The sequence below is a fragment of the Mirounga leonina genome, unplaced genomic scaffold (genome assembly GCF_011800145.1).
Source record: "Mirounga leonina isolate KUSES-001 unplaced genomic scaffold, KU_Mleo_1.0 Mir_180, whole genome shotgun sequence".
NCBI lineage: Eukaryota > Metazoa > Chordata > Mammalia > Carnivora > Phocidae > Mirounga > Mirounga leonina.
Window position 1 is genome coordinate 18,460,600 of NW_023270469.1, and position 261,171 is coordinate 18,721,770.

General features: G+C 49.9%; 17 protein-coding genes and 1 long non-coding RNA gene across 45 annotated transcripts in view; 7 read left to right on the forward strand and 11 right to left on the reverse strand.

The window, feature by feature from the left end:
* Positions 1 to 28,220, forward strand: part of KCTD19 (potassium channel tetramerization domain containing 19) — a 29,889-nt gene extending 1,669 nt beyond the window's left edge. The window contains exons 2-16 of the mRNA XM_035024992.1: positions 2,941 to 3,237; positions 14,669 to 14,819; positions 15,599 to 15,790; positions 17,028 to 17,159; positions 19,243 to 19,453; positions 20,637 to 20,797; positions 22,115 to 22,218; positions 22,702 to 22,844; positions 23,264 to 23,347; positions 23,616 to 23,730; positions 24,126 to 24,753; positions 26,212 to 26,403; positions 26,582 to 26,736; positions 27,067 to 27,168; positions 28,107 to 28,220. Of these exons, the coding sequence (XP_034880883.1) occupies positions 2,941 to 3,237; positions 14,669 to 14,819; positions 15,599 to 15,790; positions 17,028 to 17,159; positions 19,243 to 19,453; positions 20,637 to 20,797; positions 22,115 to 22,218; positions 22,702 to 22,844; positions 23,264 to 23,347; positions 23,616 to 23,730; positions 24,126 to 24,753; positions 26,212 to 26,403; positions 26,582 to 26,736; positions 27,067 to 27,168; positions 28,107 to 28,220 (2,781 nt within the window). The remainder of the gene's footprint in view (positions 1 to 2,940; positions 3,238 to 14,668; positions 14,820 to 15,598; positions 15,791 to 17,027; positions 17,160 to 19,242; positions 19,454 to 20,636; positions 20,798 to 22,114; positions 22,219 to 22,701; positions 22,845 to 23,263; positions 23,348 to 23,615; positions 23,731 to 24,125; positions 24,754 to 26,211; positions 26,404 to 26,581; positions 26,737 to 27,066; positions 27,169 to 28,106) is intronic.
* Positions 27,386 to 37,727, reverse strand: PLEKHG4 (pleckstrin homology and RhoGEF domain containing G4). Its single transcript, XM_035024986.1, has 22 exons — positions 37,646 to 37,727; positions 36,712 to 37,405; positions 36,462 to 36,557; positions 36,263 to 36,386; positions 36,077 to 36,170; positions 35,921 to 35,995; positions 35,725 to 35,841; positions 35,469 to 35,567; positions 35,229 to 35,377; positions 34,931 to 35,069; positions 34,720 to 34,836; positions 32,965 to 33,147; positions 32,187 to 32,707; positions 31,865 to 32,111; positions 31,108 to 31,197; positions 30,803 to 31,024; positions 30,540 to 30,710; positions 30,282 to 30,459; positions 29,737 to 29,853; positions 29,354 to 29,590; positions 29,153 to 29,268; positions 27,386 to 28,989 (listed from the first exon to the last, which is right to left on the reverse strand). Exons 2-22 carry the CDS (start codon positions 37,220 to 37,222, stop codon positions 28,984 to 28,986), a joined length of 3,609 nt encoding a protein of 1,202 aa, XP_034880877.1. The 5' UTR covers positions 37,223 to 37,405; positions 37,646 to 37,727; the 3' UTR covers positions 27,386 to 28,983.
* A 5,266-nt stretch (positions 37,728 to 42,993) lies between these two features.
* On the reverse strand, positions 42,994 to 62,749 carry SLC9A5 (solute carrier family 9 member A5). Its single transcript, XM_035024996.1, has 16 exons — positions 62,478 to 62,749; positions 58,892 to 59,194; positions 56,725 to 56,888; positions 56,458 to 56,536; positions 56,001 to 56,178; positions 55,210 to 55,430; positions 54,785 to 54,987; positions 54,475 to 54,564; positions 54,311 to 54,381; positions 53,465 to 53,594; positions 52,897 to 52,985; positions 52,608 to 52,734; positions 48,382 to 48,552; positions 47,783 to 47,852; positions 47,019 to 47,153; positions 42,994 to 44,424 (listed from the first exon to the last, which is right to left on the reverse strand). Exons 1-16 carry the CDS (start codon positions 62,668 to 62,670, stop codon positions 43,952 to 43,954), a joined length of 2,697 nt encoding a protein of 898 aa, XP_034880887.1. The 5' UTR covers positions 62,671 to 62,749; the 3' UTR covers positions 42,994 to 43,951.
* Positions 62,750 to 64,272: 1,523 nt separating this feature from the next.
* Positions 64,273 to 79,613, forward strand: FHOD1 (formin homology 2 domain containing 1). 3 transcript variants are annotated; one of them, XM_035024993.1, is made up of 24 exons: positions 64,273 to 64,548; positions 71,488 to 71,594; positions 71,967 to 72,031; positions 72,354 to 72,421; positions 72,495 to 72,600; positions 72,677 to 72,771; positions 73,031 to 73,142; positions 73,229 to 73,323; positions 73,429 to 73,572; positions 73,686 to 73,831; positions 73,910 to 74,188; positions 74,322 to 74,345; positions 74,735 to 74,788; positions 75,683 to 75,798; positions 75,885 to 76,489; positions 76,815 to 76,970; positions 77,174 to 77,356; positions 77,446 to 77,565; positions 77,643 to 77,804; positions 78,198 to 78,388; positions 78,481 to 78,673; positions 78,755 to 78,917; positions 78,993 to 79,193; positions 79,268 to 79,613. In XM_035024993.1, the coding sequence occupies exons 1-24, from the start codon at positions 64,348 to 64,350 to the stop codon at positions 79,348 to 79,350; spliced, it is 3,669 nt and encodes a 1,222-aa protein (XP_034880884.1). In that variant the 5' UTR covers positions 64,273 to 64,347; the 3' UTR covers positions 79,351 to 79,613. The 3 variants fall into 3 exon arrangements, with proteins under 3 accessions (XP_034880884.1, XP_034880886.1, XP_034880885.1); XM_035024995.1 differs by lacking the exon at positions 77,643 to 77,804 and having other exon boundaries at positions 79,268 to 79,479; XM_035024994.1 differs by lacking the exons at positions 74,322 to 74,345; positions 74,735 to 74,788 and having other exon boundaries at positions 79,268 to 79,549.
* A 130-nt stretch (positions 79,614 to 79,743) lies between these two features.
* TMEM208 (transmembrane protein 208) lies at positions 79,744 to 92,472 on the reverse strand. 4 transcript variants are annotated; one of them, XM_035024997.1, is made up of 7 exons: positions 92,397 to 92,472; positions 84,113 to 84,227; positions 81,283 to 81,378; positions 80,575 to 80,634; positions 80,360 to 80,496; positions 80,103 to 80,187; positions 79,744 to 80,003 (listed from the first exon to the last, which is right to left on the reverse strand). In XM_035024997.1, the coding sequence occupies exons 1-7, from the start codon at positions 92,423 to 92,425 to the stop codon at positions 79,866 to 79,868; spliced, it is 660 nt and encodes a 219-aa protein (XP_034880888.1). In that variant the 5' UTR covers positions 92,426 to 92,472; the 3' UTR covers positions 79,744 to 79,865. The 4 variants fall into 4 exon arrangements, 3 of the variants coding, with proteins under 3 accessions (XP_034880888.1, XP_034880890.1, XP_034880889.1); XR_004682874.1 differs by having other exon boundaries at positions 79,899 to 80,003; positions 80,334 to 80,496; XM_035024999.1 differs by lacking the exon at positions 84,113 to 84,227 and having other exon boundaries at positions 92,397 to 92,471.
* A 1,298-nt stretch (positions 92,473 to 93,770) lies between these two features.
* Positions 93,771 to 97,598, forward strand: LRRC29 (leucine rich repeat containing 29). Its single transcript, XM_035025000.1, is given in 7 exon segments — positions 93,771 to 94,787; positions 95,943 to 96,158; positions 96,289 to 96,403; positions 96,406 to 96,428; positions 96,636 to 96,781; positions 96,783 to 96,833; positions 96,915 to 97,598. Coding segments are annotated over 7 exon segments (888 nt in total). The 5' UTR covers positions 93,771 to 94,619; the 3' UTR covers positions 97,084 to 97,598.
* Positions 97,599 to 99,727: 2,129 nt separating this feature from the next.
* Positions 99,728 to 104,435, reverse strand: ELMO3 (engulfment and cell motility 3). Of its 3 annotated transcripts, XM_035025002.1 has the most exons (20): positions 104,133 to 104,435; positions 103,962 to 104,002; positions 103,784 to 103,856; positions 103,488 to 103,538; positions 103,118 to 103,287; positions 102,933 to 103,032; positions 102,677 to 102,828; positions 102,508 to 102,586; positions 102,302 to 102,352; positions 102,091 to 102,213; positions 101,842 to 101,973; positions 101,637 to 101,738; positions 101,442 to 101,550; positions 101,198 to 101,334; positions 100,938 to 101,101; positions 100,705 to 100,817; positions 100,510 to 100,614; positions 100,319 to 100,401; positions 100,141 to 100,227; positions 99,729 to 100,052 (listed from the first exon to the last, which is right to left on the reverse strand). In XM_035025002.1, the coding sequence occupies exons 1-20, from the start codon at positions 104,208 to 104,210 to the stop codon at positions 99,840 to 99,842; spliced, it is 2,163 nt and encodes a 720-aa protein (XP_034880893.1). In that variant the 5' UTR covers positions 104,211 to 104,435; the 3' UTR covers positions 99,729 to 99,839. The 3 variants fall into 3 exon arrangements, with proteins under 3 accessions (XP_034880892.1, XP_034880893.1, XP_034880894.1); XM_035025001.1 differs by having other exon boundaries at positions 99,728 to 100,052; positions 100,319 to 100,614; XM_035025003.1 differs by having other exon boundaries at positions 99,946 to 100,036; positions 100,319 to 100,614.
* Positions 104,436 to 104,609: 174 nt separating this feature from the next.
* On the reverse strand, positions 104,610 to 112,484 carry E2F4 (E2F transcription factor 4). 2 transcript variants are annotated; one of them, XM_035025008.1, is made up of 10 exons: positions 110,950 to 112,481; positions 110,407 to 110,516; positions 110,104 to 110,265; positions 109,729 to 109,772; positions 108,953 to 109,014; positions 108,435 to 108,732; positions 107,789 to 107,968; positions 105,896 to 105,943; positions 105,646 to 105,690; positions 104,610 to 105,550 (listed from the first exon to the last, which is right to left on the reverse strand). In XM_035025008.1, the coding sequence occupies exons 1-10, from the start codon at positions 111,424 to 111,426 to the stop codon at positions 105,435 to 105,437; spliced, it is 1,542 nt and encodes a 513-aa protein (XP_034880899.1). In that variant the 5' UTR covers positions 111,427 to 112,481; the 3' UTR covers positions 104,610 to 105,434. The 2 variants fall into 2 exon arrangements, with proteins under 2 accessions (XP_034880899.1, XP_034880900.1); XM_035025009.1 differs by lacking the exon at positions 107,789 to 107,968 and having other exon boundaries at positions 110,950 to 112,484.
* Positions 112,485 to 112,568: 84 nt separating this feature from the next.
* Positions 112,569 to 117,859, forward strand: EXOC3L1 (exocyst complex component 3 like 1). Of its 3 annotated transcripts, none has more exons than XM_035025006.1 (14): positions 112,569 to 112,810; positions 112,979 to 113,100; positions 113,311 to 113,486; positions 113,568 to 113,787; positions 114,324 to 114,936; positions 115,016 to 115,133; positions 115,269 to 115,394; positions 115,475 to 115,575; positions 115,783 to 115,893; positions 116,626 to 116,755; positions 116,880 to 117,002; positions 117,079 to 117,234; positions 117,326 to 117,450; positions 117,554 to 117,859. In XM_035025006.1, the coding sequence occupies exons 2-14, from the start codon at positions 113,055 to 113,057 to the stop codon at positions 117,741 to 117,743; spliced, it is 2,235 nt and encodes a 744-aa protein (XP_034880897.1). In that variant the 5' UTR covers positions 112,569 to 112,810; positions 112,979 to 113,054; the 3' UTR covers positions 117,744 to 117,859. The 3 variants fall into 3 exon arrangements, with proteins under 3 accessions (XP_034880897.1, XP_034880896.1, XP_034880898.1); XM_035025005.1 differs by having other exon boundaries at positions 113,038 to 113,100; XM_035025007.1 differs by having other exon boundaries at positions 113,038 to 113,100; positions 113,326 to 113,486.
* Positions 117,860 to 118,232: 373 nt separating this feature from the next.
* KIAA0895L (KIAA0895 like) lies at positions 118,233 to 124,868 on the forward strand. Of its 2 annotated transcripts, none has more exons than XM_035025017.1 (7): positions 118,233 to 118,337; positions 120,932 to 121,557; positions 121,640 to 121,783; positions 122,025 to 122,157; positions 123,110 to 123,415; positions 123,553 to 123,650; positions 124,623 to 124,868. In XM_035025017.1, exons 2-7 carry the CDS (start codon positions 120,988 to 120,990, stop codon positions 124,785 to 124,787), a joined length of 1,416 nt encoding a protein of 471 aa, XP_034880908.1. In that variant the 5' UTR covers positions 118,233 to 118,337; positions 120,932 to 120,987; the 3' UTR covers positions 124,788 to 124,868. The 2 variants fall into 2 exon arrangements, with proteins under 2 accessions (XP_034880908.1, XP_034880909.1); XM_035025018.1 differs by having other exon boundaries at positions 118,250 to 118,348.
* A 1,492-nt stretch (positions 124,869 to 126,360) lies between these two features.
* On the reverse strand, positions 126,361 to 129,957 carry NOL3 (nucleolar protein 3). Of its 3 annotated transcripts, none has more exons than XM_035025023.1 (4): positions 129,863 to 129,957; positions 127,112 to 127,414; positions 126,623 to 126,952; positions 126,361 to 126,539 (listed from the first exon to the last, which is right to left on the reverse strand). In XM_035025023.1, the coding sequence occupies exons 2-4, from the start codon at positions 127,404 to 127,406 to the stop codon at positions 126,532 to 126,534; spliced, it is 633 nt and encodes a 210-aa protein (XP_034880914.1). In that variant the 5' UTR covers positions 127,407 to 127,414; positions 129,863 to 129,957; the 3' UTR covers positions 126,361 to 126,531. The 3 variants fall into 3 exon arrangements, with proteins under 3 accessions (XP_034880914.1, XP_034880916.1, XP_034880915.1); XM_035025025.1 differs by having other exon boundaries at positions 129,807 to 129,905; XM_035025024.1 differs by lacking the exon at positions 129,863 to 129,957 and adding an exon at positions 129,333 to 129,786.
* On the reverse strand, positions 129,935 to 135,487 carry HSF4 (heat shock transcription factor 4). 7 transcript variants are annotated; one of them, XM_035025012.1, is made up of 14 exons: positions 135,334 to 135,487; positions 134,621 to 134,729; positions 134,402 to 134,529; positions 134,178 to 134,302; positions 133,834 to 133,909; positions 133,627 to 133,691; positions 132,992 to 133,094; positions 132,607 to 132,737; positions 132,258 to 132,485; positions 131,546 to 131,651; positions 131,375 to 131,440; positions 131,185 to 131,254; positions 130,340 to 130,452; positions 129,953 to 130,027 (listed from the first exon to the last, which is right to left on the reverse strand). In XM_035025012.1, exons 1-13 carry the CDS (start codon positions 135,454 to 135,456, stop codon positions 130,346 to 130,348), a joined length of 1,437 nt encoding a protein of 478 aa, XP_034880903.1. In that variant the 5' UTR covers positions 135,457 to 135,487; the 3' UTR covers positions 129,953 to 130,027; positions 130,340 to 130,345. The 7 variants fall into 7 exon arrangements, with proteins under 7 accessions (XP_034880906.1, XP_034880903.1, XP_034880902.1 ...); XM_035025015.1 differs by lacking the exon at positions 134,621 to 134,729 and having other exon boundaries at positions 129,935 to 130,027; positions 130,340 to 130,427; positions 135,334 to 135,475; XM_035025011.1 differs by lacking the exon at positions 129,953 to 130,027 and having other exon boundaries at positions 130,166 to 130,452.
* Positions 135,488 to 136,268: 781 nt separating this feature from the next.
* Positions 136,269 to 139,863, reverse strand: FBXL8 (F-box and leucine rich repeat protein 8). 3 transcript variants are annotated; one of them, XM_035025022.1, is made up of 3 exons: positions 138,892 to 139,863; positions 137,947 to 138,143; positions 136,269 to 137,366 (listed from the first exon to the last, which is right to left on the reverse strand). In XM_035025022.1, exons 2-3 carry the CDS (start codon positions 138,096 to 138,098, stop codon positions 136,391 to 136,393), a joined length of 1,128 nt encoding a protein of 375 aa, XP_034880913.1. In that variant the 5' UTR covers positions 138,099 to 138,143; positions 138,892 to 139,863; the 3' UTR covers positions 136,269 to 136,390. The 3 variants fall into 3 exon arrangements, with proteins under 3 accessions (XP_034880913.1, XP_034880912.1, XP_034880911.1); XM_035025021.1 differs by having other exon boundaries at positions 138,888 to 139,863; XM_035025020.1 differs by having other exon boundaries at positions 139,777 to 139,857.
* A 65-nt stretch (positions 139,864 to 139,928) lies between these two features.
* On the forward strand, positions 139,929 to 145,517 carry TRADD (TNFRSF1A associated via death domain). 2 transcript variants are annotated; one of them, XM_035025026.1, is made up of 5 exons: positions 139,929 to 139,995; positions 142,970 to 143,128; positions 143,977 to 144,254; positions 144,337 to 144,535; positions 144,693 to 145,517. In XM_035025026.1, the coding sequence occupies exons 2-5, from the start codon at positions 142,978 to 142,980 to the stop codon at positions 145,001 to 145,003; spliced, it is 939 nt and encodes a 312-aa protein (XP_034880917.1). In that variant the 5' UTR covers positions 139,929 to 139,995; positions 142,970 to 142,977; the 3' UTR covers positions 145,004 to 145,517. The 2 variants fall into 2 exon arrangements, with proteins under 2 accessions (XP_034880917.1, XP_034880918.1); XM_035025027.1 differs by having other exon boundaries at positions 139,956 to 139,995; positions 143,481 to 144,254.
* Positions 145,518 to 145,930: 413 nt separating this feature from the next.
* B3GNT9 (UDP-GlcNAc:betaGal beta-1,3-N-acetylglucosaminyltransferase 9) lies at positions 145,931 to 150,012 on the forward strand. Of its 2 annotated transcripts, none has more exons than XM_035025034.1 (2): positions 145,931 to 147,216; positions 147,558 to 150,012. In XM_035025034.1, the coding sequence occupies exon 2, from the start codon at positions 147,584 to 147,586 to the stop codon at positions 148,802 to 148,804; it is 1,221 nt and encodes a 406-aa protein (XP_034880925.1). In that variant the 5' UTR covers positions 145,931 to 147,216; positions 147,558 to 147,583; the 3' UTR covers positions 148,805 to 150,012. The 2 variants fall into 2 exon arrangements, with proteins under 2 accessions (XP_034880925.1, XP_034880926.1); XM_035025035.1 differs by having other exon boundaries at positions 145,931 to 147,186.
* On the reverse strand, positions 149,596 to 179,336 carry CUNH16orf70 (chromosome unknown C16orf70 homolog). 4 transcript variants are annotated; one of them, XM_035025030.1, is made up of 17 exons: positions 179,246 to 179,336; positions 179,031 to 179,151; positions 172,910 to 172,992; positions 168,046 to 168,129; positions 164,211 to 164,254; positions 160,593 to 160,672; positions 160,221 to 160,315; positions 159,544 to 159,641; positions 159,345 to 159,457; positions 155,550 to 155,683; positions 154,995 to 155,078; positions 153,598 to 153,680; positions 153,177 to 153,220; positions 152,682 to 152,725; positions 152,481 to 152,539; positions 151,814 to 151,886; positions 149,596 to 150,792 (listed from the first exon to the last, which is right to left on the reverse strand). In XM_035025030.1, the coding sequence occupies exons 2-17, from the start codon at positions 179,092 to 179,094 to the stop codon at positions 150,574 to 150,576; spliced, it is 1,401 nt and encodes a 466-aa protein (XP_034880921.1). In that variant the 5' UTR covers positions 179,095 to 179,151; positions 179,246 to 179,336; the 3' UTR covers positions 149,596 to 150,573. The 4 variants fall into 4 exon arrangements, with proteins under 4 accessions (XP_034880921.1, XP_034880922.1, XP_034880923.1 ...); XM_035025031.1 differs by having other exon boundaries at positions 179,031 to 179,125; positions 179,246 to 179,323; XM_035025032.1 differs by having other exon boundaries at positions 149,596 to 151,077; positions 179,031 to 179,329.
* Positions 179,337 to 187,765: 8,429 nt separating this feature from the next.
* Positions 187,766 to 243,457, reverse strand: CBFB (core-binding factor subunit beta). 2 transcript variants are annotated; one of them, XM_035025036.1, is made up of 6 exons: positions 243,133 to 243,457; positions 242,827 to 242,913; positions 237,696 to 237,812; positions 213,120 to 213,236; positions 203,661 to 203,756; positions 187,766 to 190,034 (listed from the first exon to the last, which is right to left on the reverse strand). In XM_035025036.1, the coding sequence occupies exons 1-6, from the start codon at positions 243,208 to 243,210 to the stop codon at positions 189,966 to 189,968; spliced, it is 564 nt and encodes a 187-aa protein (XP_034880927.1). In that variant the 5' UTR covers positions 243,211 to 243,457; the 3' UTR covers positions 187,766 to 189,965. The 2 variants fall into 2 exon arrangements, with proteins under 2 accessions (XP_034880927.1, XP_034880928.1); XM_035025037.1 differs by having other exon boundaries at positions 203,630 to 203,756.
* A 1,549-nt stretch (positions 243,458 to 245,006) lies between these two features.
* LOC118023697 lies at positions 245,007 to 257,106 on the reverse strand. Its single transcript, XR_004682875.1, has 4 exons — positions 256,630 to 257,106; positions 253,317 to 254,104; positions 249,367 to 249,552; positions 245,007 to 248,204 (listed from the first exon to the last, which is right to left on the reverse strand). It is a non-coding gene; the product is annotated as an uncharacterized LOC118023697 (long non-coding RNA).
* Between the last annotated feature and the right edge of the window lie 4,065 nt (positions 257,107 to 261,171).

The following is a 261,171-nucleotide window of genomic DNA, read 5'->3' on the forward strand; positions in this document are numbered from 1 at the left end:
TAATTTTTATTTAGAATTCTTTTATGTTCTTTTTAAGGTAGAATTTTATATACTATTTACCACCTTTTAAATTTTGTTTACAAGAGTAGTCCTCCTTGTTTATTTTAAAATCTGATACAGATGGTTTGTATGTTCATATGTTCTACTTTTCTATAGTGTTGATAAGCTAGGTTATCTTGAAGCAAAATAGTTCATTTATATGAATAGATAACCTTGAACTTTTCACAATGAGCTGAGGAAGGTTAATGATCTTTGCTGCCTTTGTATATACAAAAAGGAAACCACAACATTCAGCTATTCTGCTATGGTCTCAATAATGTAGTGTCTCTGCAGGTACGATCCCAAGAGAGCTCTGCATGCACTCAGAGGGGTAGGGAGCGCCTCCTCACAACTCTCTCTCTCCTTTTTTTTTTAAATTAAAGATTTTATTTATTTATTTGTTTGTTTGTTTATTTATTTATTTATTTATTTAAGAGAGAGAAAGAGCAGGGGAAGGGGCAGAGGGGGAGGGAGAGGAAAAAGGAAAGAATCCCAAGCGGACTCCATGCTGAGTGCAGAGCCCAACGCAGGACCTCCTAACTCTCTGTCTTAAATGTTTTTTTTTTTATTTTTTAAAATGGCTTTATTAAAAATTCCCATACTACAATTTACATTTAAAGTTTACAGTTCAGTGGTTTTTAGTATATTCACAGAGTGTGCAACTAGTACCACAATTTTACAACATTTTCATTATTTGAAAAAGAAAAGAAATTCCATACCTGTTACTAGTCACTGTGCATTTCCCCCACAACCTCTCTAGCCCTAAGCCACCACTAATCAACTCTATAAATTTGCCTATTCTGCACATTACACATAGATGGAATCGTGTAATATGTGGCTTTTGTGTCTGGCTTCTTTCATTTAGCATAGAGAAATGTGTTTTTAGATTTTTTACTCCCTTTTAAATTTGTTCATCTTTTTTTTTTTAAGATTTTATTTATTTATTTGATAGAGACACAGCGAGAGAGGGAATACAAGCAGGGGAGAGTGGGAGAGGGAGAAGCAGGCTTCCCGCCGAGCAGGGAGCCCGATGTGGGACTCAATCCCAGAACCCTGGGATCATGACCTGAGCCGAAGGCAGACGCTTAACGACTGAGCCACCCAGGCGCCCCTGATTGTTCATCTTTTTATTATTATTTTTATTATTGAGTTGTAAGAGTTATTTATGTAGTCTAAATACAAGTTCTTTATCAGATATGTGATCTGCAAATCTTGATGGTGTCCTTTGGAGCACAAAAATTTGCAATTTTGATGAAGTTTTATTTGCTTATTTGTTTCACTTGTGCTTTTTGTATCTTATCTAAGAAGGCATTACCTAATCCAAGATCATGAGGATTTTGTGTTTTCTTCTAAGGGTTTTATAGTTTTAGCTCTTATTTTTAGGTTTGTCCCATTTGGTGTTAATTTCTATGTATGGTGTGAGGTAGGGGTCTAACTTTTTTTTTTTTTTTTGCATTTGGATGTCCAGCTGTCCCAGCACCAGTTTTTGAAAAGGCTATTCTTTATCCATTGGATTGCCTTGGCTCCCTTGTCAAATTCAATTAACCATAAATGTCAAGGTTTATTTCTGGACTCTCAATGGTATTCCACTTATCCATATGTTTTCCTTATACAATAGCACACTATCTTGACTACTATAGCTTTTTAGTAAGTTTTGAAAGTGGGAAGTGTGAATCATCAAATTTTGTTCTTGGGGCGCCTGGGTGGCTCAGTCACTTAAGTGTCTGACTTTTCATTTCAGCTCAGGTTATGATCTCATGGGTCATGGAATCAAGTCCCACCTTGGGCTCTGAGCTCAGCAGGGAGTCTGCTTGAGATTCTCTCCCTCTGCCCCTCCCCTCACTCTCCCAAATTAATTAATTAATCTTTTAAAAAAATTTTTTGTTCTCCTTTTTCAAGAGTTGGAGGGTTTTTTTGTTTGTTTGATTGTTTTTACTATTCCCTTTTATTTCCATATGAACTTTAACATCAGTTTGTCAATTTTTTTAAAAGATTTTATTTATTTATTTGTGAGTGAGAGAGAACACAGACCATGAGTGGGGGGAGGGGCAGAGGGAGAGGGTGAAGCAGACCCTCCACTGAGCAGGTAGCCCGATGAGGGGCTCGATTCCAGGACCCTGGGATCATGACCCAAGCTGAAGGCAGACGCTAACTGACTGAGCCACCCAGGCACCCCCAGCTTGTCAATTTTTGCCAAAAAAAAAAAAAAGGCAGCTGGAATTTTCATAGGGACTGTGTTCAATCTGTAGATCTGGAGAGTATTACAGTCTTAACAGTATTAAGTCTTCTGATTGGTAAACATGAGATGTTTTTCCATTTACTTAAGTCTTTAAAATTTCTTTCAACTATGTTTTGAACTTTTCAGAGTACAAGTATTACCTTTCTTTTGTTAAATTTATTCCTAAATATTTTGTTCTTTTTGATACTATTGGAATAGAATTGTTTTCTGAATCTCATTTTTGGATTGTTCATTGCTTGTGTATTAACATCCCAATTGAGGGGCGCCTGGGTGGCTCAGTCAGTTAAGCATCTGACTCTTGATTTTAGCTCAGTTCATGATCTCAGGGTTGAGAGATCAAGCCCCTCAATAGGCTTTGTGCCGCGTGTGGAGCTTGCTTGACATTCTCTCTCTCCCTCTGTCCACCCCACCCCCACTCTTGTGTTCTCTCTCTCTCCCTCTCAAATAAATACATAAATAAAATTTAAAAATAAAAATACAATTGATACATATCTTTCACCCTTACTAAACTCATTTCTAATAATTTCCTAGTGAATTCCTTGGGATTTTCTATATGCAAGATCACATCATCTGCAAATAGAGATAATCTTACTTCTTCCTTTCCAAGATGGATGCTTTTTATTTCTTTTTCTCGCATAGCTCTGTTTTTATTCCCCTTTTAGGAGGAGCCTGGCATGCCTCATGAATCAGCAGAGGATTTGTTTCATTTCAACGTTGGGGGCTGGCATTTCTCAGTTCCCAGAAGCAAACTCGCTCAGTTTCCAGACTCCCTGCTGTGGAAAGAGGCTTCAGCCTTGACCTCCTTGGAAAGCCAGAGGCTATTCATCGACAGAGACGGTTCCACATTTAGGCATGTGCACTATTACCTCTACACTTCCAAACTCTCCTTCTCCAGTTGTGCAGAATTGAACTTACTCTATGAGCAAGCGCTGGGTTTGCAGCTGATGCCTTTGTTGCAGGTAAGATACTCTTGTCTTCCAGGAGTGATCAGTAACATAGGCCTCATATCAATCACTACGTGTTGTGTCCTTTCATATATTGGTTGCTGAGATGACCCTCTTAATGGGGAAGTGTGATGAATGAGTTAGAGTAATCAATAAACTGAATAAAGGATTTCATCCTGACTCTGCCTTACCTATACCAGTAGCCACCACAGCCCCGGGATAGGACTTAACCAACTGCTGAGTTGGTTCCTTGACTCTTGGAAATCCTATTTTAACATTCTTCTTGAATCTTAACTTTTCTTCAAACGACAGAAACCATTTCTATGGCTTATCTTAAGTAGCTTATTCTTAGTTTTTGGACAATGATTTTTTTTAACCTAGAAAAGCTAAATGTTATGACTAGAAAGGACCATTGGGCCATGCTCCATATTAATCCCACTGTCTGGACAAAATGTTGTTTACTGGATCCATCTCCATAAGCACTGACCCAACAAGTCACAGTTCAGCTCAGTGTACTACCAGCTGTGCTTCCTGAACACCTCTTAGAAGAAAATTGAGGTAGATCATGCATATTTGGGTCATATAGGAATGAGAACATTTTACACTAAGTGTTTTGTTTTGTTTTGTTTTTTAGACAGATGAACTCTTTTTTTTTTTAAGATTTTATTTATTTATTTGACAGAGAGGGACACAGCGAGAGAGGGAACCCAAGCAGGGGGAGAGGGAGAGGGAGAAGCAGGCTTCCCGCGGAGCAGGGAGCCTGACACGGGGCTCGATCCCGGGTCACTGGGATCATGACCCGAGCCAAAGGCAGATGCCCAACAACTGAGCCACCCAGGCACCCCTACACTGAGTGTTTTTGTAGATAATCCTTACTAAATAATTTAATGCTTTTTCTTAAAAGTTATTATATATTTGGAAATCAAAACCCTAAAAAAAACCCTTAACATATTCCAACACAAGTTGTTGTAGTATTCTTTTTATTTTTTTTAAGGCTATCCACCTGAAATAAATTTTTTTTTTTAAGATTTTATTTATTAATTTGACAGAGAGGGACACAGCGAGAGAGGGAACACAAGCAAGGGGAGTGGGAGAGGGAGAAGCAGGCCTCCCGCTGAGCAGGGAGCCTGATGCGGGGCTCAATCCCAGGACCCTGGGATCATGACCTGAGCCGAAGGCAGACGCTTAGCCGACTGAGCCACCCAGGCGCCCAAAATAAAATCGGTTTTAACTACGTCTGGAATGGAGCGCTAGAATTGATTACAAGTGGCTTCAAAATTACTTACACGGCCTGGCGTGTCAAGATTGCTGATGACTCTGTGCCAAAGCTCCATTATTGTGGGGAAGGAGGGAGTCACTTGTTCATTGCAGAAAATCAAGGAGATCGAGGCAATTTTTTGAAGAACCATTTTAAAGAACACAAGCCAGCTATACAAACAGTTTATAAAGCCCTTTAATTCCTTTCCTATCCTCACTTTCCAAATTGAAACAAAATCTATCTGGGAAGCAACTTCAGTATAGGAGGTAGCAACTCAGAGGCCAATGAGTGGGTCCAATTCCAAAGTCCCAAGTTGTGTGAGCAGTAGAAGTATTTGAAGAATCATGTGGATCTGCCTCCCTAAAGATACAGTAGAACAAGTGCTTATGTTTTGGAAATAGTGTTTTCAAAGAAATAAACACTTAGGCTGGTCTAATTGAAGTGATGTTTATTCTGTGAAGCAGAGTGTAAATACAGCTGGAGAATCAGTAGCCATCTCAAACAAATCAACAGCCTCACACATTTCCATCACTTTCCCCACTGCTAAGTCCTGTCCAAAAATCATTATTAGCCATCAGGGAAATGCAAATGGAAACCATAATGAGATATCACTTCACACACACTAGGATGTCTATCATCAAAAGGACAGGCAATGACAGGTGTTGGCAAGGATGTGGAGAAATTGGAACCCTCACCCACTGCTGATGGGAATGTAAATTTGTAAGCTTCTTTGGAAAACAGTCTGGCAGTTCCTCAAAAAGTTAGAGTTACCATGTGACCCAGTTAATTCCACTTCTAAGTATATACCCAAGAAAAATTAAAACTTATGTCCACACAAAAACTTGTAAACAAATGTTCAAAGCAGCATTATTCATAGTAGCCAAAAAGTAGAAACAATCCTTATGTTCATCAGCTGATGAATAAACAAACAAAATGGATATCCATACAATGGAATATTATTTGTCAATAAAAAGGAATGAAGTACTGATACATGTAACAACACGGATGAACTTCAAAACATTTTGCTAAGTGAAAGAAGCCAGACACAGAGGACCATATATTGTATGATTCAATTTATATAAAATGTGCATAATAGGTGAAGTTCTAGAGACAGAAGGTAGATTAGTTGTTGCCTAGAGCTGAGGTACAGGGTGGGAAGGATAGGGTGGGCAGGATTGGCAATGACTGTTAATGGGTACAGAGTAACTTTTTAGGATGTTGAAAGAGATTGTGATGATGGTTGCACAACTCTGTGAACATACTAAAAACCATTGAACTGTACAATTTAAATAGGAGATTTTATCATTCATATTATATATAATACGAATGCATTTCACATTAAATATATTTCAATAAAACTATAAAAAAATCATTGACTTCTGTCTTAATATTAGAACAGGAGTCATCAAACTATAGCCTATGGATGAAATCCAGCTTACTACCTTTTTTGTACAACCTGTTAGCTAGGAATGGTTTTTACAGGGATGCCTCAGTGGCTCAGTCCATTAAGCATCTGCCTTTGGCTCAGGTCATGATCCTAGGGTCCTGGGATTGAGTGCCGCATGGGCTCCTTGCTCAGCAGGGAGCCTGCTTCTCCCTCTGCCTACCACTCCCCCTGCTTCTGCCCCCCCTCCGACAAATAAATAAATAAAATCTTTAAAAAAAAAGAAAAGAAAATTATCTGAAATTCAAATTTCAGTGCCCATTAAGTTTTATTGGAACACAGTCATGCTCATTTGTTTATATATTGTTTATAGCTGCTCTTGAGCTATAATACAGAGTTGAATAGTTGCAACAGGGACCATATTCTCAAAGCCTAAAATATTTACTATCCACACTTTTACAGAAAAAAATTTGCCAGGGTACCTGGGTGGCAGCTCAATGCGTGAGGCACCTGACTCTTGATCTCAGCTCAGGTTTTGATCTCAAGGTCATGAGTTCAAGCCCCGCAATGCGTCAACCCCTGGCCTACACTCTAGTGGGGCACAGGAAAAGCAGGAAGACCAGTTAGGAGGCTCCTATACCATCCAGGTAAAATATAGTGGTAGTTTGGCCTAATGTGGTAATAGTGGAGTTAGAATGTTCAAATTCTGTATATGTCTCGATGATAGAACTGACAGGGTTTGCTAATGAATTATTGGTATGAATTGTTGGTAGGGTAAGAGAGAATAGATAACTCCTTTGTATCCTGAGCAGTAAGGGGAATGGTGGATTCCAAGGGATGTGCAGGTTTAGGCGGAGAAATCAGGAGTTGGGATTTGAATGTGTTAAGTTTGAGAGGCAAGAAAAGGGTATTTATTAAACATTCAAGTGGCAATGGTGAAAAGGCAGCAGGATGTATAAGGTCTGGAATTCATGGGAGCAATCTGATCTAGAGGTATAAATTTGGGAGTCATCAAAGCTGATATGTAAATCTATGAGCCTGGATGTTCACAGAGAAAAAACAGAGTAGTCATTCCAGGTCTGTACATTAACGTTTTAGGGTATATTAGAACTTTCTGTGTAATTTGGGAAATCCTCTTTGCCTAAATGTAAACTGCTTCAAGCCTCTTACAAGCTATCAGCCTGGTTGAGAGTGAGTTGCTACTGCAGTGTGAAATTTCTCTTCAGGGTCACTCACAAGGGTTCAAGGTTTTTGGCAGACTGTCGATTCCCTTTTACTTGTCCCTTGAAGACCACTGAGGACTTAGTATGACAATGCATGCTACTTGTGTTTCCTTTTCCATTGCCTTCTGGGACTTCTAAATTTAGAAACTTAAATTATTCTGCCTATGAGCATTCTGCTACCAGCAAGCAACCCAAATACACCTGCATTCCTTGTGCTCAAGGGAGCCAGGGAGTTTTTATGTTGAAGACACAAATGATGCTTTTAAGAAAACAGACCAGTAATGGGTCTCACATTTCCTATTACTCATGATGTGAAGACAGATTACCAGTGTGATCTTGGAAAGGAAGATTAGATAAACAGTAGATACTCATCCCAACAGCATAGCTTGTCTGTGATATACGGGTAAGTGGACAACCCCTGACATAGCGTCTGCTTGCTCTGGCTCCTCTCCCAAGACACACACACCTACGTGCGCGCGTGGGCACTCACACACACATACACTTTGAAGTTCAGCCATGTCCCTAAGCACCCCAAATGCCTTCTCTTCACACCTTTTAACTTGCTATTTCTTCTTTCTAAAATGATCCCCCTTTAAGATTTACCCTAAGTATGATCCAAGGGAAGCCTAGCCTGACATTTCCAGGCAGCGTTTTTGTTTCTCTGCTCTCAGAGTTAATTCCTGTCACCTATCAATGCTATTCTGTTTGGATCAGGTATTCATATATCTTTCTCCTTCACTAGCCTGTATTCTTTTCATGTTTGCATTCCTAGCCTCTCACAGTACCAGCCTGTTTAATAAACATCCACTGAGAGAACATTGAATGATGAACCCAGGATGACCTATGAAGGTTGAATCTACTTCTGCAGGGCCAAGAAACTGGAGGTGGCAGTGGGAGGGGCAGGTTTGAGATCCTGATAGCTGTATCTTATTTGGCTTCTTTGGTTGATTGCAGCTGTTCTACACATCCTTTTGATCTACTAGCCTCACTTCCTTGAGCTTCAGATTGATGTTAGCCTTCCTTGTTTTTACAAGGCAGTTGGAGATTTGCAAGCTCCTTCCAAGCTCCTTTCAACAGCCCACATCAGAGCATAAGGCATCTCTGAGCACTGGTTCTGCTTTGGAAAACCTCCGTTAAGTCCCAGAGCTCTTCTACTAGTACATTTGTCAGCCGTCTTTTGGTGACCATACCTACACACATACACAATTGCCCCCATGTCATTAGTCTTACACTGCTTCTGACTGACATATTTTTTCGCTACTATCTAGGCCAAAAGTAACATTAATTATCCTTGTGTTAGTAACTAGCCATCTGAATTCGGGTCTATATTTCCCTAAAGAAATCTTCCCTCTAATAATTTTCTGGGAAGGGGCGCCTGGGTGGCTCAGTTGGTTAAGCGACTGCCTTCGGCTCGGGTCATGATCCTGGAGTCCCTGGATCGAGTCCCACATCGGGCTCCCTGCTCGGCGGGGAGTCTGCTTCTCCCTCTGACCCTCCCCCCTCTCATGTGCTCTCTCTCTCATTCTCTCTCTCAAATAAATAAATAAAATCTTTAAAAAATAAATAAATAATTTTTTGGGTCATAGCATGTGAATAGTAAAAGTCATAACAGCATCATAAAAGTCTGTTCAGGCACATAGAAGTGGAATTGAAGTCCATAGAGACCAGCCATATACTCTGTGGCAACTTCAGTCAACAAAGCCAAAGGACAGCTGGAAACTAGGCTCTCTGAAATTCTCTTCACTAATTCATTACCTCATTCATTCTATGAAAATGTGTTGAGGGGCGCCTGGGTGGCTCAGTCAGCTGCGCATCTGACTTCGGCTCAGGTCATGATCTCTGGGTCCTGGGATCGAGCCCCACATTGGGCTCCCAGCTCAACAGGGAATCTGCTTCTCCCTCTCCCTCTGCCCCTCCCCCCGCTCGTGCTCTCTCTCTCTCAAATAAATAAATAAAATCCTTAAAAAAATGTATTGAGATCCCACAGGAACTGTTGTGGATGCTGCAAATATAGCAGAAAACAAAACAGGCAAGATCCTCATGGTTTTGGAGGTTATATCTACTAGGGGAGACTAGCAGATGGTAAATAAATAAGTAGGTGTTATTGAGAACAATAAAGCAAAGTGAGGGGGTTAGGGAATGTGTTCTTTGGATTCATATAGTACCTAAATGGCTTCCCATGAGTAGAAGGTCTTGTGTTTCTAGAAGTCAGAGCAAGGATTGACTGAGAGAGTTTAGAAAACAACCTAATTAAGGCTTCTGGGCCTAGTGCATGACTTGACTGGCAGGAACTGTGATCTTTTGGGATTTATTTGTATGTTTTTCTTTTTTAAGATTTGTCAAACATACCTTTCTTGGGGGTGCCTGGGTGGCTCAGCCGTTAAGCATCTGCCTTCGGCTCAGGTCATGATCCTGGGGTCCCGGGATCGAGTCCCACGTCGGGCTCCCTGCTCAGCAGGGAGTCTGCTTCTCCCTCTGCCTCTCACTCCGCCTGCTTGTGTGTACTCTCTCTCTCTCTGACAAATAAATAAATAAAATCTTTAAAAAACAAAAACATACCTTTCTTGGAGAGAATGGTACAGCTCACACTTCACATTTGTAGAAGTAGCAAGAAATGGAGATTTCATTTCTACAAAATAGATCATTCTCCCATCAGCTAGTATATCTCTAAACTAGTTGGACTGTCACACCCACCCACCCCACAGGGTATACCCGGGTATCAAACAGCACCTCCAAAAAGGGAGTAGGCCCTTCCTCAAACAGGTTGTTTTCCCAGGCAGGGATTTCCCTCCCTCAATACATCCCTTCCACAATGCCCAATTTAGAGTTGTTCAAGGGCACTGTTGTTTCCTCCACTGGGACAGAATTTCAGGATTTGAATCTGCAAGTGAAATAAATGGCAATTTCAAGTTCTTCTGATGCAGTCAGCTTAGCATGGGTTTCACATGGTCTGCTGTCTCTTGTAGGCTCTCCCTAGTGTTACTCTCATTTCTTTCTACTTCACCCAACATGTTATGATCCATCATCTATCAGACCCAAGTTGAGACCTTTTGTCCTGTCATTCTGTCTCCCTCTCCTCCTTCACATCCTTGTCCCTCTCTCTAGTAGATCTTCCCTCTGGACTTTAGGTCCCAAGTTGGAATCACTGCCTTCACTGCCCTCTGAACTCTCTGGGCTCTGCCCATTGTAATCCTGTGCTGGCTTTTCCTATGGCTTTGGATCCTCAGCATCTTTCTTGGTTTTTGTGAATACAGGCTACTTCTCTGCCAGCTCATTTTGGGCTTCCTCATGTCTCATTTTGCTTTTCTTTCCAGAGGACTCAGTTTTCTATCTCTTCTTTTACATGCATTCTTTCATTTAACACAGCAATTCTGATAATTTATTACACATTAGGTTCTAGACTAGAAGCTGGGGATGCATCCAGCCAGTCCTTCCTCCCAAAGCCTGAAAGGACAGGCCTGAAACCAAGCCAGGGACCCAGAGAGAGAAGTTTGGAGGGGTCTGTGGGAACAAAAGAGAATCACCCATTCTAGCTAGGGGAGGCTTCAGGCTTTTTAGACAGAGAAGGGAGGAGAAAGTGTTCTGGGAAGAGGAAATTGCATATACAAAGTTAAGGAGGCATTACAATGTCTTTGGAGCTTTATGGAGTTTAGTGTTACTGATGATGGGATGCAGACAGAAAGAATGGTAGGAGATGAAGCTGAAAAGATAGTTTGGAACTGGGCGCCTGGGTGGCTCAGTTGGTTAAGCGACTGCCTTCGGCTCAGGTTATGATCCTGGAGTCCCTGGATCGAGTCCCGCATCGGGCTCCCTGCTCAGCAGGGAGCCTGCTTCTGCCTCTGACCCTCCCCCCTCTCATGTGCTCTCTCTCTCTCTCATTCTCTCTCTCTCAAATAAATAAATAAAATCTTTAAAAAAAAAAAAAGATAGTTTGGAACTGACCACTAAGAGGAAGGAAATTAACATTTATATTATTTTCTTTAATCCTTACAACAACATCTTCCAGATTTTCCTATCTCCAGTTTGCATGTGAGGAGCCTGAGGCTTCTAGAGGTTAAGTGACAGATGGGAGTCAACTGGTAAGAGCAATGGTTAAGAGCATGGACCCTAGACTTCTGGGTTCCATTCCTAGCGTCTCCACTTATTTGGGCACTGAGTACTTTTTCCCTTCTTGGGCCTTGTTTCCCATTTGCTAAAAGGGAGTGATAATAGTAAAGCCTACTTGGGCGCCTGGGTGGCTCAGTCGGTGAGCGTCTGCCTTCGGCTCAGGTCACGATCCCGGGGTCCTGGAATCGAGTCCCGCGTCGGGCTCCTTGCTCGGCGGGAGGCCTGCTTCTCCCTCTCCCACTCCCCCTGCTTGTGTTCCTGCTCTCGCTGTATCTCTCTATGTCAAATAAATAAATAAAATCTTAAAAAAAAAAAAAATAGTAAAGCCTACTTGGTATGTGGGGGATGGGGGACATTAGGAGGATTCAGTTTAAAAATGCTTGGGTTGCAGGGCGCCTGGGTGGCTCAGTTGGTTGAGCGACTGCCTTCGGCTCAGGTCATGATCCCAGAGTCCTGGGATCGAGTCCCACATCGGGCTCCCGGCTCGGCAGGAAGCCTGCTTCTCCCTCTCCCACTCCCCCTGCTTGTGTTTCTGCTCTCGCTGTCTCTGTCTCTGTCAAATAAATAAATAAAATCTTTAAAAAAAAAAAAAAATGCTTGGGTTGCAGTGTCTGGCTGGCTCAGTCAGTAGAATGTGCAACTTTTGTTCTTGGGGTTGTGAGTTTGAGCCCCATGTTGGGTGTAGAGATTACTTAAAAGTAAAATCTTAAAAAAAAAAAAGTGCCTGGGCAATAAATGTCAGCTCTTAAGTGACCAAGATTCAAAGCCCAGTCTGTCTGAGTTCAAGTCCGTTGTGCTTTTTGTGTATATCCTGCTGCCTCCACTGATTGTGGAGGACCTTGCATGCAATGCCAAGGAGAATTTGGATGTCCTATAAGTAGTGGGGAGCACTGAAGTTTTTTAAGATGGAGAGTGGTTTGGACTCATTTGCATGTTTGAAAGATCACTGTAGGGAGAGGGCCTGGGGATGAGAGGACCAGGACTGGGGGAGGGGAAAGAAGGAAGAGGGTAGAGCAGAGAGCAGGGCATGGAGTCTTAGGGCTTGCTGGCTGACTGGGTGGAGATGGTGTGACTATCAGTCAAGTCACAGTCCCTGCTTTAAATCCTTCAATGTCGGGTGCCTGGGTGGCTCAGCTGGTTAAGCGACTGCCTTCAGCTCAGGTCATGATCCCAGGGTCCTGGGATTGAGTCCCGCATCAGGCTCCCTGCTCTGCGGGGAGCCTGCTTCTCCCTCTCCCACTCCCCCTGCTTGTGTTCCCTCTCTCGCTGTGTCTCTCTCTGTCAAATAAATAAATTAAATCTTTAAAAAAAAATAATAAATCCTTCAATGTCTTCTCTTAACCAGGGGATATATCAATCTCCTCAGCCCAGCTTACAGAGCGCTTCACTCTCTGGCTCTTGTTTACTGCTCTAGATTCATCTCCCTCACTCCCCCAACCTCCATACACCTTTTTTTTTTTTTTTTAAGATTTTATTTATTTATTTGAGAGAGAGAGAGATTGGGAGAACTGAGAGGGAGAGGGAGAGGAAGAAGCGGACTCCTTGCTGAGCAGAGAGCCCAACATGGGGCTCAATCCCAGGACCTCGAGATCATGACCCAAGCTGAAGGCAGACGCTTAACCAACTGAGCCACCCAGGCGCCCCAACCTCCACACACCTTAACACTACAATCAAGGCACAGAGGCAGGTGGCTCAGTATATATTTCTGCCTACCATCCTCCCACCTGTCCTGTCCTTCCTGTGCAGTCACTGTTTTTTTTATTCCACTTAGTACAAATACTGTCACATTATAATATAATTTATTATTATTATCATTATTATTATTACCACCTTCATCATCATTATCATCTCATTTGAATTCAGTAATCCTGCTCACCCACTGATGCAGAACCTGTTCCAGTTTCTCTGTTACCTTCCTGGCACCTCATTTTTATTTCTCTTTGCCTGAGGCCAACTACTCCCTCATACAGAAACCCATCTTTCACCAGTTTCCCTCCTCAGGATAGCTGACAGCTTGACACAGAATCTAAAGTTGTGTGCAATCCTGAGCAAAGAGGGACAAGAAAGCTTACATTTCCTTCCAACGCTGTGGAAAGAAATTCTAGGGTTCCTGGAGCTCCTGAAACTTCAGTAATGTTGCTGGCTTTTAATCTCAATATATGTAAATTGTTGTTTTTCTTGTCTTTTCTCAGCTTTCCAAGCTGAGAGCTCCTTGAGCCCAGGCACAGTATCTGTGGCCCTGATGATACACAAGCATTTCTCAAATGAATGAATGACAGACTCTCTTCTGGTGTTTCACACACACACTGTTCCTCCCTCCCATTACTCAGTGCTCCCGGAAAGCACTCCCCATGACCCTGACATTTTCCAGTCCTTCCACAAGTCCACCAGTCACCCAAAGTGAGGAAGGTTCTCCCATTTCTAGTCCCCTCCTTTTACAGACCTTATGCAGTTATGTGGGTGCAGTTTACAGCCATAGCCACCAGAAGGCACTTTCCAAGCTCAGGCTTCCTATGAGCCGCTTCGCAAGAGCTTCACCTGTGTAGTTCAGCTTAGAAGCAGGTTCTTTTATTAGTTTCATATTGAACCTAAGGTATTTTGTTGATTTTGAGGCTCCTAGAGAAAAAAAAGTTGTCATATGGTGCCTTTCAAAGACTACTTCTCTAGCTATCTCCAGAAATTTCTTGGGAAAATACTATTTTCTTCTAGAGTAGGGACAGGAAAAATGGGCTTGCTGTTATGATAATCTGCCCCCTATACAGGACTTTAAAGGGAGAATGGGTCCTTGAGTGATGGGCAACACCAGGCCACCTTCTGCTTTGAGCTTCAGCCCTGCCTACCTGGCGTGCTCCAGCTTATGTACCCACGCCTGGTCACCTGCTCCTTCAAGTGGAGGAGCTCTGGATGTGGAAGACTGCCTGAGCAAGTCCCAAATCCTTTAACCTCAATTGCTTCATCAGTAAAATGGGAATGCAGACATTTACGACATCTATCTCACAGAGTTGTGTTAGGGTAAATGAGCAAATGTATATGAAAGTGCTTTGAAAAATGTGGTACCCTGTGCCACGTCCAATTCCCTGCTTAGATCACATTCCAGGGTTAGGATGAACACAAACAATAAGCAGATCACAGCAGTTATACAAATTGTTGAGGGGAAATGGTAGAAAATCTCTAGTTTTTAATGATGAAATATAAATTACTCTTTAGCTTATGTAAGATAAATTTCTATTAATCAGCATAAAATTATAACCCAAAGATTGTTTCAAAAATCAGAAGATAGTTATTGAAATTTTGAATATCAGCATATCATCTTGTAGACCTAAATTTTTATATTTTCGTGTGATTGACTAAATTTATTTCAAAAACCTTTACCAAAGTAAGTCACATGCTATTTTTCCTGGTATTTTGCCCAAGAACTAATCGATAATTATGCGATTTAGAATTTTCCAGGCAGTAATTTTCTGTATGTAACAGACTCTAGATAATCTGAAGGAAGGGAAACACCACCTACGTGTACGGCCTGCAGACATACCTGTTGCTGAGAGAGCATCTTTGAACTACTGGCGAACATGGAAGTGTATCAGCAAACCCTCAGAATTTCCTATAAAAAGCCCCGCCTTCACAGGTATACCCACTGGCTGACCCTTCCTATAGCCCACACCAGCTTCCCTTCTCCTCACCCTAACAGAAGTGGCTTCCTCCAGAGAGTACTCTGATTGCTGAACTAGTTTTGGATGATCTCTGTACCTCTCCATCATCTTCTTTGATCTTGTACCCTGCCACATGCCCTCTCCAAGGCTGCTTATCCACTGGAACTAAACACCCTTTTCCACGTTCATTCCTCTGCATATTTGGGCAAGGCTGGGCTGGGCTGTATTCTGCCCCCTCCTCGTAGTCAGAGAATTCTACCAACCTTTCAAGTCACCTCTAACTACCACACAAGAAGTGTCTCCAAATGATCACCGTCTGATGGGTGACTTACAGTATAGATTGGCCTATCTGAGATACCAAAACAGCCATTCATGATTATTGATGGGTTTTGAGCTTCCAAGAGAGTCAAAAGCATCCATTTTATCTGTGGGTCACAATGGTTGGTTTGATCAGTTAGAAAAAACCAGATAGGTAACAAGTATGAATTTAATGACTTTGAGTACATAAGCAAAACTCTTACAACACGTCCTACTGCCCTTCATTGTAGGAAAAATAGATTTCCGTGTCCTTCTCCCCACCATACTCCTGCGTTTGCGGTTAGGGTTACATCTAGAGAGGGGGGGATGGGGAAAGGAGGGACCTGGCAGGGACCATCTCTGGGGTGATCTCCCCAGCTTCCCCTAGGACCCTGGGATCAGTGAGAACCCCTGGCCTCTGAGAGGTGGTAATGCCACTCTGCACATTCTCTTCCAGGCCTACATGATAAGGCACCTTTGGGACTCATGGACACACCACTGTTAGACACGGAAGAGGAAGTGCATTACTGTTTTCTGCCCCTAGACCTAGTGGCCAAGTATCCAAGCCTGGTGACTGAAGACAATCTGCTGTGGCTGGCTGAGACTGTGGCCCTAATCGAGTGCGAGTGCAGCGAGTTCCGTTTCATTGGTGATTGCTCTATCCTGGGGGTGGGGGGGTGGCTGATAGGGCCCATCCACCCCTACCCATCCCACATCCCATGGAGGCTCAGCTTGGTGCTTAGGGCCTCAGGAGCTTCCTTGGGCTGAAGTGGTGGAAGCATGACAGAGCCTTCTGGAAGGCAAGCAGATTCCCAGCTTTAGACTCCCACAGACCTCAGAGCTATTTTATTCCCTGTTCATTTGGGGATGGCCTGGGTGTAAAGGGGCACTGGAAGCTGCCTGCAGTGATCAGGGGCCACAGGAGTTGGTGTGAAGGGCAAGGCCCTGAGCTGGGCTCAAAAGCCAGCTACTCTCTAGCTTGCCTTTATATATCCACCTGGGTGGTCTCCCAGCCTCAGTTCCTGTCAGCATAAAATGAGGAAAGAGCGTTTCCTATTCCTATTCCTTTGTTTCAAAGAATGGTCCCTACCTGCTCTCATATCCACTAAATCCAGAACAAAAGAGAAGGAGGGTGTATGGTGAAAGGTTCCCCCAAATCATTGTAAAATTGTCTGCTTGAGCTAGTGGCCTAAGGAGGGAGATCTTCAACCCTGGACAGAGACAACCTCTTTCCCCCCACCACCCTAGGACATGCTCTGGTCAGGGTGTGAACTGAGTGAGCTCTTTGATTCCAAGATGCTGTTGCCACCTAGATGAATAGGGCAGGAAACACCCAAACTGTACTGGGGCCCAAATGCCTGGAACCCCAGCCATTCCTTATAGTCACCTGGAAAGTTGTCTTGATGTGCTTCTGAATCTCCAAGTTGATTCACACAGGACGTTAGCGTTGGCTCCATCTCTGCCTCCCACACTGCAATCCAGGCAGGGACAAACTGCAAGTGCCACCTGCCGGCCCAGCTCAGCTGGGCCCTTCCTCTGTAAGCGGCAAGACAACTCCCTCTTTTGGAATGACCTACTCTTGGGTCAAGACTCACAGGGTAAGTCTCAAGGCCAGTATATTCACCAGGAGGGCCTGGCCTGGAAGCCCCAGGCCAGGCCAAGGGAGGCCACACCCATGGACTCAAACACAGGAAAACAAAGTCATTTGGGGCCTTTCACCTTGAAACCACAGACTCAAAGCTAATCGAACCAGGTATGTTTAGAAATTGTTTCAGAACAAGGAGAGCCTAGGATACGTTGCAGAACCACAAACCTGCCAAAACCTGGACCTACAGTTGAATCAGAAATAACCTCCTTAACCATTTTGTTTCCTTTTGCTTTTCAAGTGAATTTTCTACGCTCACAGAAGATTTTACTACCAGATAATTTCTCCAACATAGATGTGTTAGAAGCAGAAGTGGAAATTCTGGAAATCCCCGAGCTCACTGAAGCTGTAAGGTTGTACCGAATGAACATGGGTATGTCACCAGGGGAACCTTGCCCTCCCCTTGACATTCTGGGGCAGTCCAGGATTGAGCTGGAAAAGACAAGAACAAACATCTCCCCTCCCTCCCACAACCACTTTGGGCTTTGGGCAGTGGTGAGAGGTGGGTGTTTTGGCTGACTTAGAATACGAGAAGAGCAATTTCAGCCTGAACCCTTGTGTACCCTCTGTCTGCTCAGCCTTCCTACTGAGCTGTAGGTAGCTCAGCCCAGCCTGGGTGGGGAAACCAGGCCTGAATGTCCTAGGGAGGGAGGTTGGGCGCAAGGGCAAGCTTCCCAGGGGTACAGTGGGTCTGCCCTGCTTGTGGAAATGGTGAGCACCTTGCAGCAGCTGATGGCCACTGCCATCCTGCCCCTTCCAGGCATGGCTGGAGGGCATGGGAGACTCTCAGGCAGCTTCTCCGCTAGTGCTTCAGTTCTCTCACCCACCCCCAAATTCCCTTGTTTCCCTACTTCACAGCCTCTGGCTGCTGTGCCTGTCTGCCTGCTTCTGACGCTTCCTGACCCCGGTCCAATCCAGGCCTTCATGCTCCCAGGCCTACCTCATTCTAGTTTCTTCCTTACATGTTTTATTTGCCTTTCATCATCCCATCTCCCAAATCCTGTACATCTGTGGAAGCTACTGGGCATGTTGCAGGAAACTAGCTACCCCAGTGTGGCCTCAGCTGGCGTGCTGAGGACGTAGAGAACGGTCTTGCACACGTGGAGTTTGGCCTGTGCATCACCAGACATTTACCCATGGGAATAAGGTCTTTTGCTGTGTTTAGGCCCAGCCCCCGCAGCCTCGTCCCCAGGCAAAATGGGAGTTCTATCCTATCTGCAAGTAGTGGCATCCTGCAGCAGGTCTCGGGAGCCTGTTCCAGGGCCTTACAATCCTCTTGAGAGGGGGTGAGTTGAAACTCCTCCTTCAGGGGCTTCTATTTCTCAGAGAACATGAGTCATTGAGAGAGGAGTACAGCGGTGCCTGCTCCACCAGAGCCACGTGAAGTTGGAGGGAAAGCGTGTTTGCAGTCAGGCTCTGTAAACCGTGCAGCAGCCCTCAAACACAAAGCATGGGTTTTGCCTTTTATAAAGCGCATGACTAAGGGAAACAGCTCCGGTATCCTTGGAGATGGGCAAAACTGCCCTCAAATCCCAGCTCTGCCCCACCTAGCTTTGTGGTCTGGGGCAAGGTACTTAATTAGCCTCTCAGGAGAGTTTCCTCATCTGTGATAGAAGGATGGCATGACGCCTCCTGTAGGCTTACTCAGAGGATTGGAGAAGATCCATGAAAACCAGGGACACCTGGGTGACTCAGTCAGTTGAACGTCTGCCTTCGGCTCAGGTCATGATCCCAGGGTCCTGGAATCGAGCCCCGCATCGGGCTCCCTGCTGGGTGGGGAGCCTGCTTCTCCCTCTGCTCGGGCTCTCTCTCTCTCAAATAAATAGAATCTTTTTTAAAAAATTTCATTTATAAAGATCCATGAAAATCACCCAGCAGCTTGCCTCCTGGCCCATTGTTGCCACTGGGCTAGGATCCTATAGACTGTGCATTGTGCCCACTGCAGTAGAACAAGGGCCTGCCCATGAGCCAGCAACCCAAATACCCAATCTGAAAGTAACACCATGTAGTTTGTCTCTGGGGAAAAATCTGCCCAGGAGTGATAGGGGCTGTGACTCTGAGAAGCCTGTGATGCACATCAGGTTCTGTGCTTAGGGTTGCCGGTCCTTCCCCACGGATGATTAGAGCAGAGCTTGGAACTAAGGGAGATTCCTGAAGAGGCTGGGGCCAAAGGGCAGCTCTACTGAAATTTCTGAAAATCAAATGTTAATGATACAGCAAATTAATCCCCCCCCAACCCTACCTCCCAACCAATAACTTTGACCTGTAAACCTAACTAAGTATTCGAAAAATTATACTGATTTTGAGAGGATCCAGATTAGACTGTGCAAGGAAATAATCTCCCTCTAAGCTTCTTTGGTACTAATTCAAGGCAGCAGTAGGAAGCAAGACCCAAAGCTTCTAATAGAGTTATGACCATGAGGGGTATAGGAGTCACCCCATTCTCACCGGCACAGGTGGCTGTTCCCGGACCTCTTGTCCTCCCCCAAGCCCTGGGAAGGGGGGCCGTGCAGCAGGCCTGGAGTCTGTGAAGCCGTTGTACATGATGGCCCTGGGTCTGCTTGTCAAGTACCCAGACTCCGCACTGGGACAGCTCCGCATCGAGAGCACGCTGGATGGCAGTAGACTGTACATCACAGGGAACGGGGTCCTCTTTCAGCATGTCAAGTAAGGCCCTCCTCAGAGAGCAGCTTGGTTCCACTCAGGCTGGTCTTTGCCTTTCCTCAGGAACCAACCTGGGGCCCTGTCCATGAGCCAGAGGGAAGTCGTGTCCTTGGGAACAAACCCATCATGTTAGCTACACCCACCACCACCACTAAACCCAGGCCTTAGAGGAGAGGACTGGTGCCAAGTATAAGGGTTCCCAAAGTTCAAAGTCTTCAGACAGTTTCATACTTCTTTTTTCTGCAATCCATTGCTGCTTTTGGCCCTGTTCTAGGTCTGAGATGAGCAGGCCACAGTCACAACCCTTAGGGTGCTAGATAATTCCCCTTCCATGCAGACCTTTATACAAAGGTCCTCCCCCACCCCACAACCCTTGGGAGGCTTGCTGGAGACACAGAAAGGCAAGAACTGGGGGTGAGCTCCAGAAGCAAAGCAAGGCGGGCTTTCCAAAGGAGGTGATACCTGGCCTTTGCCTTGGGGGATGAGCTCTTGAATGTCCCCATTAGTGCAGGGGCATGGATTCTAATCCTGTTTTATAGAAAGGTAAACTGATGTTCAGAGTAGAGCAATTCTCTTAGGGTCACAAAATATATTGATACCAAAACTAAACATAGAAGTGGGTTTTCTTGAGCCCCTAGGAAGAAGGTCAGCCAACCCTGGGCATTTTGGGCCATTGAGGCCCACACCACCCATCTCTCCCAGAGATGTCCCATCCCTGATGTCACAGAGGGCAAAGACAAGTGCCTTTGGAGGCAGGGGGTTGATGTTCAGACCCCCAGCCTCTTTCCTAGGCACACAGGGTATTAGTAACCTCCCAAGACCAAGGAAGGCTGCCATATAGTGACTGAGATGGCATGGGCAGATACTTATGGGGGTAGGATGGGAGTGTCTGGGCCCTGGTCTGGCTTCTGGAACCTTAGGCAGAGCCTAGAAACTTACAGTTAGTTGATTTAGAGGGCTTTGCTGAAGTAGGTCAGACTCAGCTTCAACATGGTGAGCCTGTGTGTCCAAGTTCAGTCTCCCACAAGACATCACCAGATTTCTGGTTAAAGCAGGAAATGATGTAGTGGCCACAGGTTAGAGCCAGTGGTAGAGGCAAGGCATTCTGGACATGAAAAGTTGGCAGGCCCGACTCCCTTGGGGTGCGGTGCTGAGGTTCTCTCTAACAGGCCTTTCCTCTGGGCAGGAACTGGCTGGGGACTTGTCGGCTACCCCTGACTGAGACTATTTCTGAGGTGTACGAGCTCTGTGCCTTCCTGGACAAGAGGGACATCACCTACGAGCCAATGAAAGTAGCCCTGAAGACTCATCTGGAGCCGAGGACTCTGGCACCCGTGGATGTGCTCAGTAAATGAGAAAGCTGCTTTATTTGAATTTAGTATCAGAGGAGGGCTTGGGTATCATAAAGGAAAGTCAAGGCTGGCCAGGGCCAGGAACCGTAGATGGAAGAGGAGAGGAAAGTCAACATCTGTAGGTTTTCCTAGAGGGACACTTTCATGTTAAGGTACCCCTCCTCACCTCAAGCCGATGAGTAGCCTTGAGTAGTACAGACTGGGCAGTACCAACTGACCTTGGTATGGGGCCGCATGGTCTCCAAGGGTATGACTGCTCTGGCTCTGAGAGCTGACATGCTGTGCTCATTTGATCCTCAGAGCCACCCAGGGGGGAGCACTCTCTGGTCCTTTTAACAGATGAAGCAGAGGCTCAGGGAGGTAACTTGCTCAGATTACACAGTGAGATAGTGATCGAGCTAGAGTTTGAGTCTGAGTCCAAAACTAATGTTGTTTTCACCAGCTTCCCTATAACCTCTTACTAACAAAAAGTTTTTAGATCAAGTTTCCACTGTATTCTATCATTCAGCAATAGTCAACATTTATTGTGCACCTACCACATACCAGGAAGGAAGCAGACACTATGAGTATAGAAGTGAGCAAAACGGACCCAGTCCTTATCTTCATGGAGCTCACAGTCTAATGATATACCTCTTACCTCTTGATTATGTAACCTAGTTATATACCCTTTGCTCATTACAAAGCTCATTAGAAACTGGTTCCCAAACATCAGAACAAAGCCTAAGCCTTGTCTCCCCTAGGAAAAGAGTCATGGGTTCATCTTCTCAGAATAAATAAATCAATTCTCCAGACAGGCCTAGAGGCTTGGTCTCTATAGCAGTGACAGTGATTTGATGAGAGCTGGCAATGTGACATTTGCCAAACCACAAGCACAAACATACAGAGGGACTCCTCACCACATGAAGAGTTAGACACCCAGGACACACCCAGCCAGAAACCAGAGGCAGTTGGCAATGTAGGTGGACAGGAACATCAGTCCAGCTTTCTTGAGAGAGGTGGGTCAGGGGAAGAGCATCAGGCTCCCTGGTATTGATGAGAGTTTAGACGGCTCACCCTCCCCACCCTGAGTCACCAGCTGACCCTCCAAGCTGCCATTCCAAACCCACCTCACCACCCAGGAAAGTGAGCTAGCTGGTGAGCTGCAGGGAAGGCCTGAGAGAAGGTTGGTTTAAGGGGTTCCTGCTGCTTTTCAGAGGAGGCAACACAACATGACTGATGAAGATATTGCGTCTTAACATGTGTTACTAACCAAAATGCCCCACCTATTTCCCTTCTGGTCATGTGATCTGTTCCTTCTCATTGGTTTCCTTAGATGAGGAGTGGACGGCAGAAATCACTGTGTATTCCCCCCAACAGATCATCAAAGTTTATGTTGGAAGCCACTGGTATGCAACCACCCTGCAGACCTTGCTGAAGGTATGCTGGCCCCAGGCATCCTCCTTTCCTCGTGCCTTCTGTGGCTGAGCAGCTTTAGAACCTAGTCACCTGGCCCTCACACAGCCCTAGCCCCTGCTGAGGGTAGCATCTCCCGCTGCTCCTGGCCCCAAGTGCTCTTGTTGTATGAGCAGCACACTGGGAAGGCCCACAGGAGTTTGGGTCAGGAGGAGACCAGTCTGAGGGGTCTGGACCAAGCAAGACACAGGGCGGGGTTACAAAGGCCTTGAGAGGGTGATCTAGTCTAGAAGGCAGCAAAACTCGAAGCAGGGATGTTCTTGTCCCTGGATGCTCTGCTCCCCACTATGGCTCCCTGTGGCTAACAAGACAGGGAGATGGAAATCCCAAAGCCTCTGTTCTAGAATGGTTGAGAAGATGAATTAAGAGAAGACTGACCTGCCCCTTACTGACGACCCAGCTCTTTAACTAACAGACTAACAGAGTCTGGCGTGCAACCCCTTGCAGTATCCAGAACTTCTATCCAACCCTCAAAGAGTGTCCTGGATCACTTACGGGCAGACCCTGCTGATCCACGGGGATGGCCAAATGTTCCGACACATTCTCAACTTCCTGAGACTTGGAAAACTGTTTTTACCATCTGAATTTAAGTAAGTGACAAATGGAAGGAAACCATATGATGAAACCCCTTCCTTCTGCAATAAAAAAATCTTGAGTTTGGGGCACCTGGGTGGCTCAGTTGGTCAAGCTACTGCCTTCAGCTCAGGTCATGATCCTGGAGTCCCAGGATCGAGTCCCGCATCAGGCTCCCTGCTCGGCGGGGAGTCTGCTTCTCCCTCTGATCCTCTTCCCTCTCATGCTCTCTGTCTCTCACTCTCTCTCTCTCAAATAAATAAAATCTTTAAAAAAAAGAAAAAGAAAAAATCTTGAGTTTGTAGCTTTCAGGGAGGAGGTTATATTATTTCCAATATGTGAACTGCTGTTCAAGGCAGCAGCTCCGAAGGCTATGCCTCCACCCACACTCCCATCGCAGCTGCCCAGCCTGACGGCGATGTCTTGTCATCTGCAGGGAATGGCCATTATTCTGCCAGGAGGTAGAGGATTACCACATCCCATCCCTCTCAGAAGCTCTTGCCCAATGTGAGGCATACAAGTAAGGAAACTTTGCTCTAGACACCATGTTCTGGAGTTTGGACCTTTATAGTCCTCTTGAGAATCCTGTCCTCAGTCCCACCTGCCCGTTCTCCTTGGGGCTAAGGGGGTGGAGCAGGCCCAGGATTGGCTAATAACCTAAGTGAAACCTTTTAAGAGCCCTTCTCCGCCCCTGTTTAGAGTTAACTAGCCACAGGGCAGACCTGACCAACTGGTTGATGAACTAGTAGAAGCTTCTCTGCTCACTGACTCCCTCTTGGAGTCTGCAGGTCATGGACCCAGGAGAAAGAATCTGAAAATGAAGAAGCTTTTCCCATCAGGAGGCTGCATGTGGTGACAGAAGGGCCAAGGTCACTGGTGGAGTTCAGTAGAGACACCAAAGAAGTAAGCCCCAGCCTTGTTTGGTTCGTTTTTGTCCTGAGAGCGCTACCACAGGGTTCAGGAGTAGGCTCTGCTACTGAGGGGCATGGCAAAATTAAAGAGCAGGGCCTACGTGGACTCCTAGCATGTTAACTATGTCCAAACATTGAAGGAAGCACAGGGAAATGTTGGCCACTTGTGGCCTCGGATGCTGATAGTATGTCCCTTTGGAATATGAGAGGCCCCTGGGCTAGCACCACCCCCACTCAGGCTGAGCAAAGCTCCAACGGCTGACCTATGTGGAGGATAGGATTGATGGGTGAGCAAGTGAGGGCTTGGAGGCCCAGATTATTATTCTCAGGTGAAGCTTCAATGTGGAAGCACAGCATTCCCAGAGCTGCCATGTCCTCCTTCCCCAGACCACTGCCTGCATGCCCATGGACTTCCAAGAATGCAGTGACAGAACTCCATGGAACAAGGCCAAGGGGACCCTGGCCAGATCCGGCCAGACGGAGGAGTCTGAGCAGTACTCCCGGACCATCCAGGTGTCCGTGTGCCGAGGTGCCAAGAGGGCGGGCAATCCCAGCACTTACTCCCACTGTCCTGGCTTATGTGCCAACCCCAGATACTGGGGGGCCCACCCTGAGAGTCCTCCCAAGAAGAAATGCACCACAGTCAACCTCACACAGAAACCTGACACCAAAGACCCTCCCATCACCCCCATGCAAAAACTCATCTCCCTGGTGAGGGAATGGGACATGGTCAATTGTAAACAGTGGGAATTCCAGCCACTGCCAGTCCCCCGGAGCAGCTCCATGGAGGAGGCTACCCTGCAGCTCCCTTCGGGAAGTGAGGCTCCTTCCCAGCCCAGCACCTCAGCTTCCTGGAAAAGCCATTCCACAGGCTCAGAGAAGGACCTGGGCCCACAGGCAGGGGCTGGAGCTGGAGCCAAAGACAAGGGGCCAGAGCCAACCTTTAAGCCATACTTCCCCATGAGAAGAGCTGTCACGCTGAAGGACTGGGGCAAGCAGAAGCCAAGAGAGAATGGTGAGTCCTGTCCCATCCTTGACCTAAGTCTCACTTAACAACAGAGAGGGCAAACCTTGGCCAAGACCACAGAGTGAATTAGTGACAAAGGGGGACTAGAACCCTCTATTTACTGATGCCAGCTCTGCCAAGCAGCAGACAGAGATGACCAGCACACTGGCATAACTTGTGGGGCTAAGAGTCTGCATGAAGCATGTGGGAAGAGGGTGTCTATGAAATAATAGAAGCACAAAGAAGGCTAGGGGCTGGGGAGTGAGCAGGGGAAGGAAGGAGAAATCTCGGGTGCTTGTGGAAACACAGGTCTTTGGTCTAGCTCTGGAGGCCAGGTTTCATGTGGGGAAGTGATGGGAAATAGGGCTAAAGACATAATTAATCAGGACAGGTCTTGTGGGCCAAGTTTAGGACCTGGTACTTTGTTCTCATCCTATGGGGTGTGGGCAGCCACTGAAGAATTTTAAACAAGGGAGCAAGCAGTCAGGTGTGCATTCAGAGAGCTTGCTCCAGGAGTAGAGGAAACGTAGCAGCAGAAGCAGGAGTGTTAGAAGCGTAAGGTCATTCTAGATCAAACAGGCTAGGCAGTTGGGGGAAGAGGTAGGGAAGGATCCAGCAAGAGAGAGGCCAGGTTTCTGGCTTGTGTGACTGCAGGAGTGTGGATGATTCCTGAGGTGGAATGGACAGAAGAAGGAGCTGAAGAGAGGCGTGTTATGTGTGGAGGGGCAGTGTGGAGACAACCCCGGGGAGTATGCTGAGAACTGCCATGTTGGGCTGTTTCCTCTGCTCCCTCAAAGTCTTTCTACAGTATTCTGTTGCTTTCCCTTTTAAAGGCTTAGGCCCTCCTTGGAGGGTCCTTCTCAGGCCCTGCCTGTGAGCCGTGAGTTGGTCTGTCAAACGTACTCCTCAGAGTGGACATATATCAAAAGCTCACCCAAAAAGCTCCTCTCGTTTTACAGTTTTCCAACAATTTCCAGTCTCCCAGCTGGGGTATTATCAACTCTAGTTAATACCAGCCTTAGTTCGGGCGCCTGGGTGGCTCAGATGGTTAAGCGTCTGCCTTCGGCTCAGGTCATGATCCCGGAGTCCTGGGATCGAGTCCCGCATCGGGCTCCCCGCTCTGCAGAAAGTCTGCTTCTCCCTCTGCCTCTCTCTTTCTCTCTCATGAATAAGTAAATAAAATCTTAAAAAAAAAAAAAAAAATACCAGCCTTAGTTCAAGAGGAATTTGGGGAGTTCCTTGGAGTTCTGAAATGTAGGATTGGGCTTGTAAGACTTCTAGGACAATGGAGAGAGGAGAGCCAGGACAGGGCCCTGTCAGCAGAGGGTGCCACATCTGAGAAGCTGGAAGCAGAAGCTGCTAGAAGGCTGGGGTGACTGACTGTGCTGCTCTGTCACCAGAGACCCCCTCCCTGCTTGGGCTCCAAAGTGGCTTAAGGAGGAACCCCACCCCGTGTTGTTTTCACAGAAAGCCCTGGCCCTGAGCAGCCTCTGCCTGAGGCCAGTGAGGTGGATAATGCAGGGGTCATCCTCAAAGTGGCCCATCCCCCCGTGGTGGGCAGCGATGGTTCCTGCATGTTCTTTGAGGACAGCATCATCTATACCACACAGATGGACAACCTCAGGCAGGCACCGACTACAGCGAGCCCCCAGCCCAGAGGTGAGACTCTGAAGCCATACCTGGCCCTGCGCTTCCTTGTGGAGATGCCCGAGCCCCTACCCAGGGTACTTCAGGAAAACAGTCTCCCTCAGGAGCCCTACACTTCTCCCTTCCTCCAGGCGGGCTCTAAGGCCTTAGCCGCAGGCAGATGTGGCCACATCTACTCTCTCCTCCACAGAGGTGACTTTCCTGAGTTTCTCTCTATCCTGGGAAGAGATGTTTTATGCACAAAAATGTCATCGCTTCCTGACTGACATCATCCTGGATTCCATCAGGCAAAAGGACCCCAAAGCCATGACAGCCAGTGTGGTCTCCCTAACCAACCGGCTGTGGGTATGTTTGCCAGGCCCCAGACCTTGCTGCTTCTCCACCTGTCTGTCCCCCTAGCTCCACAATAAGTGGTGCCAGGCAAAGGGAATCAAGTCAAGGGGAACAGGCCAGGGGCACAAGGGTGGCAAGGAGCGCACGGACAGGAAGACAGGGCAGTGTCATCTGAACCAAGCCTTGACCAAGAGGTAGTTTGGCTTGACGGTGGCCCCTGATCCCTGTAGCTCCTGCAGACCAAGGGAAGCCCCTGTTCCGCATCCCACTCTGCAAGGCAGGGAGCAAATGTGTGTCGGGCAGCTGCTTCCAGCCCTGCCTGACCGGGGGCTCTCCTGGCAGACCCTGCACATCAGCCCCAAGCAGTTTGTGGTGGACTTGCTGGCCATCACCGGCTTCAAGGATGACCGGCACACCCAGGAACGCCTGTACAGCTGGGTGGAGGTGAGGGCCACCTGTACCCCACTGGGAATGCTGACACTGTGGACACCTCAAATGGACACTGTCTTGCTGCATGGGGGCCAGGCCAACACTGCCCAGAAGGCAAGGCAGGCAGCTAACCTATGGTCCCTGGTCCCAAGGAGGGAGAAACAATGGCTGAAATTAGCCAGTCCAGAGTGATCAAAAAGCGGCATTCGGGCCACTGGTTTTTGCAGTTTTCCTCCAATGGTACCAATTTTGCCTTCATCACTAACACCCCCAGCCACGCTGGGGAAGCACATCACGTGAACCCAAGTTTTTGGGTGCTGAAATCAGAGAGACTATTAGGAGTCAGACCTTTTTGATGGGTGATACCAATTTCACCTACTTTGCTACATCATCACTTTCACACATTCCTTTTATATATAAGCTGCTTTAAAGCATTCTTTACGAAAAAAATGTTCAATAAGGTCAAAGGAATGACCCAGGTCTTTTTGTATTTGTTTTTTGATTCCTTAAAATAATTTTAGGGTTTTAAGTTTTTATTTTAACATTGTAGGTGAAAAAGATTTAGCTAATTTCTCCTTAATGTGGTATTTCTGTAATCAGGTATATTATTGTAATACTTTTCACCCTAAACACACTGGTTCCCAGTTACTATTAGGCCCCTGGCTGGTCTATTGATTGGAAAGGTGAAGTCAGCATCTACAGCTAGAAAATGGAAAACCAGTGGCCCGAAACATACATTTTTGACCCTCTGGTCATTCTGGTAGCCACTCCTAGCCACAGCCTTGTGAGAGGCCTTTGGGCAGAATTGAGCCCAAGAGCATCAAAGGTCCCCCAACAACAGGCCTTGCCCTACCCCTGCCCCCACCCCCAGATGGGAGGACCCCCCCACACCCACAGAACTAGGGTAGGCAACCAGCCAGGAAGTAAGGGATAAGACGAGCCTTTCCTTCTAGCTCACACTGCCTTTCGCCAGGAAATACAGTCGCTGCGTGGACCTGCTCATCCAGAGGGGCCTGTCTAGGTCTGTCTCTTACTCTATCCTGGGCAAGTACTTACAAGAGGGCTAGGGTGACCAGAAATGCTGCCCTCACATACCCCCACCTGCCAAGGCTCATTTTAAGAATGTGTGTCCCCGTCAGAGGGTGTGTCAGTCTATTTTTATTATAAATAAAGAGTAATTTATGAGTCAAGGGCCTGGACTCTCTCTTTGAGACACCAAAGACTTAACAATCAGTGAAATAATTTTAGATAACAGCTCTAATTGAAAGCTATTCAAAAGGTGTTGAGTGAAAATAACCAAACTGACCCAGGAAGAGCTAGGCTTGGGCAGCCAGGGCAACCAAGAGTTAAGGGTACAACAGGTGTGGGCTTGCCCTTAAGTTTGAGAAGGTTGGCTTTGAGACCAGGGGTCGGGAAGCAACTGCTGGGAACCCACCTATGTTCCTCCTGAGGGTGGGGGCAGCCCAGTCGCTGCCCAGAGCCACTTGGTGCCCCATCAGCCTAGAGCATGGCAACACCCACACTCCGCTCTAGCCTAATCTTAACCCATAACTGGGGTGGGAACAGCAGAGAGAACAGAAGAAGGGGACAGGGGGCCAGAAGCTCAGGATCAGGGTAGTCATTCAGGCTTTGCAGCTAGGCTCCCCGGGAGAGGTCCCTGCCAGTCTGCCAGTGGGCACAGACATCAGAAAGAGTAGTCAATAGGGCAGTGCACGTGGGCTGGAAGGTAGCCCAGGTGGCAGCCACACTCCGGTCACAGCAGATCCTGAGAGAGGTGATGTTTCCTGGAGCAAAAGCTGCTGGGTCCACTGCCTGCCTTCCAGCCTGGGCTCAGACCTGTGGTTAACAAGGTAGGCCTGACTGCCTGTTTCCTCAACTCAGGGTCCAGGTAGCATCTCTGGGGTAGGGCCCTGGCCCACCCACCCCCATTTCCACCTAAAGGAAAGGCAGCCATAGGCCTGGGCTGGGGCTGGTGGATACAGGACAAAATGGTACTCACAAAGGACAAGTCCTCAAGACCCCTGCCCAGGGCCTGCCCTGACACATAGCTGCTGTCAGACCCACTGGATCCACTGGCTGATGGGCACTGGGATGAGACCTCGGAGTCCTCAGGAGCTAGGGAGGAGGGAGGTAAGCTGTCAGCACCCGAGGGCCAGACCCTAAGCGATACCATCCTGCCTCTGGCTTAGCCCAGACCTACTCAAAGACAGCTGACTGCCCAGCTCCACTTCAGCCTCCAGTGCTGCTTCCTCTGGGAAGCTGGGAGAACACAGGGGCCCGCGGAGTCCCAGAAGAGCCGGGTCTCTGTACAGGTGCAGGTTGAGGGACCCCAGCACAGAGCAAGAGGCAGGGTCTCCAGGAAGAGAACTCAAGGCTCCCAGGTAGGGGCTGTCACAGTCAAACGGGGCCACGGCAATAGAGGCCCGAGAGCGAACTTCTGCATGAGAGAGAGGGTCAGGTTGGGACAGGCCAGACCCTACCTGGGCCAGGGTCCTGAAGGGAGCACAGGCAAGGGCTGACAAAGGGCCACGTTGCCTCGCATGCAGCCTTCCTCCCCCACACCCCCGGCAGCCTGCCTGCTACCTCGGCACTTCAGGACGTAGTTGACGGTGCGGTCGTTGATAGCTTCCTCGCTGGGGGCGATGTCCCGGAAGGCCTTGTTCCCCACGCCCATGGACACCATCTCAGCCATGCGCACCTCTGGGTGGACAGTGGGCATACGTGGGGTCTCTCTGGACGTGAGCCTTGCCCTTGGGCCTCTGTCTCCCCTCTCCCTTGAGTAAGTCCTTCCTATACATCCATACCCAGCAGATTAGCCATCCTGTGCACAGAGCCTTTCTTGGTGCCATGCTCTCCTCCCCACAATCCTGGGGGCAGGTGTCATAACTGCCCTTTTACAGTTAAGGCCTCTGATACTCAGAGAGGTTAGCACTGTGTCCGTAGTCAGGGACAGTGAGAGCAGGCCTGCCTGACTTTGAAGTTCTTTCCCCTACAGTGGCTGCTACTGCGGGACCTCCCTGCTCCCAAGCATTTCCAGGTCCCTAGGCCCTGCCTGGGCCCATGTGGGACATTGTAAGCTGCCTAGAGGGGGGACCTTTTATTGAAGTAGGGGGGGGGCAGGGACACACCCTTGTTGTGGATGGCCTGCCTCCAGAGCAGACGAGAAATGTCAGCCGTCCAAGCCTGCTTGGTGGCCACGCTGGCAGCCTGCAGCACAAAGGTGTCCCTGGCCTTGCGACGGCGGAACCAGATCTCAAACCGCAGGTTGCTCTCCCCACAGCACTCAGTGAGGCCCAGGTCTGCCATCTGCGTGGCCAGGAGAGGGGCTTGGTGAGGCGCCGGGGGAGAAGGGGGCAGGGAGCGTGGGAGGGGTCGGGTGAGCCTACCTTGAATGAACGCTTGTAGGCAAATGTGTCGGTGCCTGTGGGTCCTCGGCGAGGCTTGCTGAAGAGCAGCAGCTCCTCAAAGAGAAAAACGCGGCGCAAGGACTTACGGCGCCCGGTGCGCACCATGAACTCGTCCTGCCGCACCAGCTGCCCCTGTTCCTTGAGGTTAACCTGCCAAGTTGGGGCCCAGTGAGTACCCAGCCTCTGCCGCCCCCTCCCTTCACACCCACCGCACCTGCCCACCAGGGCCTGGCATGACTCACATCACAGCCCTGGATGGCGTCCATGGCCAGCAGGTCATTGCCGTGTCGCAGCTGGAAGCGCACGAGGCTCTGGGCGGCCCGCAGGGCACTCAGCTCCTGCACGGCGCCCCCACAGGCCCGCGCCAGTTCCTGCAGCAGCAGTGCGTACTTGCTCATGCGCTGGATGGGCTTCAGCAGGTAGGAGGCCAAGTCCAGGTGGTCCCCCAGCATTTGCTGCTTGTCCTGCCAGGTGCACGGAAGACCATCAGGCGGCTTCGGGGTACCTCCTCCGCCCCCTCCTCCCCTACAGTCTCAGGCTCATCTACCTTGAAGAAGGCATGACCGAAGCTGGTCATCAGGGCATCGGAGCGAGGTTTATTCTTGCTGTAGAGTGCATACATCCCGAACTGCACCCTCTGTGAGGACACACAGCTCAGCCTGGTTGCAAGGGGGCCAGCTTCCAAAGTCTGGGCCCCATGGGCCAGATACCCTCAGCTTGAAAGGACCAAAATGCCAATAAACAGCTCCCAGGGAAGCCTTCCCCCTGATCCAATCTGCCTGGCTTTGAATGAGGGGTAACCTGGCAAGAACAGGCACTGTGCAGAGCGGGGCTTGCCCACAGGGCTTTTGCTCCTCCCACTGTTCTGGGACCACCACTCTGGGACCCCTCACCTCGGACTACCCCTTCTCTTGCTCCCTGCACTCAGCCACTTTGACCTGTCTCTTCCTTTAAACTTGATCTTTCCTCTGGATGGAACACTCTGACTCCAGTCCCTCTCTCTGGCCCCAGCTTAAACACCAGCTCCTCAAAGAGACCTCTAACTGCCCCACTCCTGCCCACCACTCCTTCACAATCATCGATCTATCCTGATTATTTTCTTCCTGGCCTCAACTATAATCTGCAATTCCCTTTTATACTTTTATGTCTCTTCTACTAAAACACGAGCATCTAGAGGGGCAGGGACCTTGGTGGTCTCGCTCATAGCTGTACTCGGCACAGAGCCTGGCACCAAGCCTGCACCCAGGGGCTCTTTGTTGAGTGGCAGAATCAGCTAGGAGCCATGTGGCCTGTGGGAGGCTTACGTGGCGCAGGAAGGCATAGGCTACCCGAGAGGGGTGCTGGGTACAGGCCTCCAGCTCACGCAGGAAGAAATGACAGTGGAAGTCCCGCAGCTTCTCCAGGTTGCCAAAGAGGTGGGTGCGCTGGCCACGGAGGCCCTGGGGCACATCGGGGCGATCCAGCTCGGGGAAGTAGTTCTCCATGGTGTAGTCAAGAGCACGGACATACTCCCGCTCCGTGGCCACCATCTCCGCCAGCACCAGCTGGAGCCTACCAGATAGGTGGAATCAGGATTCGAGACCTCTCTCCTGCCACTGCCCTCCCTGCCCTGCCCACTGCCTGCACCTGCTGGGGCTCCTGGGATCGGAGCTGCTTGGCGGAGGCGTGGCAGGGGATGACCCTGGCTGGGCACCCCCTCCGGCCTCGGGTCTGTGGCAGGCAGCCGCAGCGGCCGCATGGTGGCAGTGGTGGGCAGGCTCTCGGAGACTCTGTCCCAAATTCTGATCAAGGCTGTAGGCCTTCCTCAGGGGAAGGGTGGCAGATGCAGCAGGGACACGGCTGACACACAGGCCAGCTGTGCTGCCCGTCGTGGTCGTGGCTGCAGTCAGTGGTGGCTTCAGCGCAGCCTCTAGCTTCTGGTCCAGGGCCAGCCAGGTGTCCTGGCATTGTGCCCAGGCCCAGCGGCACTCCTGGCGGATGACCTCAGACCCCAACCCTGTGGCCAGAGCCCACATTTTTCGGAAGTGGGCAGGAGGCAAGTCAGGGTGCCTGGTCCAATGCAGCTGCAGCCGTTGCAGCGCGATCCCTGGGTGCTCGTGCTCCAGCTCTGCCAACAGCCGCTTCCCCTCCTCAGCCCAGGTTGAGGCCTGTAACACCAAGGCCAGAGAGGCAGTGAAGATGGGGCCCACCAAGACCGCCGAGCCTTCCCTTCAACCCACTCCCCATCCCTGCAGGATGACGACTCAGGCCATGCCCCCCAGTGGTTGGATTTTGGGGTCACCCTGAAGACAAGGAGAGAGAACAGGCAGAATGTCCTGAAAGAGCTCAGGCTGTGCTGGGGTTAGGCAGCCACCCCTCTACCCCCGCCAACCACCCGCAGCCAAGGTCAGGACAGCCCACCTACCTGCTTGAAAAAATGGGAGAGCTTCTCAGCATCTGCCAGACGCTGCCGCCGCCGGGCCAAAGCCCTGGAGAAGTCAGTCAGCTGGGCTTGCAGGGCCAGAAAGCGGGCCCCAGCGGGCCCCAGCTCAGCAGCCTCCCAGCCAGCCAGTGGCTGTAGAAACTTCTCAGCTCGCCTGACCTGCTCCTGGAGACAGAGCCTGGGCTCAGCAGGTCTGGGCCTGGTGGTCTAGCCCAGAGCAGTCTTTTCCACAGACATCTCTACATGTCATTGTCAAGTCTCTCCTGTGACTGAAGACCTTCCCTTGCCCCCGACTCCCCTCTGTCTCTGTGCCCCTCTCCACAGCCAAAGTTCCGGGAGAAGTTGTTATCCTTGGTATCACTGCTTCTTCCCCCTGTCAGCCTAATGCAACCTCAGTGCCACCGCCATCCCCAGCCCTTCTCAGGCCTCATCTGACCATCACTCAGCAGCCTCCAGTCCTCTCTCTGCCAGCTCCCTGACCCCTCTCCACTCACCTGATTCCCCTCATCCTTCTCTGGTGGTTCCTCCTCCTGTTCCCCATCCCTCACCTGGGCCATTAAACACTGGTGCTCCTGAACACAGTCCACATGCTCTCTCCTCAGGCAGTCTCGTGTGACCAACTTCAAATGTCATCCACAACTCACATCCACCAAGTGACCCTCTACACCCTGGTCTCTCCTCTGAGTTCCACTGATGAAGCCCCTTCCCCCAGAAGATCCTTGTCTCCCGGCCCCTCTCTCAGGGAACGGCACTCATTCAACCCTGAAACCTCCCTCTCCTTCTATGTATCCACCATCAAATCCCAGCAATTTCTAAAATCAATCTCCTCTGCCACCATCTGGCCAGGGAAAGCATCATTCCTGGTGGGCCACTGCAATTGCCTCTGTGGACTGTACACATCCATCCTTCAAATCCCTGTCTACCCAGAACCTAAGATGATCTTCCTCGGGGCGCCTGGGTGGCTCAGTCGTTAAGCGTCTGCCTTCGGCTCAGGTCAGGGTTCCAGGGTCCTGGGATCGAGCCCCACATCAGGCTCCCTGCTGGGTGGGGCAGGAAGCCTGCTTCTCCCTCCCCCACTCCCCCTGCTTGTGTTCCCTCTCTTGCTCTGTGTCTCTGTCAAATAAATAAATACAATCTTAAAAAAAAAAAAAAGGATGATCTTCCTAGGATGTGGATCTGATTATGTGACTTTCCCACTTAGATATTACACTGCAACAGGGGCCCAGCTCTTTGGCCGCTACTTTTCCAGCCTCATTTTATCTCATCTCACTCCATTCTCCCTCCCTTTTCTGCACTGCATTTCAACCTCACTGTCCTGCTTATAGTTTCTCAGGCAACTCATGCTCCCTCCTGCCACAGAACCCTTGCACATGCTGTTTGCTCCCTCAGCCTGGAATGTCTCTTAACCCCAACCCCTCTTCCTCCTAATTAACCCCAATCTATTCTTTAGCTTTCAGTTCAAAAGTCACTATCTCAAGAAAGCTAGCCCAACACCCCTTCTGGGTGAGGTCTTTATTACTATACTCGGGTAGAACAACCTGCGTTACTTCTCTTCGGAGCTTCTGCCTTGGTTTGCAAACACATATATGACTTTGAACCTTTGATTACAACTGATCTTCTCTGCTGAACTGTACATTCCAAGAGAGAAAAGGATAGATTTGCTTTCACCCATCCTGCATTCCCAGTCCTCAGCCAAGTGACCCAATACCTATGGAATAAACAAGTGACCAAACTCACCTGGGCAACCTGGTCCAAGTCCTGAAAAGGACCTTGGGCCTGGAGCAGCATGTCCAGTGAGGGATCCCTTAGCTCCTCAAGTGCTGGCCAGCCCACCTGCTGTAGCCACACTTCAATCTGGAGGGACACAAGCAGGGAAAGGAATGCTGCTGTGGGGTGGAGGTCATGCTTGAGATCAGAGGGAGGGCCCATGTGGGTAGATGGTTCCCACCTGGTGCAGTCCACCCTCCTGGGCCTCCAGAGTCTGGACCAACTCCAGTGCCTGTACCCGCCGGTTACTCTGGAGGGTCAGTTGATGCAGAAGTCCATCTACACGGCCATAGAGTTCATCAACCTCATCCACTGCTGGCCTGATATAGGGTACGCGGTCTTAGGGCTCTTAGTTGCCTTGCTCCACTCCACCCTGTCCTGGGACCACCGATCCTGGCTGGTTCTGAGCCAGCCAGCTGAGTCCCTGGCACAGGATATGGTGAGCTGGGGCAAGATCTGGGGTCTGAGTTTGCATCTACCTGTAGTCTGGGCTCAGGGTCACCTCTGGGACCTCTTGCTTCAGCCACGCCAGCTCCAAACCCCCCTGGCATTGTAGCCATGCTAGCCGTGGTGAGTCTAGCACATGCTGCATCAGGACCTGTGCCTGCCGTAACAGCCGACCAACTTCCTGTGATTAAGTGCAACAGGTAGTGGAGGTGAGCGTGGGAGAAAAGGAGGGAGACAGGGAGCACTCGGAGAGCTGTCGAGGGAACACTCACCCCAGACTCCATGGGCTGGGGCACAGCCTTCATGCTCTCGATGGCCCCCTGGAGCAGGGCACAAACCACCTGGCAGCTCTGCAGTAGGGCTTCCAGACGCTGTGAGCAGGGGCAGGCATGACCAGAGTAGTGCAGTGCTCGTCCCAGGCATCCTGGATCCCAGGCCGGCTTTGCACTGCTCAAGCCAACCCAGAAAAGGCCCCTCTGCTGGCCACGTTGCCTGCCACCCACCCTGTGCCCCACCCACTGCACTGACCATCCGGAAGTCCAGCCAGGCCTGGTGGCAGTACGGCAGGCCTCCTCCCATTGAAGCCGGCAACCCGGAGGTGGAGACGTGGTTCAGCAGGCTCTGATAAGAAGGCAGCTGCTGCAGCTGCCAGAAAAGCAGGTGGTGACCGAGGCCTAGTGGGGAAAACAGCCCATCTCCACCCCTGGCCGAAACGGCTCTGTACCTGCAGCCTGGAAGGCACCTCCTCCGGCATCTTTCCCAGTAGCAGCACCTGGTACACTGACCCTGGGGCGGCTTCCTGCAAGGACTTTGAGTTCAACCATGTCCCCAACCCTACACAAAAGGCTGAAGGCAGGGGAAGCTACTACCATGTACTCACCTGCAGTTGGCTGAGCCCCCACAAGAGAGAAGAGCGGGGGGAACAAACCCGGGCGTCCACCAGCACAGTCAGTCCCATGGCCTGTACTTCGGGCCTAAAGAAGAGGCTTCAGTTCAGTATCTAATTCCCCAATGTTGCCATCTCCCAGCTCAGGCTCCAACCCCCTCCCCCATTTCCTCCCCAAACCTGGGAATGCCACGCAGGTAGAGCAGGAGGCGGATGAGTTCACGGTCACTGCACTTGGGGTGAAGCCAGGCCGGGCTATGGGCACACAGAAGCAGCACTGCCCGGCCTTCTACATCCCGAGTCCCTGTGGGGAGAAGGCAGTGAACACCTGCCCAATCAAGTCACCCCACTCCCACCGCCTCCAGTCGTTCCCAACTACCTGGCAGGGTAGCCATGCCACTGGCCAGCAGCTCCCAGGCAAGGTCTTGGGCCAGGAGATCATCAGCAGGCTTAGGGAGGCTGGATCCACTGGGGCCTTCAGAAGGAAAACGGCTTGGGTCTGCATTGGGCCACCCCCCCCCAGAGACCCCTCCTCGGCCCTGGGCGTCAGGTGGAGTAGGGTCAGAGCCCTCCCCCCCTTCAGGAACCCCCACTCCCTTCCAAGACTTCCTTGGCCCCGCCTCCCTCACCTGCCTCCAGTAGCTCTGACGTCGTCTCAGTTAATGGGCCTCCAGGGTCCACAGGATCACTGTCCAAGCCCTCAGGACCCAGGTGGGCTGGCATTAATCTCTTTGGAACTTGGTCCCTTGCCAAGCCTCCGCCCTGACTATCACTCTCACCCTGTGTGAGGCTGAGGCGGGAGGACACTGGGCACAGGAGGCTCTCCACTCCAGAAGGGGTTGGTTCCTCTAACTGGAGTGAAGAACCTCCTAATGTGCAACCCTGGGCATCCCCTGACCCATCTACAGCCATCTGTCCTAGTGGAGACTGAGGCTCCGCAGGCAAGGGGCTGCCTTGTAGCCCTTCTCCCTGGGCTGTCCCTGCTGTAGGTCTCGGAGGATTGGGGTCCTTAACCTGCATGCGGGGAACAGGTTCCTCTTCATCCCAGGCATCCCTGAAGCTGCACACAGCAAACCTCCAGTCAGTGGCGTGTCCCTGGGAGTCTGGGGACTCATCCCCAACCTCCGGTGGCCCTTCCATCACCCCCTCCCTAAGGGTGGGCCTGCTCAGGGCAAGTGGGAGAGGGGCTGGGCCCTCAGTGTGAGGCTTCTGCTCATCCAGGAAATGGGTTGATTATGGTCGTGGGTACGGCTCCGTGAGTGAAACAGGCAGAAGGCCAGTCTTGGTGGCCTGACGGAGCACAGACGCGGCGGCAGTTCAGACCTGAAGAGAGGGGAGACCAGCAGGGGTCGGCCCCCGCCCGACCACGCTCACGTGGGCCTCCGCCAAGAGGGCCCCCACGCTTGGACGCGCAATCCCTGCCACGCTTTGCTGGTCTATGCGGATGGGACGCCGCCATTGCATGGACGCCGTGCTGCCTCGTGCTGACACCCGCCCAACTGGGCCTTGTCTGGCCACGAGACTCCGCGCCCCATCCCTCGCCCGCCCGCCCGCCACACTCACGTGTCCGGGACGCGAGACGGCGAAGCGGAGCCCTCAAACCTACCGCACCGCCGTCGACGGCGGGTACAGCGCGCCGCCCGGCGTCCACGGGCGCCGCCTCCTGGCCGCGGGGAGGGAACGCAGGGCGGCGGAGGACGCAGGGCGGCGGAGGACGCGGCGCCGCACCGCCCCCTGGGGGCCGGAGGACGGAGCTGCATCCCACCCCCAGGCCCGACGGCAGCGGCCCGGACCCCCAGGAAAGCGCTGAGGAGCGCGCCCTCGCAGCGCCCCCTGCCCGCCGCCGCCCCCTCCCACCCTCGGGGCCAAGCGGCTCCACTCCCACCCTCAGGGCCCCCTTACTTTGACTTGGCTTCTCTGTCGGCGCGGAGGGGCAGCGACTGCCAGCCATCCCACTGTGCCCACTCCCCCCGCCTGCCTGAGAGCGCCGGAAGCGGCCCCCTGTTGGGGAAGGCGGTGTAAGTGCCCGAGGTGAGGGATCCGGTGGGTCGGCCTGGGGATAGAGGGAAGGGGCTTGCGGCGGGGGGAGGGGGGCGCGGTGGAGCGGGGCAGGCTTCTGCTCTTGAATGCACGCAGTATGGGGGGGCTGCCCCACCCTCTCTCCTCAAAACTGGGAGCACTCACTCCTCGCGGGAGAAGATAAGTGTGGGCCCCGGGTCCCAGGAGGCCCCTAGAAAGAGAAACTCTCTAAGCCCAAACCAGCTGCCTGGGGCTGCTAGGAACCAGTACGGGTATCTTCATGGAGGGTAGGAGGAAGGGGCCCCTCCCTTGCAGCCCTCAATCTTCCTTCCAGGCCCAGGCACCAAGACAGGTTGTATGATTCCAAGACCCGGTGGGGCACTGCTATCTGGGCTGGAGCTGACTCAGGCTTGCCAGAGTCCACCAGGCCCAGACCCTCCACTCTGGTACATTCCTGGGCACTTTCACCTACCCCCTTCCCCACAAAGTCCAGCCAAGGAGGTTGGGGCTGAGGTCAGGGTCCTGAAGCCAGAGACACTAACCCAGGCCTGCTCCTCCACTTACCTGCTGGGTGAGCTCCAGCAACTCAGTTCTCTTTAAGCCTCACCTTACTCACCTGTTTAAAAAAAAAAAAAAAAAAAAAGTCATCCTTTTTTTTCTCCTGGGGTTTGCCATAAGGACTAGGGAAGACCCCATGTGTCAGATGTCCAGTTGCTGGCAGCGTTTAGGCTGTGTTCATGCCCTCCCCATCATTTCAGCTTCATTCAGGGGATCCTGAACTGGTGAAAGCTACCTGGAGAGTTGACCTGTGAGATCCCTCCTAGCTCTGAGGTGTGAGGTGCCTTTAGGGCATGTGTGCCTGGCCTGACACTCCCCACAATTTGTGGGAAGAGTGTAAGAAGGTAGGCTGTGTGGCCAGAAGAAGGCACTATGCCCCACAACATGCTCAGGCCCTTGGTTTCTGGGAGGGGAGGGGCAGTGGGTATGATGGCTTCCTTGGCTCTAAAGCAGGCACCCCCTCAGGAGCCTGGAGGCTGCCAGAGCAGCAAACCTGGGCATCAAAAGCAGGCACAGTGGGGCGCCTGGGTGGCTCAGTCGTTAAGCATCTGCCTTAGGCTCAGGTCATGATCCCAGGGTCCTGGGATGGAGCCCCGCATCGGGCTCCCTGCTCAGCGAGAAGCCTGCTTCTCCCTCTCCCACTCCCCCTGCTTGTGTTCCCTCTCTCTCTGTGTCTCTCTCTGTCAAATAAATAAAATCTTTAAAAAAAAAAAGCAGGCACAGTCGTAACAACAGCAACCCACCCCCGCCCCCATCCCAGCTGCCACATCAGCTCCCAAAGTCCAGACTCTCAGACCAGCTACCTAGGAGCCTTCTTCTTGAGCTGATCTGGCTGCCAGAGGAGCCTTGGAATGGTCCTGCTCCGTCCCCACCCCCCAGTCAGGACCTCTGGCCCCACCCTCCTCTAGCTTTAGCGAGCATCAGGACCAACCTTGGATCCCTCCCCAGCTGTCCCAGGGCCGCCCCATTGAGTCATTGCCTCCTGCTCCCTCCCTGTCCTTCTGCTGCCCATTGTCTGCCCACCCCCAGCCCCCAGCCAGGCCTCCTAGGAGCGCTGAGATCTGGGGGGACCTGCTGGCAGGCACACATACCCCCTCCAATACCAGAGGCAAGTAAGAGGTCCCAAGCCACAGGCCATAGCTGACCTCAGCAGTGCCGGGCACGGGCAGCAGACAGATTCAGCGTCAGGGGCAGCCTTGGTTTGTTCACTCCACATAGAATGTGCATTGTAGCTTCATGAAAACAGAGTGTACTGGCCACTTCTATACTTCCAGCACTTAACATAGGGCCTGGCATAGAATAAATGCCTAGGGGTGCCTGAGAGTGGTCACATTACCACCTGCCGTCCTGAGGCTCCCCATCCTTGAGCCAGATGTAAACTAGAGTCACAAATAGAGACAGACTCAGAAGCTCAGTCTGAAAGGAGAACAGAAAAGGCAGAGAGCTGCACGATGCACAGCCCTAGGATGGCAAAGATATGGATAGAAATGGGGACACACAGAGGCCTAGTGGGGGAACACTGGGGGCTGGGCCTGGAACCAACCCAGGCCGCTGACCACAGCAGGCTCTGCAGGGCTGAGCTTGCAGGACTGAGGAGTGACTCATGGGGCCCATCTCTGTGGCTCTGCTGGCAGCAAAATTCACTCACAGCAGCCTTTTCCACTGAGATCATAAAATGGGGTTGGGCCTCCCTCCCCTGCCCCTTGCCCAGCCTTCCCTCAGCCTCCCATTCCTTGCCAACATAAATCAATCAAAAATAAGATGGGGGCTGTGGGCCTAGTGATGAGAGACCCAAAGTCACTGCACTTACTCCACCCCAAACCTTGCACACTCTCTTCAGTACTGCCTCAGACAGTGAGGGTGATAATACCCCAGACTTTCCAGACTTTTCTCACTTTTGGCCTAAATAAACTCCAAACTCCATACTGGCCTAGAAAACTCATCTGATCACAAATCTTGTCTCAAATGTGTCCATCTCCCCTGGTCAAAATCCTTCCTCCTTCAAAACCTGGTTGCAGCTTAGGTCACCCCGAGGGCCATGTCCATCATCTTATCCAGTCAGGTGGTGAGCCATGGATGAGCTCCTGACTTGCTCACTCTCCTGAATCCCACATGCCTGCCTCTCCCCCAGCTGTGCTCACCTGCTTTCTCCCCCTCCATCTCTGACTAACCCTGTCTTCCCAGATGTCCAACTATCCTTAGTTACCCAGCGCCAAACCCAGGAGCCCCTCTGCACCCCTTCCTCCTGCACCTTGAGTTGCCTGATTGTGTGGATTTAATTTCTACCACCTTTCTAATCTAAAAATTCTCGAAGAATGTCGTGTTTGTGATGTCCCTCACAAGGAGCTGCTTAAGATTACAGATTTCTGGGTCCCCATTGCTTTGCTAAGTCAGAACCTTGGGGCAGGCCCGAGGAATTTACATGGCTTTTTTAAAAGATTTATTTTTAGAGAGAGAGGGAGCGAGGAGGGGGAGGGGCAGAGGGAGAGGGAGAGAGAGAATCTCAAACAGACTTCCCTCTGAGTGCAGAGCCCCGACATGGGGCTCAATCTTAGGACCGCGAGATCACAACCTGAGCCGAAACCAAGAGTCGGATGCTTAGCTGACTGAGCCACCCAGGTGCCCCAGGAATCTGTATGTTTGACAGCTCTCAGTGATTGTGACCCTAAAGTCTGAGAATGGCTGCCTGCCCTCTCCAGTCTCTTCACGTCCCTAGGCTGCTTGAGCAGAGCAAGCCTCCTGTCTCCAGCCTTCCCCTCTACCAGTCTATCCTCCACCAGGGGTTTCTTTCATTCCATCTGGCACCAACTGCGTTTGAGCTCCCCAAAGCATATCACTGCCCACACCACTCCCCAGATCACAGTTCTCCCAGGCCAGCTCTCTGCCACCTCCACAACTCAGCAGCATCCCGCCACCCCCACCCCAGCCTGTGTGTCTCTGGCTGGTTTCTCCAGGGCACATCACCCACTGCTCCTACCTTTTTGCCATGTGTGCTCTGGGCATGCTGCTCTTTCTACCTGGAATGCATCCACCCAACTTTGCCTGTATTGTCTGAACCCCTACACACACACACACACACACACACACACACACACTTTCACACCCACCAGCTCCTCACAAAGCATTCCCAGATCTCCTCGGAGTCCCACAGCACTTTCCTTGCTCCTTGCCTTGAAGTACAAGACCTGTAATGGCAAACATTAACGATCCCTTACTGTGCGCCATGCTGTATACTAGGTTCTTGTCATTTTTTCATTTCATCCTGACAGCAAACTTATAAAATAAGTATACTTGCTATTCCGTCTTAGAGATGAAGACACTGAGGCTCACAGACAGTATGTAATGTGCCTAAGCTGCCATGGCTGGTAAGTGACAGCTGGACGGTTAGCTATTAGGTCCTGTCACTGCCAGCTCTAAACAATATGAGGGCAAGGCCCAAGTCACTCCTCTTTCCTTCCCATTTTCCCATTCGTAGCCCAGAGAAGGTAAGTGCTTATTGACTACCTGTGTAACCTTCGCAGTGTCGAGAGTCCTTCAGATCTATAGAGACAGAAAGTAGGTTAGTGATTACCTAGGGCTGGGCAGGCAGGGGATGACGAGTGACTGCCAATGGGCACAAGGTTTCCTGGGGATAATGAAAATGTTCTAAACTTAGATTGTGATGAGGTTGTACAACTCTGTGAATATATTAAAAACCACTGAACTATACATTTTAAGTGGTTGAGTTTTGTAGTATGTGTTATATCTCAATAAAGATGGATGTCTTCTTAAAAGTCCTTCAGACACAGTGGGAATTGAATCTGGGGCTGCTATTGTCTAAGGGTTTTGGTCCCTAGATGTTTCTGGACCCCACACTACCCACTTTATAGTGTAAACTCGAGTGGTAAGCAGCTCCCTTGAGATTGCCCTCCCACCTGCCATGGGCAGGGGACTTCTGTTTATTTGTCCTACACCTGCCTCCAGGTTTTCAAGGAAGGCTTATCTGATCCCAGTATGGGCTGGCTGCATCTTTGGGTACCTTGGGACCTATGTTCTGGGGTCTCTTTTCCTGCTGGCCTCCCTATTTTAGAGTGGACTCCCAGTTTTGTGACCCTGTGCCCATACAGCGATCCCTGGACAGCCACTGCAGGCCCCCCACTCAGGGGACCATGTTGGGAAGGTATGAGGGAGGAGGGAAAGAGGGCCAGAGGGCCTAACAGTCCTTCCCAGGATCCCCCTCCATTCTCTCTCCTAGAAGCCCCAGGGCAGGCAGTTCTATTTGCCTCATTAGATACCCCAGTTGCCCCCGCACCCCTAGGACCCCCAGACAGATGGACACAGGACACCCATTCATCCGAGAGATGTTTAATGTGTCTTAGGTTCAAGATACAAGACACAGGGCAGGTGCTAACCCCAGAAAATTTACCTGCCACCCAGTCAGCCCCCTTCCCACTGCAGCCAGGCATCCCAGCCCCCAGAGCAGTGGGACGGTGGCCCTTTAATACCTGGCTCCTTTCCTATTTGGGGAATGTCAAGGTGGTTGTGGCCCAGAGGCCACTATCTCCCCTCCTCAGAAAATCCAGACCCAGGAATCTGAAAGATCCAGACTTGGATACAGAGCAGCTGATCTTCAGAGTGACCCCTGCCAAGAAACAGCCCTGATCTGAAGCCTGGCCCAGCCCTGTGGCCTCGATCCTGGAAAAGAAAGAACTATGGCCCCAATAACTGGCAGCAAAGGGAAGGAGATAAAGCAAGAATTGGACACAGGTTCCCACTGCCCCCCCTGCCCCCCACAAAATTGGCTGTAGGTAGCTGACCCAACAGGGCAGCAAAGCCTAAGTAAGGTTGAGGCCTGCTCCACCTCCCACCCCCATCCCTCTGAGGACCAGCCCCTCGAGGAGCCTCAGTGCCAGGGCACTGTCTTTGAGCTGATGCTGGGGAGTGGGTGGAGGGCAGGAAAGACCAGCATCAGCTATGGAATGATGCCCTTGCTTTGGGGGCAGGAAAAGCTGCCAAGAGTGACCGTAGGGGACCCACTGAGGAAAGGGCATCAGCTTCCCAGTGGCTGGGCCTAGCCCCTAGAAGTTCTGGACTGGGTCTTGAGCCAGGGTAAGGGCCTTACTGAAATGGAAGGTGGTGAAAGGGTCCCTGTGAGGACCAGTCCAGGATACCCTTCTGACCTGCCCCAAGGAAGCCCAGTTGCTAGTTCAGGCTCCTCTGGCTCCTTGTCAGGCTAAGTGGGCTCCTCTGCCCATTGCCCAGGGAAGACTTCCCATGGGCATCCAGCCCCCTGCTCCTCCTTGAGTCCGTGGGCTACAGCCGGCCACCTTTGTTGAACTGGATGCACCAGTGGGAGTTGGCTGCGCGTGGGCTAAGGTGGGTGCGGTCCTCGTGTCCCATGAGGGGCTGCAGCTCCTGCTGCTGGGGGATATCAGCGCTGCTCTCACTGCGAGAGCGGCCCGCTTTGGCCAGGCTTGGGGGAAAGGCGAAGCTAGGGCGTGGATCGTAAGGCAGGTCGAAAGGGGGCTGGGGCTCTTCAGCGGCCAGCGGGCAAGGAGGCAGGCGGGTCATAGTCGGGGCCTGGGTACAGGGCGGGGACGCCAGGCTCTCCAGGGACGAGATGCTCTGGTTCCAGCCCGCCTGCATGTCCACGGGCACAATCTTGGTGGTTTCCGAGGACACGTAGACTGCCAGATCTCCCTGCCCACTCTTCCAGGGTAGCTCCTTCTCTGCACAGGTTGGGGAGGGGGGGATGATGCGTGGGCTTGGGCACACCTCAAGGCTCCCTGGGGACAGAGAGTACATATGCACTCATTAGTAACACAGTGGAATCCTTTTCAAGTATCACCACGTTGTCGTAAATAAATTCATTCCACATTTGTCCTAATACATCCATATGTGTGATTAGTTGATGAGGGAAAGCTCTGCATTGTATATCCCCAGCACCTGGCACAGGGCTGGGCACAGAGTAGTTGCTCAGCAAATACTGACTAAATGAATGAAGATAACTCAAGAGAAAAGAGGCGCCAGGCAGGAAGAAAGCCCATCTGTGATCAGCCTCATCAACTTGCAGCGCTGGCCTCAGAAACCACATCCTGCCAGGCCCTGTCCCAGAGGAGACAGCACTGAGCGTGAGGGAGACCTCGAGGTTCCACGCCAAAGGCTTTGGTGCTGCACGCCCTGCCTGAGCACCCACCACAGCCCTTTGGTGCGACAGAGCCCACAAGAGTGAGCTCATGCAAACCCCATAGCAGGCGAGACGCTGTGCCGCAAAGGGGACCTGAGCCAAGGAGTCCCAGCACTGCTGGCAGCCGGCATGGGAGGCCAGGCCACTGTGTGACAGGAAGTCCGAGGTTCTGAAAGAGGAGAAGCCCCCTGGCCACCTCCCGCGCCCTGCTCTCCAAAGTCAATACAATGCCTTGCATATAACAGGTGCTCAGTCTGTACCTGCTCATTGATAAAGTCCTTCGCAGTCGAGTACATTATGAAATGTTTGGAAGTAAAACTCCCTCTCTTGAAAGACCCGGAATGTTAAATTTTAACCACCACCACCACCACCAGACTAAAACAACAACAACAAAATTCAGTCTTCACCTTTGGAGGAGGCTTCATTGGTCTGAAAACTGTTACGTGAAAGGAAAAAAAAAAATCAAGCATTCATCTATTCTTTTCTGTATGAACTGCCCCTCAAAGTAATGAAGTCACTGCTGTGAAGTTTTTTTTATAGAAGAAGTGCTGGTAATGCAGATGACAAAGGAGATGGAGAGTATGACCACTGTGCAGCCCCGGATGCAGTGCGGGGGGGTCTGGCGATGACCGTCAGCGGCTAACGCTGCTGAACAGCTGCTGGCGAGCTTCCCAGCGGGTGGGCCAGGTTAGCACCTGAGCCCAGTGATCGACAGTAACCTCACAGAAGACAGACCCCAGAGGGGATGGGTTTCCCGCTGTGACGCGGTACAAAGTGCACCATCACCGCCACTCAAGGGTTCTTAGCAAAACATCTAAACTGACATCTGATCGAGATTTAATGACTGGTTTAAAGGAAATATAAGGCACAGTGAAACATATTAAAATGATGCTTTGGGGATTCCGTCAGCAAAATCCAGACAAGGACAGACTGTGGGACAAATAACCAGACTATTTCCATAAATACATGGGAAGGAAAAAAAGGGAGGGGGGATCTGTAAATCAGGGTTTCTCAAACTTGACATCACTGACAAGATGGAACAGATACTTTGTTGTAGGCTGTCCCATGCGTTAGCGGACACGTAGTAGCGTCCCTGGCCTCTAGCCGCGACATGCAAGCGCGCCTCTCCAGTTGGGGCGACCAAAAATGGCTCCGGGTATTGCCAAACGTCCCCTGCAGGCAAAGTCACTCCACTACCACCCCCTTGAGAACCACTGCTGTAGGATAAAAGAGACTTAGCAACCAAATGTCATGTGTGGGCCTTGTATGGATTTTTATTTGAAATCTACTGAAAAAAAAAATTTAAGACAATCAGGGAAATTTGAACATGTGACAAAGACTTTAGATATGATAATGGTATTGTGAGAAATATTTTTTAAGAAGAATCCTTATCTTTTAAAGATACATACTTAAGTATTTATTGATAAGGTGATATGATATCTGAGATTTGCTTCAAAAGAACCCAGTGAAGAGAGGGGCATAGGTGAGGGGATAGATGAAATAAGATTAGGAGTAGGTAATTATTGAAGCTGGGTAATGGGTAGATGGAAGTTTACTTTATTATTCTGTCTATTGTATATTTTTCAATTTTCTAGAATAAACATTTTAGAAATGACACCTGAGGATGCTGGAGCCAACTAGCAGTGATATTATGAGTAAGTTAGGTCTCCACATACGGAAACACATATATATATTGTTTTTGATCCACAATAATGCCATTTTGATGAATTCAGACTCCTTCCCCAGGCCAGGCTGCCACCCTCCCCAGGGGCTCTACCTGAGGGCAGGTGTGCTGAGCATGGGTCACAACAGAGCCTGGTGTTTGGTTTGCTTGTCACCTCGTATGCCTCGCCAGACTGTAAAGGGAGGCTGGGAGGCAGTGACAAAGCTGCAGGCTTTGGAGTCAGATGGGTCAGGTTCAAATTCTGGTACTGCTGTGGGATCCTGGACAAATCCCAAGACCCTTGTGCTCTATGAGCTCGGTTCCCCGATCGTGGTTGTTGTGAGGATTGAATCAGATCAGGCATGTCAGATGTCTGACTATAAAGGAGATGCTCAGTAAATGCTGCTTGGTGAATAAGTGAGTAGGAAAAGGGAGTTGTCTGGAGGGAAGGCCATGAGTGAAGAGGGAAGATGGCAGCTGCACAGCTCCAGCCTGCCCGAGGGGGAGGGAGGCTGGGAGGAAAGCATTACCTGAGACCTTGCCCTCTTGAAGAACCTCACTGGTGGCCCGAGCCACAAAGATGATCCCCTCGTCGTCCTCCTTCTCCGTCTCTGAACTGTCACTCTCCTCCTCCGACTCCGACTCCACAGTTAAGATCACAGCAGCTGGACGGGGACAAGACTGAGTGGGGATGGCCAGCCCGGCAGCTGCCTCTTGGTGCCGCGTAAGCCCAAGCCAGCTGTCTACCCAGGCAAGAGCCCACGGCTGGCACAACCTCCCACCTTCTCCTCTGGCTATTTCAGCACTGGCCTAGGGGTTGGGGCTGGAGAGGAAGGGAGGTGGGGCTGCAGAGCCCCTCCTCAGAGGAAGCCAGTTCCACTTTCCAGCCCCTCCATCCTGTTCTCTCAGCCCCGGAGCCCATCCTCAACTGAAAACATGAGCATCTGGAGAGGTGGAAGGCCCATCAATGCTCAGCTCATCCAAACTCCTGGTTTTGCAGACAGGACACTGGGCTAGGGGACACCCATCCTTCAAGCTCCCCCCTTCTCCATGAGACTTTCTCCAATTCCCCGGGGCCTAGAACCTGTAGTTAGGTACCAGACACCTCCTGCCACAAACTGAGAACTGCCTAGAACATGGCCAGCTTTGAAATCAAGTAAGCCCATCAGGTCCCTGAAGGGAGGAGCCTCAGCCTATGGCACTGAATGCAGCACAGAGGGGATCCTCCAGGTTTTGGTTGATGGGCCTCTGCCCTCCCACCCCATCCTCAGCCCCACCCCCACTCCCTGCTTGCCTGTGTCCTGAAAGCCCAGGTCTCGAGGAGGTTTCCCATTTGTGGCCTCAGTGTTAGCCAAGCCATCCTTCTGAGGACCAAGAAAAAAACCCCTAAGCCTCTGATCATGGCTCAAAACCCCAACCCTGTTGTCTGGTAGGGTCTCCCTGACACAACGGGCCTGGGAATCTGTGTCAGTCTCAGTGGTTTCATCTGCCCGGGGCGCCCCAGGCAAGTGTATGGAGTGTAAGTAACCTATGCCCCAGCAAGGGCTCTGGATGCCTCAGCCTGGGCTGAATTAGGGACTCATGGAGCTCTCCCTGCTCCTGCCCCCAGGAACCTGCCTTTGTCTTTCTGGGTTCATTTCTGGTAGGAAGTTCTGCTGCCTCCCAGCAGGTGACCGCCCACATGGCAAGAGGCAGATCTCCCCCAGAAGGCCTCACCTTACCCTTCTGGGCCTCCAGGAAGTTGCAAAAGGGAACACAAACTATTGCACCCACCAAGGTCTTGAGGATTATCCAACCCGGGGTCCCCCTGGGCTGGACTCCAATACTTGGGAGCTTGAAACTATGCACCATCAGCCTCCAGCCCCAGACAGAAGTCCCAGAGAAAGCACATGCCTTCTTGCGACTGGTCTTGCGAGGTCGTGGCTTGCTCTTGTTGAGGCAGATGTTGTGCTTGGTGGACTTAAAAGACTCCAGCCGCCGCTTCATGTTCTGCTGGAAGATCTCCTTGTCCTGCCGTTCCTGAGCATCCTCTGAGATGAAGTGGCGGCTGCAGCTGGCTTTGTACTGGCAATGACAGCCCCGCCCTGCCATGATGCTGGGAGCCTTGGCCTCCCACAGGAACCCAGGCCACAGCACCAAGTGCACCATAGGCCCTGCCAGCCCAGTTTTTCCAGAACCAACCATGGATTAAAAAAACAAAAAATACGATAGGAACCCAGCCAGCCACTCTGTATTCTCAATTCACCGGAGGTAAACCTTCTTTTTATCACGAACCCATTCCCCCCAAATCTGGCTGTCCCTATCCTCTACTGCCCTTCCCAATCCCCTCTGACTTGAAGTAACAAGAGGCAGGAGACCCTGTATCTTGTCCCTCAGGGCTACTATGAGACTGTGGGGGACATTTCTTTCTTAGCACTTCCATCTAGGAGCCTGGTCCCTGTGCCTGTCCCCCCCACCCCCGGTACACAGGATTCTCCCTCCACAGCGAACTCTCCAGCCAGCCATTTCTGCAAAAACTTTGGACTTCCGGAACTATCTCTCCCGACACCCTGGACCCTCCTGGTCCCAACAGCCACCTGCACCCAATTCAGGACCACCCTCATCATCTGTTCCTTCCCACTCTCTCTCACAAAGACCAAGCCCACTACATAGCTACCTAGACTGCCAGATAGAAGTACTGCCATTTGGTCTGAATCATTTCATCTGGGCTCACCTCCCCAGTACGATCGATCTTTTCCTATGCCTCCTATTTTCTGATGCCCTGAGCCAGTTCTAAGAGCTCCCTTCAAGTCTCCCATCTACCCTCCTCTACCTAATCACCCAGAGGGACCCCTCTCTACTGGGGGTGCCAGAATCAGCTCCCTCCCAGGCCTCCCCCTGAACTCTGGCCCCTGTTTTGCTCAGCCCACTCCTCCCTGCCTCCATCAGCTCCTAGCTCCCTCCCATTCCCCCTGCCCCAGCACCTTCCCTCCTCCCCTCCCCTCACCACGCCCACCCCCTGCCTTTAAGCAGGCAGCTGCCCACACTCCCCTGAAGAAAGCCTTTCCACTGAAGCCACTGCTTCCCTTTTGCTGCCAAACTTTTATACTGTGATTCTGACACTTTCCCTCATACCCATCACTTTCTTAAAAACAGAAATATAACTCCAGGGTTCACGAGTCCATGGTGCTGCCTTCTCCCTGGTCACCAGTGCCATGGCATGGCCTCTGGTTAGGCACTGAGCTGACCTCTGTGGAGCATCCAGCTGTCCTGCCCCAGGCCTCCGAGACACCACCTGCTACAGCTCCTCTCCCCTCCTTTGCTGGCTCCCCTTCCTTTTCTCCCCTGTGGATTCCTCACAGTGTTGTCCGTGGCCCTCCTCTCTCCCCTCCAAATGTTCTCTGTAGTGAACTGGCCCTTCCCCCAGCTTCAGCTAGCCTCATGATAGAGACCACGACGCCATCAGACCAGGTGCATTTGAATCACCTGGACATTTACTAAGCCCACAGATTGTTAGTCCCTTTCCATACTACGAAATCAGAATCTCCAGGAGGTGAAGCCAGGAATATGTATTCTAGCAAGCTCCCCCAGGGGATTCTGATGTTGCCAGGTGAGGAAACCTCTGATGATAAAGATTGCTTATAAATCGTTAGTTCTAGGGGCGCCTGGGTGGCTCAGTCGTTAAGCGTCTGCCTTCGACTCAGGTCGTAATCCCAGGATCCTGGGATCGAGCCCCACATCGGGCTCCCTGCTCAGTGGGAAGCCTGCTTCTCCCTCTCCCACTCCCCCTGCTTGTGTTCCCTCTCTCTCTCTCTCTTTCTCTCTGTTAAATAAATAAAATCTTTTTAAAAAATCATTAGTTCTAGCCCTTATCTCTCTCTTAACCTATCATCTCCTATTTGTAACTGCATACTAAACACTTCTGTCTGTTTCTGATGACATTTCTCTCTCTCTAATGACATTTCTGTGAAGAACACGAAGAATTACAGATTATGTTATGGTATAACTAAGTGGACTCAGAACTAGTTGAGTAACCATACCCAAAAATGCTTGATCCATGTCAGTCTGGAGGAAAGTCTTTGGTAGCATGTCACAGGGCTCTGTCCTCAGCTCTATCCTGTTCAACATTTTATGTTGATTTGGATGAATACAAAGTTAACAGGCTTAGTAAATTTTCACATGATGTGAATCTGAACAGATATTTGGTGCCAGACATGGGATCCAAACGATGGAATGATAGGCTAAATCAAATAAGATGACATTTAACAGAAATAAGCACAATCTTACTCCAGTTTTTTTTAATTGACTACACAAGAATTGCACCCATTGACCAATCTTACATACACACATCCATAGACAACCAATCATTACATACATCCTGATGTGATACAATAAGAAATACATAGCACACCTACTGAATGTTCCTGAATCTGACCAGGCCTCTAGATTTAACTACCAGGAAATACAGAGGATGGAGGAACATGTTAAACACCACCACTGGAATACAATCAGCAAAATCCATAAAATGGGAAATTCTCTGAGACATAGTATCCAGTTTCTTCATAAATAAATAAGCAAGTGGGTGAAAAGGAAAAGGAACTATTAGAGATTTCTTCTTTAATAAAGAGACATATTTACCAAAGGCAAAGTGTGGACTTTATTTGGATCCTGGTTTAAACAAACCATCTGGAAAAAAGATGTTTATGAACACTGGTTGGATATTTCATGTGAGAAGGCATTATTGTTATTTGCTATGAGTGATAATAGTACTACTATTATATATATGTGTGTATATATATATATAAAATATACATGTACATGAATACATATAGAGAGTTCCTGCCACATAGAGACACATATTGAAATATTTAGAGGTGATATGATATGATATGTCTGGAGTTTGCTTTAAGATAATAAAGTGTGGATGGAGTGAGGTGGGGGTACAGCATGTTACAAGATTAACCATGCACTGATAAAGGAGCTGAGCAATGGATACATGAGAGTTATTTTATTCTGTCTAGTTTTGTGAATGAGTAAAATTTGCCTTGAGAAAAAAGTAAACAAAATGAAACACAAACCCCACAGGTTGGATAAGACAGAGTTTAACAGTCATTAACTGAGGAAGACCATGGAGGTGTGTCTAATTGTAAGGATAATGTGGAGCCTCAGAGTGGTAAAACAAAGCTGGGGGGATTCTGAGCAGCGGGAAGAGAATGGCAAATTCTAGAGCTAGAAAGGTAAGAGAACCCCTATGCCATGCCCTGACCAACCACAGCTAGAGAAGCCTTCTGGGCCTTGTTTCTTATGACCAGAGAAGACACACCAGGGAGAGGCGATGCTGACTTGAGGGCAAGAAGGCCTGTGTGAAAGGGAACGGTCTTGGAACCTTTAAAGTCTTATTCTGCAGAGCTGCAGAGAGTCAAATTAGGACCAGTGCCACCGAGTTAAGGGAAGCCAATTCCGTCTCAATGATAGAAATAACCTGGACTGTTTCAACTGCCAGGAATGGTAACAGCTGCCTTCCCGGTTCAGACAAGTTCAACGTAATGGCTTGCTGCCCCCTTGTGGGGTTGCAGCAGATTCCCTCCCGGATGGGCTGGGCCGTCTAGCCTAGCCCCAAAGCTTCCTGACCTGCGTTAGACTAACATTCTCTAAAAGAGATGCCGGCTTTCCCCATGCTAAGCTGGTCCCACAGGCTTCCTCAGCACTTCTGCTTCTGTCTGGGACCCCATCAAGCCCTCTGTAGTCTGTCCCCTCCTCTCCCCTTCAGGACAACCACCCAATCCTATGTGCTCCTCTCCCTTACCACCACCCAGCTCCGATCTGGTGTTTCAGTCCAGCCTCCCAACTGGCTCTCCCCGTCTCTCACCTCACCCCTCCAATTTGGTCTGAGCTCTGCTACCAGAAGAAGACATCTTTAAACAGTGCTTGTATCAGGCCAACCCTTTCTCAAAAAAAAAAAAAAAAGCTAAAAGTTATTACAACAAGATGAAGCCCACGCTCTTCAAGTGGGTGTTTTTAACTCTCCACTAGCTGGCGCCAACTGCCTCTTGAGCCTGTAGTCATGGCCTCCCCGACCACCCTTCCCCAACCCCCCGCCCCAGCTGCCCTTGGAACTCTCACACCGTGCCTGCTCTCACCCGGCGGCGTGGCTTGTAGAGGCCTCCACAGAGCAGATGGTGCATCACAGCATCCTCACGGTCCCGGCCGCTGCGCACTGTGTCAATCACCTGCAGATCCAGACACGCTCCACTGCCACTCTCCCTCCTGCAGGAGGCAGGGAACATGTGTGCCGGGGAGGGGCCGGGAGGCACAGGCCAGGGGGAGGGCAAAAAGCAAAGGTGTTCACATATCTTCCCCAAAAGGGATGCACAGAGAGGGCCCAGCAGAGAGGAGCTTGAGGAATTGGAAGGGGGCTCAAGGACTTACAGCAGGTTGGTGACAGAGGTCTCTGCCACAGAATTGCGGCTGGGCATGGAGGGCAGAGTGAGCCCCGTGGAGGACAAGATATGGCCTCCCTGCAGGGGCCAAGACAGAGGTCAGACGGCAATCAGATGGAGGGTGGCCCAGTCAAAGGGTAATAAAAAGAACAATAGGTAACACTTATTCTGCTCTTTGATCTTCCAGGTACTGTGCTATGCACTTTAAATATTGAATCCACAAAACCCCACGACATAGGTATTCTTATTCCTGCTTTCTTACAATTGAGGAAACTGAGGCTCAAAGAGGATAAGGGACTTACCCAAGATCACAAGCTTGTAAGTGGTAAGAATTGAACTGCATCTGCTGACTGTAGAGTCCAGCTCTTTCTCAGCTTTCTCTACTGCCTGCCAGACTCTGAATTTAGCATCAGGTCAGGCTGGTGCCTGCAGCTGCCACTTTACCAGACCATGGAGTCTGCTGGGAATTCCCAACTCCCTGCTCAGGTCCTGCCTGTCACCCCTTCCTGCCTTGCTCTGCTGGCTACCTGCCCACCCACCACTGGCTGCTGGCCCACCTGGTCCACGAAGCTGATGGCATCCCGGATGTTGAGTCTATAGTACACATCCCAGATCTGGTCCCGGATGCGGTAGGCTGACCGCCGCATCAGCAGCTGACTCAGGTACTTCTTGTCAAACTGCTCCCACCTACAGAGGACGTCAGGCCCAGCCCTGAGTGCCATCCCCAAAGCCCAGCTGGCTGGCCCTTCCTCAGATGGGGCAGGGGCACGGCCAGCACTGGCCTGGCTCTCTTGGTGTGGGCCGCAGCTGGGAGAATCTCAAAGCTAATCCCGGCCCTTATGGAACTTACAGCATTAGGGGAAAGCCTGACATTAAATTGAAGTTATTGCAAACAACTAAAATTGCAACCATAACAAGAACTACAAAGGATAGAGTATGATAGGGATTTGTCCTAGTCAGGGAGGCCAAGGAAGTCCTCCTTAGAGAATTGATGCCTATGGTGCGATCTGAAGGATGAACAGGTTAAGTAGGTGAGAAGGAGGCAAGGGAATGTTCTAATACACAGAATATGGGCGAAGGTCCCAGTGGCAGGGTGGGAGAAGCAGAGCGGGTCCTGAGGTTCTAAACCAGGATCCATGTAATTAGCAGGCAGAGAGTCAAAGGCAGAGCAGAGCACGATGAGGCTGGGGTCTGGCACCTGCAGTACCACACAGGGCCAGGCAGGCCTCCCTGGGAAGACTTGTCTTATCCTGAGAGTACTGGGATGCCACTGAAGAGCTCCTGGCAGAGGTCACCCAGCCCAAGTCTGGCTGTGTCCCTTCTCAGAAGTGTGGCACATCCCCAATGCTGCCCTGGCTGGTGGGGCTGCTGCTGCTGAAGGAGCCTTGGGGGAGCTCCCTCACCTGTCCCTCCAGTAGTGATAGCCATGGTGCCCCACAACGTCCTCCACTGCAGCCAGAATGTGGTCAAAAGTCTAGAAGGGGGTGGGTAGGGGGACTGGATCAGGACTCTGCTCAAAATAGAAGGAAGAGAGGTATAGGTGTAGGGATGGGGTTCTGGTACCCACGTGCTCATGCAGCTCCTGGTTCAGGGTGGGTTTGTGATGCTCACTCCTCTTCACCTTCAGCCACTTGACCAGTGGCTTGATGGTTAAGCCCTATGGACAGGCAGCAGGTGAGCCCTGCCCTATCCAGTTCCCTGCTGCCCTTCTCGCCCCATAATTAGACCTCAGCTTCTGTACCTCCACCTTACTGCACTCAAGGTCTGGGAAGTCAGGTCCCTATCCCCCAAAGAGAAGAGCCCCAGTCCCAAAGGCTCCATGCCTCCCCCAGGGCCTGCCGGACCCTCTCCCTACCCAGCCTCCTGGGCTCTCCCACCTGCACAATGACTGTGAAGAAGACCACCACAATAGTGGTGGCCACAAAGTAGTCCTTGGCAGGGACCTTGGTCCTGTCCAGTAGGATGACGAGAGCGAAGGCCACAGCCCCCCGCAGGCCCCCATAGGACATCACCACCTGGTCAATCTTGTCCAGAGGGACCAGCCGGAACTGATTCAGCACCCACGTCTGCAGGACTACGCCTACAGCAGGAGGGAGGCCAGTGGGAGCAGGGCGTTGGGAGTGGAGGACCCAGGAGTGGATGGCACCAAGTATCTGGGCTAAGGTCTGACAGGGGTTGGGAGGGGTGAGCAACGGGGCGGGGGGGTGGGGCTTAGGAATAGACAAGGATGTGGACTCAAAGTGGGGGATGAGCTGGGGCAGGGCAGGAAGGAGAGTGGGAAAGCAGAGGGTGCTGGCAATACCGAGGGCTCGGAAGAACAGGATGAAGAAGAGGGTGCCCAGCACCAGCCCAGAATCCCAGGCCCACTTAGAAGAGTCCACAGCCGAGATGCCAAGCAGCATGAAGATGACGGTCTCAGCACAGCTGGCTAGAGTCTTCATTGTGTATTTGACAGCCGTGCGTGACTTATGGGAGATGTTGGCCTCCACATACTTCTTACAGCCCAGGCCACACATAGTCACACTGGGAGAGGAATGAACAGACAGGACAAGTAAGGAGGGGTTGCAGCCTCTGGGGTGTGAGCGTGCCGCAGGAGGGGTGCTGCCCATCACAGGATGTCAGACCGTCAGAGCTGAAGCCCAGGGAGGCAAAGAGACTGTCCCAGGATAGCTAGTGGTGGGTGGTCTTGGGATAAGGGTCCAAATCTCCAGGTTCCCACTCAGTGCCTCCTGGAAGGGAAGCTGCGAGAAACATGCTCTGACTTGCATCCTCTCTGAGGCACTCTTTAAAGTGCTGTGGCCATTAGAGCTGGTGGCACCAGGACCTGAGGTCCACTTCTAGCTCAGCCTATACCCCAGAGAGTGCTTCAGGCAGAGGAAGATTGGGTTCTGAGGTGCCTAGAGCAGTTCTGGAGGCAGATCCTGAAACATCACCTGAGGTTTGCCGTCTCCCCAGGGGAGTTTGAGGCTCCCGCTACCACAAGGGCTCAGGGAAGCCTATTGCCTCTTCAGGGTCCTGCTTCTGTCCATGGAAGGGGCAACCATCTCCAATGCCCCCTCCCAGCTGCCTACATGCAAGGCCCCCAAGACTCACGCAAGAATAGCAGAAAGCGAGGCCATTTCAGCAGTGAGGTAGGCTGCATAGGCGAGGAGGAAGACCAGCAGCGGCTCGATGATGCGGACCCGCTTGGTGAAGCGTGTGGTCAGGGCCAGGAGGAAGGCAAAGACTAAGCCCACGGCTGCCCCGCCCAGACTGACCAGAAACAGGGAGGCTGGGGGAGGAGTGGGTTGTCAGCATGACCCCAGGCCTGGACCCCACCCGGGCAGACAAGAGTGCTGCCTGACAGGGAGTGGAGGACAATGCCCACTGGACTCCCCGGGGGTCAGGATCCCAGAACCAGGATCCCGGGAAAGCCCTTCCTTCTCAGGTTCTCGGGATCCCATTTCTCCATAGTGGAGGGAAGGGAATGAGGCAACCCAACAGCCTCCTCTGTCCTGACGCAGTTGGGGGCAGGGACTCAGCAACCCAGCCAAGAGGGGGAAATACTGACCGACTCCTTTCAGGTAGTCAGCAGCCTGCACGTTGGCAGAGCCCATCTCCACAAAGGAGTTGCAGACCTTGTACAGCACCTGAGTGAGAAGAGGAGAGTCAGAAGCAAAGAGGGAATGCCCAACTGGGACTGCCAGGAGCAGGTGAAAACTGAGGCTGTGTTTCTTCCCCAGGGGACCCAGGGAAGGGTATGAGCATGCTCAGACACCCAACTAGTCAGAGCATGGTAGCGGGGGTCAGGGAATGGCAGCCAACTGAGCACTCTCACCACAGTGACGGCATCATTGAGCAGGGACTCGCCAAAGACGATGATAAAGAGAGTGTCGTTGACGTGCACCTCCTCAAAGACAGCCAGGACGGCCACGGGGTCCACTGCTGAGATGAGGCTCCCGAACAGCAGGAAGTCCAGCAAGCTGGCCTGCACTCGAGAGGCTTTTGAGGGACAGATGGGGGACAGCAGTTGGTGAGGTATCTGGTCTCCCACAGCATTCCTTGTGACAAGCCCTGGCTCCCACCACCACCCCCCGCCCCCGCATTGTGGAAACAAGGATGCCCAGAGAGGACTTGGGCTGGTGAAGACAGTGTCAGCCCGCAGGTCAGGAGACTTGAGCCTAAGGCCTGGCTTTGCCACTTACCGGCTCTGTGATGTCGGCGCTGTCACTGTCACATGACTTCTCTTAAGCCATGCCTCCTCATCTGCCTACCTCACGAGATTGCTGCAAAATCAACCCAGGAGATGGCTAAGAAAGTCTAAGTAACCTGAAAAGTTAAGGTGACGCTGAGAATTGCAACTGCAGTAATAAGAACCACTAGCAGGTGGAAACTGGCTGCTGACTGGCCTTATCAGGGACAACAACAAGAGAGTGCTTTCTCCCACACTTGTGGTTCTCAGCCTAAGGGATGTGACACAATTGTCAGCAGGAGGGGGAAGGGCTGTCCATCCACGAGGGCTAAGTGTGATAGGAAAAGCACCCACCATGGGGAGAACTTGAATATGACATAGAATCTCTGTGAGCCCCAGTTTTCTCATGTATATATTGGGAATAATAACAGTATCTCCCTCAAAAGGTTCTTTATTTAGCCAGAGTCTCATACATAGTAAGCACCTAATAGATGTTACTTATTATTATTGTTGTTGTTACCGTTATTATTATTATTATTATCTGATGTTCTCCCTTCCCTTCCTGCCCCAAAGAGTTCACTCATCCATTCGGAAAACCAGGCTGGAATCCTCAAGTAGAAACTGCAAACCTCCCCTTGTACCTTGGAAGAAGTCTGAATTATCAATGTTCAGAGTTGGATGGATTTGGGTACAGGAAATGAGGAAGAAGGGAGTAGGAAGGCAGCCTAAGGGCAAGGAGCCCCAGTAAAGCAGACCTCACCTACTAACCTTGAACCTGTTATCAAATGAGTTCAAGGCCTTCTATTTCCTCATCTATTAAGTGGGACAAATTATACCCCAACAGGGTTGCTATAAAGAGTCCATGGGATAAGTAAGGAGAGAACACTCAGTGTAATGTATTGCATTCTGTCGATGTATAATATAGATTTATCTATAATAATAATAATAACAACAGGGGTGCCTGGCTGACTCAGTCATAAGAGCATGTGACTCTTGACCTTGAGGTCATGAGTTCAAGCCCCATGCTGGGTGTAGAGATTACTTAAAAAAAAATTCAGGGGTCCCTAGGTGGTGGTTGGGCATCTAACTTGGTTTTGGCTCAGGTCCTGATAGCGTCTGGAGATCCAGCCGCGCCTCGGGCTCGGCGCTCAGCAAGTGTGCTTGATTCTCTTCTCCCTCTGCCCCTCCCCACTATGTACATGCCCTCTCAAATAAATGAATGAATCTTTAAAAAAAAAAATGTAAGGGGGTGCCTGGCTGAACAGTGGCTGGCTCAGTGAATGAAGCATGTGACTCTTGATCTTGGGGTTGTAGGTTCAAGCCCCATGTTGGGTGTAGAGATTGCTTAAAAATAAAATTGTTAAAAAAAAATCTTAATTAAAAAAAAATAATAATAATAATAACAGAAAACCACCCTGATGTGACCTGGGCAGAGCCAGGATGGTTGGCCCTCAGGGAACAGTGAATTGTGCCTCAGGGGAGCAAGACTGGCAAGTGGCAGTGTGGTAACAGAGGGCAGGAGGCAGCAGAGTAGTAATGCAGGCTTCCCAGCCTCGGCAGCCCACACACAGCTGGGAGCCAGGCCTCTGCTCAGCTGTCATGCTGCAGAAGCCCAGACTCAACTGGCAGAGACCTAAATGAAGGCTGAAGGCCCATCTGGAGTGTTGCCTTGCACTCCAGGTGGGAGGGACCTAAGACAGAGCTCTTAGGGCATGGCTCTTGCCAATATGGGATCTCCAGAGCTGGAGAAGGGAGCTGGGTGACGAATCTGGCAAAGCCTCCCTCTGCCAGTCCAGGGCCTAGTGTCACTCACCCACAAGTCCAGCCTGCTGCAGGCCCCAGAGGGCAGCACCTGTTGTGAAGGCATTCCAGAGTGTGCCCACCACAGCATATGTGAGGATGGCACCCAAATTGTCAAAGAACAGCCGGCTAGGCATGAAATAGCCCGAGTCCAGCACAATAGGAGGCAGCAGGAAGAGGAAGAATGTGCCTGGCTCCAGCTGGTACTCAGCTTTCTTGGCCACAGCCAAGACAATGCCTCCAAGCACCAGTCCCAGCAAAATCAGCAGGCAGCTCTCAGGGACCAGCGATGTCACCTTCCGCGACAAGTGAAACACTACAATGCAAGAAGAGGGCAGGATGTATCAGCTTATGGGACACACACACACACACACACACACACACACACACACACTGGCCTTTAACCTCCCAGTCTTAAAATGTTATCTAAGGTCAGGAACCCTGACCCTGGGACCAAGGAGGAGAAAAGAACGGCAAGACTGCTAGAATCTCCAAGTTGCATGGCAACAAGCCCTCCACTGCAGCTAAGGTTGTCTGTCTCTTGGTGCTTCTGTCATGGTAACCTAGGCCTTTCTGGCTCTTTCCATTCTGGAGATGACCCCTCCTCTCTACTCTTATCCTCAGGGGGCCTCACCTTTCTCTGATCTCCCTTATTCATAGCTATTATTTGAGCCTCAGCAAATGTTAGCTGGTATATTTTTATGCATAACATAGCTATTAAAATCAGGACCTCTAGAGTCAGGCTGCCTGGGCTCGAAGACTAGCTCCTCTATTTACTAGTTCTGTGGCCTCGGAGTACATAACTTCACCTCTCTTTCAGTTTTCTTGTCAGCAAAATGGAAATAAAAACAGTCATGATCTCATAGAATTGTTGTGAGGTTTAAGTAAAACAATCTACTCGATAGCACTTAACCCAGTGCTCTATCACAAGCACTCAATAAACGTTACCTAATATACAGTGTCTTGCTCCCTATCCAGACCACAACACATATTATATCTCCTAGCAGCACTGCAGACCTCCTAGCCCAATGTGCTTCTCATTACATAGGCTCAACTAATGGCACAATCGCTTAAAAAACATTGGGTGTAGCAGTAAGAAGGTCTCCAGTTCTTCTGGCTCCATCACTTTCTGTGTGATCTCAAGCTATTTAATTTACCTGAACTCTGGGGAAGGATGCCTGGCTGGCTCAGTCGGTGGAGCATGCCACTCTTGATCTCGGGGTTGTGAGTTTGAGTTGTGTATAGAGATTACTTAAAAATAAAAAACCTTTAGGGCGCCTGGGTGGCTCAGTTGGTTAGGCGACTGCCTTTGGCTCAGGTCATAGTCCTGGAGTCCCAGGATTGAGTCCCGCATCAGGCTCCCTGCTCGGTGGGGAGCCTGCTTCTCCCTCTGACCTTCCCCCCCTCTCATGTGCTCTCTGTCTCTCTCATTCTCTCTGTCTCAAATAAATAAATAAAATCTTAAAAAAAAAAAAAAAGAACTAAAAAAAAAAAATAAATAAATAAAAAATAAAAAATAAAAAACCTTTAAAAAAATGATCCTGGGGGGAAATAATGACAGACCTGCCCCCAGGAAAAGAAGTGGAAGTATGAATTGGGTTTCTAGCATTATCGCCACTCCTATCTTTGCCCACTAAAATAAACTCTTTTGGCTTTCCCCTAGGCCCTGAGATCCTGAGTAAACACTTCTCCCCATACCTGGAGTGGCAGGTAGTGGAAGTGGCCTCCATGATAATCGCCTATGTGAGACCCAATGCCAAGACAGTGCCCTTTGGAAGCTATATGCAAAGGGCTTAGAACAGTTCCTGGCACACAGTGGGATCTACATAAATATTTGTCAAATAAAAGGGGAAAAAAGGGCACCTGGGTGGCTCAGTCGGTTAAGCGTCTGCCTTCGGCTCACGTCATGATCCCAGGGTCCTGGGATCGAGTCCCACATCGGGCTCCTTACTCTGCGGGGAGCCTGCTTCTCCCTCTCCAACCCCACTTGTGCTCTCTCTCACTATCTCTCAAATAAATAAATAAAATCTAAAAAAATAAAATAAAAATAAAAATAAAAAAAAAGGGGGGGTGGGGGAAATCTCCTAGCAATGAAGCTGAGGGAAGGTATCGCTGAGCGTCCTACTGATCTCTCCCATCCTCTGTGAGGACTTGTGTGTGTGTGTGTGTATGTGTGTGTGTGTGATGAAGAGGCTCTCTTCTTCTACCTCCAGAGGATGTGACATCCAAGCTAGGCAACGCACTACAATTTATTGGGGAAACTACAGTTGTTGCTACATAAACCCTAAATAAAACAAGAACTTTCCTGCAACTCATAGACTCCTCAGCAAACCCAATTCTCGGCTCCCAAATCTGGGCTCCTCCCTCTTGCTCTCATTGCTGCCAGGCCCTAAGGTAAATTCAGTCAGATCTGCCCACACACATCCCTACCTTCAGTTCCCCTCTCCTCTCCTTCAGGGACTCCATTCCATCCTCACTTCCAGAGCATGCATCAACCCCAGCACTGCAATCCAAAACCCATCACCAAAGCCTGTTCTCAGGCAGAACTAGGCTCCCTGAAGGCCTTCAGGCCCCATTTCCCATTACTAATGAGCTGCAAGAACAGAGTGGAAAGTTCTTCTGTTCCTGCCCAGCAACCCCACCCCCCACCCCCAGCAGAGTCCCTGGGGGAGTTGAGGGGCAAATTCTAAGCTGTGTGATTCCTACAGGAAGACTGTATTGGTGAGATTGGAGTACAGCCTGTGCCAGCATAGCTGGGGAGTGAGTAGCAACGCTCAGCTATAATTAGTCACCCCCACAGCAGAGCCTGAACAACAGGGAGATGGAGGAGGGTCTCTGGCAGGAGGAGGGACCACTGGCTGCTCAGAAGTGGGGAGGAAGGGGCAAAGGCAAGGAAAAGCAGCTCTATTCAAGGCAAGGAACGTGAAGCACAACCTTTAATGCTGTGCAGACTGAAGGAGGTCGGATGTATGAAAGCACCTAGTGTAGGCAGCAGATAGTAAGTAAGGCCCTACGAAATGAAAGGGGTTTTTGTTTGTTTGTTTTTTACCCTGAAATGGGAAGAACGTAGATCTGAATAATGGTAGGGGGTCCTGCTAAGCACACCTAAAGAACGGTGCATCTGTAGGAGAGCAGAGGGGGGCCTAGAGGAAAAGTGGCAATCTAGTATCCCAAGAGAGTGGACACTTGTATGTGGTCTCCTGGGAAGACTGCTTCTGCAGATCCAGGATGCCTGGATACGCTGGAGAACACTATCTCCACAATGTCTCCACACATCTTTGTTGCTGAGAGGTTTCTAGGAGCCTGGAGACTGGTGGAGAAGAGGCCAGACCGAAGGGCTTACGGGGAAGAGGGGGGCAGAGAGGGCAAAGAGTAGGGATGGAGAGAGCTGGGGTAGCCCTCAGAGAAGGCCAATCCTCAGACCTCCCCCGCGGGGAGGAGAGGGAGAGAGGGCGCAGGAACTCTGTGAGAGCCCGGATTTGTGGAATCGGAACCTGAGTCCTGGCACTGTGCAAGAAGCAGGCCCTGATCTGGGCACTAGGGGTTGGGGGCGGGTCCGCCGCCGGCCGCCGGCCTGGCGCTCACACACACGCACTCACCGATTTTGGCCAGGCTGGCCACCAGGATCCACAGGGCTACCAGGTAGGGCGCCTCCACCTCGTGCCACTGCCAGCGGAAGAGCGCCAGCCCTGCGGGAGGCTCGCCGGGCGACCCCGGCTCCTGGGTGGGCTCTTCGGTGGCGGCCGCCCCCGCCAGGGGCAGCCCGAACAGCGGTAGTGCGGCGCGCAGCATCCTGCCGCCTGCCTAGCGGCCCTCCGGCACCGCACGGCCGCCGGCCCCGCGTCGCTGCCGCGCCTACCGGCCGCCCCCGCGTCACAAGCACGTGGGGCCCGCTCCCCCCAATCCCAGCTCCGAAACCCCCAAGCCGGGTCCGGACTCCGAGACCGTGCCCCGGGCGTCCGGACTCTGGACCCCTGCTCCTCCCCCCTCTAAACCAGTCTGAGCTCTGGAAATCCCCCAGTCCAGCTCTCCAAGTCCCGAAACCTATTCCTTCGAGTCCGCTCCCCCAAACCTTCCCCAGAGCTCCCCTGACCCGGTTTCAGAGCTGTGAGCGGCCACAGCCCTCCGGAGGCGCGGCCGCGTCCCACCCGCCGGAGTAGGTAGCCCGTCGCGGGAGCGGAGGGGATCTGCGGGGGGCGCGGTCCAGGCCGGAGGGGCGCATCTCCTTCACGGCTAGTGCCGACCCGCTGGAGCCGCCGGCAGCTGGTACTGAAGGCGCGGGCCCCGACGCTGCCCCGTGCAGACGGCAGGGGGCAGTGCGCCGCCGCCCTCCGGAGCCTAGGACCCCCTTCGGGCCCCCGCCCAGACCAGCGCTGCGCACGCGCACTGGGCCCTCCCAGAAAGCCGTGATGGACAACGCCGTCCTTCCTCAACGTCCCCAGAAACTCCAAGGCCCAGACTGGGCCCAGCTCATTCGAGGCTGATGAGGAAGCTGTTCCTCTTTATCTCCCAAACCGAGGAGCACCCGGCCTCCCTTTTGGTCAAACTACAGGAAAGTCTCCTCACCTTTTCCATGAAAACAGAAGGGAACCTATCCTCTTTCCCTGAACTATGAGAAAACCCAGCCTATCGATTCCCTTCAAACTAAAAGGGATCCACTCACCCTTCCCCCCAAACCTGAGGGGCATTTGGCTTATCTCACCCCAAACTGAGGAGGACCGTCTCCATTTTTCATTCAAGCTGAGGGGCACCCAACCCACATCTTACCCCAAACTGAGAAAAACATGTTCTACCTCCTCACTCAAATTGAGTCATCACATCATTTTCCCAGAACTGAGGGGCACCCGTCCCTCTTCTTACCCCAACTAAAGGGAAATGATTCCACTTCTTCCTTCAAACTGAGTGGAATCTATTTTCACTTCTTGCTCCAAATTGAAAGGGATCCATCTCCCTGCTTTCCCCAAACGATGGAATCCCATCCACTTCATCCCTCAAACTGAAGGAATCAGGACCATCTCGTCCCTAAACTCTGGGAGACCCGGCCGGCCACTATCTGAAGAAATTCCCGCCCCACCTGCCCGAATAACCCCTCAACAAGAACGCAGCCTCACCGCCACCAACCCCAATGAAAACCTCCCCGCTCTGGGCACGCTCTTGAAGGCGGGGGGTGGGGGTCTGGGGGGGTGAGCTCCGGTTTCCCGCCGGCAGAGCCAGTGAACTAACGGGATCACGATCGCGCCCTCTGAGTGGCTGGTGGCAAGCCCCGCCCCCAGCAGTGGTTGCCCCTCCCGGCGCTTTCAGGGACTACTCTTGGCTCCACCCCCTTCCTCGGCCCCGCCTCCTCCTGGCCCCGCCCCCTCTTCAGCAGCGTCCGGTCAGACCCGGCCCAGACAGCCGAGCTAGTTGAGTAGACGCCGCGCAGGGGCCGGGACCCTCGCGGAGGCGCGCGGCGCGAGCCAGTGACAGACGATGGCGGGCGAGGAAGACCGCGGAGACGGGGACCCGGTATCAGTGGTGACCGTGCGGGTGCAGTACTTGGAGGATACCGACCCCTTCGCATGTGCCAACTTCCCGGAGCCGCGCCGGGCCCCCACCTGCAGCCTAGACGGGTCACTGCCCCTGGGTGCGCAGATACCCGCGCTGCACCGCCTGCTGGCGGCGCCGCTGAAGGTGAGGGGGTCCGGAGAAAGATTGGGGGCGATCAAAGGTTCATGGCGCCATGAAAGCCTTTGGGAGGTATCCCTCGGGGAGAGGCTGGAGCGGGTGCGCTTCTGCGGGAAAGTCTTGGACTGGGGACTTAAGGTCCACGCTGCCTCGCTTTCGCGGGACGCCTCTCAAGTTGAGGGAAGCTGAAGAAGGGAGATGGGAATTTGTGGTCTGCGCCACTCCGGCTGCCCCCTCGAAGTGAGGCCCACCTGGGGAGATGTTCGGGGTCCACTCGCTGCCTGTCTGCCTGGGTAACCGATCTGGATAAGGTGACGGTAGATGTTTGGGTGGTAGCGGACTATAAAAGTTGGAGCTGGGGAAGCACCCAGCTTCCACCTGCTTCAGGTGAGGTGGGGCGGGACCAAAACGAGGGGCGGACCCGGGGCGGGCCACTGGGGCGGCCAAGGCCTCGAGAGGTTTCTGGAGGCTGGATTAGGTCCTGCCGGATGGAGTGTTGCCTCGGTAGGTGCGGGCCCCGCTCGGGAGTGCCAGTAGAAGAGAGACTTCTCGGGGTGAGGTGAGTCTCCGGGAAGCGGTCCGGCCCGGGACACGCCGAGAGCTGGTGGCTGCACTGGTGGAAAAGCCCTTTGAGTCACCGCCCCCACCATCCCGTACTCCCGCCGCAGCCGGCCCACTGCTAGAAGGGAGGGGGCGGGCCGGGCTAATTTTAAACCGCCAGCCTGCCCTAGTTTGCCTGCGTCCCGGAGCCGACTCGTGCACAGTGCTGGGAGAGGCCCTTTTCCAGATGGTTGGCTCTACCTCCCCTCCGGCTCCCTGCGCTCAGCCCCCCGCAGGCAGCGCCTTCCGGCGCGCTGGGTTTCCGGACCAGGACTCTGGGAGGCGCACTACCACCCCCCAGGGTTCCCCGCCAGCCAGTACACACCGAGTGGTGAGGAAAAAGAGAGAGTTGGCGGGGGTGCCCTCCCCTGCTCCCAGCCTTAGCTGGGGGGCGAGTTACGCAAACTTGCCCCCTAGGCCCGGGGTCTCCCCTGGAATGTGCCCCGGGCGCCGGGCCCCCAGCCTGCATTCCTCGCTCTGCAGGCCAGCCCCGCCTCTGAGCGCGGGCGGGAGAGTTAGTGAGATTATTGGCGGGGGGAGTGGCGCGTGTCCGGGCAGAGCCCCGGCTTCAAGGCCACTGCTTGAAGGTTGTAGTACACTGCCCACTTTAGTGTTTTGATGCAACCCCTTTTGTCCTGCCCTGTTCAAAGGGGCAGTCTGAGGTGGGCCTGGAAAGAGCACGTCCCTCCCGAGGCCACCTTCAATTCAGGTTGGGCGCTGGAGAGGGGTGTTGAACCGAGTCTAGGTTCCTGCCTTCAGGCTCCTGGAACTCCTGGTGCTGAAATAAGCCTGGTCCATTACAGAGAACATAGTATTCCTCCCACCCCCCACTCTAGGACAGGACTTAGCCCTAACAGCCCTCTTCCCAATTAGGGGCAGATTTGGGAGGTCAGCAACAGAAAAGAACAACCCCTCTTCTTCCCCTCATTTAGGGACCCATCTCCCTGCTGCACCAGGTGCTCTGTACTCCTTAGCTAAAGACTACAGAGCTCAGATGGAGAATGTGTTAAGTGTTAAGTACGCCCCAGCTCAGACATTCTTGGTCTCCCCACCTTTAGGATCTCCCACTTGGTGTACCTCAGGACTACCATATCCCCCACAGGCAGGATATGCTGGTGGGCACACTGAGTTACCACTGTGCCTGTAGCCAGGATTCCCTGGGGCTGGCAGCTGTGCTAGGAATGGTCAGATACACTGTGATGTGCTCATCCCAAATATAAACTGTGACCACAGCCCCAGAATAGAAGGCTGGAGGAAGAAGGGCTGAGAATAGGATAGGAGCAGGGACATCAGAGGGCTGAGAGAGGGGGAGCAGGGCTCCTCCTTGCAGGAACTATCAACAGCTCGTCCCTCCCCTCCTCCTATAAGTGTTTGCCCCAGGGGCACAGACATGACTCAAGCCTGCCCACATAGCCCTATAGAGGGGAGAGGTGGCCCAGAAACCCAGGCATTCCCATCCCAGGCCTAGAGCAGAAATAAGAAGGAGGGGATCAATATATTATCCTCTGTACATCTGTCCAGTAGAGGAACAGGACACAGACAAGTGATGACATCTGCCCTCCCACTCTGGGCACTGACCTTCATCATCCCTGCAGACCCTGCTCCCTCCCTGGGAATTTAGGAAGGTCCAGCCTACTTTCACTCTGGAGCTCCACCCTACATACCCCATTGGGCTGGGCCTAGCGACTAGAGTTCCCCTGGGGGCTTCCTTTTTAAACTGTTTAGAGCTTTCAGATCTGAGAAGGCCTTGCTCATTTCCTCCTAGTCTAGGAGGAAGCTCCTTGCCACAGCCTCTGACTCATCTCCTGGCCTTGGGTGGGAGTGGGAGGGGTGAGGGGGCTGGGGAGGGTCCTGGCTGTTCCTTGGGCCATGCCTGGTGTCCCCAGGGGAATATTAGGAATATCTGTCTTCCCTCTGTGCACAAGCCTCTCCCAGCCCAGGGACCTGCCCCTGTCCAGGGGAGAACCTGACCCTCTGGCCCTGCATTTCATCTCTTTACCCAGAGCTCTGCTACATTTTGGTCTTCTGGGCAGTGCCTCAGGAGCCCCTGTCTGACACGTAAAGGGCCTGCCACGTGTGAGATAGCATTGACTTCTCCCTGGGCTCTGGGCACAGAGACCTGAGTCCTGCTCTGACCTTGATGCAAAGGCCCAAGGAGCCCCCTACTTCTAGCAGCAGGGATAGCCCTAGAAATCCGTCTGTCACCAGTAACTGTTTCCCCAGCTGTGGCTAAAGATTAGAGGAGGACAGGGATGGCACTGTCCTGGGATGTTTCTTGACCTTGCACCCTCCCTACTCCAGCCTCAGTTTACCTCTCAGGAGCAGTTGTGGCAAGGGGGCTAAAGTGTGAACCTGATCTGCTGGGACAGGGACCAACTGGAGGGATCCCAGAGGAGGTTTAAGGGTAAGATGGGGTGCTCTGGTGATGAACTGAGCCCTTTATTTCCCTGATATGGAGGTCTTTTGGGGAGACTAGAAGTTTGGGATGTGGACATGAGTTATGGCCTTCTCCCAGCTTTCTCTGGGGCCACCATCCATGTCCAATTTACTGGTCATTCTGGGGTCAGGCTGGGATGCAGCCTGGTGAGGGACCCCAGGACCTAGATCCTTACAGATGTAGGCATTGTTACCTTGGCGTGTATGATGCGTATGTGTTCATTTGTGTTCCCTTGCTACAACTTGGAGGACCAGTTCAGGGTATTTGCTGAGTCCAGAAAGCTGAGGGGTGGTCTTCAGCCCTTGGCAACACTTCATGCTCCAGCCCTCCCCCCCCGCCCCACCTCCCCTCCAGGGTTCCCTGGAGCACTTCCAAAGTCCATCCACCCAAGATGTAGGTCAGTTAGCCCTGGTTCCATTCCTGGTTGTGCAGCCTGGGGCATATTCACTGAGTTTCTGAGCCTTGGTTTCCTCACCTGTAAAAGGATTGTCGGGAGAGGGGCACCTGGCTGGCTCAGTTGGTAGAGCATTTGACTCTTGATCTCAGGGTTGTGGGTTTGAGCCCCAATTTGGGCGCAGAGATTGCTTACGTAAATAAAACTTAAAAAAAAAAAAGGGAATAGCAGGAGAATCAGACAACTAGGCAACCTGGTATGTGACACAGGGGAGGCATAACTATTAATGGGTTTCGCTCCTCAAGGTCCATCCATGGTGTCTCATCCAGGAAGTCATGGTCTAGTTGGAAACCCAAGATAGCAGTAGAAGGAGGGTGTCATGTTTAAAGTTTATATATTTGTTTGTTTGTTTAAGTAACCTCTACACCCAACGTGGAGCTTGAACTCATGACTCCAAGATCAAGAGTTGCATGCTCTCCAAATGAGCCAGCCAGGTGTCTCAAGGGTATAGGGTTTAGAGGACAGCAAAAGAAAAAAAAAGCAGTTAGCAAAATTATTTCCTAAAACGGGAGTCCTTCAGCATATAATTCTGCCCTCTTCTCCTTCTTTCCCTGCCCCTGGTGTGTTCATTCTCTCCTGATTTGCAGTTATGAAAAATATTGGGGAGTAGACACCATGGTCCCCTAAGTTTGGCCCTGCATTTAAAGCCATATGTAATGAGTTGGTTTAGGCTGTCAGAAGAGCCTGAGCCCAGAGAACCAAGAGAAAAGTGGGCTGGATGCTGAAGGGAGGGGCTGAGCCTGGGAAGAATGGAGAGGACTGTACTCCAAAACAGACACAGAGAAGCGTGCAAGACAAGAACCAGGAGGGAGTCAAGGATGTGGGCCTACACGGGCCCTGTGCTGACCCTCAGCACTGTCAGCAGGCTTATTCTGGCCTGGCCCAGCCCCAGGGTGTGAGAAACAAGCCCCAGAGGTTTGGCTCTCAGAAGGGTGACCCGAGCAAGGGGCCAGGGGTGTGAGGGACAAACACCACCCAGCTGGTAGGAAGTCTCTGTTCTTTGCTACCTTAGCCCACCCTCCCCCATCTCCACCCAGGACAGGCAGCTGGGTTGGGGGGTACCATCCTGGAGGCTTTGGGCTGACTGTTACCTCAGGACTCCTCTAGGGAGGCCACTGCTGCCACCATGGAGGGAAAGAGGTTAAACCTGCTCACCTGAGAAGGCTGGATGATGGAGCACTTGGCCTGCAGGACCTTACCCCAAATACATGCAGGCCTTCTGGAAGGAGAGGGCCATTCTCTGCTCACTTGGGATTAGAGCACACAAGCGTGCTTGCAGGAGGGGAAGAGAGCCTGCTGGAGCCGAGCTTTCTGGGGATGTGCTTCTTGGACCTGTGCTCCAGCAGAGCATATATGTATACCGCAGACCATGAACCTGGTGTGGAAGTACATACCAGGTTTAATCTGATCACCCCTCCAGTGTTCAGCTTTACAGCACTCCACCCCTCTCCTTGCTTAGCACTCATGACCCTTGTACTTCTACATGTATTTGTGGCCTTTTTCTGAGGCGAGCCTGCCTGCCTCCCCAGCCGGGCTGGAAGGCAGGAAAAGCAGAAGCAGTATCTTCTTCCCCACTATGTCTTCAGCACCTAAAATCAGCCTGATGCATGAATGTTTGAATGAGTGAGCTAGTCTATGTATGTGTGATCTGGGGGATCCCTGAAGGAATGTGTTGCTCTGGGGCTAGGGCAGGGTGTGTGTAGATGTTTCTCTAGGGTCCCAGAATCCTCTAGTCCAAGGTGGAAGGAGATGCAGCTGTGCCTGGATGCGGGTGGGGTAGGCAGGCTGCTGAGTCATCATGTGGGAAGAGGGATCAGGAGGAATGTGGGGCTGCCCTCAGCTGAGCTGGCCCAAGACGGAGTACCCCAGCTCTGAGGCCTTGCCTCCGCATCTCAGGCCTGTTCCTGTTAGGCCCTGGAGAAGATGACTCTGCTCCCAGGGAGGGGAGAGAGGCCAGGCCCGCCCAAGGCGCCCAAGGGAGGGCAGGCAGCCAGGCAGGAAGTGGGACAGAGAACAGGCTGGAGTGTTTGTCCTGTGTCCCATGTCCCAGGCGAGACAGGGTGGGGGAGGGGGGCAGGAGGAGAGGGGGTGTCACCCAAGGGCCTCAAGGCTGAACTGCCAGGAAGGAGGTGGGTCAGGCTCTCAGGCATGAGCAGGGGTGCAAAGCAGAAACAGGGGTAGGGGCAGGAGCTGGACTCCCTTCCCCCCCAGGGGACCAAATGCAGCTGGAAGCCCTTGGACTGGGCCCAGGGCAGGGCAGGGCTGGCAGAACAGCAGGACGAATGATGGGATTGACTTCCCCAGTAAGAGGAAAGCCAGAAAACACCCTGCTTCTCCAGAGGTGGGCTCTCCCTGGGCCATGGTACGTCAAGGAGCAGGCCCACTCAATTCAAGGGGACTTTGTTGAGCCCTGCATACTGGCTCTGTGCTACGGGGGAGGTGTCTCGAATAGGCACAGTGCCGCCCTCAGACTCTGGAGTCACTCCACTAGGGCCTCTCTACAGGTACTTCTTAAGAGGCCAGTGTGACGCCTGATGATGGTGGACGGGAGCCAGGCTGGAGGCGTGGTGGGGATACATGGGAAGCAGACAAGTGGATAGAACGTGTGCCTTGTATAATGCAGGTTTCAGGGACCCAGTGCAGACTGATGGAGTCAGACCCTAAAACCTGGTTTTCAACCTGGAGGCCTCTGAGGCCCAGCTCACTTGGGGCAGGGCAAAGACCCTTAGGCCTAGAGGGACTGACAGCCTATGGATTACCCAAAGCTCCTCACGGTCTCAATTCAGGGAGACAACACACACACACACACCCCTCCCAGCTGGGTTTGCACCAGCATTTGTTAACATGTTCTCCCTGGGCTTGACTGCTTTGTGGATGCAGCTTATCACCCCCAGGGCTGTGAACTTCCTCGAAAGCAGGAGCTCCTGCCCATCTTTATTCCCCTTCCTTATTCATGTTCATTAGCTCAACAGTGTTTAGTAAGCACTTACTGTGAGCCAAAAGCTGTGCTAGGCTCTGCAGATACAGCATGGGGCAAGACAGACACGGTGCCTGAACCCAGAGAACTCATGGTTAGTGGGGAAGAAGAGTAGTGTATGGGACATTATCACGCTGTGTGGAAGGCCTCACAAATGGGAGCTACACACATGGGGTGGAATGGGTCGCGTAGCATTGGCTAGAGGAGTCCAGGAGAGCATTCCAAAAAACCATTACCTGATCTGAAACCTACAGAATGGGTAGGTGTTAGCTGGAAGACATAGCACGTACAAAGGGCAAGAAAGCCTGGCCCCTGGGGTGCGTGGGCACTGCATGTAGTAGGCCTGGGAGAGATGGCTGCCGACGGAATGCGTCGCTGCAGCGCACTCCCCGTGGTATGCCACTCTGCCAGCTCTCTGAGTGGGAGGTGGGAGGGCGTGGGGTCTCCGTACATACCCCTGCCATCTCTTTCCCCCAGCTGGAGGACTGTGCCCTGCAAGTGTCTCCCTCTGGATACTACCTGGACCCTGAGCTGTCTCTGGAAGAGCAGCGGGAGATGCTGGAGGGCTTCTATGAAGAGATCAGGTCAGAGCTGATGGGACCAGGAAGGCAAGGCTGGCCCCCACCCTTGCTTCCACCAGGGGCTGGCTCAGGTGTCAGCAGGCAAGACACCTGATCTCGAGCCTAGGCTGTGGGTTACCTCCTGCCACCCCAGGGGACTGTGCCAGGGGAATCCCAAGGCCTGGCCAGTGTTACCTGATGCCCGGGATGTGTGTGTGGGGTGGATGGGGGGCTCTTGCACATACCCTGAGATACCTATGTTTGCACAAACCCTCTTGTTGGGGAGGAAGGAGTTGGGCCAGTGTTGGCATGTGGGGTGGTCTTTAGCTGCCCTGGTGTGGGGCAGGGACTCTGAGGAATGACCTGGAAACTGCTGACTAGGCTGCTTGATTCCAGCAAAGGGCGGAAGCCTACACTCATCCTGCGTACTCAACTCTCTGTGAGGGTCAATGCCATCTTGGGTAAGTGTATGAGGGCATTGGAGTCCAGGAATCCCCCTCCCCACCCGTGCTGGCTCAGTTTCTTTCAGGCCTGTGCTGGACAGTGAACAAGGCACATGGGAGACAGGATGCGTGGCCCTCCCCATTCCTATCCTGACCTCTCTTCCCAGGGCCAGGGCTGATGCTGCAGCTAAACCGCGATGGGGGTTGCCCAGAGTCAGGGAGTGGAGGAGGAGGTTGGGGGTTCAAGAGTGCTAGAATATTCTTTGGTGGGGGATTGTGTCCCAGTAGAGGAGGGTGTCTGTGCCCCCTTGAGCTCTCCGTGCCCACCTACCCCTTCCAGAAAAGTTGTATGGCTCCAGTGGCCCTGAGCTGCGCCGCTCTCTCTTCTCACTAAAGCAGATCTTCCAGGTGAGGCCCAGAAGTGGGCTGGGGGTGGGCGTCCAGCCTGAGCCCTGCTTACAGTCCCCCGTGGTGTCCCCAGGAGGACAAGGACCTGGTGCCCGAATTTGTGCACTCCGAGGGGCTGAGTTGCCTGATCCGTGTGGGTGCTGCTGCTGACCACAACTACCAGAGCTACATCCTCCGAGGTTAGCCCCATCCCTCCCCCATGACCCCTGCCTGCAGCGACCCCTTTCTGACCTCTTCTTGTCCCTGTGTCCCCAGCACTAGGCCAGCTGATGCTGTTTGTGGATGGGATGCTGGGGGTGGTGGCCCACAGTGAGACTCTGCAGTGGCTGTACACGCTGTGCGCCAGTGTGGTAAGTGGCTCTCCGCACAGCCGTGCGCCCTTCCCCACTGCCTCGCGCTGACCTCCGGCGGCTCTTCACAGTGGGCTGGCATGAGTGAGACAGGCTCCTCGAAGCCCAGGAGGCCCTCCGACACCTGGGCCTGGGGCCAGGGCCTTTCTGCCTAGACTCTCCTCTCTGGGTCCAGCCCCAGGAGCCCTTACCCCTCCCCAGCAGCAGCTAGCACAAGGCTGGCCCAAGCCCCACTCACATGTGGTGGCCCCTCCCCCAGTCCCGCCTGGTGGTGAAAACGGCCCTAAAGCTGCTGCTGGTGTTTGTGGAATACTCTGAGCACAACGCACCGCTGTTTATCCGCGCAGTCAACTTGGTGGCCAGCTCCACAGGTGAGAGACTGTCCCTTCCTCCCCCACCATTCAGAGCCCTCTCTCCTACCTGTCCCTGCATGATCGCTCGCCTTTCTGTGTGTCAGGCTCTCTTCCTTGGGCCAATCTGGTGTCCATCCTAGAGGAGAAGAATGGCGCTGACCCTGAGTTGTTGGTGTACACAGTCACCCTCATCAACAAGGTGGGGGTGCCCTGAGAAGGGGGGAGAACCAGCTGCCAATTCTGGGCCCCTAAGGCTCCTAACTCCAGTCAGCCTTAGCCGCGCCCTCCCATCCCCACCCTCTAGACACTGGCAGCACTTCCGGACCAGGACTCCTTCTATGATGTGACAGATGCGCTGGAGCAGCAGGGCATGGAGGCTCTGGTCCAGCGCCACTTGGGCACCTCGGGCACTGATTTCGATCTGCGCACACAGCTTGTGCTCTATGAGGTAGGCTGGGCCATCTGGGCGGGACTGGAAGGGAGGGAAGAGGCGCAGTTCCCCAACACCCCACCCTACCTGTGCGAGTCTCAGCGGCTTAGATCTGGGTACACCTCCACTAGAATGCCCTGCGGTTGGAGGATGGAGACATTGAGGAAGCCGCTGCAGGTGGGCGGCGGGAACGCAGAAAGCCCTCTTCGGAGGAGGGCAAGAGGAGCCGCCGGTCTCTAGAAGGCGGGGGCTGCCCTCTTCGCTCCTCCGAGCCTGGGTAAGAACTTGCCTTTGCACAGGAGGAGGGGTGAATCCGCCTGCAGTGGCCTTGTCCGTTAACAGGCCCCGCCTCCAGCCCTGCAGGCCCTGCCTCTAGCCGCACGGGCCCCGCCTCCAGCCCTGCAGGCCCTGCCTCTAGCCGCACAGGCCCCGCCTCGCCGACAGGCCCCGCCTCAAGCCCCGCGGACCCCGCCTCAACCGTAATCTCCACCTACTCCGCTGGCCCGGCCCTGTCGACCGGCCTGGCTCCCAACCCCATGAGTCCAGCATCTGGCCTCTGTACCTCGGTGAACCTCTTTCCTGCCATCTCCGTGGGGCCCTCAGCCGACAGTTCCAGCGAGAGGAGCATCTACAAGTAAGTAGGGAGATAGAGGCTGCCCCTAGAGTCCTCTCTCCAGCTGTCCCTCCACTCTGAGCCCCTCCACAGGCCCTCCGCCTCCTCTGCCCAAACTCCTCTGCCCAAACGCGTGCTTTCTCTTTCTTTCCAGACTTCACCAAACTGCTCCTGTTTGGTAAGTGACTGCTGGGGGGTGGGGTTCTGCTCTGACTGGACCTCTTCCTCCTGCTGCTTGTCTTCATCTCTTTCTGGCATTCTGCCTGTCCTTGCCCCTTTGTCATCTCTCCCCTTGCCCCCCTTCTTTGTTTCTCTGCCCCTATCTCTTGACTCTCTTGTTCTGCTCCGTCTTTGTCTCCTACTGCACCCTGTCCTGCTTCATGTCCGTCTCTCCCCTCCATTTCCAGTTTCCTCACGTCCTGCCTCCTCCAAGCCTCCCCTTCCCACTGGGGCTGGGAAGGAACCCCTGGTACTACTGCCCAGCTCTGTGTGGGTACAAGCTGCTGGGCTTTGGAGTGGAGCAGGCACCACAATTACCATCTCTTCCTCTCATCCCCCCCCACCCAGGGCCCCAGAGAGCCCACCTGTCCCTCAGTCCCCTACTGAGCAGGCCAGGCTGGAGTAAGTACAGAGGCCAGCCTGCCAGGCTCGCCATGTGCTCAGGGCTTCAGCAATGCTTCCCCCCAGCGGGGGTTCCATGTGCCTCATGCAGCCAGAGCTGGGGGACTCTCAGGCCCTTCCTCTCCCAGACATATGCCTCCTGTTACCCAAGGGGAAGGGAAGCAGCTCATTGGGGTCATAGTGGTCCCTGTGCTTCAACAGTGACACCTTAACAGCTTCAACCCAAAATGAGGACACAGACTCCCAACCTGGGGCCCAGTCTCCCAGGAATAGGGCGGGGGGGGTGGTATCCAGGGTGCTGTATGGTGTGGGGGTAGAGGAGCAACCTAGGACTGAGGGAAGGGCAGGGACTGAGGGCCAACAGAGGCTGGAGGGGCTGAAAAAAAGACACTGGATCACATTCATTATTTTAACATAAACTGAGTGCCTGTTGTGGTAGCTCAGTCAGTAAAGCATGAGACTTTTAAGCTAAAGCCTGTTGTTTACCGGGCCCTTTTCTAGGCATGGGTCATAGCTCTCAGAAGCTGCCAGACATGGGACAGCCTGGTGTACCCACTGGGACAGCTGTCCCCTTCCCCTGCTTTGAGGGTCCTTGTCTAGAATCAAGACAGTGAACATGAACAGCAGCAAGGTTGCAAGTTAGATGTTAAGCAGAACTTCTCTCCATATGTTGAACTGGGGATGCTGGGTTGGCATTGACCCTCCCCAGATATGGAGGATTGAACAGGGGCTGGCCTTGGGGGGTAAGTCCTGGGTCTGCTCAGCGCATGGACTGCTCCCTGTGTGTCTGTGTGTGCCTGCAGTTTGGGGCAGTGCCCAGGGCACAGCAAGGCATGTACACTACCCTGGGCTGGGGTGTGTCAGACACCCTCACTGATGAGCGCTTCCCTCCAGAGCCCGGTTCCTGGAGAATGTGGCAGCAGCAGAAACAGAGAAGCAGGCTGCACTGGCCCAGGGCCGGGCAGAGACATTGGCTGGGGCCATGCCTGATGAGGCCGATGGACACCCAGGTGAGTAGGTGGGTGGGCAGAATCCACTCATGTTGCTCTTTTGCTCCACAGAGGGCATGATGCTGACAGCTGCTTCTCTTTTCTAGATACCCGGGAACTATGTGGCTCCCCAGAACCAGGCCCTGCACCCAGAACCCCTGAGAGCCCTGCCCCCCGAGGTCTGCTCCGGGCCCAACGGCGCCTTGAGCCAGAGCCCAAGGCGCCACTGGCCCCACCAAGCCCCAAGGCTGAGCCCATTCAGGAGTTTCCTGTCCGTGTACCCAAGCTCTGCATCGGAGACCTGGACTTCTCAGACCTGGGGGAGGACGAAGATGAGGACATGCTGAATGTGGAAGCTGTGGAGGCTGTGAAAGGGGTCCCACCCCCACCACCCCCACCGCCTGTGCTCTCTGGAGGTCCCCTGCCTCCTCCGCCCCCACCTCCCCCACCCATCAAAGGCTCACTCCCACCACCTCCACCTCCAGCCGCCCCCCTTCCTCCCTCAGCACCTGATGGTCTAGCCCTCCCCACCAAGAGGAAGACAGTAAAACTCTTCTGGCGGGAGCTAAAGCTGGTTGGGGGCCATGGAGGCTCTGGGAGCCATTTTGGGCCTTGCCCCACCCTATGGGCCTCACTGGAACCTGTAGCAGTGGACACAGCCCGGCTGGAACACCTGTTTGAGTCCCGTGCCAAGGACGTGCTGCCTTCCAAGGTAAATCCACCCTCGTCTGCAGGGTAACCCCAGTGGAGGCAGGAGGCAGTCAGAGCTTAAGGGTCTGAACTGCCACCCATTTCCCACATGGGGGAACCGAAGCAAAGAAAGGCACCGAGTCTTGTCTGAGGTCTCTCAACAAGGTATCAGCAAAGCCCTAACTAGAATCTCAGCTCATCCCAAAGCCTTACACATCCCACCTCAGGTTGTGGGGTGACCACACCATCTGGCCATTTCAAAGGGGGCTTTAAGAGTGCCGTCTTATATTGTTTCCCCAGCTAGTTCCTTTCCCAATCTCATACCGCTCTTCTCCCCAACTTTAAAGAAAGCCGGTGAGGGCCGCCGGACAATGACCACAGTGCTGGACCCCAAGCGCAGCAACGCCATCAACATTGGCCTAACCACCCTGCCACCTGTGCATGTCATTAAGGCTGCCCTGCTCAACTTTGATGAGTTTGCTGTCACCAAAGATGGCATTGAGGTGGGGATACCAGCTAGGGGTATTGGAGGGAGGTGGGAGGTCTGGCCCTCTCCTTTGGTCAGTGGGCACGGGCTTGGTATTTCTACAGAGCACTCCCCAGACCCTGGGGATCCCCCAGATGACCTAGGGATGAGTCCAAACCAACTCCTGAAGCCTCAGGCCAGGACTGAGGGGACTATGTGGGTTGGTGGCTGCATCCTCAGAAACTGCTGACTATGATGCCCACGGAGGAGGAGCGGCAGAAGATCGAGGAGGCCCAGCTGGCCAATCCTGACGTACCCCTGGGCCCAGCTGAGAATTTCCTGATGACCCTTGCCTCCACTGGGGGCCTGGCCGCCCGCCTACAACTCTGGGCCTTCAAGCTGGACTATGACAGCATGGAGCGGGTACTTGGATTATGGGGGGGCGGGGCAGGAACGGGGGCAGGTGAGCACAAGGACCAGGTAGTTTCAGAGTCCCTCATCTCCCACTCCAGGAAATCGCAGAACCACTATTTGACCTGAAAGTGGGCATGGAACAGCTGGTACAAAATGCCACCTTCCGCTGCATCCTGGCCACTCTCCTGGCTGTGGGCAACTTCCTCAACGGTTCCCAGGTGAGTAGGAGCGCACGAGGGCTGGCGGCCAGGGCTCTGGAACCAGCCAGGCCCAGGCTCAGATGGGGTCCTTTCAGAGCAGCGGCTTCGAGCTGAGCTACCTGGAGAAGGTGTCAGAGGTGAAGGACACGGTGCGCCGGCAGTCACTGCTGCACCATCTCTGCTCCTTGGTGCTCCAGACCCAGCCTGATTCCTCGGACCTCTACTCAGAAATCCCTGCCCTGACGCGCTGTGCCAAGGTTAGCGCCAGCCAGAGGCTTGGCTAAGACCAGCCACGGCAATGAGGGAGCGCTGCTTCCTGGGGCTGGCTCTCCCTCCCTGTCTGGGCTATTGTGCCAGAGTGTGCCCAGCTAGGTGTCTGCGTGGACTGTGTCCTTGGCCAGAAACACTCTTTCCTTTGCTGGCCTGGCTACACACACCTACTGTCTTTGGGTCTCCATTTAGCCACCACTTCCCCCAAGAAAGCTTCCCTGTTCCCCACTGTCTCCTGCATTAGACTGTGAGCTTTTGGAGGGCAGGAGGCAGGTCTTGGCTAGCTGGGTCCCTAGGGCCCAAGCTGGCTGGCCTGGCAGAGGCAGCTCAGGTGGTGCCCTTCTGTGGGGGGACAGCATGCATACCCCCTGCTTTTCCAGGTGGACTTTGAGCAGCTGACTGAGAACCTGGGGCAGTTGGAGCGTCGGAGCCGGGCAGCTGAGGAGAGCCTACGGAGCTTGGCCAAGCATGAGCTGGCCCCAGCCCTGCGTGCCCGCCTCACCCACTTCTTGGCCCAGTGTGGCCGCCGTGTAGCCATGCTGCGGGTGGTGCACCGCCGTGTCTGCAACAGGTGGGCACACGGGCCAGAGAGGCAGGAGCGCCACCACCATCGCTCAGACCCCACGCAGGACTCACCATCCCTCCCTACCCCGGCCTGCTTAGGTTCCACGCCTTCCTGCTGTACCTGGGGTACACGGCCCCGGCGGCCCGCGAGGTGCGCATCATGCAGTTCTGCCACACGCTGCGCGAGTTTGCACTGGAGTACCGCACTTGCCGGGAACGCGTGCTGCAGCAGCAGCAGAAGCGTGCCACGTACCGTGAGCGCAACAAGACCCGGGGCCGCATGATCACGGAGGTGGGCACCCTTCCGGGTTTGGACTGCCACCCCCTGTGGCTTCCTTCCCCCGCTCCCAGCTCATCCTTCTGTCCTCTGCAGACAGAGAAGTTCTCAGGTGTGGCTGGGGAAGCCCCCAGCAACCCATCTGTCCCAGTGGCTGTGGGCAGTGGGCCAGGGCGGGGTGATGCCGACAGTCACGCCAGCATGAAGAGTCTGCTGACCAGCAAGCCAGAGGACACGACACATGGCCGCCGCAGCAGAGGTGGGACCTGGGGCCACTGGGAGCAATGGGCTTTGGGGTCACCTTGACCTGACTTCCCCATCTGGTCTCCCTTAGGCATGGCCCAGAGTGGCTCCCCAGTCATGCCGACAGCAATGGGGTCCTCCACTGCACCCCCAGAAGAACCCCCAGGCTCCAATTTACCCAGTGACACTTCAGATGAGATCATGGACCTGCTGGTGCAATCAGTGACGAAGAGCAGTCCTCGTGCCTTAGCTGCTCGGGAACGCAAGCGTTCCCGGGGCAACCGCAAGTCTTGTGAGTGCTCCCCAAATTCCCACTACCCGCCTTAATCCCATCAACCCCTTTCCAACCCTGCTCTGTCCCTGCAGTGAGACGGACACTGAAGAGCGGGCTCGGAGAGGACCTGGTGCAGGCACTGGGACTGAGCAAGGGGACTGGCCTGGAGGTATGAAGGCGCCGCCTCCAGGACACCTACCTGTCGGGGCCCCAGTCTGCAGTACAAGAGACTAGAGAGTGAGGAGGCATCAGCAGAATTTGGGCCTCTTCTCAACCCCAGGGCCAGCCACTCTGTGCCCAGTGGTCAGTGCCTTGAGCAGTATTAGCTGTGCGTGCCTGCGTGCGTGCGTGTTTGTGCGTGTGTGTGTGTGTGTGTGTGTACACGTACTTGTATGAGCTCCCTGAATACGTGGAGTATAATAAAGTTTTCCTAGCCAACCCAAGAGCATTTTCCTTCCTTCGAGGTACCCACCACACTTGGTCTGTAGCAGGAGGCTAATACTGGCTACAGTACAGCAGGACTGGCTCTCCCTGCCTCGCCCTTCATTATCACCCGCACAGCCGTTAGCCACATTCTGAGCCATTTATTCAACAATCCTTTACCTTAGACTGCTTTTGGGCCCTGGACTAGGCAGGCCCTCCCTGCTCCTGGCACGGGGACCATGCAGCCTGTGACCCAAACGTCAGGGGCTATAACCGCTTCATCTGCCGCCGCTCCTGTCGGCGCTGCCGTTTCTCATTGTGCTCTGGTGCTGGGGTGCCACCGTCGGCTGTGAACCAAGGGCCCAGCACATTCACCCAGAGGAGGTAAAGGGCCCGGCCCGGAGCCTAGGACAAAAAAGGTAACTTGAAGCCAGGTACAGGAAATGAAAGAAGAGAAGGGTTAAATGCTCTAGCCCCTTCTTGGGAGCCCTACAGTCCACGCACCAGAAGCCAGAAGGACCAGATGTAGAGGGAGAAGCAGCTGAGCACCTGCACAATGGCTGTCAGTAGGATCACATCCTTAAGGTGCCTGTGGATAGAAGGGAAAGGGAGGCTGCAAGGGCCAAAAATAGTAGATGGGCCCCAGTTCATCTCCCTTCTACCCTCTTTAAGTTGCGGGCAGTTGTGGGTCTCGGGCTATCTGGGCCCCAACACCCCAGCCCCAGGGCCGCTCACCTGGGCTGGCAGCGGGGGACACTCACTCTGCCATGCCCTGCTCCATGTTGAGGTCCATTCCACCATCCATCAGGGCCCCATCCTCAGAAAAGGCTGCCCGTGCCATCGAGCTCATAGAGTGGTAGCTGGCCCCATATACTGCCAGACTAAAGGCCAGGGCCATCTGCAGAATAAGAATGGTATCAAAGGCCAGCCAGTAATCCTATATGCTTATCCACTTCCCAGGATAGGGGACACTTACCCAGGCCCAAAATGAGGCAGATGAGTAGAAGAACACCAAGGTCACAAGACAGTAAATGGCCTGTAAACAGATATATGATCAGGCTGGGATCAAAAGCTACCCTAAACCACGGGCCTTCCTCGACTCTGACGAGGAGTTAGGCCAGCTGGTGGAAAGAGACCGGCTGTTTCTCATAGGGTTGGTGGGAGAAAGGGGTCTGTTCCCTGAGTCCCTGAGTCCCCAGACTCCCCTCTGACGTGTCAGCCCAGGAAAGAAGGCCCTGTGTATCCGGGATGGGAAGGATGGGCTCAAGTCCATCTGAGACTCAAACGCTCCTTTCATTTTTGGTTGTTTTGTTTTGACTACTGAGCACTTTTTGGGGGCCAGGATCCATTCTCATTTCTTTTTTTTAATTTTTAAGAATTTTTTAAAAAGATTTTATTTATTTGACAGAGACACAGCGAGAGAGGGAACAGAAGCAGGGGGAGTGGGAGAGGGAGAAGCACGCTTCCCGCGGTGCAGGGAAGGACCCTGGGATCATGACCCGAGCCAAAGGCAAACGCTTAACAACTGAGCCACCCAGGTGCCCCTCATTTCTTTTTAATTGTAGTTTTCTTCTGGAAAACTACACATGACTGTCACATACCACCACGCCCACCCACACCCACCCCCACCAGAGCTGACTGTGGGATCTCGGGTGGGCACAGAAGCAAGGAGGTAGGTACTTACATTGGCCCCCAGTATGATCCGCAGATAGAACTTCAGAGTCTCTCTGTTCTCTTCAAATATCTGCTTCTTCCCTCTCGTGCCCACTTTGCCCTTGGGCTGCAGAGGGATGGTAAGGTGCTGTCAGAGCCCTCCTCAGCCAGGGTCCTCCTTACCCTCCCCCAAGTCTGGTCAGGTACAGAATTACACCTGCACCTAAGCCAGATCCCCACGTGCTCAAATCAAGCACAATCCTTGGGATGCCCACCCCTCCTCCCGTCCATCCTGCTTAGGGCTGACACCATTTGTGCAACACCCCTACCGATGATCGCCTCCTGCTCACCCTGGAGCAATCCAACACTAGGCTGATATCTCCTGGCTCCCCTGGTAAGGTCCAGCTTTGGGATGACTACCCCTTCAAGGGGGACTCCTGAGTGGCGCTGAATGGTGCGCGCCTCCGGCCTCTGCTGGAGTAGTCCAGATCTCGGCTGACGCCCACCCCTTTCAGGCCCCCAAGGTCTCCGACCAGGTCTGGTACAGTCTGGTACTGACGCCCACTCCCCTCCCGCACCACTTCTGGTATGGCGGTGCGCCGCTCCATTCCCCCGCGCTAGCTCTAGTAGGGTCTGGCCACTGCATGGCGCCCCCCTCTGGCGGACCGCTTCCTTTGATATCCTTCCTCTGTTTTCAGGCTCCCGGCCCCGGGAATCCTCTACCGTTGCGAACCCCGCCCTACCCGCCCTCCTTACCGCCATGGCGCGACGCAAACACCCAGCGAGAAAAACCAGGGAGAGCGACCGAAACCGCGGTCAGTAGGTACCACATCGGCAGCACAGGCACTTCCGGTGCAGACCCAAATCGTCACAACTGTGACGGAAGTGGGGGGTCCACTTCCCTCCCAAGGCCCTCCCCGCCAGTCGGTAGGACTACACTTCCCAGAAGGCCTTACACGGGGGCGGAGGCGGCGGGGATGCGATGCCGGAGTCGCTGCCCCTGGAGGTGAGAGGAGGCCGCCCTCAGGCCTGGCTTGGGACAGGCTCCGCCCTCGGGGTCCCGGGCTGGGGGGAGGGGCTGTCAGACAGCTCGCCAGGCTCCCCCCGCCTGGCGGAAACGACCTGCCCGAGAGATCCCAGGACCTGCAGGCTATGGGTAACGGCCCTGCCTTTGGGCCACCCTGTACCCTTAGCTTGGGGGAACCGTCCTCTCCTTCCCCGTCGGCCCCAGGAGATGGCTGCCCTGTCACCTCAGCGAGGACAGAGTCTCTGCCTATTCCCTTCTCTAGCGATGGCCGCCCCTCCCCCTCAGTTCTGGAAGATGACCCTTCCATCCCCTCGTCCCCGAATGGTAACCGATCTTATCCTCCTTGGCCCCTTGAGATGATCACTCCATTCCCTCTGCCCCGAAAGACGGCTGCCCCCTTCCCCTGGCGGTGGGAGACAGATTGCCCCTCCCATCAACTCCGGCCACAGTCGTTGGATTACTTCACCCAGGACAGGCCTGCTTCCCACTCGAGTCCTCGGTCCCTAGTGATGGCTGTCCCTACCTCCTTCACCCCATGGGATGTTTGCTCCTTTTCCTTAGCCTGGAACAAGACCACTCTCCCGCCACTGGCCAGAGAGAGAGAACAGATTTTGTTCCCAGTGGCCTCTTGGGATGGCCTCTCCGTCCCTTTTGCCTTGAGAGTTGGCAGCTCCCTCCCGTTGCCCACGGGAGACAAGACACCCTTTCCTCATTGGCCCTGGAAGGTGCTCCTTCCCCTTAGCAAGAATAGGGCAGCTCCCACCCCCTTTAGCCCCCTACCATGCATCCTTTATCTCCTATGCCCCAGAGGATGTCTACTACATAAATCCCAGGAATGACCAGTCATATCTCAGTTGTAGCCCCTTAGGATGGGGTTCATGGAGGGTGACTCCATCCTTACCATTGCCTCCTCTTCCACCTAGAAAAGCCACCCCCTTCTCAGCTCAAAGAATCATGCTCCCTCTCCTCAGTGAGGAGAGGTTTATTGCCCTCTCCCGTTGCTTTTTGGGTTGGTTGCCAAGCCCCAGAATACAGGATGGCCACTGTCTTAACTTGGCTCAGACAGGCTTCCCTGCCTCCCACAGGGTGGGGGCTTAGTCAGTCCCAATCCCATCAGTGTTCTCTTCCCCCTGTCTAGCTTTCTGGCCCTGAAGGCAGCTCTCCCCAGGCCTCTCAATAAGGATCTGTTTTATCTTCCCCACTCCTTCCCTGAGCAAACCTTTGGTGAAAATTGAGGTAGAGGGCTTTGATGAAAATAGAGATAGAGCACTGTCCATCTTTAATTCAAACCAGTAAGTATTGGCTGAGTACCTTTTGTGTGCTAGGGATCAAAGAAAGGAAGAAGAGGTTAGAATGGGCTGGTGAGGTCAAGGTTAAGAAAGGGCATTCCTGGAAAAAGGCCTACATAGGCAAAAGGTAATAGACATGGTATGGTTGTAGGACAGTGGGAAGACTGAACTGGGGAAGCTCTGGGATCAGGGGTCCGGTCAGGCATAGGGCCTGGCAGGATCTTGCTTAGGGTCTTGCTGACCCAAGAGAAGAGATTTTGTCCTGAGGGTACTGGGGTACCCTGAAGGTTTTCATCAGGGATGTGCTAAGACTAAAAGCTGTTTTTTAAGGGGGCGCCTGGGTGGCTCAGTTGGTTAAGCGACTGCCTTCGGCTCAGGTCGTGATCCTGGAGTCCCTGGATCGAGTCCCGCATCGGGCTCCCTGCTCGGCGGGGAGTCTGCTTCTCCCTCTGACCCTCCCCCCTCTCATGTGCTCTCTCTCTCTCTCATTCTGTCTCAAATAAATAAATAAAATCTTTTAAAAGCTGTTTTTTAAGGAAACTAACCTTGTCACAGTGTGCAAAATGACTAGCAAGGCTGAGCCTGGAGGCAAGGAGGTCAGGTGGGAGATTGTAGAAAGAATCCAGGTCTGGAGTGATAAGGGTCTGGGCTACTGAGGTGCTAAAATTTCAAAGGTAGAAATATTAGTAACAGCAATCCAGCAACCATTTATGGAACATCTACTAGGTATCAAGCACACCGTAACTATTATATATAGTATGGAAACTGAAGCTCAGAGAGGTCAGTTACCTTGCCTGAGGTCACATAGGTCACAGTAGTAGAGCTGGGATCTGCATGAGTCTTAGTTACCCTGGCCTAAGCCTGTGCCGTACACCTGTATCTGACAGCAAGGGACAGAAGAGCATGAAGAGTACAAAGTATTATCAGGATCTTCAGGTGAGATGCACTATTGACATTGAAGCTCAGGTGCTGGAAAGTTGGGAGGAAGGGATGCTTTGGACTGAGAATATGAATTTTGGTTGAGATGAAGGTGATAGTAAGACATTTAGATAATGGATCCTGTGGACGATTGGCAACACCAGACTAGCACATGAATGATGAGACAATATGCGGATATTGAATTGTTGCTTATTGCTGTAGAGGTAACTGTTGAAGCCATGCAAATGAATTTACTATCCTAGGAAGTAAACAGATTGAAAGACCCAAGTCTGAGCCATGGGAGCCACAGAAGAATCCAGAAACGGGGCAGTTGGAGTTGGAGAATGGAGCCCTAGAAAACACAGTGTTACAAGAGTCCCAGAGAGAAGATTTCAGAAGAAAAGAATAGTTAATATTAGATCATTCTTGGCCTCACCAGTGACTCCCTCCCCAGTCCTCTATAGGGCCTCCAACCTCATGACCCCCAGACTCCTAGAGCATAGGTGGAGCGAGGGCCTGAGCACCTGGGCTGGGTCCTGCTGGGATCATATCTTAACAGCCAGCTGAGAAGGCGAGTTGACAGTGGAGAAAATGGGGAAAGAGAGAGGACCCAGAGCCTGACCTGTGAGGGAAGGAGGAAGGGGTGGGGTTTCCGAAGATCAGAGGAGGACATCTGACTTGCTGTCCTAGGTCTTATACTACATTTTTTTTTTTTTTAAGATTTTATTTATTTGAGAGGGAGAGAGAAAGAGCGAGAGCAGGGGGAAGCAGACTCCCCACTGAGCAAGGAGCCCAATGCAGGACTCGGTTCCAGGACCCTGAGATCATGACCTGAGCCGAAGGCAGACGCTTAACTGACTGAGCCACCCAGGCGCCCCGCCACTTTACTATGTTATTAAATTCTCAGCACAACCCATTTAAACCTCACTACCATTGCCATTTTACAGATTAGAAAAACAAGGCTCAGAGAGGCCAGTTGATAGAGTAAGGATTTGAACTTGGTTTATCTGGTCCTAATGCCCAGGCTCTTTTTCCCAAACTGAGTGGGAAGTTTGCTTTTTATCAGTCAGTACAACCCTGCATCCAGGCGAGGCTCAGGAATGGTTTGCTCAGAGTAAAGATACCTGGGGGCTGGAGAGGGGAAGTGAAGACCCCATGAAGCTTAGGATTCAAGATGAACTAGAAGCCAGTGTTCCAGTCCCCTCAGACTGACCGCACTATCAGCTGGAGAAGGTTCCAAAGGCCCTCAGCTCTAATAGTTGCCAATGCCCTGTCTTTTTCCCTCAGATGCTCACATATATTCTGAGCTTCCTGCCTCTGTCAGATCAGAAAGAGGCCTCCCTCAGATCAGAAAGAGGCCTCCCTCGTGAGTCGGGCTTGGTACTGTGCAGCCCAGAATGCCCTTCGGGAGGTAAGGTGGCCACCCTCACCTGGCCCATTCTCAGCCGTCTCTCACTCCAGTTTGCTCATGGCCCTGCTTCCACATCGTCCATTCATCCATGCATACATATACATACGTTACATTCATACACACTTGACTCTGGGTCCAGTGCTGGGACTTGACAGATGAGTAAGATAGAGTCCCCTGCCCCAAGGAGCTCACAGTCCGGTGAAGGAGAAAGACAAGTACATGAGTGATGGTGATGTCGTGTGCTTGGTGCTGTGACACTCGCATGAGCGGTGCAACAAGAACAGGAAGAAGGACGTCCAGAGGAGACCAGCAGCATGAGGGAAGGCTTCCTGACGGAACGGGATGAGGCGGAAGGTTGGTCTTCCGGGACCGGTGGTAGCACAGGTAGAGACACCAAGGTGTGAAATGGCTCTGTAAACGCCCACCCAAGTCCCCTACGGCTAGAACGGAGATGGGTGTAGGAGGGGTGGGAGATGAGGCTCAAGGGTGGTCAGACCACAAGCTGGCACTGGTGCCAGGGCTCCATCCTGATTACTACCACGGAGCCTGTCCAGGAATGGTAAGGCAGGGGATGACATGGAGTGACGTGTCTTAGAACTCCAGTGCTGGGCGCCTGGGTGGCTCAGTCGGTTAAGTGACTGCCTTCAGCTCAGGTCATGATCCTGGAGTCCCTGGATCGAGCCCCGCATCGGGCTCCCTGCTCGGCAGGGAGTCTGCTTCTCCCTCTCCCGCTACCCCCTCTTGTGCTCTTTCTCTCTCTCACTCTCTCTCTCAAATAAAATCTTTAAAAAAAAAAAAAAAAGAACTCCAGTGCTGAGGAGACTGGAGAGGGTGAGTCGGGGTGTGGGGAAACAGCCCAGCTTGGAGGTGAATGCAGACATCTGCAACAGTTTGAAAGGCAAGCGGTGACAGCTCCTTGTTTTCATTCTGACTTCTTTGATCACTACTGAGGCTAAACAGTTTTCTCATTAGCTGACCATTTATATTTCCCTCTCTTGTTTCTGTTCTTTATCCATTTAACCATTGGTATCTTAGTATTTTTCTTACCCGTTTGTATGAACCTTTTATACATTAAAGAGATGGATCTTTTACATATTTATTAAATATATTCCTAACATATTTGCCTTTGTATTTGATTTGTAGATATGGGCTTATTTCTGAGACACAGAGGTTAAATTTCTATGTTGTTGATTCTGAACATCTTTTGCTTCCTTATTTCTTCCACTGCTTTTTAAACTTAGAGACCCCTTGCCTCTTCAGTAATTTGATGTACACTCATATTTCTCTTCTGTTTTTTTTTTTTACTAGACTCATTTTTTCAGAGAGGCTTTAGGTTCACAACAAAATAATTTCTTCTGTTTTATGGCTTAAATTTTTATAGAAATTTTTTTAATTGGTGGAATTTATTTTAATCTATTCTCTCAGGTAAGAAGCTAAATGGATTAGTTTTCAAATAGCCCTAATACCACTTATATATTTTTCCCTTCCCTGCTGCATTGGACTCCTCCTTTGTCACATATTAAATGTGTATATATAAGTAGGGTTTACTGTCATGTTATCTATCCAGTGTCATTGAGCTTAGTGTCTAAAGAAATTTGATTTGGACTTGTTGAAATTTGAAGCGTGAGGCTTCTAGATGGTGAGATGCAGTTGGTTGTTTCATTTCTGAGTGAGGAATTCAAGAGAAGTGTCTTGGTAATAAACACAGAGTTGGGTATCATTCAAGAATGGGTGGAGGTTAAAACCATGGATCCAAGTAACATCCCCCAGGCAGCACATGAAGGAACAGCAGGCCACAGAATGCCCCAGGGGAGTACCCCAGTCCAAGGGCATGGAGAGGAGGAAGCACCTACAGAGGAGGTCCCGAGGATCAGAAGTGAAGAGCATTTACAGTGCTGAGTGGATGACTAACAGTGTCAAATCCCATGAAGAGTCCAGACAATAAAGAACAGGTAGTGTCCATGATGTCTGATGTCCAGGGAGGTCCCCAGTGACTTCAGCAACATTTGGCATCTGGGGGGAAAAGCCAGGTGGGTGGAAGAGTGAATGAGATAAGAAGGGCCTTGTAGAGAGTGACCTATTTCCCCACGAGAGGAAGGAAATAAATAGGGCAATAATGAGAGGTTGAGGGGACTCGACAAAGGATTTTCATTGGGAGAAATTTCAAGTGTGTTCATATGCTGAGGAGAGTCAGAGAGGAGTGGGTGATGTGAATGCAGGAAGCAGAGACAGGAGAAATGGCGGAAATGGTGGATGCGGCCTGAGGTGATGCAAGGCGTGGCCTTGGAGAGGGTGGAGTGGATGTCAGCTCTCCTGCTCAGGACGTGGAGGGGAGCGGGTGGCAATGTGGAACGATTTGCTGAGGAAGTTCCTCTGAGGCCAGTGGCCTCTTTGCTGGGTGAATTTGGAGGCCACGTTGTCTTAGGGGAGTGAGAAGAGAGGTAGAGGCCAGGGCCTTGGCACAGAAGCTCGCGCTATTCACAGGGCAGAAGGCAGTGGGAAGGTTGCTCAGAGAGCTGCTCAGAGAGGCCTCGCTCACTCAGATAGGGATGTTGTCTGTCTGCCTAGCCCTGTGCTGGGCACTGGGGCTGCAGGGCCGGGGGAGGCCCAGCACTTGACAGTTGGTAGTGAGAGGTAGATAAGCATAAGCTAAAAGGAGTGAGTAGGGGTGCTGCACCGGGAGTCTTGTGTGGCACACGGGGGATGCAGAGAAGATTCAGAAAAGACTTCATGGAGAAGGGGATGCTTGCGCTGGGCCTAGACAGAAGAGTAATATTTGCTAAATAATGGGAGTAGGTGAGCGGTGAGACAGCCCCCCTGCCCCCCCCCCCGCCCCAGCACTGTGACCAAAGAGAAAAAGCAGCCAAGCGGAGGCATGGCAGCATGAGACAACCATCAGAAGTTGCCATGCCCAGAGCCAGGGCCAGGGAGGAAGGAGGGTGGGCATGGGAAAGCTGGGTTGAAGAAGGGCTGGCCCGGAAGCTCTGCTCCATCCCATGGAGTGGAGAACCATCGAGGGGTCCAAAGAGCATAGTCAGTTTGCCTTTTGTAAGGATCACTTGGTGACAGTACCAAGGCTAGCTAGGAGCCAGAAAGACCGAGGGCCGGGACACCCATAAGGAGGAAACTGCTGTGATGTATTTCTGAGAGACAGTACGGGTACCTGAACTAGGCTAGGAGCAGTGAGGCGGGAGCAGAGGGACATGCTGCAGTGTGTCAGGGACAGGAGATGCAAGGGACTTTGGTCACTGGATGTGGGGAGTGAGGGAGGGGTCTAGAATGGCTCCCAGATCTCGGACTTGGGTGACTTGGTAGAGGGCACTGAGACTTTAGGAGAAGGCCCAGTGTTGGGGTAAGACAGTGAATTCAGATGTAAGTATGTTGCATCCATGTATCTGGCGAGGTCCCTCAGGTAACTGGTTCCCAGGGTCTGCGCTCTGGAAAAAGATGTGGACTGCAAATAAAGCATTTGGAATGAGATGAAGTGCAATCTGCCAGGGTGCACATGAGGGCAACAGGGAGAGAGAGAGTGTGTGAGTGTGTGTGTGTGTGTGTGTAATGGGGTGGACCATACAGTTGAGGAACTCACTCCTCTATGGACTGGGTCTCTCTCTTCTTTGGTGGCCCCAAAAAAGGTTGATGGGGAGCAGGCTAGAAGGTAGGAGGAGAGCCAGGCAGGCAGAAGCACGGAACCCCCAGTGGGAGGAAGCAGGGGGAGACTGGCCACCCACAGCAGGTGGCATGGCAGAAAAGACACTTGTGGGAGGTCTGCAGAGGAGCCCCCAGATGTTGATGGCCTTGCTGGAGGGGAGCAGTTGCCAGGAATGAGAGATTCTGTGGGGGCAGTGATGGAGGGGTGAGTGGGTGAGGCAAGAGGTCTAACAAGGCGGCTAGCGCCGTGTGGGCGTGTGGGCTCAGGAGAAGCATGAGCGCAGAGGAAAGGGGAGAAGCAGGAGTGGTGGTGGGGGGGCATGATCAAGGGAGGCCTTTTGTTAAGTTATGACTCTGAGGTATTTGTAAACTGGGGAAGGAGCTGTGGGAAGGCAGGGGCTGCGTGTTCCTATGGGAGAAGGTGGGGGCAGGCCCAGTAGTTGAGAGAAGGGGATTAGGAGGAGGAGAGGGAAGGAGGTTAGGATGGGTCCTGCCAGGAGCTGGCTGGTGGACTGAACACAGCAAAGGGAAGGCCTTCCCACCGACGGCAGTGGCTTCTTTTTGAAACAGAACAGGTCGTCTCTGAGGTCGGAGCAAGGGGAGGCTGCCGCACTCGCGTCAGGGACTGGAGAGAATGGTAGGCTTCGAGAGAACCCTTGAGGGCGATGAGAAGAGAGCCAGGGGAGCAGGGGGGCGGTGGGGGAGGCAAGAGGGGAGACTGCGGCTTCCATAGGCGGAATTCTGTAGCCTCAGCACAGCCCCCTCATCATCCCTGGCAGGGCAAGAAGAATGGGCACAGCAGCGTGCCAGGGCCAGAGCCACAGGACCCCAGGGAGAGGCGATCAGCAGAGAGGTTCCTGGAGTCCAGCCAAGAAGAAGAGGGGAGAAGCAAAGTGGGCAGTCAGGAGTAGATCGGCATGGGGTAAGAGTCAGAAGGAGGCCACGGTCAGAGTTTGAGATCTAGAGTCCACCATTTTAGCACCGGGGCTGCTCCAGCTGCGAGCTCCAGATAGGACGCTGACAAAGACCTGTTTGGTGTCTCCGCAGAGCTCAGCCCCACCTGGGCCGGGAGCCCTCGAAGGCCAGGCCACAGGTACATGGCATCAGGGGCTCTGCTGACATCCCACCCCCACCATGTCCCAGAGAGCAGTTTGCAGCATTTATTAGCAGGAACCATCTCCCAGGGCCCCGACGTGGGCAGGTTGATAAGGAAGTAGTGCCTCTTGCTAGTAGGCGCTACCGAAGATTCTGGCCAATGGCTGGGGTTTATGCCTCACCAGGCCAGCCTAGGATGCTGGATCGGTGACTTCTTATTCCCCCTGACTTGCTCCCACTTAATCCTATCTTTTCTCCAATAAGGTAGACAAAGGCAGAACCCCCCCCCCCCCACATACACACACCCAGGCTATGCCCATTTCGGGGAGAGCCCTGGTTGTCACTGGGCTGGTCACTGTGAAGAAGCTCAGCTTCTGCCCTCCATACCTTCTCCTGCTGGGGTATTTATAAAGGCCCAGAGGAGCCTCTGGAAATGACCCCCGAGGTCTAACTCCTCTCTAGAGACCAAAGCCCCTGGGTGTCAGGGCAGGTATTTTCTTCTGGAGAACAGGCATGTTAGCTTTGGATCCTGTGCCAACAGACAAGGAGAGCCATTTCTCCATCACGTGCTTTCCAAGCCGGCACCCAAGCCTGCACCCAAGCCTGCAGTCTCAGCGCAGGGCTTCATGAGGTACAATGGAATCCTGGCCTTTCACAGTCAAGGGATATGTGTCCCTTTTAGTAGATTTGGGGTACTTCCCAAATGACTTGGCATTTACTCCTAAGAGGCCAGCATTGGAAAAGGAGATGGGGGCTGGTTGGCTCCTCTGTGGATGGGACAGCTGAAGCTAGAGCAGATACCCTTGCAGTCCTCCTTTGGACCTCCAGAAGCATCTTCCTAGGGCCTAGGGAGGGGGACCCTTCTACACTGGGGCCAAAGACCATAACCCAGGAGCCTGCTTCTTCTGCTTGCTGCTCTGCTCCCCACGGATGACCAGTATCCCTAAAGGGCTGCGCCTGGGTGTTGCACTCTTGAGTCCAGGGCAGACCACCTGAGTGATGGCTTAGAGGCTACCCCTCCCCATCAAGAAAAACAGTGGGGAGCAGGGAGGCAGTCTCAAATCTCAACACACACACACACTCTCACACATCTCCCAATAGCTGCTGGAAGTCCTTCAGACCAGGCCCTGCCCCTGTGTTTGGTGGGTTTTCCTGCTGCCAGTCGGCCCTGGACTTGGACTCTAGGCTGACTGCCAGTGTCCCCCCACCCCCACCCCAACACACACACAGCTGTTTATCTACCTTGTTCATAGGGAGGCAGTGGGAGAAGGGGAGAACATGAGAACATTTCCTGGCCCCCAAGGCTCAGGAAGGAAGGAAAAGAAGGACTGTGGCTGCTGGAGCCTGGGCGGGGGGGGGGGGGCATGACATGATGGCAGGGGTGGTCCTGCGTCAGCAACGGGCCCTGCTCTGCACTTGCAGCCACAGCTCACTCTCCATCCTCAGACTGGCCCCTCTGTCAGCAGGGCCTGGAAACGGCTGGAGGTCTGCTTTAGCCTTCCTTTCTAAAACCTTTCCTCTCTGATCTTTTCATCACCTTGAATCACCTTCCCCACCCACTGGGATCTTCCCCCCTCCTTAAATCTGAGAGAGGGAGCCAAGCCCTTAGGGTTCCCACCACCCCACTGCCTCCCAGTGTCTACGAGGGGGAGCTGCGGCAAGTGCTCCTCTCATCCACAAGGACCACATCCCAGGAATGGGAATTGACCCCTGATTCCTGTGGAAGCGGTCAGGAGCTGGCCCCCATTTCTTACCACACACTCATTCTCATGATGACAGCCATAGGGAGCTGCTTCTCTCTGTGGCAGAAGTCAGCCTGGTTTCTCCACCCAGGAATGGGTTTCATGTGTCTCTCTGGGAGAATCCTGTTGATAAGTATCTTGCCGGAGTGCATCTTATGTGTCATTCCTACTTTTCTGAATTCCTTTTGATGATGGTCTGTGGGGCAGAAGCAGGGGACATCAGCTTGTTCTTGCAGTAACTGACAGGACAGGTTTTTTAGAGGGCTTGCTTTCCTGCATCAGGATCATGTTGATATATTAAAACAAGAGCCTTTGGGTACTGCTTGCCTGCAGCCTGGCCATCCACCAGGGGTAGAGAAGAAGCCAAGCCTTCCTCTCCCTCCCCCACACCTGATATAACTTCCCTTTGGCACAAAATCAGGGACGCTTCTGTGAAAACGGGAGCTCCCCAAACTCCTAGACAAGCCAGTCTGTCCCCCCACCAATCTAGCCCTGGGCTCACCTCCAGCCTCCATCCCACACCAGTCATGGACCCCCCGCTCTCGTTCCCCTGTTGCCCTACAGCGGGGCCAGCCCACACTCTTGGCACCTCAAGATTCATTCTCTTAGCAGAGTTCTGCCCACAGAAATGGGAGGCCTCTCCTTCCTTACCTGGACAGACAAGATAGACCCCCTCCCGGAGATGAGCCCCGAAGATCACAAGCACATCTTGAACTCTGGAGCCTGCAGGGCCCACATGCACTGGGGTACACACACACACACACACACACACACCACCCTTTTGTAAACACTCAAGTGGCTGAGCTACGGAGGCCGCCAGGGGACCTAGGCCTCACTGCCTGCCCTAGACCTCTGGCACCTGGGCCAACCATGGTGGTGGTGAGTGACAACCGCTTCGCTTTTTACAGCCTTCAGCTGTTCTGAGGGCTATTTATATTCTCTTGAAAAAGTGGGGGAGGCTGATTGCTTAGCTAATGCTGAGCTCTGACTCCCTGGAGCAGGAGCTGAGTCCATGGGTCTCAGGGTCACCTTCTGAAAGCCCCAAAGTTTGGGATCCAGCATACTTAGCCCTTCTGCCCCCTGGGGGCTTCGCTGGCTCTCCTCCAGGCCACCCCAGCCCCCTGTGCCCAGCAGGCCAGCTCCCCCCACCCTGTCCCCGCCCCTCCATAGGCATCCAGTCCCATCCATTGCTAACCTTCCTGCCCTCCCCTCACGGTCATCCCCTTTGAGCCCCAGAGTGACTTGTCTTCCCACCTCCCACTTCCCACCAGCACCCCCTCCACCACACACCACAGTGGGTCCCCATCGGGACAGGGCCCTTCCCTGACCTGCCAGGGACTGGCCACCAGACATGATGGCCAACCCCCTCCGAAGCCAGAGGGCTGACCCCAGTCCTGCTGCTGCCCTTTAGACAAACGTGCAGTACAACATCCCTGTGTCCTCCGCCTCCATCCCGGCCATCAAGAGCCTAGGCCTCAGGGCATCACCTGCATCAGCCTGACCCACCTGGATGGCTCGCCAGCTTTGCACCAGGTGCTGGAGTCTGTTGCCTACCACCTGGGCCCGAAACTGCAGAGCTTGTGCCTCAGTGGGGGCAGCCCCACGCAGGCCTCCTTTGTGGCCTTGATCCTGGGCTGCCTGGCCCTGCGTATCCTTGACCTCAGTGGCGGCGACAGCCTCTTCACAGGCGGCACGCTGCTAGCCCAGCCTGAGACGGCACAGCGGGTCCGGCAGGTGTTGCGTGGCCTCTGTGAGCTCAACTTGGCTGGCCTGCGGGACCTGACCGACCTCAGTTTCAACCGGCTCAGCAGCTGTGCCCCCAACCTGGAGCGCCTCTCCTTGGCCTACTGTCACCTCACTTTTGAACTAGGCCCAGCCCGGGGCTCCCTTGGCCCCCAAGACTCCTCCCCCTCCCAACTCTCCTTCCACAACCTGCTGCGATTTGTGAAGGAAAGGGCTGATAGGCTGCACGCCCTGGACCTGAGTGGCACTGGCTTGCTCCCCGAGGCCCTGAAGGCCCTGGGTCAGGTGGCCGGGCTGCAGCTGCAGGAGCTGAGCCTGCACGGCTGCCAGGACCTCTCCACAGAGGCTGTGGCCGCCCTTTGCCATCTGCAATCAGGCCTGACCTCCCTGGACCTCAGCGGCTGCTCAGAACTGGCCGACGGGACACTCCTGGCCATCAGCCGGGACCTGGGGCACCTGCAGTGTCTCCGCCTGAGGAAGCTGCAATGGCTGATGGACGCAGGATGCACAGCCCTGGGGGGCTTGCGGGAGCTGCACAGCCTGGACCTGGCAGAGTGCTGCCTGGTGAGCGGGCGGGGCCTGGCCCAGGCCCTGGGTTCGGGGCACAGAGCTCCAGCCCCCTTGGCCTCCTTCAGCCTGGCCTACTGCTCCTCACTCAAGGTGAGCACACCATCCCCTTCCTTCCTCTCCAGGGCTGGGGCTGGGGGCGCTGCACCCATGGCGGCAGGGAGGCCCTGCCCGGTGTCGGTGTCCAAGGAACAGCAGGGAGAAGTGAACTGAGGACACAAGGGGAAAGGAGCCTGGAAATACAGTGCTCCTGCCGGCACTCCTCCCCTTGGCCCCTACTGTGGGCCCAGCTAGAGGGAGGCCCAAGAGACCAGACCGGCCCAGCCCACACCTCATATACCAAGTGCTCTGTGCCCCCCGGGTGGGCTGGGTAGGGGCACTAATGGCAGGTGTTCTGGAGGCAGGGAAGATGAGAGAGGGGGGTCTGCAGAGAATGGATACTGAGGCTACACAAGGAGGTTGCTCGACAGGGTCTGACAAAGGTAATGTGATGTGGGAGTCATGGTCATTTCTCGGCTGCAGCCAGTCCCTTCAATAGGGCTCAGCCCTGTCCCTCTGGGTGGTGTCCCTAACTTGGCAATGACAGTCTCTCCCTCTTTAGTGGGTTATTCCTTCAACCTCTCAATGTGCCCCGGGCATTCCCAACCTGAAAACCGTCTCTCAGTCTCCTCCACAGTCGCTTTCCTTGCCCTGCTTCCCACTCCATGTTCCCAATAGCACAATGTCTCTCTTAGCTGCTCTCCCTGGGGTCCAGGGCCCGTGTTCTTGTGTCTCTCATAAACCTCTTTATAAACCAGCTTCCTCTACTCTGCCCTTAGCTCCTGCTCCTGGCAGGTGGCAGCCCTACCCCAATGGTGACCTCCCAGTTCTGCTTCAAATTCTAGAGGAAGCATACCTGATTGGCTCAGCGAGGGTCAGATGTCCACGGATGATCCAATAGGCTATGGTCAGAAGGCTGCCTCTGCCCACACCTTCAGCAGGGTCTGGGAGCACTAGCAGGACAGATACTTTAGAAACTTGCACCTGCATCCTTCACGCCGCAGTCAATCTAGGCCTTAGTCCCCCAGCAAACTCCTGGTGCCCCACCCCTACCTTTTACCAGCACAGGGACATTGTTGCTTCCCTCCGTGGACCATCTGGTGGCTCCCTCCTGTCACCTGTGGGGCTGGAACCTTGGCAGAACCTTCCTGGGGACCCCTGCACAAGCCACCTGCCCATTGCTCTCTCCCTTCTCCACTTCCCTCCTAGGATGCCTCAGTGTTCTCCCTGATCCCAGTGCTGGGCCTGAGCCTCAGGGTGCTAGACTTATCCTCCTGTGTGGCCCTCACCAACAGGACCCTGCAGGCCATCTGCACCTACCTCACTCACCTCTCAGTCCTGTGTATGGCCTGGTGCAAGGAACTCCAAGACTGGGGGCTTCTGGGGCTGGGGGAACCAAGTGAGGAGGCAACGCACGAGCCCCAGGTGCAGGTCATGGAAGGGGGGAGGGTGGTCCCTGGGATCAGCCGCCCTCCTGCCCCTAAGTGTCTCTCTCTAGGAATATTTGAGGGCCAAACTCAGGAGGAACCTGAGAAGCAGGAGCTTCTTCCCACAGCTACATCAAGAGCTGGAGCATCAGGCCTCGGGCCCCAAGGACCTTTCTCCCCATCCACAGGGCCCTTCCCTGCTCATGCTGCGGGCCCTGTGGGAGTTGGAGCTCACAGCCTGCAGCAAACTGATGCCAGTTTGGCCAAGGTGTGGGGCCAGGGGTGTGGATAGGCTGAGGAGCCTGGCACCGGTGTCAGGCCCAGGCCAACCCGCTTTTTGCTTGGAAGACATTCCATGCCCTTTGGCTTCTGCTACTTACGGCCATTCCTCCAGCTGGGGGTGGGAGAGCCTGGAAGGGCCCTGGGCTCCAGCACCCTACCCCCCCACCGCAACTCCCCAGCCCGGTCCTTGCAGGTGCTCCAGTTCCCCGAGCTGAGGCAGCTGTCACTGAGCCTGTTGCCAGCACTCACAGACCAGGGCTCGGTGGCCGTGGCCAGGGGCTGCCCCAGCCTGGAGCGCTTGGTGCTGAGTCACTGCAGTGTCCTCAGTGACGAGGGCTGGGCCCAGGCTGCAGCACTTCAACCTGGCCAGCTGCGGGCAGCTCACCGAGCAGTGAGTTGTCCGATGATGCCACGGTCCGGGGGCTGGGCTGGGTCCCCATGCCGGCTGGCGCTCATCGGAGGCCTCCCACAGAACTCTGGATACCATCAGGCGGGCATGCAAGCAGCTCCGGATGTTAGATGTGGCCATATGCCCTCGTATCAGCATGGCTGCCGTCAGGCACTTCCAAGCCCAACTGCCCCAGGCGACCTGTGTCCAGTCCCGCTTCGTGGGAGGTGCTGACCTGACCGTAACACTCTAGGGCCAGGTCAGTAACCAACCCTGTGCCTCAGCGTCCGTCGTCCCCCCGCCCCCCGAGTCCCCAGCCCTGGCCTCTTGACCTGATTCGAGTCAGTGCCTTCTGCCCGCCTCTGCCACATACACCAAAGCCCCCTCCCCAAGCTATAAACCCCTTTTTCTCGGACGGCGGGTAGGGCTAATCTGGGGCAGCCAAGGGGGCTTCCTGCCCCAGTCTGCCCTAGAGCCCAGCAGGAGCCTTTTCCAGCCGTATGTCGCTGACCCAGGCCTCTGGAAATGCCGCCTCCTGCTCTCCTGGCCAGGCCTGGGTCCGGAGGCCAGGCCCACAGGTGGGGTGCATCTGGGGCCACGGAGGAGCAGACCACGTGCCTCTTGACCTGCCCACTTCTCCCACCTGAGGCCTGTGCCTCGCCTTATCCCCTATAAGGAGCTCTCCCGGCTCTTACTGGCACTGAGCTTCAGCAGCCAGGCCACAGACTTTGTTGTAAACCCAAACAAAATTAAAAATTCCAGATCTTACCTCCTTGTCTGAAGTTCTCAGACTAAAGGGCCCCCTCCTCCCCTCGACCTCAGTTGCAGCAGCCCAGCCTAGCCCAGGGACAATGTGGACAAAACACCAGAGGCACACAGACAATTTCTTCCTTACACCCGACCCAAAGCCCCACAGGTGCCCGCAGCAAGTCCTAACTTCCTCCCCAGTATGGTGGGAGACTAGAAGCCTGGAGGACTCTCCCTGCTTGAGCCTCCAAGCATGTCCTGCAGCAAAGACACGTGCCAGCCAGGCCCTAGGAGCACAATGATTAAGGATGCAATGAGGCTGTCTTCAGGGAGAAAAAAGAAAGAGGACAGTATCTCTGGGTAGGGTCATTAGAGGTCCCCTAGTCCAACCTCCTAAACAGTGCCAGTGACTTCTCAACAGCAGCTCTGAGAAACTATCTGTCCACTCTCTTTGTCCATCTGCCCATCAGTTCTAGGAGCAGCTAGCATGGCTGCCCAAGTGCCCCCCAGGCACTGCACTTTATGTGGGGTTCAGAGGTGCCGAAGATCTCCCAGCCCCCAGGTCAGGCAGGGAGGCAAATTAGCCGACAGACAGGGACAGTCCAGTGTGTGGGGTGTGCGTAAATAGAGAAACAAGCAGCTGGAACTGGGAGCCTAGGAGAGCAACGAACAGAGCCCAGAGAGATCAAGGAAAGACTCGAGGCAGTGAAAAAGGGGCAGAAGGGAAGAAAGAGGGCAATGAGAAAGGACCAGGGAGGTACACATGATAGGCCCGAGCTGGTGCTAGGAGGGCAGGGCGGGGCCCCTGGGCCGCAGGGAGGATGCTAGCTTGGATCAAGCACAGAGAACTCTGCAAGCCACAGGCCTTTTGTTAGACGTCCTAAACCACAACATGTCTCCTACCCATCTAGCTCTACCGCTCAGGCAAGTAACCGTGACCCTCATCCCACGGACAAGAGAGACACTGAAAAATGCAGGATGGGGGTAGTGTGCATGTGAGTGTGTAATCTGATCAGCTTCATGTTTGAAAAAGCACTTGGGGTATTAAGGACTGGAGGGGCAAGACAGGAGGCAGGAAGTCAGGAGATTCTTGCCAAGATGTTGGTGGCCTGGACAAGGGAATGGAGACACTGGGGAGGAAGAACTGATGGTATTAGAAGAGTTAACTGCATCTGGGATCCCTGCTCCTGATTGCCATCTTGAACTCAATAGCAAGTTGAACTTGAACTATTCCAAGGTGAGAAGCCTCTGGATACAGGGCCCCCTGGAGGCTCGAGTCAGAAGCAGATGCTCCCCCAGCACATTCTCCAAAGGAGATGCCATTTCATCAGTTTTCAAGGTAACATGTTGATGGTTAACACTGTTTAAAAAGGTATGTGCGAAGGTGTTGAGAAAGAGAAGTAGTGAGAGGCATGGAGGAGGTCAGAGAGGTGGCAGCTTTCCGCCTGCCCTGTGGGGCCTGTGGGTTCGTGTGCTAACCTCTGAAACTGACCTCCAGCTGGGCCCAGCACCCCTAGCCACTCCCGTCCCCAGAGGCCTTGCCTCTCTGTGGCCCCCACCACACCCATGCTCCAGCAGATTTGAATCAGAATGCCAGGCTTCCGGCACTGAATTCCCTCTTGTCAGCATCAGCCCTATCCTCCCAGCACCTGGGGACATGTTTGAATCATAAGAGTTTGCCATTCAGCACAGAACAGACCCAGCTTCACATCTGTCCCTCCAGACCTCTCACCAGAGGGCCTCCAAGTCTTGAAAAGGACACCAGGCAGGGCCAAGCAGGACTGAGGACTGAGTTCAGACTGTCAGGAGCCTTCTGGAAACTAGGCCCCTGTTAATGCGGCCCAGGAAGGCATCCACTTAGGGCAGTATCTTCTGCCCCACGTCCCTCAGTGGGCTGCTACCCAGACCAGAGGACATCCCTCTCTGCAGGCCCAGCACCGAGGAAGGCTGAGGACTCATCCTGTGGAAGGACAATAGGGTCAGCTTGTCTCCAGCCCCTCCTTCACAACACCAGCCCCTCAACTGCGGCCGCCCAGGTTTGTGGCCCCAAGCAGTGACCTTGGCCTGATGCCCCATCTCATTTGCCAGCTAAATTTGAAGTTAGGCTTGGCCCACAGTTGCAGAACTGGCTCGACACACACCCCAGAGTCAAGCAGACTTTATTTCTGCAGCAGCCTCTGCTGGAAGGTGTCTGGGTTTTACCACCCTCCACCCTTCACGGTCACCAATGCCAGCAGCTGTGGCCCATGGCCAACCTCACTGTCAAGGCTCAGTGATGCTGCAGTCATAGCAGAAGTTGAAATTGGTGGGGGGCGGGGGGATGGGAGGCGGCTGCTCGGGAATGGGCACATTCTCCAGCTCCAACAACCGCAGCTTGGTCTCCATCGTCAGCAGCTGTTCCAGGTCCAGCCGAGTCTGCTCACTGCCCATGGGACCGCCGAGCAGGGCGCTCAGCCCATCTGTCCACAGGTGAAACTGGGGATGGGGCCAGCTCCGTGAGGGCCTGCCCATCTCTTCCCGAGCCTGTCTGCCCCACTTGGCTCAGCCTGGCCCAGACACTCACCTCCCGTTTGGATGGGGCGATGAAGTTGAGGTATGCCTCCGCCTCCCCGTGGTCATAGCTGATGGAGAAGGCTAACTCATAGAGATCCTGGGGGAGGCAGGCAGCGGAGAGTGCTGAGTGGGGAACAGAGCAGGGCAGATGCGGGTGGGAAGGAGCCCCTGGCCTCCACTGCACTCACCTTGTTCTGCTTCCCTGAGCCCTTCTCCCGGACGTGGGGGCAGTCTTTGCCTGTGAGCAGTGCCTTGATATCGGCCACAGCGACTGCGGGAAGAAGGCCGGGCTGACCACTGGGACCCAGGGGGGCCCCGCACAGGGGGTGGTCTCGGGAGGGCAGGTGGCTGACCCGGACCCCTGTCCCGTCCTCCTCACGCTGCTCAGGCAGGCTCTCCACGGTGGGTGGGCTGGCGCTCTCCTCCACGTCCCCGTACTGCAGCACCTTGTGGTTGGGGGACAGGCAGCAGAACCACAGCTTGTCTGTGAGCAAAAAGAGAAGAGGGAAGGATGACGCGAGGGGCCCTGATCCCAACCCAGCCGCTCTCTGCCAACCCCTGCCCATTCAACCACCCTGGCGCCTCCGGCTGCTGATTTTGCGGAAGAGTGTCCCCTCGCAGAGGCGGAGCAAACGCTGCTGGCGGATGAGGCCCATGAGCTCTGGCTTCAGCTTCTCCCGTAGCTCCCTGGGTTGGGGGGCGGAGGGGGCAAGGGGAAGGCTTGCTGACTGGGACTGACCTGGGGCAAGGCCCGTGGGGCACTGGGGCAGGTGGGGCCAGGACTGGGACCCACTCCCAGCAACTCACAGTATGGGAGGGGCCAGCGTGCCCTCCTGATGCAGCCGCTCTGTCTGCCTCAGCCGCAGCACCTCCCCATAGGGAAGCGCATTCACCTTGGTTCGGAAAAGCTCCAGGGAGCTGGGCTTCAGGGCCAGCGTACGGGCCAGCTGCTCCCGCACCACCTGCATGACCTGGAGCCACCCAGTTCTGCTCAGGGCTGCGCTCGGGGCCCCTACTCAGAACGGCCCCTGCCCTGGCCCGGGTCTCCTCCCTTCCACCCCAGCCACCTTGTCGAAGTCCTCCTGGGTGGCTCGCATCTCCTTCCAGGTCTTATTCAGCAGCTGGATGCTCACACAGAAGAGCTCATGGAAACTCTGGTCTTGGCCGAAAAACATGGGCGAAAAGTCCTGGGCTGTTTCGGAGCCTGGAGCAGGGGGGCAGGAGGGGCTCAGGGAGAAGGCGTGCGCAGCCCCTGGCCCTCTCTGCCCTTCGGCCCCCGCTCCCAGCCGCGCCGCGCCCAGGCCCGCTCACAGGGCTCCCCGACGCGGAGCAGCTCGCACAGCAGCACGGTCAGCTGGATGCTGCTCTGGGCAAAGGGGCACTCGTGCTTGTCCTCACGGCTGCTGTTCTCCAACACCAGCTGGGGCGGCAGAAAGAGTGAATGCGACGGGGAGCTCAGCTAAGGCCACGGGGACCCAGCCATATCCCACCCACCCGATTACTGACCCGGCTATAGGCACTAGGTGCGTGTCTGGAGAAGTAGAGCATGTTGTCCAGGGCCAGCAGGCCAGGGGGCACGCGCTCTAGATCCTGTGCAGGGTTGCTATTCTGGGGGAAGCGAGACGGGCAGCTCAGTAAGGGCCCCAGGCCTCCGGAACAACAGCAGCCCTGGGTTGAGGCAGGGGTGGGGGGCTAGGGAGGGGTCGCTCACAGAGAAGCCCAGTTTTCGGAACTCGCGGGCACACAAGGAACGGCGGCGGTCGGCACTCAGCCCAGTGCCCAGAGACTCCCCCTCCGACTCAAAGGCAGCCTGGCGCAGGGCCTGCAGCTGCTCCCGCTGTTCCTGGGGGCGGGGGGATGGGAGGTACCCCACGTTGTCGTGGGGTAAGCGGGCGTCAGGATCATAGACTCAAAGCCACGCTCTAGCTTCCCCAGCCTCGTGTTCCCCAAAGGCACCCACCTGGCTGTAGGGGTCCAGTGGCGTCCTCATGCGTGGCTCCAGCAGCCCCAACATAAGGGCCTGCAGTACATACAAATGGTGAGCCATCTCGTCGCCCAATGGTGTTGCACTGTGGATGATGTTCTGGAGAACAGCCAGTCCATAGGTGTGAGCAGAGGCTTACTGGGGGAGGAAAAGCGGGGAGGGGTCTACCTAGCCCAGTCCTTCCTACCTTATAGATGAACTGGCGAAGGTTTCTCTGCCACAGGTAGCCAAGCATGTGCTGAGGTAAGTGGGAAGGGGGCTTAGATGATTCAGCCCCACCACGAGCAGCCCTCCTGCAGTCCCGGGTTGGCGCGCAGTGCCCACCAGCTCCTGCGCAGGCTCCAGCCCCCCACCCCCCACCCCTGCAGTCCAGCCACCAGATGGGACACTCACCTTGCGTTCAGCAGGGTTGGCCCCCTGGAGCAAGGCTGTCAGCAATGCCATAGCCTTGGTTTGTAGCTGCTGGTTCATCCTGGGGCAAGAAGAGGCGGGCTCAGCGGGCTATCCAGGGTCTGGCTCCATGCCCCTCACCTGTATTCCACCCCCACCCCCAGACACTTACACCTGTAGGTGGACCAGCAGCCTATCCAGTGGTACCTCACTCTTGACCAGCTGGCCCAGAGCAGGGCTGCTCAAGGTCACACTCTCTAGCAGCCTGAGGGCCAGGGGCTGCACAGATGCATCCATCAGGTTCATGTTCACGTAGCACACCACCTGTAACAGGGGTAGGGGCTTGCTACCACTTCACCACCATGGAAGGCCAGATCCTGACACCACTCCACTGCCCCCACCTGCTGCCCCTAGAAAAGCCAACCCACCTTCCTAACAAAGGGGATGCTGAGCGTCTCCCAGGACACCATGCCGTGTTCCATGAGCTCCAAGAAGGCCCTCAGTGCAAGGGTCAGCACCTCCCCTAAGCTGGGGGGACATCTGGGGCTGAGCAGGGCCAGACTAGGACCCCTAGCCCCACCATGTCCACCACAAACCGCAGTCCTGTGCTCACTCATCCCCATCCTCAATGATGGTGCCTAGTCTCTGAAGCCCATCACGGCTGATGACCTCCTGGGCAAAGGTGACGTCCGGGGCCAGCAAGACGAGGTGCTGCAGAGCTTCCCGGCGCCTTTCACGACTCCCACTCTGCAGCCCACCTAACAGCCGCTCAGCCTCAAGGTCCTGGGCAGGGGTGGGAAAGGTGAGGAGGCTGGGTGGAAGTAAGGAGCAGGAACTGGAGGTGTAGGGACTCAGATGTCCACTAGGTGGGGCACTGCGGAGCTGGGGCCGGGGCCCTCCCGAACTGGGCAGAGAAGAGGGTGGGCGGCAAAGAGGCATAGAAGAAGGGCAGGGAATGCGGGTGGGGTCAGGAAGGGCATTACTGGGGCAGTGCTGAGGCACAGGATGCTGCCATTCTTGATCTCTGTGCGGTTCTGGAGAAGATGGAGAGAAAGGGGGAGAAGTCAAGAAGGGCTCTGAGAAAAAAAAAAAAAAAGAAGGGCTCTGAGGATTGGTTAATCCGGGTTGCTGGTGAGGGAGGGTTCGGGAGTCCGGAAAAGAAAGATCACATTCCAGACAGGGGGATGAGTCTGAGGGATCAAGATCAGGTGGGTTAGAAGTGGCGGGTGTCGCACAGTGGGATATGGGCCTGGCGGGGGTGGGGGCGGGGGAGACTCACGTTCTCAGTGATGTAGCTCCTATGTCCATCAGCAAACTGCAGGGCGTAGCGTTCCGAGTGAACCAAACTCCACCTGCGAGGAGCGGAGGCTCAGTGAGGCCGGTAGAGGGCGCCCCTCCCTCCTGCCCTCCCCCCCCCCCCCCCCCGGCACCCCCCGGCCTGGCTAGCCTGCACTCACGCGTCGCACACCTCCTTCAGCACAGCGGCCAGAGGCTTTGCCTGCAAGTGGACAGGTCACTCATGGGGCGGGTGTGGGGAGGAGTTGGGGAGGACCCTGGGGGTTCCGAGGGGAAGGGGGCCACCCGGAGGGGGGTGGTGGGGTGAATGGAGGCCAGACAGGGCGAGTGACCTGGTCCAGCTGGATGAGCTGCGGGATGGCGTCAGGCATCTGGACCGCGATCTTCACCACGTTCCGCGGGGGCGCCATGGTCCAGCCAGGGCAGGGGCGCCTGTAGTTTCCAGACCGTCTAAGCTCCGGCCAAGGGCGCGCCTGGTCTGGTACCTCCGAGAACGAGGACGTCCCTCTGTTCAAGGCCTGGACCCCGTGGCCCGCACTCAGGGGTTAGGGTCCCGCTCCTGGCCAGGGGCCGCGGCCTTCCCAAGGGAGCCGAGACTAGTTCCGGGTTGGAGTCCCGTGGGTAGGCGCCTGCCCTGCCCCGCCCCACCCCGGCGGCCCGCCCTAGGTGCGCCAGGTGGGGGCGGGGGGGCGGGGCGGGCGGGACGCCAGAGCAGCCACACCTCCCTTTCCAAGAAAGGTAACCCGCCCGGTCCCACCACCAATCCAGCCGAATTCCAGGGAGGGGCCCTGAAAGAACCAGATCAGAGATAGCCTTAGGCATGGTCTTTATTCACTTGGATACTGTACAAATATTACAATTTCCTTTTGCTGCAAAAAGTATAAAAATAATCTTTATATAGGAATCCGTTCGTTACTGCAAATCTTTCTAAATCTCTGCAAATGGCTCTAAATGAGGGCAAATGAATAAACAAGGGGGGGGGGGGCTACAGGGCAGCAGGAGATTGGGCCAATCCTCAGGGGCTCACCCGTCCAGATTTCTAGCTAAAGACCTCTCTGTTCCTTCCTGTTAGCAGCCCCCCACCCCACCCCCCACCCCACCTATAGGTACTCTGGGCTAAGGGCCCAGCAGATGGGGGGTACAGGGGAGAGGCCCAGGGGGAGCTGCAGGGTCAGGGGTGGGGAGAAGTGAAGGAGGCTAGGGGTGGTGCTGGCAAGCGTCTGGCTCCACCCTAGGCTTCCCTCCTCAGAGTGGGAGGCATTGGCTGCAACAGGGCAGTGGGGCTGGACAAGCTGCCCTATGCAGATGATGGCAGGTCTTCAGTTCTGTGCCACTGAGTGGCAGCCGAGCCTGGGCTCTGAGAGGGCATGAGGTGGGGGAAAGCCCCAGAAAAGGAGAGGCAAACACTCTGGCTCTATGGTGAAGGGGTCTGAGCCCCTTTCCCCTGCTTTCCTAGCACGGTACAGGTGCTCGTGCAGGAGTGGGAGTCGTGGTCAGAACTGCAGTGAGGGAAGGCTGGGGAAGCCAGGAGTCTGTGGCTCTCAAGCTGTGTAGGGGTAGAGTGGGGGAGGTCCTCAGGCAGCCCCCAGGTCACACAGTCTGTGTCCCAGCCACACAGGGAATGTCCCTGTCAGTCAGAGGTTGAGAACAGGCACATCGAAGAGGTCACAGACACCTTCACTCTCGTCCAGGTTGTAGATGTAATCGTGGTCTCCAGGGGGTGGAGAAAGGCGGAGGAGGGGGGCAAACACTGCAGAGAGCACCAGGCTGAGGCTCTGGGCCAAGGCCGCCCCCCCAGCAGTTGCCCAACCCCCTTGCCCACCCCCACCTTCCTGGGCTACCCACCTTCTGAGGACATCAGCTCCTCCAGCAGCTCTGAGCTCATGCATTCTGGGGAGGGAGGGAGAGCTCAGTTACATTTGGCTCCTGGCTCTCCACCCACCAAAGCCCATGAAGGGGACCCCCCTAGCTACCCATCAGGAACTTTACTCTTTGCCCAGGTACCAAGCACAATCATAGGTCCTCAGAAGTGCGAGAAAACAACTGTAAGACCCAATGAGCTATGCCCTTACCCCATGGAAGAATGCAGACCTACCTCGTGTGGGATCAAAGATTTCTGACAGCTCTCTGGGGAGTTCCAGAACTGAAAGACAAGAAAGCCATACTCAAGGGCACAGAGATCCAGTCTGGTCCCACTCTAGCCTCCACCTTCCTCAGATGTTATACCACCTGTCTTGGGGCTCCACATAGCTGAGGAGATGGAGGCCCTGCCCGAGGCCAAGCTGGCATTGTCAGTCTCCCCTGCTAGATGTGAGTTCCTTAGTGCTGACCCCAGGGTACGAAAGGCCCATCGAAGATGACTGATACAGCCCTTCTAACTCAGAAGTTAGAGGGCAGCAGACCCTTCCCTTGATGGGCTCAGTAGGTATGCCCTGTCTGATGGCAGATGCCCACTCACACCTGCCCTCGTTGAGCACCTGCTCAATGCCAGGCTCAAAGGCCACACCCTGGACCAGGGCACTTGGCAGAGGAGGAGGCAGACACTTAATAGGGGCGGTGCTATGGGGTGACAAGTCTGCTACAAACGTCTGACTGGGAGGAGGCACATGGGAAGCAGAGGAAAATGAAATTGGGAGAGGAGTGCTGGCGCACGAGGATCTCATATACCAGGTGAAGGGCCTGTGGTTTCATCCAGCAGGCCTTAAGAAGCGTTAAAGGTACTTTGCAAACACAGAAATGCCACACTCAACCTGTGTTGCAGACAGATCCCTATCAGTCAGGGTAAAGAGGAGGATGCTGAAGAATTTAGGGTAGAGGTAGCCAGCAGTGACCCTGAGTGTTGAGGATACATGAAGCCAGTGATGGGACATGTCTGAGACAAAACTCAGTTAATTACTGCCAGGTGGAGAGCAGGAGAAGCGAGGAGATGGAAGTGGAGAGACATGCGGGTGTCAGGCCTGAGGGACCAGGGCCAATAGGAGGGTACACACAGAGATAGAAAAGCAAGCTTCGGTTAATGACACAGGAATGAAGTGCCCATCAGATGTGCAGAGGAAAGCACACGGACACAGGTGTGGAGTTCAGACAAAGACCTAGGCAAGCCAGAGGCTAGGGATTCATCTACCCCGAATGGGTGCCCTCCACAGGTGTGCAACAGAGACCTGCGAAGCACAGTGTTTATAAAGGCATGCAAGGGAGAGAACAGAAGAAGCCGGTGAGAGAAGAGCCAAAGTTGGCATCATAAATGCCAAAGGAGCTAGAAAGCAACACCATGGAGCAAGAGAGCACCAGAGCGAATCTCCCAGAAACCTGCTGGAGGCAGCAGTCAGGGCGAGGCAATGTCTCCAGAGCAGCAGCAGCGTCCCGGGGGTGGGGGTACAAGGGTCCTGGATGCTGGAGGGGGACGAGGAGACCAAGACACGGAATGGAACAGAGATGACCTGCCCAAGGAGCCCAAACAGAAACGACACAGTGAACGTGAGAGAGGGAACACAGAGGACAAAGGGTCACTTGGTGAGAAGAGACTGAGCAGTGCTTGTGGGCCAAGGAGAACGAGTCCTGGAAGACGCAAACACCCAAATCACAGGTTGGGAAGAAGACTCCAGGCAGATGATGTCACCTCCCCTGGGAAGGCACTGCCCCCACCTTTGGAGCCCGAGGGCCTTTACCACAGCCCCCTCCCCAGGATGGCAGTTATGTCTTCCTGATCCCTGAGTGCAAGGGGGGGCAGGCAAGGCTTGAGAGGGGCCCAGGAGTTGTGGGTAGCTCGGGAAGGGGAGCAAAGGGGCACCAGTGCTGAGCTGGCAGCCAGGCTCCTCACTCAGGCTGGCAGAGCTCTGGGGTCAAGGCAAGGGCTGCTGGGGGCCGGGGGGCGGGCTGGCCAGCTCTGGCCGAGGAGACAGGCGAGCTGGCTTCCAGCTCCAGGTGTTTCTGCCCTAGCAGTGGCTGCGGCTGGGTTCTGCCTGTCTCTCAGGGGCCACGCACTCACCTCCTGTGGGGTCTGCCTTGATGGGCTCAAAGGAGGTAGAAGGGTTGGGTCCGGATGGGCCGCTACTGCCGTCCAGCAGGGCGGAGGACTGCAGCGGCCGGGTGTCCAGGGCTGCCAGGCCTGGGGGCAGGGAGCTGAGCTCCCCACCGTCCTTGCTGTCCGGTCCAGGGCCACCGCTCACTGCAACCAGATCCCCCAAACCCAGTCACTTGGGAGCAGGAAGGAGGATACCGAAGCTTTGTGCTAGAAGCCACAGTCGGGATGACAAGAGCCCCAGTTCCCAAGGAGAGAGAGGCACTGCCAGTCCCCCACGCAGAGGGAACCTAGAAACGAGCCCCTGAACAGAGGCATGAGGCCTGCAGGAGGGAGACTCCAGGATGACATGGCTGCTGTGCCAGGCTTCAAGAGGGGCTGCCAGAGGAAGAGAGACACAGGTGGACCCGGCGAAAACCATCCCCACTAATACCCCTTCATACATTCAGAGCTTCCCTGTTAAAAAGGGCTCATTCACGACCATAGCAAGGGGAGGCCACTGGAGACCAGGAAAAGGACAACCCCCACAAGGTCTCTTCCAACACTGAGTACAGAGGTGCTGCCTTTTGGGCCCCAGAAGTCACCCCATCACCAGCTGCCTGTTACACCTCACCTGTGATCTCAGCTGCTGGACCGGGCACCCCCTGGGCTTCGGTGATGCCAGGGACAGGGGCGGGGGTGGTCAGCTGGGGACTGCTTGGGCGTGAGGCGTCCTGGGGCTGGGCCAGGGTAGGCTTGGGCAGAGGCGGAGGGGTAGAGACGGCAGGAGGGCTCTGGAGCAGATCTTCCGGTGGCGGCACAGGCACTGCCACAGGCGGGGAGCTCCACGCCTCCTTGTTCACCAGCAGCACCTCGATGGGGCCACTCACACTCTTCAGGTGAATCTGGTACTTCTTCTGTCCATTGAGGCCCTGGAGGTGGGGGATGGGGGACAGGTGGAATTAGAAGCAGCCTTGGCTCCTGCCTGACCCTGGGCCAGGGCTGCAGTGTCCTCTCCCACCCTAGGCTGCCCGTTCTTCTAGATAACCCCCAAACCCAGGCCTCCCCCTACCTGCCCCACCCGGGACTTATCGGGCTCCACAGCCAGCACCCGCCCGCAATCAACTCCGCCTGCCTGGGCTGAGCACCCACCTCTGGGATGGGCACCTCGAGGCTGGTGCCCGACGGGGCCCGGATGGCCAGAAGGGTATCTCCTAAAATGACAAGGATGGGTCAGGGCCCATGGGCTCAATCTAATCTGAGAATGGGGATGCCTATCCCTTTGAGCAAGGAAGGAAATCATGGTGTCTTAGGACAGTAAACCTCACCCAACCCCCCACTGGCTGGGGCAGAAAACTAAAGCTTTTCTCCTCCCAAGAGCCCAAGGGTCAGTAACCAGAAAATCTGGGTTCAAACATGTGGACTGAGGGATTGCTGGGCAATCTCACTTCTTGATTGATGGGGTTGCTCCCTAGGAGTAGATGTTCAGGCCAAGGCCAATTTTCCTTCCCCAAACCAGTCTAGAGAATGCAAAACGGAGAAGGAACAGTTCCTGTATCTATAACGCAACTAACTACAGGTTGCAAGTGAGCACCATCGTTCTCTGGATACAAGCATGCAAGAGCGTACACACATGCTCTATCCCCCTTATGCCTCTGTCATGCCTGAGAAGCCAAACCCAGGAAACACTGCAGATGGGGACTGACCCAGGGACCCAGCCCAGAATTCTTGTACCCTTTCAGTATGATTTGCCTCCATGGGGTCCCAATGACCCTCAAACCCAGGACTTACCCTGCCTGGTTCCTCTTTGGGCAAGCCAAAGGAACCCTCTTAAGAGACAAAACTCTCCTTGGGCACTGAGCCCACTGCTCAGGGCTGTGGCTCAGTCTAGCCCCACCCCCACTGCCCCCTACCCAGGCTCTGCTCACCAGCAAAGCATCTGCAGATGTCCTCATGAGTCACGTAGGCCAAGGTGTGGGGGTTAAGGAGAACGGCTGATGCCCTGCCTATGGTGACAGATGGCAGACCACAAAGAAAACCCAGCTCTTTAGCAGAGATCTGACGTACAAGCTCTCAGAGAAAATCCTGGGGCCTGGGGTCTACATGGAGAAGGATCACAGGCCAAGAATGGTTGGGGAAGGGGCTTTGAGTCTAAGGAGGGAGGCCAAGGCAGGGACCTGGCCAGGAGCTGCAGGATCATCCTCCCGAGCAGGATAGTGTCTAGGGTACCACAGAGCAAACCCAGCTGGACTAGAGGGCCCCTCTCGCCCACTCCCCGGGAGCAGGGACCGCCAGGAGGATATCAGCTGTTCTGCACGTCCTCTGTGACATTCCGGATGCTCTGCTGCACCCACACCTTGTGCTTGTCCAGTTCTTGCTCCCGCTGCTGCAGCAACTCGATCTCAGCCTTGAGCTCAATCAGCTTGTCCGCAATCTCCCGGGTATTGCAGCCAGGCCCCACACCCCTGTGCCCAGGGAGGGAGGCTGAGAGGAGCTACCAGGAACTCTGGGTCCCATGGCCCCTGCTCTCTCCTGTGTCCTCCTCCCCACGCCCCTGACACTTCTGGGTAAGAGATGCCACTGCCCTCCCAGGTGCCCCCACTCACTTCCACTGGATGCTATTCTTGGATTTTTTCTCGATCAGCCCGATACCTTCCAGCACGTTGGTAATGTCGTAAATCCGCCGCTTCTGACGCACAGCAAGGGTGTCAGCTGCCTGGCAGACAGAACAGAGCACAGGATACTCAGCCCCACTCTCAGGTGTCCCCCCAGCTACCTTGAAATCTGGTCTGGAAGTGATCTGAAAAAGGGGTGGCCTGAGTCCCAGCCCTCCTCCCAGGCGCCATAGATCAGGACCGCGGGGCAGGAAGAGGACTGGCACAGTCTGAACTGATGTTCTGATGCCTTCCCACACCAGCCGAGGAGGGCCACGAGGACCAGCACCTGCAGCCCAGAGCCTAGCACATAGCTGACGCCCAATGGCCTCGGCCGAATGAATGAAACAGTTCCCGGCCTCCCTCCTGTGAGAAAGCACACCGATGGCGGCTTGCTCCCTGAGGGCCCAGCTGGACGGCCCCAGGGGTTCCCACTACCGGCCCAGGCCTGCCTGGTCCACCATCCTCCCGGTCGCCTCTTAGCCCAGGCCGCACCAGCTTGAGGTCAAGCACGCCGTCCTTGGCCTCCTGCAGAAGCGACACGAACTTGGTGGTGAGAAGTCCCAAGCTCTTCTCGTGCCGGCTTGGGGTGCCCGGGGGCGGCGGCGCCTGTGGCCCGGCCTCCGCCATCGCTCCTGCCCGCCGCCTCCCCTCAGCCAGGCCAGGCCAGGCCGGCGCCGCCGCCACTTCCGCTTCCGTTCCTGGCCACCCGGCCGCCGGCGCCAGCGTCGCTGTTTCCGCTTCCGCTCCGCGCCCTCCCAGGGAACCCGGCGCAATTCCTCTCTGCGGACACGGCAGCAAAACTTCGGGGACCATCAGCAAATGTCCAACCGCCGAAGAGGACGAAAACAATCCGTGGATCCCGGGAGACAGGGCAGGGTGCAGGGAGAGGTGGAGGAAGTCGGTGGGCAGCCCCGGCAGTAGAGAGGGGAGAGCCACCAGAACCTTCCTGGCTGGCCAACCTGTCCCCATTTCAGAAGAGGAGACCACGCTGCCTGATGAACCCAATGTGTTTCCCCAAACCTGCTCCTAGAAGCTGTCCCAGTGTCTTGGGTTTACTGACCCTATTCCTGTCCCTCACTTCCTGTCAAACAGCAAGCACTAACTACATCGAGCTTGCCCACTTGTCTCCATTCCCATTCCCCTTCCCTGATCCCAGCCTCATCTTTCTCTTGTCTCAACACTGCAGTGCTCAGAGACCAGGGAGTCATAACAATTTTCCCACCAAGGCAAACATGCTTACCTAGGTGTACATATATGTAAAGGACTTAGAGCAGTTCCTGGAAGGTAGGAAGGATTATGTGTTGGCTAGTACCACGTTGTTATGTTTGATACCATCATTATTTATTATAATTTATTTTAGGTCAAGATCTCTGGGAGGCCGACTTTGAGACAGGGATCTGCCTGCAGGGAAGTTTAATGAGGATCCATCCTTGTAAGGGAGTAAGACATGCAAAATTGGGCAGAAGGGGGAATTAAACTGTGATGCAGTTATAATAGAGGCCTCAGACCATCCACTGAAACTGGGGTGGGCCTTCCAAGGTGGTCCATGTTCAGGCAAGTTTACCAGGCCTTTGTGCCCTAACTGTGAGGGAGAGACTCAGCTGTGACACCTCAGCAACCTACACTCCTGACAGCTAGGGGAACAAGTGGTGTTGTCCTGAAGGGTGGATTTGGGTGGTAACCAGCGTCCACTATATTATTACTACCCGGTGGTCCTCTCCATGGCCCCCTTACCTCTCAAGACAAACACAGCTTTCCTAGCCCTTCTACCCCTCTCTCACCATCACCCACCACACACCTTCCTCACAATACCTGTGGCCTCTCACTTCTCTGCAGAGGTTCATTACCCTCCTCTGAGGAGCCATCAACACAGTTTTCCTACTGTGATGTTGTCTACACCCATATTTGCACACCGTTCTCCATCCCAAGTTGGGGCCGTCTAGTTCACGCCTGTGTCCTGAGCACGAAGAGGTCCTGGATGGGCTGGGCAGGACTCAGGGATTACAGGGAGTACACCCCCTCCCCCCAAGGAAGCTGCGCCCAGCCCTCCCCACCCCATCCCACATTGCAGATGCACTTTCCTGTTGGGAATAAAAGGCCAGAGACTCAGCTTCCTTCCTTTCTGGGCATTTGGCCTTGGATGGAGGAGGGTGCTCCTGGGCCGGGAGGTGGTACAGAGGCTTCCTTGGGGAGAAGAATTCTGCTACATGCTGAGGTGTGGGCTGGAACCACCCAGGCCTCGTGAGCCAGTGAAGAGAATACCCAGCTCTGCCCAGAAGACTGGGGGAGAGGGCCATCCTCAAGGCCAAGACTATTTTCAAAGGAGAAAGAACTGGATGCTTGGTCAAGCCTGGTGAGTTCTGTACCAAACTGTCCTCTGCAATTCGGAGCAGGAGCTGGGGCCAGCAGAGGTCTGTGCCTACCCTGCCTCACTTAGTGTCTGCAGGGGCAAAACTGAGAAACCCAGTCTCCCCATCATTTCCTGAGGGGGCTGGACAAGAACCCCCCTCCTCCTTCTCAGAGGGGCCTAGCCTGAGGCTACTGCTCACAGGAGCACCCCCACTCCTACCTCATCTCCAGCTCCTCGAGGGACTGCCATGGACTCAGCAACCAAGGACGAAATGCAGCCCTCACTTCCCCCTGGTATGAGCCCTCTGGGTGGGCTGAGGGAGGGATGGTGGCAAGAAAGATGGGAATGGTGGGGTTGGATCCTCCTTGCCAGGGCTGGCCGGAGCTCTATAGGGCAGCAAGAGGAATGGATCGGACTGCCCTAGGGGACAGGCTGAGAAGTAGGAAGGGGAGCAGGTTCGGGCCACTTCCTGTAGGCCCTGCCCAACTGACGAGGCTGCCCAGGCTCTTCCTGCCCAGGGCCTGAGTGGCCAGAGCAGGAGAGGGCGGAGCGGCTGGCCCGAGGAGCAGCACTCAAATGGGCCTCGGGGATCTTCTACCGGCCGGAGCAGCTGGCCAGACTGGGCCAGTACCGCAGCCGTGAGGTTCAGCGTACCTGTTCGCTGGAAGCGCGCATCAAGGTGGGCAACAGTCAGGGGAAAGGAGTGCTGGGGACAGGCTGTAGGACTGGCCAGGCCTCACTGGCTACCTCCCTCCCACAGTCGGTGGTGCAGTCCTACCTGGAGGGCGTGAAGACAGGTGTGTGGCAGCTGGCCCAGGCTTCTGAGGCTGTGCGGGGCGCCCGTGAGGCCCTGGGCCAGGCCCACGGGTTGCTTCAGGGTGCGGCAGAGGCCACGCAGACCCTCAGGCCACTGCGGGAGCAGGTGGTGCAGCACAAGCAGCTGCAGGTCCTGTCTCAGCTGCTGCCCCGGCTCTGGGCAGGTGAGTGTGCGGGGGCCCTGGGCCTCAGCCCCCCAACCGTTATTCAATAAACACCCATCACTGACCGAGGGGCTGGGGCACTCGTGGGAGATTGCATGGAGGGACACACCAGGGACCTTCCAGAGTAATTCAGGCTTCGAATGGCGTCTGAAGCAGGATACAAATTGGCTCATTCTGGGATTCTCAAGTATGAGTTGTGTGGATCAGGACTGAGACTCAGCCAAGTGGCTCTGACCGCCCTGGTTGCTAACTTATTGAAGTATTAAATAGCCACTAGCATGGCCCCGCGAATTCCACACTGCCTTGCCTCCAGGATCCCTGGCTTCCTCTTGTTCCATCAGCTCAAAAATTTACACCTGGCCCGCCGGGTCTCTAGGCCCTTCCCTGGGTCCTTTCAGATTAGTCAGTGCTCTGCTGTACTCGTTACTGAACACTTGACACCTCACTGCAGCCCTAGGGCCTCAGCACCCACCGCTGCACCCGTTGTATGGGGGGAGGTTTGAGACTCAGGGCTGTTTCCTCTCCTCCCTGTTTAGTGCCAGCCGCAGTGGCCCACGCGCGGAGCCTGATTGATGCCAGGCAGCTCTTGGAGGCCTATGTGTGCCTTCGGGAGCTGGAGCAGCTGCAAGAGGAGACGTGGGCACCTCTGGGGGGCCTGGAGTTGGCAGTCTTCGAGGGGCTGGGCCCCCTGGCTGAGGCTCTGGGCCAGGCGGTGGAGGCGGCTGCAGGGGCCGCAGGGCGGCTGGCGCGGGAGGACCCAGCCCAGCTGGTGGCTGCCGTGCGTGTGGCGGAGGTGGATGCTGGGTACACAGCCTCCCTGGAGCTGGCCCCCAGGGGCTGGCGGCAGCGCTGTCTGCAGGCATTACAGGAGGGCCTGGACAGGACCCACTTTGGGACACCTCTCCTGCCTGAGCCGGGGGCCCTGGCAGGGTGGCTGGAGGCTCTGCGGGTGGCTTTACCGGCCGAGCTGGCCATAGCTGAAGCACTAGTAGCACCCTGCTGCCCACCGCACTACAAGGTGGTCCAGCTGTGGGCCCACACCCTGCACAGTGGACTGCGCCGCTGCCTGCAGCAGCTCCTGGGAGGGCCTGAGCTAGGAGCTGCTGATGCCTTCACCCTGCTGCACTGGGCACTGCATGTGTACCTGGGGTCAGTACCCTTGGGGCATCGGGAAGTGGGTGGATCAGAGGCTGGGGGCTCAGAGTGACACTGGGCTACCCATCTGCAGGCCAGAAATGATGGGGAGCCTAGAGTTGGGGCCTGAGGCTGACGTGTCTCAGCTGGAGCCCCTCTTGACCCCGGAGAACATTGAACAGCTGGAGGCAACATTTGTGGCCCAAATCCAGGTGAGTAGTTGGGGCCCAGGTACAGAGAAGCTCTGCCACCAGCTGTGGGCCTGTATCTGCAGAGTCGCATGTCGACCTGTCTCTAGCAATATCAGTGCTCTGCTACATCCTGCCCCCCTTTGCCCCTTCCTCCAGGCAAATGTGGCCCAGTGGCTGCAGAAGGCACTGGATGGGGAGGTAGCTGAGTGGAATCGAGAGCAGGAACCTGGCACAGACTCTTCTGGCTTCTACCACTCACCTATGCCGGCCATAGTGCTGCAGGTGGGTGGGAAGCCCCCAGAGGGAAAGGGGAGGAGAAAAGGACTAGGACTCTGCTGATGGCCACCCGTTGCTGCCTGCAGATCCTGGAAGAGAACATTCGCGTGAGCAGCCTGGTCAGCGAGTCACTGCAGCAGCGGGTGCAGGGCATGGCGCTCTCGGAACTGGGCACGTTCCTGAGGAGGTCTGCCAAGGCACTGACCCACGTCCAGCCCCTAGCCCTGCTCCTGGGGCAGCCCAAGGGGGCTCTGAGTGAATAAGGCACACCAGGGGGAAAGGGCTTCTTCAAAACAGGGTCTTGGGTTTCTTGGAGGTGGGGCTGGAGTACCAGGGACTCAAGTTGTGGGGGCGCCAGAGTGACAGGTACAGGAACTACCTCTGCCCTTTGCAGCTTTAGTGATGCTCTGATCCGATTCTCCCGAGACCACGCCAGGGGGGAAGCAATGGCTCCTCATTATGTGCCCTACCTACTGGCCACCCTCAACCACCAGTCAGCACTCAGGTACCAGAAGCCTCCCCCACAGAACCCCTGACTGAACCCCAATTAGGTATGGACCCAGTCCACACTAGGTCATCAGAAATTTTAGACTCACATGGCTCTGAGAGTCCAATCCTAGTTCTACTAATTGCTAACTGTGTGACCTTGGATGAGTTACCTAATCTTTCTGAATCTCGTTTTTCTTATCAGTATTATGTGTTGGTAATAATGGTACATTCTGAGAATCATATAACAGGTGTGAAGTACCTATCAGTGCTTGCCTGACAGTACCAATTATTCATTCATTCATTTATCCAACACATACTTATCAAGGCCCTACTCTGTGCCACGTAATGTCTGAGGTTACAGTTGTGAACAAAACAGAAAAAAATCCCCTTCCTCTTGGGTCTTATGTTCTTTGGGGTGGGGGCAGAGAGAACAAACAAGTTAATGTGTTTGAATCCCTCCTGGCTGGGATTAAACTCTTCCCTTACCCAAACAGAAACCAAAAGACATGATTTGCTCGAAGTCACACTGCGAACTAGAGGCAGGTCTGGTTGGGTTCCTTCTAGCTGTCTGAGCCCACCACTCCCATCCTCAGTCCAAGCCCCAGATCTACAGAAGTGCAGAGAGCCGCCATTCTTGCCCCCTCCCGCCACACACTTGCACCACTAGGTGGCGTCAGAGTGGCTAGACAACCGACGACCGCGAGGGCCTTGGCCTTGGTCCTGAAGCCTTAACTTTTGGTCCGTCCAGCTCCTCCGTGTCGGTCCTGCAGCCCGACGGGGCGGCTTCAGGAGCTTTGGCTCTGGTGGAGACAGCGCTGGACGAGTTGCAGAGGAGGATATGCCGCCTGGTGTTGGAGGCGCTGCTGGCGGAGCTCCAGGTAAGGCTTCAAGTAGGGATTGGGGTGAGGGGGAGGAGATATAGCATATATGGGTGTGCGTCTCTGCAAGGGGAATGCTAGTTCTGGATCGTTCCTTCAACCCCATTTCTGCCCCAACCCCCAGCCCCTGTTCGCGGCTCTGCCCTCACGCCGGTGGCTGTCGAGCCCAGAGCTGCTGGACGATGTGTGCGAGCGGACGGCGCGCTTCTGCCAGGATTTTAGGCGCGTGAGGAATCCTGCGGCCCAGGTGCGTTTAAGGGAAAGGCTGGGGAGTAGGGACGCCCCATGGGAAAGGCATGCTGAACCCACTGCGCTCTCCGCAGCTGCTCCTGGCCGAGGCGGAACGTACGGTAGTACTGCAATACCTGCGTGCGCTGATGCAGGGCCGCCTGGTGTGCCGAGGAGCCGACGAGAGGACCCAGGTGGCCGAGCGCCTGCAGCAAGACGCGGCCCAGCTTCGGGAACTTTTCCTTGGCTTGGTGAGAGTTCATTAGGCGAGCAGATGAGCGGGAATATCAGTGGTTGGGTGGAGGTCGAGGGCGAACGCGAGACCTACCCCGCGGTGCTCAGGGCCTGGAGGAGAGTGTTCAGTGCGCGCCAGTGCTCCTCGCTCTGCGGGATCTGCTGAACCTCCGCGACCCCATGCTGCTTGGCCTCGAGGTGGCAGGCCTGCGACAAAAATTTCCAGACGTGAGGTGCGAAGAGTGGTTCTGGTGTGGGGAGGGGGGAGAGGGAGGGGAGGATGGATTCGGGAAGAGCGGGGCGGAGCTGACACACAGCTCTCTGGTGTCCCCGTAGCGAGGATCACGTCTCTGCCCTCTTGGACCTGCGCGGGGACGTGTCGCGGGAGCAGCGCCTGGCCGCACTCAGCTCCTTGCAGGTGGGCCCACAGCCCTCGCCCTCTGCCGGTCGCCGCGCACTCTTCAGCCTCGTCCCAGCACCTGCTCCTGCGCTGTCCTCCTGCCTTCCCTCGGGGCCCTGTGCCTGACGCCCGGCTGCCCTCCGGATACAGGGACGGTCCCCGGACGCCTGAATTGTGTATTGGGGGAAGAGGGGATAAAATAAAAGTGCGATGATTAGGGGGTCCACGCTCAGTTAAACGCCTAAGGTACCCTGGCTCCAGTCCTCATATATGGGCTGCACCTCACCTATCCTGACATCAGCCCGGTATGGACTGCGTTCCCAAGTAACCGAGCTTCTGCCGCCATAGGTGGACTTCAGCCCCATCTATCCGCGTCAGGGCAGTGAGCTTGTGTGTCGAGGCCCTGACTTTGAAGGCCGACTAGTACCTGAAGCGCTGAAACCCAACGGGTCCTCGTGGAGGGGGCGGGCTTAAGGTAACGCCGCGCCCAGGGGCGTGACTTTGTGGCGGACACCGCCCCCCTCTGCTCTGCCTGGCACCACCCAGAGCTGTGTTCTCGGGTGCTCGCCGCCGCCGAATTTGACGTGAATAGGCGCGCCTTCGCGTGAGCGTGCGCGCGCCCGAGTGCGTGCGTCACCGGCGATCGGCTCCCGCGGGCTGGGCGGCTGGCGACTGGTGTTGCGGAGCGGGAACGGCGGTGGCGAGAAGAGGAGCGAACAGGTGGGGGCGCGGTACGCGGACGGAACCCCCCACCCCCTAGAGGCCGCGAAGGCACGCGACACGACCCCTACTCATCTAACCGGGAACCCCCCCTCCATTGTCCTCTGGCTCCGCCCTCCATTGGCCACGCCCCCTGCCCCATCCTCCGCCACTTATTGGCTGCAGGTCACGCCCCTCCTCTATCTCCCGTCCCCATTGGCTCCTCTTCCACGTTACCTCTCCGAGAGTTTTTTATTGGCGTAGGCCACACCCTCTCATTTGTCACCAGACTCCGCCTTGTGTCTGGGCTCCTCCCCAGCTATCTTTCATTCATTCCGCAAGTGGAGCTAGGTGCTCGGGACATGGGGGTCAAACAGATCCGTCCCTGCCCTGAGGCAGTTAAGGGGGTGGTGTGGGGACACGGATCTAGGCTCCGACAGTGACAGCTTAGGGTGGTAAAGAAGCCGCCTAGACCCTGGGAGCCTCCAAGACGCCAGGAAGGCTTCCCGGAGGAGGTGAGACCTAAACCAAGCCCTGAGGAATGGTTAGGAGTTTGCTACAAGGAGACATTGCGAGGGCATTCTTGGCAAAAGAACCTGAGACGTGAAAGAAACAGGAGTATTCTTGGTAATTGCGAAGAGGTAGGTCGAATGAAAGAAGGGGGGGTGGGGATGAAGGGAGAGGCGCAGAGACCAGTGAGGAGTCCAGAAAAGTGTAGTTAGTTGAGAAGAGTGAAGTCTGAGGCCTGAAATCTTTTCAAACAGCTGGTCACTAGGCAGAGGGAAGGGAGGTGGGGGCAGGGGATCAAAACTAGATATGGAAACATAATGCGTGGAAGGAATGATTCCAGTTCTGGAAGGAGAAGTGCTCTTGGGTTCATCCATTTAGTGAGCAACTGCTCTGGGTCGGGTACTATTCTGGGATCTGGGGACACAGCTGTGAACATTCGAAAGGAGAAAGCAGATAATAATGACATATACTGTACTTCAGGTGGTGACAACTGCTTCAGAAACCAATAATGTGGAGAAGGGAAGATTGTGGTGGCGAGGAAAGAGGAGGTTTACTATTTTATAGAGAGTGTGTTAGGGAGACTTGTTTAATAACATATTTGTGCAGAAATCTGAGGAAAATGGGAGTGAGCCCTGCAGTTATCTGGGGGAAAGCATTCCAGATAGGGGACATGTTCAGTCTGAGATGCCTGTTAAGTACATTCAAGTAAAGATGTTGTATTGAGAACTGGCAACACTAGTCGGAAGTTTATAGAAGTCTGGGCTGATGTACTTAAAATCATGAAAGCAGATGAGATCACCCTGGGAGTAAGCATAAATGGAGAAAAGTAGAGACGTTTCCATAGAAGTTTCCAAGTCCTGAGGCATTACAATGTTAAGAGATCAGGAAGACAGGAATGATGAGCAAGAAAGACCAAGAACTAACAGCCAGTGAGGTAGGAGAATATGTTTGAGTGTATTTGAGAAGCCAAGTGGAGAACATGTTTCCAAGATGACATGATTAATTATGTCAAGTGCGCCAATCAATATGAAGATCATTGATGACCTTGGTCAGATCAGTTTCAATGGAAAGTGGGGACAGAAGCCTAACTGGAGTGAAACATAAGAGGAAAAGAAGGAATCAGACTGCATACAGATGGATGTTGTGCTGCAATAAGGAGCAGCTGGTGGGAGATGTAGTGGGGCTAGAGGAGTGTGGGGTCAAGTGAGGGTTTGGTTTTGTTTTTTTTTAGGACAGAAATAAAAGCCTGTGTTTATGCTGCTGGAAAGAATCCAGTAGAGAGGAAGAGATTGATGGTGTTGGAGAAATGCTGGAATTGTGTCCCTGAGCAGGCAAAGGAGTTCAGATTCTGGAGCCTTCAGTCAGTCTCTGGGAAGAGACTGGATTGTTCTGAGCCCTAGTACAGAGCAAGGGGTGAACGTGCCAATGCCGGCCTTGGATGACCATTAGAAAGAGGCCTCTGATAGGAGACAGACCAAGGATTGGCTTGAATGTGCTGAAGTCTCCCTCTGCTCCCCCAAAAGCTGATTCTAATTGGGATTTAAACAGATGACCCAGAGGGGAGAGGGATCATTCCAGGTGGAGGGACTAACATAAGCAAGGGGCATGCAGGCACTCAACCTGACTAAGGCCAACTGAGCTGGAGGAGGTGGTGGAGCCGGGTGGGAGGGGAGGGATGAGACTGAGAAAATGCCATAGTTGGAAGGCAGGTAGAAGGTAGTGAGGCCCCCTCAGCCTTCATCCCAGCAGCTGGGGCTACACTATACCAGCTCCCAGTCTAGATGGGTGCTGAGCACAGGGATTAAAATCATGAATAGGGGCTCAGGCCTTACTCTCAGCAGCTCATAGTCTAAGGGGATTCCAGTACCACCATCTACGTGAGTGTATAAATTCTGCCTCCTCCTTTCCCCCAGTCCAGCTTCCTTGGGTAAGCCTGCTGAAGGGAATGGACACGGGGATGGGGGTGAAGGGCAGCTACCCAGACCCCTGGTGGCAGGCCCCAAGCCCACTAAGCACCCAGCCAGGGCAGTGTGGAGCACAAGGCCTGTTGGAGCTCAGGCCACACCCACTCATACTGGCCTCCACATGCCCTTCTGTGTTCCCAGAAGTCGACAGTGTGGGGAGTTGGAGTGACCCGGCTGGATGTGACCCCCAGGACAGAATGGTGCTGGACTCAGGGGCTCAAGTGTATGAACAGGCACCCCCCAGCCCACCAACCAGTCCCTCATCCTTGGGCCATAGGCTGAAGCCCTCAGACCGAGATGGGACACTGCTGTACCCCTGGCCTCAGTCCCTGGCCTTGCCCCTGGCTCTGTCAATCCCCTCAGCCCTGCGGCCCCAGCCTGAGCTGCAGCCCTTCTCAGAGCTGCACGTGGGCCCCCGTGGCCACATGCGTCGCAGTGAGAGCACCTATACTGTAAATAGTACTGGCCGGCGGGGGGGTGGCACCCAGGGTCGGGGCCTACCTGGACGGGGACGGGACCCAGGCGGGGGCACCCTGCGGTCTGCAGCCTCCCTGCCTCACATTGCTAAGACTCGAAAGGATGCGGGCCATGGTGCCAGCAAGAGCCCTTGCATGTTGGTGGCCTTGAGGCCAACCAATATGGACCGAGAGCGGGACAAGTTTTTCCAGTCCCACTACACCTACAACCCACAGTTCGAGTACCAGGAGCCCATGCCCACGGCTGTGCTGGAGAAGTACTGTGAGGCTTCTGGACAGTTCATCCATCAGGTCAGTCCAGCCTGCCTGCCTCACCCTGGTCCTGATCACCCAAGAGGCCTGGTCTCACCAGCCACCGCAACCCTATGTGCAGGCAGTTGGCATCATTGAGGCTGTCCTGGAGAAGTTTGGTACCTATGAACACTTTGAAGCTGCAACGGGGGGCCAGCTGCTGACCAAGTGCCAGATCTGGTCCATTGTTCGCAAATACATGCAGAAGGAGGGCTGTGTTGGGGAGGTGAGCTAGCCCTGTCTTCGAGGCCCCTCTTCTGTGTGCCCCAAACCAGGCTGCCAGGCCCAGCTCCACACCTGGCCAGCTTGTGATCCCAGGCAAGCCCCTGTCCCAATAGGGTGGCAGCTGGCTCTGAGGCAAAGGTGGTGAAGGGTGTGTGGCCTGCCTGCCCTGTGGCATCAGTGGGTCCACCTGCATCCTGGTCCCAGGGCTGGTGCCCATGGCTTAGGTTCACTACCACCCGCAGGTTGTGGTGCAGCTGAGTGAAGACCTGCTGTCCCAGGCAGTGATGATGGTGGAGAACAGCCGACCAACATTGGCCATCAACCTGACTGGGGCCCGCCAGTATTGGTTGGAGGGCATGCTGCGGCACGAGATAGGTCAGGGTGTGGGTAGGTGGGTGGGTGGGTAGGATGAGAGGGGGGCTGGGACAGGGTGGGGGGCAGCAAGGGGCCCCAGTAACCCCACCCCCTCTCTTTCTTCCCCTTCCTTCCGGAGGACGGGCCCTTTCCCTTCGTGAGCAGCTACCTCCTCCCTCTGGCTCACAGAGGTAGGCCAGAACATGCCTGCCCACTCTGGGCTCACCCTCATCTCTTGCTCCTTTTGGGTATCCTTTCCTCCCTCTACTTCTCTACTTCCTCTCTGATTTCCCTTGACAGTGGGGACAAGGCTGCTGAGGCCCGGACAGGCCAGAGGGAGTACTCTGAGGGTCCCACTAGCCCTGCCAACACGGAGGCCCTCCAGGGTGGGTGGAAGGCTAGATCCTAGGAATGGAATTAGTTGAGGACACAAAGCCAGGTTTTAGGAGGGGATAGGTTGAGCTGAAAAGGAGAGCATGGGACACTAATTATTGTTCCTTTCTATCTATCTCTCCTCATCAAGAATCCTATAGCTCTGGGCAAAAGGTGTTTTTCGCTGGGGTCATCAGCATGACTGTCAAATTGATAGGGGCATGCAGGATGTGGGGCTGGGGTGGTTTGTGAGTTCCTGCACCTCTCCGAGGGGTGTGGGGGGCAGTGTGAGTTTGGAAGAGTTGTTTGTGTGTGTAGCCCTGGATGGGTGGGGAGGGATTCTGGTGTGTGGGACTCTCAGTCTTTGGGTGTGAGTTCACCTGAGGAGGGTCTTCCCACTCCTGGGGTTGGGTGAGTATGTATTGGGGGCGGGGAGAATTTGCGGGAGAGCCTGAGTTGAGGGGCTGGAGTATGCGTGAGTCACCATGAGTCACCGTCACTGTCACCGGTTAGAGGTTCTGTAGGAGGTAGCAGGACATGGCCGCAGTCTGGTCCCCTGGATGGCCTACCCAGTGCCTCCTTACCCTCGCCTTCCCCGTAGGCACTCACTACCTGCGGGGCGTGAACAACGCGCGGCAGCCGTGGCACAGCGCCGAGGGCCGGCTGCAGTACGGGCTGCGGCCGGCGAACCCCACGGAGGAGGGCTTGGCCAGCCTGCACAGCGTGCTGTTCCGCAAGCAGCCCTTTCTGTGGCGCGCCGCACTGCTCTACTACACCATCCATCGCGCCTCGCGCATGTCCTTCCGCCAGCTCTTCCAGGACCTGGCGCGCTATGTGCAGGACGCCGACGTGCGCTGGGAGTACTGCGTGCGCGCCAAGCGCGGCCAGACTGACACCTCGCTGCCCGGTGGGCGCCCGCGCGGGGTTGCGGGGAGGTGCCCTGAAGGAGGCCTGGGGGCGTGCGGCATAGGGGGAGTGCCCTGAGGGGGGGGGGGGGGGGGGGGGCGCTGGCCTAGGGGCTCACAGCCCTCCCGTGCCCCACAGGCTGCTTCAGCAAGGATCAGGTGTACCTGGATGGCATCGTGCGCATTCTGCGGCACCGCCAGACCATCGATTTCCCATTGCTGACCTCACTGGGCAAGGTGAGGGGCCACGGACCTCTAGAGATCCAGCCAGCTCTCCTCCCGGCAGTGTTCCCTGAGCCTCTGATGGCTGCCCGACGGAGGATTAGGTACCAGGCTTCTCTGGTGGGGAGACCTGGGTGGAGGTGGACAAAGGAGAAGTGACAGCCTGGCAGCCAAAAGTAGGTACTTGACCTAGACTGCGGGTGCATGTGTAGATACCATATCTCACAGGAGGTGAGCATTCAGGCCAGGGGAGCAGTCAGGAAAGTCTGGGGGAGGAGGCTGGAGAAATGGCCAGGGACCAAGTCTATGGCTCTGGGTGTCTGTGCCAGGCTGAGAAAGGTGGACTTCACCTGAAGCAACAGGGAATCTGGAGAGCTTTAGGAAATGTCACTTTTGCTTTAGAAGACTCCCTGTGGATGTTATATGGGAGGTGGATTGGAGAGAGAGGCCTAGGGAAGGGAGTGCAGGGGGAGGAGGAGGCTGCCTTTCCAGTCACTCTGGTGGGATTGATGGCGGTCTGGTCACAGGGCAGTGGCCATGCAGCGGGAGGGGCAAGCTGGGGAAAGCTCTTCGGAGAGTGGAATTCCTCTAACCCAGTGGCCACCCTGAGTTGGAGGATGACATATTCCAGGTCCCTTCCCTCAAGCTGACCTAGAGAACCGTGACGGGGGAACCGTGGGGCTGGCAGAAGCTGGCACGCCGGCGTTCAGCGGTGGGTGTGGGGTCTGCGGTGCCTGAGGGAGATCCCAGGGAAGGTGTTCAGGAGGCAGCTGGATACCTAGGTTTGGAGGTGAGGGAAGAAGCTGGGTTGGGGTTAGAGCAGACACACCCAGGACTAAGCCTCAGGGTACATAATACTGGGAGTGGATCCAGAGGAAGGCATTCCAGGAGCAGAGGCCCATGAGCCATTGGTGGAGAGCTGGGACCAGCTACCTGAAAGCCATGGCTACGTCTGGCTGCCCCTGAGGCCCAGCTTCCTTCCTGCAGGTGTCCTATGAGGATGTAGACCACCTGCGGCCCCATGGGGTGCTGGCCAATACCCGGGTGCCCCACTTCATGCAAGACTTGGCGCGCTACCGGCAGCAGCTGGAGCACATCATGGCCACCAACCGGCTGGATGAGGCAGAGCTGGGCCGCCTGCTGCCTGACTGATGCCGGTTGAGGGCCACAGGCAGAGGCCCTGGACCAGGGCTCCAGATCAGCTCCCAGAACATGAAGCTGACTGTTCTGTGCTTCCATGGCCTGGGTGTTTCTTGGGGAATTGGGAGGGCGGGAGCATCCCAGGAGGTAGGAGTGGCAACATCAGAGGCTTTGTGTCCCTTGCTACCCTCTCTGGGGCCCAGGGAACAACAGTAGCATGCCAAGCAAACTGAGTCTGCCCTCCTACCTCTAGCTCTTTGTTGAGCAGAGGGGAAGCCTGGGGGCAGGAGGGAGGCTGAGCATGATGGGGATGGGGGGTGGTTTGGGAGTAGAAACTTGTTCTTGCATGAGATGGCTTTGGGTGTCTGCATACTCCAGTCTCTCCTTTCCCCCACCTGGCCCCTTGGTGCTCCTTCAGCTTTCACGCTGTCTACCTCTCAGTGGGTCCTGGTGGGGATCTCCCTTCTCCTGGGGTGACTGCCTGGGTCTGAGGGCCTGGCTTTCACACAGACTCAAGGGGCAGGGGTCCTGGTGGTAGAGACCCAGCTGGGCTGGGGTGTGCTTTCTAGCATTTTGCCTCTCCCACTAGCCATGTATTTATACCCTATTTACGTGCTCTGCTTCCTGGGGCTGGAGGCAGCAGCTTCTGATGGTGTGGTGGAGGGAACAGAGCTCCTCTGGAAGGCACGAACTGCTCCTAGCCCCACTCTCATCTCTCTCTCTCTCTCTCTCTCTCTCACACACACACAGTCCTTTAGGCCTTGTGGGTCAAGCCCAAGAGCTCACCTGGCCTTGCCCCCAGCCCTCCACTGGTCCGTGCTGTTCCTGTCTTTGCCCACACCCTCACAGCTGGCCTCTGGCAAAGGCTGGCAGAGGCTGGCAGCAGCCACACTTGAGCCTGGGGGGCAGGCCCCTAGCTGTTGTCCCAAGTCCTGAGCCCCCCCCAGACCAGGATGGTGTAGAGGTGGTTGTTGCTTCCGGTTTCACCTCAGACTCAGCTGTGTGATGCTGACCCATTCCCACTCTCACCCTTGCCCTTGGTTTTCCCATCTATAAAACTCAGAAATGCAACTGGAAAGTCCTTATTCATTTAGCCAGTGACTATGTGTAGAGCACCTTTGTGTGCCAGTTACTGGTCAGAACCCTCACGGAGTTCCCAGTCCAGAGAGAAACCAGACAATTAAAACAATTAGAATGAAGTGTGTGGGCTCTGTCTACCCAAGATCCCTTCCTCTTTCTCTCTCCTAATCTCACTTCCCAAGGCTGTGAGCTCTAGCCTGCCCTAAGTGGAAAGAAGTCTCCCTTCCCTGGCTCTCTGCACCAGGCCCAAGGGCTTCCATGAAATGGGGCAGGTGACTACATAGCCCTCCTCCCCCCAACTGGTTCATGAGGGGAAAAGGTCTGTAGGGCAGGGCTCAGGGGTCTGGCCCTTGTCCCCGGGGTCCTGGGACTGAGGGCTCCAGGGGGGTGGGGCTTGGGCTACTGAGGATGAAATGGGGCTAAGAACTGGACAGCGGGGCACAGAGCTGCCCAGGTTGCTGAGCCTCAGGGGCACAGACCCACACCCTAGTTCTGGGCAAAAAGCCAGAGTCACACAGAGAGCCCAGGCTGACCCTCCGGAGTTTATTCACTTCTAGTGGTACTGGGTCAGATGGAGACTTGGTGGCAACCCCTTCCCCCCCCCCCCCCCAATGCCAGGGCAGGATCCCAGGTCCTATCCGGCTTGGGCAGGGGTGGCCTGTCAGTGCTCAGGCAGTCAGGAATCTAGAGATGATAGAGAAAAAGTGGTCAGTCAGGTGGGGCCCAGCCTCCCACCCATTCGGCACCGGGTTTGGGTAGCCTCACACCTTCAGACTCGTCATCCGCCTCGTCACCTGCCTCAGGCTCTGGCTCGGGTTCGGGATCTGGCTCGGGTTCGGGATCTGGCTCCAGTTCAGGTTCCGGTTCTGCCTCTGTCTCTGGTTCCAAATCCTGCCCAGCCTCATCAGAGGCCCCAGCTTCCAGCTCCGGATTGAGTTCCTCAGGCGTTCCGGATTGCACTGCCTCAGAGCCCCTGGGAACCCCAGCCTCTTCGCAGTCTGAAGCTCTGGGCAGTTCAGGGCAAGTGGTCCTCAAGCCAGGTGCCTCAGGTGTCCAGTGGCCAGGGCATGGAGTGTCGTAGCTGCGTTCTCGGTAGCCTGGGGCGGAGGTGGGAGTATCCGAGGCTCATTTTACGCCTCTGCGGTATCCTTGACACACACCCATTTGGGGGGCGGGGAGACTGCTACTCGGTTCCCCACTCTACCCTTCACGCCACGCCCCGTGCTCTGGCTCGGGCCCCGCCCCCGCGCGCTCACCGGTGCCCACGTGCTGCCAGTCCCAGGCGGGGTCGGGCGCCCGCGCGGTCCGCTGGGCGCAGTGCAGCAGCTCCTGGCAGGCGGCCTCGCCCTTGCTCTGCACCAGAAGCAGCAGGCGGCGCACCCTGCGCTCGGCATCCGGCAGCGCGTCCAGCGCCTCGTACTCGGGCCCGGTGAGCACGCCCCGCGCCAGCAGTGCATCCAGCAGCAGCCCCGAGTCGGCCTGCAGCGTCTCCACCAGTCGTTTCCGCTCGCGGTCGATCGTTTCTGAGGGCCGCTCCTGCGCATTGCCCATGGTGGGGGCTGCATGGGGGAGGGGGAGAGAGGTAGCGGGAGCCGGGACTCCGCGCCCTTGACCTCTCTCCCAGGCTCTCAGTGAACACTCGTGGTTAGGATTTAAGTTCACCTCGACCCCGGCAGCCGGACAGCTCCTCAGCAGAGGGCTTGTCCCAGTCTCCTCCCCAGGCTTCTCCTTGGGCCCCTAAATGTCAGCTGTGGCTCTCCTCTCCTCTATGCTCTCCCTGGGTCCTTATGTATTCTCTACTCCTCTCTCCAGTCAGCACGTCCCTCCTGAGCCCCGCGCTGCCTGTGGATCCTACATTCTATTCACACCCAGTTTATCCAAACTAACTTCTTTTTCCCAGCCTGCTTCCCCACCTTAACAGGCAGAAAGACCCACAACTGATCCCGCTGCCCAACACCCAGCTTGCAGTCGGGTCCTTTCCAGTCTATCTGCTGAATATTTCTGTCATCCTAACCTCTTAGTCTAGCGTTTCATGTCCAGCTTAGACCCTGCGGAGCGCTGAATCCCCTCTGCACCCAGAGCACAAGTGCTGAGAGCCTCTCCTCACCGACCGAAGAAGCCCAGGCTCCTTATTCTGACCCTGAGGCTCATCTTTCCAGGACAGGCTCTGCCCCTGCAGCCCCTCACCAATGCCACCACTATGTCCTGGTTCCCTAATACCTGAGCAGGGTTACCTGAATTCTCTTGAGTCCTAGCTCTGACCAAGATCTCCTGACAGATATCCAACTGTCTCCTGCTGCCCTGGGAATCTTCTCTTGCTTCATCTTTAAATACCACGGACCTAACTCATAAAGGCTGCCAACAAGTGCTTGCTGAACTTCTGTTTTCTTCCATGGACCTTCCCATTTTGAGAGACTGTAGTAAGCAGCGGGTGTTAGGCAGAAATTAATCTGCTTTGTCCATTTATTAACAGCCAAGGACAATGGCCCATCACTTGTGGGGTGACCTGACCCAGGCAGCAAGGCCCCTGGCATTAAGGGGCAGAGAGGTCAGGCCCTAGACCACTCCCTCTCTCAGCCCATCTCCCCTAGCCTTGGCTTTGTCCACACAGCACCCTCCTGGGTTTCATCCTCCCTTTGAGGTCACTCCTCTACTTCTCTACCTGGCTCTAGGTCTGGGAGAGTGGCTGTGGTCCTAGCCCCCATCTTGCCTCCCAGGTCTCTCTCACTACCACCTGGTGTCATGCTATGCCTCCCTGGTCATTTCACCACTCCTGGCTATACTGAATTGTCAGCGCTTCCCCCAGACTACTGAGCAGAGACCAGAACTACCCCCTGCCCCTCCCTCTCCCTTCAGGTGGCATCTCTTGATAAATGCTATTCCTCTACTACTCAGTGGGTCTCCATCAGCATCTTCCCTCAGCCCCAGCATCATCACCTCATCTCCTATGACAGTCTCTGAAAGTACCTCTCACTTCCATCCCATCACCCTCACAGCACAGTGACTTTGACAAGTCTCTGGGACAGGCTTTATTATCCCCATTTTACAGATGAGGAGACAGGTTCAGAGAGACCAAGAGGCAGAACTGGAATCTGACTTGCTCTAGCTTGAACTACGAGATCTCTTGCCAAGCAGAATATCAGCCCTAACTACTTGTCTCCTTTCCCCACTGTCCATCAGAGAGAATCAAGATTATGTGGCCTGGCCACTCAAACCACCTCCCACCCCTCTGGACAGCCAGGATTCCCCCACCTACTTCCCTCCACCACACAGTGCTGGGAGAACCGTTCAAGCCCCTGGCACATCAGAACATTTGCAGATGCTGTTCCCTAAGCCTGGAATACCCTTCCCCTTCCTCCATGCTGTGGACCCATCCTCCAAGACTTAAATGTCACCTTGTCCACCCCAGTGCCTGAGTGTCCCAAAGATAGACTAGTCCCTTATCTTGTGTGCCCCAGTAACAGCATATACTCTCACCACCATGCTGACATCACTGCACTGTGTTCATGTAACCTCTGCCCTCTCCAGCTGAGACGTCCAAAGACTGTCCCCCCACTCAGGGGTGCAGGACCTGCTCAGTACAAGTGCGGGGGAGGGGGCGGAGGGGGGCAGATTGCCTTGGCCCCTCCTTCTCCCTCATTGCTCCGCAAGTTATTTTCATGTCAGCCTCCTCCCTGCAGTATGCCAAGTCCTGCACTTTGTCCTGTCTGGGGTGCAGAGACCCCAGCTGCAAGTCAATGCTCAGAAGTGAATACCGACGGAATCCCAGCCAGTTCTTCAAGGGTCACAGGCCAAATCCTTCCCGGAGCTTCACGCAGCTCCAGGTGCGAGGCATCGGGGGAGGTCTTGGCCTCCCTCCCACCCCTCTGCGCGGTCTCTTATGCTAGGGAGCGAGGGTCGTGGGAAACTGCGGGAGCCTTTGCGAAAGTGCGATCACAAGGCTCCCCTTACCTCCCCTCTACCCAGTCCCACTGCTTGAATCCCGCGGAGGGGCGGTGCTCACAGACCTCCTTCGAGTGCGGCTGGTGGTGGGGTGGTGCGGATTCTGCCCAATCTCAGTTTCTCTTCCCTCCCCCAGCCGGGTGGGGTGGGGCTCCCGGTTCTATGCGTTCCGGGCGGCCCCACTCATGGGACGAGCCTCCGCGGGGCAGTAGATGACGAGGCAGAAAGGGCTGGGCGGGGTGGGGATGGGAGCAGCAGCTGCGGCGGGGGCGGGGCGGCCAGGGCTGCCGGGAACTGAGAGGGGGTGGGGAAAGGGAACTGGGAGGGGGTGGGGACCCGGAGGCAGGCCTCAGGGGCCGCGCACCCCTGCGCTTCTACGCATAGTCCGCTTTCCCTCCCCACCCCGGGTGCACCGAATGAGTCCAGGGAGGGGGCAGTTGGGCCTGCTGGGGCCTGGCAATTCCCAGGAGCTTTGCATCCATCTTCTCTTTGAGCCCTCTCTGCTTATCCCAGATAAGGCTCAGAGAAGGGGACCGGCTTACCCAGGATCACAGAGCAGATGCATTGTGGAGCTGGATGTGACCCCAAAAGCCCCTGAGTTCCGGACGCTGCAGCGGCCACGTGCTAGCCCTGGATCCGGCCAGAGGACGGGAGCCTAAGCAGAACTAGGGGCTGGTTCCCCAAGCACCTCCACTCTCCAGGGGTTCCGCTATTAAAGCCTTAGCCTCTGGAAATTTCTATGAATGCAAAGTCGACCCCCCTCCCCCCCGGCCAACCCATGACTTCTGTGCTCCCTGGTCGGTAGAGAAAAGAGACCAGAAACACAGAAAAAAAAATGCAGTTTATGTGCAGGGCTCAGTAATGGAGGACTGCAGAGTAGCAGGGTCTTCGTTCAGCCTCTTCCAGGGGCACCAGGAAGCCCAGAAGGGCGTGCTGCTGCAGGCCAGCCCCTCAGCTAGGCTGGCTTCAGAGTAAAGCGGGTCTCAGGGGGAGGGATTGGCCCCTGGGCCTAGGTAGGAGGCTCGGCTCTCAGGGGTGCTGTAAATGGTTAAAGCTCCAGGAAGGCCAAGAGCTGGGCCTCCCAAAGCCGCTTGGACATCCAGCAGGAGTGGTGCCCCAAGTGTGGAGTCCTTCCCTAGGAGGATTGGGCCGTGCTCAGCAGGGAGAGACAGGAAGGAGAGCCTCACCTGTCCTGCCCTCTGGTCAGTCAGGATGAAACATCCATTCTCAACCTGCCCACACTCACCCAATGGCGAGAGGATGGGTAGCCTTGACAGCTCTCGCAAGGGCCGCCTGAACTCTGGGGATTTCCCTCCAAAACACAAACTGCCCAGCCCACCCAATCCTGGCAGCTCAGACCAAGGTCCTGAGTCATTACAACTCTTACCTGGCCCTGGAGAATTTAACCCCTTGACCGCCAGCTCAGTCTCACTCCTCTCTGGACCCAAGGGCTGCATCTGCAGAGGAGAACCTCAGGAAGCAGCTGGGTGGGGGGAGTGGAGGAGGGGAGCTGGGGCTCTGGCTGAGGGCTTGGTTCAGTAACTCTAACCCTCTGCCCTCCTGCACCTTCATCTTACCAAGGACAACTCCATGTCCAAGTCCATCAGGGTCCATTCTCGCCCTTGGTGGCTGGGGCCCAGCACCTGGGGGAAGCACTCAGTCAGTGGCGCCCTCCCCTCGGCTAAACAGACCCCACCGAGGGCCCCACCCCTCGCCCCATGCCTCTGCCCCGCTGAAGGTGTACTCACATCCAGGGGCCCTGCAGGCTCCACACTTTCAGGGGGGGCCCGAAGCAGCATGGGAGGTAGCAGATGCTCTGGGCTCCGCCGCCCCCTCTCCAGGCCCAGAGTTCCCCTGCACACAGAGAACAGCTGTTGGCCTGCAGTGTCTCCCCCCCCCCCCCCCCCCCCCCCCCCCGCCCCCGCGGCCCCCCGCCCCCAAAAAAAAGGTGTAGGCCCCGGGGGGCCCCCCCCCCCCCCCCCGTCAGGTTCCTAAGGAACCTGGATACATCAGGATCAAAATCAGACATCTACGAAATGGTAGGAGAGGATACCCCACACAGAGGGTGCTTAAAGAACGCCTCTGCTTCCTAGCTTCGACCTGAGGTTTGGATTATGGAACTGGGATCTTGGGATATGTCCCTTTGCTTTGGAATTGTCAACACCACTGGTTCTTAAATTACTGTGTACTTTACAATGTTTCCAGTCACCAAAATGAACTCCGTTACAATACAGATTCCGGGGCTCTACCCTAGATAGACTGATTGACTTGATGGGAGTTTCTACTTTCCAGGGCACTCTGATGCTGGTACTCTTTAGACAACTGAGAAATCTGGTCAGATCATACTGCCTGATCTTCCCCTCAGCCACAATGGGCAGGCAAGGCTGGGAAGTTAGTTAGCAGTGGTCTATCTGCAAAAGTGACCCACAGGGCTCACAGTCAAGAATGGACTCTGCTTACCTGTCAGGTAGCTCCCTGGGACCCCTTGGTTCAGGCTGTTGGGCATTCCTGGGCCCCTCGGGGCTGAAGTTCCCTTTCCCTTCCAGGATGGCCTGCACCACAGCCACCGGCAGTGGCGGGGGGGCTGTCACGCAGAAGTCACACTCGTTTGGGGCCAGGGCCAGCCCGGCCTCGCCTTCCCCCCCTGGGCTGGCCGGCTCTTCTTTGAGCAGTGCCAGGCCCTTCTCCCTGCACCAGAGAAAAGCTTCAACCAGACCCTGGCACTGACCTCCCCCCCTACCCCCACAGTTATCTGGGCTGCCAGGCCCTCCCCCACAAGCTCCCCAGAGGGCAGCCCAGTCTGTCTTACCTCCTGCCGCTGCTGCTGGAAGGAGAAAGCCTGGTCCCATCAGGGGATGGAGAGTCTTCGTGGATGTCAGAGATGATAGGGCCCCTGGCCCTGTGAGAGCTGCTGAGGCCCAAGGTGGTCTCTGGGAGGGGCTGTAAGTAGAAGACTAAGCCCAGTCCTTTCTCTCAAGCAACAGGGTGAGACAAAACCCAACCAGTACCCACATGGACCAGGTCTAAGGAGTAAGATTTGAGGGGGAAGGCTCAGTCTATGCTGGGGAGCCTGGGTCTTGGGGCGGGGGAAGGCTAGCCTCCACCTTCTCTTCCTGTTGGGGAATGGGGGAAAGGAATAGGCTCTCCATAAGCCTATTTGTGCCCTAGGGAAGGGAGGATGAGCAAAAACCTACCGACTGGATAAAGTAGGGGTCCTGCACGAGGGCACCAGGTAGAGGACAGGCATTGAATTTGGCCGGTGTTGGGCACGAGCCCCCCTCATCCAGCATCAGAGACCTGTGCAGGGGGCAGGGCAGGTTCATCCCCCATGCCTCTCAGCCTGCACCTCCCTCCCTCAGGCCCCAGCAGCCAAGTCAGCAGAGCTGAGGCCTGTTGCCAGGGTATCAGTCACATGCTGGAGGCAGAAGGGGCTCCCCCCAGAAATGGGGGCCCTTTGGGGATGGAGAGGGGAGGGAGAGAGCATGGTTTGAGCCCCAGACCCTCTGCTGTTGGGATGGTTTGGGGTGAGGGGGAAGGGGCTGCTGGAGGGGAAATTTGGGGCTAAGGTCCTGGAACACAGGGATCTGGGAATGGGGGTATTTGGTGGTAGAATTGAGGGGAGAGAGGGAAAGTTGTGGAGTAGGGACCTTGGGGAGATTGCCATGGGTTGAGGAAAACTATAGTGCAGGGAAGAAGAATGAGGATTCCTGGTGAGGGAGAAGGCTTCTGGAGGAGGAGTCCCTGCATGGGGCCTCTGGGAGGGAGGCTCCTGAAAGTGTGTGTGTGTGGCGGGGGAGTGAGGGTGGACATCCCTGACTTTCTCACTCACAGCTTTCTCTTAGCTCCTGCGCTGCTGGACCCTGTCTGAAGTGGCCCAAAGAGGCACTGGATCAGCTAAAGAGGAAGCAAAGTGTTAATTCATATTTTAGACCTTGTGCCCACCCAACAAACTTCCAGGTGGATTTGCCGCCTTGGGCGGAGGAGGTGGGTGTGTTCAGGAGTGGTAGAGAGAAGGGGGGTAGGGGGAGAGGAACACCTTGCCAATGACCCGGTGCTGCTGACCGTGGCTCTGCCGCAGAGTCACCACCTCCCTCCATAAGATCTCGTTCTGCCTGCGGGGAAGGCGTGGGAGGGTGCTGAGGCATCTGAGAGTCCGCCCAGTCACCACCCCCCACAGAACGGCAGGTCTAAACCCACGACCACTCTGATGAGCGTCCATCCACGCAGAACAGAGTTCCACAACTCAGCCCATTTGTCTGGATGGAGGCACCAAGACATGAGCGAAGAAGGAGCTGTCCAGAAGGAGTGCCTGGCGGCCAGTGTCCTCTCGCCCAGACTCCCCCTCTCCCTCCCCACCCTCCTACGCCCCCTCCCCCGCACTGCCTGAGTTCCCGCAGCCGCGCCTCGGTGCTCTCCTGCACTCCCCGCAAAGCCTGCACCTCGCCCAGCAGCCGGCCCAAGTCCTCGGGGCGCCAGCGGCCGTCGTCGGTGCGCAGCGCAGGCACCTGCAGGGGGGAGGCACCATCAGTTCAGAGTCATCTAGGAAGAGCCAGCCGCCTCGACACCTCCACCCGGGTTTGCCAGTTCCTGAAGGTCGCCCCCACCTTGCGCCGCACACGTTCCAGTAGCTGTTCTCGGCCGCGTACGAAGCTCGGGTGCTGGAACTCGACGTGGTCGCGCTCCGGCCTGAGCAGGCCGCCCTGCTCGATGCTCACCACCTTCCGAAAACCGTCTGGGGAGGGGGAGCGTGGGGGCGTAAATTGCCCCATCCCCGCGCACCAAGATACTCGCACCCACTTCCCGCCCCGGTCCTAGGGACTCACACATGTTGAGCTGCCGCACAAAGCTCGCCATGTTGCTGTGCTTGAAGTATTGGGGCAGCACTTCCTTGGCGAAGCGGCTCTGGTCGCTTACGAGGAAACTGGTCCCGCTCTGCCAAGAACGCCGCCCGCCCACCCACCGTGCGGGCGGAGACCGGACGACACAGTGAGCTGTGCCCGCCCACGGCCAGGCCCGCGCTCTGGGGACCCGGCCTGCCGCTCATGGAGACATGGGGCAAGGCCAGGTCAGAACCGGCTCCGAGGCCTAGCCTGGGGCGGCCACAGTGAATCCCTACCCTAGCCCGACCCAGACTCCGTACTCGGTTCTCGGAAAGAAAGAGCAGAAACCAGACTTGAGTCCCAGCCCTGGACGGGTCCCAGACCCCAAATGCCACTCTGAGCTAGAACCAGACCCAACCCTTCCCTTCTCCAGGTCTCTTGTTTTCCTATCTGTCTGTTGGGGTGGGATGGGAACTAAATAACCTAGAAGATCCCTCAGGCTCTAGGTCTCCAGAAGACTCCTACCCTTTCCTCGGTCCGGAGGAAGTCGCCTCACCTCCATCTCGCGCACCCCCCCTCCAAGGTAAACTACACTGGACAGCTGAATCGAGGGACCCACAGCCCCGTCCCAGGCGGGGGTTGGGTGGGCGTGGATGTTCACTGACGTGGAAGGGTCCCGGGGACCACTGGGGAAGTCGAGGGGCCCCAGCCCTCACCGGGCTCCAGCGGATCAGGTGGTCGGTCCCCGGGTCGCCCACCAGCGCCCATAGCTTGCCGAGGAAGGCTGGCACGGAGCTGGGGCCCGGCTCCGTGGGCAGCGCGGCTGGCGCTTCCTGCATGGCGCGGTCTCGGCCCGGCTAAGCGCTCGGGCCCGGCGCCGCGGGGCTTGTGGAAGCCGTGGAAAGTGCTGCGTTTGCCGCCCGCCCCGCCCTACTCCGCCTCCGGGAGCCGGGTCAGGTGGGTGCCACGTGCGAACCCGCGGGGCGGGGCTCAGACCGCGGCCGCAGCAACAGCGGACTGAAAGGGAAGGCTGGGATCGAATGTGCGTGGAGGGGTGCGGTGGGGAGGGAGACCCGGGTTCGAGTTCCACCCTTCTCAGGCCGTTTCCTCCTTTGCTCTTCGGGAGCAATCACCCGTGCGCGGCCCGGTGTGGGCTGGTAACGTCCTAGAAGGCGATGGCCATTGCCTGGATGGAGAGGGCAGATGGGAGCGAGGGGTGTGGAGAGCGGGTGCGGAGGGGAGAAGCTGGCACTCTTCCGCAGAACTCTGGGGCGTTGTCATTCCAAGGATGCGGAGTGCCCCGCCCCTGACCTCCGCAGCCGCATCGGTCAACTGATCTCTCCCACGCCGGCCCCGTCGGGTCCTTGGGCCTCTGAGGGTTCCCCGACCTCCCCATTCAGAGCCGCCCCGCCTTCCAGAGGACGCAGTGTTGCTGCAGGATTTCTTTATTTCACACTCACACCTGACTCGCCACCTGAGCCAGTGTCCTCCCTCCCCCCTCTCCCCCCTCCCACGCCAGGGCCGCGGAGCTAGCGTAGCGTCCGCAGAGGAGTGGAGTTGGGGGGAGGATGATCCCATTACGGAGATCCACCCGGTGGACTCAGGACTCCCTGGGATGGTCCCCGACACTATCCCTATCCCACAGGCCCTAATCTTCCAGAGGCACAAGACGCAACAGAGTCCCGAAGGAGCGGGCTAGCCGTTGGCGCACGCCGGGGCAAATGCATCCAGCATCTTAGAGGCCACATGTCTGCCAAAGAGGCGACTACCCCGTCACGCCACAGGCGTGGGCAGCCAGGGATGCGGCTCCCGCGTTAGTTTGAGCGTGTAGCTGCGCAGGCGCGGACACTGCGTGCGGAAGGCGTGCAGCACAGAGGGTCGTACCACGCAGAAGCAGTGTACTTCACGCAGGCCCGCGCAGCGCGCCGCCAGCAACTCTAGCGCGGCGTCCAGCTCAGCTGAGGCAGCGGCGCGCACCTCGAGCGCGCGCAGGGTTGCGGCGTAGTGGCGCGCTGCAAAGCACACCGGGCCTACCGTGTCCCCAGAGAGGCTGAGGCGTAGCGCAGCCACCGGCACGGCAGGCTGCAGGACGCGCGTCACGCTCTCTGCAGGCAGCGCTGGCTCCAGCTCCAGCTCCACGGCCAGTCCTGGGTGGCGGCGGCGCACCGCGGCCCAGGCTTCCTCGGGCAGGGGTGGCGCGCGTGCGTCCTCGGGGCACGCGCACCGTAGGGCCAGGAGGGCGAAAGGCGCGCGGTCCGGCGCCGCCAGCACCTGGAGGGCAGTGCCCGACAGGCTGGCTAGGTGCAGGCCGAGGGCGCGCAGGCGCGGGCAGGCTTCTAGTAGCTGGAGCACGGAGTCGGGCCTCACGCTGCCCACCAGCGTACAGTTGTCCAGGAAAAGGCTGCGGAGCTCGGGGCAGCCGCGTGCCGCCTGCAGCACCAGCGCGTCGTCCAGTGTAAAAGGCAAGCGCCGAAGGTCGAGGTGGCGCAGCGCGCAGGCGGCCCGGCAGACGGCGTGCACGGCGTCCAGGATGTCGCGGCCTGCGTCGAAGAGCGGCTTTTCTCCGCGGCACTCCAGGCGCAGGCTTCGAAGCCCCGGGGTGCGGCCCGCCAGTGCGGTCAGCAACTCAGTGGCCGCCCGGCGGCTCGGCTCCCTCGACGGCTCAAATTCCAGCCGTAGGTTGTGAACGTGGTCCAGGCTGGCAGTCAGATATGGTAGCAGCGTGCCTTCTCGCTCACAGTCGCAACTTCTGGTTAGAACCGTGAAGAAAAGGCATTGGCCGCGAGAAGCCTCTGCCCATCCCTTAGCCTGGAGTACAGCTACCATAGCCACTTTCTGACACCCTACACATATACCTCCCAGTCCTGATCGTGCCAGGTTGCCCCAAATAGCCGCTGATACTAGGAGGGAACTCCCACTCTATTCCTTTGGAAGACGAACGATGCGTCTGCCTCGAGCTGAAGCCCTGGCAGGGAGAGCCAATGATATTTTAGGAACTGAGCTTTCTCAGAGGTCTCTAAGGAGGCGGGGCGGGGACTCTAGACTGTCAGGTTCCCATTCTGCCTCTGCCACTACTTAGCTGAGTGACCTGTAGGAACTAATTAAATCTCTCTGCCTCAATTTCCTATCTGTGAGACAATTCTACCTATCTACCACGTAAGGTTTTCGTGAGGATTAAATTAATATATGTAAGGTACTTAGAACACCGGTTGGTACATAGTAGGCGGTCAATAAATGTCAGTAATGATTATGCTTTTAAATCCAACCCCCGATTCCATGGAGAAAGGGAGAAGGTGGGAGGGCGTCAGGAGAGTGAGGAGCCCGCTCACCTGATGGTCGTGTCGCGCCACACGACGCTGCACGCGGCAGCAACAGCCCAGGCTCTGCAGACCCTGGCGGCAGCAACACGGTCCCGCAGGGGCAGGTAGCGAAAGATGAGCACCAGCACCTCCTCTGGCAGTTGCTCTCCGGGCTCGGCCATGGCCCTGCGCGGGGTGGGAGCTCTGCCGCTTCCAGAAGCGCTTGTCTGGAGAGAGAGGGGCGTCTCTGGGCTCCAGAAAGCCAAAATGTTGACGGGACCACCGGGGCCTATATGTGGAAAGGCTTGTGGCCCAGAACTTGCTACAAAATTTGCAGAGCCCAGTGCAAAATGAAAATGTGGGACTCTTTGCTGAAAATATTATTAATAATTTCAAGACCGTGACAGCAAAACATTTAAGCAAATTATTAAACCAAGCATGAGGCCCTGTTCCACTTACTGCACAGGTCTCAGACCCATGATCGGCCCTAGTTGCTGAAAGATTTCTGATTCTCCTTTACACTACGTTCTCACTTGTTGAACAAATCTGCATTTTATGATATACTAGAAGGAAGGCAACCCACGACCTGTGTGCGAGGTTGATAAAGCCGAATATCCGGATTTGGAAAATGCTATCGGATCTTTCTCCTGGCCACTAAAGTTTTCCCTGGAGAAGGTGGAGGGCGGCTGCACCTGCCGTGACTTGGGACAATCCTGTCCTCCCTTCCTCCCCCCACCCCCCAGCTCAGAGAGCTTCCTGCCTTCCTATACACTCAGAGCCACCAGGACCACCCAGACTAGTCTTCCAGACATCTTCTAGAACTGCTTTCTTCCCAACTTCTACTCTGAGTTCCAGGTTAGGACTGGACCCAAGCCTCGCCTCAAGGGCCATTGAAATGAGGGTTTCTCAGACGGCGGGGGGTATCAGAATCACCCGGACACTTGTTCACAATACAGATTCTACCGCCCCACCTACTAAATCAGGCTCTTCGGAAAAAGTCGGGCCCAGGAATCTGAATTTCAACAAGTGCCAGTTGACTTCACAGGTCCCGAGTTGAGAGCCCGCATCCCAGCCAAGCCAGTCACTAGAGAGTGACGACTGGGTTAATAGGGCGGGGGCACTGGAGAAGACTTTTAATTGGCGGGGACCACCAGCCAATCAGGAAGCAGGGGCGCGGGTGGGGCACTGCCGAATCTGCTCCGAGAGGGGAGGCTCCTTCCTTTCCTCCACCTCACTGGGGAGATGTCCCGAGTGCTTCCAAAGAAAGGCCGGCTGAGCGGAGAAAAGCTTCGGGTTCTGGGGCCTGAGGAGCCCTGGGTTCAAGTTTCAGTCCTGACTCTGGATCAGTCCAGGCTCACGTTGGGCAGTTTCGGTTCAGCCGGGATTCTGCAGACCCATTCCGGAGCGCGGCCTTTATTGGAAAGTGTGCGTCCTCTTCAAAGTTGCCCATTTTATTTTAGGGTGCTTGAAGGTTTTCCTACACAACGTTTCACACCACTTGCCAGTTTTCTATTTCCCCATATTTTCCAGGCTAACGATCCCTTGCTGCAATTTGCACCTCATATATCCTGGGGCTTCAGATACCTGCGGCCAGGCTTGAACTTGGACCCACCGGCACCCCGTTTTGAGTGTCAGGGAGTTGGAGAGGCCAGAGATAGAGCTCAAACCCTCCCCACCCAGACGTCATAGAAAATTCTGGTGTCCAGGGGTACCTCTTTGTTGATCCGTCCGCTCCCTGCTTGAGAAAGCGGGGCAGCTCTCACCCTGGGGCCCCCCGGGCTCGTAAGAGCCGAAAGCGCCCGAAGTCTTTTACCGTGGGCAGTTCTTCGTGCCGTCTAACCTCGGGCGCCAATGTCTTACCTGCTCAACGGACCAGGTGGGCTTTGCCCAGGGGCTGGGGACTGGCGGCGGAGGACAGTGGGCGGGAAGAAACGGCTGGGAGCATTGGGGGCGGGACGCCGGGGCTGACTGGGCTGCTGGGGCTGGGGCACCGCCCCTGCGCTTCGCGCACACCCGGAAGCGTCCTAGTCCAGTGGAGCCCGGCGGGCGTGGGAATCCGGGCTGGGCCAAGGCCGCCAGGTTAGTGCAGAGGGTGGGTGGGCTTCCCGGTGCCGGCGGGAGCAGAGGCGGATCCTGGCTCAGGAGCGTGGGCGAGGCGCGGTTGTCACCCGCGGCTGCCCGGGCCAGTTGGTGGCGGCGGCCTGGTGGGCTGTTTCCGTGAGAGGCGACAGAGAGCCTATGGACGTTGGCACTCGCAGGTTCCTTGTCCCAGCTGAGGTCTTTGGAGGGGGTGTCCGATTCCTGCTGGTGGGAGGGCGGGGCGGGGCTGGTTCTGAAAGTGTCTGTGAGCAGACCTGTTCCCGCCCCAGCCAGGTGAACATGAGAAACCCCAGCATGAGGGTGGACACAACTGGAGTCCGGGGAGCTTCCCTCGAGAGCTCGGGAGCGGGCCAGCTGAGTAGGGGGCGCTCCAGGGTGGATGCAGTCCTAGAGGGGCCACGGCCGCGGGCCATTGGCGGCCACCCGGCCGGAGGCGGGGCTGCCCGGGGACTGTTAGGCTGTATTAACGGGGCGCGGCGCCTGTCTGGCCCCTGGTGGTAGGGCCCTATTTTCTTGAGTCGGTACCCGCTAGTCGCTCACAGTCTCAGCCAAGAGTCCCGAAGGACCCATTCGGGTCCCACCCTCAGAGAGGCGGACTGCCGGTGGGTGAGGCGCGGGGCTTCCCGAGGAGGGGCTTCTGTAGAAGGACACGTAGGAAGGAGTTCCCCAGCGGACCACGCGAGCCAAGGGTCCCGGTCCTGTTATCTGACCCTCTCGACCTCCAGCCTCGCAGACCTGTTTGACTTCTCCCATTTGTCCACTAGTCAGTGTGATGGAGCATCCCCTCTTCCTCCAGAATTCCAGTGCCCGCCCTGACAGTCCCAATAGGCAGACTCTGACCCCGTCCTGCCCTCACTTCCACCCCTGAGGCCGATCACATTCATGGGGTCAGCACCCTCAAGTCAGGGGGCTAAGAAGACATGGAAGAGGAAATGTTTCAGGACAGGTTCCCACACTCTCCTGCCCTCTGGGCCATTGCCTTTGGGCTCCTAACTTGTCTCATTTGCCTTGTACCGCTCTTGGTCCCACTTATCACCTCTAGAGTCTTACTCCATTTATGTTTTATTTTTTGCTTCAGTTTTATGTAATACAAAGGGCATACGTCAACTTTCCATAAAGTAGAATGTTGCTAAATACAGTGAAAATAAAAATCTCCCCTCCCCCCACTCTGTTCCTCAGCCCTCTGCAGAGGTAAACAATGCTAGCTAGCTTTCTGTTAATTTTCAGACTACTGCTTTCGGTAAATACACAAGCATTAATATGTTTTCTACCAAAAAGTTATGGGGGGGGGGGCGCTCAAAAGGCATGTCCTCTGTGCTCAGACAGAGGGTGGGACGGACCGTCACCTGAAACCATTTCTCTTGCCAGGTCTGGGTGACACTGGGGGGCCGCTGCCCAGTTACTGTTCCGGCTTTGGCTCTCAGGTTAGGGTGTGGGGGCAGATCTGAAATGCAGCCTCTGCTTTAGCTCAGGATCCCTACTCCTTCCCCACAAAGGTACAAGGCTGTGGTCCTGGTTCCCTCTGGCAGCAATCCCCCCCTCCCTGTCCCTCAAGTGAATGGATGCCAGCTGGGGCCACCCTATCTGTTCTGCCCAGAGCAGTGACATCCAGGGTGCTCACAGCTAGGGCTCAGCAGCCCCTCCTAGCCTACTGTATATAAATGCTGGAGATCAGAGATAAAGAAGTGTGACTGGTGGGGCAGTAGGTGGGGTCTTGAGCCAATGTTTCTAGGACAAGGATGGGATGTTGCCTCAGGTGAGGTGGGGAGGAAGAGGCAGGGCAGTTCTCCATCTGCAGCCTCATGGGGCAGTAACTGGGAGGCAATTAAACTGAGGAGGGTCAATGAAGTGGTTTCTTGGCTGGGAATTTTGCCCTCTCCCCGACCCCTGGTCTAGGGCTAGGATTTTGTCAGAAGATAGATAGAGGAGATACAAGCACAGGGAGGAAATCTGTAATAGAACAATTTGAGTTGCATAAGACAAGAGCACAGCTCCAAGGACTTTAGAACAAAAAGGAATGATTTAACTCACATAACTGGAAAGTTCAGGGTGCAGCTAGAGCCAGGGCCATAGTATGGTTAGGCATACACCTCCTCATCTCTTGGCTCTGTATCCTTCTGTGTCAGTTTTATTCTCAGCCAGGCTCTTTCTAGGCAGCGGCTGAGGAGTCCTATCCTTTCTTCCAGCTCAGTCTAGTGGGTCTCTCTTATTGGTCCAGCCACAGTTGCAGGCTGATTCTGATGGGTCCAACCTAAATCTTATGCCCAACTCTGAACTAATCACTTTAGAAAGGGGAGTGGAATATGCAGGTTTGGCCCGCCTATTTCACTTGCGCACACCTGGAATTAGGGAGTGAAGTTAGCGCTCCTAACAGGCACATGGATTGAGAAGAGGGAAGACCCCAAAGGTCAGTCAGGAGTGGGAGAGGGAACCTGGGCAGGTGAAAACTACAGTTGTCCTTTGCAATGAAGCCAGGAGGTATATAATAGGAATGCAGGTGAGAAAACCTAATGGGGGCTGTTGTCCCAAAGGGATCGTGGGAGCTCAAGTTTAAGCTGAAGGCATACCAGGATATGGGTTCCGTTGGCTGTGGGGAATGGGCACCATCCAGGATAAGGATGTCTCCTGTCAGCTTTGAAAGAGAGACATCCTGGCCCGAAGAGGGGGCAGAACTTCTCTGCCACCACTGCAGGATAGTACCTCCCTTTTTCTGCCACTGTGACCCTGGGCTTTCTCAGAGAAGATAGTGGAGGGACAGTCCTCACTGCAAGTCTGGGCTGAGCTGGGCTGGGCTGGGCTGTGCAGATTCAGAAGCACAGGGGGCTGCCTGTAAGATGATGAACTTCCCCTCACAATTGTGCCAGCTGGGTGGGGACAGCTGAGCCACGCAGGACTGGACTGTTGTCTCCAGGGCTGGGTTGGGGGTTATCTGGATGCCTATCTGCGTCTCCAGGAGGCAAGATGGCGACTGGGCCAAATGGGCTCGACGAGTGGGTGGGCAGCGCATACCTGTTTGTGGAGTCCTCGCTGGACAAGGTGGTCCTATCTGATGCCTATGCTCACGCCCAGCAGAAGGTTCCGGTGTACAGGGCTCTGCGGAATGCACTGACAGGTGTGTGGGTGGGCGGGTACTGGGGGGGGGGGAAGCTTGGGCCTTTTGTGGGCGGGACCAGGGGCTGAGGCCCCACCTCCTCAACTCTGTGGGCCTGCGCTTAACCAGCAGGTTGTAGAAAAGATTTGACGGCGAGGGGGTAGGAGAGGAGAAGGATGTCTGGTTTCATAGGCTCTGTCTTCTCTGTTTACGCACGTGTGCCCTTGGGTGTAGACGTGTGTCCCCGTGTCTGTGTATGATCTACCTATGTATACACTAACGCCCCCACCTCCGCTTGATGCCCGCCCCCAGACCAGCCAGCTCACTGCTTTCTACTAATCACGCCTTTCTCTCTTTTCCTCTCTCACTGCAGCACTCCTTGCCCAAGACCCCTCCCCAGTACCTACCTTTGGGGGGGGGGCTTTCCTATCTCAGGGCAGAGGCCACAGGAAGCTGAAACGTGTTGGGGGATCCGCCTCCTTCCTGGGCAGCGGGAGCCACAGTTGGTAGAGGCCGAAGACCTGAGACCTCTTGTTCCTCTGCTGCCCCGCGGGCCGCCTACCCAGAAGGCTTGGCTGCCCTGGGCACACGCCCCTCTCTGTACTGCAAAGCCTCTCGCCACGTCCCTTTTGCCTACCCTCATTTGGGGCTTCAAGGATGGGCTGGGGTGGCACCCACTCCGTCTTAGGGTGCTCCCTGTGGTAGGTTCTGGCCTTCATTTTGGATTGTTGCTGTGTGCATCCCAATTTTGCTTCCCAGCTGGGAGCTAGGGTCAGGGAGGGAGTCTGCGTGGGCTTCACTCCACTATGGCCGCTTGGAGAACGGCCCCGCATGGGGACCGCCTGTCGCCTGACTGTCCGCCTCCTCAGAGAGTGGCGGGAGCCCGGACGTGCTGCAGATGCTCAAGATCCACCGCAGCGAGCCGCAGCTGATTGTGCAGTTACGTTTCTGCGGGCGCCAGTCCTGCAGCCGCTTTCTCCGCGCTTACCGCGAGGGGTCGCTGCGCGCCGCGCTGCAGGGGTGCTTGGGGGCGGCTCTCGCCCTGCCCTCGGTGCCGCTGCAACTGGAGCTGCGCGCCGGCGCGGAGCGGCTGGACACCTTGCTGACGGATGAGGAGCGCTGTTTGAGTTGCATCTTCGCCCAGAAGGTGCGGCTGGGCTGGGGCCGGGTTGGGGTGGGGCGGGGATCCGCGGCTAAGATGCCCACCGACGCCGCACTCCCCTCCCTAGCCTGACCGGCTCCGGGACGAGGAACTCTCGGAGTTGGAGGACGCACTCCGGAATCTGACATGTGGCTCGGGGAGCCAGGGTGGCGACATGGAGGTCGTTCCAGCGCCCTCGCAGTCCCTGGCCACCTCTCTCTCAGAGGAGAAGCCACCGCCGCCGCCGCCGTCTGGCCAGACTTTTCTGTTCCAGGGTCAGCCCATAGGTGAGGCGCACGCAGAGTCGAGGCGGGGTCCTCAGGAAGATGGAGTTTGGGGAGGAGCAGGGTTTGGGCCGGGTAGTCGCTGGGCGGGAATGGAGGGGTACGGGTCTTGGTCTCCCCGAGCTCACTCTGCTTCCCCCCCCCCCCCCCCCCCCCGCAGTGAACCGGCCGCTGAGCTTGCAGGACCAACAGACGTTCGCGCGCTCAGTGGGTCTCAAATGGCGCAAAGTGGGGCGCTCCCTACAGCGAGGCTGTCGTGCGCTGCGGGACCCGGCGCTCGACTCACTGGCCTATGAGTATGAGCGCGAAGGGCTGTACGAGCAGGCCTTCCAGCTGCTGCGGCGCTTTGTGCAGGCCGAAGGCCGCCGCGCCACGCTGCAGCGCCTGGTAGAAGCCCTTGAGGAGAACGAGCTCACCAGCCTGGCAGAGGACTTGCTGGGCCTCGCGAATTCCGATGGCAGTCTGGCCTAACCTGAGTACCAGAAAAAGGGGGGATCGGCCAGTTGCCCAGCAGCGTTTGGAGCACCCGGATGACCCTAGGGTCCCTTCTGCTGCTATTGCGGAGCTCCTGTCCATCCACGGGACTCTGAGACCACACTGATAACCCCACTTAGCCCAGCTGTTGGAGCTGCTGGGAGGTGTTGACGGCTTTCTCCAGGAATTGGGCAAGCACCCACGATTCCTGTTGGGGTGCCATTGGGGATTTGGCCCCAGATACTGTGATATGGACAAAGTGCATGGGTGACCTGCTCCAGCGGTCTGCCCACCCCAAATGAGGGGCTTCTGGCCAGCCCTTACCTCTTCACTCATTGAACAACTAACTCGTTAAGCACTTGCTGTGTCCTAGCCATCATCCTGGGCGCTGCAAATACTGTGGTGAACAAGATACACGAAACCTGCCTGCCCCCAGTTCATACTCAGTGTTGGACTGCAGATTTTAAGCAACAGCAATAAAATATTACCCGTTTTTTTAATGTGAAAAATACAAAAAGTTGTGGGTGCTCTGAGCAGGGGCCTAACCCAGGTTAGCCTTCCAGGGAGAGCTATGAGGGTGGCGGGCTGAGGGAATGGCAACATTCTGGACATAGCCAGTCTTGGGTGAGGTCTTGAGGAAAGTTAGAAGAACAGAGGATGTTAGAAGAACAGAAAATTTGGAGTGGCTGGATCTAGGGGTAGTGGGTGGGTTTGCAAAGAGAGCTTTTGGTGAGTGTGGGAGGCAGATAGCTCAGGGTCTGGTAAGCCATTTTACAGATTTTGGGTTTTACACTGAGGCCAGTGAGAAGCATTTAGAGAGTGTGGGGAGTTAAGGTGGGGAGGCTGGTGAGGAGGGAGAAGAAGAGGGAGAGGTGTAGGGAGGGAGGGTAGGGGTGGAGGCCCAGGCTAGGGCAGTGGCAGCAGAGATGGAGGGAAGGGATGAACACTGGGAACTGTTTAGGATGACAGGTAACAGGCCTAGTGACACTGGATGAGGAGTGAGAGTGCAGGAGGACCTCAGAGTTTCTGCCTTTTTCAGCCCGATGGAGGGCGGGGCTGCCTGCTTAATCGAGGGGGCCCTCAATCTCCAGAACAACTCTCTGCCCACTGGGATCCCAGATCAAACCCTTTACTCACTGGCCGACTTCAGGAATCCCTCCAGCTGAATCATCCCTGCCAGTCCAATCTGGCCTGCAGTGACACAGGCTTGGTTATTTCTGCCTGTAGGAGGCTATGCTGGACTATGCGGGTGTGGGGTACTAGGGCCCAGGGGGCCCAGAGGTACCTCTGGGGAGACAGACTGAAGTGCTCCCCTGTGAAGTTAAAGCAGAGAGGGTTGGCCCCTGTCCTGTATCCTAGTGGATAGATGCGGAGAGGGTCAAGGGAGGACAGAGCAAAGAGTCCCAGACTGAATTCCAGAAGACCTAGGGCAATGCTCTGCATTTCTCCCTGTATAATGCTGGGCAAGTCACTTAACTCCCTAAGGGGCAGTGTCCCCATCTGCATGAGCAATGAGAGCTGCTACCAGAGTTGTGAGAATTGAATCTTGTGGGTCCGTGTGTGTTTGCTGGGGTGGGAGGGAGGCATGGCAGAACCAGGAGTAAGGAGGCAGCCATATGTCCTGGGCCGTTTATGATTATAGGTCCTGCCTGGTTGAACCTGGGCTGCTGGTGAGCTGAGGAGAGGTGCTTCCAAGGTTAGCCTGGGATGGTGGCCAAGTAGATGCCTAAAACGCTCAGCCTCGGGGATTTGGGACCCGCCAGCCCTGGGCTCCTGCCAGCCCAGGCCCTGCCTCACTCCGGAGAGGTGGGGGTGCGGAGATTAACCAGAGAGGCTAATGTTTCTTCCTACCCCCACCAAAAGGCAGAGTTGGGGAGTTTGAGCCCACACCGAAACCAGAACCCACCGCCTCCGGCCTTCCCAGAGAGAGCTGCCCGTGGGGATCCCTCTCAGAGATTAGTCTTCTCTAGGAGACAGCGCTCCCCGCGGCGCCGGGGCGGAGCTGAGCTCCAGATGTCCAGGCGCGCACAGCTGGAGGGTCACGTGGCAGCGGCCCCGGTCCCCCCCCTTCCTGCCAACGCTGCATTTGGCCCAAGCCCCGTCCATGGCTGCCCTTGGGACCCTGCGCTGAGCCCCGGAGGCCCTGGCGTCCGGGGCTGCGCCGCTCCCAAGGGACAAGCGTGAGTGTCGGGATCCCAAGGACCGACGTGGTGGGTAGGGAGGGGGCAGAAGGGATTCGGCTTCAGCGCGGGAAGGGCGGGCGGGGAACGGGGCCGAGCTCGGCGTCTCCAGGCCTTAGGGAACCGTCCGGCGCTGAGGGGGGTGGGGATTGGCTACTAGGAGAAACTTGCAGCCTCTTCAGGGTACCCAACCCAGTGTGTGGGGGTGTGCCACGGCCCAGAGCAGGAGAACGCCGGAGGGGGATGAATGGCCGGTAGCGGAGACCCTCGGCGTTTGGCCTCCGCCCCCGCCCCTCGGGGAGACCGAGGCCGGGAACTCCTCCCGGCCAATGGCTTCCGCGTCGCGAGCCCCTGACTGAGTGTTTCTGCAGGGGGCGCGGGCGCCAGCCACGCGGACATGAGGCGGAGGCTGCGCCTCCGCGGCGACGCGTCGCTCACGCTGCTCCTCGGCGCCGCCCTCGGCCTCCTTCTCTACGCGCAGCGCGAGGGCGCGGCCCCGACGACAAGCGCCCCGCGAACGCAAGGGAAGGCAGCGCCAGGGCCCACTCCGGGACTCCGCGTCTTCCAGGCGCCGGACGCAGGCGCAGCCCCGGCCCCGGCCCCGCTGGCCTATGAAGGGGACACACCGGCGCCGCCCACACCCACGGGGCCCTTTGACTTTGGCCGCTACCTGCGCGCCAAGGACCAGCGGCGCTTCCCCCTGCTCATTAATCAGCCGCACAAGTGCCGAGGAGATGGCGCACCTGAAGGTGGACCCGACTTGCTCATCGCCGTCAAGTCAGTGGCCGCGGACTTCGAGCGGCGTCAAGCCGTGCGCCAGACGTGGGGTGCTGAGGGTCGCGTGCAGGGGGCGCTCGTGCGCCGCGTGTTCTTGCTGGGCGTGCCCAGGGGCGCGGGTACAGACGGGGCAGACGCGGAGGGGGAGGGCACGCGAACCCACTGGCCTGCCCTGCTGCGTGCTGAGAGCCGCGCGTACGCGGACATCCTGCTCTGGGCTTTCGACGACACTTTCTTCAACCTAACGCTCAAGGAGATCCACTTTCTCGCCTGGGCCTCGGCCTACTGCCCCGACGTGCGCTTCGTTTTTAAGGGCGATGCAGACGTGTTCGTGCACGTGGGGAACCTGCTGGAGTTCCTGGCGCCGCGGGATCCGGCGCAGGACCTGCTTGCGGGCGATGTGATCGTGCAGGCTCGGCCAATCCGTGCGCGGACCAGTAAATACTACATCCCTGAGGCGGTGTACGGCCTGCCCGCCTACCCGGCCTATGCAGGTGGTGGTGGCTTTGTGCTTTCGGGGGTCACGTTGCGTCGCCTGGCCGGCGCCTGCGCGCAAGTTGAGCTTTTCCCCATTGACGACGTCTTTCTGGGCATGTGTCTACAGCGCCTTCGGCTCACACCCGAGCCCCACCCTGCTTTCCGCACCTTTGGCATCCCCCGGCCGTCAGCGGCGCCGCACCTGCGCACCTTTGACCCCTGCTTTTACCGGGAGCTGGTTGTAGTACACGGGCTCTCGGCCGCCGACATCTGGCTCATGTGGCGCCTACTGAATGGGCCCCAAGGGCTAGCCTGTGCCCGTCCGTGGCCTGTCGCTGCTGGCTCTTTCCAGTGGGGCCCCTAGCCACCTTCATGGCCCCAAGCTCCCCTCACTCAGACCCAGGATGATTATCACCGTGTATGTAGTTCTTTCCCAGAGGCGAAAGATTTCAAAAATCTAGCCCATATCACCAGAAGTCTGCCTCTACAGGTCCGCAGGGAATTAAGACTGAACTTGGCTCCTGCTGGCCTACCTTATTCGGAGCTGATCTAGAATCACCTAGATGGTAGCCCTTTGAGACAGCCAGGGCTGAGGCCTTAGAGCACCAGGCTCTTGCCAAACAGGTAAATATGTTTGGCCCTCCTACTACCAAGTAGGTTTTTGGGGGTTGGGGATGGGTGGTCGCAGAGGCTCATGGAATCTGACCATACTCCTTGATTTGGAAGTCCTAGAGTGATGCAAATGCAGGTCTCTCCCAAGGCTGGAGGAGCTGTGGGGTCCTGGAACTGGCAGGCATTTTGTTACAACTCAATCTGAAGGTAGGCATTTTGCTTCCCACCTGCCCATCCAAATTGGATTTTCAGCCCTGTACTGATCTTTAGATCTTCTTCTGAGGTCTCCTTTCCCGAAACCAACCCCTCCTGGGCCCTGGTCTGGCTGCAACACCAGGGATGGAGGCACACGGACAAACAAGTGCATGGTCTTACCTAGAGTCTTTCCTCACCACATAAGAATTTACACACACACAACAATGCCAGTCTCCTACTAGAGGCTGTGCTGCCCCACTCAGAAGAGCCAAGAACCTAAGATGACTCCACCATAAAATTTCCCATATCTTTCACCCACTTTCTTAAAAATCAACACCTCCATGCTTATTTTAGTACAAACATCTCAGCAACAGCACATGGTGAGCAGCTGCTGAGGGCATAGGTCTTTATTGGAGGGGTATGGGCAGGGCATGAAGAACGTGGGGATAGTCCTGGCTGCCCCTACGGGGGGATGTGTGTGTGGGGGTCTCTGGCCAGGCCACAGTCCAAATGGGAAGACACCAGTCAGTCACAAAATTATGGGAACGCCACATAAGCCTGGCTATAAGCCCAGGAACCACCTAGGAGCCTAGGGCAGGTCCCCTGCACATTCATTGTTAAACTCTACAGGATGAGGCTGTACATGAGTTAATTACAAAAGAGTCATATTTACAAAAATCTGTACACACATTTGAAAAACTCACAAAATTGTCATCTATGTATCACAAGTTGCTAGACCAAAATATTAAAAATGGGATAAAATTATACATTTCTCTTCTCAATTCTTTTCAAAAGGATTATTTTTAAAGCACATATGCTACTTTCCTTAGCAAGACCCATGAGAAGACTGAGCAGCCCAGCCTTCCTTGAGCCCCCAGAGGCCTTGAGCCATGAATGGGCCTGGCCAGGGGACATTGCCCAGGGTTGGGGCAAGAGAGCCAGCCCACAGTGCAGAACAGAATGGTGAAACAATAAAAGGAGGAAGATGTCTTTGGCTAAAACTTTGGCATTAAATAAAAGAGGCAAACAGGATGGAAACATGCAGCCTGCCAGCCAGGTTGGGGCAGAGCAGGGGCACAGGTGACCTGGAAGGCTGGCTCCGAGAGGGGTAGGAACCAGGCCTGGGCACATACCTGGATGGTAAAAAGCTGTGTTTCAATGAGTTGGGCGTGCCTACTGGGCCTGGTAGGGAGCGCGTGCAAAGAAGGAACAGGGAAAGGCAGGTGGGCCACCTTGGCCACAGCCAGCTCATCAAGTAACTAAAGTGGATGTAGTGCAAAAGTCGCAACCAAGTACTATGGACATGCTACCTGCTTGCCTTAAGGGTCACGTGGCAATGATGGGCCAAAGGCCGGACCTCGTCCTCGTCCTGGGTGCCTGTGTCCTCAGCCACAGAAAGAGTCCCAACTTTTTCCAATGCGTGTGGAACAGGAGAGACAGAACTCTGCCTCCGTATGTGTTAGTCGAGGTCGCCTGGGTCCAGGTATCAAGGCTCAGAGTTTGTGCTTCTCTTTGCAGTCTGTGTCCTCTGTTGGCACCAGCAGGCTGAGGACGGACAGAGGAATATTTGGGCCTCTCACCCCATGGCAGAGCACCCAGTCTGAGCCCCACCTCAGAACATCACAACAGCCTTTCAACACTGGCAAGGTGTCCAAGAAAACCCACAGGGTGGCACATGGAGGCCCGCTGAATAGGATGCAATGCACAGCTCCACGGGGCAGAGGGGCATGGGTGGTGATGTCCTTAGGGGAGCTCCGCTGTTCTCAGGTGGGTACCAGGCCTGGGGGGGCCATACAGGGTCACCGAGGCAATATGGTTATTCTGCATGACCTGGTGTGAGAAGCGGACAATGAATCAAAGGGGAGGAGTAGAAGGGATGCAGGCATGGTAGGCAATCAGATCCATAAAAACCACCAGTACTAGGGCTGTGACTGCAGACAAGGGATTTGGGGCAGCTCCTGTGCACAAAGGATGGATGTTGTGTGTTCAACACACCTGCACACAGGGCTGGGCTGATCCCTCAACATCCCCCACTCATGCTAGGGGTCATCCTGGCCCAGCCACTGCCTGCTCTTCATGGGATAAACTTCACTATACCTATTTATCCAGTCCTTCTGGAACTGCTAGGGGCCTAGTGAAGGTGTAGCATCCAAAAGGGAGAAGAGGGACAGCCCATTCTTCTCCCAAGCCAGTGGGGCCTCTACAGCCACTCACCCACAGCACATTCTTTCATATGGCATTCAAAGACCCCCAACACTCCCATGCTGAGCCCCATGTGCTCCCTGGGGTTTCCTTTCCTACCATATTTACGTTTTCACATATGTGGGATCCCTGTTACCTCTCATCTTGTTGGATAAGTCTACTGATTTAGCCTCCATGACCTCGAATTTCCCCAACATAGTTTCTATACTCTTACTGTTCAATGCGGGCAGGTCAGATTCTTAGCAGACAGGGCTACTGGGGAAGGATTAACTCACCGAGCAGGGCTATTAGGCCCTCCCCAACCTTCCTCCATCAATTGCCTGTCCCTGCCATGGCCACCGGCCCCTCAACCCCCAGGGCTTACCTCAAAGATCATCCGCTGAAGACCAAAGCAGAATGTAGAGCCAAATGGGTTGGTGTTATTTGGGGAGGAGGACCTGAGGCCAGGGAAGCCAGAATTAGAGGTGTAGACAGAAGCCGAGGCCAGGCAGGGCATCCAGTCCCTTTTGGGATGGGGGCTACTGGCCAGTGGTCTCTCATGGCTGTTTCCAACACAGGCCCTTGAAGTACCAGGGGTAGTGACAGGTATCATTCAAGCTCTGAATCCTACACAGCCCAATGAGGCACAGGAAGTTATTACACAGTTAGATTGGAGTGGCAAGTTAGGAGGGAGGAGCCTCAGGCAGCATGGCAACTGGGTAGGAAGCTGTAGACTACAGCATGTGGCAACTTTAATGGGAAAAAAAGAGCCCAGGACAGTGAAAAGTGCTTCTTTTTCTGAATAACTAGGGGTGAAAGGCCCCCCTACCTGGAGAGGGGAGCTATCCCCAAGGGGGAACCTCTCTGGTACAGGTAAACATGCAGAATAGCTGGCCCAGTGGTAATGTGCAGGGTGGGGGGCGAGAAGTATATTTGTGGCAACAACAGAAACTTCTGTCATTTCTAAGCCATAGGCACAGCTAGGCTTCCCTAAGTCTTCTGGGCTGTGAGGAGCAGGATGGGGTGGTTGGAAATAGCAACCTCCCACTCACCTATGCAGGACAACAGGCTTCTCCACAGGGTGGCCCAGGAGATCCTGGATGTTGTCCCACTGCAAAAGGGATGGGGGCAGCAAGGGGTTAGCAGGGACCTGATCATGACCAATGGCTGGCCCAGAAGACATGGGCCCCAGACTGTTGGCAGGCTCACACCCACCTCATTTTGGGGCTACATGAGGTGGGAAAATAGCTCACCTTGCTGTAGGTTGTGCATGTTTCTGTCTGACCATCTGCATTTTCTGAAAAGAGAACACAGAGTGGGTTGGTAGCTGGTCCAGCCTACCTGTGACCCTAGCCTAGGCAGAATCCAGACCTGGCCACCCTGTGCATTGGGGTTGGAGTACAGAGGGAGGACAGATGGGCTATTTCAGAGTTGCTGAATGGAAGAGGGTAGAGACAGCAGTCACAAGGCTGACATGGGAACACCTGGATAATCATGTGTAGGAAACTCTCTCCATCATGGACCAGCGATCCCATGATCATAGGAAAAGACCTTGAGAGCCTCCAGCAGACTACAGGCCAAAAAAAATGCAGCCCCAGAACACAGAGCCCAACCCAGAGGAGCTGAGGCTATGGGCAAAGCAGGTGGGCAAAGGTTCCTGCTACCATTTCTGTTTGGATCACTGTGTCTGCATCATGAAAGACTAACTTCAAAACCCTTTTCTTACTCTGGGGATATTCACTACTCACCTTTCTTTATGGCTAGTGGGATCTTGAACTCACAGCGGTGATAACTAGAGAGAGAAGCCAGATGGATAAAGGCTGGGCCCCCTGAGAGGCCTGACCACCCGCGCATCTCAACCCCACACCCCAGGAAAACACAGAATGAACCCACCCCCGAAGCTCTGCTCTGGGGTCTGAAGACCCTGTCATCTTGGATAAGATACCAGGCTCTCTACTTCCCTATTTGTAAAATGGGTACAAATGGAGAGACGTAAGGTATTGACACTGTACCAGGAACAGAGCAAACACTCAGGAAATGTTCATTTCTCACGAAACTGTAAGAATTCAGGTACAAATTAGTGAACATTCAAAGCCACAGGCTCTCTTTTCCTGGGAATTTTCAACCCAAAGCTCAATTCTTGGGAGGGGCAGGTACAGGTATACTCACATGTTAAAATTATAATGCCCAGGGTAATTGGTGTGTAGGACAAACTTCTTCACTTTGTGTGTATTTGCATCAAAGAGGATATCCTGGGATAGAAAACAAGGATGTCCAAGTAGTGAAAGTTACTGAGGCTGGGCAAGGGCCTTTCTAAGGGCATGTCCAACTCAAAGATAGCCACTCCACAAGGCGGATGCGTCTGGGCAATAGCCTTCTCCCAAACAACAGTCAAGAGGATAGCTGAGGCCAAGCAGCCTTAACTGGACGTTTTCAGTGAAGGGGGCACCCAATTATCTGCAGGCCCCTCATTCCAAACTTTGTAGCAGCAGGCCCAGCAGACGCATGGGCTACAACTCCTACTGCTTGGGAACTCAAACACATCATGGAGACCTTTCCTAACAAGCACCTGATTATAAACTCTAACTAAGCACAGATTTTGGCTTAAAGGCTGCCAAGAAGATTCAGGGACCACCTGAATTTCCAGCGGCTCAAAGCACGCAACTATTCTGAATGCCATGACTGGCCATTAGGCCCTCTCTATGGGAGTCAGCAACCCCTAGAACCGAAGGTCCAGCCTCTCACCAGGACTCAGACCTGGATTTGATGCTGCCCACCGAACACTTCTTCCTATCCACCACACCCTCCCCAAGTTTCACATCCTGCCAGCCTTCTGGGCCTGTGACCTCAGGGTTACCTCTGACTCCAACCCTACATTACCTACATAAGTCCTATTAGGGTTGGTCCATTTGTTCCATCTTCCTTGTCCCTTATCATCAGTGGCCCTTGAACTAGAGAGGTTCTGCTTACAAAGTGCCATTCCCTCCTGCTACTGTCCTACCCTCAAGAGTTTATGACCCCACTGCTGTTCCCCCACTACTCCTGACTCCACTGTCTTTTTTTTTTTTTTGACAGAGAGAGAGAGAAGCAGGCTTCCCACCAAGCAGGGAGCCCGACGTGGGGCTCGATCATAGGACCCTGGGATCATGACCTGAGCCGAAGGCAGACGCTGAAGCAACTGAGCCACCCAGGAGCCCTCATTCCCACTGTCTTTGACCCTTTTTTAGTCTCCCTGTTTTGTGACTCCAGAATAGGCTCCTATGTTCTACAAATGGGCAGATCTCAAACTATGTTACCTGGAATGATTCCCATGGCCTCCACCTGAGCAGCATGTTGCCCTCAATAAAGAAGCCAAGACATACCAGGGACCCAGTGTTTCTGAGCAATCTCAGTGCTAGGGAAGGCCCACTTTAGGGTACCAATGCAAGAGCACTGAGCAAAGCCAGCTGGGGCTAGTTTCCCTGCTGCCAGGCATGGTTACAGCTCCATGTGGACACAAAGGTGTGCCCAGGTGCATGGTCCACCACCACAGAAATGAAACATTTCTCTAAGGAATCACAACTTACCACTCCAAGAGTGAAGTAGTTAAAAAAGTAGTCATTGCACTTGGATGGAACTTGTTTATGAGGGGAAGGAGAATGAATTTTCATCTGTTGGGAAGAAAATAACAACAAATTAAAATCCCAACTCCTTAATACAATTCTCAGATTGACTAAAAGTCTACAAACTGTGTTTTGGGTGTAAGATCAAGCTGTTGGGTAAGCAAGAGTGTCAGAGTTCCTGCTACTGGTGCTGAACAATGCAGCCAGCTTTGGTTGACCACAGACTGGGCCCTGGTCTCCCAAAAAAAGGCAGGATAATCTGACCAACAGTATCAGGAAAGAACTTTCAATTTAATTCCTTATCAGTTTTAACAGAACAGGTTCTATGGAAAAATAATAAACAATTTATATTTACTTGATACTAAGTTAATATTGATAAAAAAGAAGGACGCCTGGCTGGCTCAGTCGGTAGAGCATGTGACTCTTGATCTCAGGATTGTGAGTTCGAATCCCACCTTGGGGGCAGAGTTTACTTAAAAGGAGACTGCCTATTTGACTTTATAAACACATTTCCCCTACCTTGTCTTCTGACTTATAGAAGACCTTGTGTGGAGAGCCAAGCATGCTAAGAACATCTTGGCAGGAATCACCAAAATACACTGAACGTTCAAATACCCGCATCTTGGCATCTGCTAATAGGCCAGGTCCACAACCTGCAGAGAGTAAGTGAAAGGTGGTCAGGTTCCCACCCAGAGCCTGAGATCCTGCAGCGTCGGGCCAAGGCGGCCCCAGAGAGGCACGCTGCATTATTAGCTCTGGCTGAGGAGCAAGACTGCATAAAAACAGAAATACCAGGTCACAAGGGCTTGCGATGCTACAAGAGATCACTATCTACTTGAAATAATCCCAGAGAGGGGCGCCTGGGTGGCTCAGTCGGCTAAGCGTCCAACTCTTGATTTCGGCTCAAGTCATGATCTCAGGGTGGTGAGATTGAGCCCCGAGTTGGGCTCATGCTGGGCGTGGAGCCTGCTTAAGATTCTCTTTTTCCCTCTTCCTCTGCTGCTCTCCCCTGTCTCCCTCTCTAAAAAAACCTAAAACAAACAAACAAACAAACAAAAAAACCGAAAAGAAAAAAAAAAAAATCCCAGAGACTCATTCAATCCCACAAAAGTGATGTGGAGCTCTGAAAACTTCATTCATTCACTCACCAAATATTTACTTATTGACTACCATGGGCTAGACATGTTAGATGTCTTTGTTAGATATTGAAGCTAGATATTGTTAGATATTGAAGAAACATGCTGAGCAAAACAAGTGCAGTCTCTGCCCATATTGGAGCTTATGGTGTGAAGATCCCAATCTGACCCCACCCAGCTGTGGTACAATACACAGCAGCATAGATGCTATGGAAGTATATAATGAGGTGCTATTATCTCTTGCCACTTTCCAGTTCCTGACAAAATACAAGAACTTATGTTAAGAGGGGCTTCTCAATGGTAACCCCCAACCAGAGACTGGACCTCAAGATCACTCTATAGAAAAGCCAAGAGTGAAATATCCATTAACTCACTCCCTAATTCTACAAACACTGATAGACCCACTAACACTCAAAAATGACAAACCAGAAAAGTGGGAGGATAAGAAAATCCAATTTGCCAAAAGTTTCTTCTTTGGGAAGAATCTTTAAACCCTGACTCTGTCTAATACATTTTGGAAACAGTTCCAGTTACACACACACACATAGCAGATGTGGAATAGCAACAGACACAGCAACTCTGTGGATGGGAAGACAAAGTGTTTTACTTCCCCTACACACATACACACACACACGCAAGAACCTGAGGAAGACTGCATTTCCTGGTACATGATAATCACCAACACCTTACTCTACAAAGAGCTTTATAGTTGACAAAGCTCTTTCATGAATAACAATCCATTTGTTATATAGGGAAGACCTCAGGGATCCAACATCTGAAATAAATTGGTACTGAGTTCTTCAACTAACCCAAGAGTCTTTAGTCACAGCACATATACACCGAGTGGCAAATAAAGGTTGTGTTTAACTAGGTCGCAGGAAAAGCATAGCCCACGTTAACCTCTGTCTATAAATCTTGCTGCTTAGGCAAGCTTGGGTGACCTACAGAATCCACCAAAAGTCCTGTCAAGCTGGACTGTATGCCCAAAGTCTCCAAGTACCAGACACTTGCGAATGTCCAGATGGGGCCACAGGGAAGGCACCCTTCATGTGTGAGTCTTCTCTCTTGTCTCACCCTATCTGAAGCCTACCAAGGGAAAAATACCCTTAGTTTTAGGAGACTATTTTAGGTTCTGATTCCCTGGAGTGAATCTTCCTATAAGTTATTGTGGGGACCAAGACAGGTGAACTGACTTCCTATCTTAAAAGCATCTCAGTAGGGTGCCTGGGTGACTCAGTCGTTAAGCGTCTGCCTTCGGCTCAGGTCATGATCTCAGGGTCCTGGGATCGAGTCCCACATCGGGCTTCCCGCTCTGCGGGAAGCCTGCTTCTCCCTCTCCCACTCCCCCTGCTTGTGTTCCTGCTCTCGCTATGTCTCTCTCTGTTAAATAAATAAAATCTTAAAAAAAAAAAAAAAAAAGGGCGCCTGGGTGGCTCAGTTGGTTAAGCGACTGCCTTCGGCTCGGGTCATGATCCTGGAGTCCCGGGATCGAGTCCCGCATCGGGCTCCCTGCTCGGCGGGGAGTCTGCTTCTCCCTCTGACCCTCCTCCCTCTCATGCTCTCTGTCTCTCATTCTCTCTCTCTCAAATAAATAAATAAAATCTTTAAAAAAAAAAAAAAAAAAGCATCCCAGTAGCTACACCCCATAAGGAAACATGTGAGAAATGGGCTGGTTGACACAAGCTACCTTTCTGCTTGCCAAAGGAAACTCTCAATGGGTACTGGATTGGACAGTGATGTGGCGAGTCCCTGACTTCAAGTGTTTCCCCCACTGACCCTGTGACATGTGACCACTGGGAGTGTGCTGTACAGGACGGCAGTCACAATTGGAGGAGATCCCCCACCCCTGACAGACTCCTCCTGCTGTCACCTGGGACAACCGCATCATCCTTGACTACCCTGCTGTTTCAAGGTGTGATCCTCCTGACAAGAGAGACCCTAAATCACTTGACCTTCTACGTCTCAATTCTCAATCTCAATTCTCTCAAACACTATAGCTCAAGTGCAACATTCTTTTAAGTAGAGTTTTCTTCCTTGGCTAGAAAACCACATTTCAAAAAAATTCCTGGGCGCCTGGGTGGCTCAGTTGGTTAAGCGACTGCCTTCGGCTCAGGTCATGATCCTGGAGTCCCGGGATCGAGTCCCGCATCGGGCTCCCTGCTCGGCGGGGAGTCTGCTTCTCCCTCTGACCCTCCCTCCTCTCATGCTCTCTCTCATTCTCTCTCTCAAATAAATAAATAAAATCTTTAAAAAAAAAAAAAAATTCCTAACCTGGAGGTTGTAAACTATCTCATTGTTCAGGGGAGTGAGCTCACGGTTTATATACCAGACTCTTCATAGGTAAGAACCAGTGCCCTAGAAACTGATATAAGACCCCAATTTATGAACAAACACTGGCTAGACTATGAGCTCCATAAAGGCACAGCTCCTATGCTGGCTCCCAGGCCAAAGACATGGCCTGTACTACCAAGCATGGCTCAAGGTCCACAGTAGCTGAAACTGGCCACATACAAGGAAATCACAAATAAGGCGTGGATCCTGGTGAGACCAGCCACTGAAGGCAGCAGCTTTTTGTTCACAGTCAGCAAAATTCACAGCAGGGTCTGGCCAAACCACAATTCAACAAGTCCTTGCTGCTGGCCTACTGAGAACTTGCCATAAAGGGTGGAAAAGGGAATGGGGCACCTGGGTGGCTCAGTCAGCTGAGCGTCCGACTCTTGGTTTCCGCACAGGTCGTGATCTCAGGGTCGTGAGAATGAGCCCCATGTCACGCTCTGTGCTCAGCGTGGAGTCTGCTTGAGACTCCCTCTGCCCTCCCCGCTGTGCGCTCTAAAATGGGTAAATAAATCTTTAAAAAAAAAAAAAAGGTGGAAAAGGGGAGAACAGACCAATATCGCAGCCCATAAGACACATCTCCAGTAAACAGCCTGGGAGGCACTGCAAAACTACATAAGCACACAGAAGGCTTATGCACATCCTAGGGGAAGCAGTGTTACTGTCATTTATTAAGATTTGCCAATGATAAAACTATGTCTTGTCCCTTCACAAATTTAAATCAAAGCTTTAACCATAAATATCCACGTTGTCTTATGCCAATTATCTCTAAGCATGTGGGATTTTAGATCGTCTCAACATGGATATAATGGAGAATTCACCACCCCAAGGCAAGTTAACTGACCTGCAGCAAGTAGCCGAAGTCGTAAACCTGAGGGTCCAGTTCCATCTCGAAGGACATCCACACTCTCAGCATACACATTGCCAAGGAAACAGCTGAGGGGCATCACGGGAGCCCTGGAGGCAGGCACAGAATGAGCAGAGGCTTTGCCCTCCCTCCCAGGGAGCCCAGGGACCGTGAAGTTTGTGCTCCCTACACATACTTTGTATCCTGTAGGCTGTTTCCACTGTAGATGTACATTCGTTTCACAGTCGCCCCGTGGGGTATCTGGAGAGAAGCTAGACCGTGGGCAAAATTGGGCTGCAAACATAAGACAACAGTTTTACTAAGAGCACACTGCAGGCCATCGGAGCCAGGCTCTGGCATTTCCCCAGGCCCCTGGGCCAGGTCAAAGCACACAGTCAAACCCGGCTCCATGTCAATCAACTCCCCCCATCATAGAGGTTCATCTTTAATTTTACTTAGTTTTTCTTTCTTTCATCAAGAAGAAATTACAGGAATGCTTTCTTTAATAAAATGGAAGCTTTACAAACATCTATCATTTCACGACCCTAAGGATGTTGCTACCTAAGGATGAATGAAACAATTTGCTAAAAACCACAGTGATTTGGAATTTTAAACCAAGGCACAACTGAGTTTCTCTCTGAAAAGGGAGCCTGACCTCACTTTGCAGTGGGAAGTGCCCATTCCTGGGAATGCCGGCTTGGGCTTTGTTCTTGCTATCAACCCCACCCACTGTGCCCATCCTGGCCTCTGAAGACCTGAGAGATGAGGAAACCAAAGAAAGGCTACCTATCCAGCGTCCCCAGTGGCACTGTCTGTTGGGTCCATATTACCTGGATACTGGGTGACAAATACCATAGGAAGGGAAGGGCTAACCTCGTACTTGGGAGCCTCGGTCCATGAGTCTAATTGAAAAGAGAAAGACAGTCCTCTGAAGTTGAGGTGGAAGAGCTGCTCAGCGGAGTTGTACACTGTGGGAATGGGAAGGAGAAAATGACATGGTTGAATGGCATCAGAAAATGTGAACACAGACCAGCTTGGCAACACCTTCCTTGTGTCTGATTCCTGAACTGACCTCCTAGGCTGAAAACAAAGGGGGAGGAGCTTTCCTTCACACCCAACTATCAACCCTCAAATTCTACAGGAACCTGGCTTCAGGGGTGCTGGGGTTGGGATGGGATCACTTGCTAGGTTTATCATTATGGGCTGTGACAGATGATGAAAGGAATCAGATGGACTTGGGCTTACCTCCAGGATGGGTTGCACCGAAAGACTGGTCAATCTGCTCAATGGTGGGAGCTATGGCCTGAGAGTTAAAATGCACTCCACTGAAAAACAAAGATGCTTTTCAAATCACTGAAGATGGTGGTTGGAAGAGTTATTCTTTTTTTTTTTTTTTTTAAAGATTTTATTTATTCATTTGAGACACAGAGATAGAGAGAGAGAGAGAGAGAAAGCATGAGCAGGGAGAGAGGCAGAGGGAGAAGCAGGTTCCTCGCTGAGCCAGGAGCCCAATGTGGGGCTCGATCCCAGGATCCTGTGATCATGACCTGAGCCGAAGGCAGACGCTTAGCCATCTGAGCCACCCAGGCGCCCCAAGAGTTATTCTTAAAACATAGGCAGGTGAGTTTACAAGTATGCCAAAACACAAGTTTAATTAAAGAACTTTTATGTGAGGAATAATTACTTAAGTCAGAACAAGTCAAGTCTCCTGAGGCTGACAGACAGAATTGATCCTTAGGGCCTCCCAAGACATGTGGGGTCATCAGGCAGTTTAGAAGGAAATAAATTCAGTCTCAGCCCCATGGCATTTGGACTTGGATAAAGAATGGCCAAAGGAATAGAAAGTGTTAATGTGTTTTCCTAGGATGCCTACTAATAGTTTGGCTTCAAAAGGAACTTTCTTAAAAGGGGATAGACATCTTAAAGGAACAGTATAGCCAAGCAAGGCAGCTTGTTTTCTTTTTCTTTCTTTCTTTTTTTTTAAATTTTTTTTTTAAAGATTTTATTTATTTATTTGAGAGAGAGAGAATGAGAGAGAGCACATGAGAGGGGGGAGGGTCGGAGGGAGAAGCAGACTCCCTGCAGAGCAGGGAGCCCGATGCGGGACTCGATCCAGGGACTCCAGGATCATGACCTGAGCCGAAGGCAGTCGCTTAACCAACTGAGCCACCCAGGCGCCCTCTTTCTTTCTTTTTTAAGATTTTATTATTTATTTGAGAGAGACAGGGCGAGCAGGGAGGGGAAGAGGGAGAGGGATAAAGAATCTGAAGCAGACTCCACTCTGAGTACAGAGCCCCACACGGGACCTTGAGATCATGAGCTGAGCCAAAACCAAGAGTCCGATGCTTAACCAACTGAGCCACCCAGGCGCCCCAAGCAGCTTGTTTTCTTAACAGCCAGCACTCAAAGACTGGGTGAATGGGGGGAGGGGGGAGAGATGGATCCCATGCAAAGGGGAAACACCTGAGGGGGAGGGGCTTGGAAATGAAGAGGAGCATGTGATTTTAGATGATGAGCATGAAAATATGGCATGTATGACTTTAAGAAGAATGCGTAAGGGGCGCCTAGGTGGCTTAGTCCTTAAGCATCTGCCTTCAGCTCAGGTCATGATCCCAGGGTCCTGGGATCGAGCCCCACATCGGGCTCCCTGCTCGGCGGGAAGCCTGCTTCTCCCTCTCCCGCTCCCCCTACATGTGTTTCCTCTCTTGATGTCTCTCTCTGTGAAATAAATAAAATCTTTAAAAAAAAAAAAAAAAAGAATTAGAAGAATGCTTAAGGTTAAGAATATTTTTTAAATTAGCATAATTCATGGAACACCTCTTTTTTTTTTTTTTAAAGATTTATTTACTCATTTGGGGGGGGCAGAAGGAGAGGAAGAGAGAGTCTCAAGCAGACTCCATGCTCAGTGCTTAATCCCATAACCCTGAGACCACGACCTGAGCTGAAACCAAGAGTTGGATGCTCAACCGACTGCACCACCCAGGCGCCCAAGAATACCTCTTTTTTTTTTTTTTTTAGCAGTAGGTTTTTAGATTTTTTGTTTTATTTGCTTATAGAGAGAGAGAGCACAGGCAAGGGGGAGCGGCAGGCAGAGGGAGAAGCAGGCTCCTCGTGGAGCAAGGAGACTGATGTGGGGCTCCATCCCAGGACCTGGGCAAAGGATCTGACCCAAAGGCAGATACTTACCTGACTGAGCCACCTAGGCGCCCCAGAACACCTGTTTTTTAACCAGGCATGGTGCTATATGCTTTGCCAGCAGTGTCTCATGTCCTCTTCCTAACCCAGCAGCCATATTACTGGCTTCATTTCTCTGATGGGAATACAAACTCTGAGAGGTTAAATGACTCCCCAGGTCAGCGGTAACAGAATGATGAACCCAGGGCAGGCTGACCCCATGCTTTTACTTACCACTAACTCTTAAGAGGGAAAAGAGATGGGGCGCCTGGGGGCTGAGATGGTTAAGCGTCTGCCTTTGGCTTGGGTCATGATCCCAGGGTCCTGGGATCGAGCCCCACATTGGGCTCCCTGCTCAGTGGGAAGCCTGCTTCTCCCTCTCCCTCTGCCTGCTGCTTCCCCTGCTTGTACACTCTCTCTGTCAAAAATAAATAAAATCTTTTAAAAAATAAAAAATAAATAAAAAAGAGGGAAAAGAGAAACCAGACCTTGAGGTACAAAGGCTCCAACAAATTGAAAGACACAAAGAATCTGCAGGGACCAGTGCTATTACGCATTTGCTTGATCCACTTCTCTATCGGTAAATGCTGCTTGAGCCAGCCCCAGGAATCAGGCCCTTTCATGCCCTCACAAAGGAAAAGGGAAGCCTGTTAAGGAAGCTTACTATATGGAGTATTCTGGATGCTAGCACAGTGCCTTTCCATAATGGGAGCTCAAATATTTGTTTTATGATACAGACTATTCCCATTTTCATTCTAAAAAGTAGATTTTGGGGGCGCCTGGGTGGCTCAGTTGGTTGAGTGTCCAACTCTTGGTTTTGGTTCAGGTTGTGATCTTGAACCCACGGTGGGTTCCATGCTCTGCACGGAGTCTGCTTCTCTCTCTCCCTCTGCCCCTCTCCCCCAGTGCTTGCTCTCTCAAATAAATAAATAAAATCTTAAAAAAACAACAACAATGGAGTACCTGGGTGGCACAGTCGGTCAAGCATGTGATTCTTGGGTTTCAGCTCAGGTCATGATCTCAGGATTTCAAGATCGTGAGATCGAGCCCTGGGTCGGGCTCCACGCTCAGTGCAGAGTCTGCTTAGGTCTGTCTCTCTCTCTCTTCTGCCCCACCCCACTGCAGGCACTTGCTCTCTAAAATAAGTAAATCTTTTTTTTTTTTTTAAGATTTTAATTATCTATCTGACAGAGAGAGAGAGAGAAACAGAGCAAGCACAAGCAGGGAGAGCAGGAGAGGGAGAAGCAGGCTCCCCACCTGAGCCACCTAGGCGCTCCAATAAATCTAAAAAAAAGTAGATTTTTGGCCCCCAAACAGCAGTCCCTTTGGCGTTCGCTTTAGCATTCATAGGCTTTGGAGTCAGACCTATGGGGGGTGCGGCGGGGAAGGATGGCAGCTGTGACCCACAAGACAGTCATATCACCTCTAAGCTGAGGCCCTGCTTTGTTGTGAGGATTAAATGAGCTGACATATATGAGAAGTGTTCTACACACAGCATGTCCTTAATAAGATTTCCTTCTCTTCCCCGGAAAGCTGAATAGGTTTGGAGGCTGCCTGAGGAAATCATGGCACCAGGCTGTAATCGTAGAACTGCTATGGATGGGACTCCTTTACTAACTTAATGAGGGTAATAGATAAACTCCATTTGTACCAATCCTGTGACATATACCAGTGGGGGAGTAAACTTACCAATATTTTAACTTTACTTTAGTCAAGTCATATACTTCAATCACCTAAAAAAAAAAAAAATCAAATGTTTAAGCACTGGTAATGCTCTGCAGTTGAAAAAGACTGACTAAAAAGACATTTATAGAGGGACGCCTGGCTGGCTCAGTCGGTAGAGCATGTGACTCTTGATCTTGGGGTTGTGAGTATGAGCCCCTTGTTGGGTGTAGAGATCACTTATAAATAAAATCTTAAAAAAAAAAGGTATTTAAAAAACAGTGAAGAAAAAAAAATCTATCACTAGTCAGACTTCTCCTGAAGCACCAGACATTATATTTTGTTCTCATTTTTAAATCTGGAGGAAAAACCCATACCACACACACAGCATAACCTCTCCTTTTCCTTCTTCCAGTGGATCACTCAACAGATGTCCATGGATGCTGCAGGTGAAGGTTCCTCTATCTAATCTACTACTGGGTCATACAGAGGACAGCACATACAGAACCATGAAACCCTCCACAGAAACAAATCACGTAGCTTAAAGGTTAAAGCTGTACCTTTGGATACTGAGCCCTCTTCCTTTTATTCCACACTTTGCCGTATTAGAAAGACCCCAAATCAATTCACTTTAAAAAACAGCTTTAAAATACTTTAGTTTACAAAACAAAAAGATTGAGGGGGGCGGTATATCCTGCTAGAAGTTGTATTACATTAGGTTAGGACAAGTGTGACAATATTCATGTATCTACATCTATATCTATATATAACTATTGAAGGGCACCTGGAGAACCTCAGGACCCTTGTGTCATATCAAGGGGTTCAGCCTTGGATTAAATGCCAAGAACTCAGGGCAGAGACAAAAGTATTGAACACTCAGTCACTAGGGGTGCCAAGTAATGAGCACTATGAAGTCTTCTATGCTAATGGTGTCAAGGGCTTGGCAGCCAGAAGCATGGCTGGCTGGGGCCCAGAGCACCAGCCACTATCCTCCAGTTGGGAGTCCTGGCCTTCACTGTAGAGGAATAAGCACAGCTGGTTCAATGTGCGCTTGCCCTGAGGGCTCATCCTACAAGGGGCCGTGGGGCCCTGTGTGTAGAAGCATCTGGCACTGCCACAGAAAATGAGACATAATAGGCAGTTTACTCTTGGCCAGACCTCATCCCTAACTTTGTTTCATGATCCTAACACTGAACCACAAGTTGGGCACCTCTTAATTATAATGCAACTATTCTGATCCTACTTACTGCTAAGAGTTAACTCCCTCTGCTGGGCCATCACAGCACTTCAATCAACTCTCCTATGCTACTTGTGTATGCTGTTCACCAGTCCCAGGGAATTAAGCCCTTTAAGGTCAGGCTTTATTATTTCACACAGGAAAGGTACTTAAAACATCTGTCAAGTCTGACTGTTATGAAGCTAGCTACGGGCAATATGAAGCTAGAAAGCATGAAAAGAGGTGCCAAGAGAGGTCATGCAAGGAAGGACAGAGGAACAGCTGTGATTCATAAGATACCTAGTGTCCCCTTCAGAAAGCCTGTATCATGCCAAATTGGTATGCCATTTCACCAAGGCCAGGGCCCCATGCTGGCAGAAAGCCTCAGCCTTTAGCCAGAAGCCTCGCTTATATAGCAGGTGCAGGCACTCTGCCTCCCTGATTGCCACCCCTACAACTGGCCAATGATGACCCACCACTCACCCTGGGGGTAGGCCTCGAAGATATTCCTTCTGTGTCATTATTACCCACCTGCCAATAATCCAGACCAACATTTTGGGTGTTTCAACCCTGCCTGCCTAATGGGAGAACAGTGGCCCACAGTTAATCACAGGGCCTATGTATGACAGCAAATGTGGCAAGAGACCCATCTTGGAGTCCTTCATGTCACCAGGAGAATCAACAAGCAGATTTTGGCCCATGGAGCTTGCTGAGCCACAGGGACAACCAGCTGGGGAAGTCTGAAGTCCATGATTTACCATCCTCTCGGCTGGAAAAGGCCTTGAATTCCCCAGAGGAGAAGCCACGGCAGCAGCCAAGACAGGAAATGAAAAGACAGGTAGTTGTAAAGGATGAGATTTGTGAAGCCTCATTCCACAGGGCTTTCTCACAGACAGGGAGTCAAGGCATCAGGGAGAGGTGGATTCTTAAGTGCTCAGATGGAAGGGCAGGCAGATGGGGTAGGTCAAATCTGATGCTGACCAAGGGCACCTTAGAATTGCTTCCCCAGTTTCCAGAGGCTCAGACAGGGCCCCAGCCCCCTCTCTTCATAGGGACCCCACAGAAAGCAGAAGAAACGGTTCTATTTATTTCCTTTCCCATTCAAATGTACTTCCCATTCCTCACATTTCTCCATAGTGTGCTCAATTTTCTTCAGCTTTTATCACATTTATTTCCCAAACCCATCACAGAAGCTAAGTCATTTCTATTCCCAAGGGCCACCACACACTGGTAATTCAGGGTTAAAAGCTTAGCAGACCACTCACCCTCTGTCCCTCTATTGTCTCACTGGTAAACAGTATTGCTCACAAGCTTGTTAGGTTAGGAAATGTATGGGAAGCACTTAGCCATGTGCCTAACCCGTACCAAGTACTCACTAAATACATGACACTCTCCTCACCAGGCTGTGATTCTACGATGCGCTGCCTAGCCATCCCCCTTTTTTATCCATTTAGGTTATTTCCAGCCTTTCAGTACTATGAAGAGCCCTGTTATAAATACCTGGCAATATTACCTTCCCCATAAGCTTTTGGGGTTATGTTTCCTAAAGTGGACTTACCAAGCTGAGACAAATAACTCTTTGTAAAGGTGTTTCCAGATTATTTTCCCCCCAATTTGTAATGAAGCCACACTAATGACCATTGTCTTCCCTTTCCCACTGTGACACTTTTGGTCAGTGAAGACAGGATGACTAAGTCCACAAGGAGAGGCAAGGTAGTTGTGGGGCTAATACATTTGCTTTTTGAAAAATAATCATAATGAGGACTTCTCATTCAATGTACAGATTCCTTTTCCATGTTCCGTCTTGTCTCCTTAGCAGTTCACTTGTGATGGGATGATGAGAACTAGGAAATACCCAAGTTTCTGGAAAGGCACAACCTAACCAGGATAACTGCTCTGGTATGCCACTGCCCAGAGCCACATTCAACCTTGTGACTCTGAGGCATGAGTCTGGTGTCACATGACTAATCTGTGAAGCTCAGGCATTCATAAATAGTATATTAAAAACATCCTGGACTGAAAACAGGTGTTAGTAAACTGCACTTGAACAGCAATTAAGACAAACCCTACACAGCACTAATTTGTTTGTTTACATATCCTGAAGGGGGTTAAAGAATCAACTCATTGCTGGTGGTATTAAGCCCTAAGCCCCAGCATTTTAGGAAGAACAGTTCCATTTTTCATCTTCCAAGACATACTGTTTGACCTAAGAATGAAGTAAAACAAGATACAAAAACAAGTCTTTTGGTCCTATTCTGCAGTTAGGCCCCATTTTTAGTATCCCTTTTAAGACTTGGAATAATCTGTGCCAGATAACTTAGCTCTTCTGTCGCTTTCCTTAAGTTGAATAACTTAAGAGTCCCCTCCCCATAGCATATTCCCCAAATCTTCAACACTTTTTCCCTTTCACCTTTGTAGCCTCGGGTTGGAGTCCTTTCCAGCCTCCTTCCAACCACCCCACCCCACCCCATCCCACCCCACCCCCAGCTTTCCTCTATTTAGGGGAACAGGTACAGCTTTAGTCCCCTAGACTGTGGGGGACTCTGAATCACAGGAGTCTACTCTGACTTATTAGTTTCAGAAACATCTCACAATAGCACATATTAATCAGCTTGACATGCAACTTTAGTTGTCATTCATAGTTACCTTAAGTCTCTGATTGAAAGCATCAAACAGCAGTTTGATCCCGTCCTGAGTCAGGTTAAGGATGAGGTCATGGCTTAGAGGAGACTGCAAAACAAAAAGTAAAGCACTCTGAACAACTTACTCAACAGCAACTAAAAAACCTTACAAATCTAAATGCAATGCACAGAGATTATGGAAGTGCAGATAGCCCTCCCTCGCCCAACTAACAAACTGTTGTGTGAATGCAGTGTCCTCTGCTTCCAGTCTGAAGCTGCTGCTTCCTAATACTGGATGAAAAGAGCCTCTTTCTTCTAGGCTTTGAGTAATATTACCTGAGGGAAAGGGCCAAGATTATGTGAATATAGAGGCCATTTTCTTTGGAAGGTCCAGAGTCCACATCTATAGCATGGGTTTACCTATCAAACCTACAGAGCAATCAGCGAGGAACAGAGACCAGGTAAAAGAGCCTCTCTAGGACCCAAATTTGTCAGGTAATGTTCAATGCATGACAACTGAACCTATGTCCATTCACTTCCAGGCTGTTTGTGCCATCCACAGGAAATCTATTGTATACTTTGACTGCTTTAAGCCATGTTCCAGGACAAAGAAATACCTTGTACTGTTTATATATGAGATGACACTCTTACTCCTTCCTTTCCTCTCCCCACCATCCCATATCACATGTGCTTCTTTCTGAAAAGCCTAAATCTAAGATCTAAGGAGTCATATTTCTACATTTGCCTCTTCTGAGTCTGGGGGGAGGGGAGTAGCAGCACAAAGCAGTGGACAGAGCCAAGCCTTGAGTACTGGTGAGCTGGTGACCTTAAGTGACTCTCAAAACTTCTATGAGCTCTAGTTTCTTCATGGGAATATCATCATCCCTTCCCTCCAGGGTTGTTGTGGGAACAGAGATAGATCTAGATAGCAGGAGAAAGGGCACCAAGCACAGCACTTAGCATACAGCACTCTTTCATCATGTCTGTATCACTAGCCTGCTTCTGCTCTAATGCAATCAATTCAAGGACTTGCTTGACATCTGAAGCCATTTCATAGCCCTGAACCAAGCTGCCCAACAGAAAAACAAAAACAAAAACAAACCCAACATCCAAAACCCTGTCCCTCCTTTAAACTGGCACATAGCTCTCAAAAGAGTTTAGAAGTTTCTTTATAGAGCCACCCAAGGTAGGCACAGTGAATGACAGAAGTGTGGCTGTCAGAGATAGAGGTGTAGGCTGGAAGGCCAGGTGCCACTGGTGTGGGCCTCCCTGGAAAAATTCTCTCCAGGGGTGCCTGGGTGGCTCACTCGGTTAAGCATCTGCCTTCGGCTCAGGTTATGATCCTAGGGTCCTGGGACAGAGCCCCACATGAGGCTCCCTGTTCAGTGGACAGCCTGCTTCTCCTTCTCCCTCTGCCACTCCCCCTGCTTGTGCTCTCTTGCTCTTTCTGTCAAATAAATAAAATCAAAAAGAAAGAAAGAAAGAAAGAAAGAAAAGAAAGAAAGAAAGAAAGAAAAGAAAGAAAGAAAGAGAAAGAAAGAAAGAGAAAAAGAAAGAAAGAAAGAAAGAAAGAAAGAAAGAAAGAAAGAAAGAAAGAAAGAAAGAAAGAAAAGAAAAGGAAACAAAGAAAAGAAAAGAAAAGAAAAGAAAGAAAAGAAAAATTCTCTCCAAAGAGCCTTCTGGGATTAGCTCGGACTGTCTGTTCCCTTCTACGCCAATAATTTTCACAAGGTAGCAGGCCCAGGTGGCACCATCATGCCTGGCAAACACTAGAAGAAGGAATGCTGTAATTTTCTAGTAGGCCTGTATGAATGTCTAAAACCATTAGGCCTCAAGCAAGATAATACAACAATGAACCCTGACGTTAGGTCACTGATTCTCACCCCAGAACACATTTCTGAGAGGGCTATTACATGGCAGTAAGCAGGATGAAGCAACATTTTAGCATCCTTCAAGATCTTTGCTTGGAGGAGGAATGATGGGAGGATCTGAATTTTCTTACACTCTTCCAAGATCTGATCATTTTTCTCCTGACATGGGTTACAATTCAGGACATAACTAGTCTATTTTCAAAAGCAAGCAAATCCTCACAACCATCATTTTATTAGTATTTTATATCTCCAGAACCAAAGGATATCTGTACTATGTTATGTTTAAGCAGGCCCTTTCAGTGACCCAGAACTATACAGTCCTCCATATGAAACAGTTAGTAAAGCTGTTCGCTCTTAGTTAACACTTTTCCCTCTAAGAAAGATGGGACCTACTTGATATACACATTTAACTTCCAAAGTGTGATATGCTAGAGACAAGAAGATATTTCTGAAACATTTAATGGGGCCAAACTATTCTTCACACTTGATGGGAGCAAGGAGACAGATGGTAAAGGAAGGGAAGGAGGGCAGAGGAGGACAGGACCCAATTTAAGAAGCATTACATCAGAATTCTGAGAGACCACCTCCTCTTGATCCTCATCAAAAGGTTATTCTATTCTAGGGCACCTGGCTGGCTCAGTCAGAGGAGCATGTGACTGTTGATTTTGGGGTTGTGGGTTTGAGCCCCACACTGGGTGTAGAGATTACTTAAAATAAATAAATAAAATTAAAAAAAAAAGATTTTTCTATTACAAGGAAACTATATCCACATTACAGAAGGAGAACCAGACTGGTTGCATGTAGATACATGCAGCATTATATGATAGGGGTTAATTCCTTGCACAACTGACCAAAAGTTGCATGGCTAAGAAATAGGAAGAGCAAGGATCCGAACCAAGGTTTGGACTCAAAAACCCATGTTTTCCAACTGATTCCAGTTGCTTAGAAGATATCAGGGGAAATGAGCTTAATGCTAAAACTACTATGTGTACCTAAAGATTGCAACAACAGACAACAAAAGTAGTGAAATAAGAAATAAACTTCATTCTTAAAAACCGGTTAAGCCTATTTTCAAATGTATCTAATTTTGGGGTGCCCAAATCTGATTTAACTGAATATGCAGGAGCTATAAGCTCAAGAAGCAAGCCCATTATCCCTGTTTGGATGGTTGCTAATCGTCATGAGTAATTCCCTTATGGTTTAACACTGAAAGTCAGAGTAGGTTAGGGATCATCCGAGTACGACAAAGAGGAAAAGTCACCATCCGTCACTTTATAAATGAGAAAACACTTTGACACTGTGGCTCAAGGAATCCCCTGGCCCACTCTTAGAAGTCCCTTTTTGTGTGGTAGGCACCACAAGAATATCTAAGCACTTGCAGAGATGATGCATTCCCTGTCTCAGGAAGACCCTTCACATAGGGTCTCTCTCACTGGGCTGGAAGGGGAGTATTGTACTGCAGAGTTTAATGTCTGGACATACATGAGAGGCTCAACCCTGGCACTAGGCCAAACTAGAAAGCCTCACAGAAATCTCACTCACCTCTAATCCACAACATTTTTTTTTAAGATTTTATTTATTTATTTGACAGAGACACACACAGCAAGAGAGGGAACACAAGCAGGGGGAGGGGGAGAGGGAGAAGCAGGCCCCCCGCCGAGCAGGGAGTCTGCTTCTCCCTCTGACCCTCCCCCCTCTCATGTGCTCTCTGTCTCTCTCATTCTCTCTGTCTCAAATAAATAAATAAAATCTTTAAAAAAAAATAAATAAATAAACTGTCATTTGCTTTAGGATCTGAAACTAATTGGAACAAAGGGAACTAAAATCATCAAAACAGTACGTAGAAAGTCTCAGAAAAGCGAGTGAGGACATGCAGTAGCATGTATAGGCTCAAAACTATTTACTCCCTGGGGTGCCTGGGTAGCTCAGTGGGTTAAGCGTCTGCCTTCAGCTCAGGCCATGATCCCAGGGTCCTGGGATCGAGCCCCGCATCGGGCTCCCTCCTCAGTGGGGAGCCTGCTTCTCCCTCTGCCACTCCCCCTGCTTGTGCTCTGTCGAATAAATAAAATATAAAAAAACCAAACAGCCAAAACCAAAACAAAACAATACAGAATCTATTTATTCCCTGAGGTTTGTGACACATAGGGCACCATAAAGGCTGCTCCACACAGCAACACATGGTCTGTGTCGCAGAAGAATCACAGGTTTCAGAGAGTTCAGTAGAAGGTAGGTTGCATTTTTAGAGAGATAAAGAATCCTATTTCTAAAAGCCCATAAAAAATAGTCTCTAACTTTACATATAAAACCAAACACAAAAAATCTTGATGTTCAGAAAGTACTCTGGTGTAACATATATATTCTTTCTGGAAATGGGAAAGGTCTTTGTAGATACATGCAACATTATATGATAGGGGTTAATTCCTGGCACAACTGACCAACATTTAATAGAGACCACGACAAATCAGACCAAAAAAAAAAAAATAAAGAGCAAAATATGAACTATGTCCATTAATTTGGAGCCAATTATTTTGACGTATGATCTCATGTATCAGATCATTCTCATTAAAGTAGTGAGCTATACCTGCTTCTTTTCAAGTCTGGAGTGCTCTGCTGGCTAGAAATTTGCACGGCAACAACTCTGAACACAAACCAATCAACAAAGCAGAAAAGACTATTTTAAATGAAAAAGTGCAAGGCAAGCACCCTAGAAGACAAGATAGTCCCTGAGGTGACCTCCCAATGAAATATCCCTGTCTAAGTACCAGTAGATAAGTCAAACACATCAAAAAACAAGTTCAGTTATTAGTGCTCTTCCAAACCTGGCAGCACTAGATTATCAAGACGAAGTTTCAGAATCAAAGAAAATGTACTTGGTGACTGACCAGTGCTAGAGATTCTCCCATTCAAACACAATGACCAAGCAATCCCTGCCAGTGTGTCTCTCCCAGAGCATCAACCTCTGGATGTGACTCAACGATGAGGAATGCTATTTCAGTAAACAAAGCAGCTACCACTCACCTGTTCACTGTAGAGAACCTGGACATTTTTGATGATGCGACAGTGCTTCTGAAGAATGGCTACTGCCTGAGCCAGAGGCATTCCTGAAATAAAGCAAGGACACCTGTGTGGTTACTTGGGCTATCCATTTCCTGACATCTATCTTCATACTAGGCATTAGACCGTGCAGTAAAGCCTGGGGTGGGAGGCGGGGGCCACTAAGGTCTATAAACATATAAGTAAATAAAAATTCAGTAGCAGCAAGAGCTAGAATAAAGTTAGCAGCAAGCACTAAGGGAACAACTGGATTGTATAAGGGGAGGGAGTGAATATATAAAAGAGATTCCTGGGAATGAGAACTACTGTCCTGATCCCAAGCAGGAAAAGGGCTCACAGAAGGCAAAGTCAGCATGAACCAAAGAACAGTGAGAAAAGCACTGACTGCATGACTGGATCTGGAGACCAGGTTCTGGTTCTCACTCTGCCATGAATTACGTATTACCTAGGGCAGGTTCCTTCCTCTCTTTCTTTCTGGCATGTCTCCTCATCTTTCAAATGAGAGTCTGCAGGAGCACATGACTTGTAAGGGCTCATTTAAAAAGTCAAAAATCACACATCTGGGCACCTGGGTGGTTCAGCTGGTTAAGCGACTGCTTTCGGCTCAGTTCATGATCCTGGAGTCCCAGGATCGAGTCCCGCATCAGGCTCCCTGCTCGGTAGGGAGTCTGCTTTTCTCTCTGGTCCTCCCCCCTCTCATGCTCTTTCATTCTCTCTCTCTCAAATAAATAAAAATAAAATCTAAAAAAAAAAATCACACATCTACCAGAACCAACTTACTTTACTAAGAATTTCACTGGATCCTTACTTACCAAACCACAAATCCTCTAAGTCTTAATACTTGATCTTTGAACTCATGGCCCATTATAAACTAATTTATATATGTCCCCAATTTAAGAAATCCAAATCCCAACAATATCTCTAAGATCCCAGGGACTACCAAAAAGTATGTTTTCAGAGTCCATTATATTTCAAACAAGAAGAAACTCACAGAGAGACAATCCAAAACAAAGTCCCAGACAAAATCCCAAATCAAAGACTCACAGCTTTATGACTCCAAGGGCAATGTTGTATTATTCACCACTCTCTGGATCCCCAGCACCCAGTACAGGGTTGACCACATAGTGGCTGTTGAATATTTATTCAGCCAAGCTGATGGGTAATGGAGTAGGTAGTAAGAGAAAGGGAGAAGGAGGGACCACCATATGACCTCAAGTAAGCACAGTGGCTCACATTCAAGATCACTTTACCTCTGATTCTAGGAGAGATGTGCAGAAAAGAGTTTACACACAAATAACAGAAGGTTATAAAAACACATGGTCTATCTACATTTAAACAATGATCTAACCTTGCCTTCATTTGATGGTCCATTCTACAGTTTGAAGAAAGTTGGAGGAAACCAGACCTTAACACAAGGCACTTTCCCGCCTTCTATAACATAGGGCCTGGTACATAGTAAGGCTTAATAAATGTTTGTTGAGAATATGAACAAATTGGACGCATCACTCAGCTTTGCCATTCCTGAAATGGAGGAGCATCTGTGCTGTCTCTCCCCAAAACAATGGGCAAACATCCATGTGTTAGGTGCTGAGAAACAGAAGGCCACATGGCTTCTCTGACCCACATGGCATAAATCAGTTTCTCAAGGAAGGATTCTTCTCCACTTAACCACATCAAATCCCTGGCCTTGGAATCTTCGGGTCCTCAGGTCCTGAGTCACCTGGGGAGGAACCCACCTGGAGGAGACAAAGCAGCTACAACGATCAGTTGTCACACAGCTGCTGATAAAGGCAGGCTACAAAAGTCCTCTAAAGGGAACCAACCATATGTATGGCAAAGAAACTAGAGCACTGTCCCAGTTCTAACAGAGCTACCTAGCCCCAAAAAGGGTACAGACTGTATGTCAGCCTTCTAAACTGTACACATCTTATGTCTTATAGATCTCATCATTTATCTGCTTATAACCCTCCAAGAGTTTCCCATTACAGGGCAATAAATCTCAAAACAACAAGCCATCACCTAAAGTCCCTGAATATTCTGGATCTTGTCTACCTCCATCTTTCTTTCCACTGCTCATCATGCCTCCCTTTGTTCCCAGCACATGTCAAACTCCTTCCTCCTTTAGGCCTCTGTGCTAGCTCAGACTCTGCTGGAATGTTCCTCCCATAGTTGGTTTCTTCTCATTCTTCAGGTCTTACTCACATCTCACTTCCCCAACTGCCTTATCTAATAAAGCCTCCCATCCAGTTTACTTATCTGTTAGTCTCCTCTAAACCTCGAGGACAGAAACATTATCTGTCTTACTGCTGCATCCCCAGCACCCAATCACTGTGCCTGGCACAATAGTAGGTGGTCCTATGTATCTGTTGGGCTCTGATGGAGTGAAACAAAGCAATTATGGGACACGTAAATCCTGTACCATAGACCCCGGTGACCACACTCTCACTCTGAGCACTCTCATCCTGTCTCTACTAACATCACTCTTTCCTGCTGTTCCTCTAACTTGCCAGGTCTCTATGATGGGCAACATTTCCTTCTGCCCATTCCTCATTCACTCATCCAACCAACCACCTAGTTTCTCACATCTCAATCTCTTTTCTGTATAAACCTAAAGGCAAATAAAAAGTTGACAGATTGTAACAGTGACTTTTTCATCTTCTTTTCAATCTGAGTTCTCTTTTGTATTTTGGGTCTCAATACCTCTAACATCTACCCAGTCACCTCTAGATTCCTTCTCCACCTCCCCAAATCTAGTCTCTAACTTTCTTCCTAAACCCATGTCCACAACACACTTCACTAATCTTCACTTCACCCTCTTTTCCATTGGACCCCAAACTCCTTAGTAGTGTCCCAGGCAGTTACCACCAAAGAGTATTGGGAATTTGGAGAACCCATTTTCTTCTTCCATTAGTATATCACGCTCTAATTAGAATACCAAACTGCTTATAGTTCCCTACACACACAATCTTTCCCATTGTTTTGTTTTGTTTTGAATTTGACTGGAAGATTTGTATCTATAGAGACACTGTAGAAGACAAATCTGGCAGATTTCTGATAGGGCTTTCCTGGTGCTCACTGGCTCCAGGAATGGTACTGACTACTGCAGGTAGATAGAAAGCCCTCCCTGAGTCTCGAGTCTTTTCTCCCCTCCAAAGCACCCTATACAGCCTCTACCTCATTTTAATATAATGAACTATTTCTATAACCCTTCCCTCACACTAAACTCTTCAGGGTATATGACCATTTCTTATTCAATTTTTGATGTTTGTTTTTTTCTAGATTTTATTTATTTGACATAGAGATATAGCGAGAGAGGGCACACAAGCAGGGGGAGTGGGAGAGGGAGAAGCAGGCTTCCCGCGGAGCAGGGAGCCCAATGTGGGGTTCGATCCCAGGGTCCTGGGACCATGACCCGAGCCGAAGGCAGATGCCTAACGACTGAGCCACCCAGGGGCCCCCAATTTTTGATGTTTGTAAGCAGAGTCCACAAAGGTTTATACGCTGCCTTAAACGGAGTGAGGCTTCAGTTTATAACAATTCAGATACATGCCTCCACACCAATACATTCTCCAAGCCTTACTGAAAACATTTCAAGTTTGTACTGCCTTTATTCCACCACTAGTCAAGCCATCAGTGGGATTCTCAGAGCTTCCTCTTTGCCTAGGTTTTCCTGTCAGTGTTGTTGGCATTTCCCTCATCTCCCAACATGACACAAAGGTCAGGAAGGAAGCCAAGAAGCTGGATGCAGCTCCCCACTGTGATGCCAGGCAGATGATGGCAAGGGCTAGATGCATCTGCATTTGCAGATTCCAGAAAGAACAGAGACAAAGCTGAGCCAATCCTCAGAAGGGCAGAGCAGTGGGAAGCAGGAATTCCCTGTTCAGGTACCTACTTTTATCATCTCTACCTTTCTGAGCCTGCTCCTCATGTGGCAAATGGAGATTACCTTACAGGGTTGTGGTGACTTTAGTTAAGCATTGCCTAGTTCTCTAGCCTAGGAATGTAATTCTAAAGCATAGATCCACTTCTTAGATCTATCCCTACCTATCAGCCCCAATTTCAGCTTACATGTGTTGAGGGTTGGGGAGAAGACTGAGAGAGAAGAAAAAAATCTTTTTCTTTCTTTTTTTTTAAAAGGCTTAAGGAAATTAAAATAACTGTCATCTTTCAGGCAGACACGCTTTAAAACCGCAGATTTTTTTTTTTTAAAGATTTTAAGTAATCTCTACACCCAAAGTGGAGCTTGAACCTACAACCCTGAGATCAAGAGTCACATGCTTTACCAACAGAACCAGGCTGATTTTTAAGACCCACCAGAGAATCATCAAGGCCAAGCCACCTCTATGAGGCTTCCCTCAAAGTTCAATTCTGGGCCACTGTACAGAAATGCCCTTTTCACTGTTGTTGCCATTTAGATATTTAGACAGTTTGAAAGAACTACCCAAACCCTTGATTCCTGGAAACTGGCAAAGTTAGGAATGGGGGTTAAGGTATCTAAACAACAGGTGACAGAAGAAGCCTTGCTCTTCCACCCAGCTTTTTTGGGAAATCCTGGTCTCAACTGACATTCTTTTTATTTTTATTTTTAAGTAAACTCTACCCCCAATGTGGGGCTGGAACTCCCAACTCCCGAGATCAAGAGTTGCATGCTCTACCGACTAAGCCAGCCACCCACCCCTCAAATGACATTCTAATCACTACTTTTGGCCAAGAGACTGTACCACCGAGATTCACAAACTACATGCATGCACCATCAAGCAGTTTGAAGTTATGGTTGTGGTTCTCTCTCTGCCCTGTGAAGTACTGGTATGAGAAGCTGTGTGTAGGGGAGGTTCTTTCTTCAATAGAAGGCAAACAGCATCAGCATATGAATGGGTCTGAAGGCAAATGTATTACTGGCCTCCCAATCAAGCTCTTGGTGCTTCACAAGAGGCCAAAGTGTTTCATACCAGCTAAAATTTTGGGAAGAACTCTGCAGGAGTGGTGTAAGTTATGAGAGAAACTGGCTAAGACCTCTCTATAAAACTGGCTCCTATAACCCAGAGGCTTGTAGTTCAGTTAGTTCATGGAGACACTTAGCACCAGCAGGGTCCTACCAGCATCTATTGTGCAGTTTCTCATCTAGCCTGTCTCCACTGACAAGAGTCTTCCAGATTCAAGGATGAGTTAATAGCCCAAAGGAGCAGGTCACTCAGTCCAGTAGCCCAAATTAGTGGGACAAAAGCTGAAGTCTGCACAAAGAGCACCAACATCTGCTCCACACCCCCTTTTCCTAGTGCTGGGTAAGTGTAAACATACACTGGAGTCACTGAATGCACATACTTGTATATATAAAGGTAGTGACGTTGGGAATAGTTAATACTGGGCCAAAACCCCCAAAAAGGCCAAACTGCATTTTATACAAACTAAATGTTACTCTCCCTGAACTCTTATTTCATTAAACCTTCAACTCTCTCTGCTAAGGTCTGGGTTTAGGATTACACCACACATCGACCACACTGAAAAGGAGAAGGAAACAAGTAACAAGTTCCTTTAATGCACAAACTCTTCTTACCTCCCTTGACTAGATCCCTAACATGTGATTATGGGATCTGACCCTAGCTTTCCCCTACGGACAAGGCAACCTACAGCCCAGAAAAGCAAAAAGAGACGTACTACTGTGGCGTTTAAGGGTGTCAGTCACTTCTTAGCTATTACGTCTGTAAAATGGAAATAGAAAAAACAACAGTACGGACCCTCAAACCCCAAGGAGGCATACTTGAGATAATTACGCAAAGAAGCAAGGTCTAGCCTTGAGTAAGTGTTTGGGGCGTGTCAGCCATTGTTGTTATTATTACTACTGTACCACTGCCCCAGAAGGAGCCCTGCTGAGGCGTGAGGCGAGGGCGTCAAGGTCAGGACCAGCGACAGACTAGCGAGTCTGGCCGGTAGAAACGGGTAACTTAGTGCCTGGAGCCCAAAGAGCCAAGAGGACGGAAGAGGCGAGGACCCGCGGGCGCAGGGGAATAAGGGGCAGAGACCAGAGGCAGGAAAGGCCTGGAGGTAAGAAGCAGGGTAAGGTTCTGCGGTAGGATCCCACACTCACCCAGGGTGAATTCCCATTGCTCGTTCCCCAAAGAGCGTTCCGGCACCACCTCCAGATCCAGCATTGGTTCAGCTCGCCGGGCCGGGGCGGCCTCCCTGCAGCAACGCAGACGGGACCGAAGCTGGGGAAACAAAGCAGCGACTGACCTGCCGTCCCCGCTGGCCCGGCTCTCCACCTACTCCTCGGCCGCCGGCGGCACCAGCCCAAAAACACACCTCAGGTCAGCAGAGCTCAGCTCAGCTCACCTCACCGGCAAAACCCTCGGCGGCAGGGGCAGCGGCGGCAGCCGGAGCGTCTGCAGCAAAATTGGCGTGCGGGGTCGTAAAGCGTGGCGGGGGCGGGGCGAAGGCGGGATATCAATCGCAGGTTGGGGGGGGGAAGGAGCCCAAAGAGGAGTCGCGCACGCGCAAAATGGTGTGAAAGTCGAGGCGAAGGCTGAGGGAAATCAGACTGTACCGCTGGGAAGGGTGGGCGCTGGTGGAACGGGACCTCCGTACTCCACGAATCACCACATTTGCACACCCCACTGCACACGTTTCACATCTCTACACAAGGATGTGCACACCACGCAACACACAAATGTGACGTGTTCTACAAATCCGTCAGCCCTCTACACGTACGTACGCCCCCTCACATTCACTGGGTGCAAAAGGCGAGTTCCGAGGGTGCAACGTCTGAGGCCCAGCGGGGAGGGAGTACACCGACGTTCAAGTGAGTGCGGAATGTGCTCGAGTGTTTGCGTAGGGACAGTGGGGAGTTGGGTGAGAGGAATAGGTAGAATGGGGAGCAGCTAGGACAGACCTCAGCTGACCTAGTCAAGATGTGTACAGCCCCCTGGGGCCGGGATCCAGAGGTCGTTGGCAGCAGCTCAGCCTCTGGTGAGTCAGCTTTGCCCCCAACACTGTGTGGTCTTGACCAAACGTCTGGTGCCCTTTGTGCCTCATTCTCATTATCTACAGGTCGGAAGAGGGGCTTTTCTAGCCTGTTCTGCCTGAGCTTTTGGCCCATGGCATGGGGCACTCAAAAACTAAAAGGGAATCAGACCTCTTTTAGAGCTAAGCCTTCATGGAAGCGGACTCTTGATTCTCACAACCACCCTGAGATGTCAGATTCTACCTCACTTTACGAGTGAAGAAAACGAGGCCCAGAGATGTAAATGGCCTGTGGTCCTCAGTGGTAGAATCCAAGTTCTTTCCATTACATTCCCCTCCGAGGAAGGATTTTAGCAGGGGAGAGAATGACATGCTAAATTTTCGAACTGGTTTGGTAGGAATGTAACTTGGGAGGCTCCATCAAAACTTGAAGTCACTGCCACTGGCATTAAAACAACACGGAGAAGGATGTCCATTGCCACATCATATGCCAAACAATAGAACTGAGTCATTGAGATGTCCACCGGTAGGGAAGTGGCTGACTCAACTGTGATATATGTAATAGAATACGTTTAAAAAGCAAAGTATATCCCTGTATGCTGATGTGGAAGGAGTGCTAATAGAAAAAAGCCAGGTGTAAACTGTATAGTAGTATGTGAAACAGAAATAAAAGAAACATTGTCCATACCAAAAGAACCTTTCTGGAAAGATAAACCAAAAAATATCAATAATACCTAATACAGGGAGTGGGGATAAGGTGGATATTTACTTCTTACTATGCATGGCAAGCATTAAAGATGTGGATAGATTACCTTAGGGTGCCTGGGTGGCTCAGTTGGTTAAGCGACTGCCTTCAGCTCAGGTCATGATCCTGGAGTCCCGGGATCGAGTCCCGCATCGGGCTCCCTACTCGGCAGGGAGTCTGCTTCTCCCTCTGACCCTCCCCCCTCTCCTGTGCTCTCTCTCATTCTCTCTCTCTCAAATAAATAAATAAAATCTTTAAAAAAAAAAAAGATGTGGATAGATTACCTTATATGTGGATGGGATCAGTTTAGGATAGGTCAGTTGGGCCGCTGGCCTAAATAGCATGGGAGTAGACCTGGAAAGAAATCTGACATTGATGAGGAGTAATCTTAGTTGATCTAAAATGTTTGAATTGAACTCAAATCCAACCAGACTAGGACTGGTTCTTATATTCAAAAAACACTTGGAGGGACTTATTTCTGGTGAACAAAGAGGTTGGGGCAGGTCACGTGGGGGTGTGGGAGAGGAAAGACAACAGAGAAAGCCACACTGGATAACAACATGAAAAGGATTTTTAGTTTGGAAAATCCAAGTAACAGGAAGAACAAGGGTGGGAAAGCCCCTAAGAAATTCCCTGGGGGGGGGGGGTGGCACCTGGGTGGCTCAGTTGGTTGAGCAGCCAACTCTTGATTTCGGCTCAGGTCGTATACTGGGGTCATGAGATTGAGCCTTGCCTATCTCTGCTTGAGAATCTCTCCCTCTCCCTCTGTCTCTCCATGAGCTTTTTCTCCCTCTCTAAAATTAAATAAGATCTTAAAAAAAAAAAAAAAGGAAACTTTAGAATGGAAGCAGGAGACCAGCAGGGGGAGCTCAGACATCCTACTCCTGGTGGTGGATTGCATACCCAACAGGACCAGATGTGCCTTGTAAATCCATATTAGAATAGGATTATTAGGATAGGATAGTGCTATTTTACTGACCAGCCAGGTGGAAGAAAGGTTTCCTCCTCTGTGGGCAACAGCCCAGCCAAAGCCACTATACTTTGAGCTCCCATTTTACTCTAATTGACTTTTTGTTTATAATAGCCTTCCCAACTTCCCCTTTCCTATATAAGAGCTGTCCTCTCCTTTATTCTGGGGGTTTACTTATGGCTTTCCTGTATCTTGTTTGTTCTGGATTAAAATTCTCTATTCCTAAACAAGCCCATTTTTGCTGGTAAAATAACTGGCAGACTTATTTTGAAGGTTAACATTGGTTAAACACGTTGACTGGAAGTTTGAATCCTAATTCTGCCATATAATGATTTTGTGCCTTGGGCAAGTTATTTAGCTTCTCTGTGTCTTAGTTTCCTCATTTGTAAAATGATCATACCTCACAGCTTTGTAGCACTTATAGGTAAATGGTTTTTGACCTACAGGTGAATGGTTTGTGTGTAATTAACATTTTTAAATAACCTGATAGTGACAGAATTGATGGAATCCTTTGGCAGGATCTATAGAATGAATGCGGAAGATGAGGGAGAAAAAGATTAAATAATAAAAACACAGGTTTCCAGCTTCGGGTAGCTGAATGGATGATGGTGTTCCTCAGGACAACAGCTGGGGGAACTGACATTGGAGGGCTGGAAGTATACCAATCCTATTAAAACAGTCACATGTGATAGCTTAGAAGGCGGGAAATGTACACGTGGGTGAAAAGCTTAGAAAACAAAATCTTACTACCATGGTTACTATTGGTTGCATTTGTCAAGAGAAGAACCAACAGCCAGTTTGAAAGCAGAGATGAAGGGTAACTGCATCCAGCAAATCAGGAATGGGCCCAAAAGTTGTGGAAAACAATGGATTGGTGAGTCCCTCCCAGTCAGCCTTACAAAGGACACTCCCCTCTCTCAGGGTAGAAAGCCCTCAGTCTCTCTCCCCAGTGACATTTCATAATTGTTAGTACAGTGGCTTTATTCTCCCCTTTTCTGAATGGAAGTAGAATAGGAACAGGAAAACTGCAGTTTTCCTGTTCCTATTCTACCATTGTAACTGACTGTTAAGGGCAGATAATGACATATCCTACAATTTTACCTCAGTGCTTGGGACTTTTAGGTTGTCTACTGTGGTAGATCTATTTTCTTGAGGAAAGGAGGGTAAAACAATATTTAATAATTGAGAGGGCGGCCTATGATAGTCATTGGTGCTATGCACAAATATTCTCTTTGTAAGATTGCAGTTCTCAGGTGAAGTCGGGAATAGCCCTGTGGTTTGCTAGGTCCAATGATATGTAAAAAGAAGTCATGTGTGTCAAATTCCTGTGAGTTTTAAAAGCTAGTGCCCCTTTCATTACACTGTCTTCTTGGCCCTGCTACATGGTTGGCTATGTTCCAGTGACTGTACGCCTAAGTCAACCAAGTAGAAAGTTAAGTAAGAGATTAAGTCTTCAAGTCAATGAAAAAAAAAATTTTTTTTACAAGATTTTATTTATTTTTTGACAGAGAGAGAGACAGCGAGAGAGGGAACACAAGCAGGGGGAGTGGGAGAGGGAGAAGCAGGCTTCCTGCTGAGCAAGGAGCCCGATGTGGGGCTCGATCCCAGGACCTTGGGATCATGACCTGAGCCGAAGGCAGACGCCTAACGACTGAGCCACCCAGGTGCCCCTGAAATTTTTTTTTTTAAGATTTATTTATTTGACAGAGAGAGACACAGCGAGAGGGAACACAAGCAGGGGGAGTGGGAGATGGAGAAGCAGGCTTCCCACTGAACAAGGAGCCTAATGCGGGGCTCGATCCCAGGACCCTGGGATCATGATCTGAGCCGAAGGCAGACGCTTAACAACTGAGCCACCCAGGCGCCCCAAGTCAATGAAATTTTAAGGCAACACAACCAGCCTGATAAGAAAAACTGGTAAAATCGTCAATTATACCTCCTTTACTTTTTTCTCAGGTTTGAAATGTCTCCAGGCCCACTAAGCTATTCTTTTTTTTTTTTTTTAATGTTTTATTTATTTATTCATGAGAGTCAGAGAGAGAGAGAGAGAGAGGCAGAGACAGAGGGAGAAGCAGGCTCCCCGCCTAGCAGGGAGCCCGATGCGGGACTGGATCCCAAGACCCTAGGATCATGACCTGAGCCGAAGGCAGACGCTTAACCATCTGAGCCACCCAGGCGCCCCCACTAAGCTATTCTTAAACTCTCTACTGGTTCATTTTTTGATCAATGGGACTGACTTTCTGCTTCTTCTCTCCAACCACAGTGAGCTTTTTCAAGCACCCATACCCTCAAACTCACAACCCCTCAGTGGCTTCCTGTTTGCCCATGGGAACAGTCCCAGTGTTTTAACATGGCTGAGAAGTCCATCCAGCACTGCTCGGGCCTCTGCTGATCCTTGCATATTTCTCCACAGCTGCAGCCTTCTCCATTCCATGTTTTGGTTTTACTCAACTGCTCTGTATCTCAAACTTGCCATGCCTTTACCTGGCTGCCTGTAATACTTTTGTCACCTTCTCTTTGTTGGGGTAGTGTCTCCTTCCATCCTTGAGATTTCAGCTCAAATGCCTTAAGGAAGCCTTCTTTGACGACCTCCACCAGGTTAGATGTACTATGTAACAGCCAGTCCTTCTTTTTTTAAAAGATTTTATCCATGTATTTGACAGAGAGAGAGCGCACAGGGGAGCAGCAGACAGAGGGAAAGGGAGAAGCAGACTCCCCACTGAGCAGGGACCCTGGGATCATGACCTGAGCCGAAGGCAGATGCTTAACTGACTGAGCCACTCAGGTGCCCCAGACACTGAACTGTCAAGGGCTAAAGTGAAATAGTCTTCCAGAACAAAGTTTTGTTTAAGAGAAAAATATTTAGTACTGCCTCAGCTTTTAAATTTAAAATTTAAAAAATCAGATCTAGTAGTTCCAGCTACAAGGTCAAGCATCAAGGCTTTAGCCTTTAGCTCTCCTTCTGCTTAAAACCCCTTAGAACTTTCCGATTGGCTCACTTGTTTAGGTCCCAGCAAAAACGTTACTTCCTGTCACATCTTCCCTAATTCTTCCTTTATTTGACCTAATCACTATTTATCCCATGATGCTATTTTAGTTAATTCACAGCCATCTATCACTTCACCACTTAATTACTTATTTATTGTTCATCTTCCCCAGGAGATGTAAACTTCACTAGGAGAGGAACTTTGCCCATTTTATTCATCTCTAGAAAACTGCCCTGCACATATTTGGCTTACAATAAATACTTGTCAAATAAAAAAATAAAAATTTAAAAAATTTAAAAATCAGTTTCCTGGCTGCACTCACCACATTTCAAGTGTTTGATAGTCACATGTGGTTAGTATCTACCATACTGGAGACATCGTGGATATAGATTATCTTCTCTAATCAAAAATTTCCCTCTGTATCTTATCTCCTCACATTTCCTAATGTTTCTGAAACCCAAATAAGGCCAATAATGACCCTAAGTTGCTTAAGTTTTTTTGTTTTTTTTTTTTTGACAGTGAGTGAGCACAAGCAGGGCAGGGGGTTATGGGGGTGGGGTGGGGCAGAGGGAGAGGGAGAGAATCCCAAGTACGCTCCACATTCAGTGTGGAGCACAACGTGGGGCTCAGTTCCAGGACTCTGAGATGGTGACCCGAGCCAAAATCAGGAGTCGGATGCTCAATCGACTGAACCACCCAGGTGCCCCAAAGTTGCTTAAATTATTTTAACCAAAAGTTGAGATTTAACTTAAGACAGCAACTGTTTTAAAAGCATCCTATATTGAAAAGAGCCAAACTACCATTTCCACCTATGATCCCACCCTACAATTTTAATTTTCTGGCCTTGACACATTTTTGAAATGCCATATATGGCACTTGGGTGGCTCAGTCGGTTGGGCATCTGCCTTCGGCTCAGGTCATGATGCCAGGGTCCTGGGATGGAGCCCTGTGTCAGGCTCCCTGCTCAGTGGGGAGCCTGCTTCTCCCTCTCTCTCTGCCCACTCCCCCTCCACCGCTCACACTAGCTCACGCTCTCTCTCAAATAAATAAAATCTTTTAAAAAAATGCCATGTATGTACATGTGGTGGTGCTGTAAGAAAAAAACTGATGCTATCTAGGGGTAATCATGCCTTGAAATACGCCTGCAAAAGACAAATACTGGGAGATCAAAACACCAATGTTGTCTTGTAAATACACACACACAGATGTGGCAATGTGCTATGGTGGTTTTACAAATATGTCCACAACCCCTTTGACACACCACCCTTGAAGAGATGAAGCTTAATACTACTCCATTTGGGTGTGGGCCTGACCCTGTGACTCACTTTAACATAGAATATGGCACACCGAGATTAGGGTTTTTTTTTAAGATTTTATTTATTTCAGGGGCACTTGGGTGGCTCAGTCGTTAAGCGTCTGCCTTTGGCTCAGGTCATGATCCCAGGGTCCTGGGATTGAGCCCTGCATCGGGCTCCCTGCTCGGTGGGAAGCCTGCTTCTCCCTCTCCCACTCCCCTTGCTTGTGTTCCCTCTCTTGCTGTGTCTCTGTCAGATAAATAAATTTTAAAAAATCTTAAAAGAAAAAAAAAAAAGATTTTATTTATTTCAGAGACAGCACGGGCAGGGGGGAGAGGAAAAGGAACAATCCCTGCTAAGCATGGAGCCCAAGGGCGGGGGGGGGGGGGGGCAGTGCTCCATCCCAGATCATGACCTGAACCTAAGTCAGACACTTATACGACTGAGCCACCCAGGCGCCCCCAAGGTTAGGTTTTTAAAAAGACTGTGGCGGGCACCTGGGTGGCTCAGTTGGTTAAGCGACTGCCTTGGGCTCGGGTCATGATCCTGGAGTCCCTGGATCGAGTCCCACATCGGGCTCCCTGCTCGGCAGGAAGCCTGCTTCTCCCTCTGACCCTCCCCCCTCTCATGTGCTCTCTGTCTCTCTTTCTCTCTGCCTCAGATAAATAAAATCTTTAAAAATAAATAAATAAATAAAAAGACTGTGGCTTCCATCTTGAATCACTAGCTCTAGGGAAAGCCAGCTGCCAAGCTGTGAGCTGCCCTATGGAGACACCCACATGGCAAGAAGCTCAGGGTCTCCATTCCAAAACCTATCAAGAAATCAAGAGCTTTCACCCAATGGTCTCTGAAAAACTGGCCAGTCAATGACCAATCGAGTGGGCTTAGAAGGGGATCTTTCAGCCACAGTCAAGCTTTGAGATGACTGTAGCCTGGGCTGACAACCTGACTCTAACCTTAGGAGAGACCTTGGACCAGACCACTGAACTTAGCTTCTTCCAGATTTCTGACCCACAGAAACTGTGAGATGATGTTTACTTTTTAGGCTGCTAGGCTTTGGAGCAATGTGTTATCCAGTAATGGATAATTCATACAAGGGCTTATAGCTTGAAAAAGCTCCCTATTGCCAAATAAAGCATCAATCAATTAAGGTATTTGTTTTCCCAAGCAGCCCCAAACTAGCATATCCAAATACCTGTTTCTAGAAATGATATACTTACTAAAACCATGATGCTATTGCTGAAACAACTTGTGAAATTAACCCTCAGAGTATGAATCTTATTCTCTGGAATTTTGCTTAATGGTGCCAATTCACCATTTGTATTTGTTATTTGCAGTAAATATGGTGGTGATTAAGTAAATTTTTTCATTATGAATCAAGCTTAAGGCATGTTTCTAAAGTAAAAAGCTGGTATAGGAAAAATGCCAAGGAAAATCCTAAGTATGTTTTCTTTCTTTTTTTTTTTTAAGATTTATTTACTTATTTGAGAGAGAGAGAAAGCATGAGCAGGAGGGGCAGAAGGAGAGGGAGAGAGAATCCCAAGCTCACTCCGTGCTGAGCACAGGGTCTGGCGCAGGGCTTGATCACAACCCTGAGATCACTACCTGAGCTGAAACCAAGAGTCAGACGCTCAACCTACTGTGCCACCCAGGAGCCCAAGTCCTAAGTACATTTGATATTGTGATATTTACATTAAAGGTTTTCTTTGGAATCAGCAGAAATGACCACTAGATGCCACTGTTGTTGTTTTTTTAAGGTTAAAAAAAAAAATGAAAGAACATTTTGGAAACAAAAAAGTCAATTTTCGTATCATAATGAGCACCAGAACAGAAATTGCTGGGTTATGTCAATGAAGAACCAAGACCTTTTTTTCACTACAGAGAAGTTTATTGTGAAAGTAAATGAAACATACAAACATACAGTATGGCTAATGGTGGCAAAAAGCAATCTGGTAGCTTAAGGCAAGTTTTAATGGAGATGAATTTAGAAAAGATGATGCAATGATGTAATTTTGTTTAAATATAGATTATGGAAAAATATCAAATTGCATCAATAACTTAATAAAAGTTTTCAAAGCCTGCACTACTGGAGAAAAAGGGCTCATGATCTTAATGCCAGCATTAAGACAGACGGAAGCAGCACTGAGCTGAATGACAGGAAATATCGAGTATTTACAGAAGGATGGCAATATGAACATTTAATAACATTTGATCTTAGTTACTGGTGGAATGAAAGCCCTTAGCTAGAAGCAATAGAGAAAAATGTACCATCATCATCATGTTATTAAAAAAATTAAGTGCAGAAGTAAAAAACCAAGGAGCTCTGTGATAAAGGAACCTTAAAACACCACTTTAAGGGCCACTTAAAAGGCGATTCCCTCAGGGGAAGTTAGGGCACTGAGTGTGTAAACACGTGAGCTGCACAACACTAAATACCAACCAAATTCATTCATAGTACTTAGTTACACAAGATCAGCATGGTCTTTTATGATGCATTATTGTTTGTAACAATTTAAACACACTCCTTACCATGCATGACTTCAAATATATAACAAATATTTTTATTCTGAGATACAGGATATGTTTGTGAATTATAAGACCTATATACAATGAAAGTCACACCTCCCTCATCAGTCAAGTATATATATATATGTGTGTGTGTGTGTGTGTTTTAAATGCAATGACCTTATTCAGACTTCAGTTTCTTTTCTGAATTGACCATGTCAGTTTTTCAAACTCTTTAAAATAATGCCATTCTATTATGATAAAATATATTTTTGCAAAAATTCAGAAATGTAGTAACATTTAATGAATGTGACATGAAAAATATTTGTAAGGAGGTGCCAAATGACTTAGCACTTTTTTCCAGTCTTGTATTAAAAAAAAAAAAGTTGCATCCAATTTGACAGTGAGCCTATTTAAAAAATATTCTCATACTAATTCATCTCAAAAGGTTCTATTAATAGTCCTTTTGGAAAATACCATATATATAACCTGTGAGTTTTTTTCCAGAGTAATTAATGAAGAAAATGTATCCTCTGCACAGATGAACATTTTCTAAGACTAATTTTTCATCACCCAGCATTGTTTTTACAAAAGCATGCATTATAAAATACACATAAAAGCAGCTATCTTAAACATGATATTAATACAATATTACCTTGGTAGCTGATTCATCACTGTCTCCAGTTTAATATGTTGTTACATACATGAAGAAAGCTCCAGTATCCCTTTTCTGATTGACTTAAAAAAAAAAAATCCCTGAATAAAACAGAAGCCAGCCTGCGACTTCTTTAGGCATTTCAGTAGAGTATTATTACCATCTGTGGAGAATATCTCCACACAAACTAATGATTACAGAACAGAATGTAAAAGAGATCTGGGGCAGATCAGAGTTAATACCAATGAAAACATTTTATGTTTAAGGAAAAAAGAAAAAGGAGCTGATTATCAACATTTAAAAGGATACTGCAACTTTAACAACTGTAAACTTTGTGTTAAAAGGCTGTGGCAGACAGCTCTATGCTACTAGGTTTTTAGCTTGTTTAAAATAATGCAAACACATCAGCAGTTTTAAAATGCCATGAACTATAAAAACACAGAAACAAAACAAATAACCACGAGTGTCTACCTAAATGAAGCTGTGTAACCAACACATGTAAAATTCCAAAAATAATTAGAACAACTGATTAGGGGGAAAACCCTCTGATAGAAATTTAAACTTCCTGACTTGTTCTTAAATGACATAATCTTTTAAATTAAAATGGAGGAAAAAAAGAGCTTTACAAATGGATAGTTTCAACTCACTAAAATAATGCCAACAAGGTAAGCTTGCATAGAAAAAAATTCAAATTACTGGCTACATGCATACAAAATTAGAAATGCAGATATTATATAATCATAGTGCAAAACCATGGCAGTTTGTGATGTCTTGTTACTGCCTAAGGTTGAGAAATAGAACGCAGTACCTCCAGTTATCACAGTTTCTGGTCTTTTAATGATTATTTCTGCCAACTAGAAACAATGTATATGTAAAGATGGGTGGGCACATCTGCTGTGCTGCTATTTAACGAAGTTTGAGGTCATCGCCACCACCTAAATTGGAACCAGGACTAGGGTCTTGTTGTCTTCTTGCCTGCAACGACAAAATCATAATTGAGGGTCAAAACATGTTTTGAAAATCAAAGTGCTAGATAAATAAAGTATAAAGTAGCATTAAAAAAAAACAGTTTACAACTAAAAAATTTTCAGCCACTATCTCCATATGTAAGAGGAAAAAGAACAATTTAAATTAGGTATTACATATTTTGCTGAAGTTTCCATAAAAACCAAGAAAAAAATCTCATTATATTCAAAAGAGCATTATCAAAATATGTACTATGCATAAAAGAACAACAAATCTACATTTATAGTTCTTGGACTACAGGGTTAAACACATCATCCGTTCACCTTAGAATCAAAATTTCCCTTTTAATAGTACCTGATATTTACTGAGCACCAACTATATGCTGGGCACTGTTCTAAGCACTTTCCATGAATGAACTAATTAAAACCCTGTCAGCGGGACACCTGGGTGGCTCAGTAGGTTAAGTATCTGCCTTCAACTCAGGTCATGATCCCAGGGTCCTGGGATCGAGTCCCGCATCAGGCTCCTTGCTCAGCGGGGAGCCTGCTTCTCTCCCTCTGCCTGCCCCTCCCTCTGCTTGTGTGCTCTCTCTCAAATAAATAAATAAATAAATAAATAAATAAAATCTTAAAACCCTGTCAGCAACCTATAACATAGGTGCTGCTTATTTTACAGTCACACAAAAGTACACAGCGTACTAATGGTATGATTGAAAAATGTAGTAGTGAATTTCATCTTACAGTATGCCATCTCTGCCACAGAAGTTTTAAATAAAAACCTCTACCTCATGTAATAAAATCATTACTATAGATAAAGTATTGTCTCAAAAGCAAAAATGGATGCTCTTAGAGCTTCCACTAAGAAGAACCACTTCAGGGAGGCCACCATCTAAGAGCAAGAACAAACAGAATTTTAACTGCTTTTGGTTATATACATAAAAGTTAAAGGCTAGGTTCTATTTCTCCAAAGTAGAAATAATGGACATGACTATACTTTACAGATACCTTTATTGCATAATTGCATAAATATGGAGGGAAGAAAGACCTGGAGTACAACACAAATTTTTGTTACTTAACAAGTGCAATTCTTAGAAAACAAACAAAACCCTCCCAAAAAACCAAGAGCAATTCTTAATAAATAAGTTTAGATAAAACCTTAAAAAAAAAAAAAAAGCAAAACTGGGGGAAAAAATTGCAGTCCTTGATCCACTTACATAACCAGAAGTATTTTTATGACAAAATTAACGACTAAGAGGTTTGACAATTATAGACACTGAGGTTTTCAAGTTCACTTTAGAATAAACATTTCCAGTTAAACTACCGATGGCAAATTTCTTAATAGAGAACATCTAACAACTAACAGGTTCTGTGTGACACTCTCTGCTACTATAAAGTTTTTCTTTAAACAAGTGCCCCTTTGGTCCACATACAACATTAATTCTCAGTCTCTTTCACAAATTCCAATGAGTGTTTCTTCCATAAGCTTTCTTTAGTGACTATAAATGGGAATCAAGCACAAGCATCTGATCGTTTACAGATCCTGGTTCTTTTAGCAATGGTTTTCCTATGTTAGACAATGGCGAGTCCATTTTACCAGTAGTTCAGGCAAAAAAGCTTGAAGTCACCCTAACATCTCTTTTTCTCACACTCAGTGGTGGGCTCTGACAGCTCTACATTAACAATGTCCTGAATCTGAGCGCTTCTAACTGCCTCCACCCCTAACCCTAAGTCCATGCCATGACCATTCTTCATCGGGATCTCGTCTGTAGTCACCTCTGATAATAGATATATATATCTGCCAGTAATTGAGACCACCATGAAATCACCTGTGCAATATTAAGCTAAATGGAATCATGTATTATAATCACCAAGTGATTCTTCATTGTCTATGTCAGTTTTTGGAAACAAATCTTTTTTTTTTTTTTTTTAATTTTTAAAATTTATTTATTCATGAAAGTCAGAGAGAGAGAGAGAGGCAGAGAGAGGCAGAGGGAGAGAAGCAGGCTCCCCGCCTAGCAGGGAGCCTGATGCGGGACTCGATCCCAGGACCCTGGGATCATGACCTGAGCCAAAGGCAGACGCTTAACCGTCTGAGCCACCCAGGCGCCCCCGGAAACAAATCTAACCAAAGATCGAAATATTCTGGTTTCAGTTCTTAAGATCTGACACGGTTGTTACAGAAAAAGCATTCTTGGGGCACCTGGGTGGCTCAGTCATTAAGCGTCTGCCTTTGGCTCAGGTCATGATCCCAGAGTCCTGGGATGGAGCCCTGTATCGGGCTCCCTGCTCAGCGGGAAGCCTGCTTCTCCCTCTCCCACTCCCCCTGCTTCTATTCCTTCTCTCGTTGTCTCTACAATCTTAAGACAAAACAAAACAAAAGAAAAAGCATTCTTGACCTTCAAAGAAACATCTCAACAAGTCATACTTGTACTGCATGATCAAGTTTGGTCAGAAGCTCCAGCAATGTTGTCATTTCTCAAGAGCATTATTGTTGTTTAGATAAAAAGGACACTGCCTTGTTCACTTTGAAACAAATCAAGTAAAACCCAACACTAACTTCTGTACTCTTATAAATTTTGATACATTCCTCTAGCAGATTTTAATTATTTTTATTAGCATACTGCTAACTAAATTTTAGCATATTTCTTTCAATTACTAGTCATGTTAAAGTTATGCTGCATGGTATGGACTGAAAAAGCTATGGAATACATATTCATAAAAAAAAAAAACCCACCCCAAAAACAAAAACAAAAAACAACCAACCACCCAAAAACAAAAAAACCACTTTAAGTTCCATACAAAATCAATGCTAAATGTAGTATAAGGACAGATCAATTCTGCAAAATCACAGATGGCGATATAAGCATCTGGGTTCAGTCAATGAAGGTTAGAAAGGGGCTGAGCAATGAAGAAACAGAAAAATCAATCCTAATTATATATTAACAAAACACTATTAACCTACCAATAATATTTTGTCAAAAGGATATTTCAGCTTTTGTCTTGGAATAGGAGTAGTTTTCAAATTACTTTAATAATAATGGGATAACTTCAAGTGAGTGATGGCCTTCATAAGCAGTAATCAGCAGCTGGAGTTCTCCCTTCTGTTCATGGCTATGCCGAAGTTGCTATGGGTTTATTTGTTTAAAATGTATTTTGGTAAAGGCATAGAGAAGAGTAAAGTTGTCTTGTTATTTACTTGTGTTTGCAGTTTATTTACACTGTGAAGAAGGAATTAGGAAGATGTAATGGAAGACACTGTGAAGGAAAAGCAAAAATTGGACAAACGAGAGAGCTGGGGAAGGACTCAACAGAGGGTGAGAGCAGAAGAGGGAGGAATAAGAGCTGGGAGACTGGGAGGAAATGTATTGTTTGGAGGGAAGATGTACAGACTGTCACATGAAGGAAACAAACAGAAACAGACTTAGGTTCAGTGAAATAGCTTCCACAGGACTGGTATTCAACAACTGGATGAGCTTTCTAACGAAAGCAAGATGTTTTAGAAGGAATTCTATGAGTAATTGGCTAGACTAGATGGTGGCTAAGAAACTCTCTGAACCTGATTATTATAAAAGCATAAAGTCCATGATTTCTAGTTTCTTTTCCTCGGTCAATCCACATGGGCCCTTGATTCTAACTTATTAACAGCTATTTCAGAATAGGGGTTTAATATAAAGCAGACACCCACAAGCCTGTTCAGAATATAAATCTGTTTTTAATATTTATAAAGAATTTGGGACACCTGGGTGGCTTCGTCGGTAAGCATCTGCCTTCGGCTCAGGTCATGATCTCAGGTCCTGGGATCGAGTCCCGCATCGGGCTCCTTGCTCAGTGGGGAGCCTGCTTCTCTCCCTCTGCCTGCTCTGCCTGTCACTCCCCCTGCTTGTGCTCTCTGACAAATAAATACAATCTTTAAAATATATATATTTTTAAAGAATTAATCTAGACATTTTTAAAAAGATTTTATTTATTTGAGAGAGAGAGCGAGACAGCACAAGCAGGGGGTGTGGCAGAGGGAGAGGGAGAAGCAGGCTCCCAGCTGAACAGGGAGCCCAGATGTGGAGCTCGATCGTAGGACCCTGGGATCGTGACCTGAGCCGAGGGCAAATGCCCAACAGACTGAGCCACCCAGGTGCCCCTAATTTAGACGTTTTACTACAGACCTCTTACTACCAGTTGCTCCTGTTTTCTTTCTTTCAATATACCACTGTCCAGAAACATGGCAAATCCAGTTTTGAGGAGGCAGTCATGAGATGAGCCCAAAATAGAGTGACAAAGAACAGTCACCTGGCACTGAGTTTTCCCTACTGGCCAGGGTTGTGCAGAAGTAGCCAAGAGCAGGGATGCCCAAATGAAAATGAATAAAACTTCTTTTGGTTGATTTCCATTCTTTTGGTATCAAGATTATCAAACTGCTGAAAACTCTTCACGAGAAAATGTTCTAATACTTAAAAATAGCTCCAACTTACTGAGTATAATATACTATGTTCACACACTATGCTTATACTTTATGTCTGACACTTGACTAAACGTCAGAGCACAGAATTACAGAATTTTAGAGTGGCAAAGTCCATCAGAGATTTAGCTCACTAATCTTACAAACTGTGAGCCTGAAGCCAAGAAGGTTAAGTGATTTCCCCAAGGTTTCATCATTAGCTGGTCCCAACTGCTAAAGCTGGAGGAGTCACAAAGCAGAAATTTTAAGTCCTAATATGACAGAAGGGAGTGTACTTTCTCCAAATGCAAAAAGGTAAAAACCAGGTCAGCAGACAATCATAAACACCTGTCAGGTAAGGAGACTGCAAGAGCTGGTCTAACAGGCATGTAAAAAAATATAGTTCTTATAAAGTATACAACTTCAGGAAAACTTTATATATAAAGTGTTATTTCAAAATAAAAGAGATAGTGGAAATAATCTACATTTCCAGATGTAGACTGGGATGGCTCTACCACTTTAGCTATGTGATCTTAGACAAGTTTCTTATTCTCGTTCAGCCTCAGTGTTTTAAGAACCAAATGTGAAACGAATACTGTAGTGTATACTGCCTGGCATATAGAGTAAGTACTCACACTGTCGTTATTACAACAAAGCTACTCATCACGTCCCAATATATGTGTATGAACATTTGAAATGTTAAAAAAAAACAACAACAACCCTGCATCCTGTCAATAAGATGTAATTTTTACAAACTAAAACAAGGTTAGGACAAAATAAATTTTAATGAAGCTTGCATCTCCTATGATAGAGAGCAAACACTTTTTTTTAAAAAAGATTTTACTTATTTGAGAGAGAGCGAGCGAGAGAGCACAGGAGCAGAGGGACAGGAAGAGGGAGAAGCAGACTTTCCTGCTGAGCAGGGAGCCTGACATGGGGCTTGATCCCAGAAGCCTGGGATCATGACCTGAGCTGAAGGCAGATGCTTAACCGACTGAGCCACCCAGGAGCCCCAAAAAGACACTCCTTCTTGGTATGGGAGAAGGCAGATCTAGTATCCTCTTCCTCCCTCACCAATCCTCTTCCGGTTCTCATTCTTAGTCTGAGTTCATATTCCCGCTTCACTCTCATCTATTGCCTTTACTCAAAAGACATGTTAGGAAGGCCCAGTATAGACAGATTTTTATGTTAATTTGTCCTTACACAAAAATGAATGTTGGTACAGTTAAAGTGATTTGAAAACTGAAGTCTGCGGGAATTTAAAATAGTGGCTGCGATAGTTTTTTTCTCGGACCACACAGAATCGAAGGCTCCAAAAACATACAAAACACAAATACAAAAACCACATAAAGCCTTTTGCCTGTTTTATTTCCAAAAAGTTTCCACCTAAAACTCTCCTGTGATTTGCTGAATTGTATTAAAACTGCCTATAGTAAAATAAGCAGTAATTATTTACCCATTCTCTGACATTAAAGATAAGAAACTAACCAGATGAAAGCATTTTCTGCATAATGACAGAGAAAATCTCTTTCAGCACCCTGTCACCATACAGCTGAATTAAGAGCCAACAGTACAACGTTATAGTTTTAGAAAGTGAAGAGGCCAATCAAGCTGAAGACAGTCTCTAGACATAGGGAGTATACATGAGCTGCTATCAATAACATAGGCATCATTCCAATGTATTTATGACCACAGCACTCATTCTGTCCTTTATTAACCTCAATTTTTCACAAAATCCCGAAGTAAGACATTAGAATTATAGTTATACAGATGTGTGACCTGAAGAGAACTGCCATCAGTAATGCATCAAACATTTTCAAATCAGGGAAGGAATCCCAGGTAAAAAGACACTTGGCTACTACTATGTGGCAACAGATAGCAATGGGCAGGCACTTCACAGAAGAAATTTGATTATTTTTTCTTTTTTAATGTCTAATTTTTTATTAAAATACAGAATAGTGCATAGATCATAAATATGTAACTTGATGAATTTCCCATTAAATGAACACACCCATGTAACTAGCACCCAGATCAAGCAATATAATAATACTACCCAAACTTGGGAAGTTCCCCTTGTGCTCTCCCCTCTCCCTCGTCACTACTCACCCCCTGGGTAACCACTACCTCCACTTCTAACAGAACCCAGAAAAATTCAAAACCCTTTACTGTTGTTAAAAACCAAACCAAAAACAAACAAACAAAACAACCAATACCAGAATATAAAATATCTTCGCAAAATATCTCTGGACTTTCACATTCTGAAGTTAGGATATGCCTGCTTTTACTGCCACTCCAGATACATTGTGAGCCACAGTGAATAGAAAGAGGAAGTGAGCCCATTTAAGAGTCAGATACTGTGCTGGCAGCAACCTGGGAGGTAGGATCTTAGCCCTGATTTTACAGATGAGGTTCACAAGGATAAGTAACTTTCCTAATGTCACAAGACAACAAATAGGAGAGCCAGGATTTAAAACCAGAACAATCTATTACAAACCTCATGCTCATTTTACTACATCCAAGGTTCTTAAGTTACATTCTGTCAGCTACTGGGTTCCATGAAAACACCCCAGGGACTACAGAAGGAAATCAGAGTAATTCCCACCCCTGCTTCACCCAGAGCAGTACCCCTTTTCTCTACCATATACACTGGGGTTCTCTATAAAATTTCAAACGAAGGAAGGATTTCACATTTTTAGAAAAAAACCCATATGCCAGAGATACAGATAGTAAGTTCTAGAATCTTCTAGTTCCATCATTTTGTGTTAAAACTAAAAACAAATTTTATTTCTTTTCTAAAGAGGTAATAGATATACAGGATACCAAATTCAAAAGGTCTAAAAGATAAACAGTGAAAAGTAATCACCCTTCCATGTGGCCCCCAGATACCTGATTCCCCTCCACAGTTTTCAGTTAGTTTCCTACATTTCCTACTAAAGAGAGACAAATATGTGCATGTATTCCTTTTTAAAAACTACCCAGAGGATAAAGATATTATACACAGTGTTATGTAGCTTTTGCAGACCATTTTGTTGTATACCAAAGATTTAACAGTATTTCAACAAGGTTACTAAAATAAACAATGTATCTTCATTTCACTCTAGTTTTTCACTTGCCAAATTAATAATAAGCTGCTATCGCCTCTGAAAGGTAGCAGCTCGATAATCTCAAAAACCTTGGAAGTGGTCTCATGACATGGACTTAAGTATTTAATTGAAGCAATGTACTGAGGGTTGCTGGAGTTGGGGGTGGGTGGGAGGGATGGGGTGGCTGGGTGATAGACATTGGAGAGGGTATGTGCTATGGTGAGCACTGTGAATTGTCCAAGACTGTTGAATCACAGATCTGTACCTCTGAAACAAATAATGCAGTATATGTTAAGGAAAAAAAAAAAAGATGATAGCAGGAGGGGAAGAATGAAGGGGGGGAAAAAGGAGGGGGAGACGAACCATGAGAGACGATGGACCTGAAAAACAAACTGAGGGTTCTAGAGGGGAGGGGGGTGGGAGGATGGGTTAGCCTGGTGATGGGTATTGAGGAGGGCACGTTCTGCATGAAGCACTGGGTGTTATGCACAAACAATGAATCATGGAACACTACATCTAAAACTAATGATGTAATGTATGGGGATTAACATAACAATAAAATTTTTTTTAAAAAAGATTTAAAAAAATTGAAGCAATGTGTGGCCATAAGCCTATTGCAGGATTGAAAATGAAGCTCTCTATTAAAAAAATGGTATTTGTTTTTCTTTGTTAGAAAGAATTCAACACTACCTAGTCACTAAGGTAGACGTGGAAATGAAAGGTTGTACTTGCCAACATCCTGTTTGAGTCTCCATATTGTCTTTCTGCCTAAAATTAAAAGATTAAAAAAAAAAAAAGAAAAATATCATACTACTAAAATACCTTTTCCCAGAAAATCAGAGAAAGAAAATGCTAAATCCCTACCATGAATGATGGATTGAAAACTTTCTAAATTTTACAGATGGTAAAATAGACACATGCTCAGGGAGTTTTAGAACTGATTTCAGGTTCAGACACTGGCACAAATCAAAACCTTTAGTAACCTTAACCTTACACATGTATTAAATGCTCAAGCACCACCACTACAAGGTTAGCACCACGGGGCCAGAGGCCTCAGAGGTTATCCAAACAGGGGTGGGACATCCCTAAGCCACTGAGTTGCCAGCATCTCAAGCTTCCAAGGACCATTTACTGGGTTACTGCCACCCACGAGTTACCACTGCTCCTCGGTCCTCACCTCCAGTCAGGCATCAGGACCACCCACTGGAATCATTATTATTCTTTTTTGCCTCAGCTTTTTCTTTTCCAGGCAAAATGGTTTCTAACCTCTCCTGGCAGGTTTTATTTTTCAACTTAATCATCTTTATGGGTGATGTGGAAATTCATTTCCCAGTGCTAGGCTGTATTTGTAGAGGCCTTTTGGTTAGGAAACTGGTTTAAGTCTTCACTCTTATTTCCATTAACCAACTACTTGAAAGAGAGCAAGTCAATTTTTCTCGGAGTCTCAGGTTCCTCAACCATAAGAATGTTAGAGTATATGGCATAATGTCCCATATAGATGTCTGAATTATTGGGGGGGGGGGGGGAGGAGACAACAATAATTTTTCCTAATGTTCTCCCCTTTTAGGAAAAAGAAGGTAAACTGTAAGAAAATAAGATTAGGAATTTCTTGTGGATTTATTTATTTATTTTTAAAGGTTTATTAATTTATTTTGAGAGAGAGAAAGCGCAGTGGTGGTGGGGGGGCAGAGGGAGAGAGAGTCCCAAACAGACTGGGCAGGGAGGCTTAAGTGGGGCTCAACCTCACAAATCCGAGGTCACGACCTGAGTCAAAACCAAAAGTTGGTCACTTAACCAATTGCACCACCCAGGCTCCCGATTATGGATTTTTTTTAAAGGAAAGCAAAATATACATGCACAAAGTACCAAAAGACATGCATACCCAAAACTTCCCTAAGGGACTGCCAGTGCAAGCTCTGGAGTCAGATTCCAGCCCAATTTTATAGATGACAGTTCTCTATAAGAACTGATGTTTTAAATTACTGCCTCAGGGACTATGGAATCTTAAATCATTGATGACAATCTAACCATTTTTCCTATGCTCCAGGTCATAATGCAGGGAAAGTGCCCTGATAACACTTCAGAGAACTAAAAGGACAATTCAATTACCTGGAACCAGCACTGTGGTAGAGCTTTTAGTGCTAAAGAAGTACTTTAGAGCTATTATTTCCTGTAGGCATACACCAGCCAACCACCATACTAAGTGCTTTTACAAGCATTTTCCTATTTAATTCTCACAACAATTTCTATGAGAAAATAAGCTTAAGAGAGATTGGCAGGTGATAAAGCAGGAATCTCAACTAGGCCTGACTACAAAGTCCATGCTCTCAAATCACTGACATAAAACCAACTGGAAAACAATCTACCTGAGCAACAAATTATTTAACACCTCTATCAACAGACTATGCTTTTGTTCATACACAAATATAAACACACACACATATATATAAATTCACACACCAGAATGTTTTTCAAGTAGCATTATTTATAAGAACAACCAAGTTAGCATTTAAGACAACTTAGTGTCAACTAATCCATTTTATTTAAAGCAAAACATATACAAACACTTCTTAAGTAATCGTTCCATTAATTAACAAAGTTGTTCTTCAAATGTAATGTAGCCAAAGAGCACTTTTTATAAAGCAATTCTTATATTCATTTAAAGCCATGTTGGCTTGTTCCCAGAAAGAGTGACCAACCACATTCTCAGACATGACAAATGACAAGATCTCTTACTGCTTCATGCCTTTGCACACACTGTTCTTTCTGCCCAGAATGCCTTGCCTAGCTTGGGGAACACTCCCACTCTTCTTTCAAATCCCTGCAAGGGTATTTTCCTGTGAATTCCCCAGGCAGAGGCAGACATAAGCGCTCATTTCTCTACACTGTTCACTGCTCCCCTTCTGAACCTCCATTGTGTGTGGCTGCTGCTAAAGTAGTCTCCAATTACATGTTTATGTATCTCTCTTCCCTCAAGTCTGACAGTTGCTCAAGGACAGAAACCATACGTTTTCTTTTTTCTTTCTTTCTTCCTTCCTTTCTTTTTTTAGAGAGAGAGAGAGAGAGACAGAGAGTGTGAGAGCAAGAAGCTGGGTGGGGGGGGAGTGTTAGAGGGAGAAGGAAAGAGAATCTTAAGCAGGCTCCATACCCAGCAGGGAGCCTTACTCAGGGCTCTATCCCACGACCCTGAGATTATGACCTGAGCTGAAATCAAGAGTTGGACGTTTAACTGACTGAGCCACCCAAGTGCCCCTGTGCATTTTCATGTATATATTTACCAGTCCCTAATGCAGAATCCAGCACAACACAGTTGGGGTTCATTACTTAATATAAACCAACAAATTACAAACATTTAAAACCTTTCCAGAGACCAGTAACATGTATTATTCTACTTTAACCTCTAGTCTACCCTGTAACTTTAGTTTTCAGATAGCCAGGATAAGAACTGTTTTCTGAAAATCTCCATTAGACAACTAAACACAATGTACAAAACACTGTGGTGGGTAATGTGAGGATTAAAAAATCAGGGACTTGGGTGCCTGGGTGGCTCAGTTGGTTGAGCGACTGCCTTCGGCTCAGGTCATGATCCTGGAGTCCCGGGATCGAGTCCCGCATCGGGCTCCCTGCTCGGCGGGGAGTCTGCTTCTCCCTCTGACCGTCCTCCCTCTCATGCTCTCTGTCTCTCATTCTCTCTCTCAAATAAATAAAATCTTAAAAAAAAAAAAAAAAAAAATCAGGGGCCCCATCTCACTGGGAATCTACAATAAAGGACAGACATGTTTTTAATTGTTTCAACATACTGTTCTGTAAGAACAATAACAGAAATAAGTGCTCTGGAAACGACAAAGTGGAAGGGCTAATAACAGTGAAGCAGGCTGGAGAAGGGACTGACCGAATGTTTAAGCTGGGTTTTAACAAATGGGTGGAAAAGTACATTATCAGTCAGGGAACAAACAGCATGAGCAAAAAGGTTCAGAAGTAGAAGATAAATGCACATTATAAGTTTATAAACTTCTTACTACTACAGATACAAGCATTCTGAAAGAAAATGTCATGGGAAGTCTGATCACAAGAATTGAAAAGCTTCAAAGAATTACAAATGCATTGCATAATATCCCTCCTGTCTCTTCTCCTAGCTAAAAAGTACTATATTCTTGGGGGCACCAGCAGTTGCTATCAGCCTATTAGATTAATTCACTCACTGACAAAGGGAAATCTCAATCATTAAAAGATAATTCTATTTTATACACTAACCACTACGTAGCTTTTTTTCATTTATTCTAAAATATATATGTTGTCACATAGAGGGATACACACACACACACACACATTAACACTAATAATAGTAGCTGACATCTACTCAGCCACAAACTCAAGAGGTGCTTTCGTATGTATTTGCTTATTTAATCCTTAAAATGACCTTATGCGATGGGCACAATTATTAGCCTCATTTTTTTTTTAAATGTTTTATTTATTTATTCATGAGAGTCAGAGAGAGAGAGAGAGGCAGAGGCAGAGGGAGAAGCAGGCTCCCCGCCTAGCAGGGAGCCCGATGTGGGACTCGATCCCAGGACCCTGGGATCGTGACCCAAGCCGAAGGCAGACGCCTAACCATCTGAGCCACCCAGGCGCCCCTATTAGCCTCATTTATCAATGAGCCACAGAAAGATGAAATAACTTGTTCAAAGTGACAAAGTAAGTGGCAAAGCCAGATTCAGATCTTGCAGGCTGGCTCTAGTATCTGGGCTCTTCACCAATATCTCCATACACACACACACACACACTTTTGTGTTAATTTAAATAATAGTGTACATATAATTTTGTGCATGGAAAACCCACAAATTTTCTGTAACACCGATTAAAAAAATTTTTTAATGTGTTAAAATACATAAAAATTACCATCTTAACCATTTCTAAGTGCACAGTTCAGTAGTGTTAAGTATTAAGTACATTTACAATGTTATGCAACCAATCTGCAGAACTGTTTTTAATGCCTGGAAATTACTCTATTTAGTTCATGTACTATAATTATATTTTAATTCCATTTCTTTTGATTATCAAAGATGAATGTGTGCTTTTTCCTATTCTTGTGTGAAACGTCATGTTGGTAATTAAGCTTATAAACTTGAAGCATTTATTAACATTTAACAATATTCTTTTCAAATACATTAGTTCTCATCTTGATTATTTTTGTTTTGTTAGAGTATACAATTTGTAGAAATTGGGGTTTTGAACAATGTATACATACTTTAAATATTAGTCTTATAATTAAAGTCTGCTTAAAGCAGGGTACAATTTTATATAGGAAAAAAATCCATGTCAATTAAAAGTCTTATCAAATTTACACACTGGGTAAGACTAAACTTCAATGTTGAAGACTGAAGGAAGCAGGAGTAATAAAATTAAAGACACAAGGAAGTGATTACTATAAAAACTGAGGTAATGAGTACTTTTAAGGGGAGGGAGAAGGTCATAATTAGATGCCCACATGGAGGGGGCTGCCGGGGTAGCTGTCAAAGTTTGACTTTTTTTTAATCTGGACAGTGTTATTAGGGTGTTAGCCTTACAGTAATTAAGCTACATATTTCTTCTGTGAGGATTTCTATCTCTGTACCATAAAAAGTTAAAAGAAAAATGGTTTAGGTTAATTTCATTCAGTAGTTTGAAAATATTAAATTTTCCTCTAGTAAAGAGAATACACAAATGGCCAAACATTACACTGTTACAAAATCAAGACATTCATTAAAAAATATAAATATAATTTCCAAAGAGTTTTAATAATGTTCTAAAAATATGTATGCTACGATAACATAAAGTAATTTTTACAAATAAACAAGACAAAAACGAGGGAAGATATTTGGATCAATGAATTAAGAGAATATATACATGACAGTAAATGATTTTTATGAGGACCAATAAACAGTGAATTCATGTACAACCTTAAAATTAAGACTAAGTCTCTTTAGAGCAATTACATTTAATAAACACAAAGACGCAGTATAACTTTTGACAAATGAAAGACAAAATGAAACTATTTATAAAAAACATTATGCACAAACAGAGCCTGAGAGGTTGGGGGAAAGTACTAACCAGTTACTGCCAGCAGCTGTGAAACTCTCACCTCCATTTCCTCCCGATGAGACCTGTCTCTATCTTCAAATTCACGCGTCCTTCTCCGGGCCTCTTCAAAGGCCTGTTGTGCTAATGCATCCTCCTGCTGTTGGAATACATGAAAAGGATATTTTAATTTTGATTTAGAATAAAAACTTACAATTTGACGGTGTTTGTTTCTTGGAGGAAATGAAGAACGGAGTAATTCTAGCAACTGAAAATGCTCTTCCCTTTCCTTACCTCATCCTATTCACCAAAATAAAATCCTGTACAAGTCAGTATTTAAACCACAGAGGTATATACTTCTATAATTTGGGTGTAAGACAGGCCAGGCCCTCTAATTAGGACACAAAAGCCAGAAATATAAAAGAGAGTATTAACAGAATTGATTATACAAATGTGAGAAACTGTTGAACAACAGGAAGTAAATAAAAGTCCAAGGGATATTATCAAGAAAAAATATTTGTAACATATAACAAATCTACCTAATCCTTTCCCAATTAATAAAGATCTGCACATGAAGAAAATCCAGATACCTCAAACTCACTGTGTCTGAGGGACAACCGATTTAAACGTTCTTCTTTATTCCCCTTTAGTTTCCATTCGCGGCACCACTCACTCATTTCTGCCAGAAGTCTGAGCCACCTTTGACTCTTCACTCTTCCATCTCCACAGAGCCTATCAACCACCAAGTCCTAGCCATCTGACCTCCTGAATATTTTTGGAATCTTCAAGTCTCCTTTTATTTCCTACAGTTTCTTAGTTCAGTCTTCTAAGATCTCTTATTAAAATCACTGCAAAGCTCTCCTACACAGCCTCTCCCTGCTTCCATTCTGTCATCCCCAATTTACCACAGCCATCAGAGCGTGCCGCACTGAGGCACAATCTGACTATAATACCCCCAACTTAAAAAAGCTCCCTCACTGTCTACAGCACAGGATGCTCAACCTTTGCAGTCACACACTTTTCAATACTAGGATTTTTCAATGGTACACTTGAAGAAACTAAAAGATAAAAATATCCAAAAAGTCATCAATATTCACCTTCCTAGATTCACCACAGCAAGGGGTGACCAGTAACTCAATTCTAACCAATCAGACAGAGGCATAAGTCACCTACTGGGGCTTCTAAGAAAGTCATTTAAGAGACATTTCAGCTTTTCTCCCTCCTATGAGCTGATGCAATGCCCAGAGATACAGCAGCCATTGTGCAAACATAATAATGCAGATGCAATCCCACACTGAGCACAGCACAGCAGGAAGACAGAAGACCCAGGACCCCTGTAATATAAGTTAAGTGCTATACCTACCTGGACTATACCTATACTGCTTGGTGTTGTGTTCTGTGTGATGCATGTTTTATTTGTCACTATTAGTATGGCTGTTTAATACTTAAAATTTTCACTGACAAGATGTCTATAACTTAAATAAAACTGAAAGGTGTAGGGGCGCCTGGGTGGTTCAATCAGTTAAGTGGCTGCCTTCGGCTCAGGTCATGATCCCAGGGTCCTTTGAACCCTGCATCGGGCTCCCTGCTCTGCGGGGGGCCTGCTTCTCCCTCTCCCTCTGCTGCTGCTCTCCCTACTTGTGCTCTGTCAAATAAATAAATAAAATATTTAAAAAGTTTTGAAAGGTTTAATCAGATTTCTATCCTTTGATGCATTTACCAGCTTTATGACCGAGGGACAGGCATTTCATTTCTCTAAGCCTCAGTAAACTCAAATGTAAAATGGGCATAGTAGTAATACCTACTTTATAAGACTGCTGTAAAGATTAAGTAACATATAAAACATGCTTAAGCATATTAACGGACAGCATTCAGTAAGTGCTACCTATTATTATTATTTTTTTTTTAAAGATTTTATTTATTTGACAGAAAGAGACACAGCGAGAGAGGGAACACAAGGAAGGGGAGTGGGAGAGGGAGAAGCAGGCTCCCCGCGGAGCAGGGAGCCCAATGCGGGGCTCGATCCCAGGACCCCGGGACCGTGACCCGAGCCGAAGGCAGACGCTCAACGACTGAGCCACCCAGGCGCCCTGCTACCTATTATTTTATAAGCATTTACAGATATATCAAATTTACACATCTAAATAAATATTACACATTCCTACTGTATTCTTAGAATATACCATATAACCTTGAGGTACCTGCAAAAGAACACTGTTCCCAACTCCCAAGGGCTTTCTATTGTTTAGTTAGCTATCAACTGGGACACATCTACTGGTAACAGGGTACTCCTGTCCTGTGCATTTTTTCACTTTTTCATTCATTCCACAATGTTTGAGTCTTTATTATGTCCAAGTCACTGTGCTAAGGTGCCATGGGTACAATGTGAGGGAACAATGGTCCTTCTCCTCACAGTCTGGTCTAGTGGGGCAGGAAGATGGTGAACAAATAATTACAAAAAATCAATATATAAATGTCAGCTGTGATTAAGTATAGTAGAGAAATATTACATGATGAAATGAGGAAATATAACATGAAATGTGATCTAATTCCCTAAGGAAGTTATTAGCCACTAATGTGTATTCTAGCAATGGTCACCGATTTTTATTTCATTAAAAGAAAAAAGTATTATTACTAATAATTGTAGTAAAATAAGCCAATAGAGATTTGGTAGCTCTCCGCTTTCTAACTCCAGCTTCTGTCTTGGTCCCTTCTAGCAAGATGTGAAATGTATGTGCAGTGAACAGTTTGCACTTTAATCTGAAAGACGATTGGCAATGACCAGCGTTATCCTTAACTAACACCTATCCCCTTCCAGGGCAGCATAAAGGGCAACTCCTGATAAAACGATATACTCACCCATAAAGTATGCTCAAGATGGCTAGGGACAACTAATTCTATCCAATCTCAGATGGCAGTGGGAGCAGCTGTAAACACTCTTGTCCCCGCCAGCTACTTGTTATACTGTGGTCTTAACCACGATCTGCACAAAGGAGTCAGGTGGAGTCATCATAAAAGGTGGGTGTAGTGAAACCCATGTGGCAAATAAAGGCTTTGCAGTCCTGTCATGGAGCATATATAGAATATCCTGACCATTCTTGCTGCAGTGATTTTATTATATTGCCTAAATCTACAACTATATATATTTTATGGCTTGGTAATACCTTTCTGCAGCAATGAATTTAAAAACTGGAAGTGCCTGTTTTATGAAAAATTAAGAATCAAATTCATTTCCAAGAAAGCTGATGATGGAACACGTAATTTGCACAAAATAACGACATTTACTATTCTCTGTGAGGACCAGAATGGTATCACTGATCACATGAAAACCAAAAGAAATAAAACTGCTGAAGAAGCATCAACATATACTTCAAAGGCGACAATCTAACACGAGCAGCTGCAACCGGTACATTCAACATCATTCTGCAAAACACAACTTCATTTAAATCAAGTGATTTAATTCACTGACAAATGACAAATGATTCAATTCACATTATCATACACATATAAAAAGCAAAGCTGTTTATATGCTGATTTCATTAACAAAGACCTTGCAAACAGCTAAGGGACATCAGTTTTACATCAGTGTCATCAGGGATGTCAAATAGAAAATCTGTTAATTCAAATAATGGTTCAATTTTTCTAACTTGATCATATAACCAAAATTAAACTATTGAAAAGTCATTACATTAAAAGTGAAACATCTTTTTTTTTTTAAGATTTTATTTTTAAGTAATCTCTACACCCAACATGGGGCCCTAACTCACAACCCCAAGATCAAGAGTCAGGTGTTCAAATGACTGAGCCAGCCAGGCCCCTGAAACATCTTTTTTTGTGACTGCCAAAGCAAATTAATTTAACAAGTACAAGAGTGAAGATAAAATTATTCCCTCTTATATTTATAATACAAATGCTGGTGGAGCACACACTGTATAAAAATTAACATTCCCAGGGCGCCTGACCGGCTCAGTCAGTTAAGTGTTTGACTCTTGATTTAGGCTCAGGTCATGATCTCAGGGTTGTGAGATCCAGCCCCAAGGGCATGGAGTCCACTTCTGATTCTCTCTCCCTCTGCCCTTCCCTGCTCGCCTGTGCTCTCTTAAAAAAAAAAAAAAAGAAAAAGAAAAAGTAACATTCTCAGTGAATTTTTAAAAACAATGAAACAGAAGGGCGCCTGGGTACCTCAGTCGGTTGAGCCTCTGGCTCTTGGTTTTGGCGTGGGTCATGATCTCCCAGTTCTGCGATCGGAATCGAGCTTAGGCTCCGTGCTCAGCAAGGAGTCAGCTTGGGATTCTCTTTCTCTCCCTCTGTCCCTTTCCCCACCCTCAAGCACAGGGGCAATCTCTATCTCAAATAAATAAAATTTTAAAAAAACTATGAAATAGAAATTTCTTAGGAACAAGATGTGACACATGTAATTCATAACTGTATCCAAAGAAGATAGTCTGCCAATCATTTAGAAGTTATAGCTGCATAAATTAGAAATATATTTATGTATCTACATGGGCGCCTGGGTGGCTCAGTTGGTTAAGCGACTGCCTTCGGCTCAGGTCATGATCCTGGAGTCCCAGGATCGAGTCCCGCATCGGGCTCCCTGCTAGGCAGGGAGTCTGCTTCTCCCTCTGACCCTCCTCCCTCTCATGCTCTCTGTCTCTCATTCTCTCTCTCTCAAATAAATAAATAAAATCTTTAAATATATATATATATATATTTATGTATCTACAAAGTAACAGAACTATAAAATGTGACAAAGCTGATGCTGAATATAAAAAATTCATCAGGACAGTACACCCACACCTTGGATTTTAGAAAACTGAGCCTTTGAAGTACTACTCTGAAATCAATATAGGTCCTACAATGGCACTGACCTTTTTATGGTAAATGAGTCCTCAGTTACACCTTGTTCAAAATTAGTTGGAAATCTCTGATTAAAGTATCCAATGGTGAAGTGCCAAAAATCTTTAAGCTTTTAGAGAGAGTTACAATATTGAAAACCAAAAGCATAAAGACATTGAATTTTATCCCTACAAATTACAGAAAATAAACAATGATGAAAATATAATCAGCAAACATGATTATTCCTACAATTATACTCAGAATTATATTCATTTGTGGTAAACTTGTAGAAACATTTTATTATTGTAGTATATTATATATACAAAAGTGTACACTTGTATTAAGGCTTTCCTGTCCAATATGGTAGCAACTAGCCACATGTGACTACTGCACATTTGAAATGTGGCTAGTCTGTGGGTGCCTGGGTGGCTCAGTAGGTTGAGTGTCTGACTCTTGGTTTTGGCTCAAGTCATGATCTAGGGTCATGAGATCGAGCCCCACATTGGCATTCTCACTCAGCAGGGGTTCTACTTTAGGATTCTCTCCCTCTGCCCCTCCCTGTATGCTCTCTCTCTCTCAAACAAATAAATCTTAAAAAAAAAGAAAAAAGAAAAACGTGGCTAGTCGGAGTCTGTACATGGAAAATACACACTGGATTTCAAGTACTTGTTACAAAGAAAAAAATGTGAAACATCTCAGTAAATGTTTATATTCATTTTATGTTCAAGTATGATATTTTGGATATACTAGGTTAAACAAAATATAATATAAAAATTAAATAATTGCTTTTTATTTTTTTAATGTGGCTTCTAGAGAAACTTGAATTATGTGGTTCACATCTGAATTCTACTGGGCAGCACTGTCCTAAACTGAACCTTCCATGTAACTAGACTCCATAGGAAGAAACAGAACAGTAACAGCATCTCACAAGTATCCTTCTGCCCCATTCCAGTACCTAGCCTCCTCTCTCAGGTATAAGCCATTATCCTTATTTCTAAAAACACTTAATTAGTTTTGCCCATTTCTTTACTTTCAGATGAATGGATTCATACAGCGTGTACTTTTTGGATACAATCAATGTATCTGTGAAATCCATCCATATTGGTGTGCAAGTTATAGTTTTTCATTATCACTGTATTTCTTTATGTGAGTGAGCAATTTATTCATCCTACTGTTAATTGGCAATTGAGCAGTTTGCAGTTTCTGGCTATTACTAGTGCTGCTATAAATGCCCAGTACATTTCTCTTGATGAATACATGTATTCAATCCCTTTGTATACCATGACTTAGACTAGAATTGCTGGATCACAGGTGTATGTCATTTGCAGTTTTAGTATGTATTGCCAATTTTCCAAATGTGTCAATTTTACATAACCACCACACCAACTATTGTTCCATATCCTTGTCAACATTTGTGAAAAGTACTGTGAACAAAGGCAAAAACACGATACAGGTGAAAATACTTCAGCTGAAATACTTACAAACTTCAATTAAAATGGAATTGTAACCATACTGTTTATCTCTTACCTTACCATGTACCAGATACCTCAGTGTCTGTTAGTGAATACCATCCTCATATAGCAGAGAAAAAGAATGAGCAAGCTCTCTTGTGTATCTCTTCTTATCAGGACACTAATCCTATCGTATCAGGGCCCCACTCTTAGGACTTCATTTAACCCTAATTAACCCCCCCATAAAGGTCCTATCTCCAAATACAGTCACATTGGGGGTTGAGGCTTTAACATATGAATTTGGGGGAACAAAAATATTCAGTCCATAACAGATGTAAGCAGTGGGGTTAGGATTCACAATTATATGACAATGAAGCCCCTATTCCTAACTTCTACATATCTTACAGATGATTCTGGGATAGAGAAGGTTATACAGAAGTACTCACTGCTGATTGAATGTTTGGAGTCCCCTGCTTTAAAATTTTTACATTATGTAAGACCTATTATTATATGAGTTTATTATCACAACAGATGGTACTAACTTTGTAGTGATAAAGCTCAATTTATAGACTGGGGAAACAAGACTTGGAAAATTCTAAGTATGGAAGATACTGTGGGTTAAACTTAAAACTTTTATCTATCATTTTAATAAATTATTTCAGTTTAGAAATTAATTAAATCTGAAATTTTACCTTATATAAATTTAATCTGCTGTATTACTTCTCACAGAAACAGCCTTCTAAATTGAGGATTATTTACTATTTTTCTGAAAGAGTTGGTAACTCATCTTTGCGGAAATCAAGGTAGCAGGGATTCTTTCTTAAGAATTTTAATTTTGTTGCTTATTTATTTACTTACTTATTTTTAAAGTAATCTCTATACCCAAAATGGGGCTTGAGCTCACAACCCCGAAATCAACAGTCACATGCTCTACCAACTGAGACAGCCAGGCACCCCAAGAATTTTAATTTTTTACTAGGAAGGTTTTGGGTTTTGATTTTGATAAGAAAATTCTCATGTTTCCATATGGGGGGAGCACAGAAGAGACAACAGAAAGAAACAACAAAAAAAAGAGCGTTTTGTCATTATTTTAACTTTATTAAGAGGATTAATATAAAACAATCGAAAGAAACCAACACCTACTAATAATGGATATTTTTACATGTTCTTTTTAGCATTTTGAATGTCATTATTATCCCACTAGCTTCTGGCTTCCATAATTTCAAAAGACAAGTCAGTTGTTAATCTTATTGTGGCTCTCTTGCATGTGTTGAGTCCTTTTTATTGCTGCTTTCGAGATTCTTTTTTTCAAAATTTGACTGTGATTCATCTAGGTGTGGATTTGTTTTTATCCTACTTCAAGTTCACTGAACTTCTTGGATATGGAGATGAATATTTTCAATCAATTTGGAAGTTTTCATCAGTTATTATTTCTTAAAATAAACTTTCTGTTTCTCTCTTCTCCTTCTGGAACTTCCATTACATATACATGTTGGTATGCATGCTGGTGTTCCATAGTCTCTACGACTGCTTTGTTTTTCTTTCTGTTCTTCAGACTGGATAATTTCTATTAATTGATGTTCAAATTCACTAACTTCTTTCTTCTACCAGCTCAAATCTGCTGTTGAGTGATCTCTATTGATATTCTCCATTTGATAAGTCACTGTCATTTTAATTTTCCTTTATTTAAAGGAGGAATTTTCCTTTAATTCTTTGAACATACTGATAAATAACTGCTTTCAAGCCTTTGTCACTAAGAACAAACAATTGGGCTCCCTCAAAGGTAGTTTCTTTTTTTTTTTTTAAGATTTTATTTATTTGACAGAGAGAGAACGTGCACAAGCAGGGGAAGCGGCAGGCAGAGGGAGAGGGAGAAGCAGGCTTCCCGATGAGCAGGGAGCCCAATGCGGGGTTCAAAGGACCCTGGAATCATGACCTGAGCCAAAGGCAGCCGCTTAACCAACTAAGCCACCCAGGCTGCCGAAAGTGGAACATTTTAAAATAATATGCTGTAGCAACTCTGAATTCTGACTCCAGCCTCCACTGTGTTGTTGCTATTTTTATTGTTTAGTGACTTACCTAGACTTTTTTTTTTAACCTGGACTAATTCTGTAGAATTTGTTTCCCCAGTAATGTGCAGCCTCTGGTGCTGCTGCTTAGTTTTGTTTTCTTTTCTTTTTAGGCCTAGCTTTCTAGGCCTATGCCCTGGGTCGGCATAACTTGGTGGTCAGCCAATGACCGTTCAGGGGTTTTGCTTAAACACCTTGAGCCAGAAGGCTTGTCTTTTGTCGTTGGATCTGTGTGCAGCGGGAATACTTTCAAAGTGCAGGGAGTTTATCACTCCACCCCCGTGTGCGTGAGTAGCTTGCAAGAGCCCGCTCTGTCTTCTCCTGGGCAGGTGCAGCCTCACACATGCACATAGTCTTCTGGACCACGAGAAGTATTTGTGATTTTAACAGGGCCCACTTTAGCGGCCCATTTCCCTAGATCTCTGAACATTTCTGGCTAGTCTGCCATTTTGTTGCTTCCCACAACATTTGCCTTCTTGGAGGGTTTGCCAGAGCCCTCTGTTGTTTTTGGTAACATCCCTGGGCGTGGATTTTTTTCAAATGTTGCTCTAAATAAAGTCAGCTCCCTGTGACAGGACAGTAGAGCTGCCAGTCTTCATGGCTTGTCCTGCCTGCCTAACCTGAGAGGCCACAGAACTGAGGGAAGGGATGGAAGCGCTCCCTACTGACTAAAATGCCACAGACTGTCGGGTCCTTACTGAAATTCAACCTCTCAATGTATGGCCTTTGGTTAACTTCTAGAGACTTAAAAAAATTTTTTTAAAACAATTTTGTCCAGTTCAATCATTGCTTTTTGGGGAGAGGATTTGTCAAACTCCTCACCGAGCCACTCCAGAAATGCTACATTTTATTTTGAACTGTTTCTCCCTCCTGATAATGTTCTAAAGATCAAGAAAAAATATTAAAAAGAATCACTGAGTGGACTTTGAAGTGCCCCACTGAGCAGACAGGAATAATCCAATGAAATTTAGAACCACCAAAGGAAAAAATTTCCCCAAACCAGGACCAGAATGGGTCTCAACATCTATCTTCAGAATTCCTCAATACTACTTGAACATAAGACTTTTTATACTTACTCTTGAAGACGGGATAAAATAGATGCACAGATGAAGGCAAGATTAGGGGTACAGAAAGAGACCATGTCGGTAGAGCCTGATGTCACCCTACCTGGGCTCGCTCCTCATCAAACTCCAGGCAGCCCATACCATCCAGTCTCTGGAGGTCAATCCAGCCTTTCCAAATAACACAGACTCCATTCAGAATCATGGGAGCCTTCAAATATACCTAAGACACAGAAAAAAAGGATGAAAACCAATGATAAGCCATCACACACATGATAAATGAAGAATAAGCTTACTGAGGAAACCTGTAGTTTTCTTAGGGGAAAAAAAAAGATGAATACAATTATAGAATTAAGAACTGTAGGGGCAGGGGTGCCTGGGTGGCTCAGATGGTTAAGCGTCTGCCTTCGGCTCAGGTCATGATCCCAGGATCCTGGGATCAAGTCCCGCATCGGGCTCCCTGCTAGGTGGGGAGCCTGTTTCTCCCTCTGCCTCTCTCTCTCTCTCTGGCTCTCATGAATAAATAAATAAAACATTAAAAAAAAGAAAGAAAGAATTGTAGGGGCATGTGGGTGGCTCAGTCAGTTGAGCGTCCAACTCTTGGTTTCTGCGTAGGTCATGATCTCAGGGTTGTGGTACTGAGCAGTGCGTCAGGCTCCAGGCTCAGCAGACAGCCAGCCTGGGATTCTCTCTCTCCCCCTCTGCCCCTCCTCCCTCACTTGCTCACACACTCTCTCTCTCTCAAATAAATAAATAAATCTTAAAAAAAAATTGTAGGAAAGTATATCCATAACCATAGCCTCTGACCAAATTCTGTAAGTTAAGTTAATCTGGTTTACCAGGACTTTATTTCTAATCACAATTCTTTCAAATTGGTTTTATTTATTTTTTAAGATCTTATTTATTTATTTGAGAGACAGAGTGAGTGAGAAGAGAGACAGAAAGAGCACAAGCTGGAGGAGAGGCAGGGGGACAGGCAGACTCCCTCCTGGGCAGGGAGCTTGACACAGGGCTTGATCCCAGGACCCTGGGATCATGACCTGAGCTGAAAATACACACTTAACTGACTGAACCACCCAGGTGTCCCTCAAATTAGTTTAAAAAAAAAAGTTATGCAGATTTTATACAAACTATAGTAAAATGATGCTTGAAGTAGATTATCATTGCTCTTCCAGCTGAAGCTAGGACAATCAGGTACTTTGCCTTGATTTTTGAACCTTGGGCAAAAAGACAGAAAGATGGAAAACTGGAATTCACCGGCCCCTTAAGACAGTACACACAGTTTCCCTCTATTTGGATACCCAGAGCCACCCAGGGTCACGCTCTTCATACTTCCGAGTTTTATAAGCTACCTCATAGCTTCCTGTAAAGTAATGCTGCCTTTTTTTTTTTTTTACTTCAGTTGGCCAGAGTTGATTTCTACTGCTTTTAACCAGAGAAACTTAACTGATGTAACATTTATTTATTCACCATTACTTGTCAAGTAAATATAAATAATTCTAGAGCAAAAGTCACTTTAGGTATGATTTCTAAATTCAGACCAGTTTCATTTTCAATCACTAAATTCCCGTAGTACCTGAAAATGTAACTATTCTCAAGAGCTATTAAGTATTAAGGATCCATCAAGGAAGGAAAGGTGCACATGCTATCACCTTAAGGTAAAAATTTATTGTAAGAAATATGAGAAATTTTTTTTTCTTTAAGATTTTATTTATTTATTTGACAGAGAGAGACAGCCAGAGAGAGAACACAAGCAGGGTAAGTGGGAGAGAGAGAAGCAGGCTTCCCACCGAGCAGGGAGCCCGATGCGGGGCTTGATCCCAGGACTCTGGGATCATGACCTGAGCCGAAGGCAGACGCTTAACGACTGAGCCACCCAGGCGCCCCGAAATATAAGAAATTTATTATACTTCTCCCCCCGCATCCCAATACTGCACTATCCTAATAGTAACTTCAGAAAAAAAAAAAAGGTCTTCTCTACCTCATTTAACATGCATTTCAGGATAAAAATCAGAATAGATTTTTTTCATTTAATGCCTTAATAAGATTTTTTAAAAGCAGAGAAAGCAGGACTTCTAGGACTCTTCAAAATATCAAATATATCTTTATAAATAAGGTTCTTCATTTGTCTGTACCAAATATATTTTATTTGGAGAATCCAAGTGCTTCTGTGAGCTAAAATTAGTATTACTTATTACCTGTAATTATATAAAATTGGTTAAGATAGTCTTCATTTTGAGGAAAAAACTGGAAGCATCACCTTTTTCTTTATTCATCAGCTTCTTCAACAATCTTGGGGCATTCTTGTTTTTAGAGAGGTTTAATAAGAATAATTGACTGTCAGTAATTACCAATATGCTCAAAAATAACAACCGAGACACTTGTAAAATAAAACCTACAGGATTCATGCCATCTTAGTACACATTTTTGTCATTCCCCTCTACTACTAAACATAACCTCTTTTCCTGGTAAAAGGCTCCGCACTGAACTAATTTCTATTTATAATGGGAAAAAAGCCCAAAACATAAGGTTCCATTTCTCCTCCCATTTGGACCAAGGGAAATAGTCTACAGTTATAGCTGAAACCGTTTAACCACACATTTCCTTCTGTTCTGATAAGTGCTCATTCTCTTCCACACTGTGAATTTAAAACTCCACTAATGTGTACCTCGTCAAACAAGTGACTATGACGATCTCATTTTCGACACCTCACAAAACCTAAAAACAATACCCCTCCTCGCTGCCTATCCATATAACTCCACTTAACACATCTTCTAATCAAGATCTCCACCTACTCTTTCTAACAGCACTCCACACAGTGAGGAGTGTAACGTTGCACCTACCAAGTACTTCATTATTTTAAATTCTCACACTAATCATGAAGAGAATTCTTTGAATCTACCTTCATGATCAGATTCCATGTTTTTCATCAGTGATTTATACCATTTAGAATCCAATGATTCCATAATCTAGCTTATTCACATTAATTCTATAATCAAAAATATTTTCCTAATAAAATTACTGAATTTTTTAAAAGCCCATTCATTACTTCTTTGTAATAAAGTTCTCTCATGACAAAGAAAACCACTGATTTTTTAAAGATTTTACTTATTTGACAGAGAGAGAGAGAGGGACAGAGAAAACGCACAAGCGGGGTAGCGGCAGGCAGAGGGAGAGAGAGAAGCAGGCTCCCCGCTAAGCAGGGAGCCCAATGTGGGGCTCAATCCCAGGACCCTGGAATCATGACTTGAGCCAAAGGCAGATGCTTAACTGACTGAGCCACACAGGCGTTCCAACCACTTATCTGTTTTGGGAAACTCCTAAATGGATTCAGAAAATGACTACAGTTCTTAGTCAAGGCTAGTGCCTGGAATCATAATGTAAAATAATATTTAGATGAACCTGGTGATTTATTTAGATGTTCACATTCAAATAAACAGTTTTATGGTGTAGATCTTCAAATGTTTGGCATTTTCATACATTCATGAACACCTAAACTCAAAGTATGAAGAAAATAAAATTCTGTCTCTTAATATTTTGGCATTTTGTAATGTAATTTAATAACATCATTTAAACACTAAGATAACTTTCACTGAAAATAATTCTTTCCAACAGTGAAAAGAAAATGCATTATTAGAATGTGACCTCGGGATTAAACCCATTGTCCTTGAACAATTAAATATTTTATACAAAATATATTCTATAAAGCCTTTAAAAGTATTGAACAGATTCAGCTAATCATACACAAAAACAGCAAAAAGCCTGCTTATGTTTCCAAAAGTAAAGTATCAGAGAATGTGAGACTTCACAGAAAGTTAAAAGTGAATACAGCCCCACATCTGTGTTCTTGTGGAAATAAGATAAAAGTTAGTATTATTCACATCGAGCTCTATTTATCAGTTAAGTGCGATGTTACATTCAATCCAAATTATACATAATATCGCCTTATTTTCACATTCTGTAGCTTTAAGTACATCATCACTGTAGCAGCAGAACTTCAGCAAGAACATGCATGTACATGCATGGCATTATCCACACACTGGGATACTACTCAGCTATAAAAAGGAATAAAGTACTGATACATGCTACATGGATGAATATTGAAAACATCATGCTAAGTGAAAAGAAATCAGAAAAAGGCCACATATTACAGGATTCCATTTATTTGTAATGTCCAGAACAGGCAAATACAGAGAGAAAAAGAAAGGACAGTAGTGATTGCCAAGGGCTGAGGGCAGGGGGGAATGAGTGATTGCTAAGGGTACAGGATTTCTTTCTGGGGTGATGAAAATGTTTTGGATGGGCGCCTGGGTGGCTCAGTTGGTTAAGCAACTGCCTTCGGCTCAGGTCATGATCCTGGAGTCCCTGAATCGAGTCCTGCATCGGGTTCCCTGCTCGGCAGGGAGTCTGCTTCTCCCTCTGACCCTCCCCCATCTCATGTGCTTTCTCTCATTCTCTCTCTCTCAAATAAATAAAATCTTTAAAAAAAAAAAAGAAAATGTTTTGGAATTCGAGAGTGGTAATGGTTGTACAACTCTGTGAATATACTTAAAATTCCTGAATTGTACACTCTAAAAGCATGAATTTTAGGGTATATGAATTTTATCTCAATAAAGCTATTATAAAAATATCTATAATAACTTTTTTGTTACAAAGGTGATATCTGTAAGATATAGAAATGGATTTCTGAGTAGGCAGTTGCATATGGGATTCTAGCACTCTGAGAAGATATGGCCTGATGATACAATCTGGCAGCCATCAATCATACAATGGTATTTAAGTCCAAGAGAGAGGAAGAGATTCCTCAAGCAATAAATAGAAGGAGAAAGGAAGGGGGCCCAGGAAGAACTCTGAGGAAATCCAACTTTTATATGCTGGGTAGAAGAAAAGAACCCAGCAAAGCCGGCCGGCTATGAATAGTCAATGAGGAGAGAGAAAAACATTTAAGGAACCTAGTGGCTGAAGATTAAGTTATAGGCCCCCAAGTAAAAACTTCCACTTTGTTTTTTTTTTTTAAAGATTTTATTTATTTATTCACGAGAGACAGAGAGAGAGAGGCAGAGGCAGAGGGAGAGGGAGAAGCAGGCTCCCTGCGGAGCAGGGAGCCCGATGCGGGACTCGATCCCAGGACTCTGGGATCATGACCTGAGCTGAAGGCAGACGCTTAACCGACTGAGCCACCCAGGCGTCCCAAAAAACTTCCACTTTGTTGAATGCATCAGATATCTAAGTATTGTGTTACAGGATCTTAGGTCGCTCATAACTTTTAGCAATATTTTTATTTAAGGTAGGAGTTCTTAGTCCGGAGTTTAAAGAACATATGGGAGTTTGGGTTTATGGCTAAGTTTCAAAAAGACTAGAAACATCTTGAAATTCTATGTAAAAATGTATGTGTTTGTTTGAACCCATGTGCATTTTTCTACAGAAGTTCTACTTTCATCAGATTCTCAAAAGGGTGTACAAAGCAAAAAGGATTCAATCATGGCAGTAAAAACTTCATTCTTCCTCTTCCCTCATAGGCAACAAGATCTTTGTAGCACAAAGCCTGTGAGATGATAAATACCCTTCATTTAGTAAATGCACCGAACTTCCTAAATAGGTAAAAATTAGTTAACCTGTGTTTTGAAACATCAATGTCAGAGAAAGGGTATGAGAGAACCCAGCCCTCTCATTTTTTTTTTTTTTAAGATTTTATTATTTATTTGACAGAGAGAGACACAGCAAGAGAGGGAATACAAGCGGGGGAGTGGGAGAGGGAGAAGAAGGCTTTCCGCTGAGCAGGCCCGATGCGGGGCTCGATCCCAGGACCTGGAATCATGACCTGAGCCAAAGGCAGATGCTTAACGACTGAGCCACCCAGGCGCCCCCCAGCCCTCTCATTTATCAACTTGCACAAAACAGTTCTCTCTCTGATATCTTGAGTCTGGAGTCTACTTATTCTGAGAATATATAAACTTGGAATAAGAAGTGGCATCCTCAATTGCCCTTTCTTCTACAATACTATATATTTATAGCCGTTTAGTGTTTCTAGTTCCTAGGTAGCTGTGCTGGGAATAGAAATTGAGGATACAACCAAACAGCAGAAAGAGCTATCTTTTCTGAGCGGTTCTAAAAAAAATAATTTCAAGGTAATTAAAACAGAAGAACAGTAGATTTGCAAACAACACTCCCATACACAGGAGTGCTAAGCCATAAAATCAATATAGACACCACTGTCTAAAGCTGTTAACAAAAAGAGAAACAGATACTTCACCATAAAAAACCCATTTCTATTGGAAAGACTGTTTCACTTCTCTGTAATAAATTTCTAGAGCTTAAACACTTGTGACTCTAATCTAGAAATTAAGTTATTAGAGAAAACAGTAATAGAGAATAACCAGCCTCTTAGGTCCTCAGTAAATATTTGAATAATGATTAACAGAAAAGCAGAAATAGAGCTGGAATTTAGAAATGGTTTCTTCTGGCTTCCCTCTAATTTCAATTTAAAAAGATCCACCTACCCAACAAACGTTTACCACCTATCCTTTTGTGTAGGGTATTATCATCCAAGGTGGTGGGAATATACCAGGAATTTTAAAAAGGTGTACATCCTACCACCCAAAAAGATTCCCACATCAATTAACAGTCTTTAATGAAGAAGAGCTGAATACATAAAAAAAGAACTGTAAGAATTAAAATTGAATTCACTCCTTACATTTAAGTAGGACTCACTTAACTCTGAAGGTTACTGGAAGGTACCAATGATAGTAAAATTGTAGGAAGTCTGAATCCATCAGCTTTCCAACCTTTTAAAGACTACAGTTCTAACAAACTTGCATATAAATGTGACTGAAGATTATCTACCTGAAAAATCCAAAATACTCAACTGAAAAACTAACTGAATTAAAGAATTCAAGAAAGTGGCTGGTTATAAAAACAATATACAAAAACCAACAACTTTCTTAGCTTACAATAGTAACTCTTTAGAAAATAAGATGAAAAAAAGCTCATTTTAAAACAGCAATATGGGCGCCTGGATGGCTCAGTCGTTAAACGTCTGCCTTCGGCTCAGGTCTTGATCCCAGGGTCCTGGGATCAAGCCCCACATCGGGCTCCCTGCTCAGCGGGAAGCCTGCTTCTCCCTCTCCCACTCCCCCTGCTTGTGTTCCCTCTCTTGCTGTGTCTCTCTCCGTCAAATCAATCAATCAATCAATCTTAAAAAAAAAAATTCTAGCTCTATCAGTGTGTCTGAGACAAATTATTTAAGTTTGCTAATAAGCCTCTAATTCCTTACATATAAAATCAGGGCTAAATAATACCTCTTTCATATGTGATAGTAAAAATTAGTTAAGATAACATACATAAAACTTATGAAACACAGAGCACCACAGAAACACTGACTGCTTACAAGCACATTTCCAATGTTTTACACAGTGATTTCTTTGCAAACGAAAAAAGCCCCCCCCCCCCTTTTTTGAGAGAACTGAACAATTGTTCTCACCAATGAATCAGCAGATATGCAGTAATACTGGGATGGCACACACACCAATGAAAACAAGACATTCTGCTAATGAAGTGTGTACCCTGTCTTTCAGTTGTAATCATTTCTGTAGTCTATTTAACAGATTCCTTTAGAAGATACTTGGTTCTGACTCATCTTCCTTTAGCCACATGATCCTCCCTGTTCATAAATGCAGTCAACTGCTTGCCTGCTGGATAATCACTAAGACAGTCATTCAATCTCACTTGCCTCTGAATCATAATTCGGTTGCATGTAAGTGTGAAAAATAGCTTCTTCCAAAGTGATTTAAGGTAATTTACCAATCTCCTCCTTACAGTTCAAAAGAGAATCATAACATGAATTCAGAATGTACCTGTAACTTAATAGATTGTATATATACACACACACATATTCAATAAATGGATGTGTTAACCAAATAGAAAAATCCATTTTAAAATTCATATGGAATCTGAAGGGACCATGAGTAGTCAAAACAGTCTTGAAAAAGAACAAAACTCGAGGACTCCTACTTCCTGACTTCAAAACTTACTACAAAGCTTCAGTAATCAAAAGAGTGTAATACTGGAATAAAGACAAACATATGGACTGATAGAATAGAATAGAGAAAGCCCAGAAATAAACCCTCTTGTATATGGGCAAATGATTTTTGACAAGGGCGTGAGAACAGTCTTTTCAACAAATGGTGCTGGGAAAATGGATACCCACATGCAAAAGAATGAAGTTGGACCCTTACCTAACACTATATATGAAAATTAACTCAAAAAAGGGGCATGTGGGTGGTTCAGTCATTAAGCGTCTGCCTTTGGCTCAGGTCATGATCCCAGGGTCCTGGGATCGAGCCCCGCCATCGGGGGGGGGGGGTCTGACAATGATTTCTTGGAGATGACCCCAAAGACACAGATAACAACAAAAAATACACAAATAGGACTTTATGAACATTTAAAATTTTTCTGCATCTAAAGACACTTCTGGTGCGCCTGGTTGGCTCAATTGGTGGAGCATGTGACTCTTGATCTCAGTGTCTTGAGTTTGAGCCCCACATTGGGTGTAGAGATTACTTAAAAAAAAAAAAAAAAATCTTAAAAAAATACCAATACTATCAACAGAGTAAAAAAGCAACCCACAGAATGGAAGAAAATATTTGCAAACTATAGATCTGTTAAGGGATTCATATTCAAAATTAACATGAAATTAACATGAACTCCTAAAACTCAACAAAAAAACTAACTAATTCAATAAAATTCAATTATATTTATTCCCTTGCTTTATCATTTTATTCCTAAGCATGTGTTTTTTTCCTGTGCATGTATTTCTAAACAATGCACTGTTTAGTTTTGAAGACTGAACATAAGCAGCACAGACTTCATGGCAGTGTCAGTAAAGGACTGTAATGTCACTTTTAACATGAAAGCTCCTAGGAGATAAGCTGACCAGAGTCTGAGAGTCAAGTCTGGACTTTCAGCTTCCCTACAAATGTGAAGGGACCCTCTGGGGAAGTTTGTGAGGAGTCATGAGTAGGCTGCAGAAAACCTAAGGCTCACACTGGATTTGGGGCATGTGGCACAGTGTGAGCCACTTCTCAAATTTGCTGGAGATCTGGAGGAAATAATGGTCAGAGGGAGTGGGCTGCTCTGTATTTTTTATTCTATTGTATGATTCTACCACCTTTTCACAGGAGTTTCTCCATAACTCTTTTCATTTTATAAAACTAAAACTCTAAACCCATTTAACAACAACTTCCTATTCTCCTTTCCCCCCAGCCCTTGGTGTCCACCATTCTGCTATGATGTGACTACTCTTAAGTACCTCATCGTATAAGTGAAATCATACAGTACTCGTCTTTCTATGACTGGCTTATTTCACTTTGTATAATGTCCTGAAGATTCATCCATCGTGTAGCATATTGTAGAATTTCCTTCCTTAGAAGGCTCAATAATATTCCATTGTATGTTATATACCACACTTTGCTTATCCATTCATCTATGGATGGACACTTGGATTGTTTCTATGTTTCTATTGTGAATGCTGCTGCTATGAACATGGGTATACATATGTCTTTGAGATCCTTTCAGTTCTTTTGAGTGTATACCCAGAAGTAGAAATGCTGGATCCTATGGTAGTTCTGTACTTTTTTGAGGAACCGCAATAGTTTTCCACAGCGGCTATACTCTTCTGTACTCCCACCAACACTGCTCAAGGGTTTGTTTTTCACCCTTGCCAACACCTCTTCTGTTTTTTTGACAGTAGCCATGCTAATAAGTATAAGGTAGTATTTTTCATTGTAGTTGTATTTCCTTAAGGATTAGTGAAGCTGAACATCTTTCATGTCCTTATTGGCTATTTCTGTATCTTCTTTGGAGAAACATCTATGAGTCCTTTACCCATTTTTTAATTGAAGAAGTTAAAAGTGAGAGATATTGGGGTGACTGGCTGGCACACTCAGTAGAGCGTGTGACTCCTGATCTTGGGGTCGTAAGTTCAAGCCCCACATTGGGTGCAGAGATTATATAAATTAATTAAAGTAGGAGATATTAAATAATTCACTTGCAGAAGGTCATAAAGTTAGGTGGCAGAAGTTAGCATCCAGAACTCCTGACTCTATATATTTACTTAAACCATAGTGGCATTAATGAACTGCATTATTAATGTTTTCTAAGTATTTCAGGGAGTGTGGAAATAGACTATTTCCCTAAAGAATAAACAGAGACTGGATAGTCAATAAATCCATAACACCCAGAATATCACGAACACTTTATATGACTATAGAACATATATGAATACTTCCCCCTACCCCCAAAATAACTTACTAGTTCTGCCATCTTCGTTCTATGATTCAAAACAAACAATGCATGTTTAAGAGAGTTCTGGAATGTTCTGACCAAAGTGGCACAATTTCAAGTAAAAGTTTATAAAATTAAATGACAAAATTCTTCGCTTAAGACCAAAAAAACCCCAAAAAGGTAATGAAATGAAAGAGGCGGATACTGTTTATTGTAATCCATTCTCGAGTCAACTCTGTAAGAATTATTTTTTAAAATATTGGAACTACTTTTACTAATTACGAACATACTATTAATACAGAAAAATTATGTGTAGTTGTCTATCAGCATAACTGTCCATAGTGAACATCATTCGCACTGGAAGTTAGAAAAACAAATCAAGGGGTGCCTGGGTGACTCAGCCTTTAGGCATCTGCCATCGGCTCAGGTCATGATCCCTGGGTCCTGGGATCGAGCCCCACATAGGGCTCCCTGCTCGGTGGGAAGCATGCTTCTCCCTCTCCCATTCCCCCTGCTTGTGTTCCTGCTCTCACTAACTCTGTCTCTGTCAAATAAATAAATAAAATCTTAAAAAAAAAAAAAAAAAAATCAAGTCAAAAGGCTAAAAAGAAAAAGATGAAGGTTAAAGGTTGTTCTGAAGTCATCAAAATGAGGTCTAAAGGGACCACATTAAAATATTAGTGGTTATTGGGCGCCTGGGTGGCTCAGATGGTTAAGCGTCTGCCTTCGGCTCAGGTCATGATCTCAGGGTCCTGGGATCAAGTCCCGCATCGGGCTCCCTGCTCCTTGGGAGCCTGCTTCTCCCTCTGCCTCTCTCTCTGTCTCTAATGAATAAATAAATAAAATCTTAAAAAAAAAAAATATTAGTGGTTATTCAGAGTAATGGAAAGAGTAACTTAGTGGGCTAAAGTAATATAAGCCTTTAGAAGGTAGAATGTGGAGTTTCTGGCAACTTACCTAATGATCATTTATTAGCAGCAGTGTGGTATGTTGCAAACAACACAGATTTCTGGGGTAAAAAAGACCTGCGTCTGGATCCTGGCTCTACCTAGGAAACAGATTACATGACTTCTGAAGATTTATTTGACCTCTCTAGGCCTCAGGTTCCTGAGCTGTAAAATCAAGCTATCACCAAATGTGTTCCAAAATCAAATAAAAGATTTCACTATATAGTGCAGGGTTAACAGAATGAGTGATAATGTAAATCACCTACCACAGTGCCTGGGGGTGATCACCTTAAAAATTGGTCTGCAGATTTTCAAAACGTATTTAAAATCGGGGCGCCTGGGTTGCTCAGTTGTTAAGCGTCTGCCTTCGGCTAAGGTCATGATCCCAGGGTCCTGGGATCGAGCCCCGCATCGGGCTCCCTGCTCGGCAGGAAGCCTGCTCCTCCCTCTCCCACTACCCCCACTTGTGTTCCCTCTCTCACTGTGTCTCTCTGTCAAATAAATAAAATCTTAAAAAAAAAAAATTTCTGAAAATGTTCTGGAATTAGATGGTGGTGAAGGATGCACATGGCGAATATATTAAAAACCACTGAATTGTACACTTTAAAATGGGTAAGATGGGGGCGCCTGGGTGGCTCAGTCGGTTAAGCGTCTGCCTTTGGCTCAGGTCATGATCCCAGGGTCCTGGGATCGAGCCCCGCACTGGGCTCCCTGCTCGGCGGGAGGCCTGCTTCTCCCTCTCCCACTCCCCCTGCTTGTGTTCTCTCTCTCACTATGTCTCTCTCTGTGCAATGAATAAATAAAATCTTAAAAATAAATAAATAAATAAAAATAAAAAAATAAAATGGGTAAGATGGCAAATTTTGTTATGTGAATTTTATTTCAAATTTTAAAATGGCCCAGAAATGTTCTGGATAGCAAAGGAATGGCAAGCCAGGACTGAAAAGCTGCTATCACGAATAAGCAATACCCTAAGAAATTTGGAGGATTCTTCAAAAGGGCCATTATCTAAAGCAATATTCTCTAAGTGAGGTCAGATACTTATTAAAAATTGTCACTTAATATAGACAGAATATTGTTTGCTTGAAAAACATCTAAATTCTCCTAATGGAAATGTTGAAGTCACATGTTCTAAGCTATCCTTTCGTTTTAATCTGAAGATTAACCTGCCTTTACATTTGAAGTTTTAAAACACAAAGGCTCAGTATTGGTTGTATACGTGGAAAAAAGGTTTTCATCCACAAAAAGAGCCTGTCAAACATTCCCTGACTTGGCGCTTTCCTTCTTCAGACACACAGTATAGCACAGCTCCAGAGTACTAAAAGCACCAAAAGGCACATTTTAAGTATTATCTTAAATTCTTGGTTCCTAAATATACATCAGTTTGAGAGGGCCCATCCTAAACTGAAAACCTTATGATATAATAATTTTCAAATGTGTACATTGTATACTTTCATAAAAGAAGGTAACAATAATTAAACTCCCTACCATAGCACCATCTATAATGTCTAGTCTATAATGTCTATAACATCTAGTCTAGAATATCTATAACGTGAAGAACTTGTTAGTTGGCTGGGGCTTCTAAACCTTTGTAGAAAACGAAGTATCCAAGAACTGTTATGAAAGAAATAAAGTCTCTGAGCCTGCTCAAGCTAAACAGTATTAAAATTTACAAATGTTTTCTTACCAGTAAAATGGAAAATATAAAAGTATCAGTGTATGTTACCTGTGTATCAATTAAAACAGCACCTGGCATATAGCCAGTGCTACAGAACTGTGCTATTATTATTCTAATGCTTTTTTTTTTTAAGTTTTAATTTAAATTCCAGTTAGCATACAGTATACTATTACCTTAAGGTGTACAATACAGTGATTCAACACTTCAATACAACACCCAGTTCTCATCACAACAAATGCACTCCTTAATCCTCATCACCAATTTAACCCATCCCCCCATCCACTTCCCCTTTGCTAAAATCACCAACACAAGAAACAACAGGTGTTGGCGAGAATGTGGAGAAAGGGGAACCCTCTTGCGCTGTTGGTGGGAATGCAAACTCGTGCAGACACTCTAGAAAACAGTATGGAGGTTCCTCAAAAAGTTAAAAATAGAACTACCCAAAATTCTAGCAATTGCACTACTAGGTATTTACCCAAAGAACACAAAAATACTAAATCGAAGGGGTAGATGCACCCTGAAGTTTACAGCAGCATTATCTACAATACCCAAATTATGGAAACAGCCCAAATATCCATTAATTGATGAATGGATAAAGAAGATGTGGCATATATATGCAGTGGAATACTGCTCAGCTATTACTGTAATTCTTAAATGAGGAAATAAAAGTACACAGTAGCAAAGGGAGTCCCATCCATTCAGAGGTAGTTATAAACTTTCTGCCCTCCCAAAATGCCTTTACTAGAATACTCAAAGTGTTTTGTAGGAGTGGAAGAGTTTTCATGATCACCACCTGTACGATATGACTACTGTTTTCTAGATTATTTTGCAAAGGTTTCCTAGATGGATGGAAACTATGTGTGTACTCACTAAGTACATCAACGTCTACATTTCTCATCTTTTTATTCTAAAAATTAACACTGATAATCATTTTGTTGCTTCTTTCTTACACAAAGGTATCTACTTATTTCTAATTTTTCTATTCTTTCATAGTTAGTAACAGTAAGATGAGAAAGATAACAGGGGCAGCCGGCTGGCTCAGTTGGAAGAGCATGTGACTCTTGATCTTGGGGTCGTGAGTTTGAGCCCCAATGGGGTGCAGAGATTATTTAAATAAACTTAAAAAGAAAAAAGACAACACATTTTTTTGTAAAGTCAGGTAAAAAAAAAAAGTATCCAACAATTACTAACAAGATGTGCAGAAAATTCAAAGATAAAATAAAAAGTAAATGCTATATCAAATAGGTCTTAACACATAAAAATTCCTTTGGAAATTTTCTTTATCTCCCCCCTCCCACACAGATGTATGTTGGCAATCATCCTCCAAGCATATGGCCCACTGATATAAATCTGAAGGGTAATCATGACTAGGGTTTTATTAGACAGTAAATAAATGACTTTTTTTTTTTAAAGATTTACTTATTTTTAAATGTAAATTCAATTAATTAACATATAATGTATTATTTGTTTCAGGGGTACAGGTCTGTGATTCAGTCTTATATAATAACCAGTGCTCATTACAACACATACCCCCCCCAATGTCCATCACCCAGTTACCCCATCCCACACTCCCCTCCCCTCAGGCAACCTCAATTTATTTCCTAAGATTAAGAGTCTCTTATGGGGGGGGCGCCTGGGTGGCTCAGTCGTTAAGCGTCTGCCTTCGGCTTAGGTCATGATTCCAGGTCCTGGGATGGAGCCCCACATCGGGCTCCTTGCTCCGCGGGAAGTCTGCTTCTCCCTCTCCCACTCCCCCTGCTTGTGTTCCCTCTCTCGCTGTGTCTCCCTCTCTGTCAAATAAATAAATAAAATCTTAAAAAAAAAAAAAAGAGTCTCTTATGGTTTGTCTCCCTCTCTGGTTTCGTCGTTTCATTTTTTCCTCTTTTCCCCTATGATCCTCTGCCTTGTTTCTTAAATTCCACTTATCAGTGAGAACATATAAATGACCTTTTCCTAACAATAGCTAGCCCCCTCAAGGTCCTGGAAACCTTGCTTCCAAAATTCCTTAGAGACTTACACTATCCCTAATCCCCTCCCAACTTGAAAATATTTAATTGGCCACTCCTCATGACCCTGGTGCAGCTCTTTCTGCCCACGGATCCTGTCCCCGTGCTTTAATAAAACCATCTTTTTGCACTGAAGATGTCTCAAGAATTCTCTGTTGGTTGTTTGCTCCAAACCCCAACATTTCCTATACCAATTAACAATGACTTCGTAAGTGGTACATTATGGATGATTTGGGTATCTTTTCTAAAAAGTTTATTTTCCAAATTTTCCCTATTTCCTTTGTCAGGAAAAAAGTTATTTTATTATATTTTTAAAGATTGTATTTTTAGGGCACCTGGGTGGCTCAGTTGGTTGGGTGACTGCCTTCGGCTCAGGTCATGATCCTGGAGTCCCTGGATCGAGTCCCGCATCGGGCTCCCTGCTCGGTGGGGAGTCTGCTTCTCCGTCTGACCCTCCCCCATCTCATGTGCTCTCTCTCTCATTCTCTCTCTCAAATAAATAAATAAAATCTTTAAAAAAAAAAAAAATTGTATTTTTAAATAATCTCTGTACCCAACATGGGGCTTAAACTTACAACCCCGAGATCAAGAGTCGCATGCATTTATATCAACTATAATTTTGGGGTAGGACTGCTATATCCTAATTTCACTGCTTCCCATTTTCCCTCATAATTGATTTTTTTCAATTGGTATTGAGATATATATAAAAAACAAAGGGCGCCTGGGTAGCACAGTCGGTTAAGCACCCAACTCGGTTTCGGCTTGGGTCGTGAGATTGAGTCTCAAGTCAGGCTTCGCGCTCAGCACTCTGCTTAAGACTCTTTCTCCCTCTGCACCCCACCCCCCACACTCAAGTGCTCCCTCTCTCTCTCTCTAAATCTTAAAATATATATATATTATATGACCATATATATATATGGGCAGTGGCAAGATTGGAACATTTCTATAACCTCAGAAAGTTTTCCCATGCCCCTTTGCATTCAGTCAGTCCTCTCACTCCCTGGTCCAGGCAACCACTGATCTGCTTTCTATTACTATAGTTTTGTCTTTTCTAGAATTTCATATAAACAGAGTCATACAGTATACAGACTTTTGTGTCTAGCTGTCACTTAGCAACTTGCTTTTGAAATACATCTATGTTGTGTGTATAATAGTCCATTTCTTTTAATCACTGAGCGGTATGCCATTGTGTGGATATGCTACATTTTGTTTACCCATTTACCAGTTGTTAGCCATGGGGGTTATTTCCCCTTTTTTGGTTATTACGAATAATGCTGCTTTAAACATTTACATACAAGTCTCCTATGTGGACATATGTTTTCATTTCTCTTGGGTAGATACATAGAACTCAGATTGCTGGATCATCTCATTATGATAACTTTTTTTTTTTTTTAAAGATTTTATTTATTTGACAGAGAGAGAGATAGCGAGAGCAGGAACACAAGCAGGGGGAGTGGGAGAGGGAGAAGCAGGCTTCCCGCTGAGCAGGGAGCCCGATGTGGGACTCGATCCCAGGACCCTGGGATCATGACCTGAGCCGAAGGCAGACGCTTACCGACTGAGCCACCCAGGCGCCCCTCATTATGATAACTTTTTAAGAAGTTACCAAACTGGGCGCCTGGGTGGCTCAGTTGGTTAAGCGACTGCCTTCAGCTAAGGTCATGATCCTGGAATCCCAGGATCAAGTCCCACATCGGGCTCCCTGCTCGGCAGGGAGCCTGCTTCTGCCTCTGACCCTCCCCCGTCTCATGTGCCCTCTCTCTCTCATTCTCTCTGTCTCAAATAAATAAATTCTTAAAAAAGAAGTTGCCAAACTATTCTCCAAAGTGGCTGTATAATTTTGCATTCCCATTAGCTGTATATGAGAGTTGCAGTCACTTTACATCTTTATCAACACTTTGTGCCATCAGTCTTTTTCATTTTGCTACTTTAATGAGTATATAGTGGTATTCTTTGCTTTTAATTTGCATCTCCCTAGTAACTTAGAGTGTTGAGCATGTTTTATGTGCCATTTGTATATCTTTGGTGAAGTGTCCATTCAAATCCTTGGTCCATTTTTTTGTATTAGGTTATAATTGAGATGTGAGAGTTTTTTATGTATTCTAAATATAAGTTATCAGATATTTTTGCAACTGAAGTTTTATTATGAGTCAAATTTAAAGTTGAGGTAGCCTTGACATTGTATGAAACATTGTATTAGGAAATACACAGCGGGTGCCTGGCTGGCTCAGTTGGTGGAGCATGTGACTCTTGATCTCAGGATTGTGAGTTTCAGCAGTCTTTATCCTTGAAGTGTTTGAATTAATCATTAAAAAATACTGGGGTAAGCAGCAGAAGGAAGGGGCTCCTGTGTGGCTCAGTTGTTAAGTGTCTGCCTTCAGCTCAGGTCACGATCCCAGGGTCCTAGGATCGAGCCCTGCATCGGGCTCCCTGCTAGGCAGGAAGCCTGCTTCTCCCTCTCCCACTCCCCCTGCTTGTGTTCCCTCTTTCACTGTGTCTTTCTCTGTCAAATAAATAAATAAAATCTTAAAAAAAAAAAAAAAAAGCCAAAGGAAGGAGGGGAAGAATTAGGAGGTTCCTCTTAGACATATTATTTCGGTCTTCTTTAACTTGGAATATATAATTCAGATAAGGCCAAGACAAAAATTTTACCTTAATGCTAAAAGGTAAATTCAGACAAATAATACAATTCAAGAGAAGGGAAAAAGAGAACACACAATCTTCAAATACTGTGGAGATATATTTACATATTTGCAAATTAATGTAACTCTAACTGGAAGGTAATAAATCTTAAACCATCTTGTTTATGCATGAAGTCGGTCAAGTCTCCCTCCTGGATTTAAAAATTATTGAAATAAAACCTTTTCTTTAGGGGGCGCCTGGGTGGCTCAGTCGTTAAGCGTCTGCCTTCGGCTCAGGTCATGATCCCAGGGTACTGGGATCGAGTCCCGCATCAGGTTCCCTGCTCCGCGGGAAGCCTGTTTCTCCCACTCCCCCTGCTTGTGTTCCCTCTCTCGCTGTCTCTCTCTGTCAAATAAATAAATAAATAAAATCTTTTAAAAAAAACAAGAACCAAACAAAAAAACCCTTTTCTTTAAAAAATATAAGCGTAAGGCTGCCAGTTCTAAACTTTATAATTCAGTTATTTAAATATTATAGTTGTGTGGATATGCTACCTGGGTGGCTTAGTCTGTTAAGCATCTGCCTTCTGCTCAGGTCCTAATCCCGGGGTCCTGGGACAAAGTCCCACGTCAGGATCCCTGCTCAGCAGGGAGTCTGCTTCTCCCTCTACCCCTCCCCCCTGCTCATGATCTTTCTCTCTCAAATAAATCTTTAAAAAAATATTATAGTATACTTAAAATATATTTTAGAAAACCAGACAAACCAAGAGTAGACTCTTAACTATAGAGAACAAACTGACAGTTATCAGAGAGGAAGGGGGAAGGGGGATGGATGAAACAGACCATGGAGATTGAAGAGTATACTTATCATGATGAAAAAAATAAATAATATAAATAAATAAATGTCTGCTTTAAAACAAGCAAACAAACAAAAACAGATTACTTATTCCAATGCACCAAATTGCCAATAACTAAACACTGGAAAATATACTTCATATTTTAGTTGAGTAGATAGACATATTTAAAATCTAGATCTGACAAACTAGTTGTAAAGTTGTCTCAATTTCTCTTGAGGAAAGTCACATTCCAAAGCTTTACCACAGCTATCTTTTATTTGGAGTGACTGGGCTGTCTGAGGAGGAGAAGGAACTGGTTGAGCTTGAATAGGGATTTCTCAAAGCTAACATCAAGGAGTCCTCTACACCCTGCCAAATTGTGGATGGTATATAAACAGACACAATATTTATTTTGGGACAAAGATCCTGCAGGCAAGTAAGCAAAATGCTCCAGAAGCAGCAGAATCACAGACCTCTGGAAAAACCATTTAAAACAAGAGTCTGTCCTCATTCATTAAATCAAATGCTGTTAAATTTTGCTTTACTTATGCTCATGAAAATGAATGATAAAAGATTTCAGTTTTAAGTACAGAAGTTCTGGGAAGAAAAAAATAAGACACCAAAATTTCTTAAAAGCATCTGCTCTAGGGCGCCTGGGTGGCTCAGTTGGTTAAGCGACTGCCTTCGGCTCAGGTCATGATCCCAGGGTCCTGGGATCGAGTCCCACATCGGGCTCCCGGCTCAGCGGGGAGCCTGCTTCTCCCTCTGACCCTCTCCTCTCTCATGCTGTTTCTCTCTCGCTCGCTCTCTAATAAATAAATAAAATCTTTAAAAAAAAAAAAGCATCTGCTCTAATAACATATACTTCATAACTACTTCTCAATGTGTGCTAGTAATGTTATTTGACTATCAACTAAAATCAGAAGTTATAAATAGAAATGCAACTGTTAAAAAAAATTTTAACCTCTCTTTCTCTGGGGCCAATGTAGTAACACTAGATAGTATACTCAATTTCTACAGAAAAAATGATAAACAGTAGCACTGTAAAAGTTCATTTTTTTTCAGTTTATAAAATACTTTTCATACCCTTTATCTTTATACTCAAAAACTAGGATCATGTAGTAATCATATACAGTAATTAATTTGAAACCCTAACCCAGGCTTTATAAAACAAAGAATGCATGCAAAAACCATTAATCTGACCATTCAAGACTAATAACTTATGGTGAAACAATCATTTACATTTGTTTGAAATAAAAAGCAATTGGAAATGGGTCCTAAGAGGAAAGATCAAAGGAATTAGAAGTTGCTTGGCCTACAAAAATTTAACTAAGAATGACTTAAATTCCAATTGGTTGCTTTCCTTGCCTTCTGAAAGCGAAATGAGAGAAAAGCAGTTTAGATTCAGGCAGAATTACGAACACTTTGGCTGTCAGGGTTTATAATACACCAGGATGGACACTTGGGAAAGATGTGGTGTTCCAACACTGTACAGTTACAAGTGAAGCTGACCTAAGGCACACCATAGCACTAAAACTCCATAATTAAGTTACCTATAATTTCACCCTACAAAACCATCAAACAGCCTAATTTTGGATGGGGTATTACAATTTAAAAGGCATTTTCACATATTCTAGTACTTCATTTAATCCTCACATGAGGTATAGGAAGAGGACAGACATTCTGATTCCCATTTCCAGGTTAAAAAAAATAGCTATGATTGTCTTTTGACAGACAGCTCTTTCTACTACATTGTTTTATTTTAAACCTCTTCTAAAAAAGATTGTTGTTAAGAGCCAATGCAGACAGCTCACTAGACACCTGGGTGCAGAAGTTTCAAATATATTTGAGAGACGGTATAAACTTGAATGCTCTGATTTGATCTTATATGAAATACCTATTTATGGTCAGTTATCCATTAACAGGCCTTCCTTATTGAAGACCTTTGGTTTGAAAATATTCCTATGAACACAAAGGCAGAAAGAATGAATAAAAGGACTGACTTTGGTGAGCCCATTTTCTTAGATCATAAAGCCATATTTCAAATCAAAGAGAATATGCAGGTTCTGTCTCCTATTAGCATTCTAATATTTCAGAGTTCACTAAATTTAAGTGAATATTGCAGTAGCCAGCCTCCAAGATAGCCCCAATGATCCCAGTGTCCTGGTATTCACACACCCATGTATGTGAATTCCTCTTTCCCTGTCAAATGCGGGCTAGACTTAGTGACTCCTTTCTAATGAACGGAATAAGACACAAGTGATTGGAGAATAGGTCATAAAAAGCATGGTGACTTCATTCTTTTCTCTCTCTGTGGAGAGGCACACATGACTAGCAAGTGAAGCCACCTACCAATAGTCACGTGTGAGCCTGGAAGTGGATTCTTCAGCTCCAGTCAAGTCTTCAGAGACTGCACAGTCCCAGCCCTGAGCCAGAACCATCCAGCCAAACCACTCCCAGACTCCTGTAAAAGGGCACAAGGGAACTTTTGGCGGTGACTGAAACACTATCTTGATCGTGGGTAGTGTTTACATGGGTGCGTACATTTGTTAAAACTCAAATTTATATAATTAAAATGGGTGCATTCTATTGTATGTCAAGTATACTTCAATAAAGTTGATTCTTTTTAACAGGCCCCTGAACCCTTGGGATAAGCAGATGAAGGATCACTTATGAGAAAGCAGTGCCCTAACTTAAAGAAGTCAAGGGTGGGCGGTAAGAAAACAGAAGTGCATTAACAAGCCACCACCACAAACACACATGTCCTAAATTGCTCCTCAAAATTGCTCCACCCACAGTCTTTCCTATCTCAGATGACAGCAATCCCATACTCCCAGTTGCTCTTGCCAAAAACGCTGGAGTCATTCTCGACTCTCACACCCAACATCCATAAGCATATCCTGTTGGCTCTATCTCAAAATATATTCAGACTATGATCACCTCTCACCACCTCCAATGCTACTACCCTAGCCTCTCGCCAAGATCACAGCAACAGCCAAACTGGTCTCCCTACTTCACTCTTGCCCCCCTACAGCCTATTATTAACCCAGCAGCTAGAGTGATCCTTTCAAAACCCAAGGTAGATCATATTGTTCATCTGCTCAAAAACCTAAAACTACTCCCCATTTCACTCAGAATAAAAATCCAGGTGTTTGCAAGGTCACATAAACTGGCTCCTTGTTATTTCCCTGATCTCATCTCCTATTACCCTCCTCCTTGCTCAGTCTACTCCAGGCACACTGGGCTGCTTGCTGCTTATTAAACACACGAACATGCTCCCACTCTAGGACCTTCACAGTGACTGTCTCCTGTCTTTCCACCGATACCTACATGGCTCATCATTCCCTAACCTCCTTCAGGTCTCCGCTCAAACATGACCTTCTTTACCCAGACCAACCTATTTAAAATTGCAAACATTTCTGGTCCTCAATCATCCTCATTCTATTCAACTTTTTCTTTTCTTCCAGAGCACCTACCACTTCATAAAATACTACATAACTTATTTATTATGAATACTGTCTATCCTTCACTCCTTCCATAAAACAATCTCTAGGGGAGGATCTTTGTTTTGTTCACTGATGCATCTCAAGTGCCTAGGACAATGCTCAGTATACACAACAGGTGTTCAACAAGAACCTTCAGAATGAATGAATTTTTGAGCAACTGTGTCAGATACTGGGCTAAGCACTTTATACACTATTTAATCACTAGGGCAATCTTGGGAAGTATGCATTAACCTCATGTTCAAATTGAGGACCATAAAGGTTAAATAACTTGCACAAAGTTATATAGTAGTAAATGAAGCCAGGACTTAATTATGCCTAACTCTAAAGCCTTAACCCTAGGTTCCTCAAAGTTGGGTGTGAATGGGGAAGAGAACTAAGCTGCTTCAGAAAGTAATTAGGCTGAGAGTACGTGGAAGAAAAGATGCTGATCTGCGATCCAAAATAAGAAGCAGAGGCAAACAATTAACATTTGGGGAAATCCCTTCAATTTTTCTTTGCTTTTAGTCCTAGTCCTAGTCCTGTAGGGACAGAAATACAAGCTAATGACTATCAGAAAGAGACCATAAAAAAGGAGTAAGAAAATTAAAAGACCCCATAGCTTGAGCTCCATGGTTGAGAAAACATGGGTCAGTACCTTTTGTCTAAATGCACTGGTATCCTTTATCCCACTGGAAAGGAGCAATATACTAGCAGTTTCCTGTTTGTTTTTGATTTTTGTGCCTTAACATGTTTTTTTCTTCTGGATCCTACTGGCGTAGTACAGGTGTTGAAAAATTATATTTAAAGAGTACACAATCTACACATAAACATTTACAGATTTAAATCTGAGGGAAAGACACTGAGTTTGCCACTGTTACTATTCTTGGAACACAGCCACACTCATTTGTTTACATATTGTCTATGGCTCCTTTTCCACTATAACAGCAGACTTGAGCAGCTGCAACAAAGACCACATGCCTGCAAAACTAAAACTATTTGATACGTGGCCTTTTACAGAAAAAAACCTTCTAAAACAACTATTAATAAAATGTAAGTGTCCTGATAACTTGCATCAGTTCTATCAATTGTATTTGAAAACATACCTTCTAAACACTAAAATAAGTCATACAACATTTTTGTTATTGTTGGTCATGTAACTAAAAACATGTCAATGGCTTAAGTCCAAGAATAATGTGGTCTTCGATCTGGTAAACAGTTATCATTACATTAATTTAAGCAAACATACTTTCTAGTAGAGTTAACACCCATTTATTAGTTATTAAATACTGGCAGACTTGGGTAACACTGAGATGTCCATTTTGAAGTGTCAAAATAGTTTAGCATTAAAGCTGAGGAAATAACTTTTTTTGGTTTATGTCTGTAGTATTTGAGCCACCATGTTAAACGAACGTTAAGAAAGTGTTTTGAACAAGGAAAAAAATAATTTCTTCATTGACTTACACATACATGCACAAAACAGACAAAGCATAATCCTACAGTGACTTCCCAACTTCTTCCTTATATATAAGAATTACCAAACAGTAAAACTTGGAACATTTGCTGTTAATCTTCCAAGCAAGCAAGCTAATACAGAGAAAAGCAAATCACTTATTACTCTTTTTAAAAATTCTGTAATCTATTTTCCCCTCTCCCTCTCCAAAGATTAGTTGGTTTGTCACCCACAAAAGATCGAATCCGGGGGTGCCTGGGTGGCTTAGTCAGCTAAGCATCCGACTCTTGGGTTTGGCTCACGTCATGATCTCAGGGTTGTGAGATCGAGCCCTGGGTTGGGCTCTTGCTCAGCAGGGAGTCTGCTTGAGATTATCTCCTCTCTCTCTCTCTCAAATACATAAGTAAATCTTAAAAAAAAAAGCAAACCCACCTTATTTCATAAAATTTAAACAAAAAGTCTTCATTGTAATATACAAAACCAGGAATCTTTTTCCCAAAACAGGCTAATACAAAAACCTTTGTATTATATATGTATTATGTTTTGCAAATAAAGTGAGAGATTATGTTATTCATGACGATACTTAGAAGAGTAAGTGAGCAAGTTGATCAAAACGGGTACAGAAACACAAAGGGAACAGGAGAAATACTGAGCATAAGATGAAGCCAAAAAATATTTTTCTTTAATATTTTATTTCAATAAGAGTCAACTTCTACATTAAAAGATGAACCAATCCAAGATATTTTTTACTAAATGTCACAAAGTTATGTAATACATCTAAGTTAGCATTTAATAGAGCTCTCAGCTTAAACATTTCGTATCTTCAACCTAAACTTCCAATATAAAAATTTTAAGGCATCAATTTCTTTTCCCAGCTTTTCCTCAAAACAAAAAAATTATTTCCAAGTTAAAGTTTTCACACTATTTTTTAATCAAAATTAAATTTGCAGTATTAACAGAAGTAGAAAGTTACCCATGAGCTATTTATTATTAAATTTTATGCCTACAGAGCCTTCTCCCATTTTTCTTAATTTTTTTTACAGCACCGGAATCACTTGGATTAGTAAAACAAAAAATAGCCTGTCAACACTTTTAAAGGAATTAAGTTTTAAATATTACATGTAAGAAAGCACACTACTCTCTTTAAGGGCTACAAGTTTCTATGATGAATATTATATACATGAAATTAGTAATGGAATGATACCAAAAAAATTTGACACTGATTTAAAAAATTGTATTACATCCTTATAATATGAAAACAAATCTGACCATATATGTATATAATCACACCTGAGATCTCTTCATTAAACTGTAAATCTTCCGATAGTCTCTAATAGAACAATCCACAGTATTTCAAATGCAAAGAAATGTTTCCTACCTTGCCTGCTTCTCTTTCTAAGTCGACATACTCCCGGCTAGGTGTCTGTCGTTGTTCTCCCTGCCAGCTGGCCGGAAAAAACTGGAGAGACAGATTGGTTCCTGTGGCCACAAAAGCCTTTTAGAAAAATCAATACAAACAGGATCAGGAGCAGGACATTACATAAATTATGCAGGCAGTCATTTATTTTTACATCAGTTTCTGTCTTAAGCCAGGCAGCACCGAGAATACTTAAAAGTAAAAAACATGCACTCATCATTTTTCTTAAGTATTAAGTTACAAACATCTGATTCCATTTTGAGGACATTTGCCATTGGCTGCTTAAATATAAAATCAGACATGGAATCAATACTTTCTTTCAGGTCATTTTTTGCTGACGTTAGGATCTCGCATTGCTAATGTCTAACCAGAAGCCATCATCCCTGAATTTAAAAACTTCTATTTTTAAATTTGAAAATCACTGAAGATCTAAACATTTTGAATTTTAAAGCATACCACAATTTCAAGATGTGTAAATGAGGCATTTTAATTTCTCTTGATTTCCCTCGCCTAATGGAACACTATGTTCTAAACCTATGTTAAAAATGCACAGGACTGTCTCTTCTGATAAATGATACATTAGCATGTAATGTGACAGAACTTCTCATCTCTCTAAAACCTTAGGTGACTTAAAAAATATGCATTTTCTGAAATTTAACTTTAGGAGAACTGGATCTGACTATACAAAAGAGTATTCATCTAATATTTATAATAAGATCTGGATGCATGGTTCAACAGACAGAACAATCTAAAACCATTTCAATAAAGTATTCTGTGTAGCCCCTAAGTCATTTAACTATATTTTCTCCAAGTAAAAAAATGGAAATAGCATTGTCCCTCTTCCCAAGGGAAATTCAGAAAGAAACAAAGAAATAAGTAAAAAGCATTTTGAAAAACACACACACACACACACACACATACACACAAAAACAACATTTTTCATCACCTAAATGTAAACTCTTCTTTTTTGGATGAAATGAGAAAAGGTTTTGGTTTGTTTTATTTTACTAATTAAAGTTCCACAACATACTTTGTTTCCAATCAAAGAGTCTTCAACTGAAAGGAAGGGGTTCACATTTTGGGCAAATTGTTTAAAGCCATCAGCTGATTCAACTATCCACCAGTACCCCTGGTGATTAACAGCTTAGATTCTTTAGAGATAAAAATGTATTCTTCCTATTTCTATTATTGGTACTGGAGGTACAACTGTCAACCTAACTGCTAAATCTCTATAGAAATCTTTAATGGCATTTACCTAATCAACTGGGATACTCTTTCTTGTGGTATTTTATATAAATAGGGACTGAACAAACGTCAATATTACAACATTAACCTTTAAAAAAAATCTTTCCCCATTAACACAAAGTTTAAAAGACAAGTGGAGTGAAATGAACCAACAATAGTTCAAATGAAAAGCAGACTCTAGAAGGCACACTGCCTAGGCTATATGACGAAGCAAGTTACTTAGCTGTACCTCAGTTTCCCCACTAATTATTTGTAAAGTGCTTATAATAGTACCAGGCAAATGCCATTTAAGTATTTGCTAAATAAGAGAAACAGTTTTGAGCTGGATAAAAGAGCTAAGTTTTTCAGCCTCAGATAATAAAATAAATTCGTAGAGTGGTGGCAGGTAAGAGATTCAGTCCATGAATGAATGCCTTGTATCAAAATCCCCAAGGCATGTTTCTTTAGTATTCACCTAGTAACAAATCCTTCCACCCCCAGAGTACCCCAAATCAGCTCCCTGCTAAGTAAAAACAGTCTATAGATCTTATTACCTCACCTCCTGTCTGAAGACCAACCTCAGAAGAGATTTCCTGCTTCATCACTTCATGCCCATTATCTCATCAAGATCCCTCTCTCTGAGAGAGAAGTGGTAAAAACAGATCATTCTAGTATAGCATTTTGCAAATTTATTTGACCACAGAACTCTTTTTTTAATGGAATATCTACACATGCATAACAATTGGGAAAATTCTGTTCAAAAACATAAAAATGATACAGTGGTATCATTGTCTATATGTAAGATTTCCAGATTGTCCCAATGATTATTCTACAGGTTTCACTAATAACACACCTTATGCCAATCCAACATACCTTTACCCTTCCATCTTCAGGATTACAAATATATAGTTTTTACGGCTGTCACAGTCATCACCACACCTGAATCCTCTTAATTTACCATTAGTGTTGAAGACTTCTCCAACACTCTTACCACAATAAGAACCTACGTGAGGAATAAAACAGACCAAATAGGTTCTACCCCTTACCCATAATCACTTTTATTCATGCTATGATAAGGAGTCTGGGTAAGTTTTATAGTTATGATCACATCTACCTAAATACAAAATAAATTCATTAACTTCAATGATACACTAAGGAGATGTTCAAAATTAAAAGAATAAAAAGAGGGGGGAAAGGTCGATAATAGTTTTGGTAACTATGCATATTTTTACTGTATATAGCTGCTGTCAAAAGAGGCAAAATAATGCCTTCTACACACCTATTTTCCACAACCAAATAAGTAAAAGCCACAGCCTGTTCCTAACTAAAAAAAAAAATTTTAGGCATTATATTAAGTAACCTCTAAATTCAATTAATCAAGAACCTATAATACAATAAGCGTTATGCAGAGTACCTGTTTAGAGGAGAGTATATTAATGTATACACCACAAAGTTAATGTGGTCTCCACCCTCTAGGAGCTAGGGATCCTGTAATTTAAATGTGAAGAATACTGAATCAAAGGGGGAGGGAACTAGAAAAAGTGAAATTCCTTCCCAAATACAAAGTAACATTATTCAACAAATTAAGACACATATGCAATATTAACTACAAATCTTTTTTTTTTTTTTAAGATTTTATTTATTTGACAGAGAGAGAGAGAGAGCGCGAGAGCAGGAACACAAGCAGTGGGAGTGGGAGAGGGATAAGTAGGCTTCCTGCCCAGCAGGGAGCCCGATGTGGGACTCGATCCCAGGACTCTGGGATCATGACCTGAGCCGAAGGCAGACGCTTAACGACTGAGCCACCCAGGCGCCCTATATTAACTGCAAATCTTACACAGAATTCAACCTACCCTCCTTTAACTTTTAATACTTGTCAGATATTAAGAACTTATTAAAATTTGTAGGATCAGGTATCTGGAAGAGGAAGGCCTACAATATCTGATTTATCCCTGGAAAGAAACTTACAATAAATACAAGCAACCTATAATACTGCTATAATATTACAGTAATATTATAATAGAGCAAAAAAATTCAGATCTACTGTGGGTTAAATTATACTTCCAATTCATAATTATATGCAGTAAAGCCCCTGATGTGACAGAAAACAACCTAATAGCTATACTTCATTAGGTTTCCAAAAAAAACCCTCAGCTCTAAAAAATCATGAAGTACTTTGTACCTCATCTTTCACACTTACATCAATTAACTTCAGGAAATCCATTGGTTAGGTATACCATCTACCTTTCGCGAAAGGAAGCCCAGACAAAGAATGATATAATCACTGGATCAACTAATGAATGATTCTTCTACCACTCAAGGCCAAAACCGAAAGTATGTGTCTTAGACATTTTAATCATACAACTATTGTAACTACTCAAGAAACCTGGAAGTGGGCTAAAAACTGGAGATTTTCTTTCATAACATGCACTAGTGACCTAATATTCTAGAGCTCCTAATAAATTTAGCTAGTATCTTCACATCATCTGTAATACAATTCTAAAAAGTCTTCATTTTAAATAGCAAAATATTCTTAACAATAAATTTGATTTAGGGGCGCCTGGGTGGCTCAGTCGTTAAGCATCTGCCTTCGGCTCAGGTCATGCTCCCAGGGTCCTGGGATCGAGCCCTGCATCGGGCTCCCTGCTCTTCGGGAAGCCTGCTTCTCCCTCTCCCACTTCCCCTGCTTGTGTTCCCTCTCTTGCTGTGTCTCTCTCTGTCAAATAAATAAATAAAATATTAAAAAAAATAAAAATTAAATTAAAATAAATTTGATTTAGGTGATGAAAAGGGAGAATTTTATGGTATTTGCACTGTTTTTCAATAAAATATATTCTCCATGAAGGAGGTGGGAAAAATAAATGTTCCAGTATGTCCTCCTATTGTTAACCCAAATTCAAACTCCACCATAGCTTCAAGTCTCTGCAAATGCAATGGGCCCAGTTCAGAGTAGATAACTAGATTCCACTATACAGTACTTCAACTTCTTTTTTCTTTTTTTAATTAATAAGATCTCTTTTCTTTAGCTTCTTCCTACTTACCCTTTGGCTTTTTCATTCCCTCCTCGTTAGCACCTCCAATAGGACAAACCAAAAAGGAGATGAGACACTTGAATTTTTTCCCCCCACGGTAAGGTTTGGTGAAGGCGAAGCACCCAATCTACCACCTGAAACAAGGCCTCATGATCAACTGTGGGTTTCGCAAATCCATGCAATTCTTTAGGAACTGCGGCACTAAACGGGAGACGTTTTTGAGGTTTGAAAAAAGATAATGGTTTCTTTCTGTGTCTCCTGAGCCTTAACATTCTAAGAAAATAAGATGGCTCATTCTTTAGGGCTTGTTTTTCTCTATTGGGACAATAGGTAACTGGTATAAAGATTCTCGGCTACACTGGCGGGGAAACAGCTTCACGTACAAATTTACCAACAAACCTAGCGTCCTGAGAAACCAACTCTCGCCCAGAAATCAGATCCTTGAATGAAGCCCAATTCTTTTTCCGAATGGGTGTTTTCTCCCTTACAAATACCCCAACCCCTTAATCCGGGACACAGCCTGCACTGGGACCTCTCCTCGTTCAGCTGGGCTCCGGTGTGAGTTCCACTCGCGGCAAACTGTTTGCCGAGTCGCGTCTGGGAAACGTAAACGGCCCGCAGAGGGCCACAGAGAAGCGTGTCCCCGCGAGGACGCGGCCCGCCAGTGTCTGGTTTCGCATTTTGAATCCCGAGTAGGAAGTGAGACGGCGCCCGCTCAGTTCCGGGAGCCGCGGCGTCCGCGGCGCCGTCCGGAACCGGCCTGGGCCGCGGCGGCCCCCGCGCAACAAGTGCCCCGCGCGCGCCTCGGTCCCCGCGCCCCTGCCCCGCCGACTTACGATTTCCGAGCGGCCGTCGCGGCAGGCGTTCTGGAAGCGCGCCTGGCGCTCCTCGTGGGGCCGGTCCCTGAAGCCCGTGTACTTAATCTGCAAGGCAGAGACGGCCCGAAATCAGGAGCCAAATCCGCGACGCCGCCTGCGCGCCCGCCCGGCCCGCAGATAAGGCCAAGCAGAGTCTGCGGGCAGGCGGCTGCCCGGGCGAGATTGCCCCTCCGCCGGGCTGCCCGGGGCCGCGCCGCCCAAACTTTTCTCCGCCCGGGCCCACTCGGGGCGCGCCGCGGCCTCCGCGCCGCCCGCCTGCCTCACCTCGCATTCGCGGCTCAGCTTCCTGAAGAACTCCTCGTTCTCGAACTTGCTTCTCTGGTCGGGCACGACGCGCGGCATCTTCCCGCTCTGAGGCCGCGCCGGCCGGCCGGGCTCCGGGTTTGCGCGGCACCCGCTGGCCGGCTTCGCGCTGACCGACTGACCGCCCACCCGCGGCGCCCTGACTCTGGCTTCCCTTTGTTTCAGGCGCCCGCCCGCGTGGGCTCCCAATCCCGGGAATCTGAGGTGCAGCCGCCCGCTCGAGCCCAGCCCACGCCGCCGCCGCCGCCGCCTCAGCCGTTGCCTACCGCCCGCGCGAACCCAGCACTCGCCGCCCCTGGCCGCCGCCGCCGCCACTTCCTCTCGCCGCCCACCTCGCAAGCCCGCCCGTCCGCCCCGCCCCGGTCGGCCCCACCCCTCCTCCTCGCGCGCCCGCCCGCCCCAAACTCCGGCAAACAAAACGCACCATTCACAACTCTGCGACCCGCGCCGCGCATGCGCCGCCCGCCCGCCTGCGGGGCGGCTGGGCTGCCGCGAACCAGAGCTCCTCCCGCGGCGCGGCCCTCTTTCCCTCGCCCGCCCGCGGGCTGCTCGGGGCAGAACAGCTCTGCGGGCATCTGTCCGGACCTTGGAGACGGGAAGCGGCCCGCGCGGGTCCTTTCTGTCGGCTGTATGGAACTTGGGGGCTCTTCAGCTGCTCGGAATGACCCCAAATTGTCACCTGAACGTGAGGAAACCTAAGTCCTTGGGGACTTTGTGTCCCACAACCGATGGGGAGGGATGTAGGCTCTTCCTATCGAAGACTAAAGACCACAGAATCCAACTGAATCCGCATCATGGTGGAAAGGTCGGAGTTGCTGGGAGTCAGACAGGCCTTGGCTGGGATCTCGCTCCGCTGCTTACACAAGCCTTACACAAGCCCTGGATGCTAAGCCTCAGTTTGCCTATTTGCAAAACACAGACACAAGCTCTCACGGTAATGAGCACTCAATAAGTTTAAGTCTCTAAAGAAGAAAAGCTGAATTATATGTAAACCTAATGCCAGTCCATATATTTACCCAAATGTGCAATCAAACTGTAAAAAAGATCCACAAGTTTTAGGGAAGTCATTTGGCCCAAGCTGGAGAGAGTTTGACATGGGATTTATGGCAGAGGTTGACTCAAATGATCCTCAATAAATTCTGACCCTTAAAATTGCAGCGAGTCAAAAACTCAGTGCAAGGTTGGCAAATAGGTGCCAACTCTGACTGACAGTAGCTGGCTATATTGCAAAGGATTGTGAGGATACAATGTCGGCCTGAATGCAGGGTTTGGCAGAATTTCCTACCCCTGCCTAGTTCAATCTCAGTTTTGCAGATATGGAACAGAGCTAGGGTGACCAAGTGTCCAGTCTTCCAGAGACTATTACAGTGAAGGTCCCATGTCCTAGGAAACCATTGGCTGGCAAACTGGGATGGTTGGTCGTCCTGAGGTCCAGAGATGAATCAATTGCCCAAGGTCAGGGAGGGAGTTTTTAGCGAAGTCAAACCTGTAGGCTGGTGGTTTTAACAAACACACTTTCTGAATAGCAAACCTACAATCAACTGTCTCCAAGGGCATTCTTTCCCAGTCCATATGAAACCTGTGTGAATATATGAGTGTGCACAAATAGAAAGGGTATAGATACGGATGTCAGCAAACACTACCATTGGGCCTCCATCTATCTCAGAATCTTCCCTCAGGTCTCTCTCTCTCTTTTTTAAGATTTTATTTTTTTGAGAGAGAGAGAGAGTGAGAGAGAGCATGAGAGGGGAGAGGGTCAGAGGGAGAAGCAGACTCCCCGCTGAGCTGGGAGCCTGATGCCGGCTGGATCCCAGGACCCTGGCATCATGACCTGAGCCGAAGGCAGTTGCTTAACCAACTGAGCCACCCAGGCGCCGCTCCCCGCCGCCCAGGTCTCTTTCAATTGCAAGTGACAGAAACCCAATTCAAGCAAACTTAAAGGTAGAAAGGGGTCTGTTTTATTGTAAGTAAATAAATGAAACAGAAGGAGGGATAGTCTCCTTTTCTTTTCCATTTCTCCATTTCTTCTCACTGCTTAACTTTCTCAAGCTTTCTTCATTGGCAGCCATTTCCTGGCAAAGGATGGGAGCAGCCACTTCTACATCTCTAAGTCATAAAATTTCTGGGAAGGACTTTGATTGGCCCAGTCTGGATCACATACTCTTCCCTCTATCAAATCACCATGTCCAGGCTGATATGATGACATGGGCCAGCTTATGTCACATGCTCTCCCACCAGGGGTTGGGGGGCCTGGGATAGGCAGCCTCAGATAGAACCTGATGGATTGAAAGAGGGGAAGAGCAGTTTCTCCAAAAGGGGGGAATGAGAGTGCATTGTGGGCCCATTGAGCAGTTTCTATCAGCTACATCTGGCAAAGGATACCATCTTTATTTTGTTGCCTAAGGGTTCTGATGAAACTGGAGAGGGAAACTCCAAATCAGCACAGGCAAAGCGCAGGCAAAACCAGCCTTAAAACATCTGCAACTTATGTTGAGAGGTGGGTGAGGCAGCATTCACCCCAAGGCACCAAGGCAGAACTAAGTCCCTCACAAGGAACAGAAACTTTCATCCATCTGCTGTGTCTACTTTAAGTCTTCCCCAGTCCAGCCAAGACCTTTGGACACTAGGACAATGCAGCCATTGTCTAAATGAGAGGAGAACGATGTGGCCTTCAGACAGTCAACAGGACCATCTGAAGGCCACTGGCCAGGGGAGCAGAGTTCCTGATGTTCGCCTCCATGGTAGGAAGAGAGTATATCCCATGTCACACCATTTGGCACCACCATATTCTGTTTAGATAGGCATTAGTATAAAATTTTCCATTTCTGTCTTTAAAGAATGATCCACACGGCAGCACTCTTACTCCAGCGGGTCCGGGTAGGGTTCATGGACCTGCAGCCGATCTTGGCGGAGGGGTGGGAGTACAGAGCAGGGCAGAGCACATGAATTGTCAGCCTCATGGGGGTGGGGAATGATGTCCTGAGGGAAAGGGATGAGAAAGCCTGCCAGGCAAATCCAGAACAGCAGCACCACAGACAGCCTTTGGCAACTCCAGGCCACAGGATAACCCACTGGGCATTGTCTGGCGTCCAACCAGCCAGGACGACTGGGAAACCGGCCGCAGGCTGGAGGAGGCCATCTCCTCGGCTGACCTCTGTATGCCTTTTTTGTTGTTGTTGTGAAAGTTTTTTCACTTACTTCAAAAATGAGATGAAAAGAAATTAATAAAGGAAAAGTTCACCCTTGTCAGGTGTATTTAACCCTGTGTTTCTGTCTGGCTGGGTATGGATTGGTCCAGGCACCACCCTATGGAGGGGTTTGCAAAGAGCCAGCTCTAGCAGGGTCGGTCCATAGATGGAAGCCTGTGGGTATCTGTTCTTTGCCTAGAAACACCCTTCCCACTCCAAAAACCTGGCCAATTCTCTCTGAAGCCCTGCCATTTGGAGCCTTCCTTTCCTAAGTATTCAGCCAGCCCAGGGCCTCTTCTTTCTTATCTTCCTGGGTGGGCAGCTGCTCCTATAGGACTCCCTGACTGATCTTGAATGGGTGGGCAGAGAATGCACAGTAACACTGAGCAGGGGATGAGAACTCTCAATTGTTCGGCTCAACTGTGAAGCTGTGAGTTGGGTGCTTTTATGTCCCTTATCTCAGTTAATTCAGAGAACCACTTTCTAAGACAAGTTTTCTTGTCCTAATCGGACAGATGAGGAAATAGAGACTCTGAAACAACAAATAAGTGAACATAGGACGGTGACAAGACCTTGACTCATTAGAGATAACAAAATGGCATTGGGATAGATCATCTTCATTCACTCTTCACCATAACCCTGCATTTTGGTATGATTGACCCTATTCTACAGATGAAGGAACTGAGGCTCGGAAGGGCTGGCAATCCCAGGGCTCTGCTCTTAACTGTTCCACCCTAAGACATCCGCTGGTAGAGCTGCCAAAAGTGCTGCTCGTCTCTCTAGCTGAACTGCAAACTGTTGGACAGTTGCAACTGGGGTCATTCCTCCTGGAGCACCCGACCATGCTCCCAAAGGGTCCCCAACGGGCTGAATGAAGGGATCCTATTGTGGGCCTTGTGGCAGGATGTGTTTCTTGACCTTGACGGTTGTGCATTCCTGTCCCCTGAGACCAGCTGTTTGTCCTTCCTTGGCTTGGAAGGTCAAGGCCTAGACATCCTGCCTCCTTAAGTCTGGCAGAAAGGATGGCTTTATCCAGGTCTGGTGTCAGCCGCTCCCCACACCTGCCTCTCCTCATAGAGAGGGTGAGGTCTTCCCAGGCCCCTGAGCCTCTAGTGTGTTTTTTTTTTCTAAGGAAACAGTTTCCCTCCAGTTACTGAGGAAATATTGTGCCATCTTGAAGCTGAAATAGGATCTGGAGCCGCAAATGAGACTTGATGGTGGTGGGAGAGAAGGGAAATTAATGGCTGGCACAGCTCCTAAAGCCCCAGCTCTACCTAGCTTCTAGTTTGGGGATGGAGATGGGCCTAAGTCCAGAATGAGGGTGTCATCTGCCAAATTAAGCTGTTTCCTGGGCCCTAAAGAATTCTTTTTTGAGATATAATTTATCTACACCATAAAATTCACCCCTAGGCCCTTAAGAATTTCCCCTCCCAGGAGGTTCTCCCCCTTCTTAGCTCCCCTACCACCCTCCCCCACCAGTTCAGCCATCCCAGAGGGAGAGGAAAACCGAGAGGAGCAAGTTTCCCTAGAATAGCATTTCTTCAGTGTTGGGATCAATAAACCCGTTTGCTTAAAAGGAACCAGATGATTTCATCCTTGTAATTACAAGTTTGACGTTTGCAAATCTTGCCCAGGCTCCAAATGAGCCTCTTTGTCATGGGAGGCGGAGGGGTTTTGTCTGGATGCCTGGGGATGGTGACCGAGCCTTGAATCTGGGAAGAGGGCCAGACTGGGGTCAGGAGGCCTGGCTGACCAGTCTTCGAGGGTTATTTGGGATTGCTCCTCTTCTCCTCCCCTGCTCTCCAAGTTTCTGGCTGGTGATGGGAAACAGACGAGTCTAGGGGACTAGAGAATGGCAGTGGTGAGCTCTAACTGCACTGCCCCTCCCCCCAAACCCCTCCCCCAAGCCTCTGATTTGCCTATGGCAGGAAGTCTAGGGCCCTCAGCCCAGCATTCATGACTTCCTTTCCATTCCAATCCCATCTCCCATCATTATCCCCATTGGCATGCTGCAATCCAGCCATTCCGACCTGATTACCTTCCCACATGCCTCAGAGCCTTTGCTCTTACTGTACCTTCAGTCTAGCATGACTTCCTCCCCTTTCTCTGCTGTGAAAACTCACACTTTTTCTTTAAACACAAGTTCAGGAGCCTTTGATTGTCCTCCATAGACTGACTACCCCACTGGGTCCCTCACTCTATCATTTGGGTCCATACGATGCGTCGATGCATTGGGGTCAGCCCATGTAGGACATGGCAGCACCCTGTGAGGATTTGGCTCCCACTAATTTATGTTCATTTTACTACTGTGCAGCCTTCATATGAGTGTCTCTCACCCCACACTTGCATTTTTTAAATTTATTTAAAACTTGCACATATTTCTGTAGAAAATTTAGGAAATACAGGAAGAGAGTCTCACCACCTCAGAACAATCATTGCTACATTTAAGTATATGTTCTTTAGCCTCTCTCCATCTACATTTCTTCACATAGTTATGATGTTCTATAGGAACAGTTTTGAATGCTCTGTTATCACCTAACATTATGGCATAAATATTTTCTCATGTAATCCTATAAAACTCCTAATGACATCCTGGCTGATCTCCTATTATTGGGCATTTATTCAGGTTGTTTCCTATTATTTGCTGTTTTAAAATAGGCTTCTGTGAACATCATGGTGCTTACTGGTTTTTCTTAAAAGATTTGGATAGTGTTTTTAGGGTCAATTTCCAGAAGTAGAACCACTGTGTCAAAAGGTATGGGAATTTTAAGGTTCCTGGTATCTGCTGCCAAATTTCTCTTTGGCACTGACTCTTCTTTCTTCTTGAGTCTTAAAAACCCTTCCTCCCCCCATTTCTCTTCTCAATGTCTCAGACACAGGAAATGCCAACCAACAATAAACCAAGACCTGCAGATAAAGATCAATGGATCAATAAAGGAGGTTGAATAATTCAACATTCACTTCTGGCTCATTATCGACTCTTGAATCCAAATGCATCCTCTCTTACCTTCTCTCCTTTTGTCTCCGTGCTGATGATGCCTCGACACCATGTCCTGTTCTTGGATTCTTCCCCAAATTTTCCAAGCTCTAAACCATCCTAGCAGGCAGGGTTTCCCATCATGCTGTAATATCGTCTTGCAAATAGGCAGACAGAATCACTAGCCCATAGCCTCCTCACCAGTCCTCCTTCCCTCTAGGAACACAAGAGGGACAAATAAAACAGACAATAATTCTCTTCTTCTAGATGATAATTCTGAGTGAATGGGCAATGAATTTGGCTTCAGACTGTTCTAGTCCTGGTTAACTTCCTCAGTGTAGCTTGTTTTTTTCCCCCTTTCTCAGCCAGGCAAATTCATACTCTTTCATTAAATGTGGGGTCTGGGACGCCAGGGTGGCTCAGTGGGTTAAGTGTCTGCCTTTGGCTCAGGTCATGATCCCAGGGTCCTGGGACTGAGCCCCGCATTGGGCTCTCTGCTCCGCGGGGAGCCTGCTTCCTTCTCCCTCTGCCCCTCCCCCCACCCCTCTCATGCTCTCTCTCTAATAAATAAATAATCTTCAAAAAAACCCCAACAAAACATGGGGTCAGAGGCCTCTGAGAACTGTGCTGGGAGAATGACTGCCCCACACCAATGCCTGACCTGGAGACTGGACCTAACCTCCTCAAAGGCACCGTTGATAGCTTCCCCAGCCCACCTGATGCTAGGGAAGCTTGCTCCTCCTGCCCCAGGGGAGCTCCCAGGAAGCCTTGCAGCTTAGGTAGTGTTGGTGATTGAGATGGACACAGAGATGAGCCACCTAGATCCCTCTTCAGTGAAGGACTGAGCAGCTGGGATTGCTCTCAGCCCTTTCTGGGATTCCCTGAGCTACAGAGAGCTACCTGCAAGTCATTCTTTCTTTCTGGGCAGCTTATATTCAGTGATGGGGGAGGGGTGTGTAAAGGCCCAGCAGAGCAATGCTGATGGGTCATATTAGCTCTAGGGCTCCCTAGAGTCACCTGAAACTGTTGCTGGGCTGCAGTATAGCTTGACTTCTTCCTCTACCCAATTCTGCTTTTTTCCTCTCCCAGCAACATGTTTTGATCCCAAGGGCACTCCTTTTTTTTTTTAATTTTTAAAAAATATTTTATTTATTTATTTGACAGAGAGAGTGAGAGCACATGCCAGGAGACAGAGGGAGAGGGAGAAGCAGGTTCCTCGCTGAGCAGGGAGCCCGACATGAGACTCGATCCCAGGACCCTGGGATCATGACCTGAGCCGAAGGCAGCCGCTTAACCGACTGAGCCACTCAGGCACCCCCCAAGAGCACTCTTTAATAAACATCTTGCAGGGCGCCTGGGTGGCTCAGATGGTTAAGCGTCTGCCTTCGGCTCAGGTCATGATCCCGGGGTCCTGGGATCCAGTCCCGCATCGGGCTCCCTGCTAGGCGGGGAGCCTGCTTCTCCCTCTGCCTCTGCCTCTCTCTCTCTCTCTGACTCTCATGAATAAATAAACATTTTAAAAAAATAAAAATAAAAAAATAAACATCTTGCAAGCAAAACTTTCTAGAGCACTTGACCTGTAACAGTGCCAACTAGTTATTCCCAAGAGAGCTTCACCCAGTGCCATCTCCCTTAGTATGCTTGGGTCTGACCTGACTTAGAGAGTCTGGCCAATGAGGCGCTGTGGGGAGGTCACTTTATAAATGTGTTTTACGGTCTTGTTAAGTTTTATTTATTTATTTAAAGATTTTATTTTTTAAAAAGATTTTTTTTTTAATATTTTATTTATTTATTTGAGACAGAGAGAATGAGATACAGAGAGCATGAGAGGGAGGAGGGTCAGAGGGAGAAGCAGACTCCCTGCCGAGTAGGGAGCCCGATGCGGGACTCGATGCTGGGACTCCAGGATCATGACCTGAGCCGAAGGCAGTCGCTTAACCAACTGAGCCACCCAGGCACCCTAAAAAAGATTTTATTTATTTATTGAGAGAGAGAGCGAGAGCACGAGCGGGGGGGAGGGGTAGAGGGAGAAGCAGACTCCCCATTGAACAGGGAGCCCGATGCGGGGCTTGATCCCAGGACCCTGGGATCATGACCTAAGCCGAAGGCAGATGCTTAACCAACTGAGACACCCAGGCTCCCTAAAGATTTTATCTTTAAGCAATCTCTACACCCAATGTGGGGCTCAAACTTATAACTCTGAGATCAAGAGTCACATATTCCACTGACTAAGCCACCCAAGCGCCCCTGTTAAATTTTATTTTTAAAAGCCTTTAAAATTTTGTTTTGGAAGAGACATGAGCCATTTGGGGACAACAGTGGTTGTCTGGTATGAGTTGAGATGCCTCACTTGTAAAATATGGACACTATATAACATTTGCTTTAGTAAAAGTAAATTTCCAAACACTCTCATTGGACTTTCCCAAACTTCTTCAAAGTAACGAGAGAAGAAATTACTGTCCTATTTTGCAGCTCAGAAAATCGGGACTCAGAGTAAGTGACTATCTCATTTAGGAGCGTACAGCACAGAGAGAGATCCCAGAAGAGCAGAGGTGTCCCGAAGTTGAAAAAATTCAGTCTCTTTATTCTTTGTTAGAGTAACCTGATGTCAGAGAGCTTTCATGACTTGTCTAAGATCCCAGAGCTGGTTACTTAGTTTTTTAATCTGTAAATTGAGGACAAAGTCATCTACTTGTATCTGTCAGGACTGTTTTGGGGACAGAAACCCAATTAAAATTGCCTTACACGGGGGTGCCTGGGTGGCGCAGTTGGTTAAGCATCCGACTCTTGGTTTTGGCTCAGGTTGTGATCTCCGCGTTGTGGGACTGAGCCCCACGTCAGGTTCCTCACTTAGCATGAAGTCTGCTTGGGTTTTTCTCTCCCTTTCCCTCTGTCCCTCCCCTCTAAAATAAATAAATAAATATTTTTAAAAATGGGCTCACACAAAAAAGGGAATGTATTAGCTCATTTAGCTGATAACTCTAGGTGTATAAGTGACTTCAGGCATGGCTGGATCCACGTGTTCAAGCACTGGCACAGGAATCTGTCTATGTCTCTGTCTCTCTCGGTCTCTTGGTTCTGTTTTTCTGTTTTAGTTTTATTCACATGCTGACTTACCCTCCAATGGTGAGAACTGCTCTTTCCTGATATTCCCACAAAAATCCTGGGTTGACTTTAATAGGCTTTAATAGTTTGGGTTACCTGCTCATCCCTGAACTGTGGACATTGAATTGCTGTCGAGAGGGTAATACTGCAAGAATGGATGTACTGGGCAGGCAAAAACACCAGACGGTACCTGGGTTAGTGCCTGGCACAAGGTTACAAGCTCTGAAAGAATGGTGGCTATGACAATCTTAAAGGTCCCTTCTGGCTCTGAAATTCTAGGATGTTTACAACTCTATGCTTTGATACAAATCCAACTATAAATGTTGGCAGTCAAGGGAAGCCTGGGATAACAGTTTGAGTTCATACAAGGTCTAGTTAAAATACCATAAAATGAGCTGAGAAGGGCCCTGAAAAGGAACACATGCTCTCCTACAGCAGAGGGTAGCTGCCTGTGGCTTGCCTCCTTTTGTAGCTGAGCCAGGCGAGAGGCAATGACAGAATGACAGGTGTGACCCCGGAAGGGATTCCCTGAGGCCCTGGGGGCTGCTATGTCCATAGCTCTCTCAAAGGATCTTGCTTCTTTTAGCATTGAATGACTTGGCTGGACCAGCTCTGGGAGCTGAAGGCAGCCCAGGATGGGCTGGCGGGAGTGCATTGGGCTGCAAAGACTGCCCAATGTGGCTGCTTTGGTTAGGTGGTGACCAAGCAATCCCCCAGTCAGAGGCATGTGTGGTGTAAGGGTTGTGTGTAGGTGGCAAGCCCAGAGGAGGCAGGGCTGGAGCTCCGGTCCCAGCCAGGCTCTCATTCACATGGTAAACCAGGTAAGTGATGCCCCCTGGAGGTTAGTGCTGCAATAGCTCGTCTGTCTGCCCTACCTGGACACTGTGGGAGGGAGGCCTGTGCCGCCTGGGACAATGGGTTCCTGGCTGTTTCCCGGCTTCTCACATTAGATTCCCACTACCAAGAGCTGTTTGGGTATCCTCCTTCTTTGAGAAAATTATTCTTTTCCCAGATGTGCTGAGTATTGTAGGTGGATTGGTCGCCTGGAAGCTAGGCAGTTAGGATTTCTCCTGGCAGGGAGGATCAGAGAGGCCAACTGAATGTCTGAGGTCACACAGCAGAGGAACAGTTGTATTAAAACTGAAGATCCCTGCCCATCAGTGGCCTTTCCTAGCACAGCAGAGTTCCATGTTTCGGGAGTAGCAAACTGACGGTGGTGTTCTGGCAGATGCTGAGAGGCCCAGCAACAGAGCCAGAGTTTTAGAGTCTTGGGCCCGGGGTCTCTGAAAGGACCTGGAAGCCACAGTCCTTCCTCCAGGCCAGAAGAGCTGCTCCTTAGTTAAGAGACATAAATCCGCCACAGGTGTCTCCACCAGCTTTTAATGAATTTTTCTGCCACTGATGCTAATTTCCGGAACGGCTTTTCTTCCACCTTCAGGTTCCCCCTCAAAAGGGTTCTTGCTCCTTAACAGTAGATCCATAATGCAGTGGCTCCTTGGTGAGGTCACTGGCATGCTATTCCACCAGCACCTGTGGCTAAAAGCTGGGAATGGATAAGTCCTGGACCACAGCTGGAGGAGACTGGGGCTGGAGTAGGGTCCCACTGGGATTGTTCCCAGATGCACAGATGAGGAGAAGCAGGCCCAGAGAGGCAGGGGCTTGCCTGAGGACACACACAGAACAGGCCCAGATAAGAATATTCATCCGAAAATAGGTATGCTGAACTCTGCTCTGTGAGACCATCTGATCTTGAGTTCTTTCAGGCTTCAAATGGGTCTTCCTCTCCTTCCCATTTGCCCCACAGACCAATGGGCCCAAACCCAGCTCCTTGTGGCCATGAAGTTATCATTGTGATTTTAGAGAGTAGGAGGCCAGAGTCCTGTCCTGACCAGCTTTCCATGGTGGAGAGGAGAGAAGGGTCTTCCCCAGCAACACTGGGCCCTACCTATGTCCCCACCCTGGACAGGACATCCCCTTGGGGTTTTTCCTGGATCTGGTGGGTAGGGGCTGGGGTCCCCCAGGCCCTAGGAGGGGGTGATGAGTTCCCAGGCTGGGCTGGGTGGGAGAGCTCTCAGCCAGAGTGCCCCCAGGAGCCCTCCGGTGGGGGAGAGGGGGAGTGGTCAGAGCTGGCCTCCTGCTTTTGTCTAAAGCTCCTTGGAACAACAGGACATCTAGGAGTCTCTCTCAACTTCTACCTCCCCTTCCCTCATCTGTCACCAAGTCCTGTCCATCTGCTTTATGAACTTTCTCGCTGTCTTCTATGAAGGACTCATTGTCTAGTTCTGCATTGCCCTCCCCTGGTTCCTCCAATTCTACTCTCCTCCTTTGGTTGCTCTAGATTCTGTAATCTCAAAGATCCTTCTGGAAGGTGAATCTGACCAGAACATTTCCCTCCCATGGCTCCCCAGTGCCTCAGGGTAGAGTCCATGCCCTCTCCCAAGCTTACAAACCTGGTGCCCCAGCTCTGGGCCCGTTTCCCCTCTTAGCCCTCCCGTATGGGCCACACTGACACAGAGCTGCTGGGATGGAACAGGCTAATTCCTATCTCCAAGCCTTTGCTCCTGCTGTGCCCTCTAGCTGACACAGCTTCCCCCCCCCCCCCCCGCCTCCATACCCTCCACTCTTTTCTACTGGTCCTTTCAGATGCTCCTCCAGAAGACTTCTCTGACTCACCACGTCACCCAAGTTACGTCAGCATCTCCACTGTGCTCCCACAGCCTTTCCCGCTGACCCTTTCTGTCATCCACCCAAGGTCTCAGTGGCCAGGCAATTGGGATGAGAAACAGATCCCTGCCTACTGCCACCGTCTGAGTACCCAGGTACTTCTCTTTCGCAGCCTGAACAGCCTCAGCACTGCCCTGGCTCTCTGTCCATTTGCCTGTCTGCGTGTGTGTCCACCTGCTTCTGTTTCTTCCCTCCACGCCCTTGACTTTCTGGGTGGATTTTTTCCCTGTCTCTTTTATCTGGCTCTGTTCTTCCTCATGCTTTAATATACTTGCACCTCATTTCATGAAGGACTCAAGGTGGCGTCTTTGTCACTTGCGTCCCTTCCTCACTCAGTCCCCATACGCCAGTTTCTCACAGGTGCTTTCTCTCTCCACACAGTTAATGCATTTGGTATATGGAAAGGGGAGTTCTGACTCCTTTAGAAAAGTGATGTCCTCTCCCTCACAGGAAGTGGGGCCCTTCAGGGCCCACAGCAGGTCGCCAGCCCCTCCCTACCAAGGCCAGATGTGAGAGGGCTGGGGGCAGAGGGCACAGAGAAAAGGCCACTCTGTACCCGATGCCACTGCATCCAGCACTGGTCAGGAGCCTCAGCACCTTTAACCCAGGCCCCTGTGGCACTGATGGGGCAGTCCCACAGAAGAATTGTGAAACTTTCTCCTGAACCCTCCCCCACCGCATCTTCCCTTCTAGAAACTTGAGCCTCATCTAGGGTGTCTTGGGCATAGGCTTCCCTTGTCCCTCACTACAGGGCTCCAGTGTGTCCAGCTTGGGCTGGGAAGGGGCCAGTTGGGGAAGGTGAAGCCTTGAAGTGGTGGCACCTGACCCTACTGCTCCTCTTCCAGCCCCTCTCCTTCACCTGATGCCTCCCTGGACCTCAGAGCTTCCATAAGCTTGGGATCCCGGCCAAGCCCCTGGAGCATCCCCCCAGGCAGCCTGTGGGCTCTTGGAAGGCAGGATTGATCCCTTTTGGGTCTCCTAGAGTCCACAGGTGGCTAGTCACGGCACGGGACCCTGGGGAGGAAGTCCATGACTCATCCATCGGTGATGAGCGCCTGTGGCCCTGTGCTGTCCACCCAAACTCCTGCCCACCTCCCGGCCACGGGGGCACTAGCCAGCATGGGCTTCCACGGCCACCAGCAGGGAAGTGCTCTGGGCGCGGCCAGCCCAAGCGGGACCCTGGAGAGCCTGAAGCCAGGAGAACCACGAGACCGCAAGGGCCTTGGGCAGAGCCCACCCCTGCCCCGAACGCCTGCGTCGCCTGCCGGAGACCGGGGCCGCTCCGTCCCACCGCGCCGCCTGCCGCCCGCCGACTGCTGGCTGGCGCAATGGGCACGGGCCGTCAGGGGCGCAGGAGTCCTCCCCGGGAGGGAGGCCCCGTTCCGCTGCCCGCCCCTGCCTCCCATCCCCCCCCCCCCCCCCGCCCCCCTCCCCCCCCCCTCCACCCCCCCCCCCCGTACTCACGCCCCCACGGCGGCGACTTTCAGCTCCTGGCGCCCTCGCGTCCGCCCGGGCTCTGGCCCCGCGCCAGGCGACTGGATCCATCACCGCCGCTAGCGGGAGGCGGGACGGCGGGTCCCCCGGGGCTCCCAGGCCGCCGGCGCTGTCTGCCCGGGCCCGGAGAGCGGCGGCGGCGGCGGCGCTGCGGGGGCTGCGGTCAGCGCGGGCACCGCGGACGCGCCGCGTCTCCCGCACTAATTGGCCCTCCCTCCGCCGCCCTCGCCGTATTTGCTGCTTCGCGGGGCGGGGGCGGGCGGGGTGTCGGAGGGGAGGAACGGGCGCCGCTCCGGAGCCGGGCGCTGGCGGGAGCCGCGTGTGCGCGCTGTTCTACGTTGGCTTTGCGTCCGTGCGCCTTCGTCCTCGCGGCGGCCCCGGCACGCCGCGTCAACCCAGGGAAAAGCCTCTCAAGTGCCCTGGGGCCTTCTCCAAGATCTGAGAACTGCTCCCCGCGGGATGGGGCCTGGCAGGGACTTTAGGAACAACTCTGGGTGGCCGTCGGAGACTCGGGTGCAGCTGGGAAGCCGAGGTGGGCGCAAGCCAGTAGGTAGCCTTCCCCGCCCAGTGGTGGGGGCGGGGGGCAGCAGCGCACAACAAGAGGGGAGTCTTCCTGAGAGGACAGGGTGGGTGTGGGGCAGGGGCTGTGGGGGCAGGGGGCCAGCCCACCATCCTGGCTGACCACGGGAATTCCTCCAGGCTCCAATTCCGAGAGAAGGTCCTAGGTATCCCTGGGAGTCCTTTATGAGCCTGGCATCTGGGGCAGCCTGGCTGAGCCGACTGAACCCTAGTCCCTCCTCAGCCGCACACCCTCCGATCTGGGAGATAACAGCCTCTGGGCAAGTGGCTCTTTGGAGAAGGTTCCTTCCCCAGACATGTGAGAGAGCCTGAGGAGGGAACTGAGGGACCCTCAGAAGCAGGCCTGGACCAACCTGCAGTCAGACCTCTGGACCTCCAGGTCAGGGTATCCTGTCCGCACTCAAGCCCAGCTAGTCCCTGTGGGGCTCTGCACAGGTTGTCCAGGACCACCCTCCAGGCGGCTGAGCTCCTAGCTCTGACTCAGGGTCCCACTGATTGGTTGTTTGGTTGACTGTCCCCTGGTTAGAGGTGGGCAGGGATGTTCTGCTGCCTATGCCTCCCCTGAGAGGAGAGCTGCCACACCTCCTCTGGGGACCATCCTCCCTCAGGGATTGCTCCAAGTCTGGATGGAAGTGGCAGGGTGAGTCAGACAGGCCTGTGTCAAATTCCCACTCTGCCACTACTAGGTCATGACCTGGAGCAAGGCCTTTTATGTCTTGTGTCTGTTTCCTTATCTGTAATACAGATAATAAAATCCATGACACGGTTGTTGTGAAGATAAATATTTGCTTGAAAGGGGTTTTGTCCTCCTCTTCCAACCGTCCCTTTGCTTTTGGGGCTTAGATACTGGGGCATGGAAGATTGGGGGCCTCTGCCCCCCCCCCCCTCTGCAGCTTCTAGTTGTCTCAGGGACTCAGGAAGCCCTAGGAATAGAGACTAGCAACATGGTAGTTTGGGGCATAAAACTGTGGGACGCTACACTATTGTTTATAATAGCATTATTCACAATAGCCAGAAGGTGGAGACAAACCAAAGGTCCATCAACAGATAAATGGATAAACAAAATATGGTGTGTATTATTTATTTATTATTTATTCAGTCTTAAAAAGGTATGAAATTCTGATCCATGCTACAACATGGATGCATTCTGAAGACAGTATGCTAAGCAAAATAAGCCAGACACAGAAGGACAAATACTGTATGATTGCACTTCTATGACGTACCTGGGATAGTCAAATTCACAGGATAGAAAGTAGAATAGTGAGTATCAGGGTTTGGGGATGAGAGGAAATAGGGAGTTAGTGTTTAATAGATATAGGGTTTTCAGTTTGGGATGATGAAAAAATTCTGGAGATGGATAGTGGCAGTGGTTACATAACAACATGAATGTACTTAATACCATTGAACTGGGCATTTAAATATGACTAAAATGGTAAACTATATGTTATATATATTTTACCAACAAAAACCTAAACTAAACCAAAAAAACTTGTGGTACAGGTTGGGGTATGCCCAGGTCGAGTTGTAGGAGAGGCCAGAGTGAGGAGTCTGGATGCAGCACCAAGACCTAAACCCATGGACAAGTGAGCATGGGGTATGGGTGTCCTTGAGGGGTACACTTGAGACAGTGAAGAAAAAGCCAGGTGTTTTGCAACCCAGGCAAATTGCCACAGCCCCTGAGTGTAGCAAAGCAGGCTCAGCCCAAGGAAGAACAGGCAGCAGTGCACCCTTCCTCTGAAGGCTCAAATCAAGATGCCATTTGATTTCTCAACCATTTTACAGATGGAGAAATTCAGGTCAAGTCAACATGTTTTTACGGAGGACCATTCCTTGGTCCAGGCTTTGGAGGGACCTTGGGGGGAGGTGAGTAGGGGAGGGCGAGAAGATCCTAAGCTATCAAAGCTTCACTACATGTAATAAGTAACCTGCCCAAGGCCTCAGGCCAGTGTGATGTGAACAGGCACAAGGCTGAGCAGGATGAATGGTAAATGACAAGCTGGGTGCAATGCCAGGGGCAGTGGCAGTCTGGGTGGCTCCCAAAAGAAGGGGCTTCAAGTTGACCTTGAAGGGTGGGAGGATTTGGAGAAGGAAGAGTAGGGTTTGCCCTAGGGCTGGGCACAGCGTAGCAGGAAAAGGACCTGGCCTAACCTGATGGCATCATGAGACAGGGGGCATCATGGTATGTCAGGCCGAACAGGGTAGTGCAGGGCCCCAAACAACAGGCTAAGTCTCTAGCTCTGGCCTGGAGATAGGAGGGAGCCTCTGCAGGTCTTACATTGTGGAAGGCAGGACGCTTGTCTCAGATGTGTCCATGGTCAGTCTCCCCAAGACTTAGGTGGTGGGACAATCCCTTAGGCTCCCTACCTGCATAACCACCCTCAAAAATGCCTCTGCTTCTCAGGTCCTCCATGCTGGTGCAGTCTCATCCGAAAGGCCATCTTCTCCTCCTTGAGCTTCACACCCACCCTCACGGTGAAATCCATCCACAGGTACTTCTCTTCCTTGTTGTATTGTGGCCAGTAGGTCAGCTTCCCAACATTGGGGTTTCTGCCCAGAAGGAAGAAGGAAAGAGGATTGTTCACGCTTGTCTTCACCCTGCCTTCTTCTCTTACCCTTCCCTGATTCACCTTCCCTTTGGGAGTTGGGGTCTAAGAAGTCTTTACAGAGATGATATATAGACATAGACCTTTAAGAAAAATTAGAAGACTATGTGGTGGCAAGGGCCTTCCAGGCAGAGGGAACAGTATGTGCAAAGGGTTGGAGGTATGAAAGACCAGGGCTTTTGAAGGAAGCAAGTGTAAGGTTACAGAAAAACATGGGGTGTGTGAAGAGAATGGATGTGGAAAGAGGATGACACAGTAAAGATTTTGAAGATTTTCATGCCAAGAGGCTAAGGGCTTGGGACTTTAGTCTGGGAGTAGAGGGAAGCCATGAAAAGTTTTAAACAGGTGAGTGGCTTGGTCTGATGATATTTCACAAAGATCCCTTGAGTGTCATAAGGGAGATGGATGGTAAGGAGAGAGAATGTGGAGATGAGAGACTAGTCACAAGGTTAGCCAAAGCTCAGCCCACGTGTCACCTCTGCCAGGAAGCCACTCCTGCCCATCCAGGCTCAGTCAGACACCTTCTCTGTGCTCTCAAAGTACCTTCTGCTCCCCCCTCCCCAGTACAGCGACTTAATGTTTTTGTTATAACATTAAGCCGCTAGAGGATGCGGGTCATGTCTGCAAGATTCTTGAATCCCAGCTCCCAGTATAGGGCTGGGTAAAAAACAGAGCATTATGAATGCATGAGTGAATGAAGAGTGTGGTCATGGGACAGAGAGAAACACATCCTAGGGATATTTAGGACCTGGTGACTGGGGAAAGGTGAGGAAGAAGGGGCAGTCTGCTTGGGCTGATTGTGCATTTCCTTTGGGACACGCAGGGACAAATACCAGAAGCAGCTGGCCAGTGGGTCAGATGCCCAGATGTGTTGGGGGACTAGACTCACCCTGTATGGGCAAAGTTGGCCCTGTATTTCATCATCTGGAGGCTCAGCGCCTTCTCCTCAACTGTGGAATGGCTGGGGGTCGGAATATGATATGACATTTGGAACAGAACGTGGGGGGCTAACATCCCACCCTGCTCCTTCCACTATTGCTTCCATACCAAAAGGCTCTCATTTTCGGGAACATTCTAGATTAGGAACTGCCTAGCTCCTTAGGGTCGGTCAATGGAGAGGTGGCATCCCTCACCCCCCACTATCCGCCCAGCCCTAGGGGCCTTTCCTATCACCTCTGCCCACCCGTCTACCCAGCTGCCCCGAGGCCTTTTGGATGAGACTGCACCTGTCCATCTGGCCTCATGCATCCTTCTGCAGCAACCTTCCACTTTCCATTCTTCCTGCCTCTGTTTCAGAGCCAGCCCTCATCATCTCCTCTGGGATATACCC

What these genes read in the sequence shown, in the direction of transcription:
- FBXL8 (XM_035025022.1), bottom strand. Translation starts at nt 138,098, where the DNA reads ATGGCCGAGCCCGGAGAGCAACTGCCAGAGGAGGTGCTGGTGCTCATC. An exon ending in TGGCGCGACACGACCATCAG is followed by an intron (nt 137,367 to 137,946) that starts GTGAGCGGGCTC and finishes GGTTCTAACCAG; the next exon opens with AAGTTGCGACTGTGAGCGAG.
- HSF4 (XM_035025010.1), bottom strand. Translation starts at nt 135,456, where the DNA reads ATGCAGGAAGCGCCAGCCGCGCTGCCCACGGAGCCGGGCCCCAGCTCC. An exon ending in ACCTGATCCGCTGGAGCCCG is followed by an intron (nt 134,730 to 135,333) that starts GTGAGGGCTGGG and finishes CGTTCTTGGCAG; the next exon opens with AGCGGGACCAGTTTCCTCGT. An exon ending in ACCCCTACTTTATCCAGTCG is followed by an intron (nt 132,738 to 132,991) that starts GTAGGTTTTTGC and finishes TTCTACTTACAG; the next exon opens with CCCCTCCCAGAGACCACCTT.
- PLEKHG4 (XM_035024986.1), bottom strand. Translation starts at nt 37,222, where the DNA reads ATGGAAGGGCCACCGGAGGTTGGGGATGAGTCCCCAGACTCCCAGGGA. An exon ending in TACCTGCGTGGCATTCCCAG is followed by an intron (nt 36,171 to 36,262) that starts GTTTGGGGAGGA and finishes CCTCTTCTTTAG; the next exon opens with GCCCGAAGTACAGGCCATGG. An exon ending in AGGAGGGTGGACTGCACCAG is followed by an intron (nt 34,837 to 34,930) that starts GTGGGAACCATC and finishes GTGTCCCTCCAG; the next exon opens with ATTGAAGTGTGGCTACAGCA.
- TRADD (XM_035025026.1), top strand. Translation starts at nt 142,978, where the DNA reads ATGGCGACTGGGCCAAATGGGCTCGACGAGTGGGTGGGCAGCGCATAC. An exon ending in GTTGCATCTTCGCCCAGAAG is followed by an intron (nt 144,255 to 144,336) that starts GTGCGGCTGGGC and finishes TCCCCTCCCTAG; the next exon opens with CCTGACCGGCTCCGGGACGA. An exon ending in GTTCCAGGGTCAGCCCATAG is followed by an intron (nt 144,536 to 144,692) that starts GTGAGGCGCACG and finishes CCCCCCCCGCAG; the next exon opens with TGAACCGGCCGCTGAGCTTG.
- TMEM208 (XM_035024997.1), bottom strand. Translation starts at nt 92,425, where the DNA reads ATGGCTGTCATCATGAGAATGAGTGTGTG. An exon ending in ATTTTGCACACTGTGACAAG is followed by an intron (nt 81,379 to 84,112) that starts GTTAGTTTCCTT and finishes ATCCCTCTGCAG; the next exon opens with CCCAAGGGCAAAGTGGGCAC. An exon ending in CTGCCTCATTTTGGGCCTGG is followed by an intron (nt 80,497 to 80,574) that starts GTAAGTGTCCCC and finishes CTTATTCTGCAG; the next exon opens with ATGGCCCTGGCCTTTAGTCT.
- CBFB (XM_035025036.1), bottom strand. Translation starts at nt 243,210, where the DNA reads ATGCCGCGCGTCGTGCCCGACCAGAGAAGCAAGTTCGAGAACGAGGAG. An exon ending in TAGAAAGAGAAGCAGGCAAG is followed by an intron (nt 213,237 to 237,695) that starts GTAGGAAACATT and finishes TCTGTGTCTTAG; the next exon opens with GTATATTTGAAGGCTCCCAT. An exon ending in TTGATGAGGAGCGAGCCCAG is followed by an intron (nt 203,757 to 213,119) that starts GTAGGGTGACAT and finishes GTATTCCAACAG; the next exon opens with CAGGAGGATGCATTAGCACA.
- NOL3 (XM_035025023.1), bottom strand. Translation starts at nt 127,406, where the DNA reads ATGGGCAATGCGCAGGAGCGGCCCTCAGAAACGATCGACCGCGAGCGG. An exon ending in CTGGCAGCACGTGGGCACCG is followed by an intron (nt 126,953 to 127,111) that starts GTGAGCGCGCGG and finishes CCTCCGCCCCAG; the next exon opens with GCTACCGAGAACGCAGCTAC.
- KIAA0895L (XM_035025017.1), top strand. Translation starts at nt 120,988, where the DNA reads ATGGTGCTGGACTCAGGGGCTCAAGTGTATGAACAGGCACCCCCCAGC. An exon ending in AGGAGGGCTGTGTTGGGGAG is followed by an intron (nt 121,784 to 122,024) that starts GTGAGCTAGCCC and finishes TACCACCCGCAG; the next exon opens with GTTGTGGTGCAGCTGAGTGA. An exon ending in GACTGACACCTCGCTGCCCG is followed by an intron (nt 123,416 to 123,552) that starts GTGGGCGCCCGC and finishes CGTGCCCCACAG; the next exon opens with GCTGCTTCAGCAAGGATCAG.
- SLC9A5 (XM_035024996.1), bottom strand. Translation starts at nt 62,670, where the DNA reads ATGCTGCGCGCCGCACTACCGCTGTTCGGGCTGCCCCTGGCGGGGGCG. An exon ending in GCAAGACCAGTCGCAAGAAG is followed by an intron (nt 47,853 to 48,381) that starts GCATGTGCTTTC and finishes CTTGGTCCTCAG; the next exon opens with AAGGATGGCTTGGCTAACAC. An exon ending in CCTGGGCTTTCAGGACACAG is followed by an intron (nt 47,154 to 47,782) that starts GCAAGCAGGGAG and finishes GTCCCCGTCCAG; the next exon opens with CTGCTGTGATCTTAACTGTG.
- FHOD1 (XM_035024993.1), top strand. Translation starts at nt 64,348, where the DNA reads ATGGCGGGCGAGGAAGACCGCGGAGACGGGGACCCGGTATCAGTGGTG. An exon ending in TGCTGGCGGCGCCGCTGAAG is followed by an intron (nt 64,549 to 71,487) that starts GTGAGGGGGTCC and finishes TCTTTCCCCCAG; the next exon opens with CTGGAGGACTGTGCCCTGCA. An exon ending in ACTTCCTCAACGGTTCCCAG is followed by an intron (nt 77,566 to 77,642) that starts GTGAGTAGGAGC and finishes GGGTCCTTTCAG; the next exon opens with AGCAGCGGCTTCGAGCTGAG.
- EXOC3L1 (XM_035025006.1), top strand. Translation starts at nt 113,055, where the DNA reads ATGGACTCAGCAACCAAGGACGAAATGCAGCCCTCACTTCCCCCTG. An exon ending in CGCTGGAAGCGCGCATCAAG is followed by an intron (nt 113,487 to 113,567) that starts GTGGGCAACAGT and finishes TCCCTCCCACAG; the next exon opens with TCGGTGGTGCAGTCCTACCT. An exon ending in CGCTGCTGGCGGAGCTCCAG is followed by an intron (nt 116,756 to 116,879) that starts GTAAGGCTTCAA and finishes CCCAACCCCCAG; the next exon opens with CCCCTGTTCGCGGCTCTGCC.
- E2F4 (XM_035025008.1), bottom strand. Translation starts at nt 111,426, where the DNA reads ATGGGGACAGGTTGGCCAGCCAGGAAGGTTCTGGTGGCTCTCCCCTCT. An exon ending in GCGTGCTTGACCTCAAGCTG is followed by an intron (nt 110,517 to 110,949) that starts GTGCGGCCTGGG and finishes TCTGTCTGCCAG; the next exon opens with GCAGCTGACACCCTTGCTGT. An exon ending in TCGAGGTGCCCATCCCAGAG is followed by an intron (nt 108,733 to 108,952) that starts GTGGGTGCTCAG and finishes CCCCACCTCCAG; the next exon opens with GGCCTCAATGGACAGAAGAA.
- B3GNT9 (XM_035025034.1), top strand. Translation starts at nt 147,584, where the DNA reads ATGAGGCGGAGGCTGCGCCTCCGCGGCGACGCGTCGCTCACGCTGCTC.
- ELMO3 (XM_035025001.1), bottom strand. Translation starts at nt 104,210, where the DNA reads ATGGCGCCCCCGCGGAACGTGGTGAAGATCGCGGTCCAGATGCCTGAC. An exon ending in GGAGCTACATCACTGAGAAC is followed by an intron (nt 103,539 to 103,783) that starts GTGAGTCTCCCC and finishes CATCTTCTCCAG; the next exon opens with AACCGCACAGAGATCAAGAA. An exon ending in GCATCCCCTTTGTTAGGAAG is followed by an intron (nt 102,829 to 102,932) that starts GTGGGTTGGCTT and finishes CCCCTGTTACAG; the next exon opens with GTGGTGTGCTACGTGAACAT.
- CUNH16orf70 (XM_035025030.1), bottom strand. Translation starts at nt 179,094, where the DNA reads ATGCTGGATCTGGAGGTGGTGCCGGAACGCTCTTTGGGGAACGAGCAA. An exon ending in TCTATAAGTCAGAAGACAAG is followed by an intron (nt 155,079 to 155,549) that starts GTAGGGGAAATG and finishes TCTTCCCAACAG; the next exon opens with ATGAAAATTCATTCTCCTTC. An exon ending in ACTACTTCACTCTTGGAGTG is followed by an intron (nt 153,681 to 154,994) that starts GTAAGTTGTGAT and finishes TTTCTATCCCAG; the next exon opens with GATATCCTCTTTGATGCAAA.